Source organism: Pleurodeles waltl, chromosome 8 (genome assembly GCF_031143425.1).
Source record: "Pleurodeles waltl isolate 20211129_DDA chromosome 8, aPleWal1.hap1.20221129, whole genome shotgun sequence".
NCBI classification, from domain to species: Eukaryota; Metazoa; Chordata; class Amphibia; order Caudata; family Salamandridae; genus Pleurodeles; species Pleurodeles waltl.
The window spans coordinates 1490613745-1490902102 of record NC_090447.1 but is presented as its reverse complement, the minus strand read 5'-3'; the positions used below and the strand labels follow the sequence as shown (position 1 = coordinate 1490902102).

Below are 288358 nucleotides of genomic sequence, written 5' to 3'. Positions count from 1 at the left end.
CTGTGCATGAATGGGTGAGGGATGCAGAGAGCCATGAATTAGGTATGTCTTCCTTACTGGAAACTAGTGGAGAGCTTGAAAAGAGAAAGTGGTGTGATTGCGACTATCTGGGAGGCTGGGAGTGGCAGAACTAGTGTAGGTCAATTCATAACAAGTACTTTGTATGCAAGTAGGTGATCGCATGTGGTCGATTCAAATGCTGACACCAGCAAAAAAGAGCGCACTGACCTGAAAGACCAGATTGTTAAGAAACAAATATATAAAATACGAAATCACACACACTTGTTCTCTCTATACATATCTGTCGCTTGACAGAAGGTCAAAGGAATGCTAAAACGTTATGTAGAAAGGAGAGCGGAGGCAGGGGATCACTGAGCTCGAACGAGAGAATGGATAGAATTCTTCAACACGTGGTGTACACAAACATTCCCAGTCTCACCAGTGTAATAGGTCTTACTCCCAGCTCACCATTCTGCAGTCTCTGTCTTTAATTGTTAGTATTACATATTCAGACACTGTCCTTCAGTTAACAACAATTGAAAACGTGTATACTTTGCCAATACCCATAAAGAATAATGAGTTGTGAGTATTTGTGAAACTACTTGTGTTAGAACTAGCACTTTAACATGATCAATACTGTACTTGCAAAATAACAATGGATTGGGTTGCGACCCGAGTAATTACAAGTGGTTCAGAATAATTCAAGAATTCCATCCATCACTTTTTTTGTGTACTTTAGTGTGTGGCAGTAAGTGGGGTGGGCATCCCCAGACTTGGGTCCCGTACACACTGTGTCACTGGAACTGAGTTATACCTGGCTGATGAGCCCTAACTTGGATGAATCCAGTCCTGCTTTGCTTGTGTCCGGTACAGAGAGGCCCTGGCCTGGCAGTTCAGGCTGGACTGTTCCTACTGGATCAGCATCAAGAAGTATTTGCATATGACTGTTTTCAAGCTGCGGTGGCATGGTGTGCAAAAAACAGTGGACTGGGATGCTGCCCCAGTAATCGCCAGTAGCTGAGATTAATTCAAGCAATCCCACATGTTTTTGTATACTTTAGTGATCCTATACTTGATACCATCATTTTGATAAACAAGGTTTTAGTTTCTGATTAATGGTTGGTTAGATTAGTTGGATTTCTTTTGCTTTCAGGCATCATACTGGTCCATGATTTGACCAACAAGAAGTCATCTCAGAATCTCTACCGCTGGTCCCTGGAAGCGCTGAACCGGGACCTTCCACCAACGGGAGTCCTGGTAACCAATGGGTAAGATCACTGCTTACATTGAGATCACAAAAACCAACTAAAAGAGGGGTTTGGAAAAAGGGAGATTTGGGTAGAAAAATCCTGGTACTGTGTATAGAGCTCCCAATACATGTACAAAAACAAGGTATACACAGTTCCACAACGTAAGTATAATCAGGAAAACCACATTGGGTCCTGATCTAAGGAAAAGATCGTAAAAAAGAGAGAAGAAAGAAGAAAGAAAGCCAGGTCCCTGGAAAAGTAATTATTTTGGAACAAGAGCCCTCACTCACCAAAGGTGACATGCTTCATCCACGGGCTTTGCTCCACGTCAGGCCGGCGCTGCAATGCCTGACGGGCCCCTCAAGGGGGGCTCTTTGCCGGAGATCTTTTGAGCTATATGCCCGGTTTAGAAAGAATAGGGTATAGGATTGGAAAAATTCTATTTAAAAATAACTAGAGGTTAGGCAAATTTTATTAAATAAACCAACCACTGTCATGATTAAAACCAAAGAGCGGGGAGAGAAAAGAACAAGGTCTACGCTCCCCAAAAAATTATTCACTTCCTCACTCAATTTGAGGTTAGGAATTGTACGCACAGGATCCCCTGTACGATTCACCAGAAGGTCAACATGTTTCTCGCTATTGATGTCCTATGGATCTAACGCGATTCTTCAGGACCTAAACTGCCTAATCCTATGTGTAAATATAACCTATAATAAGGAATATTAGTACAATGCAGGGACCCTCCTCATACTAGTGGATGGGCCGCATCAGGTAAAGCACCAAGTAACAGAGGTCCTACTGAGTTGGGACCTGTCCGAAGTTTGCGGCATCACCTGCCCCGTCTCGGTGTTCCTGGAATAGGGGATTCCTAACCTCAAATTGAGTGAGGAAGTGAATAATTTTTTGGGGAGCGTAGACCTTGTTCTTTTCTCTCCCCGCTCTTTGGTTTTAATCATGACAGTGGTTGGATTATTTAATAAAATTTGCCTAACCTCTAGTTAGTTTTAAATAGAATTTTTCCAATCCTATACCCTATTCTTTCTAAACCGGGCATATATCTCAAAAGATCTCCGGCAAAGAGCCCCCCTTGAGGGGCCCGTCAGGCATTGCAGCGCCGGCCTGACGTGGAGCAAAGCCCGAGGATGAAGCATGTCACCTTTGGTGAGTGAGGGCTCTTCTTCCAAAATAATTAATTTTCCAGGGACCTGGCTTTCTTTCTTCTTTCTTCTCTCTTTTTTTACGATCTTTTCCTTAGATCAGGACCCAATGTGGTTTTCCTGATTATACTTACGTTGTGGAACTGTGTATACCTTGTTTTTGTACATTGAGATCACTGCATGTTTTTTTTCATCCTGATCTCTTCTAAACCATCAAACTTCAGTCACTGAAACAGTCCTGCATGTTTAAGTCACTCTTTCCCACCTCGCAGCGAAAGCCTTCCTTCCTGTTTTTCATATAAAATTGTGATCATCCAAATCATGCTCTGCACCCTTCTTTATGCTTTTCTCCCACATTTCTAATTGCTGCATTTTCACTCTCTGATGCTGGGTTTGACTACTTTCCTCTAAACTTTCCAGTGGATGAAACATGTTAGTCCATTCTGGCGATTCCTCCTTTGACACCTCCAACTTTTTCTTTCATTAACCCACAAGCCTGCTTGTCCAGCGTACTGGTCCTCCGTACTTCTTACTTGAGGCATTATTTTCTGTCTTTAAAATAGCCAGTATGCTTCATCTGTGTCTGTCCTGCCCCTCCTAAGCAAGCTGACTGCTAATATCCCCGCCATCCAAATTATCCTTTCTTCCCCAGAGCCCTTGAGCATTTGGTGTTATTCTGCTCTTAACCCTATACCTCTTCTCCCATGTACTAAATTAGTTACAGTCTGACACCCACAAATTCCAATCCACTGAAATCACTATCACTAATGACTCCAACTTATTTACCTTTCTTTACCACAACCAACTCTTCTCAGTCCTTCTGATTCATGGCCTGTTTACTGCATTCAGCACAGTCACCCGCTCCGTTGTGCTCCTGCCGTACGGTTGGGACAAAGACACTAAACTGGTTCTCCTTTTACGTAACCTTTCCTTCTTTATCTACTGGCGTTCTCACTCTGAACACTTACTTCGCTACCAGCGACACAGTGGTGTCTCCTTGTTTTCCTCTTGCTTTTCACCCTAGCATTCCTCTTGGTCTCCCTTGTCATAGTGTTCATCCGCATTGATCACATCCTATGTGGTCCTTCATATGTTTGCAATTTTCTGTTTGTGTTCACAGCCAAAGTAAATCACAAGAAGCAGTACCTGATCCACATTAGCATGATTATACCAAAGTCCCCTCAGGCTTTCTTCCTCTTTAGCTTTTTAGCCCATGTCACAATTCTGACAATCCTCATGTCTTTCTCTTGTGCATAGAGACTATGACCGGGAACAGTTCGCCGATAACCAAATTCCATTGCTGGTGATTGGGACCAAGTTGGACCAAATCCCTGAACAAAAGCGTAATGACGTTCTGTCCCGGACAGCCTTTCTAGCAGAAGATTTCAATGCAGAAGAAATTAACCTGGTTAGTATTCTGTAACTGTGTGGCCAGAGGTTTGGATTTAATGTTTTTTTTTTGTGAGTTTGCTCTTGAAAATGACAAAGGGAGTTATACTACCAATCCGGGGCAATTTGTCTGCACAGGTCTGCCACAAATAAAAAAAGAAATATATATGTCATTATTCATATCCAGTTGCCCTACTGTGGTGTGCAAGGAGTCTGCTTTTTAAAATGTGTTGTGATTTTATTAATTGTTTTTCTCTTTAAATGTACATTATTGTACATGAGTTCATAAAGTTATTGCACAGCCACTGCTCGCTTCATACATCAAATTCAGACTTGCCATATCTTGTTCCTCAAGCAGGCAAATTTGCTACCTGGAGTGAAAGGGTGCGTCAAACTACAAGTTGCAGTTTAAACGCACTAAAATAAGGAACCATCCCGAGAAAACATATTTAACTTCAAATGAAATGTAAATATTGAAATACTGGTAAAATTATTACATTGCCTAAAAAGATAAAGTAGTTAAAACATATTGAATTGTTTCTTACAATCAGAAAAAAATACAAATCTCAGCTAACTTGGACAGTAGAAGTAGGGATGTGTATGGTAAAAGCCCTAGATATGAGACAGAGGCAGGTGAACTACAACAAGATACAAAGATAGTTGAGAATATCTTGGAAGTTAAAGGTGGCAAAAAAAAGAGATAGGACAATAGTGAGTGTTATCTATTAAGCCATGACACATTAGGTTATTTTATGCACTGCATGCTGCCTGAGATGTGCAGGGTTTGCCTGCCTTTATGTTAGAATTTGAGGAGGCGTCTACACCTTCCTTTCTCTTCTCTCGTTGCAAAGATTCCCCGTAAGCTTAATAACAATTGGGGGTGCACTTTTGTCTTGGTTTTCAGATCTGTATACCATTATTTGGGATATGTTGTTACTCCATTGTCACTTCCAAAGTTCTGGCCTCGCTACAAGTGCCAGGTCCCACACCCACCACTTTTACCTTATAACTGATAGCTTGAGTCTTGGATAACCGACTTTTGTTTATTTAAACTTGTCATAAGCAAATGTTGGGGTACTAATGGCTGCAAGTAAAACACTTCGAGGCCTGTCAGTTGCCACAAAATTGTTGTTCAATCTATCACAATTAGATTGCAGCATTTCTTTGTACCCGTGTCTTCCAAAGTACACTTTGGCCAAACTCCAGCTTTTACACAAAGTAGCTGCCTTTCTTATTCATGGATTGGTGTGCCAAGACCATATTTCTAGCAAACTGGTAAAGCCTTTCTACCTTCTAATCTTCAGAAGAGTTGTCTTCAAATGTTTTTGTATTTGGCATCAATATTTATACATTTTGGGTCTCAATTGCCTCAGTCTTGCTTCTCGAGATACCATCTGACCAGCATCCTTGATTTGCTTCTGTGGGTGTTCAGAAGGTCCACTAAACCAAGCTTACCAATTGCAGAGGTGGTGCTTATTCCTACTTGGTTCCTAAGAGCTGGAATCTCCTTACCTCTGGCCTCCTAATGCAAGCCCATGTTATCCCGTTCCCAAACGCCTTCTAAACCCGGCTTTTCACGCTTTTAAAATGAACATGCTCTGATTCTGTTCCAGGGATGTGCTTAGTTATGTACTATCTTTTACTATTCACCTAACTGGGCGATGTCTACAGGTATATGCTAGGAATTTGTGTCTAAAATTTCCAGGTAGGTGGTAACTTGGGCACATTTGTCCTCCTTTACGTGATTAAGGATTTCTGCCATCCAATGGGACGTAAACCTGGTTCCCTGCGTATTATGCATAGAACCTTCAAGTGGATGCACTTTTGTACGTAAAATGTATATTCCAGATGTCTGCCTGTGTTTTTACATATCCTCTCAATACTGTGATGAAGGATAGTGATTTTATTTCTTTAACGGGCGCTCTATTGCCCTGCTTTGAAATGCTATTACTCGATGAGCCCTTATGGCCTCATACTTCTGTGTCTTACCCGTATTAAGCTGTATCACAGACCACTACTCCTATTGTGCTGTGTATGATGGTGTTTTTGGAATAAAGCAAACTGCTGCTTTTGCATTCTTTATTTCCTCCCTCTGTCTAATCTCGGTGATGTCAAGCTTAACACTGCATATGTCACTGGGGAAAGACTGGCTGGTAGCTATGCAGGAGTATTGGTGGTCCCCTGTACAACTGAATAGGGGTAAGATACAGAACTAGAATTTGTATAGGCAAGAGAACTATCCAGTTAACAAACACACATCCTTGCAGGTGCATATTGTTGATATTTAAAAACAAATGTGAGAGCCTGAACTAGCAAGATTAGCAATGTTTGCTAAATACATGATAGCATAAAGGGTATGAAAAGTACTGTTCAGTTATGTGTTTCTAAGACTTCCTGGAACAGGAGTTAACATTTTTAAAGGATAGGTTTGTACACTTATTTAGAGATCTTACGAGTAAGCCCATATGAGGCAATATTAGGCCAAGTTGCGACATGGTGCACTAGAGAAGATCCTAAATTGTTACACTGTCAAATAAGATTCTGTACTATAAGATACATCTCTCAGCTCAAATTTTCGAGATGTTGTTTTGCGCTTTACTGGAAATGTAGGACCAACGGTGCTAATTCTGTTTTGACCAAAACAAGGTAGCATGTAAATAGAAGATTACGTATATTGTAACATTTTGTTGATAATAAAGTCCCTTATGATTTGAAAGTCTTTTATTGTGTTAGATTTCCATAGAGTGAACCATGTTTTATTTTTTGTTTATATAATACAGGGAGTGCAGAATTATTAGGCAAGTTGTATTTTTGAGGATTAATTTTATTATTGAACAACAACCATGTTCTCAATGAACCCAAAAAACTCATTAATATCAAAGCTGAATATTTTTGGAAGTAGTTTTTAGTTTGTTTTTAGTTTTAGCTATGTTAGGGGGATATCTGTGTGTGCAGGTGACTATTACTGTGCATAATTATTAGGCAACTTAACAAAAAAAATATATATACCCATTTCAATTATTTATTATTACCAGTGAAACCAATATAACATCTCAACATTCACAAATATACATTTCTGACATTCAAAAACAAAACAAAAACAAATCAGTGACCAATATAGCCACCTTTCTTTGCAAGGACACTCAAAAGCCTGCCATCCATGGATTCTGTCAGTGTTTTGATCTGTTCACCATCAACATTGCGTGCAGCAGCAACCACAGCCTCCCAGACACTGTTCAGAGAGGTGTACTGTTTTCCCTCCTTGTAAATCTGACATTTGATGATGGACCACATGTTCTCAATGGGGTTCAGATCAGGTGAACAAGGAGGCCATGTCATTAGATTTCCTTCTTTTATACCCTTTCTTGCCAGCCACGCTGTGGAGTACTTGGACGCGTGTGATGGAGCATTGTCCTGCATGAAAATCATGTTTTTCTTGAAGGATGCAGACTTCTTCCTGTACCACTGCTTGAAGAAGGTGTCTTCCAGGAACTGGCAGTAGGACTGGGAGTTGAGCTTGACTCCATCCTCAACCCGAAAAGGCCCCACAAGCTCATCTTTGATGATACCAGCCCAAACCAGTACTCCACCTCCACCTTGCTGGCGTCTGAGTCGGACTGGAGCTCTCTGCCCTTTACCAATCCAGCCACGGGCCCATCCATCTGGCCCATCAAGACTCACTCTCATTTCATCAGTCCATAAAACCTTAGAAAAATCAGTCTTGAGATATTTATTGGCCCAGTCTTGACGTTTCAGCTTGTGTGTCTTGTTCAGTGGTGGTCGTCTTTCAGCCTTTCTTACCTTGGCCATGTCTCTGAGTATTGCACACCTTGTGCTTTTGGGCACTCCAGTGATGTTGCAGCTCTGAAATATGGCCAAACTGGTGGCAAGTGGCATCGTGGCAGCTGCACGCTTGACTTTTCTCAGTTCATGGGCAGTTATTTTGCGCCTTGGTTTTTCCACACGCTTCTTGCGATCCTGTTGACTATTTTGAATGAAACGCTTGATTGTTCGATGATCACGCTTCAGAAGCTTTGCAATTTTAAGAGTGCTGCATCCCTCTGCAAGATATCTCACTATTTTTGACTTTTCGGAGCCTGTCAAGTCCTTCTTTTGACCCATTTTGCCAAAGGAAAGGAAGTTGCCTAATAATTATGCACACCTGATATAGGGTGTTGATGTCATTAGACCACACCCCTTCTCATTACAGAGATGCACATCACCTAATATGCTTAATTGGTAGTAGGCTTTCGAGCCTATACAGCTTGGAGTAAGACAACATGCATAAAGAGGATGATGTGGTCAAAATACTCATTTGCCTAATAATTCTGCACTCCCTGTAATGTTCCATAATAAGAATTAGCTCTTGAGCAAGCACCAAAAGCGCAACAATTGCATTGAGAAGCATCCCAAAAAGATTTACAGTACAACATTTTCAAATATTATTATATATCATATGTGTGAAGAAGTTGTATATAGTGTGTATCAATAAGTATTTTTCATTGAATTGATTTAAGGTACCCCTAGGAAAATACAGAATATATGAATACATACAATCTGAAGTATTAATGGAAATGACTATAATGTGTGTTAACTCTCTGATCCATAAACCGAAGCTTGTGCCCAGAAAGCAACAGCTCACGAACAATTGAGAACAGCCCTAAAAACAGATAGAAGGATCAGAAAACAAACTATTATTGTAGTAAATGGTGAGCTGAAAGAACCAGGGGTTATAAAATGTATTCCCAGGTATAGATTGTAATTCAAATTGGCATGATCAGTCTGGCAGGAGAAAATAAGAGAACATATTTGCACAGATCATGCGTCAGTTTACAGTGCTTAAAGGGGATCCCTTCAAATCAAAGCCTTGGGAGTTCATTGGGGTGTTGTTGGGGACACCTGCACTGCTGCTGTATAGAGGATTTCTGGCTCTTAAACACACTATTTAGCAACAATGAGAAGCAGCAAATACGCAGTAAGAAACGTGCATTCTAACGTACACATAAAGGCCAGAGTTTCATGGCTCTGTGTATTCTGTCACGGTCCATTCCATCTGTCCTTGGTGCTCAGTGATAACTTGTTAATGAGTCACTGTATGAATTGCACAATCCTCTAACTGTTTGACGTGTTCTTTGTCTGCAGGACTGTACGAATACGCGATACCTGGCAGCGGGCTGCTCCAACGCAGTCAAACTCAGCCGCTTCTTTGATAAGGTGCGGTACGCCTCTCTGACTGATACCATGAAGTGTCTAAAGTTACCTTTGTCTACTGTGTGGGTAATTGTTTGAAAAGTATCTTTACATTTTACACAATCCTCTGCTGATGGGGAAGATTAGTAAAAGTTAAGTCTGAAGAAAATGCCCAAAATGGGTAACTAGTGCTATAGGTGATCTAACATTTCATTTTTCCCTATGGATTATTCTTCATGTTCGCAGTATTTAGAAATGTCTCATGCTGTCGAGGAGGTTCGGAAATTGAGTGATTATTTACAGGCAAGTTCTAGAACTGTTGCTACACGTAAGTAACCTTTCCTTATTGTGGTGTGAGGCCAGGCAGAGTTATTGAGAAGCGAGCAAGATATATGTTTTTGCACACACGGTCATTCACTGACCACTATGCAGCTTCATCCATCACTTAGTCTCCTCATTCACAAACGTTTACTAATGTGGCATTCAGAGCTATATTATGAGGTCAAATCATTCAAACGAAGAGGATACTCAGTCACTCTGCCAGAGATCCTAGAAGAGCAGCATAGTAGTTTGGGTTTCCAGAAAAAAACATGCATTTTTGTAAACCTTGGTCATATGCCTCTATCCAGATGATACTGTTTTCACTGTGGCTGCCAATCAACCCACCACTTCTTTTTAGTGCAGAAAGGTTCATTTAGAGATACCTCTGTTCACGTTCCATGCTTACATGGTTCTTAGAGGTCCATATGCCAAAACTTTTCTAGTGCTGCTTAAAATGTGATGGTTGCAGGATTAGTTGAAGATCACTTGAGTCTGTGTGCAGCCTTCTGGAATGCCATCGACCATAAACAGTTCTGTTGGAACTGTTCAAGAAGAACAGAGGCAACTTTAAAAGTTACACATTTTAGCCTGCCTTGAAAAATACATTTTATTTATATTTTTGTGGGTCTTCTGAACTGCTCAGGGAACGTCAGTTTCTGATACAATAGGAAGATGGCATGTTGACCACTGAAAACATGTCCCAAGACCCATTCTTGGGATGTAGCACAGCATGAAATCACAGCAAGAAGACAATGTCGCACTGCTCTCCACCCAATATGTTTAGTTTGTTACTTTTGCATCCAGTTTCCTCTATTACCAACTTGTTCCGCATAGCCTATTGCCACAGTTAGGTCAAGAAAACTCTCCCCAAAAGTACACTATAATTTTTTTTAAGGGTGTACATAGTTAGGACCCAGTTTCTATAGAAAAAGCTGTTTTTTACTTGCCTACATCTTTGGTGCCGCTTGACAAATCTTCACAAAACTTTCCCAAATAATTCGACAGTCACCTCAGCTGCTCTCTGGAAAGTTTCAGGGTGATCCATCAAGCAGGGGCTGACATAAAAGGGGGGTGAAAAAAGGAGCATTTCCATTGTTAATTCCCATAGGAAATTTTGAACAGCAATAGCACTTGAACCACTGGACGGAATGACACCAAATTTGGCAAAAAAATTGCTCTTGGTCCAAAAAGAGCCCTTTTTGTTGTTTGATGTAAATCTATTCAGTAGTTTTTGAGAAATTAAGTGAATCCAAATTTGTATATCTAGGGACACAAAGGATTTGCAACTCCTCCCAATCTTGTGTAGAGATCTGATTAGCTGCCCAAACTTCAACAAGGAAGTGTCAGCAGCCAGGTGGGACTCGGCTTCAGTCGAGTCCCAAAAATAATGTACAAAATATGAAAAGGGGCCAAGGTACAGACACCTTGGACCTCTTAGCTTTGGTGGTGGGAATGTTGCAGCAGATCCGCCAAAAATTAAAACAAAAAGCGAGCGCCACCATAGAAGTTCACTGAAAAAAAGCAAAGATGAAAGGGATGTTCTAGTTAGAAAATGGAAATTAAAAAACCATAGTAATACACTTAAAAAAACAAAAGTTACAGGGACGTTATAGTTAGGCTCCCATTTTCAGCATACAAAACCATCAAAACTCACTGGTTATAGTTAGTTATCTCAAATAACTAAAACTCTTGCCCTAAGGTAATTGTAACTTGCTTCCTCGCCATGCATTGCTAATTACCCCACAAATTACGGCACTCATGACATCTTTGATAACATCATTGATAATATCAATGTAATATTTTTTTTACGAAAAAACTGTGTATGTGAGAGCGTGAGTTATAGTTATTTGAGGTAATTCTAACAGGTGAATTTCTATGGTTTTGTATGTTTAAAATGGGAGCCTAACTATAACATCCCTGTAACCTTTGTTTTTTAAGTGTGTGTAGATATATACATTTAACTAACCGCGTCCTCATTTTTTCGGTGCTGCTGATTTTCTGCACCATCTCCCGTCTTGGGACAATCATTCAGATCTTCTTTAATCCAATGGTCATTAACTCAAAACAAAAAAAAACTTAATTTTATCTTGTGCTGCCATGAATGTGATTTACTACAGATTTCATGCAGGATGGGGCAAGCAGTTCTCATCTTGTAACTCAAATACTTTTTACCCACAAAAGTGGATAAGATGCGTCAGGAAGAAAGAACTGGCACTGACAGACACACGTCCCAAAGTCACAGGGCTGAAGCTGGTCCATAAAGGCAAGAGGAATATGTGACCAAGCACAGTCTGCAATGCTGCACTGCCACTTTATACTGATCAGAACATTTCATCCCTTTTACAGGGCTATTTGATGCTTTTTTGTGATGGAGGTCTTCTGGACACTCACAGGAACATCTTTGAAGGAAAGCACAGAAATGAACACATCTGGATCTTGTGTTGCAAGGTGGCCTGTCTGCATCTAGTGAGATTCTATAGTTAGTGCGCCTACCTCAGGATCACACTGAGCAGAAACTGAGCACTGTTCAATGGATCATGCTTTCGAACCCGGATTCTCAGGGAAGGTTGATAGGCTGTTGGCCACCTCCCTTGCAATATGGGGTCACTTCATGTGTCAAGCACCATACCATCGGTTCAGTGCTTCCTGGGCCTGGGTTAGGTTGGCCAAGTGGCCACTTCCCGTAAGCACTGCGCAAGGCATATAATAGGTGTTAGAAAGCAAAGCTTAAATGCTGCAGTTGATGACACCAGAGCACATATTTTTCTTCACATAAACTCCTGGGAGCTTCTTGTATGAAATCTATTTTAGCATTGGAAGCTCCTAGTGGGTCTACTCCAGTGTGAAGAATGCACTTCAAAGTTGAGTAATTCCTCCATGTGTGTCTGTTGCTATTTTAGATTTAGGGAAGGGTTTCTGCCCATCAAAAGGTTTCTTGGTTTTCCAGAAAGAGCTGTTTGGCACTCTGGCGGGCTAGAAGCAAGGCCCTTGATTTATGCCATTTGGCTTCATTCTTCCCCCAAAGTCTTCATTGATTCTGGTCCAGGGGCTTCAGTCTTGTGACCAGTTCTCAGACCTGTTGTTTCAAACGTGTATCGTAATATAACAAGTGTTCTTATTACATTTTGGTTCTAACATCACAATGACATCCTTGCTCTCTTGTAATAATGATGAAGTGACACCTACAGTTTGCACGGTTGTGTTTTGAGTACTACCCCTCATGGCTCGCCAGCAGGTGAAGGGAACCATGCCAGAGGTGAAAATGACACAGTAGACAGGCTGTTCAACCCGTTACTGCCTCTCTGCCCTAACCCACTTATATTGCCTCTCACTCACCAGAATTGCTACATCCAGTGGTCAGACCGCAGCAACTCCCACAGTAAACTGAAGACCATTTCTCAGGCCTGCGGATGTAGCCTGAGAAATGCCACAACTGCCCCTGGCACGAAATGAGGACTTAAGAATTGAGGGAGGGGCTATCAGTGTAAGGTCTGGCTATCAGGCAAGGAAGCTGAAACATTCAGTGGATATGCTCATGATTTCTATCAGGTCAGTCATGATCAGGGCATCCAGTCTTTGTATTTTCTCTCCACCATAGACCTTGTAGTAGTGATTTTGTCTAAGTAAAAAGCCATATTAAAAGACCCAAAATGCAAAGGAGAACCCCAGAACAACATTTGAACTCTGTGGCCGGGTGCAAACACCTACTTACTGTGTGGGGTAACGTACCTCCCTCACCCCACTTTCAAAGAATATTGGCTCTCATGACTTATGGTCATTCGGTGAGTCGAGGGTCTAAACAATCTATAGACGTGGTACGCTATCACATATACATCCAATATATGGTGAACATTGGGCCCAACTTGCCAAGGCAGCTTTCAGTGCCTTTTCAATATACAAAGGACTCTGCAGCTGCCTCCATGCCTCTGAGAGTAAAGAAGACGTTCTAGGTCACTCGAACGCCGGCATTCCCATGGTCCGGCGTCGCGATGGCATTGTGACAATTATTTTTTATAAAACTGGTTAGAACAAGAATTGAGTTACTTCTGCTGCTCCGGCTCCCTTTCCACATCCAGCATGGAGCAGGCAGTCACCTAGTTAGGATATTGGGGAACGTCCAGTGGCTGGGATGGGCAGCCACAGGGGAACCCGCCCTGAAGTGGTGAATCTGTTGCTTGTGAGGTTTGTCTTCTGATTCATGTTTGAATCTGTGCCCGTCTTGTGTGACTGTGGTCTGCTTCTTCGCGTGTCTGTTTGAAGGTGATGCTAAAGGTCTGCAAGAGAAGGCTGTTGTAAGCTTTCCTGGGGATGCCAAGTGGTGTAAAGAAGGGGGGATTGTAATCTGAACATTGTTCAGTTCTGAAAATGTGTTTTTTTTTGTTTAAGTTTTTTTTGTTTTTTTTAGGCCTTGGTCCCTAAAACAGAACATTAAAAACATTGTACCTCTCTAAATTTAAAACATAAATACCAGCATAGACAGTAACATTTAAATCAGAAAGGTCCTCTTATTTCCCAGTAAAAAACACCCTCTTGCACACATTACATCTAAGAATTGCATATGAAATAAAAATTTCAGGAATTCCATTTGTTGACCACTCCATATTTCCTTAAAATGAGTAAAAAAAAATCTTTGCTTTTTGTTCACTACAAATAAGCAATGCGTTAAAATAGGGAGATTCGTACCATTCGTTTCCAGCCTACATTTGCAAACACCTCCTTTCTCCTTTAGCCTCTTTGCAGTTGTAGTACGGGAGTAAAAGGGATTAAGTCTGATTCTGAATCTAAAAATGCCCTGTTCCGGGATTGGCTGAGGCCATTAAGTAGAGAAAGGGAATTATTATTTTGCCAGGAGTCCCATATCTGACTTTTGGACTTCTTCAAGACACACCCAAAGTCCTTTTCCCTGGAATTTCTTACCATTCAGAATCATGTTTCACCTTTCGAGATGTTACTGGTAATGTGACTGAGAGTACAGAGTAAATCGATATTTTGCCCTTGAAAAATATTCTCTGAGCCTCACATCCCACTTTAATTCACTTCTTGCAATCTTCTTTTTGCAATATATCTTATTGTCACCTCATACTAAAAGTCTATTCCAGAGCTTCAATGTTTCCCTCTCTGAGAGACAGAATCAAAAAGGCAAACCAGCCTCCAACCTTGTCTCCAGGGTGATGGCCGACCTAGGCAAGTTCAATTCTGTTTTTAAACATCGGCCTTCTATACTTTCCTGGTTCTGCCTCCTACTCAAAAACATGATTAAGTGCCATATAGGAATTTGTTTGGACCACACCTTTGAATACAGTTAGCACTGGTCCAAGATCTGGCCCACCATCCTCTCTTGAATTTACATAAGCTCATTATTGTTGGCTTAGCATGTGCCTTTACCAATTTGCAAGGGGATATCCAGCTCAGGTTAGATGAAAAATGCATACCCAGGTAACTATACATATTCACTTCACCAATCTTTGATTTTCCCAAATACCATTTATATTCTTTTGTCTTATTTCCAAATACCAGTATTTTAGTTTGCTTCATATTAACTAAAGATTTTCATCTGCACAGTAACTACAATAACCACCCAGTGTTCTTTGTAGGCCTATAAGTGTCCTGTCCATATCTACTAGATTGCCAGCATACAACATACAAAGTACATGTCTGCCTCCCATTTTGGGAGAAAAGGATGCAGACCCCGACATGACTTTGGGCAAATCCCATAGACTTGTGCAAATAATGTCAATACATAGCATCACATTAGACTGTTCCTTACCTCTGTCTTTTCTGACAATCTGCCGTCCTTGTCCAGTTCCAGTCTAGCCCAGTTCCATTTATGAGGGTCCGAGCTTTTCTAAGTTAACCCACAATATCTCTCAGTTTACGAGGTCAAAAGCAGCCGGGAAATCTACAAAACAACTAAATATCTTCCCCCTACCATCAGTTCCCTTCCTCACAATTGACCATAGATTAAAACAGTGGTCCTTGGTAGAGTACCCTTCCTAAAGATCTCCCTGCCCAGTCGGAATCACTGTCTTTTCATAGGCCCATTCCTTCAACCTCCAAAGCTTGAATTTTCTATAAATGTTTGGCCTTTTTTATGTAAACGTTTAATGATTGCGCCGTTCTGGTTTTCTTATATAGAACCCGTTAATGTTATTACTCTAAATACCCTGAAAAAGATAGTACTCCAGCAATCCATATTTGTCATTACTGTAATAGTTGGTAGATTATCAGAACTCACAGCCTTTGTCGGAGAGAGATCTTTTTATCATGTTTTTGATGGATTTCACACCAGTACTTTTTAAGAGCACTCTATCCCCCTGGTGGGTACCTAAAGAAGGCCCTCTTTAATTTAGCCCTTCAATTCCGTGTCTTCTAAATATTCGAAATATTTTGTCTAGGATACCTCCTTTACCATACAATCTATTGATGGAAAATGATTACCTGTCCTGCTATGCACCAATTTCCAAAATGTTCTTACATCCTAAAAGGAAATTACTTGAATCGTTTCCTCCTAGTTTGACTTATAACACATCTTTTTTCCCCACTATTAATTGTTTTATACTGTAGATATAAGCTACATACCTTACTTTCCACCAAACCCTCATGCACTCTTCTCCATTTGTAGCTTTTTCTTTAACTTTAAACATTCTGAGTCAACCCATCTTTTGTGACTCCACTTCCTTTTTTTTATTTTATTTTTTTAATATGGATACATTTTTCTTCCTATTTTTCTTATGTTCAGTTCTTATACAATCATTAACTCCTGTAATTATGCTGTTATACCAGCTCCATAGCTCAGATTTCTTTAAATGAACATTGTTGAAAGCGACATGGCTACTTATCATTGAATAGGTTGGTATCCTCCTGAGGATTATGAGGAACCCATATAATTAAGGGTTTCCAGACCCCCGCTGTTTAGACGTGTTCCCAGATGCCCATACTGAGGTTACAAGTTAATGGGTATTGAGAAGGTGCCAGGCACCCCATTTGCAGTGGTCTGGGTGCAGTTTACGTTAATGAGTTTGACTGTTTGCTGATTAGTTCAAGAACAGTCTGTTGAGGGAGAAGTGATCAAATTCTCTGAACTACAAAAGGAATATGTTCTGTCAATTTCAAAGACCTTCTGCTACCTACCAGTACGCCATGCCCCAGGGGGATCGGGACCCTCCCTGAATCGTCCGCAATCGAGGACAGATTACTAGATGACCATATGAACCGCAAAGCAATATCCCTCACTTATCAAAAACGAATTAACCTGCCAGATCCACTTATCCACTTGCAAGAACGCTGGGATGCTGACTTGGGCGGTATGGCTGATGACAAGTAGCTAGAGGACCTAGTCTTTCCCGGAGAGGTTGCCATTAGGGCACGATTTAGTCTAGTTCAACAAAAGATACTCCGTAGGGAGTATTTCGCCTGTATTGCACTTTTCAAAATGGGAAAAATGTCTGATACATTCTGTCGTAAAGGGTGTGGCAGTGAGGGTACCTTTTTCCATTTCATATGGGACTGTCTGATGATCCAAACTTTCTGGGAATCAGTGGTGACAGGTACAGGTGTATGAATTCTGTATGAGGCAGTGACCAGCAATACTCCGCTAGATGGTATCGGAGACCACTGATTTGGGTGGCATGGACCAAACCTGGATGACTGGGCATGATCATTGCGAAAATGAATATAGCCCGACAGTGGGGTTCGTGATGGCACCACTGTTGGGAGACTGGAAAGGATACATGGATTGGTGCATGATAGCTGAAAAGTTGGTGTACGAAAGCCAGGCTGCCCGAGAAAATGGGAGAAGGTCTGGGGCAAATGGAATGTTTACCAAGGAAGCCCCTGCGCGTGCACCCATTATGTAAAGTACTGAGGTCTCCTTCTTTGGGGATGGGATACTTACCTCATGAGGGTTGGGGAGGAACCAGGAGGATGTGGGCACCGGGTCACTGACGACAATATAACGCAACCTGTATCCCAAAAACTTAAATGTGTAACTACAGTGGAGTATGTGATTACTTCTCAATTGTAAATGTACTAAAAAGATGTTTTAAAAAATGGCCTGTTGTGAGAGGTTTAGTGTGCATTGTGCTGCCCTGCTGTTTCTTTTCATACTTCCGTAGTGTTCTTTGTGGCGTGTCCCAGTTCTTCGATTATGTAATTATCTTTGTTGGTGTGTTTCTTTTACGGTCACCGTCTCTCTCCTTGGTGGTTCACTTGTGTCTTCACTCTAACTGGTTGTGGATTGTTGTGGGAGGGTACGTGTGGTGTTCACTGTGAATATGGAAGTTCTGTGGTCCTTGGTGCTAGAGCTTTTGATACACGTCACTGGTTCTTTTGATTGTGTTGTCACAGTCCAGTGGGAATCCGCAATCACACGTATCGCCGTAACCCTATGTACACTCGCTCTGACACTGAGCCAGGTGGCCATGGTTCTTTACTCTGAAAACAACTGATAAGGGCTGCTCAACTCCTGTAATCCCAATCAAACAAGATTTGTAAAGCGCGACTAATCACCCTCAGACGCTCGCAGGTCTCAGCAGCTCGTTGGAATAGCCAGGTCTGGAGGCCATAATCTAGAAGTCCTGGTCACCCTGAGTGAAACCCTTTAGGTAAAAGCGGGAAAGAAGAAGGTGTCCATTGGGGCACGCGGTGATTGCTAAATAATTCCATGATAAATCCATGTATGTCCAGTGAGGTAGTTTAACTGTGCCAGCAAATGCCTGCCTTGTTCATAAAAGAACCGTAGGAGGCAAAACACTTGCTACGCTCGATTTATTTCAAGATGAGACCAACAGCTTTCTAGGAACTGGTACAAAGTTTTTAGTCCATTAAGTTTGCCCTGTTTGTGGGCTAGTCGGGATAAGAGCTGGTGCTGGGTAGACTTATAGTCGGGCCTGCTTGGTTTGTCTTGATTAAAAACGTACTTTATGAAGAAGCATAGAATACAACCACACTTAAATACAACCTTGTGGGTGCTGTACCCCTTTAATGCATGGGTACCTCCATTTATCTGTCTTTGGCTTTTATAATTTTGTGTAAAGTTTTTGTCCAAGAATGTCTTAGCCTCTGCCCTTTGGCTGACATTCACTATTAATGTTTGTTCTGGGCTTCACACACACCGTTCATGTATTCTTAGCTCTAGGAGTGCTCATATGAACAATGTGCATCCTTTAAATGTATTTCCCTATAGAAATAGGAATGTTTCCATCATACCCCTGTCCTTTTCTTTATACTTCAAATTATGGAACCACACTTACAGGACCTCTGGATTAGGCCGCTCATGGTGTATGGTCCACATATCAAGACCACCACCAGTCCACTTTTAAATATCTCTCTCAGACGCCTTCAGCACTGAACACAAAACTCTAACCGTGGCAAATGCACCTCATTTAAAATCAGTGGAATAATCGGTGCCCATTGGCCAATGCCTTCCACCAGTGCCATCTCTGCCACACATATACACACAAGGAGCACATACTCATTGACATATCTTTCTGATTTCTTTCCCAGGTGATAGAGAAGAGATACTTTTCACGGGACAGTACTCAGGTAGGTGTTTATGTGTTCTGTCCTGATTATGTACTCTGTGCTGATGGCCATCGTGCTGATTTGGTTTGTTTCACTTATTTCTGAACAGACTAGGGCTTCTTATTTTTAAGAGGTGGCGTGCCTCATGTCAGATTTTCTTTCAGGGCTAGCCTGCTCAGCCTGCAGTGTCATACCTTTCAACATTTGTACGTTTGAGAGGGTGGACAGTGAATTTTCCAAAGAAGGTTAGAAAACTGGCCTTATTGAGGAAGTTCCTTAAAACTTGTGTGATGCTGAACATGTGCTTAAAACCAAGTGATGGGTCTCCTGCATCCCTAGGTATGGCTGTATTTGCATTTTCCCCGATCCTTAGAATCAATGAACAACTATTCTTATCAGGGATGGATAAATAACGTGAAGGAGGAACGACCATGAATGGAAGGACTGAAGGAAAACATCAATATTCTTAGGTGTTCGTTGTCTCCTTCTGTGCTGAAATATGCAAATAGCGCTCAAACCAGCCTTCAAGAAAGTGCTCAATAGAAGAACCTTACTTGGAATCAAAGTAAATCCTTTCATGCACAGCCTCTCCGCCTGACAATAGATCACTTTATTCTCACCTTCCAGTATAGTGTTGTATATACCCTAAACATGAACTGTGTTTGGGAGAAATATCTTTAGTTGCAGAAATAATGCATTTCACACTTAACAGGAATACCTCAGAGTGAATCTGTACACAGAAAAAGCAGGGCCTAGTTCTCTTCAATGATGCATCTGTCACGTGAGCACGTTACATGGTTGTCATGGGTCGGAATCTTGGCGCCTCCTCATCAGACAGACGTTGGCTTTCTCATGCTTTATTCTGTCTGAGTCATGTAGACTGGCCTTCTTCCCAGGTCAGTGCACCCTTTGTGGTCTGTTTATTCACCGGAATAGTCTTCAATCCGACTGTGGAATCTGATGATCTGGGAGTTCTCTCTTCTTAGCATCTGTTTCCTAAAATAATAAAATTCCTCAAATTAGCATCCCCTGACCCTCTTGATGGCTCCCTTAATCCCTTCTACTCCACTTTTGCCTACTAAGTAAAGCCCCTACCCCTTCTCTGTATTCGGAGTCCGTCCCTCCCTGATTAACCATTGCTGTCCTCTTGTTCTTTTTCCAGACTTGCCACCTTTCCACTTAAAGCATACAAAAAGTGATGGATGCAATGCCTGAATTAATCTCAGCCACTGGTAATAACTCGGCTGCATCCCAATCCATTGTTATTTTGACCACCATGCCACCTCAGTTTGGACCCATGTATATGTAAATCAGTCTTGACCCTGCTCCACTGGGAACATTCCAGCCCTAACTGTTAAGTTAGGAACTCCCTGAACCAGAAAACAAGCAAACTAAGACCAGTTTCGTCCTAGTTATGGGTTCATCAGCCAGATATAGCTTGGTTCCATTGACACAGTGTTGATGGGACCCACATCTGGGCACACCCGTCCCACTAAGGGTGACATAATAAAGCGTACAAGAATTGATGGATGGAATGCTTGAATTCATCTTAGTCACTGGTAATTACTCAGGCCACATCCCAGTCCATCGTTATTTTACACACCATGCCATCTCAGTTTGGACCCTGCTATATGCAAATCAGTCTTCACCCAGGTCCCTCCTGGTTCTAGTAGGACCTGACCTTAGCAGTTCAGGCTGAACTTTAGCCATGAGGAGCAGGGTCAAGACTGATCTGTATATGGCTGCGTCCAAACTGAGGTGGCATGGTGGGCAAAAAACGATGGATTGGGATGCGGCCTGAGCGATCGTCAGTAGCTGAGATTAATTCAAGCATTCCATCCATCACCTTGTTGCTTTTAGAATTTAGTCATCTCTCAGGAAGATCCAGAGCAGAGCAGGACGGTCCAGAGTGAGGCACAGAGGATGAGGTCCCTGGACCCTCAAGACACACTAGTCAAGTAACCGACCAGCCGCTGCATGAGGAATAAGGGACGCTGTAAGTCGTTGGGACTTCTAACCAGAGCTGCGAGCATTAGCAGTGGTGCAGAGTTTGACTGCCGGGGCACGGACGGATCTAGCCCAAGCATCCCGCCTGAGGAGGGCTGGAAGCACAGTATGTGAGCTACAGGTGAGGGGGCAGCAGGAGAAAGCTCTCTGTAGATTAGAGAGGCAGCGGAAAACTCCATGGCGAAAGAAGAGTTGCATAGGAAAAACCCACCGGAGATTAATCACCAGGACACGAAGACACCGCCTCACAACCCCTAAATTTAATAGTCTCCTTGAACCTCGGTCCCACTTGCAATTAATGTCTCCATTGTTGGGATTCCTGATAGCAGCGTATGGTTTCTAAAACTAAATATATTAATCACTCTGTGATGTGAACCAGGGGTGTCAAGTGTTGGACCATAAGGGTTGGATCTGGGCCAGATTGTCAGAACATCCACATGCAATACATTTTAATGCCATGAATATAATTGTTAGTTATTTACATAGTCTGTGGCTATCTTCAGAATATGATTTGGAGTTCAACATCTCAAAGCTCTCCTGGTGCTCAATTATTGAGATGTTTAGCACTTGAAATGCGGTAGGACTGTACCCAATTCTTGTATTAATAACAGTAGAAATAGCCAATAGAGTACAGGACTAGTGATGCTTCTGGTTTTCTGTCAAATTAGCTTTATCTAAAGGTGCTGCTTGTTGCTAAGATCGTTCTTCAGTTATATGGTTGCATGAGGGGTGGGTAAATACAGATGAATATGGTGGTTTGGTGGAAAGATATTTAATTAATGCTTAATCTTGGATATTATTTCAACTTTAATCTGTAAAGTTTCTAAGATATTGATGATTAAGAATCTCCAGCTGTAGCGGAAAAGACTGAATGAAAGCTAAAGTGCATTTCTCATTATATTTAAAATTTCTGTTTATTGGTGCATCCTCGGATTTCCATTAATTGGATCCCATCTGCAGCTTTTACCTGTCTGTTTGCCAAATACTTTATGTGGACCATACAAAAAAGTTTCAGTGGGCATAGAGCCTACCCACTGCTTGCCATTGGTTGGCTTTAGTGTCACTCTCCTTTGCTTGCTTCCTATTCGAGGGCTTGCCTTCCTCTTCCTATGTTTATTTCTTGCATGGAGCACAGCCTCTTAACCAGCATTTTCATTGGCTGACTTGTATCCTTCCACTGCTCACATTTAGGGAACTACTTATTTCTTTTTTGTTAATCAGTCCAGGAGAGTGTATGTGTTTTTGTGCTGTCTCGTATGTGCTGATTCACCCCTAGCCCCCAGTTGCTTCCCCTTCACTGGCCCCTCTACTTCCTTCGAGGTCTTAAATCAAATGTTTTAAATTTCACTTTTTTGAAGTACCTGGCAGCTGCTAATTTTGACCATTCTACCAGGCCACTCTGCATTTCAAGAAGTGATTTCGCCCTCATAAAATTTCATTTTTAAAAAAATCAATGATCTAAGTAGCATCTTCCATCTTAGATCAGTAAATTAAAAAAAAATATGCTGTCTTCTTCCTTCTGTAAATATGCACACACACTTATGCGTGCACATATGTCATGCCCAAACATCTCAACGCTTCACAGCTTTTTGCCGATGCCAAATAGCATCCGCAAAAAGCACTGGCAAAGCAACTAGGTCAACAAGGCAAGACTTACTTGTTTTGACAATGCTTGCTTTTATACGTTTTCTGATCAATCTGATAGCCTGTTTTTTTTTTTTTTTTACAAAGTGCAATATTCACAGCACATGAATACATTTGTAAATGTGCAACGCTGGTTCTGAATGTCTTGTATCTCATTAAAAAACTCGGTTGAAAGTCACCAAATACTCATTTAATGTTATCTCACCAGTCCTCCAAAAGTATATAATGTGAAACCCTCAGGAAGATGTAGTATACGGAGTCCTCTTGCAGAACTTTTAGTTGGAATAGAAACATGCTTGGACAAGTGTGAAATCTGTTCAACGCCGTGGAGCCCTTTTCATGTTTTGCACCGCACTCCCAATCTGAATATAGGGTTAGGAGACTGCACCTTGGTAGTCCAGTTCTAAAGAAGATACTTTTAGAAGTTCTATCTCCATGAGTTTCCAAGATGACTTGCAGTTAGCTTGGGTTTTCTGTGCTGACACTATATTGGATTTGCTAATCCCAGAGTCATCCAGGAACAAGAGATGATCACTGTGAGAGTGAGAAATCACAGCACTTTGGAATCCTAGTAAGCTGTCTTTCACTGAATGATGTCCTACTCCTAGGCAATTCACCTTACAAGACTAAGGGGGTTATTACAACTTTGGAGGAGGTGCTAATCTGTCCCAAAAGTGACGGATATACCACCAGCCGTATTACGAGTTCCATAGGATATAATGGACTCGTAATACGGCTGGTGGTATATCCGTCACTTTACTGTCACTTTTGGGACAGATTAACACCTCCTCCAAAGTTGTAATAACCCCCTTACTCTTTGGTCAACCAGCTGCTGCTTTTTGTTTGTTTCTGAAGTGTGTTAACTGATATGAAATATGCTGCGATCTATGATCCCTTTAGACTTTAATTGTTTTTACCATTGTATCAAAATGATCCAGGTTTGCCTACATTATTATTCATTACATTGTCTTAGTTCACACATCTGTGCCAGGTACCTTACGTTCCACCAGCGCTCTGCATGGTTAAGCAGGCGTCTGCATCAGAAACTGCATAGGAATCTTCTAAACTCGGTTTAGATTTTTTTAACCAGGGATCATGGAAAATGTTGTGCACAGTGGAGATGGGGATGAGCAGGGCTACTTTTGGAATGAAAACAATTGTACATTTATGGCTTTAGGCATAGGACTTGTGAGCTACGTCTCCGCTCCTGCGGGGTAGAGTCACAGTTCGTCATGGTGTAACAGGTGAATCCGGAGATTGCATCATCATTTATTCTGCTCCTTTCTTCCTGTTTGCAGATCCCAGGCTTCCCAGACAGGAAGCGACTTGGCAGTGGCATGCCCAAGAACTTTCACTACGACTAGGGTGTCTTCAGCATCCCTGCACAAGCCCCCACCTGCCTCTAGATGAGGTAGACCACCGAAGGAGGATCTTGCACCTTCGAGACAGCTCATTGACCTCCTAGTCAAGGTTTCTTCCAAGACAGACGTATTCCTCCATGAACCAAGTACTGTGTCACCATTCCAGCACCCACTTCGGCTGTCTCTCAACAGAAAGGCAATTGCAGCAAAGAAGGGGGAGGAAAAATAACAGAAAGGTTTAGCACCTTCAGCGTGCTGTGATGGATCTGCCGAGAGCTCGTAAACTTCTTCCTTTGAAATGGTTCATCCACAGTGGCACTCGCAGAACTTCGCCAATCTCTTGACCGCGCTGCAGTGATCACATGTTCTTTTTTCTTTTAACATGATTTAAAAAATGTCTTTATCTCTAGGTAGTCCCTTCTCCTTTTGTGGAGAATGGTCTTCCCTTTCATCATACTGTATGACTATTTTACCTACTGTTAGCCATAATTAACTATTTTGTGAAACACCTCTTTTCTAAGTCCTTTTCTTAAAATGTTGTTTTTTTCTGTTCAGTTTCCAGGAGGATCAGGATAACCAGTGACAATGTAATTTATTTCCATTTAAATTCCCTGTATACAAATATATTTATGTGCCTCACCTGAATATCTGGCATGGTCCAAGCTTCTTCTCCAGTGGCTCCTAACCACTCTGGTTGTGACACTGGTTCCTCGTGGACATGCACCCACTATCAATTATTTAACCATCGGAAGGGAGAATGCCAGGATCTCGGCCTGCACTTTAAAAAGTACCTTCAGTAGTGTTTTTAAACATAAAAGTAATTCATGGTGGAGCCAATTTGGAAAATCTAATGCGTGGACCAGTAACAAAAAAGCACATATTTAGAAAGTTATAGTAATTACTGTTTTTAGATGCATCCCTTTAAATTCTAGTATTCGCTGCCTCAGCTGAATGAAGTCTGCTACACTTTAGGACAATGGACATTTATAGGGAACTGGTGGGGGGTGGGGGTTGGGGGGTCGGAGGACTGAGGTTTTCAACCAGGAGGAATTATTCCGGTTTAAAAAAAAACACAATGCCACTGAAGTATTTTTTTTAAGTGAAGGCTGAGAACCTGTTCCCTAGGTGCAGTTCCATCTTAAATGGCTAAAAAAATCACATTAAGTGGTGCACTAAATACCTCTTAGTGTTAATTGCTTATTTAATTAAACCTATGATTTTTTTTTTTTTCTTGACGTTCTAAAGCTGGTCTTTATCTGTCAGATAGTAATCGGAAAATATTTTAGGATGAGGAACCTGGTCGCTGGGATAAACGTCCTTTGATGTTTTACTTTTAGGGTAAAAGAAAATGTTTTTAAAAACATTACTTTGGTGATTGAAGATTTGAATCCCATCATTCGCAGTCATTATGTTTGTTTGTCCTTTAAAACGAATGGGTGATTTTATTTTTGTGTTTTGTGTTCAGCAAATTCATCAATCCATTGATTGTTTTTTTCCATTTTTTTTATTCCTCTATAAATCTTTTTTTTCCACTTATCTATTTGATATCTTTGCCACCCACAAAAAGGGGATGGAAAATACTTTGCATATAGCTATTGCAGGAAAAAAACATGTCAATGATGGGTTCTACATCTTGAGTTATTGGTCCATACGCAGCGACTAACCAGCCAGACAACGGCATTCATTGAGCCCGCAGGCACCATACAGAATCCTAAGCATGGAATACGAGGTGTGTTGGCAGTGGGTTGGCCAAATGTTTAGCAAAACTTGTTTTCTCACTTTAAAACTACAAGTTTAAGAGGGAAATCAAAGAACGGTGTTAGTTGAAAAGTAGGAACTATACTATGTAGGTATTAAATTTAGCAGGAAAATGACTATATCGTTCAAAACACGTTTCAGGAAGCGATTGGTCTTGGGTGCTGTTCGTAAAGCCAGAGTATAGCGATAATGAAATACCTGGGTATCATGGAGGCACTGAGGGCCTCCAGATGATCACAAACCATCTTCATCATCTGGGCTAGTCTGCTTTTCCACTCCTTGAACAGGACCTTCTCCCATAGGGTTTGAGGTCAGTCACAGTGTGTGTTTCCATAAACAGCTATGATGTAGTGCCTTTTTCAAAGAGTATTATTCCACTCACCAGGACCTGTGGTTGATGAGTAAATCAATGATGCACAATTGATTGCTTAGATACAATTCTCGCTTCTGGTACACTGAGTGGAGAGCTAGGCTAGACTTACAGACAGTGTTCTTGGTTAGCTCACATCTTCCTTTCACTGGAGAGAAGAGTAAATTGGCAGCATACTTGACTTTACCTATAAACGTCAATTCTGCTCAGTGTATCAATAATAACCAGTCCACAGTGATCAGCCTCAAAGAGAAGAAAGCACCTAAACGCTTCTGTGCAATCCATCATAAGTCTGGTTTACAGACGCATCTAGGATCCTAGTTCTTCCTGCAAAAGTAGCAAGCATTTGCAATGCAATAGGTCTCACGTTTGCTCGAGTTAGAGCTATTAGCATTGTAAATTTCTAACTGGAACTTTCTTGCCACACAAACTGCAAATAAAAAGTAAAACAGTTGACCTAAGTAAGCCGATTCAAAGCGCCACCGTGAGCACGAAGGATAGATACAGAAGGAAAAAGAAGTTTGCCCGCAGTCAAAGTTATCGGCAATAGTGCAATTATTCATGTAACAGGGTTGATGGCCAAGGACAAACGTAAAGCAGTTACCAACGAAAAAGGGATTTTTGAAAGGCAAGGCCAGGAATGAGTGATAGCGATGGGCTGGTGGTGGGCGTGGTTAAAAGCCCAGATACATACCAACATGTCAGAAAAGCAGGGCTTGCGCTCTGCTATGCACAACTTAAAAAGGTGCATGGACAGCTACAACCGGAGACCAGTCTCTTCCCCCAAGATCAATGATCTCGATTTGCATTAGACTACAGGTACATCAACTGAAAGAAGACTCCCGAAATAGAAATAACTCACATCCTCTATAGAGTACCTACCTAGTGCTACTAAAAAAATCAAACATTCAAATGGCTTATCATAAGCAACAGATAAGACAAAGCAACATTACCATATAACAAAAGCACAGCCAACTTCCCTAACAGAGGAGAATCATTTAAAACTGGAAAACAAACGGGTGCACTGTAATTTCAGCAACTTCTAAGCAGTGAAAATTCACATTTAAAAACACTGCGACTGTGTTTCTGACTGCTAATAATACAAGGAAATTTGCATATCAAACCATGATCATGCTATAAAGTCAGAAGTTAATGAATAGTAGGAATTTGCAAAGGAACGGAGGAAATACACTTAGTATTCAACATTGAAAGAAGAAATTTGAGAAGAACTCTCCAATTCGGTGATATGCAGGGCATGAGTTTGGATGCAAGTCTTTAGAACAAACTGATCCGTGACCAGGCAAGAATCCATCGCCCCCCCCCCCCTTGATAGCCAACATTGCGAAGGGTGCATCCTCACTGTACCCCGATAGCTTTCATGGCAAATTATGCTCCTTGCTCTACCCCTAATAGCTTATGTGCCGTTGGATGCATCCTCCCTCTACCCTGATGCCTTATGGTGCTGAGGGTGCATCCTCGCGCTACCCAGACAAAGATTGCATCCCCGCTCTATCCCAGTAGCCTACACGGTGGAGGATGCATCCTTGCTCTAACCCTGATGGCTTACGCGGCAGAGGAGGCGTCCTCCTTTTACCCGCATAGCTTATCAGTAGTGGATGCATCCGCGCTCTAGGCGATCGCTTAAGTAGTGGACGATGCATCCTCGTTCTACCTCTGATAACTTACGCAGTGGACAATGCAACCTTGTTGTTAGTAGTAGTAGTGTTCGTGTGGCACAAAAGCAGTCAGGCTAACTTGGAGACACTGTGTTAAGTACTCATTTAGCACACAAACACTAATAAAGTGAAAACACAACACGAGAAAAAATCACAAATAAATTAAGAAAACTAGGATTCATTTTTCATAAATAAAATTACTCCAAAACAAATTAAATCCTATTAGTACAATCACTGGTTTATTTTTTAAAGTTTTTAGTGAAAAATGGCATCTAAAAGATCAAAGCGCCAACTGGGGGTTTCTGATCACATGAGACCATGGCAAAGTCAAAAGTTAAGGAAAACTCGATGGAACGTGGGTCAGATACACAAGGTGCATTTGGCTCAGTCCCTGCTTACCTTTGGACTTAGAAGAAATTTTGAAGAAACATTTCGGGAAAGGTAGAGTTCCAGGGGATTAGATGAATTATTGGTGAAACTGTCGACGACGGCAGGAAAAGCTCTGAGTGGGAAAAGTGGGGTTGAAGCCAAGGAGGTCATTGTCATCTATCGGGAGCCTGTTGGTGAAGATTTTTACCTGTGGACTTGGAAAACTTTTTGAAGTCGAAAACCTCCAGTGGGACAAAGCTGCAAGCTGTAGCTCCACAAGCCCTAGTACCATTGCTGAGAGGTCTAGCTGAAAAGGATTTGCTGCTGAAGAGAACAGAGTTGCAGGAGCTACCAATAAGTCAGGCTGTCCTGTGATGCACTTTGGGCGGATCAGCTGGCAGGTGGGTCCTGGACTTCTGTTGGTTCTTCTGCCACTTTTTGGTAAAAGATTTTTCATGTCCCAACTTGTAGGGTTAGGCAGGAGTAGCACCTCCAACACCATTTCCAAGGGACCAAGGGTCACCGCTTGGGGGATTAGGGCTCCCTCTGGCAGAGGCCAGGTACAGGGTTCCAGTTCTCTGGCGCTTCTATCTCTGTAGCCCACACAGGAGGCCAGCTAACTATGCCCTTGTGCTACTCTGTTACTGTTGGGTTAAGGCAGTAAGGCAGGTCTCCAGCAGCTAGGCAGTCTTCTAGGGGTCCATGCAGTCTTTCTGAAGTATTCCACAGGTCCAAAGAGTGTCATGAAGAGTTGTTCTGAGGGTCAGATATTTATAGCTGGTGCCAGCCTTTAAAGTGGGGAACACCCTGGCCTACCCCCACATCTAGTTCTGGAAAGTTCATACCTTACCCTGTCAAAGCTCTAAGAAGTCTGGGGTCACAAGAGGCTAGTGTCAGGTACTTTTGTGTGTGTCCTGGGACAGCCCTTTGAAGTGGGGCAGGGAACAGCTCCCCCCCAGCAATCCTGACAGGATGGCCCATCCTACCAACACCTGGTCCCCTTTGTAACACTGTCTGAGAGGAATACACAAAGCCCAACAGCTAAGCCATTCACAGTCATGTGACCCAGGCCACCTAATGCAGGAAGCAGATAAGAACTGGCTGGAGCAGGAAAATTGCAACTTTCTAAAAGTTGCATTTTCAGAATTGTGACTTAAAATCCAACTTTACCATTAAAGAGGATTTTAAATTACAATTAATTTGAGTATATGCATGATATTCCTATCTCTTCCCAATTGAAAGTTAAAACTTCTTAAATGTAATAAGGTAACCCAATGTTATCCATTGGGGAAGATAGGTCTTATAGTGGTGAAAAACGAGTTTAGGAGTTTTTCACCACCAGTACATGTCAAACTTATTTGTTGTGACATTTCTAAAGCACATTAAACCAAAAGGCATCAAAGCGCTATAAGAGGAAAAATAACAACACCATGAACAGTGACAACTGCAAAACAGACAAGCCCTCAATGATCTCCCCCTTAAGAGAAGCCTAATCTGCAAAAAAGCCACATTTTAATTTGCTTGCGGAACAGCAAGTGCAAACTCAGGCTCCTGATATGTTCAGGAAGGGAGTTCCACAGCCTGGCAGCTGCCATTGTAAAGGCACACTTCTTGCACCTGGCTTTCTTACATGGTGGAACCAGCATCTTGAAACATCCAGCTGATCTCAAATGCCTCTTGGGAATATACCTATTTAGGGCTGGCCTGAGATAGCTTGACCCCAGGAGAATGAAGGATTTTATGCATCAGCCAAAGCGCTTTAAAGGACACCCACTTCTTTACTGGCAGCCAATGAAGAGATCTCAGTCCATCCCTGACCGAGGAGTGTCTAGGGACACCCAGGACCAAACATGCAGCCGCATTCTGAATGAATTGGAACTCCTTTAATGAGAGTTGGTTTACTTTAAGATACACAGGCCATTGCAGTAGTATAAACGAGAGGTGATGAGTGCAATGACCACTGCCACTCTGAGCTCTTTCGGAAGAAGAGGCAGTATTTTCTTCAAGATTCTAATCATCTAAAAGCAGGAATTCACAGTTCGATTAACCTGGTATCGAAGGTCAAAGTGTTATCAAAAATCACACCCTAGTTTTTGGCTGCCGTCACTGGGACAGGTAAGATGCCACAATTTTCTGGCCACCAGCGATTAGTCCAAATAGAACTGTCCACTGCGAACACCATCTCGGCATTCTCCCCATTCATTTTAAGCCATTTCTCTCTCATCCACCTGCTGATCTCCCACATAAATATCCTAAACCTGTTTGCTACCTCTTCTCAGTCATCGGAGATGGACACGATGATCTGGGTGTCGTCCACATAAGACGATACCTGAAAACCAAAAGAGCGTACAAATTTTGCCAAAGGGGCGACATACAAGTTAAATAAGGTAGGGCTTAGGGATGACCCTTGGGGGACCCCAGAGGGAAGATGAAGTGGTGCTGCTGTGAAGTCTCCGCAACTAACTGTAATCGTTCTATCACCTAAAAAAACAACTTGAGGGCCACATTCTTCTTCAGCCCTGCCTGCCGCATCCTTTGCACCAGTAACGATGGAGAAATGGTGTCAAAGGTTGCTGACAGGTCTAGCAAAACCAGGATCGCTGCACCTTCCTGATCTACTTGCCAACAAATAGAATCCATGGTAGTGATGAGTGACGATTCTGTGCTAAGATTCTTCCTGAACCCATTCTGTGATGGATCTAGGAGTTCTTGATCAAGGAGATACTTGGCTAGTTCCTGGTTAATATGCTTCTCCAGGATCTTTGTCGGGGCACAGGTTTTTAAACTTTCTGGAGTCTCCGTCAGGCTTTTTCTTCAGAGGGATGACAAGTGCTTTCTTCCAGCCCTGTGGGTACGCCCCAGTCTCCAGGACCTCAGTGAAGATCTTCTCCATAGCCTCAGCTATAAGGGCCCGGACCAACTGCAACACCCTAGGTGGACTTAGATTGTCTGGACAGCCTGAAGTGGTACCAGCTAACAGAGCCTTGATCTTAGGTGCCAGCAGCAGGGGGAACCTGGCTAAACAACTAGGCTTGTGCTATTCTTTTTTATTTTTTATGTTTTATTAAAGATATAGGGTGATACAAAATATATAGAAATATACTTTTCAAAGCTTTTTCCTTTTTACAATAGATGTTTCTGCAATAGATATACAAACGTGTACAATCTGACAGGTATTCCTGACTGGATAATTGAAAGATTATAAACACCCTCTTGGGGAGGAGCAGGTGTGGGGGGAGAGAAAGACAATATGAAGTGTTGATCTTGTAGTAAGGAAGAGATAGATAGGGGTGTCTTGTGGATGAAGGAGGTGGGGGAAAAAAGAGGGGGGTTCAGGGGAAGGATTGCTGGATGGGGAGACTAGTGGATAAATAAGGGAGGCCATGGACCCCATATCAAGACTGGTAAGACCTGAATGTATGTTGTCCCACGGTTCCCTGTCCGGCGTAGGGTATTGTTCGAAGGTGGGCAATATGGGATTTGGGCCTAATTTGTTGTGGTATAGAATAATGTGAGGTTAGGGGTTCTGACCTCTGTGGGGGAATAATGTCAAGGGGGGGAGTGCATAGAAAATAAAATAAAGAGGTCGTCCATAGTGACTTGTTCATTATTATGAGGTCCTTTAAAGAATGGGTTCTTCTTGTGTATGTTAATTTCCCGGACATAGGTTATGTGAAAGGACAGGTGGGGATGTCCGCTTGTTCAGTCCAAAGTCTGATGCGTTTGTCTGGGTGGGGCAACTAGAAAGTGGAAGAGGGGGAGAGAGGGTAGGGAGAATAGCTAGAGAAGAGAAAGGAAAGAGCAGGAGGGAGAGGAATAAGAAAGTAAAAGATTTTGAGAGAGCAATTGTTTCTCGCAGACCGTTGGTCATTGTCCGTCCGCCAGCTGCTTTATGACTTTGTCAAAAATGGACGCCAGACTTCCTCGAATAGCGCCACTTGGTCCTGTAAGTTATAGATCACTCGTTCATGGGTGGCTGTTTGATACATGGCAGTCATCCACTCTGTCGGCGAGGGGGCAATACTTGACCTCCAATGCCGGAGTACACATATTTTGGCCGTGGCAAGTGCAGTGTGTAATAACCTTTTTTGGGCTTGTGTTAGGGAGGAGTATTGGCGTATATCGTGTAAGAGAATAAGTGGTGGTGGGGTCGGATTTTGAATCTGTATAAAGTCCAATAGGGCGTGGCATACCGCATCCCATAAGGGCTGTATCGTCGGACAATGACATAGGATGTGAAGTAGGTCGCAGTGGGGTTCTATGCATCTCCAACATTTCGCATGCGGCAGCAGTCCTGCCCTGAGAAGTTTAACGGGGGTCCAATACCAGTCTTGAAGAACTTTGAATAGGCAGAATTTCAGGCCGGCTTCGAGTACTCCCCTGTCAAGGGCTTCTAGTTTGTCTGACCACTCTTCTTCCGTATAGGTAATCTCAAGTCTATCCTGCCATTTTAAGCGTAGATGTTCAAGAAGGGGTTGTGAATAGAGATGATTTGTTAACTCGGCATAAAGGCCAGCCATAACGCCTTTATGTCGGCCCCATTTCTGGAGGTAAGTAACAATGGGTGAAGTTTTAAACGTCCATGGGGGAGCCCCTAGTGTTCTACGCATACAGTGTTTAAGCTGTATGTATCGCCATTCTTGATTACTATGGATGCCGAACTCCTCCTGAAGAGAGGCGGAGGTTTGTAAATTATTTCCATCTATTATATGGGATATATTATGGATTCCCGCCTCGAACCATTGAGGCTACATGAGGAGGTTCCTTCCTATTTTTATGTTTTTGTTCCCAGCTATAGGGGCCTGAGCATGTAGGGAAGGGTGTATACCTAGCAAGCGGTGGGCTCTACGCCACGCTGTGTCAGTGGCCTTGAGAATGGGGTTAGGCAGGGATGGGTGGTCAGCATATATCCCTCCCATCTCCGTGTGCTGTCATCTTAGGAGTCTCTCTGTGGCTACCCATTGCGGTGGATCAGGTGTGTCTGGAAGTGTGTATACTAACTGTGATAATTGTAAGGCTGGTGAGTATTGTTCTACCGAGGGTAAGCCTAAGCCTCCATAGGTTCGTCGCGCCAGGATAGTTGCAGGTTTCAGTCTTGGGCGTAGGGAGCCCCACACGAAGGTCCTCATGGATGCATCGATCGAATGGAGTAAAGGGAGGGGTACCTGTAGGGGAAGCATGTCTAGCAAGTATGTAAAGCGTGGTAGTGTAGTCATTCTGACCGCCTGTGTCCTACCCCACATAGACAGGCCCAAAAGTGACCATTTGGCAAAATCCTGTTTCATTTTAGATATAAGGGGATCTAGGTTGTCCCTAACTATATGTTCCAGACCTCGGTTAATAAACGTTCCTAGGTATTTGAGGCGGGTCGGTGTCCATTGGAATGGAAGGCCATGTACTGCTGCTCTCGTTGTTATGCGGGATAAAGGTAGTGCTTCGCTTTTGTCCCAATTTACCCGGTATCCAGATAGAGGTGCGAATTCCTCTATGGTGGAGAGCAGTGCGGGTAGGGAAGTTTCTAGATCGAACAGGGTTAATAAGATGTCATCTGCATAGAGATCAATTTTGGATAAACCCCTGGTTATTTGAATACCTTTTATCTGTTGGGAGTTCCGTATAATAGCTGCCAGGGGTTCCACAGCGAATAGGAATAAAAGCGGCGACAGGGGACAACCCTGGCATGTGCTTCTTCCAATAGGGAAGGGGTCTGATGAGAAGCCCCCGCAGTTAACCTGTGCTGTGGGGTGGTCATATAATAAACGTACTTTAGAGATAAATTGTTCCCCTAGGCCAAAGTGCTTCATGGTGGTGAATAAATAGGGCCATTCGATGCGGTCAAATGCTTTCTCTGCATCTAGGGATAAAGCAAGGGCCTCTTCAGGCATCTGTAGAGCTTCCAGCAGTGTATGATAGAGAGTGCGCATGTGGTTTCTGGAAGTGCGGCCCGGTACGCATCCCACTTGGGTATTATGGATCAGAGATGGTATCACTTTGCATAGGCGTGCTGCTAAAACGCTGGCTAGGAGTTTGACGTCTCCGTTCAGGAGGGAGATAGGGCGATAGCTGCCACAGAGGAGGGGATCTTTTATCTCTTCCCTACTTATATCACCGTCTAGGAGGGCTCTGCCAGCCTCCGACAGGCGAGGCAGATTGGCCGTGTTAAGAAATACCTCTATCTGTGCCTGATCAGTCGTTGTTTCCGAGGTATAGAGATATCGGTAGTACTTGGCAAACTCGTTCACAATATCTGGCAGATGAGTTAACGCTGCTCCTGAAGAGGATGTTATGGCCGAAATGGCGGAAGCAGCCTCTCTTTGTCGGAGCTGGGCCGCTAGGAGCCGTCCTGCTTTCTCTCCTTGTTCGTAATGACGGTCTCGCAATTTTTGCATTGCGTATTCCACCTGGGTCGTGCAGAGTTCATTGTGTGCCATGCGGGCTTGTTCTAAGGAGCGGCGTAGTCTAGGGGATGGTTGGGCGGTGTACTGTTTAGTGAGGTTCTGAATTGTGGTCTCTAGGGTGGTTTGACAGGCTATTCTGTCTTTGTTAGCCAATGCTGCGTCTCGCATCATACTCCCTCTCAGTGTCGCCTTTGCCGCTGCCCATAGGACCCTTTTGGAGGTCACAGTGCCTGTGTTCTCTGTCATGTATGTAGATACGTGTGCTCTTAATTGCTCCTTCCCTTGCGGGGAGCGGTATCTACGTACAGCGAGGCGCCACGGTTTTCGTCCTGTGGGGGACAGGCCTACCTGAATCAAAATTAGCGTTGGAGAGTTGGACCACTGTCTAGGACGCAGGTGTCCAGCATGTGGGGAATTACAGTGTGTGATACCAGAAAGTAGTCCAGGCGCGATTGGGTGCCATGGACAGCCGATATAAAAGTATATTCCTTATCTTTCGGATGTTGTATTCTCCAACAATCTACTAGGCCGACGTACGCAGTTATGTCTGTCAAGAGTGCTCTGTCGTGATTGTTGCCTACATCAATAGGGCCTGTCCTATCCAGTATGGCGTCTTGGGCGAGATTCCAATCTCCCCCAATTATATATCGGGCAGTCCCGATTTCTATCAGTAGACGGTTTAGTTGTAGGAGGAATGTGCGTTTTGGGCCGGTTGGTGCATAGACGGAGCCCACGCATAAAAAGGTATTCCCTATTTTTAGTTTGGCAAGTATGTACCTTCCTTCTGTGTCGCTCCACGTTTTAATGACTGTGATCGGAAGGGATTTTCGCATTGATATCGCCACCCCGCACTTGCGGGGTGTGCTGCTTCCAGGTTCTTGGTTCGCTAGGCAGCAACTGAAAGCAACCCTCCCTATCCAATCCCGTTTAAGTTTACCGGATTCCAAAGTGTCAAGGTGGGTCTCCTGTACCAAGGCGATATCTGCTTTTTTGCATTGAAGATAGGACAATATTTTTTTCTGCTTAACTTAGCTTGTCATGCCATGTACATTCCAGGAGAGAATACACAATGGTCGTGTCGCTTGGGGGGCTCTTCTTGGCATCCTGGGCGAGTGTGTAGGGTCGTGTTTGTTCCAGTGTCAGCCCTAACAAGGGAGGAGGAGGAAGTGGCTGCTATCTCTTTTGTTCAAGTGGGAGTTGTACTTGTTATGATGTAGTGGGTTATGGAGGGGGTGGGTGCAGCTGGCGGCGGTCAGGAGTGCTCTCTAGAAAAAAGAAGAAAGAAAAAAGGTAGAGGTGGAAGAGGGAGGGAGAAAGTGGAATAGATAGAGGAAGAGCTGCAGAGAGCTATAGAGAGAAAGGAAAACAGAAGAAAAAGAAAGAAAATTTAAAAAAAAGGAAAAAGGAGGCTGGAGGTCATGCCTCCTTAGCTAGTTCTGTAGACGGCGGGTCCGGTTCCTCTCGGGGCTCGCTTGTCGTCGGGGTGGTCCCTGTCGGGAGGGGGGAGGCAGCCGGCAGCCAGCTTTCTATATGTTAATGGCAGTAAGGGGTGAAGGAATCATGATTATTTTATATTGAGAGTCAAGAAACAGGCCTAATTGTCGGTGGGTGGTGATAGTTGTAGTGTTTAGCCGTTTATATAACTGGAACATGTACTTTTAGGAGTAGGAGGGGTAGTTGGTTATCATCATGCCTGGGTGGTACTGTCGTAAGTTATTATTGACCGTGTATGAGAGTTGACAATAAAGTGAGGGAGGGAGGGAGAGGATAGGACAATTATTACAGGATGGGGCTTAGTGCGTGTTGCATAATATCTGATGTTTCAGGGGATGGGGGAACGAAGGTGCATATGTATGGTGGGGAATCCTGCGGTGAAATTGCCGGGTAAGGACAGAGTTTATGGAGAGGAGAGGATATTCAAGTAGTGGGAGATTGGGGTGGAAGAGGAGAGGGGGCAAACGGAATAATATAGTGCTAGTGCATATGCAGATTGAGATACATAGAGATGTAGATACACAGTACATACTGAGTTTTACTTTTCAGCTGTAACATCACATTTTCGCCTACTTCAACATTCCTATAACCTATTAATTCTTATTAACATAATATGTCCTATTACCATTATCACCTTGTTATATTATGAACTTTAATCTGGGCGTCGGGCTATTTATCATAGAATAAGCAATGAGTGCTGCGAAATCCCATAGTGTGTGAGGACACTGTGTGGTCCACCCCCTTACTGGTGCCCTGTCGCGTATTATTACATCATAATACTATTTTAAGGTGGTTTGTACTCTGATATCGTCAGTTTATTAGCTTGGCACATACTACCCTCATGATCGTCCTTTCCTGGAGGAAGTTCACGGGTATCAGTGATAAATGATCTGCGGGCGGGTGTGTGCATTCAAGGGGGGGTATTTGACTATTTATATTGCGATGCCTTAGTATGGAACACCATATTGTTATACTATGATATGGTATGTTGTATCTTCTTGTGTAATTTTAGTTTATAATGTTAGCAGGGGTATTGATATACAATGGGTCACATTGTATTGCGTGCGTCCCAGGGAATAGATTAGTTTATCCTGGTTTGCCCCGATCGTGGCCCCTGGGATATCTATGAGGATTAATTAATTCCGGCATCGGTATTAGTCTTATGTGTTGTGTGCTGGGGTAAGATTGGCTTGTGTTGTGGTGCTTGCTGCTATAGGGTATTCTGTAGTACAATGAGAACGTGTCGGTTTCTGTGATGGTGGTTCAATATTTGATACCCTTTGTGTTATGTTTTAAAACCGAGTCTGGGCTCTTATGCAGCCTGTGAGAGGGTGGAGAATCTAGTCCTTGTGTTGATGTGTATGCTCTGCCATACCCTTGGGACAGATTACAATGTATTGGATATTTACCCACTGTGAGGCCTTATATTGGGTTACAGTGAACATGTACTTTTGAAATGTCTATTTTTGACAACAGCATTAACAATCTTAGACAATTATATATCATCTGAATGGGTACTCATCCACCCACGGGGTCAACAGCTGCTGCAGTATTCTTGTTTTCAGGCAAATGTCTTTCTTGTGTGCAGTATCGCGTCTTCCTCTCAAGGGGGTGCAGTCCCTGGTTTTAATGGGGAACAAAATTTGTCCCTTTCCGAAAGTTGGGTATGAGTATGAGTTACTACTGCGTGCAAGACCTGGCCCCTATCATTGTGTGATCTGGCCAGTCTCTCTATGTCTCTGCTTCTTTGACCGGCTTCAGTGTCACACAGGGCCATGTTCGTTTTTTCCTGTCCTGGGGGAAATTTCCAGTACCTTCATTGTCTCCTGCGGTGTCATGCGAACAGTTTGTGCTGGTAGAGTCCATAGATTGAGGTTGGAAGGAATCTAGAAAAAGTCTCAGTTCTTCCGGGTTGTAAAAGTCCTTAGATACTCCGTTTTTAGTGACCCACATTCTTGCAGGATCAAAGAGGCCGTATTTTATCTCTAATTGGCGAAGCCGGGGTCACAGAGCTAGGAAGGCCTTTCTGCGGTTGTTGGTTTCCTTGGAGTAATCGGCAGTTATTCGGATGTCGTGCTGATCTATTCGGAAGGGTCCATGGTTGCGCGCCGCTTGAAGTATTTGACGGGTCTGGTTATGCCGTAGCAAGCATGCGATGATTGGTCGGGGTCTTGAAGGATTACCCGAGCGTTTTGGGCCTATTCTATGTGCCCGTTGGAATTCTATTGGTGGGTCGAAGTCCAGTGAGGTCAGTTTTGGGAGAGTGGAACTCAGGAAGGCCTGCATATCCGTGCCTTCTTCATTTTCCGGAATCCCGTGTAGACGGATGTTATCTCTCCAACTCCTATCCTCCATGTCTGTTAGCTTGCTCCTGAGATAGAGGAGGTCCTGGTCTCGATCCCGGGACACAGTGGCCTGCGTCTCTACTAATCCCATGCGTTGCTCCAGTCCTGTCACTCTGGATTGGAAGCTTGCAATTTCAGATCGCATGGATTTGGTCTCTAGCGTTAACGAAGTTATAGAGGCGTCCATCCCCTCTATGCGGCGGCTGACAGTGGGAATTTCCTGTAATATGCGGTCCATAGTTGTGGGGTGGCTCTTGTCAGCCATTGTGGTGAGCCCGGTTGGAGGTGACGATCTGTGAGGGCTGGTCGTGGTGGAGGTTAAGTGTTTGTGTTGAAGCGCTTCCGAAAATAATAGCTGTCGTGCGGGTTTACTAGCGGATTTATGATTCGGTTTGTTACCGGGCATCGCCTCAACGGTCCACCAGGATCATCCATTTAGTACACGGTTTTCCTTCCTCTAGATCCAGTAGAGGTGTGGGCTTTCTGTGTCTGTCGGTTCTTGTTTCTATTCTGTCCTTCCTCTTTTTTTTTGTTTTTTCTTGCCCTCCAATGTCCGTTTTCACTTATTCGTTGTTCACCACTTTCTTTCTTTTTCTTTTTCCCCCTTGGCGGTTATTACAAGTTGCAACGACCTGTCTTTGTCTTCAGATCGGGGAGAGAGCTATGTCAATAATGGTTCTGCTGTGGTGGAGCTGGTGTGGGAATTGCTATAGCCCAGAGTATTGAGAAGTTATGTTCCCTATTCCCTATACCAGGCTCTTTTGTGGTTGGTGCGGGATGCAGGGAGCGTTAAGGGAGGAAAAGGGCGGGTATGGCTACCTCCAGGTCCTTTGCCAGTCATCTAGTCTGGTTGGGATTGTATGTGACTGTATTCTCAGTCTATTGCCATCTTCATTTCCTTGGAATGTATGAATTGGGGTGGGGCATTCACTCCCGCCCTTGAACCTAAATGATCTGAGTGGAGGGGGTGGAATAAGCGATGTTGCGGCCCTCCTGAGTTTTCTGGCTTAGACCCCTTGTCCCCTGCACGGTGTTCTTTTCTGTGTATCTTTTCGTGTCGTTTTCGCTTTTTTTTTTCCCCACTTTGTCTTACTTTTGATGGTGTTCCGTCTTGGCTCTGGGGATTTTTTTTTTAAGGTATTCTCCTGTTGTCCTCTGATCCTTTCTTTTTTATCTCTTTTCAATCTTTTCTCTATGTACCCCCCTCTTTTCTAGTTCAGATTCGTGCTGTCGCCGTCGTCGTGCCCCCTCTTTCCTCATCCCTCTCTAGCATATGTTATGGGGAGAGGGGTATAAGATGTTTGGGTGCGGTATGTTTTCCCTGTCGTCTTCTTCACCTGTCTGCTCTCCTGTCTGGCTCTCTGCTCCACCGGCTTTTTCCTGTTCTCTTCTCGCTCTCTCTGCTTCCTCCGGTCCCCCTCTCTCCGTCTCTCCGTTTCTTCCTCCCCGCCCCCCCGCCCCTCTTTGTTCCCCTCCTCCCTCCTCCTCTCTTGTGTGTCTCCCCCTTCTCCTTCTATTCGACCAATATTCTTTGCAGTTTGGGGGGAGGAGGAGGAAGAGTTGGGCTCAATGCCTCAATGGGGGGTGTTTTGTGGGGTAGTCCGGTAGTCCGATGTTTTTCATCTTTGGGGAGGATGGGGGTGTGGGTTTGGGTGGGGGGGGGGGTGAGACCGTACCTCCACTTCCGATAATCTGCGCTTTCCGGGTGCGACTCTCCGCCTACGTTAGAGAGGCGCGGTCCCGTCTCTCCTGCAAGGCCTCTGCCCTCTCTACAGCTTTCAGAGGATCGAGAGGTGCTTGGCGCCTCAGCGGATCTCCCCGTTGAAGTCCGGGAGATCTAGGCACTGTGCGCGAGCAGCTCTTCGCAGCTCCCCCGGCTCACCAGTCCATTCCGCAGTCGCTGCAACCACACCAGCCGCGGCTCTCTCATGACGCGACTCCGCCCCTCCAGTCAGGCCCTCTCCGCCGAGAGCGAGTCGAGGGCAAGTCGCGAGCTCTCGGTCTCTTGGCTCGCCTTCACGGTGTCTCCGGGCGCCGGTCCGAGGCACAACAGTTGTTAAAACAGATAGCGCCGGGTGTAGCATGTTCTCCAGCAGCCTCTGTGCCTCCGCCGTCCCCCTAGATATGCTGCGACACGGAGCTCTCGCTCTAGGCAGGCATCTTGCTTCGTGGCCCGGCCACACCCCCAGGCTTGTGTTATTCTAAAACCACCCCTTCCTCACTGTCAAGAGACAGAAACCCGTGATCAGAGGAACAGTCGGTGGGGGCCGGGAAATCTGCATAAATCTTCATGATTTTCTCTTTAAAGAACTCGGCTACTTTAATACAGAAAATCTGCAAGTTCTCAAACTCCTGATACATCGGTGGTGACATAAGAGTGCGCACCATATTAAACAGTTCTTTTGGAGCATTAATGGATGACCTTATCCTCTGAGAAAAATAAATGCATCTTTAATTACACTTTTGTATTAAAGAGTGAGCTCCTTAAGTTTAATTTTCTCTACAAGCTCAGGATCCAAATTCCATCTCCACTCCTGCCTCCTGTGCTGCCTTTGGAGCTCCTTGACCTCCTCTGAGAACCACAGGGCAGAATACTTCTTCTTACCCTTTGAGTGGATTCTCATCAAGGGGGCGAGCTCTTCTACCACCAAACTGACCCAATTGTTGAAATTCTCTGCAGGTGGGCCTGGACCCAGAAGGTCCTTCTCCGTAACATTTTCCAAGGCATAAGCAAACTCCACCATCTCAATGTTTCCCTAGTTTCTAATGCTCTTAGCGGTGCTCCGCTTGCATTCTGGCCCACATGTCTCATAGACCTTAAATAAAACCATACTATGGCCAGGCCAGTCCAGTCTAGCTGCGTGCACTCTCTTATAATGAAGGTTTCTTGATTGGAAAAAATCCCATCTAATATATGTCCAGCTTTATGAGCAGGAAACGTGACCCGTTGAGTTAGGCCAAAACTAAGCATAAAATCGAGGAAAGACATGGTATCCTGATCATGCTCACGTGTCCTACTTTTTAAATACAATGTACCCTGCCCTATGGGCATTTTAGGGCCTACATTAGGGGAGGCTCACGTGTATTAAAAAGCAAGGTTTAAGTCTGGCAAAAGGTTTCTTTTGCCTGGTCAAACTGGCAGTTTACACCTGCACCACAGGCTGCAAAGGGAAACGTATAAGTACATTTAATGTGCCAATTAGGTGTAAGCCTATTTTACCATGTTTATGAGAGCACAATCACTTTAGCACTGGTTAGCAGTGTTATGGTGCACAGTCCTAGGGCCAACAAAAATGAATTCTGAAATCAGAAGGAGGAAATGCAAAACGTTTGGGGGAAGACCACACCAAGCCTGTCCGGTCTAACAGTAGATAAACATACCTAGTTGACAAGCCACCCTCTGAGTATAGCCCTAACAGTGACCTCTCCAGTATCTTACCATGGATGTTTTATAATGGACGGCTTTATATGTGAATTGTTTGTAATGATGCCAATGACCTACTAAGACAGTGTGCCAGGCTTCATCTCTGGTTCACTCCTGCTGTGAGTCAAAATAGCATCCACACAGGGTGATGGCAGATGGTCGGTGGGAGCAGCTAGTATATGTTGTCAGTGGAGAATACTGGCACTATCCAAAAACATCCCATCCTTTCACTAATACAAAAGGCTACCCTTACTGTTTCCAATCCAACCAGCACTAGTTGTCCCAACTTACAACCCCATTGTATCTTGTAAGAACTATCCAAAACTTTAATTGTGCAAAACTGCAGCAAACTTAGACTAAGAAGTGGCTCCAAGTGCAGGTCCTCACTATCCAGCTATGTTGACGTGTTTCAGCTTTCTAATGTTTTGCCCCTAAGGGGTCGTGTACGTTGATCAAGACAAAAATTATTTGGGTTATAGGCGGACACTATTCCAGACGGTGTTTGGCACTGTATAAATAGAGGATACATTATGGGTAATGCGTAATACTGCCATTGATGGATTCAGATGGCATCCTAAACCATGTGGCTGAAATATATTTATTGTTTATATTACATGTTTATATTTGGTAGTTAACTTGTAAAAGCTGTTTTCTTCAAAGTACAACTAACAATTGGTACAGATTGAAAATAGAATTTTAGATTTTGTTTACAAACGTTTATAACTAAATTATTGACAAAACAATGTTCGATTGAGAAATCCAAGGGATTTATGTGAGTCTGTGGCTGCAACGCTAACTACATAACTATGGATTTATCAGATTTGCCACATTATTTTCAGATTTCACAAAAAAAAAAAAATTCTAGCTCAAATGGGTGAGCATAATACTGCCAGAAAACGTGCCTCATAATTTTTGCATTTGGGTATATGCGGGGATACCCAGGACCCAAATGAGTTGTCTTTCCTACTACTCGTGCAGGACAAAAATTACTGTAAAAAAAGGACTCTCTTTCCTGTAAATAACTCTTCTTCATAAGTGCAGAACAAGGCATCCACCCCCAACGTGGCACTCAAGCCTCTGCAGCAGAGGTCAGTGAGAACTTAAGCCTCTTCTAGATTCATATGCTGGACCTTATTCCACCATCCGGTGACTGGGCTTGGAAAAGCATCTTGTTGACACAAAGTCATGTATGACATGTGGACTTAGAATTGACTGAAACTGAAAAACTAACATCACAGGATAATAACTTTTTCCCTTCTTGCTATGCCCAGGTGGGGGATGATCTATAGGGGATCCATAGGGGGCATACCATTTGTCTCATCGGCTCCGATTAGGTTTTGGGATTACAGAAGTCTCTCCACAACCTACATTCAGCAGTTTGTCATGACTGAACCATCTCAGATCTCCGCCTGTTCCAGGTCAACAAATGGAGTACCTCTGAGTTGGCATCCTATAGCAATGTGTCCGGACAGGCCTGCTGCCGAGAAGAGATTACCCAGATCCTACAGAGTTAGGGCAGGAGGATCCATTGCTGCCTCATGGATCAGAAGGTATCCCCTTCAATAGAGAGCTGGATCTGTTAGTGGAATGTGCAATGTATGTACCCACAGTACACTTCCTCTTCCACATGGCCTTATGGTGAATGTTGAACCCCTCCCCCCCCCCCCACCCCCCCCAATCAGCCCATTATACTTTATTGTTCTGGGTGGGATGGACAGCATCTGCAGTGCAACCCTTCTTGTCACCTTTGGAGGGTTGGTGAGATGGAGATAAAGGCTGCATTCCCCCTGCAGATTGTAGTAGATATTAAAACAGGGCACATTACCAGTGTGTCATGTAGTAACCAATCTTTGTTGTTACTTGCAGGCACCTCTGTGCCTATCTGGCAACGGATTTTGTTGCGCTGATGCTGGGACCATCTCCAGCTCATTTTAGGCGATTCATGGAACATGCCTGGAAATTATACACCTTTTAAAGCAGATCATTTAAAAACCTTTGCAAAGTTTTTTTTTTATTTCCAAATTTTTATGTATTTTGTATAGAGAAAGCAATAGAACACTGTCAGCATGTGTAAGATTGTATTAGATGTGTAGGGTAAACATCAAGTATCTTTAAATATCACTGACTGTGATACGCGTGATTCCTCCGATTTGTTAGATACTTCTGTACATCTAGAAAATGATGGGTTGTACATAACTGTATGACCCTGTCAGTTTCTCAGGAAAAGGAAAAATACGTAGAAAAGAGAAAGCGGTTAAGAACTAATCGAGCAGAGAAGAGCGCATAGAAAGCACAGCTTAAGACAGAGAGGCGGTAAAAAGCAGGGTGGGATAGAATTAGGGGGGAGGAGCCAAAGGTCACCGAGGTTCTTTCATTGAGTTGGGTACATCAATTTGTGTATGTTTAAGGAGGCTTGATATACTGAAGCTAGAGGAATATGTTATTTCAAAGAGGTTTGCTGAATATTCCCGGAAGTTTTATTTTCTAGAGATAGAGGACTAGGTTAGTTCAAAGAGGCTTGCTCAGTGTAGCAGGAGGTTTGATCTTCTGTAGAGATCTAGGTTATTTCAAGGAGGTTTGCTGGGTGTAGCAGGAGGTTTGATCTTCTGTAGAGATCTAGGTTATTTCAAGGAGGTTTGCTGGGTGTAGCAGGAGGTTTGATCTTCTGTAGAGATCTAGGTTATTTCAAGGAGGTTTGCTTGGTGTAGCAGGAGGTTTGATCTTCTGTAGAGATCTAGGTTATTTCAGGGAGGTTTGCTGGGTGTAGCAGGAGGTTAGATCTTCTGTAGAGGTCTAGGTTATTTCAGGGAGGTTTGCTGGGTGTAGCAGGAGGTTTGATCTTCTGTAGAGGTCTAGGTTATTTCAAGGAGGTTGGCTGGGTGTAGCAGAGGGGTTTGTTGTGTGACAGAAAATTGTCGGAGCTCCTTATGGAGCAAACCCACGCCCAGGAGGTGTGAGGTGAGATGTTAAGTTTTTCCACTCAGAGGATTGTTTTAAGACCAATCATTAGTAGTAGGTCTACAAGAAAAGATCTGCATGTGAAAGTGTACTGGGAGGATGCATGCACCAAGGTCCTAGTGTAAGGGTGCAAGGGTTTAAGGTTACATTTAGATGGAAAGGGTGCTTGATAATTGGTCTAGTACTTCTTAACATCAGCACAATAAAACAGCCTGTGTCTCAGCTGACTTGCTTTTTTTTCAACAACTCCACATGCTGATGAGTTACTAAGGCCTCCTTTATGTAATCTTTCAGGGGACCCTATGGTGAATCACCTGATTTTATCAGGTCGAGCTATTTTTAGAACCTACTCTGCCCTTCTATTGAGTGGCCAAAGAAGAGGTGTTCTGGTCATCAGAAACAGAATTAGCAATTAAGATGCCTTCCAATCTTATTCTTGTCACATCTACTCTGTGCTCAGAGGAAGAGGCCAAAAGTCAGTTTGTCTTCTTGCAGTGCAATTACTTTCTCTTGTGACTGTAGAGTTTCAGGATTTTGTAAGGTGAACTGTCTGACCTATGTGAAATGAAAGGCTGTCGCTATTGTGTTTTCCTAAAACACAACATTTATAGAACTAAGTCAACTTTACAAACATGTCAACATATATTTCAGTAGCTGGGAAAGACCATTTTTGTACTTCTGTGTGATGAAAAAATATATTTTAATAGGATGAAAAAAAAAGTCAGAACACTTGGTGAGGTGCAAATGATAAATATGTTTTCTGAAACCCCATTTTCACAGGTTATTGTTAATACACTATATAGTTTTATCAGTCCAGCTGCAAGTTAGTGGGAAGGTTTTTGGATATTTCTTGGAAATCTACTGTCTGTAAATGACAAGGCGCAACCACATCATGCTTTAGTGATATACCTATTAAAAGTGAGTGTTTAAACATAAGCTGAGAAACACTCCTGCCCTGATGGCAAAGCTATTGGTAAACTAAGAGGCAAGTCATGGATCACGTGTACCCCATATGTGGGCTAGATTTATTATACATGGAGCAAACGTTTAGTGTATTTAATCAAACAAAAGAGGATGCTGAACTTGCATATTTGAAGGTGCACTCATATGTGTGAATGAAGAAAAAGGTGACTCTGTAAAATACAATATTTGCCTAGGATCACACCATTTAATACCTGTTTCCGGGTCAAGTACATTACAATTAGGTCGAGTAGATTATTGCAGCTACTCGACCTGCAGCTCTAGTAACATTTTTATGATTTATCAAGGCCTGTTAAGAGGGGCGATATGTTCTATTGCAGAATTCAGATGTTTTTACAGGCTTTTTCGGTTGCTGGGATTGTATTTAAGACCTGGAAGGAGTTTTCTCATTTCACGACAAGATTTTTTACTTGTTTTGATGTTTACTTTTTTTCCCCTCTATAGTTTTGTTCCCTTTGCTAGCCACGCGATCCTGTTTTGCAAAGTTCTGATATTCTGCTTCACAGCATTTAATTTGTGCTCTGCTGTTCGTATATCAACCAGGCTAAGAGGATTGCATTTCTTTTCTTTAGTCTTTTGTCTGTCAGATTACATGGGCGCTTAGGGACGCATGAATGAAGTTGACTGTTTTCATAAACATCACGTGATGGGTCGTAAATTAGTGCTGTTTTCCTACATATCAAACGTGAAATGCAGAGCCATGTGGCCAGAGGTTTGTACACATAGATTTCTCCTATGGCAGCCCTGCTGACCTCTTTCTACCTAAGTTCAACTGCATTTCACTGCCCGACAGATTGTGTGCCAGGAGACAGAAAGTATATTCTATAATCATGTAACCCATGCAGCTGGGGTTTATTATCCAGCCTGTCAGTGTTATTGTGTTTCCAGATATCCCTCTTTCGGTTGAATTTTATCCAGCGGAGAACCATACAGTATTCCGACATCGCGAGAGTTAGTGGAAATGTCCTCATGTATTATCAGTGAGGAAAGTGATCAGATGGGGCTTCGAAAGAAACAGCTCAAAAATGTTAACATAAATGCAGGCTTTGCTGAAAGACCCAGTGCACCTAGAGTGGCCACCAACCTCCATATCATCACAGACACTGGCTCCAGTCCAGAACCTTTCTCCTACAAATCATTGCTATCAGGTATGTCAGTTAAATAAGTTCATTGGAAGCAAACCAATACTACAACACCCACAATGCATCAGGCTGACATAAAAAACAGGACTGGAAACTGTGTCCAAAATGACATGGAGTGCACCTAACTTTCATAGCTCCTTTAACCACAAACTGTTATGGCCCCATTCATAAGAGAACATTCTAATGTTAGACAGGAGTGGGTAGTCTCTTTTATAAAGTGGCAGTTTGAGGTGCCTTCTCCTGCCAAAGGCAAGAACAGAAGTGACTGGTAAAATATGACTGGTTTGCCTGTGGTTCTCTTTTTCTAGGGTGCAGAGTGTCGTCAAGTGGAGTGGCACAGAGCGTTTTGGAGTGGAATAGTGTGTCATAGAGTAGAGTGGAGTAAAGTGGTGTGGGTTGGTGTAGAGGGAGTTGTATAGAGTGGCACAGAGTGGAGTAGAATGCTGTAGAGTGGATTGGAGTAGAATGTCGTAGAGTGGAGGGGCATAGACAGGAGTAGCATAGAGTGGAGCTGAGTGGAGTAGCGGAGAGTGGAGTAAAGTGTCAATGGAGTGGAGTGGCATAGAGTGATGTGTTGCAGAGTGTAGGGGCGTGTTGTAGAGCACAGTGTCGGAGAGTGACATAGAACTGAGTGGCATAGACTGGGCTGTCATACAGCGTAGCGGAGTGGAGTGTTGTGGAGTGGTGAGCAGTACAGTGGACTAGCATATCATAGAGTACAGTGGAGTGATGTTGACTTGTAGAGTTAGAATGGAGTGGCCCATCGTAGAGTGGAGTAGCATAGTATGGATTATAAGCATGGTGTGGTAGTGCACTCCCATTACAGACAACACATTTTCTATTGAAATGACCATTACATTTGCACAGACATACAGTTTTACTGATAAAAGTATACAGTGCACAGATGCTAATGTGTGGAAATGTCATAGCCTGGTGTACTGATGTGTTTTGATCGTATTAAAATATTTGTTTCCACCACACTTCAGAATTACTAAAAATTAGCTTTATTCATGCTTTTCTAATTCTGGTATATTCTGAAATATCTGCACAGTTCATATACAGATATTTAAAATGTGTTGTGTACTAGAAAGAAAACCTTTCCTTTCACAGCAAGATAGTCACATAAATCCTCTCACTTTGAAGTCATAGAAAGATAAATAAACACCAAGCTCTCTGGAAGACAGAGCCTGGCATTTGAACTAAATGTGACAAGATAAGAACACGATTCAGAAGCCGGTTTACAGAAAGCGTGTTCCTGTGGAAGAGTACAGTAAATAGACTAAGCTCCTTTGTAGGGACAAACTCAAGCTGGGGGCATAAAACAAAGTCAGCAAAAAGAAAGCAAACAAATATGAGTTAAAAAACACAAAGCCAATGGTAAACAGGGAAGCTTTCAGAATGTACCCAAGACGTTGATAGTAAACCACTCGGCGGTGCTGCATGGTAGGCTTTGACCTAAAGAAATACATTTTTAAAAAGCGTACATTATTCCACGAGCCCATGCAGTCAAGGGGACAGTTTTAAAGTGGATGAGATATACACACATATATATATATATATATATATATACATATAAATACACATATATATATATATACACACAAATATATATATATATAGAGAGAGAGAGAGAGAGAGAGAGAGAGAGAGAGAGAGAGAGAGAGAGAGAGAGAGAGAGAGAGAGAGAGAGAGAGAGAGAGAGACACACACAGACCAGTGGCCGAACTGAGATGACCCATTTCCCCATGCTGTGGTGGGCGGAAACAAAATGTGAATGACAATTTAATAGACCAATGGAAAAGGCCTGTTGTGCTGATTTTTGTTGTCATAGGCAAACTCATTCGGGTGCACCATGACATAGGCCTGTCTCACGGATGGCGGTCTTGTTGGATGAAGAGGGGTGCCCAAAGCACTACCCTCATAGTGGTAGAAATCTACCGGCTTCGCCAGGAGTTAAGCAGCACGAGTTTGTTGTGGCAGCACACCGTGAGGTGATCCGTATGAGCAAACAGGTCCTTTTTTGCCTGTCACTGGAGTGAGAACAACCGACTCACTCGCCTGCTTAAAGTTCCACTGCTGTGTGCTAACCTCACCCCTCAGCCCACATCGGTTGGATGTGAAGTGCTGTGCGGATTAAGAGTAGTGACCCTGCCCTGGATGTATTTGTGCCCTGGAAGGGGACAGTACAGGGACCGTGCTGTGCAGTGAATGCATGGTGAGTGCAGGGTGGATGTATTTGAACTTTGAATTTATTGATGTTAGATTAGTTAAAATCACTACATCTCAACACAAATGGCAGTTATAAAAACATGATTAAAACAGTATTTGAAAGGGAAACTGTAACAGTTTTATAGTTACCTTTGGGATCCTCAAACTCCCCATCCCCAGTATCCTGACATGACACATATGCCTTAGCCGCATGCAAAACATTAGTCTTAGAAACCATGGGCCCCCACACTCTTCTAAAGTGCTCAGTGTAAAATGTGCTTTCTAATCCTTTATTCCTGTGGGTGGATGTACACCTACAAGGGATACATTACATGAAGGTGAAGTCGTGTTCAGCGCAAGCGTGGTGAATGCATGTGCTGGATGTAAGTGTGCTTGTGCAAAGTACACTTCATGAAGGATGAAGTGTTGTGCAGCATGCGCATGGTGAATGTGTGTGTGTGCTTGCAACTAGCACACCATGGCACAATACAAAAATGCTACAGTATTGAGCAGTGCGCACAGACTGAAGGCTGGGGCTGAATGTATGCATGTCCACAGTGGCACAATTCATGGAGGTAACTATTGGACAGTGTGTGCTGTGTATATAGACTGAGTGCAAGTGTGCCTGTAATATTACATCACATGGAGGACCCTGACTTCCATTTTGGGAAGTCCAGACTTGCCTGGTGAAGACTTGGGGGTTAGAGTAATCTCCCAGACAGATTTCTGTATTGCTGAGATCTGCGTGGGACACACAGAACAAGGGAGAGAGACACACTGCTCCTGTAGTGCTCTTTGATCTAGTGAGAGATAACAGAGAAGGGGCCTGGAAACCTTTCAGGAAGGAGATGGGGCTGGTAAGGGAACCATAAAGAGTAGGTCTGGGGCCTGGGAAGCTGACATCCAGGTGTGAACTTTAGCCACTCCCATGGCCTGTGTTGGGGAACTGTCAGTTTTGGAGTCTCTCCTGCTGTCACAGACAGCCTTTCAAGAAGAAGAGAGCGAAAGGAAGGGTGCACTTGTCCGGTGTGTCCCATCCAGCTGTGAAGGGAGGTGCTTAGTGATCTTGTGGCGTGACTGGGTGCCGTAGAACAAGTGAAGTGGACAATTGTGTGGTCTGACCAGGTGAGCTTGGTGGTGTGGCTGTATTTGACTCTGTTGCTGGCTGTGAGGATGGGCTCTTGCATGTGTCCTGTGATGTGTGTTGGGTCGGTGAATATCTGAATTAGGCTGATGATGTTCATGCTGTCTAGAAGGTTGTTGGTGTTGGCATCATTGGGGTCATTGAGGTGGAAATTGAGGTCCCCGAGGAAGATATAGTGTTAGGTGTCAATGGCTTGGGGTGGAGCGATGAATTTGGGGACAGCGTGGCAGAAGCTGGGGTACGGTCCTCGGAGTCTGTAGTCTAGGATGCTTTTGATGATGGTTTTACCGTCTACATTGAGCTGGAAGTTGAGGTGTTCCATGATCGGTGTGTAGTTGTCCGTTGTGGTGGTGCAGTGGATGTCGTCCTTCTGTATTATGGTGATTCTACCTCTGAGTTTGTTGATGCAGGTGCGATGGACGATCTTGTATCCGCCGGGCATGGCAGCGGCGATGTCGGGTGCAGAGACGGCGTTGAGCCAGGTCTCTTTTAGGAAGATGATGTCGGGGGCAAGTACCCTACTCCATTGGACCACTTACCTTTCTCTGGGTAGCGAAGCAGAGCAATTCAAGGCCTATTCAGGGGGACCTAGTAACCCCAATGTTGTCCTGTAGGGATGCACATGAGTATAAAGGTAATTGGCAATGATATGTGGGATTAGGTCTGCAAAGTGGTTTAAAGGTTTAGTTTTCATGATAATTTGGAGTAATTCTTTCTCCGTAATGATGTTAAATATTTTCCAAGTGTATCTGGATTTGCACTCCGAGAGAGAGATGAAATGGAGAAGTTACTTTACTTTGGAGATGAACTGTAGAAACTCTTCTGCTTTCGTTGGAGGGTCATCAAATTTGATGCATGTGGGTGTCGAGGGGCTGTTAGCAGTTTTGACCACATCAAAGAGTTGCTTCAGTTAGTTCTTAGCTTGGTCCACCAGGGATCTAAAGTGCTTAGATTTCTAGCAGAAAATAAGTCTTTTGTACCGGGACCTCGCATTTCTGAGACATGAAGTTAGTAGTAGAGGGAGACTGTCTATATTTCTTCTCTAGAATTCCTAAAGCTTTCCTTTCCTCATAAAGGGCCTTGTTGAACACAGTGCTGATGGTTTAGGCTGTATTTTTTTTGTTGCTTTGGCATGAAGGTACGTCATCAAGCAGATGAGAAAGAAATTCAAAGCTGCGGTAGGTCAAGTCATTCTCATCTGTGATGGGGCTGACGGGGGGTAATGCCTTCTGAGCAAGACTGTTGAGTATACTAATGCCAATGTTCCTAGTGTCTCGAAACCAGGTGTTGGTCTTTTCGGTTGGCCAATTGGCATGAGCGAGTCGTAAGGTGAAGGGAATAAGGAAATGATCGGACAGGCTACCGATATGGGTTCATTTTCTAGGAGCAGGTCTTCGTTGCAGATAATTGGGTCTAGTATGGGCCCTTTTGTGTGTGTTGGTTTTAGGTTATGTTGGGTCAGATCCTTGCCAGAGAGAGTGGAGGGGAAGCGATTCACTGTAGACTCTTCTGTGGGCCCCAATGACGATTAAAGTCTCCAGGAAAGAACACTTTGTCGCTTTGTGTTGGTCAACAGTGGGTATTGCCTTCCAGGACGAAGCTTGTGTTATCACCGGGTGGGTGGTAAATTGCATTTATTCTGGAAGGAGAGTGGTGTTGAGGACGTGGGTCCAGAGAGGAGTGTGGAAGAGGAGCCCCAGGCAGCTCCCTGCACCGCAGGGGGTCTCTGAAGATGCTGCCACCCTCCCCCCCCCCCCCCACTCTGCCTACATAGTCCCTTCTGATGATGATGGAGTAACTGGTGGGAGGAAGTAGGTCGGAAGTGTTGTCAGGTGTGTTACTGAACCAGGTCTCTCTAAGGATTAACAGATCAAGATTGTAGTTTTGTGATGGTGTCCAAAGCTTGCACTTTGTAAAAAGTCATTGCACGTGCCACAGCTTTTCAGATCCTTTCTGTCTGAAAATGTGTTAAACAGAAAGACGCCGCTGCCGCAGAAGGTTCCACGTCATTCCCCTTTCTTGTTTTGATGCGTAACTTAACCATACATGCAACTTCATGTGGTTCTCGCTGGAGCCAAAGCAGGTATGCGAGAGCACCATCAGAGTGCAAGGGGAACTCATTCAACAAAGTGAAACCAATGCAGCGGGAAAAATCCAAAATTCTAGCATTCCACTGAAGTGTTTATAGTTTTTGGAAGATTTTTGCTGCAGGCGCATTAACCCGCAGAGCTTTCCTTGACAGAGAGAGTGAACTTCTGTCTATTGCTCCACATTCTCACTGCTACTAACCGTTCTTCAGCGCTGGGCTCTTTCCAGTGGGGTTGTGTGTTCCTTAGAGCTCCCCGGCCCCAGTCCTGCGTGATGATACGCCCCAGTCCGATCCGCCCCCTCCTCCTCCTCTCGGTTACTTTTTGGGAGTTCGGGGTTGGGCAGCAGAGATGGGCAGTGCTGGCTCGCGTTAGGCCCACGCTGGGGAACTCTTGGGAAGTCTGCGGCGCTCTCATCCTGCCACAGCAGGGCTGCAGCACAGCCAGCTACACACACACTTCCTGGACCGAGAGAGGGGCCCAGAAGGGACGACTGGGGGCATCTGCAGCTCCTGGTGAGAGAGAGGAACCCACTGAGGCCATGGCAGCCCTGAAGGTAAGTCTGTCCAGCTCCTAGTCCGGCTGCGGAGCTGTGCTCTACTGATTACACCGTCACCTGGGAAGTCAGCATCAGGTGACCTGAGCTCCAATCCCGGCTCCTCGCGTGCACACATCTTGTGATAGTGGGCACATGGTGCCATCTCCCATTGCCTGCGGTCTCTCACTGGTAAAACTGAAAGTTATTTAAAGGGTGTCCAGCTCAGGCCCACAGGGAAGGCTGTCAGATTTTTGGGATAATGTGTTTTTTTTCATTTCTATGTACATTTTTCTTCCTTCGATAACCAGAAGATATGAAGGGTCATCTGCCCCGCCCCCAGCCCAAATGTACATTCGACACCTCTGAATATTTGATATTTTCTTCTCGCATGAAATCTGGACCTCTGTGCAGAAGTCAGACTGCAGGGAGGCCTGTGTGTTTGACTCTGTCCCAGCCCTCCTGGACTTGGAGGGGTTCTGACAAACCAGCTGTCCCCCGCCTGCAAGTCAAAGACTGCAGCTGCACCCGGTCTTTGGCAGTGCACACGTGCCACACGTGAAAGAAGCCAGCACTGGCAGGCACTGCAACGTCTTGGCTGCTTATGTCATGTTTTCCAGGCCCCCAGGTGCCTCCCTTGAGTACTCTATTACACTGTTTGTTAGCACGTTACATCCTGCTGTCGAGGCCCCGAGAGCTTCTACAGGTACCTGTTGTGAGGAAGAGGGTAGTTTCATACATTCACAGCAACGTGCATTAATGCAGCACCTTACACACAAAGCATCCTCTTCTAAGCGCTTTCATGCCAGTTCCCAATGCAATAACAAGTGTGTACTTGTAAAGCGCGCGCGCTCATTCACTGGAGCATCTTAGTACTGAATAACAGGGGGTTATAGTTACCCAACTCAGTGGTACTCCTTTAGTCGCCCTCGGAAGGATGAAAGGCTGAGTGAACCTGCAAAGATTCAACCCTGTGGCTACAAAGCAATGGTAGACGTGTAATCCGCCTCTTGAGGATGAAATGCGGATTTGATCCTGCCAGGCGTCAACCCTGTGACTTGATGTTACACCCTAAACTACCTTACCATCTGGAGTACTGTGATCACTTGTGAAGACCACGTCAGGAGAAATGTGTTCACTTGTGAAAACCACTCCAGTAAGCTTTCACTTGTGGAAATCATATCTGAAGTAATGTGTTCACTTGTGAAAACCACATCAGGAGATTTTCACGGGTGAAAACTACATCTGGAGGAATGTGTTCACTTGTGAAAGCCATATCAGGCGATTTTCGCTTGTGAAAACTACATCTGGAGTAATGTGTTCACTTGTGAAACCCACATCTGTAGTAATGTGCCCAGCTCTGGGAGCCTCGTTGGCTTCACCGTGCCCCACCCAGAAGATACCACCTGTAGTTGTGTTCAGTTCTGAGCCCACACCTGGATTGTAGTGTACAGCTGTGCCATGCCTCGTCTGGATTGCTGCGCCCAGACTGCGAGGACCCTTCTAGGATCTAGTGTCCTATTCTGCAAGCCACAGTTTGAGCACTCTGTCCCTTTAAACAGGCAGCACAGTATGTGTGTTGTTATGGTGCAACAATTGGAGCAAGTTGCTGTTTCATAGCACTGTGTTACAATTTATCAACCTTCTAAGGTTGAAAGGTTGATCTGGCCCCGCCAATCCTTAAGCATGTGGCCTGCAGGCAACGTTCACACATATTTACAGGGTGCACATTAACCCCTTGAGCTATCTTACCCCTGGAGTGTGGAATGCAGTTCTGTCTGCCTGCCCTGCATCAGTCTGTGTATCACTGAGAGTCACGCACCCCAGTGTTGTGTGACTTCTATAGGTCACAACTGGAGTACAACACCCAACTCTAGGGCTAACAACAGGACAGCTGTGTGTAGTTCTGGAGTTGACCTGGAGCGCCGCATCTGGTGGCCACATCTGGATTGAGGTATGAAGGGCCCATCTGCAGTGCTGTGTGCAAGGAATGCAGGATTGAGCAACCCCAGTCATGTAAAGATGGCGGCCAGGGCCTTCTCTCACTCGAGTTCTTGGAGTCTCTGAAAGAAGAGATGGTGTCGTTCTCAGTGAGCACACGCCTTAAAGCGCTTAAACTCCTGGTCATGGGTAGTAAGCGCTTTGTAAATCCAATTATAGCACAATATCCAAGACGTCTACAGCTGTCTTCGTTACTGGCTGAAATCCAATAATGTGGCTAAGGTGTTTTCTGCAGAGGACGGGCTGCACGTTCTTCCCGAACAGCACAAAGCATCGAATCTCACAACATCTGTGTTATCTTTACATCGGTCCCTTTCCTTGGCCTACGACCACAAGGTCGATTATTTTATGCCCTTGTGACCACCCTCAAAATGTCTGTGATTGTTGAACATCTTTAAGAGGTCTAGCTTTGGCTGACAAAGGCACGTTTAAAACGGCACCGTCTTTAAATTAGGATATTAAGGTGATCCCTTGACGCCGAAGCGCCTCGAAGCAAGGCTTTTGTTACACTGAGCTTCACTTCGTGCCTTGATTCGGGTTTGCACCCCTTCAAAGGATGGGTGTGAGCCCCTGTACGGTAAGTACATTAACGTAGGGTTGAGGTGGGCTGGGGTGGTCGAAGTTTAATCACAGGGCGTGACTTCCACTGGAGCAGGGGGTGCAGTGACACCGGGGCCCAGAGGCCTGAGGGGGCACTGCACCGCACCTTGAAGATTACTGTATTTCGGAGTTCCAACAACGGCCGGGGGGGTTGGGGGCATTTCCTTCGTTGCACTCGGACCCGTGACACGCTGGCTAGGCCTTGGAGTAACCATTCTGGGGTCCAGAGAGCTGTTCTTCAATTGTGGCGGAGGTCCTGGGCCAAAAACAAGATATAACAGCAAGTTACATCTCATCCCTGTGCCAGGAATGGTAAATATGTGTAATATAACAATACAAAATATATCCAATGAAAACTGTGCTCTGAAACAATGCCTTAATTAAATGGTAGCAAAACCTGATTAATGAAAATAGGCTTCAAAAGAACCCCACGTGTAGGACCTAATCTATTTGAAACTACACGCTCCTCCTGCAACAGAATATTCACTGCAAAGCGCTAGGTCTGTGATATTTTATATAATATTATATTATATAAAATATCACAGACCCAGCGCTTTGCAGTGAATATTTTATTGTAGAATATATATATATCTCCAACTGGGGATTGACCATGACTTGTTGCACAGTATAATCAATTTTTTGGGTTTCCACCCGCCTGGTCACTACTGCCTGTCAGTAGTATTGCTATCAGTGTCCCAGCGTGCTCTGCGGGCTCACACATGGCAGTAATGTCTGGGTGAACTGCCTGCCTACCGCTGCCCTTTGGTCTGCACGGACTGGGGGCGGGGCAGGGGCGGTCGCCAGCCAGCCAATCAGAGGCGCCCTCCAACATCTGCCCAGCAGCTGGCCGGAGATGATCATTCACCCGGGGAGTTGCTGACAAAGGAGCTGAAATCGGGATTTTATCAAAGGTGGGGCCCGCTTCTCGCCCTGGAAGCACTTTAAGTTTATTAATCAGGATTCAGTTAATTAAAACCTTTACAAGATATTATTTTAAAAAGGAACACAGTATTAGCAAATACAATGTACACAAAGTGAACTGCTGGTACGTAAATTCTTCAATAATTAACCATGCTGGTACTTAACAGCTAATACACAGAAAATAAAACTGCAGTAAGGATTAGACTTTACCAGAATAAGGATACTCAGTAAATATCCTGAAAATTCAAGTATACACGTGATAAAAATGCTGGTGCGTAAACTCATTGATATTTAACCTTAATACTACTTAAAAGCTAATGCACGGTGGGTAACACTGGCGCGAGAGACACATCTTGTCACCACATAGAAGGTTCTGTAAAGCCACCTCTGGCAATGTGGGGTGACGTCAGCAATTGTCCTGATTCATTCAGATATACACAAGAGAAAGTGCTAGCGCTCAAAGCTTTCAATACTTGATCTTAATACCTCTTAAAAAGTAAGTGCATTGCAAAATGCTGGTGCATAGACAGTGCGGATGGAGAAGGGAAAGCCTTTAGGATATAGTTCCCAGGGGCGCAACAAAGGCCCCTGGGGTCCGGGGGGGAGGGTCAAGCTCCAGGGGCCCCCTCAGCACAGCACCTGGCCTGAGTGAGTCCGGAGAGGCCCCCCCACCCCTCCATGCTCTGCACAGGGGGGCCCTTCCTGTTTCATTACGCCACTGATAGTTCCTCCATTTGATTGACTGCTTTAAATTGCTGTTCCATGTAGGAGGCTGGCCTGGCTTGTAGTGGGTACCAGAGGTACTTACACCTTGTGCCAGGTCCAGTTATCCCTTATTAGTGTAGAAGAGGTGTTTCTAGCAGCTTAGGCTGATAGAAGGTAGCTATGGCAAAGCAGCTTAGGCTGAACTAGGAGACATGTAAAGCTCCTACTATACCACTGGTGTCATATGCACAATATCATAAGAAAACACAATACCCAGAGTTACTAAAAATAAAGGTACTTTATATGACAATATGCCAAAAGTATCTCAGTGAGTACCCTCAGTATGAGGATACGGTATATACACAAGATATATGCACACAAACCAAACTTAGGTAAGTAATAGTAAAACAAGTAATGCAAACAGTGTAGAATTACAATAGATTGCAATAGGAGCACATAGGTATAGGGGCAACACAAACCATATACTCCAAAAGTGGAATGCGAGCCCCGAATGGACCCCAAACCTATGTGAGCTTGTAGAGGGTCGCTGGGACTGTATGAAAACAGTGGGAGTTAGAAAAATAGCCTACCCCAAGACCCTGAAAAGTAGGTGTAAAGTGCACCTACTACCCCCAGTGAGCACAGAGTCATGATAGGCGGATTCTGCAGGAACAACAAACACCAGCAATGCAACAATAGTGGATTTCCGGACCTGAGTACCTGTAAGACAAGGGGACCAAGTCTAATAGTCGCAACAGTGTCGAGAGTGGGCAGGAGCCCAGGAAATGCCAGCTGAGGGTGCAAGGAAGAAGCTTGGAGTTCTGCAAGAAAGAAGAGGACTAGGGACTTCTCCTTTGGAAAACTGATGTCCCACGTCGCGATGAAGCTTGCAGAGGTGTTCCCACGCAGAAAGACTGCAAACAAGCCTTGCTAGTTGCAAGGGTCGCAGTAGAGGTTTTTGGGTGCTGCTGTGGTCCAGGAGGGACCATGATGTTGCCACCTGGAGTAGGAGACAGAGGGGGCGCCCAGCAATTCAGGGAGCACAGAAGCAGGCAGCACCCGCAAAAGTACCTGAACAGGCACTTGTAAGGAAAGTGAACTGGAGTCCACGCAAAGTCACAAAAGGGAGTCCCATGATGCCAGAGGACAACTCAGAAGGTTGTGCACTGCAGGAAGGAGTGCTGGGGACCTAGGCTTGGCTGTGCACCAAGGAAATCCTGGAAGAGTGCACAGGAGCCGGAGTAGCTGCAAATCACGCGGGTCCCAGCAATGCGGTCTAGCGTGGGGAGGCAAGGACTTACCTCCACCAAACCTGGACTGAAGAGTCACTGGACTGTGGGAGTCACTTGGACAGGGTTGCTGAGTTCCAGGGACTACGCTCGTCAGGATGAGAGGGGACCCAGAGGACCAGTGTTGCAGTCTTTTGGTGCCTGCGTTAGCAGGGGGACAATTCAGTCGACCCACAGGAGATTTCTTCAGAGCTTCTGTTGCAGGGTGAAGGCAGGCTACCCCCAGAGCATGCACCACCTGGAAACCGTCGAGAAAGCAGGCAGGATGAGGCGCTACAATGTTGCTAGTAGTCGTCTTGCTACTTTGTTGTGGTTTTGCAGGCGTCCTGAGCAGTCAGCGGTCGATCCCTTGGTAGAAGGTGAAGAGGGAGATGCAGAGGAACTCTGGTGAGCTCTTGCATTTGTTATCTGAAGAATTCCCTAAAGCAGAGACCCTAAATAGCCAGAAAAGGAGGTTTGGCTACCAAGGAAGGAGGATTGGCTATCAAGACAGGTAAGGGCCTATCAGAAGGAGCCTCTGACGTCACCTGCTGGCACTGGCCACTCAGAGCAGTCCAGTGTGCCCCCAACACCTCTTTTTCCAAGATGGCAGAGGTCTGGGACACACTGGAGGAGCTCTGGGCACCTCCCCTGGGAGGTGCAGGTCAGGGGAGTGGTCACTCCCCTTTCCTTTGTCCGGTTTCACACCAGAGCAGGGCTGGTGGGATCCCTGAACCGGTGTAGACTGGCTTATGCAGAGATGGGCACCATCTGTGCCCATCAAAGCATTTCCAGAGGCTGGGGGAGGCTACTCCTCCCCAGCCTTCACACCTATTTCCAAAGGGAGAGGGTGTAACACCCTCTCTCAGAGGAAATCCTTTGTTCTGCCTTCCTGGGCCAGGGATGCCTGGACCCCAGGAGGGCAGAAACCTGTCTGAGGGGTTGGCAGCAGCAGCAGCTGCAGTGGAGACCCCGGAAAGGCAGTCTGGCAATACCCGGGTACTGTGCTAGAGACCCGGGGGATCATGGAATTGTCCCCCCAATACCATAATGGTATTGGGGGGACAATTCCCTGATCTTAGACATGTTATATGGCCATGTTCGGAGTTACCATTGTGACGCTATACATAGGTAGTGACCTATGTATAGTGCACACGTGTAATGGTGTCCCTGCACTCACAAAGTCTGGGGAATTTGCCCTGAACGATGTGGGGGCACCTTAGCTAGTGCCAGGGTGCCCACACACTAAGTAACTTTGCACCCAACCTTCACCAGGTGAAGGTTAGACATATAGGTGACTTATAAGTTACTTAAGTGCAGTGGTAAATGGCTGTGAAATAACGTGGACGTTATTTCACTCAGGCTGCACTGGCAGGCCTGTGTAAGAATTTTCAGAGCTCCCTATGGGAGGCAAAAGAAATGCTGCAGCCCATAGGGATTTCCTGGAACCCCAATACCCAGGGTACCTCAGTACCATATACTAGGGAATTATATGGGTGTACCAGTATGCCAATGTGAATTAGTCAATTTAGTCACTAGCCTGTTAGTGATAAATTTGGAAAGCAGAGAGAGCATACCCACTGAGGTTCTGGTTAGCAGAGCCTCAGTTAGACAGGTAGGCATCACACAGGGAACACATACAGGGCACATACTTATGAGCACTGGGGCCCTGCCTGGCAGGGTCCCAGTGACACATAGACTAAAACAACATATATACAGTGAAATATGGGGGTAACATGCCAGGCAAGATGGTACTTTCTTATATTCCACAAAAGCGCTACATTTTACCAAGCATACTATTACTTGAGGGCTCTGGCCTTACAAGCAGGACAACAAGGCTTAACGGCATGTTCCAACTCCGTTGGCATTAAAAAGCTGGCGTCGAAGCTTTCTGCGCGCCCGCTGCAGAGTGGGGCACATACATAGCATGTGTAAGAAAGATTCGTCCGACCCCTGGCAGCCTGCATGACCATGGAGTCGGTTCTGGGGCCCTTTGTGGCATTGCACCCTCTGTTGGAAACAGGCCAAGCGCTAAACATCAGGATTTATGAAAGCATTTGATAGTTTCAAGTAGATAGCTCGGCGTGTTGGTGATTTGTAAGTACTGATGAACAGCCACAAGTGTCTGCGTTTGTGAAAATGTTGATTGTCTTTCATCCAGGATAATAACCTCGCTTGTTTATTCTCTGCAAGTTTGAAAGCGTGACGTGGCGAGTGCACTTGCCACAGATGTTGCAAGGCCAATGCTTTTAAACTCCCACTTCTCGCCTTTGCCCAGTAATTTGTTTGGCTGTTGTCCTGAATCTGCTTCCAGATCAGCAGGGCTGACTCACCTCACATCTTTCTGAGGTCTGTGAACCGAGTAACATTCAATGGGGTGATACTCACAGCCGCAGGATGGCCACTCCAACACAAATCTGACGCATATCCCATCTTATTGCAAGTACACTAGGACAGTGGTTCCCAACCTGTGGTCCGGGGACCCCTGGGGGTCCGCGAAGCCTCTTCAGGGGGTCCGCGACAGCTTAGAAAAATAAATAATATTAACAGATTAGGTCCCCAGCTTTCAGTAATCATTCAGTGGGGGGTTCCCGGATTCCAATAAAGATTCAGTGGGGGTCCCCGGGCTCCAGTACTGGTAATGTGGGGGTCCACATAAGTAAAAAGGTTGGGAACCACTGCACTAGGACTTAGTGCGCATGGAATAGGTGGATGGGCTAACCACCACGTTTGGGGTGGAGTAACCCACCTGCCAAACTCAAGTCAGCCCTTCCGGCTCCCATCTTTCCTCAAACCCTACACTGAGCATCCATTACATTTGGTTCTATTAACACTCACCCTTGCATGTTTTCTTTTTTTCATGTAACTTCCTTTTGGCGTTTTCACACAACGCCTGCAAGCAGACAGATATTGTTATATTTGTAGATCAGTACAGACTAGTTTTGCAGAAACACTGGAGTTTATGAGGAGAATCTGGACAATGGGAAGATTCTTCAATTGTGTCACTAGGTGTAGGACAAAAGAGAATGCTTTCTGTATAAGATGCCTTTCAAGGGCGACATTTATAAACCACAGTCAACATGTTCAATTCAATTGATTTGAAAATTATTCAATATGACATAATATACCTACCTCGCGCAAAATAAGAAATCCTTCTAGAAACAAGTTAGGCAACCCAAGCATGATTTATTCACAAAAAATAATAAAGCACTCCAGCCAACTATTTGGATTAAAATAGATTACTAAACAGGCACTTCATTGGCATCTTAGCCTTCCTTTAATTGCAACACCGCGTTATTTCAGGAGATCCCCTACGCCTCAACGAAGGCGATCAACTAGACTAGTCAATCTTAAGAGCATGGAAGGTGGCACGGAGGCCACTCTTCGGTGATAGTACAAAGTTCAAGGAGCTGCAATCTGTGAAACATATTTCAAGTTATATAAACTTTATTTTGGGCTAAAGGCCATAAAAGTACATCATGCAATAAAAAGGAAGTATAACTACATTAATAAAAACATAGGAAAAAAACACAGACACAAAACAATATTGATAAATGAAACCATAAAAGACAGCCTACGTTAGCAGACCCTCCTCCTGTGTGTGCAAATGTAGCCATTAGCCGCAAAAACCTCTAATACGACCTAATAATGGGCTGCAAAGGGTCCATTACGCTGTTCCAGTGATTCCAGTTGACGGGATGTTATGCATATACCTCAACAGAATCAATTTGCGAGCTAAAACACAGATAAAAACTAATGCTTTTACAAGCATACTATTAACATAGATTCTAAACATGCAGTTTTTACCCTCTCCCATCAGTACCCACTAATGCTGTTGGGCTTGGTGTACAGTGGGCCAGTTACCATCGCCGGTGTTCATAGGCGATAAAAGGTTCCCAATATGCAACCCTTTTCGTCTAACCTACCATGCCCTCCCCAGAAAGCCTGCTACCGTAAACACTATCGATTCGTTTACCTCACTGTTTAAGATTCTTAGCGTCTCCCAGTAGCGCTGTTGTAGGGATCTTGTTACTCGAACAAGACTGCTGGATTTCAGGGGGGAAGTACCACCGGTTGTGGGCGACTGAGTCATGCCCACACCAGTTGACAGCTGCCAGCACAACCCTAACGGCCTGCTAACAGCACCTCACCCAACCCAAGAAGGAAAGATGACTTGTGGCAGCCTATCGCATGATATCTTTGAGACTTCTCCGGGAAATCGTGGTGAGCAGATCTCACCCCTTTCTCATATTAAAAGGGCTCATACACACAGGCAATAAAAAGATGCAGGGTGGTTTCCAATATATTTATTGAAAAGACTGCAATCTATGATAAAATATATGACCTGCAATTATTAGAATAATGAGGTATACCAAAATTAGGATTGTGACGGTTTCGTGAGAAAAAAATGAACAATCCCAACATATTGCAATAAAGAGGTATTTAGAATTCCAACCTTACACCTAGCATATAGCTTCTGGCGAGAGTGCAGCAGAAATAGCCCAATCTGTCCGTAGTCAGTACATGAGAGGAGCACCCACACCATTACCTTAGAATGAAAGTCTGCCCTTCGTCTCCTTACTGGCTTGCAGAGACCAGGCTGCGGTCTTGCTGGAAAATGGCATGCCGCATGGATGGAAATCCTGGTCGGAAGAAACCCTCTCAACTCCCTTTTGGCCTACATAGTGTTTTATAGAAAAGCACATTTTTATTCTAAGAAAATAGGCCTGATGTGGGCATGCACCTAAGTGTTAGATTGCCTGTGCATTCTTGTGGCAGCAAAACAAAACATTATCTTGTTTTGGTCTCGCAATGTTCTCTATCAACCATGGGCAAGGAACACAATGAGAAAATGTTGTACATAGTAATAATAACAACATTTTCACAGAATAACAGTTGATTATGAAAAATAAAACATCCCCACTAAAAACAAGCTATTCTAAAGTGAATAAAATGAAAACATGAGAATAGAGTATATTATCTGGGAAAGAGGGCAAAGGCAGACAGCAATTATCCACTTCTTACATAGCTCTGTGCAACTAGGGCGAAATAACAGAAAATGTTTTAGCGTTTCTCTTACCAGCGGACAGAATGGGCAAGACTCTAGGGCGCAGCCTAAATTGTACCATTTGGATGTAAATGTTCTTAAAGGTAATGTACCGCATCTGAACTGGACATACAAGCGTTTTGCTAGGGGAGGGTAAATTCTGTCCATATATACTTCAAAAGTGGATGCGCATTTGAAGTTCAAAAACTGCCCTATTAAACTCCCATCACACTGGTCAGACCAGATCCGTATTAAAACATTTCCCCAATAGGCTTTTTTTCAGTTTCTGTTTAACACCCTTAGCACCCTTAACGGTTAATGGCCGCCAAGTTAAAAATGTCTCCCATTTTCAGCAGCTCGCACTGCTTCTTTATATTTTTCAACCAGGGGTATGAGCTTGTTTATAGCAAGAAATCAGGTCTGCTAGTGAATCCCTGTAGGGAATCAGCTCAAAGGTAGACTAAGGCCCTTATAACGAGTCTGGCGGTCCTGGGACCGCCAGGCTCGCAGTGGCGGTAGGACCGCCGACAAAGCAGCGGTCCGGCCTACACATTATAACTGTGGCAGAGCCGCCACTGTCCGACCGCTGGCACTGCCAGGTTGCCACCGGTCGACAGCCTGGTGGTGCCGCCGGTCTTAATCCGCCAGGGCAGCGGTGCACGCAGTGCTGCCCTGGGGATTACGAGTTCGCTCTCGGCCAGCTTTCGTTTGGCGGTTCCACTGCCATGCAAACGCTAGCAGAGGTGGGGTGCCGAGGGCCCCTGCAATGTCCATGCACTTGGCATGGGCGGTGCAGGGGCCCCCATGGACAGCCCTGTTGTGCTTTTCACTGCCTGAGTTACAGGCAGTGAAAAGCACGATGGGTGCTGTCGCATCCAACGCACCGCAACATTGCCGCTGCCTCGATTATGAGCCGGCATCAATGTTGTAGCCTGTTTCCCGCTGGACCAGCAGGCAACTCATTATAGGACCAGCAGGCGGAAAACCGGAGTGGCAGTTTTCCGTCCCAAAGAGTTTGGCGGGCAGCCTCAGCCGCCTGCCAAACTCAAAATGAGGGCCTGACGCCTCACCCAGCATAGTATAAGCCTGAGAAGAGCCTCCAGTTTGCTAGGGTTTAATGCTAAAACTGGTCTCAGCGGAGCTAAGGGTGTACCCACTGCCAGGTTGATCAGGCCGCTTTAAATTTATTCTCCACAGATGTGAGGGCAGTTGCAGCTGCATACCCCCATGTCTCAGCCCCATAGATGGAAGCTGCCACCGCCGGAGACACCACACCACCTGCGGTAGCCTTGTGTTACCTTTCAATGTGCAACGCTGTTTGGTGAAGGGTTATTTTACTCTTTTCCATTTGATGATCCCAGGTCTTATTATCTGACAATCTTATTCTTAGGTAGCCAAACTATTCGAACTGTTTTATACGGGAGCCCTCAATCGTAATAATAGCTCTAAAGGACCTAAGTGGGGTTATTCCCATATATCTTGTTTTTGATGAATTTATTTCCAGTATCCTCACTTTACAAAAGGCGACAAGCAAAGGAGTCAATTTCCGCCTGAAGGCCCACCGGAGTTCTCGAAATAAGAAGAGTATAATCCACAAACATTAAGATTGTGACTGGTACTCCTGCTAACTTAAATGCATCGTGCCCTCACTTAGACAACCATTTAACTGCCCCAAAGACTAAAACGTGTCGGGGCTAGTACATTTGCTTAATTTAATCCTTGATTTACCCCCCTTTTGATGGGAATTTCATCAGTTAGGCCATCACCCCTATTCCACCTCACCTTTGCGTAGGTGTTAAAGTGAAGGATTTAACGGATCCATAGGAGGTCACCAGGGATCCCACAGGCATCCAGTACCCTCCATATATTATGTCTCGGAACCAGAACAAAAGCTGCCCTCAGATCTACAGAGACGACGCACAAGTGATCCCTCTTCAAGGTGACATGTTTCCAGCATGTTATCATGAAACGAAAAACCTGGTTGATTTTACTGACTTTCAAGTTTTTTGCTCTGCGTTTAATGAGAACTGCAAATTTAGTGGCTGAAGAAAAACACACACTCTATTATATTCATGCTGTTCAAAATAAAACAGAGCATGACAGGAGTCCTAAGTCCAAAAAAGTATGCAGCAAAAGATGAAAGACAAATGTCATTTCGAATGACCAGGGCTCTCACAAGAACATGGATAGTTGGAGCTTAGAGCAGAAATTTATAGAAAATGGACCAGTATGTATCTTTTATGTCTCAGTGCAAGTTAGTGGAGCTTAATCAAGTGGCAGAAACATGTTTCTTTCAGCGAAAACTTATCTAATGAGCAGGCGCCAGGATCTTCTCCATGAGGAAGTGCCGGACAGCCTTGAGGAGAAGCTATCATTCAGATGTACAATTCTAGGCTTGTTATTCTCACAAAATCCAGTTTCTACTTGCCAGGTTTGAAAAGGAGGTTGCACTACAACAGGTGCCAAGGTACAACAATAGCCTTATGGCCCCGTGCCTACGGCAGACATGGATCTATCAAGTATACTCAGGGTCATAGGAAGCTTCAAACATATATAGAACAACATCCATATTTGATTAAAATGTGTGATATATTTAGGGTTAAGTATGCAGTTATTAACCCTGCATTACACGTGGGTACATAAACAAGGTACATGCGAGAGTTGTCTTGTTTTCACGATGCTTGCACTGTAGTATAGCGCCCTCCTTCAATTTTCAGGATGTGTTCTTTTACAGAAATACTTTAAGGAGGAGAGAGAAGACCGTGGCCTGGCTTGTGTGTGGCTCGTCCCTTAATTGGGACAAAGAGCCATGTTAGAGCCAGACCTCTGCTCGAGCTAGGTTTGACCCTTCCTTGTCTTACACATCTTTTTACGATGTTCAGCACCTCAGAAATAAACTAGATTTTGCTGAGTCGGGGTTTGCCCAAAATGGCTTTGAAGAACCTTCAGTACAAAGTAGCTGGGATACTTGGGGATTCTTGCACATAAGATTGAAACACAACTCTGGGCCATCAGGACACCTGGTTTCTAGTCCTAGGTTTTTATTTGAAAGCCCAATGTATTCTGCGGGTTGGACTCATAGGATACTTCCACTGAGCCAACTGGACTTACACAAATGATAATGATTTGCAACTGAAAAACCCAGCACTGGTAACAAAACGTCATGACAATGTAAGCTAAGTGACAGCTGTGTTTGTACACAGCCACCTGCCTTCTAAACCGAGCCGCTGTTGTGCCCTGATGACCTATGTACGTGCAGAGCCTTCAAAAAGTGCTAGCACTCCCATGTACATGTACAGCATACATGTGTGTGCCTTCACTGCAACATGTCATCTACAGCATGCTTCCCGATAGGCATTGGGGCCCTCCCATGTACATGCACAGCATACATGTGTGGGCCTTCACTGCAGCGTGCCATCATCAGCATGCTTTTCGATAGGCATTGGGGCCCTCCCAGGTACATGCATGTGTGTGCCTTCACTTCAGCGTGCCATCTACAGCATGCTTCTCGATAGACACATAGGCCTTCCCATGTACATGCACAGCATACATGTGTCTTCACTGCAGTGTGCTATCTACAGCATGCTTCTCGATCGGCATTGGGGCCCTCCCAGGTACATGCATGTGTGTGGGCCTTCACTGCAGCGTGCTAACTACAGCATGCTTCTCGATAGGCATTGGGGCCCTCCCATGTGCATGCACAGCATACATGTGTGGGCCTTCACTGCAGTATGCCTTCTACAGCATGCTTCTTGAGAGGCCCCGGGTCCCTCCCATGTACATGCATGTGTGTGTGCCTTCACTGCACCGTGCCGTCTACAGTATGCTTCTCAATAGGCATTGGGGAACTCCCATGTACATGCACAGCATGCACATGTGTGTGCCTTCACTGCAGCGTGCTGTCTACAGCATGCGTCTCGAGATGCATTGGGGCATGCACCGAATGCATGTGTGTGCGTCTTCACCGCTGAGTGCCACTTACAGCATGCTTCTCGATAGTCATTGGGGCTTTCCCATGTACATGCGCAGCATATGTGTGTGTATGCCTTCACTGTAGCGTGCCATCTACATCATGCTTCTCGAAAGGCACTGGGGCACTCCCATGTACATGCACAGCATGCATGTGTGTGCCTTCACTGTAGCGTGCCATCTACATCATGCTTCTCGAAAGGCACTGGGGCCTTCCTAATAGAGTCACCATATAACACTGGCAACAAGAATCACTACTAAGTGCACACAGCGACTATTGAAGTTGGCACTGCAGTGCCCAAAGCCTGTGGCATGTCCCTCTAAACATATCAAACACACTCTTGCATGGAAAGGAAGTGCACACAGCAATGGTGTTTAGAAAACCTCCCATCAAACAAGCACATGTATACCCAGTATCAGCACGGGTGAAGGGACAGTGAAAGCCGTAGACTGAACAATATTTTGGCCTTCCTTTCCCCTAGCTACAAAACTGTTTTTTAGCTTATTTGGTGCACTCTGCCCCCCTCTCGGGGACATTTACATTGTTGCAGTAAAGCAGGTGCCTAAAATGGCTTTAACATAAATTCCTGTCTGCATCGTACATACAAAAGTAGCAAGACACCTAAGGAGAAGGAAAAAGGTGCAGACAAGCACACCTAAAATGAGCCACTTTTGTGGATTTTGTTGCAGTAACCTGCCGGCAAAGAGGTGAGCTCAGCAAGAGTGAAAATGCTTATTCTGCAGCAAATCTCAGAAGCACCTGGTGGTGCCCACAAAGAAATAAAACATGTTTCGGAACAATCAAACACAACAGGGCAGGACCTTGTCTTCCAATGCAGAGGAATCTGACAATTAAGAGGTGTTCATCATGTTGAGAATAAAAGAACCATCAACCACATCGAGCATGAAGTCATCCTGTACCTAAACGTATTGGTAAATGACATGGCCACAGCAGGCCCTTTGGGCAACCATAGGGTTGAAAACCTTTCTACTGGAAGGTCTTGGCCTTGACCAAAACCACAAAAGTATGAACAAACATCCCCATCTCTCTGATGCTGAACAACCTGCCGTGGACAATCAGGGTCCCCCTCAGAAACGGCTTGCATAATTCTCGCCTGTGTCCTTAAGAGAATTGAAACTTTCTTTTATGATAGCTGGGGGATTTTATTACATTCGATTATTATATTGGCTAGCAAATCCTCACCACTGTGTCCTTAATAGAATAGAATCTTTCCTTTAGGATAGTTTTGTGATTTTCTGATGCATTTGCAGTTCCGAAGTTCAGAAAAGTGCCCTTCTTTTAGAATACATACCTAAAATGTACATAAGTTCCATAGTCTAGTTCCAACAGGTTTGCATCCAATTCCTTAACCAGGGTTTGCTGGGAAGTGGTAGCATGCACACCCTGGTGGGTGGGGGGGCACGTGGTGAAGGTGTAATAAAGCAGTTCGCCATCAGCATAACATTTCTAAAGAAGAGCTTGCAAACGTAGTATCTTCTGGTATGCTATCCCCATGAGACTGTTGTACCAGCCTAAAAATTATTTGAGTTTTAAAACACTCTAACATCTTATGTGTTGTGTTTGGTAAATTGTATATTCTTTACTGTTTTGCTTTTTTTAATGGTTTATTAGTTGTTTAAAAAAAGAAAAACATACCTTAAAATTCGTTGTTCAGGAAATCGTTATTCAGGCAAAATCGTTGTTTAGACAGTAGTTGTTCATTACTTCGTTGTAGAGACTTTTTAGTTGTTTAGCAGTAGTGGTTTAGGCTATAGTTGTTTAGGACCTAGTTGTTCCGTCACATATTCCTTTAAAACAGTGATACACTATGTAAGGAAATGCCTCCTTGGCATGGTTACCCCCTGACATTTTGCCTTTGCTGATGCTAAGTTATGATTTGAAAGTGTGCTGAGGCCTGCTAACCAGGCCCCAGCACCAGTGTTCTTTCCCTAACCTGTACTTTTGTTTTCACAATTGGCACTCCCTGGCATCCAGGTAAGTCCCTTGTAACTGGTACCCCTGGTACCAAGGGCCCTGATGCCAGGGAAGGTCTCTAAGGGCTGCAGCATGTCTTATGCCACCCTGGGGACCCCTCACTCAGCACAGACACACTGCTTGCCAGCTTGTGTGTGCTGGTGAGGACAAAACGAGTAAGTCGACATAGCACTCCCCTCAGGGTGCCATGCCAACCTCACACTGCCTATGCAGTATAGATAAGTCACCCCTCTAGCAGGCCTTACAGCCCTAAGGCAGGGTGCACTATACCATAGGTGAGGGCACCAGTGCATGAGCACTGTGCCCCTACAGTGTCTAAGCAAAACCTTAGACATTGTAAGTGCATGGTAGCCATAAGAGTATATGGTCTGGGAGTCTGTCAAACACGAACTCCACAGCACCATAATGGCTACACTGAAAACTGGGAAGTTTGGTATCAAACTTCTCAGCACAATAAATGCACACTGATGCCAGTGTACATTTTATTGTAACATACACCCCAGAGGGCACCTTAGAGGTGCCCCCTGATACCTTAACCAACTACCCGTGTAGGCTGACTGGTTTTAGCAGCCTGCCACACTCGAGACATGTTGCTGGCCACATGGGGAGAGTGCCTTTGTCACTCTGTGGCTAGTAACAAAGCCTGTACTGGGTGGAGATGCTTATCACCTCCCCCTTACAGGACTGTAACACCTGGCGGTGAGCCTCAAAGGCTTACCCGCTTTGTTACAGCACCCCAGGGCATTCCAGCTAGTGGAGTTGCCCGCCCCCTCCGGCCACGGCCCCACTTTTGGCGGCAAGGCCGGAGGAGATAATGAGAAAAACAAGGAGTCGTCACTGGCCAGTCAGGACAGCCCCTAAGGCAACCTGAGCTGAAGTGACTCTGACTTTTAGGAATCCTCCATCTTGCAGATGGAGGATCCCCCCAATAGGGATAGGAATGTGACCCCCTCCCCTTGGGAGGAGGCACAAAGAGGGTGTAGCCACCCTCAGGGCTAGTAGCCATTGGCTACTGCCCTCCCTGACCTAAACACCCCCCTAAATTCTGTATTTAGGGGCTCCCCTGAACCTAGGAACTCAGATTCCTGCAACCTAAGAAGAAGAGGACTGCTGAGCTGAAAAACCCTGCAGAGAAGACGGAGACACCAACTGCTTTGGCACCACCTCTACCGGCCTGTCTCCCCCCTTCTGAAGAAACTGCTCCAGCGACGCTTTCCCCAGGGACCAGCGACCTCTGAATCCTCAGAGGACTGCCATGCTCTCTAAGGACCAAGAAACTCCAGAGAACAGCGGCCCGTTCACCCAAGACTGCAACTTTGTTTCCAAAGGAGCAACTTTAAAACGACTGCGTTTCCCGCCAGAAGCGTGAGACTTGCAACTCTGCACCCGACGCCCCCGGCTCGACTTGTGGAGAACAAACACTTCAGGGAGGACTCCCCGGTGACTACGAGACCTTGAGTAGCCAGAGTTGCCCCCCCTGAGCCCCCACAGCGACGCCTGCTGAGGGAATCCCGAGGCTCCCCCTGACCGCGACTGCCTGACTCCCAGATCCCGACGCCTGGAAAAGACCCTGCACCCGCAGCCCCCAGGACCTGAAAGATCGGAACTCCAGTGCAGGAGTGACCCCCAAGAGGCCCTCTCCCTTGCCCAGGTGGTGGCTACCCCGAGGAGCCCCCCCTTTGCCTGCCTGCATCGCTGAAGAGACCCCTTGGTCTCCCATTGATTCCAATTGAAAACCCGACGTGTGTTTGCACACTGCACCCGGCCGCCCCCGTGCTGCTGAGGGTGTACTTTCAGTGCTTACTTGTGTCCCCCCGGTGCCCTACAAAACCCCCCTGGTCTGCCCTCCGAAGACGCGGGTACTTACCTGCTGGCAGACTGGAACCGGGGCACCCCCTTCTCCATTGAAGCCTATGCGTTTTGAGCACCACTTTGAACTCTGCACCTGACCGGCCCTGAGCTGCTGGTGTGGTAACTTTGGGGTTGCTCTGAACCCCCAACGGTGGGCTACCTTGGACCCAAACTTGAACCCCGTAGGTGGTTTACTTACCTGCAAGAACTAACAATTACTTACCTCCCCTAGGAACTGTGAAAATTGCACTGTCTAGTTTTAAAATAGCTATATGTGTTTTATTTGAAAAGTATATATGCTATTGTGATTATTCAAAGTTCCTAAAGTACTTACCTGCAATACCTTTCATTCAAAGTATTACATGTAAAATTTGAACCTGTGGTTCTTAAAATAAACTAAGAAAATATATTTTTCTATACAAAAACCTATTGGCCTGGAATTGTCTCTGAGTGTGTGTTCCTCATTTATTGCCTGTGTGTGTACAACAAATGCTTAACACTACTCCTTTGATAAGCCTACTGCTCGACCACACTACCACAAAATAGAGCATTAGTATTATCTCTTTTTGCCACTATCTTACCTCTAAGGGGAACCCTTGGACTCTGTGCATACTATTCCTTACTTTGAAATAGTGCATACAGAGCCAACTTCCTACATTGGTGGATCAGCGGTGGGGTACAAGACTTTGCATTTGCTGGACTACTCAGCCAATACCTGATCACACGACAAATTCCAAAAATTGTCATTAGAAACTGATTTTTGCAATTTGAGGTATTTTTCTAAATTTTTAAAAGTCCTGCTAGGGCCTTGTGTTAGTCCCTGTTAGCATTTCTTTTAGAGTTTAAAAGTTTTGTGAAAGTTTGAATTAGGTTCTAGAAATAGTTTTAGATTCTTAAAAAGTATTCCAACTTTTAGAAACATAATGCCTGGTGCAGAAGAGAATGTGGTGGAGCTCGACCTCACACCTTACCTCCATCTTAAGATGAGGGAGCTAAGGTCACTCTGCAAAATAAAGAAAATCCCAATTGGCTTAAGACCCTCCAAACAACAGCTCCAGGAGCTTTTGGCAGGGTTTGAAAAATCCAACCCCTCTGAGGATGACAACCCAGAGGATGATGATAGTGACTTGGAGGAGAATTCCCCCCTTCCAGTCCTAATTAGGGAGATCAGGGACACCTCAACCCCTGACTCCAAACATAAGAGTCAGAGATGCTGCTTCCCTCACAGGAGGGGCCAGCACCTCTGGAATCACTGAGGATAGCCTCAGTGAAGATGACCTCCTGTTAGCCAGGATGGCCAAAAGATTGGCTTTGGAGAGACAGCTCCTAGCCATAGAAAGGGAAAGACAAGAGATGGGCCTAGGTCCCATCAATGGTGGCAGCAACTTAAATAGGGTCAGAGATTCTCCTGACATGTTGAAAATCCCTAAAGGGATTGTGACTAAATATGAAGATGGTGATGACATCACCAAATGGTTCACAGCTTTTGAGAGGGCTTGTGCAACCAGAAAAGTAAACAGATCTCACTGGGGTGCTCTCCTTTGGGAAATGTTCACTGGAAAGTGTAGGGATAGACTCCTCACACTCTCTGGAAAAGATGCAGAATCTTATGACCTCATGAAGGGAACCCTGATTGAGGGCTTTGGATTCTTCACTGAGGAGTATAGAATTAGATTCAGGGGGGCTCAAAAAACCTCGAGCCAGACCTGGGTTGATTTTGTTGACTACTCAGTGAAAACACTGGATGGTTGGATTCAAGGCAGTGGTGTTAATGATTATGATGGGCTGTACAATTTATTTGTGAAAGAACACCTGTTAAGTAATTGTTCAAATGATAAACTGCATCAGCATCTGGTAGACCTAGGACCAATTTCTCCCCAAGAATTGGGAAAGAAGGCGGACCATTGGGTCAAGACTAGGGTGACCAAGACTTCCACAAGGGGGTGACCAAAAGAAAGGGGTCACAAAGCCTCCCCAGGGGAAGAGTGTTGAGACATCCAAAAATAAAAATAGTAAAGAGTCTTCTACAGGCCCCCAAAAACCTGCACAGGAGGGTGGGCCCAGAGCCTCTTCACAATCCAATTTTGGGTACAAGGGTAAAAACGTTGATCCCAAAAAGGCCTGGTGTCGTAGCTGTAATCAGCCTGGACACCAAACTGGAGACAAGGCCTGTCCCAAGAAAAGTACTACTTCTAACTCCACTCCAGCTAACACTGGAATGGCTAGTCTCCAAGTGGGATCAACAGTGTGCCCAGAGCAAATCAGGTGTCACACTGAAGCTACATTAGTCTCTGAGGGTGGGGTGGATTTAGCCACACTGGCTGCCTGGCATCCTAACATGCAAAAATACAGGCAGCAGCTCTTAATTAATGGGACAAGTGTAGAAGGCCTGAGGGATACAGGTGCCAGTGTCACCATGGTGACAGAGAAACTGGTTTCCCCTGGTCAATACCTGGCTGGACAAACTTATCCAGTCACCAACGCTGACAATCAGACTAAAGTACATCCCATGGCTATGGTAACTTTAGAGTGGGGAGGGGTCAATGGCCTGAAGCAGGTGGTGGTCTCCTCAAATATCCCAGTATACTTTTTGCTTGGAAATGACCTGGAGTCCTCAGCATGGGCTGAGGTAGAACTGAAAACCCATGCAGCCATGCTGGGTATCCCTGAACTGGTGTGTGTCAAGACAAGGGCACAGTGCAAGGCTCAGGGTGAAAAAGTAGAGTTGGAGCCTGGAAAAAGGGCCCAGCCTACCAAGAGAAAAGGAAAGACAGCTGGGAAACCAGCTGCAACACAGCAACAAAAAGAGAACCTCTCTTCTCAGGAAGAAGTTCTGCCCTCTGAGGGAACTGAGCCTCTAGAGTTAGAACCTTATCAGGTTGAGCTCTTAGGCCCAGGGGGACCCTCAAGGGAACAGTTGTGTAAAGGGCAGGAAACCTGTCCCTCTCTTGAAGGCCTTAGGCAGCAAGCTGCTGAAGAGTCCAATGGCAAGAAAACTGGAACACATAGGGTCTATTGGGAAGATGGACTCCTTTACACTGAGGCAAGAGATCCCAAACCTGGTGCCACTAGGAGAGTGGTAGTGCCTCAGGAGTTTAGGGAGTTCATACTGACCTTAGCCCATGATATTCCTCTTGCTGGGCATTTGGGACAAATCAAGACGTGGGAGAGACTAGTCAACCACTTCTACTGGCCCAACATGTCCCAGAAAGTCAAGGAGTTTTGTGTCTCCTGTACCACCTGTCAAGCCAGTGGTAAGATAGGTGGACATCCAAAGGCCCCCCTCATTCCACTTCCAGTGGTGGGGGTCCCCTTTGAAAGAGTGGGTATGGACATAGTGGGTCCACTTGAACCTCCCACAGCCTCAAGGAATATGTACATACTAGTAGTAGTGGATCATGCTACTAGATACCCTGAAGCTATTCCCCTTAGGTCGACTACTGCCCCTGCAGTAGCCAAGGCCCTCATTGGTATTTTTACCAGAGTGGGTTTTCCTAAGGAGGTGGTGTCTGACAGAGGTACCAACTTCATGTCAGCACACCTGTAACACATGTGGAATGACTTATAAATTCACTACACCATACCATCCACAAACTGATGGCCTTGTTGAGAGATTCAACAAGACATTAAAAGGCATGATCATGGGGCTCCCTGAAAAACTCAAAAGGAGATGGGATGTCCTCTTGCCATGTCTGCTTTTCGCTTACAGAGAGGTGCCTCAGAAGGGAGTAGGGTTCTCACCCTTTGAACTTCTGTTTGGCCACCCTGTAAGGGGACCACTAGCTCTTGTGAAAGAAGGCTGGGAGAGACCTCTTCATGAGCCTAAACAAGACATAGTGGACTATGTACTTGGCCTACGTTCAAGGATGGCAGAGTACATGGAAAAGGCAAGTAAAAACCTTGAGGCCAGCCAACAGCTCCAGAAGTTTTGGTATGACCAAAAGGCTGCACTGGTTGAATTTCAACCAGGGCAGAAAGTCTGGGTTCTGGAGCCTGTGGCTCCCAGGGCACTTCAGGACAGATAAAGTGGCCCTTACCCAGTGGTAGAGAAGAAGAGTCAGGTCACCTACCTGGTAGACCTAGGCACTAGCAGGAGCCCCAAGAGGGTGATCCATGTGAACCGCCTTAAGCTCTTCCATGATAGGGCTGATGTGAATCTGTTGATGGTAACAGATGAGGACCAGGAAGCTGAGAGTGAACCTCTCCCTGATCTCCTCTCATCAAACCCTAAAGATGGTTCAGTAGATGGAGTGATCTATTCAGACACCCTCTCTAGCCAACAGCAATCTGATTGTAGGAAGGTCCTGCAACAATTTGCTGAGCTCTCTCCCTGATCTCCTCTCATCAAACCCTAAAGATGGTTCAGTAGATGGAGTGATCTATTCAGACACCCTCTCTAGCCAACAGCAATCTGATTGTAGGAAGGTCCTGCAACAATTTGCTGAGCTCTTTTCCCTAACCCCTGGTCAGACACACCTGTGTACCCATGATGTGGACACAGGAGACAGCATGCCTGTCAAAAACAAAATATTCAGACAGTCTGACCAAGTTAAGGAAAGCATCAAAGTGGAAGTCCACAAGATGCTGGAATTGGGAGTTATTGAGCACTCTGACAGCCCCTGGGCTAGCCCAGTGGTCTTAGTCCCCAAACCTCACACCAAAGATGGAAAGAGAGAGATGAGGTTTTGTGTGGACTACAGAGGACTTAATTCTGTCACCAAGACAGATGCCCATCCCATTCCAAGGGCTGATGAACTGATTGATAAATTAGGTGCTGCCAAATTCTTAAGTACCTTTGACTTAACAGCAGGGTACTGGCAAATCAAAATGGCACCAGGAGCAAAAAAAAAGACAGCATTCTCCACCCCTGATGGGCATTATCAGTTTACTGTTATGCCCTTTGGTTTAAAGAATGCCCCTGCCACCTTCCAAAGGTTGGTGAATCAAGTCCTTGCTAGTTTGGAGTCCTTTAGTGCAGCTTATCTTGATGATATTGCTGTCTTTAGCTCCAGCTGGCAGGATCACCTGGTCCACCTGAAGAAGGTTTTGAAGGCTCTGAAATCAGCAGGCCTCTCTATCAAGGCATCCAAATGCCAGATAGGGCAGGGAACTGTGGTTTACTTGGGGCACCTCGTAGGTGGAGGTCAAGTTCAACCACTCCAGCCTAAGATCCAGACTATTCTGGACTGGGCAGCTCCAAAAACCCAGACTCAAGTCAGGGCATTCCTTGGCTTGACTGGGTATTACAGGAGGTTTGTGAAGGGATATGGATCCATAGTGACAGCCCTCACAGAACTTACCTCCAAGAAAATGCCCAAGAAGGTAAACTGGACTGTAGAATGCCAACAGGCCTTTGACACCCTGAAACAAGCAATGTGCACAGCACCAGTTCTAAAAGCTCCAGATTACTCCAAGCAGTTCATTGTGCAGACAGATGCCTCTGAACATGGGATAGGGGCAGTTTATTCCCAAACAAATGAAGATGGCCTTGACCAGCCTGTTGCTTTCATTAGCAGGAGGTTACTCCCCAGGGAGCAGCGTTGGAGTGCCATTGAGAGGGAGGCCTTTGCTGTGGTTTGGTCCCTGAAGAAGCTGAGACCATACCTCTTTGGTACTCACTTTGTAGTTCAAACTGACCACAGACCTCTCAGATGGCTGATGCAAATGAAAGGTGAAAATCCAAAACTGTTGAGGTGGTCCATCTCCCTACAGGGAATGGACTTTATAGTGAGTGGAACACAGACCTGGGACTGCCCATGCCAATGCAGATGGCCTTTCCAGGTTCTTCCACTTAGAAAATGAAGACTCTCTTGGGAAAGGTTAGTCTCATCCTCTTTCGTTTGGGGGGGGGGGAGGTGTGTAAGGAAATGCCTCCTTGGCATGGTTACCCCCTGACGTTTTGCCTTTGCTGATGCTAAGTTTTGATTTGAAAGTGTGCTGAGGCCTGCTAACCAGGCCCCAGCACCAGTGTTCTTTCCCTAACCTGTACTTTTGTTTTCACAATTGGCACACCCTGGCATCCAGGTAAGTCCCTTGTAACTGGTACCCCTGGTACCAAGGGCCCTGACGCCAGGGAAGGTCTCTAAGGGCTGCAGCATGTCTTATGCCACCCTGGGGACCCCTCACTCAGCACAGACACACTGCTTGCCAGCTTGTGTGTTCTGGTGAGGACAAAACGAGTAAGTCGACATAGCACTCCCCTCAGGGTGCCATGCCAACCTCACACTGCCTATGCAGTATAGATAAGTCACCCCTCTAGCAGGCCTTACAGCCCTAAGGCAGGGTGCACTATACCATAGGTGAGGGCACCAGTGCATGAGCACTGTGCCCCTACAGTGTCTAAGCAAACCCTTAGACATTGTAAGTGCAGGGTAGCCATAAGAGTATATGGTCTGGGAGTCTGTCAAACACGAACTCCACAGCACCATAATGGCTACACTGAAAACTGGGAAGTTTGGTATCAAACTTCTCAGCACAATAAATGCACACTGATGCCAGTGTACATTTTATTGTAACATACACCCCAGAGGGCACCTTAGAGGTGCCCCCTGAAACCTTAACCAACTACCCGTGTAGGCTGACTGGTTTTAGCAGCCTGCCACACTCGAGACATGTTGCTGGCCACATGGGGAGAGTGCCTTTGTCACTCTGTGGCTAGTAACAAAGCCTGTACTGGGTGGAGATGCTTATCACCTCCCCCTTACAGGACTGTAACACCTGGCGGTGAGCCTCAAAGGCTCACCCCCTTTGTTACAGCACCCCAGGGCATTCCAGCTAGTAGAGTTGCCCGCCCCCTCCGGCCACAGCCCCACTTTTGGCGGCAAGGCCGGAGGAGATAATGAGAAAAACAAGGAGGAGTCACTGGCCAGTCAGGACAGCCCCTAAGGCAACCTGAGCTGAAGTGACTCTGACTTTTAGGAATCCTCCATCTTGCAGATGGAGGATCCCCCCAATAGGGATAGGAATGTGACCCCTCCCCTTGGGAGGAGGCACAAAGAGGGTGTAGCCACCCTCAGGGTTAGTAGCCATTGGCTACTGCCCTCCCTGACCTAAACACACCCCTAAATTCTGTATTTAGGGGCTCCCCTGAACCTAGGAACTCAGATTCCTGCAACCTAAGAAGAAGAGGACTGCTGAGCTGAAAAACCCTGCAGAGAAGACGGAGACACCAACTGCTTTGGCCCCAGCTCTACCGGCCTGTCTCCCCCCTTCTGAAGAAACTGCTCCAGCGACGCTTTCCCCAGGGACCAGCGACCTCTGAATCCTCAGAGGACTGCCCTGCTCTGGAAGGACCAAGAAACTCCTGAGAACAGCGGCCCTGTTCACCCAAACTGCAACTTTGTTTCCAAATGAGCAACTTTAAAACGACTGCGTTTCCCGCCAGAAGCGTGAGACTTGCAACTCTGCACCCGACGCCCCCGGCTTGACTTGTGGAGAACAAACACTTCAGGGAGGACTCCCCAGCGACTACGAGACCGTGAGTAGCCAGAGTTGCCCCCCCTGAGCCCCCACAGCGACGCCTGCAGAGGGAATCCCGAGGCTCCCCCTGACCGCGACTGCCTGACTCCCAGATCCCGACGCCTGGAAAAGACCCTGCACCCGCAGCCCCCAGGACCTGAAAGATCGGAACTCTAGTGCAGGAGTGACCCCCAGGAGGCCCTCTCCCTTGCCCAGGTGGTGGCTACCCCGAGGACCCCCCCCTTGCCTGCCTGCATCGCTGAAGAGACCCCTTGGTCTCCCATTGATTCCAATTGAAAACCCGACGAGTGTTTGCACACTGCACCCGGCCGCCCCCGTGCTGCTGAGGGTGTACTTTCAGTGCTAACTTGTGTCCCCCCCGGTGCCCTACAAAACCCCCCTGGTCTGCCCTCCGAAGATGCGGGTACTTACCTGCTGGCAGACTGGAACCGGGGCACCCCCTTCTCCATTGAAGCCTATGCATTTTGGGTACCACTTTGAACTCTGCACCTGACCGGCCCTGAGCTGCTGGTGTGGTAACTTTGGGGTTGCTCTGAACCCCCAACGGTGGGCTACCTTGGAACCAAACTTGAACCCCATAGGTGGTTTACTTACCTGCAAGAACTAACAATTACTTACCTACCCTAGGAACTGTGAAAATTGCACTGTCTAGTTTTAAAATAGCTATATGTGTTTTATTTGAAAAGTATATATGCTATTGTGATTATTCAAAGTTCCTAAAGTACTTACCTACAATACCTTTCATTCAAAGTATTACATGTAAAATTTGAACCTGTGGTTCTTAAAATAAACTAAGAAAATATATTTTTCTATACAAGAACCTATTGGCCTGGAATTGTCTCTGAGTGTGTGTTCCTCATTTATTGCCTGTGTGTGTACAACAAATGCTTAACACTACTCCTTTGATAAGCCTACTGCTTGACCACACTACCACAAAAATAGAGCATTTGTATTATCTCTTTTTGCCACTATCTTACCTCTAAGGGGAACCCTTGGACTCTGTGCATACTATTCCTTACTTGAAATAGTGCATACAGAGCCAACTTCCTACACACTATCTGAGCATCTCATCCTGGGCCTCTCAATGGATCATAGAGTTTCCATTCGGACTATGTGATATCCTTTCATCAGGGCTTCCATCCTAATACATTTACTGGCTTTCAGTGCACGATCACATGTAATTTAAAGTAGGGTTCCTAACTTTCACAAAGCTTACAGAAACTTACTCAACTTACTCTGGAATATTAGAGCAAACAAATTAATAATTATAACTAAAGCTCCCGGTTTTCCATTTAGATGGATTTTTACATATAAATACAGACGGAAATATATTTTTCCTTTGTCTGTATTTATACATAGAAACAAAAAAATGCTAATTAATATGTTTAACTTTGCTGCTGCTTGTGAGGAGAAGACAAGCCTTTCCGAGTGCAGGGAGATGGCTTATTGGATTTCAGCTGAGCCAGTAACAAAGGTCAACGTTAAGGGGCCATCAGGCCTCCTTTTGTTTAAATATCCTGGCTTGGAGCTTTGATGGGTTCGGGGGGAGACGCACACCTAAAAGCAATTGAGGGAAAACAAATGCACATAGGTTATTACTTTACAGATACTTAAGACAGGCATGCTTTTGACTTTGTTCAGTCCCTACCACTATAGAGCTATTCATCCCAATTTAGGGTTTCAGAGTGCTTACAGCACACTTTATTTGCCAATAAATCATGTGTGTGTAAATCAATGTGTGGGATATGTTACATAAGACTATGAGGGTTACAGCTTACTGTGCTATATTAGAAGGATTGGAATGTATTAACTGCAAGTAACAAAAGGATCTCTTTGCTAAAAGCAGTAACCCATTTACCCATCTACATAAATCTATCTAAACCTATAACAACCAAGCGCGCATTGCCTATTTAAATACATTTAAAAAAATACTCGCTGCAGCGTTTTTTTTTTCTTGCGCCAAAATAAAATGTGGATAAATACAGATAAAATGACCAAAAAATAAATATGGATAAATACAGACAGAAATGTGAAAAAAAAAAATACCATAAAAAATGGAGCCCTAATTATAAGCCAAGAAGAATCCCTAGGAGGGTAGATCACAAACTTCTTATTATCCTTTGTTACAAACTAAACTCTGTTAGGGCTTACTTCGCTCAAGGACTTCAGCTCTTGACATCACTTCCAATCAAACTACACTTATCCCAGCCTCTCAGAGTCTTCAAAAAGGCTCTGATGACTCTCCTGTTCTAGGTATGTTAAGACTAGTCCCAAGAAGCGACCTCGGTGTTCAGTGCGCATAATAAATGTATTGCGTTAGTTAGGCAGTATCAGAGCTTGCACTAAAATTAAATAGTTTTGTCCAGTTCACTTCTCTGGCAGACAACAGAAAGAAGTTCACACTATTTCTGGTGGCGGTGAGCGTTCCTGGTCTGGGTGCTGGGTGCGGGTCTTAGTTTGGCCGACCACCAGTTGGAGTCCGATGGTGAGGTGTTCTTGCTGAAGATAACTACTGTCTTCTCCGTGGTGAGCTTGAGACAGTTGGCTTTTATCTAATTAACAAACGTACGCAGGCAGGTACTGAACTTGTTTCTTGTGCTAGGGGTCTTTATCAAGAGGGAGAGTACGAGTTGTAAATCATGAGCGTAGGCGAGGATTTTGATGCTGGGTGCGTGAATGACATTGGCCAGCTGGATCATGTATGTGTTGAAGAGAGTGGGGCTGAGCGATGAACCTTGAGGCACTCCGCAGATGAATTTACCGGCTTCAGAGTAGTAATGTGCCAAGCTGACAGCCTGCGTTCTATCTGTTAAGAAGGAGCTCATCCAGCGGAGAGCAGATCTTAGGATGTCAATTTCATGAAGGCATCTGATGAAGATAGGATGTGAGACCATGGCAAATGATGGAGAGTGGTCCAGGAGAATGAGGGGTATCATGTCTCCTCTGCAGATGTACATTTAAGATGATGGCCGGCAAGGAGCTGCTGAAGAGCTGGGGTATAAAAATAGTAACACTCCAGGAGGACCGCTACCCTCCCCTCCTCTTAGCATCAAATCAACCCATAAAGGAGACAGGAACATCCATTTCAACATTTTCAAAACAAAAAGAGGGTTTGACACAACCTGTACCATCAATCTTGAAAGGTGCAGTGGGCCAGTCGTTACCAAAACCCAGGGCCTCTGGATTGTCGATCCAAACTTCAACGGTCCAAATGGAGGAAGGCCTGAGAAGAAGACTTGTAACCAAACAAGGTGAAATAGATAATTGGAGTTTGGCTTCCATCTGGCCTATCAGGAGAACACCATAAGGATTGAAATGAGATGTTTACAAGGCACTGCACAATAGTGCAGGACAACTTAAGCATCTTTTCCTGAAATCTGGGAGCTCTTGCGTCAAAAATTGAAGACGCCTCGCTGTCAGAATATAATGAAAAATTTGACATTGTTGCGGTTCAAGAGAGATGAGCACAATCCATCATTCTACTAATCGGATTCACTAGATACAACAGGCTATCATGCAAAAGCAGTGCCTATGAGAGAGCGAAAGGTGACCTAACCTGTTAGACTTGGCATAACTGGCATCGTCTCTCCTAACTTTCTGCCTCTACTTCCCAGGTTGCTTCTGTGTGCTGGACTCTGTTTTTGTTTGCTCTGGACACTTTACCGCTGCTGATCAGTGCTAAAGTGGAAGTATTCCCTGTATAAATTATATGTGTACATTGGCTTATCCATGATTGGCCTATTTGATTTATTAGTAACCCCCCAGTAAAGTGCACTAGAGGTGTCCAGGGCCTGTAAGTCAAATGCTACTAGTGGGCCTGCAGCACTGGTTGTGCCACCCACCTTAGTAGCTCTGTAAACATTGCTCAGACCAGCCACTGCAGTGTCAGTGTGTGCAGTTTTAAAACGCCAATTCGACTTGGCAAGTGTACCCACTTGCCATGCCTAAATCTTCCCTTTATATACATGTAAGGCACCCCTAAGGTAGGCCCTAGGTAGCGCCATGGGCAGGGTGCAGTGTATGTCAAAGGTGGGACATGTACTTATGTGTTTTATATGTCCTGACAGTGAAATACTGCCAAATTCGTTTTTCACTGTTCAAGGCCTATCTCTCTCAGAGGTTAACATGGGAGCTGCCTTTAAATATTATTAACACGCAGATTCCCTTTGGGAGCAGATAGACATTTGGAGTTTGGGGTCTCTGAACTCACAATTTAAAAATACATCTTTTAGTGAAGTTGTTTTTTAGATTGTGTGTTTGAAAATGCCACTTTTAGAAAGTAGGCATTTTCTTGCTTAAACCATTCTGTGACTCTGCCTGTTTGTGGATTCCCTGTCTGGGTCAGTTTGACAGCTGGGCTGTTTGCACCTCTCCTCTAGACAGTGACACAAAGGGAGCTGGGGTGTAGCCTGCATATCCTGATTGGCCATCTGGGCTGAGGGGAGGGGAGGAGTGGTCACTTACACCTGAAAGCGCTGTGCCTGCCCTCACACAATGCAGTCTCCAACCCCCTGGTGTGTGTCTGGGACCTGGCCTGGGCAAGGCAGGATCTTGAAAACAACAGAGACTTCTGTTTGAAGTAGGCCTACTTCAAAGGCAGAAAGAGGTATAAGAAGAGCACCCAAAACACCTGAATATCAGATTAATTCTGGAACCAAGAGGAACCTCTGCCCGGGAGAAGAGCTGGAGGAGGAGTACTGCCCCTTTCCCTGTGACTGTGCTTTGCTGAGTTGGCCTGCAGTAGCTGCTTCTGCCTGAGAGAGGACAAAGACTGACTTTTGTGTGACTTTCCACTGGTGAAGAATCTCCAGGGGCTTGAACTGAGCTTGCCTCCTCTTGTGGAAGTCTCAGGGACAACAAAGACTTCTCTCTGCCAGCACTTGGGCTTTCTGCTGAGGTACTTGCCTGCCAAGTGGTGCCCTAACCTGTCTCTGGGCCCTTGAAAGGTGCAGCTGGTGGAAAAGGACAGAAATCCATGCAAAGACCGCCGTACGGGGAAGCTTTTGACGTACCACCCACCTTGCGGCTGCAAAAATGACGCGCCACCAGCCTCAGGGCTAAAATCGATTATCCATCTGCATCGCGGCTGGGAGATCGACGCAATGCGGCCTGAGAAACGATGCGCAACACCCGCAGCGGCTGCTGTTAACGACGCAAGCCCCCACGCAGTGCAGTTTCTTGACCTAGTGTGACCAGATTTCAACGCAACATCACTGCGCTCGGAAAATCAACGCAAAGCCTGCCTGGACCCGAGGTGCCCGTTCGGGATCAACGCATCGCTGTCCTGCGGGAGAGAAGAAACGAAGCACACCAACCTGACGGGAGGAGGAACGACGCACGGTCTCGCTTGCGAATGAGAAATCAACGCATCACTGGCCTTTTCCGATGCACACTCGCCCGTACGGCTTTATTTTTACGCTACCCAGATATTTTTGTGCAATAACAGCGTTCTCACTGTTTTCTAAGGATTAAGACTCTTATTCTTTTTAAAATTCATATCTTGACTTGTGTATATCGGATTTTTATCATTTTGGTCTTGTTTTGTTTAGATAGATATTACCTATTTTTCTAAACCTGTGTTGTGTCATTTTGTAGTGGGGTCACTGGGTTGCTGTGTGTGTTGGTACAAATACTTTACACATTGCTTCTGAAGTTATGCTTGCTCGTGCCAAGCTACCAAGGGGGTGAGCGGGGGTTAACTGAGGGTGATTCTCCTTTACCCTGACTAGAGTGAGGGTCCTTGCTTGGACAGGGGGTAACCTGACTTCCAACCAAAGACCACATTTCTAACATAACCATTGATGTGAACTCTAATTTAACCGCAACGGTTAAGGTGCTGGATATAAATGAGCCACTGCTATTGGCTCTGCGCTCGGACGACTGGGATAAGCAGCAGATTCTATTCAACATTTACATTAACCCTAGAGAAAGAGCGGAAGTGATGGACAAACTGATCAACCTGCTTATGTAGCTGAAAGGAGATCGAAGGATAGCCAATTTGCTAATTACTGGTAACTTCAATCTAAATATTTTTTAAAACACACAAATGAGGACAATAATGAAATGCTATGCACCCTGCCCGCCCAAAGCTGTCCCCCTAAAGAGGGCAAGATAAGATTAGGAAAAAACTTTTGAGAGCCTCTGAATTAACCAGACTGATAATGCTAAACGGTCATCTTCTGGGGAACATCCCTCCATTATGGACCAGATCCTCTAATAAAACAACCTCATACCTCGACTACACCATGGTAAGCACCAGTCTATACAGCCAGGTGACTGATTTTAAAACTGATCAGCGATCCGAGAGTGATCACAAACCACAGAACATTTGGATTAGTGCCTATGCAACCAGTCTGGATCATGGCCGGAAAATGCAGGAAGACGCTGTAGGAGGCTGGCCTGGCTTATAGTGGGTACCTGATGGTACTTACACCCTGTGCCAGGTCCAGTTATCCCTTATTAGCAGATCAGTAGTGTTCTAGCAGGTTAGGCTGATAGAGGTAGCTATAGCAGAGCAGCTTAGGCTGAACTAGGAGACATGCAAAGCTCCTACTATACCACTTATATCATATAGGTATCTTAAGAAACACAATACTCAGGGTTACTGAAAATAAAGGTACTTTATTTTACTGACAATGTGCCAAAAAATATCACAGATGATATATTCCCTTAGGAGGTAAGTAAAATACACAAAATATACACAGAAACCAAAATCAGGTAAGTAAAACAGTCAGAAAGTAGTGCAAACACTGTAGAATACAATAGGATGCAATAGGCCCAGGGGCAACACAAACCATATCCTAAGAAAGTGGAATGTGAACCACATAGGGACCCCAGGCCTAGTGTAGTGTGTAGAGGGTCGCTGGGAGTGTAAGAAAACACTAAGGGTGTCCAGGAAACCCCACCCCAAGACCCTGAAAAGTAGGAGTGAAGTGCTACTACTTCCCCAGAAACACACTAAAGTCGTGATAGAGGATTTTGCAAAGACCACAACAGACTGCCAAGCACTGAAAACGGATTCCTGGACCTGAAGACCTGCAAAGGAAGGGGACCAAGTCCAAGAGGCGCTTAAGTGTCCAGGGGGGGCAGGAGCCCACTAAACCCCGGATGAAGGTGCAAAATGGCTGCCTCCGGGTGGAAGAAGCTGAAGATTCTGCAACAACAAAAAGTGCCAGGAACTTCTCCATTGTGCAGAAGATGTCCCACGATGTGCTGGAGGATGCACAGTTGTTTCCTTGGCAAAAGACAGCAAACAAGCCTTGCTAGCTGCAAGAGTCGCGGATGAAGACAATGGGTGCTACCCAGGCCCAGGAAGGACCAGGATGTCGCCACTTGGAAGAGGAGACAGAGGGGGCCCTCAGCAACACAGAGAGCCCACGCACAAGAAGGTAGCACCCGCAGAAGCACTTGAACATGGGTTCAAGAAGTCTGAACATGGCGGTCGTCTCAACACTGCAAAAGAGGGTCCCACGAAGCCAGAGATCAACTCAGGGAGCTGAGCATTGCAGGACAGAGTGCTGGGGACCTGGGCTAAGCTGTGCACAAAGGTTTCCTTGCAAAGGTGCACAAAAGCCCTAGCAGCTGCAGTTCACTCAGTATACAGGATTACTGTCTGGAGAGGGAAGGCAAGGACTTACCTCCTCCAAATTTGGACATATGGACCACTGGACAGTCTGGGTCACTGGGGTCCACCACCTATGTTCCAGGGGCCACGCTCGTCACGATGAGAGGGGACCTAGAGGACCAGTGAAGCTGAAGTTTAGTGCCTGATGAAGCAGGCGGAAGACTCCGTCAACCCACTGGAGATTTCTTTGTGGCTTCCAGTGCAGGATGAAGGCAGGCAGCCCCCAAAGCATGCACCACCAGGAAACAGTCGAGAAAGCCGCCGGCAGGATTAGGCGCTACAATGTCACTGGTAGTCTTCTTGCTACTTTGTTGCAGTTTTGCAGGAGTCCTGGAGCAGTCAGCGGTCGATCCTTGGCAGAAGTCGAAGAGAGAGGTGCAGAGGAACTCTGGTGAATTCTTGCAAGTCGTTATCTGAGGAATAGCCCACAGGAGAGACCCTAAATAGCCCTCAGAGGAGGATTGGCCACCTAGTCAGGTAAGCACCTATTAGGAGGGGTCTATGACGTCACCTGCTGGCACTGGCCACTCAGAGGCCTCAAGAGTGCCCTCACACCTCTGGATCCAAGATGGCAGAGGTCTGGGACACACTGGAGAAGCTCTGGGCACCACCCCTGGGGTGGTGATGGACAGGGGAGCGGTCACTCCCCTTTCCTTTGTCCAGTTTCGCTCCAGAGCAGGGGCTGGGGGATCCCTGAACCAGTGTAGACTGGCTTATGCAAGGAGGGCACCATCTGTGCCCTTCAAAGCATTTCCAGAGGCTGGGGGAGGCTACTCCTCCCCAGCCCTTAACACCTTTTTCCAAAGGGAGAGGGTGTACCACCCTCTCTCAGAGGAAATTCTTTGTTCTGCCTTCCTGGGACTGGGCTGCCCAGACCCTAGGAGGGCAGAACACTGTCTGTGGGTTGGTAGCAGCGGTAGCTGCAGAGAAAACCCCAGAGAGCTGGTTTGGCAGTACCCGGGGTCCATAGTGGAGCCCCGGGGATGCATGGGATTGGCACCCCAATACCAGAGTTTGCATGGGGGGACAATTCCATGATCTTAGAAATGTTACATGGCCATATTCGGAGTTACCATTGTGAAGCTACATATAGGTATTGACCTATATGTAGTACACGCGTGTAATGGTGTCCCTGCATTCACAAAGTCCGGGGAAATTGCCCTGAACTATGTGGGGGCATCTTGGCTAGTGCCAGGGTGCCCTCACACTTAGTAACTTTTCACCTAACCTTCACTAAGTGAGGGTTAGACATATAGGTGACTTATAAGTTACTTAAGTGTAGTGTAAAATGGCTGTGAAATAACGGTGACGTTATTTCACTCAGGTTGCAGTGGCAGCCTGTGTAAAGATTTGTCTGAGCTCCCTATGGGTGGCAAAAGAAATGGTGCAGCCCATAGGGATCTCCTGGAACCCCAATACCCTGGGTATCTAGGTACCATATACTAGGGAATTATAAGGGTGTTCCAGTATGCTAATTGAAATTGGTAATTGGCCTACAGTGACCAATTTAAAGGCAGAGAGAGCATAAGCACTGAGGTTCTGATTAGCAGAGCCTCAGTGACACAGTTAGTCACTACATAGGGTTACACATTCAGGCCACAAACTATGAGCACTGGGGTCCTGGCTAGCAGGATCCCAGTGAGACAGGCAAAAACAAACTGACATACATGTAAAAATCGGGGTAACATGCCAAGTAAGATGGTACTTTCCTACAGACGCACATACTGAAAAACTAAAGCTCCTCAAATGGAGCGCCAATAATATTCAAGCCCTGGCAAGCAAGGCGACTGAAATCTTGAAAGTAGTAATAGCAAGTGAGCAGAACCCAATAAAGGTATGGGAATTCTTCTCTGAGCACTTGATGGTAAGGTATACGGCTAACAGCTCGCACAAAGGAACAAGCATTGATCACAATAGGGCTGTTAGTTGGCCGAGGCTGAGCCGCCTGATTTGATCCCGTATCAATAGAACTCTCTGGCAACTACGGCACCCTCCACAGAACCCTACCTTGCTAATATCCCTTCGAGTTGATCGTAGGAGGCTAAAAAGAGAGGTTTGGTCCCACAGGAAATGCAATTATGAAGCACTATGGGCCAAGCTCCTCTACTTCTCGAAACAAAACAATTAGAGAAAAGTCTGGAAGCTAATTAATGAGCTCATTAAGGGCCCCAGGGTGGCAAACAATGCTAGCATAAGTGAGGAAGAATAGGTGACGTTTTTGAAATCGCACTTCAAGGGGTGTAGAGATGTTCCTACTTTCCCAGCACCTCACCCTTGGGCGTCCTTCATGGCACTTAGTAACAACAATGGCGACCCAAACACCTTGGAATATTCAACTTCGTGTTTAATAAAGATCATTAAGAACTCACGCTCCAACTGCGCACCTGCCCCTAATGGAATTCCGTAAGCCCCCCTTAAAGAGAATATCTCTACTTGGGCAAGTTTTCCTGGCCCCGATGTTTAACTTCATATTGGCCACTGAGAGCATTCCAAAAAGTTGGAGAGGTTCAGTCATCCACCCTATTTTTAAAGGTTGGGCAGCCTCTTCTCCAAGCAACTATCAACTGATAGCTCTGTTAGACGTGGACCTCAAGTATTTTTTCAAACCTGCTCTTGCAAGACCTAATGGAGTGGGTGACAGAGGCAAGAAGATCGCCCATCAATCAAACGTGATATACCAAGAATCAAGGGACCCCTTCCAACCTGATGGCCATGGCACTGATTATGAAGAGGGCAAGGGACACCCGTAAGCTGCTGTTTGTGTTTCCTGGATTTCAAGGCTCCTTTTGATTGCGTCCCCTGTGATAAACTTTGGGAAAAGCTACTACGCTGGGTGATTCCGCCAAAACGTTTGCGGGCAACAAGGTTGTTTTATACAAAGACATGGGACAAGATCAAGGTAGGGGACAGGAGCCACCTGTTGGGAGAAGCTGGTCCTTCTCTAGGCTTAAAGCAGGGATACGTGTTAGCGCCACTCCTGTTCAATCTGTTCATCTTGTATCTTTCGCCTTCCCTTGACGAGTTAACGTCTCACGCCCGAGCCTTGGCGACCAGCCCCTGTGTACATCTTACACGCAGATGACCTGCTTCAATTAAGCAACACTCGACCTACAAAGATTGATTAATCAGCATGCAGGGTACTCTGCCAACAATCAACTGGAAATTAACGTTATAAAGACCAAAGTAATCTTGTTAAATCGTCAAAACGCCAAACATGGGAAATGGTATCTTAATGGGTCCACGATTGAAAAAACATCAACTTATACATATTTAGGGGGTCATTACAACCCTGGCTGTACAGGACCGGCAGGGCTGAAATGACGGAAGCACCGCCAACAGGCTGGCGGTGCTCCCCTGGTCGAAACGCCGCGGTCGCACCGCCGGGGCTGGCGGTTTCCCGCCACAATGGCCCCGGCGGTAGTAATCCGCCAGGGCAGCGCTGCTAGCAGCGCTGCCCAGGGGATTACGAGTCCCCCTACCGCCAGCCAAACCACCAGGAAAAGGCTGGCGGTACGGGGAGTCGCGGGGCCCCTGGGGGCCCCTGCTCTGCCCATGCCACTGGCATGGGCAGTGCAGGGGCCCCCTGACAGGCCCCATGCGGCTTTTCACTGTCTGCTCTTCAGACAGTGAAAAGTGCGACGGGTGCAACTGCACCCGTCGCACGGCCACAACACCGCCGGCTCCATTTGGAGCCGGCTCCCATGTTGCGGCCCACATCCCCGCTGGGCGGGCGGGGATGTCATAATGGGCACCGAGGGAGTGCAGCCGCATTGGCGGCCGCACAGCGGTTACAGCCGCCGCCCGCCAATGTTGTAATGACCCCCATGGTCTTTTATTTGGACTCAAGGGTTTCCCATGGAGCACAAAAAAAATCATTAGAGGGAAAGCAAATGTGTTAAACTTTGCTTTCTCCAACCTAACGTCTGTGGGGTCACAACCTAAAAGCACCGGTGATTCCAACCTTATCCTACGGGGCGAGATAATGTTAGGGGAAGATGCAAACCTTTTTTTAGAAGCTCATAATAAGGACATATAAACAGGTGTTTCAGCTTCCGAAGTCTGTAGGTCAGCAGTCATAGAGGCCTAAAATCCACAAAACATTATGGGGGGCATTCTAACCCTGGCGGTAAAAACCGCCAGGGCGAATGACCGCGGTAGCACCGCCAACAGGCTGGCGGTGCACCGCTGGGCATTCTGACCGCGGCGGTTCAGCCGCGGCCAGAAACGGAAAGTCGGCGGTGTACCGCCGACTTTCCGCTGCCCTTGAGAATCCTCCATGGCGGCGGAGCGCGCTCCGCCGCCATGGGGATTCTGACACCCCCTACCGCCATCCTGTTCCTGGCGGGTCTCCCGCCAGGAACAGGATGGCGGTAAGGGGTGCCGCGGGGCACTGCAGGGGCCCCCGTAAGAGGGCCCCAAAAAGAATTTCAGTGTCTGCCCAGCAGACACTGAAATTCGCGACGGGTGCTACTGCACCCGTCGCACTCCAGCAACTCCGCCGGCTCCTTTCGGAGCCGGCTTCATCGTTGCTGGGTCTTTCCCGCTGTGCTGGCAGGCGGCCTTTTGGCGGTCGCCCGCCAGCACAGCGGGAAAGCCAGAATGGCCGCCGCGGTCTTGTGACCGCGGTGCGGTCATTTGGCGGTAACCGCATGGCGGGCGGCGACCGCCGCCCGTCGCGGTTAGAATCACCGCCTATGTTGTATATCGGAATGGTGCAGTTCCTCGCCATCTTTAAAGATCCGATTAGGGAACAGGATGACTCGAAATAGGGCCTTTCCACTGCAGTAACCTGTAAGTTTTGTAACCTCCCTAAGGATAAGATGAGGGTATAGATCTACCTTAACTTAGGCCCCTTGATGTATCCATTCTATATTACATGACATGCTGCTAGGGGGTGAGCACGAGGAACACTGTCTCCTATTGCGATGTCTTCATTTTATATGGCTTGAAGGGCTGCTAGGGGGTGAGCACGAGGAACACTGCCTACTATTCCGCCTGAAGGGTCTTTTAGTTTTTTTCGAATAGTTTTCCAATTGGTCATAAGTCATTTCATATCTTGCTTTACAGATACATTGACATTGTTCCTTTATGGCCATATGTGTATTATGTCCCTTGATAGCATGCACAATGCACTCTTTTTGTGGGGTCTTTTAGTTTTTTGGTATAGTTTTCCAATGGGTCATAAGTTATTTCATATCTTGTTCTACAGGTACATTGATATTATTTTTTTATGCCCATGTGTGCATTATGTCCCTTGATTGTCTGACAATGCATTTTTTTGCACAACACTCTTTGTAGCGCGCATAATTTGGTCTTAGATCCAAAACGTGGGCAACCAACGTGAAAGGAGAGAGCATCAGGGGATTTGCCATTATAAGACCCCCTGACTCTAGCCATGCTAGACGTTTCTAGTTTACTGGTTGCGTTTCCAACTGGTCACGGGCCATCTTTTATCCCATTCATGGCTTTACTGACATTATATCGTTTACACCCATGCATCTTCTTTTAGCATATACTGTTTTGGTTTTAGGCTTGAACCTTTGTTAGCCAATGTTAAGGGAAAAATCATTTGGGCATATGCCATAAGACACTGTTTCCAGCCATGGTGGCGGTCCTCGCCTAGCCAGGCCAAATGCAGCCGCGACCTATTAATTTGAAATATTTTACCTTATCTTTGCTTTTTGTCCTTAGTGATGTGGGTACGATATTATGGTTGATTGAACTGTGTATGTTTGTGGTTTTTAGTAACTAATAAACTTCTATTAACACAAACACTCCTATGCAGATGTAGTCTGTGGCAGCAGTAGGTGATGTTTCAGTGGTGTGGTTTGGCCTGAATCTAGACTGCGTGGCATCGAGGAGTTAGTGGTTGTTGAGGTGGTCGGTGAGGCGTCGGTTGATTAGTTTCTCTAAGACATTTGCCGGGTCTGATAGGAGGGAGATGGATCTGTAGTTGGAAAGTGTGGCTGGGTCAGCGGATGGTTTCCTGAGCAGGGGTGTGATGGTGGCATGTTCCCAGTTATCTGGGAGTGTGGCTGAGTCGGTGGTGGTGCTGAGGATAGGGGTTAGTGCTTCGCTGATCGCTAGGAGTCCTATGATGAATGCATAATGGGGGGAAGGGCTAGATGTGTCCCTTGAGGGGATGGTCTTCATGGAAGCAGGGATTACAAAGGTGGTGATAGTGTGCCACGAGGTCAGGGTTCATTTTTCCGCCATGATGGGAAGTTGAGTTGTGACGTGTCCGGTTGAGGGTCAATGATGCTGTAAATAGAAGTGATTTTGTACAAAGAAATTCTGAGAGCGTGTTGCAAAGGCCTAATGCCTGGATGAATAACATATGTAGATAGATGTCTTGAAAGAAAATCATTCTCCATTACAGACTAATATCACCTCCATTTGTGGACTCAGCAGTGCCATAACCTAGAAAGACCTCACCATTAATCACCAACAATCCTGTTGCTTATAAGGATGGCAACCCACTTGTGTCAATGTTGGCAATGCTCATCCCCAGCTTACTCCAAACCAACATGACAGTCTCATCTAAGAGCAGTCCCAGTAAACCGACATGGCATGCTTCTATAATTCTGAAGAAAACAACTGATACAATCTAGAGATGTGAGAGCAGCAATATCACTGCAGACACATTACCCCATAAAAGCAGATACAAAGCAGTGCAAACCACAGAAATTGTACAGACCACCAAAAATAACCAAAAGGAGACACAAATGTGAGGTTGAGCACAAACATAAAACATCACGAAACTGCACCGCCACCAAGTGAAGAGCATCAAAGTCACTTGAGAATGGGCCCTGAAGCCTGCAGAACAATTGTAATTGGTCACAGTGTACTTCTCTCACAATACAAAGCTAGTAAATGGAAGGTGTAGATGCTTTACTGGACTCCAGCATCCCAACCTCTGCATGACAAGCACCAAAGCAGGAACTCTGTGAGAGGCATTCACCATTCAAGAGAGCATAACTTTTTAGCAGTTGGTTCTGAGCCCAACCTCTATCCAGGCAGAGCCACTCCGAAACCAAATGCCATAGATATTGTATCTGAAAAACATTTTTCAGTCGATAGACTTGGACCTCTTCCTGAGTTGCCCCCTGACTGCCTTCCCAATAAGGTCACGGTCAGTGATGTAATCGAAAGACAACAATGCCGCAGGTATAAGTTCTACAAAGCAGACTGGAATTTCTACAAGACAAACTGAGCAATGTTAAGATTCAAAGCAGTCTCAACTCCACTGAAGAACTTAACAGGCTATCAGAATTGTCAAACTGACATACTGGACATGCCGAGGCTGATGACCGTACATCATAAACCCCCTTCCCAGATCCTCACTGGAAGCTGAATGGTCCAAAGAGAGAAGAGGGGACGAACACCAGCGAACGCGACTCGAACTGGGGCCTGAAGGTGAAATGGATTGTTGGAGACTGGAGTCATAGGTGTGGAGTCACCAGCAACTTTGAGGGTTATATGTACAGTTATTATTCAGATGCTTTGATACAGCAAGAAATACTTATCCCCACATACAGATCCCACAACCTGGCAGAAACATACATCAGGGTTGATAACCTACACCCAGCAGTCCTGCAAGTTTGGACAAAACAAAGAGTAAAAATAGAACAGGGCACAGAACAAAAAAAGTAGCACAAAGGACTTGCAAAGTGAAGGAGAACAAAAGCTATGAGGCCTTTAAAAGCTGAGTAGGGTGTTGTAAAAAAAACTATTGAACAAACTGACAGTGTTTAAATCATTTTGAATTTACACATCTCAGCCTTACCCGCTGTCCAGCATCTTCACTGAGGAACTTCCGAAAGAAAGTAATAAGGTGACCATCTTTGATTGGGCTGCCACTGTCCATGATGTTAGACGCCAAGCACGGGTCGGATCATATGTAGACAATTATATGTGTATGGGAACCTCACAGCGCTATAGTCACTCTCGGTAACAAGTGCTAAGCATGGGTCCTTGTGGAGTCAGCAACAAATGAGTCAAAGACTGCTGACCTGGAGTATTCCCTGTAGGTCTGACTGTCTTAATGGAGCATGCAACCACGACCAGCACTGTTTCTGTGCTGGGGGTTGGTGGTATGCCAGGTGGTGACTGGCAAGCCCTGGTGCAGATGTGATCTTCTTGTTAAACGTGACATAAGAGGAGCTGACCGCTGACCTGGAAACCTTGCTCGCAGTGTCCTGTTTCTTTCCTGCAGCAGTGTGCACTCATTGAGAATGTATAGCAGGATTGGAGTGTCCCAAATGCTCCTCCATCAGTGACCAATAGTAAGGCATCAAGAGGTCAACCACTGTCAAAAACACAGATGCAAGACAATGGGAGAAATCTCATATGACCAACCTTTGGAAAAAGAACAACTTGCTTACAAAGTTACTCAAAGGACAAGTATGACGACCAGCAGGCAAACAAAGGGAAGCTCCTGCAGCATGGTTGAAGCAACCTGAAAGCTTTTTCTGGGGAACTGTTGCTGGCTGGACTGGCTCAAAAGACCCAAGGAAGCCAGGAAGCATCTGGGATAGACGCTATGTGCAAGGCTGAAGTTACTGCAGATATGCGGGAAATTAAGCCATTCTCACCCAGAGTATGAAGTAGCTAAACTCTTGAAACTCGAAACCTGAAACTGAAGAATAGAACATTGAGAAATATTTATGGGATGAAGCACTCAGCCATGCATGGATGCCAGCAAGAGTAAAGTGCCTCATTTGCCATTATCACTCCCCCCACACACTTTTTGCCTGGTTGACTGTTAGTGCACTGGGTCCCTGCTAACCAGGTCATCAGTGCCAAATCTCTTTCCACAAAACTGCGCAGTTGTTTTGCACAATTGGCAAACTCTTTAGCTACAACTGTGAGTCCCTAGTAAATGTTAGCCCTGGTACTTAGGGCCTGGGGTACTAAGGAAAGTCTCTGAGGGCTGCAGCACCAATTGTGCCACCCTCAGGGACCCCTCACCAAACTCACACAAATGCTGCCATTGCAGACTGCGTGTGTTGGTGCAGGCTAAATTGAAAAAACAACCTGTCAAACATCCCTGAGTGCCAGGTCCCCAATAAGTCACTCTAAGGCAGGGTGCATCAAGGCACATGTGAGGGCATATATGCATGAGCAGATATACCCCTACTATGTCTCTGAGACATACTAAGTACACAGGGGCACCATTTTGAATGTGTGTGCTTGACACTGGTTATCATGAGTTCCCCAGCTAAATGATGGCTTCTCTGAATCCTGGGATGTTTGGTATCAAACATCTCAGAGTAATAAACCCTCACTGTCCCCAGTGATGGATTTATTAAGAAATGCACACAGAGGGCACCTTAGAGGTGCCCCCTGAAAACCTACCAATTACAAGCGTGTTGACTGACTGGTCCTGACCAGTTAAGCCACCACAGACGCATTTCTGGCCTACCAAGGTGAGAGCCAGTGCTATCGAGGGCCTGAGACAGAGGCCTGCTCAGGACAGAGGTGTGACCTCATCTCCCAGGCAGGATGGACATTCCAGGGCGGAGAACTTCAAAGGCCTTGTTGCCTTTGTAATGCGACCCAGGTCTCTTCAAATGGCGGAGATGATCAACCCCCCTGTCCTGACCTCACTTTTGGTGGCAGCACAGGTGGGAAAATTAATTAAATTAGGAGGAGCGCCCACTTCATGCCAGTCCCACCCCTAAGGTGGTCGAGCTGAAGTGGACACTACTTTTCCAATTACTCCATCTTGCTTGGGAGGATTTAGGCCACTACGGTTAGGGTTATGCCCACTTCCCAGCGGAAATGGTCATAAGAAGGATGTATGCCCCCTAATGGTGGTCAGCCTATTGGCTACCGCCTGACACGCCCTGTAACGCCCTTAAATTGAGTATTTAGATGGCACCACTGAACAGTAGAACTCAGATTTTGACAACCTAAAAGAGCCGGACGAAGAAGAGTTGCACCCACAGAAGAGGAAAAGGAAGATACAGCTGACCTGGAACCACCCCCTCCAGCCTGCCTGCTGCCCTCGAAGGATCCTGCACAAGAAGCCAACTCGTCCAGCCTTCAATAAAGACTCAAGTATCCGTGGGGAGCAGGCTTGCCCTACAAGAAAAACTCCAAAGAAAAGGCTCTGCAGCTGCTAGCACCCCCCGGAAACCCGACAATAGAAGCGACTACCGCACCCGACATCCACAACCTGAGGTGTAGCCAACCAATGGTGCCAATGGGGTGTCCCCAGCTGCCCCGAGACTGAGTCCAGTGTGGTCTCACCCATCTTGGACTCTCCCGAGACGCCTGCAGCCTCTGCACGCAGGTCCCCTCTCTCACAGGCTTGTGAAGGGAGAAAAACCAACATCTCCAGCAACCACTGCACCTGTGACCCCTGATCCCAGCTGAGGTGGGTCATCGGTGCCAATGACATCCCCAGTCTTCTAAGAGCTCGAGTTCAGCCTGGGTCCACCCCTGCAGGACTGCCTGATGACGCCTGCAGCCTCAACACACAGGAACCCTGACTGTGAGTGCTCCTGGATGTGAAAACCCGACCCCTAAGGCACTCCTTGATCCATCACCTCTGGGCATAGGAGAAGAGGACCAATGACGCACCCACATCCCTGAGCACCCTAAGTCTACTACTTACCTGCTTGTTGTTCCTGACTGGTTTCCCAGCCAGAGCCTGCAGCCTGTCTTCACAAATAACAAACTCCCATAGGAAACTATTGGGCACCCAACGCCTTATTGCACCTCTGCACCCAGCCGCCCCAGTGCCGCCCGGTATGAACTGTTGGTGCAGTTTAGACCAGTGGCCAGTACTTACCGTAACTCCCTGAGATTGGCCTCGTAAGTTATTGTTAACCCTGTGTTTGCTGAACATTGTTTTCCTCCATAGGACAACGTTGAGAGAACTCGGAAAATTGTTGATTTCTGAAACTGCAAAGTATTTATGCTTAAAAGTCTACTTACCTGATTACGAAGTTCTTGGGTTTGAAACATATATAAAAAGAATTGCTATTTTTCTAAATTGGTCTCGGATTTATTCTTTGAGTGTGTGTCTCAGTTATTGCCTCTGTGAGTACAACAAATGCTTAGCACTGCCCTCTGATAACCCTATCTGCTCGCCCACATTATCACAAACAGAGCATTAGTCCTATCTACTTTTGCCTCTGTGAGTACAACAAATGCTTAGCAATATCCTCTGATAAGCCTAACTGCTTGCCCACACTACCACAAATAGAGCATTAGACCTATGTACTTTTGCCTCTGCAATACCAATTTGGGATTCACTGGACTCTCTGCACATTGTACTTCATTTAGTGCACTATACAGAGAGCCAGCTTCCTACATAAAGCATGAGGAAAGGATGGAATAATGAACTGGGCAATTACGATGATCCCATCTGCAGAACATCTTGTCCAACTCTTCAGTGCATGCATAGGATTCAAGTACATCCCCAAGTCATGGAACGGAGCCATTTGTCATCTGGTCCTCAGCATGAAAAACCGCTGAGGGAGCCCACAAACTGGCATATCCACCTCAGAGAATTCACCAGTAGCAGAAAAAAATCACTTGAATTCTGGAAAGACACTCAACTAACCCTGAATTGCTAGGAGTGGTGGGCAAAGAAGCCATGATTTTCACAACTGCAAGTTAACTGGAACAGTGTTTAACTATGTATGATTTACCGGACTGCGGTCCAAAGTACACAGCATCAAACTTCAAAACTACTGGGAAATTCACCTTCGAGGTAGCTGTACCAAAGAATTGCTTTGGTGGAAAAGTGTTAGCTACAAACCTTCAATTATCCCTTGTAAGGCTGTGACCGACATGGTAACTGGCAGGTAGCTCTCATCGCTAGCAAGACGACAGCTACACTGGTTACTCAGAAAAAAAATTCTGACAATACCCTTAGGTACACCTCCATGCCGAGATAATCAAAGAGGCTGACAGCGGCTAACTAGGTGTAACTTTAGACTCTAAACTTAACTGGAAAAATCATTTTGAGGACACATGAGAAAGCTCTGCCACACTGGCTCCATTTAAACCCACTTCTAAAGAGGACTGTTCAAAAAGAGAGACAATTCATTGTCATAAGGGTCATTGTCAGACCAAGACAGACATATTCAAGTCAAGGGTGGCTGCCAAGCACTGCAGCAAAAGTTGCTACAGAAAGCTAACACAAGACCTAATGACAGCAGCCAGTGCTCCTTGTTTCATGAGACGTGCAGAGAAACCAAGGCACCACCACTGAGGTGTTGCTGGGGTGCATAAACACCCCCTGAAGCACAACAATAAATTCTATAAAGAGCTGGATACAAATCTCAGTTATTTGGAAACCTGTTGATGTTACCGCAACCCTGTTTCGTTATTTCCCACAACCAATCACACCGCCGACTCTTTGAAACAATTTAACTGTGACAATGTGACACAGATCACAAAGTGATCAAAATTGTGACTCAAAATTCCAACTTATGAACGAGGAGTAATGAGGCTCAAGTCATGGTTATTGCCAGAGGGAGCTTATGATCCGGGCAACTTATAACCCCCTGACACTCTGCGTGAGCTTCAGCCTCGTAGGGTCAGCTTTGAGGAAGGGGTCACTTGGAGCAGAAAAGATATAAGAAGCATGTTAATATTTTAAGAAGTCTGGCCCACCAGGCATATTCGGCTGTCGCATCTCCCTGTTATCACACACCAAGCACAGCAAATTTATAAAATTGGGATCAAGGCACCTTTGGAGTTTTGTGCACTTCTGAAGAAGATTGACAATTTAAATCGATGAGCTTGTGTTGCATGCTGGAGCCTGAGATGTGCCCATGACAGAATGGGTCAGGAAGGGTGCGCTTAGCTTTCATTAATTAATCATTGTTCTACAGGGATGGATTATCGAACAAAGGTGCATCACGCAGGAGACAGATCAGGGAGGCTAATTACTAGCCCATGGGGCTGTCCTCTGGGAGAGTTTCCAGTCCCCAGCTTTCTGCCTCCTCTCTGAAGCAAAAGGTCATGGCTACATGTTTCCGGCATGAGCGCGCAGGGCGGGAGTCCTGACATGCAAATCAGAAATTAATTTTTAATGTCCCCCCCTGGTGCTCTATGCTCCAGATGCATGTCTGAGACACACTGAGAAGATCCTTTGATGGCATAGAAAAAGCACAGGAAGAGGAAGACAGAAGAACTTTTTTAGTTTGGGAAACTAGAATATTATTTTATTTTTTATAAGAGCTGTCAGGGTGATTTTGTCCTCTGTTGGCTCACAGGATTCAAAATGGAAACTACAGCTCAGATAGAAATACGAATCAATCAGTTACGACTTATGGGTTTTGACACTGAACTATTTTTATTATTTTGTTCTATATATTTTTTCCAAATATAGGATGGATGCATAACAATTGTAAATGTAATAAAAAGTACAAATGCTGCCATCTGCATGAGCAAGACTTTGAATTCTGGGGAGACCTGCTTTAAGACCCACACGACCGAGAACTCTCAGGGGCTGCCCAACCATCATAGTCAATGGCTTCGGAACTGTAGGGGACCCGGGATGAAACCCAGGAGCGAGAGACGCCCAGGAGAGGGTCCGAGGACATGGGAGATATTGGGTCACCCTCACTGAACATGACTCATGGAGTCTTGACATGTGACAGTACCCTTACTCGCTCTAACCACCCCCCCTCGCATTGACAAGACTTATTTCATCATGATATACCAATATGCCCTTTAGACACTAGTGACAGACTCTGATTCTGATTGGGTGACATCAAGATTAGTCATGGCTAGTGTTAAAGAAGTTAAGGCCAGATGTAGCAATTTCCGAATCGCAAAATCGGATGCAGAACGGTGTCTCAGACACCGTCTGCGAATCGCAATGGGGTCGCAAAGACCCACCTCATTAATATTAATGAGGTGGTTCGCATTTTGCGACCCCATTGCGATTCCCTGCACTCACAGGGATGGTTGCCTGCTGGAGACAGCAGACCTCCATGTCTGTGACTGCTTTTTAAATAAAGCAGTTTTGTTTTGTATTGCAGCCCGTTTTCCTTAAAGGAAAACGAGTTGCAATACAAAAAAATAACGAAACCATTTGGTTTCGTTTTTTCAGAGTAGGCAATGTTCCATTGGATCACTGCCTGTTCTGAAAAAACATTTATGGCAACATTCACAAAGGGGAATGGGTTACCACCAGTGTGACACTGGTGGTAACTGCGAATTGCTTTGCGACCACGTTTGCGGTCACAAAGCAATTTAGCATTGCGGAGCGAGTCGCAAATAGGAAGTGGACACCCCTTCCTATTTGCGAGTCGCATTCACATTTTGCGAATCAAAATGTGAATGAGCATCGCGGTGCGCGTTTTGCATGACGCAAATTGCGATTTTCGCAGTTTGCGCCATGCAAAACACTACCTACATCTGGCCCTTAGTTACTTGTTCTTCGCGCTGTAGCTAGCAGAAGAGTCAGATCTACTTATATTAGCACACATGGTGGTCACGCTCCGCCAGGTTTGGGCACCGCTTTTTAAGATGTCATTGATCCCGTCACTAAGAGAAGGGGCATATAATGTTTCAAATAATCTGTATGTAAATAAGGTTTGCACGTTGTTAGAAATTGAGTCTCTGGTTGGCAGTGTGTTTGCACTCTTTCCAAGCAGAGACCCTCACTCCAGTCAGGGTAAGAGAGATGCACACCTAGCATAACCCTTGCTTATCCCCTTGTTAGGTTGGCGTAAGCAGTCAGTCTTATCTCATAGGAAATGTGTAAAGTATGTGTACAAACACACACAGTAACACAGTGAAAACACCACAAAATCACTCAACACAAGTTTAGAAAATTAGCCAATATTTATTTGAGTAAAACAAGACCAAAAGGACAAAACTCGAACATACACAAGCAAAGATATGAATTTTCCAAGATTAACTTCAATATAGCGCTTAGAAACACAAAAGCTTAAATTTGGTGCTATTGCAGCGCCGTGATGGAGTCGTTCCCAACAATCCGATGCCAATGGCGCCGGTCATGGAGTCGCACGGACCCCCAGGTACACTACCTTTGGTAACGAGGAAACAAGCTGGTGCACAGAGTCGGGAGGAAAGGAGTTGTTGGATTCGGTGCAGCGTCAGTTCCTTACTGCAGAGCAGGGGAGATGATGCGGCATTGATGCAAAGCATCGGTTCCTTACGCTCCCGTGAAGTCAATGAATCTGGCGGGTCAAGACACGGTGGAGCGACCTCTCGGGTTGCAGTCATGCCACGGGACTCCAGCCACCGCGGCAGAGTCAGGTGTCACAAGCGTTTGTGACACAGCACTCGAGGCTCACAAAGTCACGAGACGTCAGCAGGGCTGCGGCTGTGTTGGGCCTGCTGAGTCAGTCATGGTCGTCATCTCCAGCAGGGACTACGGCTTCGGGTGCAGGCGGTGTCGCGGAGTCAGGCCGTAGCATCCATCCTGGAGTTGTCTGGAGTCAGTGCACCTGGTTCTTGTTGGTTTTAGACCAGCTTTCACTCCCAAGGGCCGAGAAACTGGACTAGGCACCACCTGGCGAGGTAGGGTCCACAGCAAATGAAGCCAGAGGCTGGTAGATGAAGTCTTTGATGTTCCTGAGACTTCTTAACAGGAGGCAAGCTCAGTCCAAGCCCTTGGAGAAACTTCACAAGCAGGATACTCAGAAAAGCCCAAGGCAGAAGCAGCAACTGCAGGCCAACCCGGCAAAGCACACACAGCAAAGGGGCATTACTCCTCCTCCAGCTCTTCAGCTCTTCTCCTTGGCAGAGGTTCCTCTTGATCCAGAAGTGTCCTGCAAATCTGGGGTTTTGGGTCCACTACTTATACTCATTTCTGCCATTGAAGTAGGCAAACTTCAAAGCAAAGTCTTTGTTGTTCACAAGATCCTGTCTTGCCCAGGCCTGGCCCCAGACACGCACCAGGGGCTGGAGACTGCATTGTGTGAGGACAGGCAGAGCCCTTTCAGGTGCAGGTGTCAGCTCCTCCCTCCTCTATCTAGCCCAGGAAGATTCATCGGGATATGCAGGACACACCTCAGCTCTCTTCGTGTCACTGTCTAGAGGGAATTCACAGACAGCCCAACTGTCAGTCTGACCTAGATGTGGATTCCACAGGCAGGCAGAGGCGCAGAATGGTTAAGCAAGAAAATGCACACTTTCTAAAATTGGCATTTTCAAGCCGACAATCTAAAAACCAACTCTACCAAAAGATATATTTTTAAATTGTGAGTTCAGGGACCCCAAACTCCATATTTCTATCTTCTCCTAATGGGAAACTGCACTTAAAGGACATTTAAAGCAGTCTCCATGTTAACCCATGGGAGAGATAGGCCTTTCAATAGTGAAAAACAAATTTGGCAGTATTTCACTATCAGGACATGTAAAACACACCATTACATGTCCTACCTCTTAAATACACTACACCCTGCCCATGGGGCTACCTAGGGCCTACCATAGGAGTGACTTACAAGTATTAAAAGGGAAGGTTTAGGCGTGGGTACACTTGCCAGATCAAATTGGCAGTGCAAAACTGCACACACAGACACTGCAGTGGCAGTTCTGAGACATGTTTACAGGGCTACTCATGTGGGTGGCACAATCAGTGCTACAGACCCACTAGTAGCATTTGATTTACAGGCCTTGGCCACCTCTAGTGCACTTTACTAGGGACTTACTAGTAAATCAAATATGCCAATAAGGGATACACCAATCACCAATACAATTTAGACAGAGAACATAAGCACTTTAGCACTGGTCAGCAGCGGTAAAGTGGCCAGAGCCCTAAAGCCAACAAAAACTGGTCAGAAACAATAGGAGGAAAGAGGTAAAACGTTTGGGGATGATCCTGCAAAAAGGGCCAGGTCCAAAACCTGTCTATTCATAATTATTAAAACATACAATGACTGTATTTCTGTAATCATCACAGAAAAGAAACCCATAAATGTCCACCATGTCATGTTGCCACTTGGAATGTTGAAAACTTGAAAATATTAATAAAAACACGTTTAAAAAAAATAAAAAATTGCTGCCATCCATAGACGGTTTGCATAAGTTAGAAAAAATTGATATAACGTTAAATAAAAGCAGCAGTTAAAGCTGACACTAGAGTAGACTACTTTATAGGTTGATGTGCACAAGCAAAATAGCATCACTTACAGTGAACAGGACCAATGGCTCAGTGCTGTGGTGGCACATGCAAAATGTAAATGATACTTGAAAAGACCAATGGATGAAGCGGGCTGACCAAAAGAGGGAGAGAGAAGAGCGAGAAAGAGAGATATCACCTGCTATCTTATCTTCCAACCCTGACCTCACAAGAAGAAGCTCACATGCACCCAAAGATGCAGGCAGCATCCCAACAAAGGAGAGAGAAAAGGAGGCAGCGAAACCCTAAAAAGCAAAAAACGAGTAGGACAAACTGGAAAGAAAAGAATACAACAAATTACAAAGAAGCCTTAGAAGACCCCAACAATCACACTGCCTTAAACACTAAAGGCATGACTCAGGAATAAGCATTTTATGTTTCTAGTTGTCTTCTTGCACAAGGAAAGTTCTTTAACATCTGAAAATATATATCTGTGATAGACTCATGGGTGTCTTGGTTATGAGAGCTCGTACGCTTATGAGGTTTTCATAGCGATGTAAGCAGGCGAAGAGAAACAGATCCAAAAGTGCCCTAACAAGATGCAGACACTGTGAATCACTCCACTCTGCTTGGTAGGCTAGAAGAAATGGGTATTCAGGGTAGAGCCTTGTCGTGGTTCTGTTCCTTCCTGTGTAACCGCACCTTTCAGCCAGCTGGTTCAACACCGAACTCCAAGAATCAAATCATACCCACAGACGTTTAGAGAAAGGAACAGCCAATCCAGCGAAGACCTCACCTCACTCAGAACCGCAATCGTCGCCCACCGATGAAAAATCAAGAACGCAAGGAAGGACGCACTCCGGAAGGACATCAACTCCTCCGCACACAACTCTAAGGAACTCTTCTCAGTCATCAACGAGTTCACAGATCCCCCGTCCGAAGCCACCAGCATCCCCGTCACAGGACCTCTGTGACAAACTAGCCTCCTTTTTCCACCCCAAGATCCAGGACATCTACGACAGCTTCCTCCCAGAAAATCCTGGCACCAGAACCTGTGACCAACCCACCCCCCCAGAACCCACCCAGACCATCCACAGATGGTCCACGCTCACCACAGAGGAAACAGTCAACAACATGAACAGCACCCGCTCCGAATCCCCCTCAGACCCCTGCCCGCACCACATATACATCAGAGGCAGCACATCCATCGCCCGAGCTCCGTAACACAATCAAGTGCTCCATCAGCATGGGCACTATCCCCAAATACTGGAAACATGCCAAAATACACCCTCTTCTGAAGAAACCTTCAGCCGACCCATCAGAGCTAAAGAATTTCCAGCCTATCTTGCTGCTACCCTACCCAGCCAAAGTACTGGAGAAAACAATCAACGCACAACTACGGAATTTCATTGAAGCCAACAACTCCCTGGACAGTTCTCAGTCCGGCTTCCACAGCAATCACAGCACTGAGACAGCACTCCTGGTAGCCACTGACGACATCCGATTACTCCTAGACCGTGGCCACACCGCAGCACTCATACTCCTCGACTTCTCAGCAGCATCCGACATGGTGTCCCACTGCACTCTGCGCACCGGACTCCATGACATTGGAATCCACGGAAGAGCCCTGGAATGGATCCACTCCTTCCTCTCTGGGAGGATGCAGAGGGTCAGACTCCAACCTTACACTTCCAGACACACAGGAGCCAACTGTGGAGTCACCCAAGGATCCTCAAAGAGTCCCACACTGTTCAACGTATACATGGCCCCTCTTGCTACTATCGTCAGAAGCCACAGTGTGAACATTGTGTCATATGCCGATGACACACAACTCCTCATTTCCCTCACTGAAGACCCGGATACGGCCAAAAGGAACTTTCACTCAGGAATGGAAGCCATCGCCACCTGGATGAGAGAAAGCTGCCTAAAGCTCAACTCCGATAAGACGGAGATAACCATCTTCGGAAACGCCACCTCAGCTTGGGACGACTCCTGGTGGCCCACATCCCTCAGCGCCTCCGCCCTGACCCGCACACCCGCAACTTAGGATTCATCCTCGACTCCTCCCGATCCATGACCCGCCAGGTAAACTCTGTCACTTCCTCCTGCTGGCACACACTCCGCAAGATCTTCAGATGGATCCCCGCAGACTGTCGCAGGACAGTCACCTAGGCCTTAGTCACTAGCAAGCTAGAGTACGGCAACGCCCTCTACGCCGGCACCTCAACTAGGAACATCAAAAAACTTCAACTCATCCAGAATGCCGCCGCCAGACTCTTTCTGGACCTACCGCGCTGAGAACACATCTCCCAACACCTGAGGACCCTCCACTGGCTACCGGAAGAGAAGTGAATCACTTTCAAGCTTCCCACCCACACGTACAAGGCCATACACAACGCAGGACCAGCCTACCTGAACCACTGCGTCTCCTTCCACACCCCCTCCAGATCCCTCCGCTTTGCCCAGATGGCCCTGTCCACCGTCTCTCACATCCGCAAAACCACTGCCGGAGGACAATCTTTCACCTATGCTGCAGAAAAGAGCTGGAACAACCTCCCCCTGCACCTCAGACGAAGCCCGTCGCTCACCATCTTCAGGAAGAACCTCAAGACGTGGCTCTTCCGATGAGGCCCCTCCCCACAGCACCTTGAGACCCTCACAGGTGAGTAGCCGTGCTTTACAAACATTGATTGATTGATTCACACCAACAGAGGTCTAAATCTCATCACTTAGCCTTGGGAGTGCCACTAAACTCTATGCTGAGTCCACTGTTGTTCGATCTATATGTGAGGCCTTTTGCTGAGATTGTGGAATCCCATGGGTTGACATTGTTTTCTTATGCTGATGACACCCAAACTGTGGTATCCTTATCTACTAAAGATAACTGCAACGCAGAAGCTCTTAACATTTGTCTCGCTCAAGTCTCAGCATGGATGAACAGCAATTCAATTAAACTTAATGGGGACAAAACTGAGATTCTGCTGGTGGTCAATCATCCCCATCTTTGGGGTCCTCATCTTTGGCTTGTAAACATGGGTCTGTCCCCCTCACAAGCTCAGGTACTTAAAAGTTTGGGAGTGCGGCTTTAAGATAAATTGAATATGAGTTGGCAGTCACATGTTTCAGCATTCTTAAATGGCTGAGGAAGATCTTGGCATGTAGTCTGTCTTCTGCTCAAAGGACCGTGGTCCAAGCTCTGGTGGTTTCCAGGTTGGATTATGGTAACATATTATATTTGGGTGCGACAAAAGCTTTGCTGAAACGCCTTTAAGTAGTTCAGAATGCAGCAGCTCGCTTACTCCTTCATCAACCCAGATTTACTCCTTTGGTCAATCTAGTACATACTTTACCCAGACTCCCTATTGAACGGCGAGTACAGTTCAAGACTCTCTGCTATATGCACAAGTGTCTTGCCAACACCGGACCAGGGTTTTTGAGACTGTTGTTAGCGGGGTACTGTCCAAACTGCACACTTTGATCTAGCCATCAGCATCTGGCAATAGTTCCTAGGATCATAAAGTCTCACCAGGGTGGCCGGTCCCTTGCACTTCTTGGCTCCAAGCTCCGGAACAAGTTGCCACATTCACTGAGAGCTTGCAAATCAGTCACAGCTTTTCAGAAGCAGCTAAAAACCTAACTGTTTCCACCTTCCTTTCAATTAGGAAGATCATGGCCTGACGACCTGAGTTAAAGAGGAGACTAGCGCTGGGAAGCCTTTTTAGGTAGCCATGCACTTTAAAAGTCTTATTAACAATAACATTAACAGGGGTAGCCCAACACATTTTCAGATGTTTGTGGCAGTCAAAAGAACTCCAATGGACTTAACATAACCATGCAGGGACATCTAGAATGTAGGAGCTGCCACCAATCGCATCCTTGTTAAACCACCAGACCTTCAACAGAGGCTGCCTACAGGAGTGAGAGGTTCTGGAAGGGATGTACCGGTCCAGCCGTCCTCAAAGAAAAAGAGGGGCATACCTAATAATGATTTGTGAATCAAAGAACCTTAAAAAATAGTCTGGCCTCAACACGAGTCAATTACACTTTCTCAACATGGAAATGGTCTTTCAAGATTGTAGCTAGCTCCAAGTGAAGAACACTGCCATAATCGCCTACTAAAAAAATTAAGACTGAGTTTTCACTACATTGTCACTTCAACATGAGAAAGGGGTTGAGTTTATGCGATTACGTCAGATGAAAATAGCAGAACAATATAATGGATGGTAGCCCCGTTCTCCATCGCAACTCGTGTCAAGCCTGAAGCCAGAGGCAAGGGCAGTTACTCAGGGCTAGCGACCATCTGCCCCCTCCTACCATGAATTCTAACATGCCAGCATTACATTTAAGCCAGTATTCCCCCTTTCCACTCCCTAACTTTGTTAATACTTTGCTAGAATGCTGCTGCCAATGTCATCCCACTTCCCACACAAAGGAATACTTGGGGTCGTAAGTGTACATGTCAAAGTCATGCAAGTAGACGAGCATAGCCAGAGGCTCAGTGTTGATTAAAAGATATGGGGAGTGAGAGGGCTCCTGGGGGACCTAAGAGCGAAGACGGTGTTAAGCCAAACTGAGTGTTGGAATCAAACACATTATTCTCAGAACAATAATTTTGCATGTACCAGATTTGTATGACAGTTTGTTTTTCAGGATCTAGGCTCTGTCCATGGACGAGGAAGGCTTTTAGGGCCACATGTAGCAAACTCCGAGATTGCGACTCGGAAATTGCGAGTCTGTCCGACTCGCAATTTCCGAGTCGCCATCTCGGATGCAGAACAGTGTCTCAGACACCGTCTGCGACTCGCAATGGGGTCACAAAGACCCACCTCATCAATATTAATGAGGTGGGTCGCATTTTGCGACCCCATAGCGAGTCCCTGCACTCACAGGGATGGTGGCCTGCTGGAGACAGCAGACCTCCATGTCTGTGACTGCTTTTTAAATAAAGCAGTTTTTTTTTTCATTTTGCAGCCCGTTTTCCTTAAAGGAAAACGAGTTGCAAAATGAAAAAAATACCGAAGCCATTTGGTTTCGTTTTTTCAGTGTAGGCAGTGGTCCATTGGACCACTGCCTGCTCTGAAAAAACATTCTGGGCAACATTCACAAAGGGGAAGGGGTCCCCTGGGGACCCCTTCCCTTTTGCGAATGAGTTACCACCAGTGTGACACTGGTGGTAACTGCGAGTTGGTTTGCGACCGCATTCGCGGTTACAAAGCAATTCTGAATTGCGATGCGAGTCGCAAATAGGAAGGGAACACCCCTTCCTATTTGCGGGTCGCATTCACCAACTCGCAATTTGTGAATGTGCATCGCGTTAGGCCGTTTGCATGGCGCAAACTGCGATTTTCGCAGTTTGCACCATACAAACGGCTTCCTACATCTGGCCCTAAGATCTCAAACTGCACAATGCGCCTCTTTGGGGTTCTGGCCACCTTTGTATCCAGAATCTGCTTTGGCTTCTAGAGTTGTGTGACATGATATGTGTGGGATTCTGTAGCCAGACGAGGATCTGTGTACCAGATTCTCTGTGAAGTATCCTTGCTATCTCTGTTTCAGGAAGGCTCTTTGACGTCTGGTGTTGTGTGTCATGTTGTTTGTGGGATTCTGGCATCCTGTGCTCTCGGACGGGTCTGTGAGCTCTACGCCTGAAAATGGAGATGCCTGTGGACTGCAGACCGCCCACGTCCAGCACAGACATCTCTCGAGTTCTAGGCTGTTGAAACGCCAGAGGTTTCTGGTAATTCCACTTTAGCAAGAGAGGTCCAGAAATGGCGTATGCTGCACGAGGTGGTATGTGTTTTCCTCAATGGAAGTGGTTCTTAGCCTCATGACTTCTGTGGATCCCGATAAATCATTACTGGAATTAGGGGACCCTCACTGGGTCAAGATTGGATGCTGGGTACCACCGATTTAAGCAATTTCTATAATTCTAACTTCAAAACAATACACAAAAGTACAAAAACAAGCATACACCAAATAATTATTTAAATATTGAAATATTTTGTTCAACTAAATATAGAAAAAAGTTTTCACATTTTAAATTTTGCTTCTTTATTTCTATATACTTTATTAATTTTAATGAATTAATTTTGATACTCGCGGACTCTTGGAGTAGGCTTCGCACACCCCCGGGGTCCCCGGAACACAGGTTAAGAACCACTGCTTTATGGAGTTATGAGCTTGGTACTAACAGTGTCATGATCAAGCTCAAGTGTCCCCTGGCTAAAAGAATACTGCCAGACCTGAGATGAGGAATCCTACCCCGGCCCTCCACCCCTCCTCCATTCTATGGGTTCCCACCTCTCACCCCTATACTGTGCTGCATTAGCTGTAATGGGAAGCACATGGCCCAAGTTCTCATTCCAAGCCTGTAAACCTTTCCAGATGTTCTGTAATCTGCTGAAAAACAGTGACTCAGCAGAACTGCAATCACTCAGACTACTACAAAATTTCCATTCAATGAGGCCAGCTCACAATTCTTACTCACTAAGACTGGGCTGCCAGTCACTGAGGCTCATACAGTGTCCACTCATTGAGACTCACTCACTTAAAGACTGAGAAATTGTTCTCTTTTTCTGACACCTAGTTGTCACTTACACTGACTCTCTAAGATCTGGCTCTCACTCATGGACACTGATCATAGAGGATGCTCACTGGCTCTAACTGCCGCTCATCAATATTGACAATAATGGACACTCACTGAAGCTTGTTACTCGTGACGTGAGATTAAGCCTATTGCTCACGCTCTGAAAAAAGACGTTCAGTCACCGTGACTGAATCACAGCACTAAGTCACAGTGGCCTGACAGACCTGTCAGTCAATGCCTGAGATGAAAGCACATCTCTCACTCTCTGATAATTACTTGTCTCACTCACTAGCTAACCTGACACTCATTGCCTGAGACTGATACTAATAACTCACCTAAACGTAAACTTGAGTGCCACTGAATGTCCCTGCTACAAAGTGGTCACTCACTTATAGTTGACTCTCACTCCTTGGTGAAGATTCACTATGCTTACTCACTGAGACCTGTCTCTCTCCGCCTGAGACTGATCCATATAGCTCACTTACTGAGACTTTACTATTGCAGGCTGAACAGAGTGCTCACTAATGATGCGAGTCAAAAGATTTTTGTTCCCCTTGACCTGACGCCATGGAGCAAGCCTATGGACCCAGAGAGTAGGGAAAAGGGGTCTCACCACTACTCTTGGGGGCACAGTTCATAACGATGGGCTATTATGAAGATCAGTCTTGTCAAAGACTATGCAGCAAAGAACTAGGTACCTGGGAGCCCAAGTAAGTTCTGTGAAAAATACAAAATTATATATATATCAATGCCTATATGAATTAAAATCACTGTTTTTAATTCACTGTGGGTATATATAGGAACAACACTGTCGATTACCTCCCAACTTGCATAGTAACAAGCCACATTAAGAGCACTGAAGATCAATATACAAGGATGTAGAAACATTATTTTAATATATTTTTGATGGTACAAAACAAAAATTAAGGATGCTTATAGCAGGATAGGATGTGAATAATAATGTATACTGGTTCACAGCTTTCTAAGTAAGCCTTGATTTGATTTTGTTTCTCACGGTGTTGTGGTGGTCCAATAACACATTATGTAGAAATTATAGTTTTCAATATTGAAAAAGCAATTTTTGTTAACAATATAATGAATTACTTGAATCTAGTTTTAAACCATAAAGAAGTATATAAAGGGTTAATAAATTTAGATTCAAAAGTTTTCAAAATATTATATTATAGGGGATGCATTATGAAGAATGACATACAAATGGATGTAAATAGAAAGTCATGGAGAATAAGTTGATGTTTAAAACTACATGTCCCACAATGCAATACCCTAGATAACTGGTTTGGATCTATATAAGTGTGGTGAAGTACGACAACGTTTAGCTGTGACCAAGACCTGTTTAGGTTGAAACGCGATCAAAACCTGTTTAGGTTGAAACGCGTTGGGTAGTGGAAGCACTGATTTATGGAATAAGAATTAAAGGCTGAGATAAGAACTTCCTGGAGTGCGATGACTAATTTTGTTGAAGTAATATATATATATATACATATATATATATATATATACACACACACACAACCCAGTGGCTGGCGCCACTGGGTAGTTATAGTTAGGATCGTGTTTCCATAGGAAATGCATTTCTTGTGTTGCAAATAACTTTGGCGCTGTTTGACAAATCTCCCCAAAACTATCCAAAAAGTGCTACTTTTTGACTTGTTTGCACATGGAACATTTTTGGGGGATCCTTGAAGCGGGGGACGAGAAAAAAAGGGGGGTCCCAAAGATGCATTTTCCTTATTCATTTTCTCATTGGAACTTTAAACACAGCTACAGTCTAGACCGCTTAACAGGTTTACACCAAATTTGGCAGAAAGCTAGATCTTCGTCCAGAAACAGTGCCTTTCATGTTTTGGTGTAATTCCGTTCAGTAGTTTAATTAATGCTAAAAAAATCTGTACATCTAGGGACGCAAATTCTCCACGGATCCCAACAAATCTCAAGCTGAGATCTGATTGACTGTCACCACTGCAACCAAGAAGTGGCGGTAGCCATCTTAGGACTCGGGATTCAGTCTTGAGTCCTAAATAAAATAAAATTAAAAAAAGGCACAAAAGGGAAGGGTAGGGATACCCTGATCCCCTACGCCTGGTGGTGGGGAGCTCTGCCTGAGGCCAATTTTTTTTTCTTTAATTTTGCTGCAAATTTGTAGTGAATCCACAAATCTGCAGCAACATTTACAAAACAAAAGTAAATCTAAAGTGCTCTAAGGTAAGTATAACTCCCACCCTCAACATGACCTGCTAATTACTCCAAGTATTAAATCACTTATAACATCTATTACCTCCTTGATAATATCACTGAGGTATTTGCAGTCAAATTAATGATTAGAAAACTAAGCCTGGCAGGGGATGCGAGTATAGACACCTTAGAGCATGAGTTATAGTTACTTGAGATAACTATAACTATACTTGGTGAACTTCTGTGGTTTTTACTGTTTAAAATGTTACATTGTTAGTGAACATTTCACCTAACGATAATGTTACTTTAACCTTTGTTTTTTTCAGTATTTAATATATATATATATATATTTATATATATGTATATATACATATACATATATATATATATATATTTACTTACTGAAAAAACAAAGGTTACAGGGACTTTATAGTTAGGCTCACATTTCACACGTACATAGCCAGTGAAATTCAGAAGTTATAGTTACCTCAGCTAACTATAACTTGCGCCCCCATAATGCACTGCTTATGACCTCACATATTACATCACTAATGACATGGTCACTGACATCACTGATGACATCTCAAATGACATCTCAAATGACACCACTGATGACATTATCCAGTAAGTGTAAGTGGTTGTATAGATGTGTGAGTGGGAATGTGATTGGCTGAACAGGTGACTGGGTGCATGTTTGCTTGAATGGGTGAGTGACGGAGTGTGTTTGTGACTGTATCAGTGAGTGAGTGGGTGAGTCGGTGCCTGTACGGGTGAGTCAGTGGACGTATCACTAGGTTTTTGCATAAGTGTGTGGATGTGTCCGTGACTTTATGGGAGAGTGAATCGATGTGTGAGTAGCTATATCGGTTACTCACTGGGTGTGTCAGTGTGCGCATTGGTGAATGAGTGGGTGTATGAGTTGCTGCATGGTTGGGTGAGTGGGTGTGTGAGTGGTTGTATAGATGAGTTAGTGGATGTGTTAGTGACTGTATTAGTGAGTGAGTGGGTGAGTCAGTGTCTGGGGTTGAGTCCCAAGATGGCTGCCAACACTTCTTGCTTGAAGTCATGGCAGCCAATCAGACATGACCACAGGGACAGTCGGATCCATGGAGAATCCGCGTCTCTATATATCTATATTTCTTAAACTCTAATTTCTCCAAAACTTCTGAATGGTTTTACACCAAATCACAAAAAGTGGGCTTTTGGGACCAAGATCTAGCTTTCTGCCAAATGTGATGTAACATGATGTAATTCCGTTCAGCTGTACGGGCTGTAGTCATGTTCAAAATTTTGAAAAATCCCATTGACATAGAATGGGGAAAAAGTGTTTTGGGACCCCTCCTTTTCTCATCCCCAGTTTGACAGATCACCTTGAAACTTTCTAGAAAGCAGCCTACCTGACCAAAGTATAAGTCTTGAAATTTTCGGGAAGATTTATCAAGCGGCGCCAAAGTTGTTGGCAAAACAAAAAACACTCTATCTAATCTATGGTAAAAAAAAGTCCTAGCTATAACTACAATAACTACCTAGTGGGAACTGCCACTAGGTAATATATATATATAATATATATCATTGCCACTACATTATATATATAACTATATATATAGTTTTTTTTTTCTATTCTAAGTAGCAGTTGCTACTGGGTAGGTATAGTTAGGATGGTGTTTCTGTAGGAAATTCATTTTTTTTAGCTTGCTTATATCTTGGGTGCCATTTGAAGAATCTTCACTGAACTGCCCCAAAACTACATTTTCACCTCAGCTCCTTACTGGAAATTTTTGGTGTGATCCGTCAAGTGAGGGTGGAGAAAAAGGAGGGGTCCAAAAATGCATTTTTACTATTTCATTTTTCCAAGGCTGCATGTTACTAAAAAGCCAGGGGTGTGAATTGTAATACACTATCTACTTGCCCATGTGACAGGTTGCTTTATAAATCTACTTGCCTACTGAAACAATCTACTTTTTCCTTTGGTGCCATATATTGTGGCAACAAATTATGACAGCAATTTCATTATATAAGAGTTATGATAATAGTCTCTCTGATTATGCCAGTGATAATACTATAGGGGGGCTATTACCTCAGCTTCAGATAGTTCCCTTGTCTGTAAACTGGCAGCCAAAGCGTTGTGCTGCAGGGGGTTGCATTTGAATACATACTAGTACGCTCCTCTTTATTTGACGAGTTCTTCTTTTATGTTTTTCAACTTTCTTCCCTATAGAAACCCGGTGTCTATAGTACACGTCACTTGGCCTCCCGCTTGATGTTTCCTCCAAAAAATTCCCCTGTTGTTTGCAGGAAGAAAAAGCAACCTGCAGGGGGATCGTGTTGCGCCATAAGCATACTTTCCCCAAGTAAAAAATAAACAAGCCTACTTGTGCCAAGGACAAAATAAACATGAAAACATGTTATCCTTGACCCCAAACAATAGTTCCTGGGAGTCGGACCATAGGAATTCCACACCTGAAAGATGAGGTAGGCATGTGGCAACCTATCCTGAGCCTCAATGGGCACTAGGGACCCCATCCCCTGGGACTGAACTCAACTTTAAAGGGAGGGGTGCCATGTGGCCCCCTCCCTGAGCCTGTAAAGATGCTGGGGACCCCACCCCTGGAGTCAACTCAATTACTATGTCTCAGGCTGGGAAACACATATTGTCCCCGCCTCGTGGGAGCATGCAAAGAGTTTTCCCTGCTGGGTGGGAGCAATGATGGCTTCCGTAGTAGGAGAGAAGCCAGCAGGGGACCTGGGGTTCCGCTGCAGGCCCCAGCTTGGTGAGTGCCCCTGTTGGGCACTGGGGTACGAACCTACAAAGAAGACAGGCCCAGGGGCTACAATAGGGTTGGGGAGGGGGGCCATATTTTGCCCTGGGGGATTAGGTTCCTGGGGCAATTTAAGCCTTGGGGTGGGAAGCCATATAGACCCCCTCCTCTTTCTATTGAGACTGACCCTGGGGATGGGGTCCCCAAGGCCAATTAAGGGTCGGGAGGGGACTGCACACCCTCCCCTTAATATATATGTTTGCCCAATGGAATGTTGTCCCCGGGGCCCAAAGGCCGATTTGATGCTGCTCACAGCAAAGGCTGTGCATATTTTGTGGGGTTACTAACCTGCTGCAAGTTTGGCCACAGGGCCTGGCAGTAGGCCAAGCCCTGTGGCCAACACCCCGCTGTCATAAATGATGTCATAGGGGATGTAATATGTGAGGTCGGAAGTAGTACATGGTGGCTGCGCAAATGGTGAGGTTCTGTGGTGTTTTGAGTTCAAAATGTTAATAATGTCACCGACATATTCACCTAACTATAACGTTATTTTAACCTTGGTGTTTTTTTTCAATTGATTTCTAAGGTTTAAAAAAAAAATGCATCTTTTTTATCACATCTAACTATAAAGTTATTTTAACCTTTGTTTTTTTAATTGTACACATATGTGTGTGTGAAAATATATATATATATATATATATATATATATATATATATATATATATATATATATATATATATATATGTTGTATATTTTATATGTATATGAGGTTTTACAATCCATTATTTAACAATAAAATAGACCATAACAATGCAAACCAATTATTGTAAATATTATGAAAACATTAGAAATATCAAAATATAGTAAATGCCCATAATTAATGGTAGGGCCTAAGAATAATTTCTGCCGATCTACTAAAATATAAACCTCTCAATCTCCTCATACCTCTCCTTAGATCAGGGGTGATGAGTGCACCCTTTGAACTGTCAGTGTCCAGAGTTCATGGGCAGTCTTTTCAGCTGAACGGCAAAGAGTCCCCCGGAATCGAAAAGTCCTTTGAGCGAGTCAAACTCTGTTTTTTAAATACACTGTTTGCATCTAGAAGATACAAGAACTGTCTTTGTCACCTCCCATACTGTATATCAGGCCCTCCAGGAGAAGATATGAGGTATTAGAAAAAATACTGAACAAACTGAACACTTGGCAAGGCACAGTTGTAGGCCTTCCCATAATATTGTTCACTTAATTCTGATGAATTCAGGCAATTACAAATATTCATAAGGTTAACTTAGACGTTGCACAAGCACATACAAGCAAATCAAAATCATTATGTACTAACAAATCATTCACAATATGAGTTTATGTGTACTTAAACGTTTCATGTTACACAACCAAGGAGCAGTGTGGATTACAGGTCACAGGGCATAAAAGGTAATAATTCACTACTCTTAGATCTGACTCCCGCTCTGTGTTTGATGTGCAGTGTTTACTCGCTGAGATCTGGCGCTCACTCACTGAGACACTCAGGCCCTCATTCTGATTTCAGCGGCAATTACAGCTGACAGCCGTGCTGGCGGCTGGCAAAAGACCGCCGTGGATGTGGGAAACTTACCGCCATATTACAACTCCAAAATCAAAAACTGCCAGAAATCAGCCAGGTATCCAACCCTGCCAGGCCGAATGACGGCAGAAAACAGGCGGCTCTGACACCACCACTGCCACAGAAAGAAAAATACCACCCTCCCAATTACAACTCACAAATCAGCACAGCGGTCGTTCAACAGCGGTATGCCATTGGCGGTACGGACCGCTGCAGCCATAAAATGGACTCAGCAATAACAACACCCCACATGGGACATTTTGAAAACCCCACACCTGATACAAATACACACACTTCACACACACACAACCATAAAACACACACCCACAGTACCCACAATCCCTAGCTACGCCTATCTGCTGCCACACAACTCCTGGCCAAGTGGAGACACCACAAACTGAAGACACACTTTTGCACACCCCACACGCCTCATACAACTCACAAACACACATCCCACAACAGCACCTTCAAATATCTCCACACCTGTCACTAACTGACTCCACTACACTAAACAACACCACCACATCACAGTCAATCAATCAATCAATCAAATACATTTCTTAAGTGCACTACTCACCCGGTAGGGTCTCAAGGCGCTGGGGTGAGGGGTTACTGCTCGAAGAGACGTGTTTTGAGGTGCTTTCTGAAGGTTAGGAGGTCATGGGTGTTGCGTAGGTTGGTGGGGATGGAGTTCCAGGTTTTGGCGGCGAGGTGGGAGAAGGATCAGCCGCCGGAGGTGGTGCATTGGATGCGGATCACAGCACACATCTCCCTACATAACCCACTTTTGCACCCCCTAAGAACTCCTGTTTCACTGACAGGGAGTTGCAGACCATGGTCTACGAAATAATCAGGGTGGAGCCACAGCTGTTCGGTGCACAGGTCCACCAGACATCCATAGCTAGGAAAATAGGGCTACGGCAGAGGATTGTCAACAAGGTGAATGCAGTGGGAAGCCATCCACGCACAAGGGATGACCTCAGGAAGAGGTGGAACGACCTGCGGGGGAAGGTACGTTCCATGGCATCACTACACCAGCTTGCCATCCAGAGGACTGGCAGTGGTCCTCTACCACCTCCCCCCGAGTTGACCGAGTGGGAGGAGAAGGTCTTGGCTATCCTGCATCCAGAGGGCCTCACTGGAGTCACTGGAGGACTGGACTCTGGTAAGTCACTGACCTACCCCTCCCACCACCTGCACCTGAAATGCATGTTTCCCCCTCCCCTTGTAACTACCCCAAAATACCCTATCCCATATCCATCTCTTCCCATCAACCACCCACACCCATCCCGTGCATGCCCACGCACCCCACTAACACCTACTCAAATAATGTGTACACAACCACTAGTCCCTGCATGTAACACTTGAAACACTACAAGTCCCACTATGCATCACCCATCCCACTAATAACTAAGCACTGCACCCATTCCAATGGGAGTCCTGCATGCAGATGTATGGGGATGTAAGCACAAAAAACAGGTGGCAGATGCTGACAGGGACATGAGAATGACAGGACAGAGGACATAAACAGAAGGAAACACAAGCCACTGCTAATTTGTGAAAGCATAACACATACGCAATGTCCATCATCGACAAAAAACTGACTGTCAATGCCATATCCTCTGAAGCATTTGAACACTACTGCCACCCAGCTGACACACAGGCAAACACCCTGCAGGACACACAGTAAAATGTATTTCTACTTCACAGGTACTACTGCTCATGGCAGCCGCCAGGAGGCCAGGAGGTGACAGGAAGTGCCAGTCCCCCAGGAGAGGAAGGCCCCAGTGATGACAATCCAGCGGGATGTCTGGATCTGGATGACCACCCTGGCACATCTAGAACCTCTGGTAAGTCACCCTTCAGAAGCCCCTCCCAGCCCACCAGACAGACCCCCCCACCACCTACAGCTGTATCCTAACACCCCCAAACCAGTGTCCCGAGTCAGCTACTGTGTGCACACCTGAACAGGGACAAGTGTCACCACCCATCACCAGGCAAGACGATGAAGGTCCTGGCGCAAGTGGGAGTGGGCACACTGTGACGGGGTCACAGGCACAGGGGGCCACGCCTAGTGGGAGAGCATCTGTGGGCCGGGGTGGGGGTTGGCAAACCAGGGAGGCGACTGGCGTTGAACCATTTCCCAAGTCCAGGCAGCATACCAACACTCCCAGGACAGGATGGGCCAGATCCTGCCCACTTTGTAGGAGATTCAGAGGCTGCAGAGTGAACACCATCAGGAGGACATGGAGTAATGGCAGGCCCACAATGCCACCATAGCCTCCATCAAAAGGGTGCTGTAGGACATGACAGCAGTCCTGCGTGAGATCTCCACCCACATGCAGGCCCCTTCCACAAGCCACGAGACACCCGAGCCCTCCATATCTGCTGCTGATTGTGGGCTGGTGGCCCTGCCAAGGGACTCACAGGACACCCAGGACCCCTTCCTCTGTAGCCCACGAACCCCCTTGCAAACGTGGCCAGTGAGCCAGACATCCCTCAGAGACTGTAGCCAAGACCAAACCCACTGCCAGGCAGTGATCCTCTCCTGAACTGTCTTCCTTGTGTGCCACTGACACACCTTGTTGAATTTCTACTGTCATTACTCCATTTTCCAATGGCCTCCTGGACTCTGAACCTGTGCTACCAACAGCTGTGAACACCGAACTGACTGTTTTGTCCACCATCTATCCACTCCCTTACATTTCCCCATCCCTTATTTTGATTCACTTAATAAACACTGTACATTCACACCCAATGTAGTTGTGCTTTATTCACTGTGCATGCATGTGATGAACAACTTTATCATTGTAAAATGTTGAAACAGTACCTGACTAGCCTGATAGTTTGCAGGTATGTTACATTCGAAATCTGTGAAATGGGTTTCTAACACTTTCACCAGGAATGTCCAAATCCTCCATGTACAAGCAATGGCAAAGGGAATCCCACCACAGAAAGACCTGTCAGGAACAGAGATGTAGCACACATTTAGGTACAGTTTCTTTCATGACACATGTACCTGCTTTGTGTCCAAAGATTTACATCATTGCCAGAGTACTGTCACTTCTTGACTGACCAGTATTACCATATGTTAGCTGCACTACACACCAGTAAGTAACTCCACAAATGCAGCTTTGCACATTAGTACAACTGTAGGGCCATCTACATCAGCTGAGGTTACCTCCACCCACATTGTGAGGGACAATAGGTTGGTGTGCAAGTACTGAGGAGATGTTGAGTGACAAATACTGACAGCAAAACTGGCCCACATCCTCTATCCTTGCAGCATGTCCAAACAGTCCATACATGTGAAGGCAGAAAACACATTCAGAAAAACATAACTTATGTGTGTGAACTACCTTTGGGAGTCCTCAAACACATGTAGTAAGGGGTACGTTACAGTACACACATTGCACTACACACACACTGCTGTGTCTCCAGCACTGGTTGTACCTCCAGCACTGGTTGTACAATCTGTCAATTGTACACAAATCTACGTAGGCAATGTTGTAGGATACAGTAGACAAAATGTACCTTCAACTCATTGGAAGTACAGCTGAATGAGCTGAGTTCTGGAGTTCACATCATCCTCCTCCTCCCCTTCTTCATCACTGTCCTCTGTCCCCTCAGCTTCCACCGGTGGATCAGATCGTTCCTCCTCTTCCAGTAGAGGTACATGCCTTCTTAGTGCCACATTGTGCAGCATACAGCAGGCCATGATGATCTAGCAAACCTTGTTTGGGAAGTAGCACAGGGATCTGCCTGACATAAGCAGGCACCGGAATCTTGCTTTCAGTAGGCTGAAGGTCCTCTCGATGACTCTTCTTGTCCTGCCATGTGCCTCATTGTAGCGACTGCCACCCCTTGTCCTGGGATACCACTCTGGTATCAGCAGCCAGGACAGGTTAGGTTAACCGGAATCACCTGGGAAGAGTGGGCACACATAGCACATATCACCATTGTGTAGAGGCTAAAGAGTAGGAAAGGCAGGTTGCTAGCTACTGCACTCTCACATCTCACTCACCCACAAGCCAGGCTCTCTCTCTTTGTAGTTGTGCCATCAGTGCTGTTCCTCAAAATGTAAGAGTCATGCACAGATTCAGGGAATTTGGATTAACATGGGAGATGTACTGGTCTGCAAGACACACCACCTGTACATTAATGGAGTGATAAGGTTTCCTGTTCCTGTACACTTGTTCATTTACCCTGGGAGGAATAAAGGGAACATGGGTGCCATCTATGGCCCCAATCACATGAGGAATGTGTGCAATGGCATAGAAATCAGATTTCACAGTGGGCAAGTCAGCAGTTTGGGGACATTTTATGTAGCTGTGGAGGTGTTTCAGCAAGGCAGTCAGGACATCCCTTAAGATGTTACTGAACATTGGCTGTGACACATCTGCTGCCAAGCCCACTGTCGCCTGAAATGACCCAGTGGCCAACAAATGTAGCACAGTACCTGCACAGTAGGGGGAATAGCATAGGAATTACGTGGAGCTGGCTGTAGATCTGGCTCCAATTGGGCACACAGTTCACATATAGTCATCTGGTCAGTCGGTAGGTCAGTAAAATGTGTAATTCGTCCATGGTTGCAAGCTAAACTAGGGTCTGTAACACCGGTGCATTCCTCAGTCACCACTTGGTTCGGTATCCAGGGAGGGCCAACACACATATGTCACCATAACAACACATTACAAGTGATGTCTACGCACACACAACTGCACTAACGTAGCCTTCCAATCATGGAAGAGTTGTTGTATACAGCATACATTGTGACAATTGACGAATGATCACAGTGGTATTCAACCTACATATGCATCCAACTAGTGCCACACATCACATATGGCATGTATAGCTGTGTATGACTGATGTACCTAACATTTACAATCTAATATGACAGCATGGACGGCATGTAGAGATTGAACTCTAACACATTTTGCACTTCAAGTGGTAGTCGCCTGTCCTACATGCAGAGGACAAATGGAAGCGACATTACTCTGCTGGCATTAGTCATCATGCATTTAGGCGGTCTGTACCGCCATGCAATTCCTCATTGGTTAACACTGGTGTCTATGGGGAACAGGGGCCAATCATGATCGCCGCCGGCGGTGACGGTGCAAACCGCCACAGTCGTCACCGCCATTTTTATTTCCCTTTGCCACTTGACTCCTGCACTCAACACAACCACAACTCCACTGTGTGTGCGGCTGTGTCCTGCATCTGGTTGCAAAGATGGTACGTGCAACAGGGGAGAAGGCCCCAGCCTTCACCCAGGATGAGCTGCCCAGGCTTGTGGACCGTGTTCTACCCCTGTATGCAAAGTTGTATGGGTGACCAGAGGAGCAGGTGAGTGGATTAACAGTGTCCTAGCAGTGAGTGCTTTGGGTGCGTGTGTGTGTGTATGTAGGACTACCAGGCGTATAGGAGTAGTGGAATTAGCCATCAATGTGAACCTGTAGGAAGATGATGGAATGTATGGTGGACTACTGTCAGTAAGACTGTACCCTATGTCAGCATGCGTTTGGTAAGACCACATAAATGTGTTTTCCTATGTGTCTCCTGTGCAGATCAGCGCCCATCATAGACACAAGCACATCTCCCCTGCCTTGAAAGCACTACACTGATTACCTGTTGCCAGAGGATCCACCTTTAAGCTGCTTTGTGTCACCCACAAAGCTATAGATGGAACAGGACTGCTTTTTACCAGAAACAAAATAACCAAATACATTCAACAAAGAAACCTCTGCTCAAGATTGGCACCCTGCCTTAGAACACCACCATACAAGTAAAAGACTGTAGGTGGTACATCCTTTTCCGTTCAAGCAGCCAAACTATGGAATTCATTACCCCCAAATATAAGCTCCACGGATAACTATCTTGTCTTCAGAAGACTACTCAAGAGTTGGCTCTTTCCTTCATAGCCATCATATTCAAACAGCAATGGACTGCTAATGCCTGTGTTGATAAATATTTTTGATCTGATGATGTGTATATTCTAGATATGTATAGTTCTTTACGAAATATGTATCACTACTATGTCATAACAATAAATTATACACATACTATTTAAACCTGTTTAACAAATGTATATTTACTCACAGTTAAATATATATATATTTATGTGTGCAGTATGTTTGTGTTTATGCATGTGTGTGTGTACATATGTGTGTGTATATACATATATATGTGTATGTTATTCTATGTTTAACGTGTTCATAGGTCATTGCATAGCTCCTAGATAAGTTGTTATATTAGATACTTATGAATCCCTGCTCTCGTATATATATCACACCGATCAAATGTTTTATTCTCATAAGCATTTCGCTATTCAAAAATTGAGGAAAGATAAATAAATGTTAGAAAAGTACACTTACTAATTAACTTCAAATATTACAAATCTTGAAAGTCTGTGTTAATACAACACTTTTCTTCTCATTATTATTATACCCATTATTATATTCCTTGAACATATATTCCCTTACTATGTACTTACTTATCTTTTTATGTATTACTCTAGTCCTACGGTACTAGAGAACAATTAAATAAAAATAAAGTAAAATCTATAAATAACATTCAAATTATAAATAAGTAAATTAAAGTTAAAAAAATTATAATGAATAAATAAATAACAATAAAAATAATGATTAAAAAAGTGTATATATAAGTATATATATATATATATATATATATATATATATATATATATATATATATATATATATAAAATTATAAATAAATACAAATAATATAAATTTACTCTCTTGTAAGTCTTACTTTGTCTACCCATCACCCTAAGTCATGACTCTATCAATCTATCCTCCATCCCCACTCTGACTCATCCCAAACCCATTCTACTAATTTCATCTCCAAAATAACCCTTCCTAAACTCTTGCCTCCTCTTCCACATCTAGCTCACCCCAACCCTCAGTTTACTACCACGATCTCCCAAACAAACCTACTAAATTCTCCCTCATTTATCTCACCTTTGATTCATCCAAAACCCCTCCTGCTACTATGATCGCCCTAACCCTTTCCACAGATTCTTCCCTCCTCCATCTCTCCTTTACTCATCCCAAGCCTCATCCTATTACTATAAACTCCCAATTAACAGTTCTGGATTCTTCCCTCATCTCCCCCTTCATTACTCTAGTCAATCCAACTAGCAAACTCACATATCCTCTGCTCAAATTAACTCATAATAATACTAATACTGTACTCATATTTCCCTATACTAATCCACCACTAATTCCTTTTGGGTTCCGGAGTAGCATGCTACTCGCTGAAAAGCGCTTCGACGCCTCGTCAGGGGTAGTAAGCGCTATATAAATACTATTACAATTACTAGCACTGCAACATCAGACTCTGATTCCTTTTCCGATGGCAGCTCCGTGGTGGTGGCGGACCCCTCTGCGGCCACCCCAGCGACATCTCTGTCCACCACCCCCCTACCAGCACCGCCCTCCCAGTAGCTCCCCACCAAGTTGCCCGTGCCAGCTCACCAGGAGGGTCGGCGTCTCCTCCGCCGCAGTCATCTCAGCCCCTGCCCCAGTCAGCCCTGCTGCCTTCAATGAGGAGGCTATTGACCTCCTGAGAACCATCTCCGTGGGACAGACAACCATCGTGAATGCCATCCAGGGGCTGGCATCCCAAATCCAGCAAACCAATGCCTACCTGGAAGCCATTTACGGTGCCTTGTCTGGCCTCGAGATCGTTTCAGGCTCTGGCCTCCTCTTTGACGTCAGCCAGTGTCCCTAGTACCTCCGTCCCCCCTCCAACTACCTGTTCCCCATCCAGTACCCCTCTCCGCTCACCCAGCCCAAGCACACAAACTAAACAGAATGTACAGAATGCACACAGAACAACACACAAGGACACACACAGGCACCACAAGTCACAACACAGCCATGCACACACTCAACAGACAGCTGCAAACACGACAACAGCCACGTCCTCCACTGTGTCTCCCACCCGTCCTCCCTTACAGTGACCTTACCACACACACCCGCAAGCGCTGCATCCTCACTCCCAGATCCTGCCCCCATTGACACAATCACCACAACAGCAGTCACCCAGACATGCACCCCAGACACCAAACCTGCACTCATCACAGCAACCATAACAGACACCTGCAGCACACACACCAGACCTGCAGACACCACCACAACATCCATCCACGCGACCTGTTCGTCCTCTCCCACACTTTCTCCCCTCTCCTCCCAAAACACATGAACGCCCCACTTAGGCACCCAACATTCATCCACCACACACAAGGAGACTGAGCACCCACCTGCATCCACATCCAGCACACTTACACGTCCTACGACCACTCCCTCTGCCTCCACTCCCACGCCTGTTTCCACAGCCACTCCACATGCTCCTAAAAAACGTTTTCTTTCCTGCATTGACCTATTCGAACCTCCTAGCCCACCCTGTCTTGTCCCTGCACATTCCAGTGGCCTCTCCAAACCCAGTCCCTCCGCTGCACAATCCTCCCTAGACCTTCCTTCCGGTTGCCATGTCCCATTCCCCTCCAAGAAGAAACTGGTGAAGAGGCCAGGACCCCCGCCACCCCCCAACCAGTCTAAACCCACTCCCCCTCCATTCAAAGCTAAGGCCAAGTCCCCCCCCACAAACCAAATCCCAAGCCCTCCCCTTCCTAACCTGAGTCCCCACCACCAACCCCTCCCTCCTCCGCCCTGAGGTGCCTGCCCCATTGATGCCCCTGCCCTGTGGAGACCATGGTCGTGTTAGGAATCAAGTTGGGGCCTTGTCGGCACTGTTGTGCCACATGGACATGGACCTATGATCTGCCCAATCGGCATCTTTGTACATAGTTGCTGTTTCCCATTTTGCTGTTCACATTAATATATCTGCCCAACCTGACAAGTTGGTGCAATTTGATTAAGTTGTCCTACGTTTGACTATGGCTGCCTCGTGTACACAGGTATGTGGATCGTTTTCCTCATGTGTACTGTGATTGTGTGGCAACATCACTTCTGTTCCCAGCTTTGCCCCTGTCTGTATTTGTGTGAGAAATTGTGTATGTGTGGTGGTGGGTTTGGGAGTTGGTGTGGATGGTGTGTGTAGGTGATTGATTGTGATGTGTGTTAAGTTGTTGCGCATGGTGTTGGTAGACTGAGTGGTACAGATGATGGCGTCATGGTATGGCACCAGTGTATGTGTGGATGTCACTTGTGGTTGTGTGCCGTATGTGTGTCTGGCATGCCTGTCTTCTACCTGATGTCTGTGTGCTGTGGTTTTATGATCAGTTTGTGTGTGGCTGGGTATGAGTGTTGTGGGGTGTTTACGTGTGGTATTGTTTGGTGTGTGAGTGTGTAATTATCCCCTTCCCTCCCTTGCGTGGTAGGCGGGGTACTCACCATTGTTGTCTTCATCGGTGCTGCAAGTCCTGAAGCTGGATTGCAAGTACTAGCATTGGGAAGATCTCAGGTTCGCGCTTCATGTCATCGGCGGCCTCCTCTGTGTCCCTACGGGGAGTGTTTCCTTATATACTGTTCCTTTCCGCCAGGATTTGGGTGGTGGTCTGCCTGCCCCGGAAATCGTGGGGGTGTGCTGAGCTGTAATACAGTGAGCAGTAAGGTCCTTTCCTCCACCCTGTAGATGGCATCCGCTGTCGGATCTGCCCACACTGGCAGTGCAGGCTGTGAACTGGGTGTGTTCCGGCCTGTCCACCTCCACGGTCGTAATACTGCGGTCTGCGCCGCCAGCCTGTTGGCAGTCGGATCGCCACCGCCTGCGTGGCAGTCTTGTCACTGCCGAACTCGTAATGAGGGCCTCAGTGTTGATGAAACCGTTGTCAGTTGCACTCACAGGGCCTAAGAGTACTTTCAAGGAAAGGGTCACTATCCTCATATTTGTAAAGTTGGAATTAGTTTTTACTCTTTGTATCATAGGTGTATCATCACTGACCAGGAGAATAGTAAAAGCCCAACTCAGGACATTACTATCCTGAAGTTCCAGATCTAGAAGAGCTGCCAAAGATGACAACCTAAGTCCTGTGTCTGTCTGTCATGGCTTATTCTGGAGCTCTTCTCTCCAGCACCCAGGTACTCCTCTGCCCTTGAACACACGCTACTGAGGGACCTCCTTGTAGCGTCCTACCCAGCCTGGCTACCCACCAATGACCACACCATACACCGAGCTGAATATTACACATCTTTATTCTTCTGCGTGAAACTGCGAACTCAGCATTCTAAACCAAGCTTTCATTGCATTCCGCTTTAGCAACTACATTACACTTCTTTCATCCTTTCGAAGTCAAAAGGGTTCGGTCATAAAACTCGCAAGACACTACACTCCTGGCGAGGGGAAGGCTACATCACAGGCTGTCTGCCCTCAGTGCAAGACATTACTCTCTAGCTGCACAATCTAGTTACTGTGGAGAGAAAAAGGTGGGATTGGAAGAACAAGCTGGGGAGGGACAAAAAGGCACATTCCTGGTCTTGAGGTGGAAGTGTCACACTTACCCCCTGTAGTGCCCGCACCTATGTTGATGGGCTATGAGCAACTCTGATCCTCTCTTAGAAAGATGAACACTCGCGCCACGAGTTGAAAGGTCCCAGAGACTCAATTCTGCTCCCGTCCAAGAGGTCGGTAACTGAACGAAAACCCTAAAGGTCACCAATGGAACTCTCAAAACCATGCCTTCTATGCATTGACAAACAGACACAAACAGAGAAGAGGCAGTGAGTAAGGGTAAAGGTAGGGTAATACGATTTGCCAATGGAACAATCCATTAATCTAGAACAGCCTCCCACTACTTCATGGTGTCTCTAAGCTGGTACCTTGGTTGCACCTCGCATGCGGCAGGACTTTGCGTTTAGGTGTGGAGTTAGACCAGGGCTGCATACCTTCTGAACTTGAAAAAATTGTTAAGTGAGACTCCACATAACTTTTATTGACCAAGTAGATATTTATTTCAACCCACAACATTCCATAAGAGACCCATAAACTGTTGTCTGTGCTGCTTAACTTCTTTCCCATCCATTCCTCGTCACCAGTGTCATCTGCGTCCCCACACCATTTGTATTGGCCTGAAGATATTTATTTTGACTCAAAGTACCCCATTTCTCCCCCAGCCTCTCAGTAACCAACCTCCCAATACACACTATCCTGTGCCATTACCTTACACACAGAGCCCAGGTTACTGACACTAACTCGCATGAGACACCATATGGACAAGACAAAACACACAACTGCATCTTGACAAACTTAGGAGGCAACTCTAATATTAGTAACAGTTAGCACCACCTCATTTACAGAAATAGAACACAAAAGCCACAGTCTGAGTAGTTCTCAGAACAGGGAGCAAAAAGTTACATTCAGGGGTGAAATTTGAGTGTAAATAAAGTCTTGTATTAGTAACAACTGAAGAGAATTAATAAGCCAGGTCTTCTGTGATTTGATAAAAAAGATCTTGGTATTTGCCTCACAGTTAGCTAGTCCTACACTCCATAGAGACAAAACAAAGGAAAGAATATGGCTTCTTTCATGCTTTGCTGTAGTAGAGGCAAAAAACCTTGACAAATGCAAATTACTCCCCTTGGGTTGTGAATGTATTTAAAGCTGTAATTCATTGCCAAACCCGCCATAAAAAAGGAGTGTGATTTTCTTTGCGTATTTCAACAAGTAAAAAAAAGAAAAAACTGCATGATACCTTGTGCTCTGCCAGAGTGTGGCGCAGGGAAAACAAAGTTCATCTACCCAGGTGAATTCAGTCATCTAAAACAGATTGTTTTGGGGGCCTAGACCACGCTTCGCTTTGTAACATGCCTTGACATGTGAAGTTATGAGTGTCATTGGGTTATCTTTTTAAACCAAAGCCCCTTGTGATGTCCTAAAAATCATGGACATTAGGCACTGTGGATGGGCACATGCCTCTAGATATCTTCTTAAATATGCACCTTTGTCCCTCTTTTGTACAGATGTCATTCCCACACTCTGTAAGAATGTACACCTTTTATCACTTTAAATTGCGCCAGGCACGGTAATGCGAAATTAAGACCCTCATTACAACATACCGTCGCCGTGGCTACCAGCCGGCCACGCATATTATGACCGTCAACGGAATTCCGCAAAAGGCTGGCTGAATACCGCCGACTGTCATGGGGGCGGACGGCAGTAAGGTGGTGCTGCTGTCAGCAGCACTGCCACACTAGCAAAACACCAACGACCATATCATGAGCAATGATACGGCCTGGCGGTGTTTTGCTGCGAGACGCTACTGCTGACAGCAGCGCCGCATCCCGTCCCCTGAAGGAGGACCTCCTGCAAGCAGGTAACTTCGGTTCTCTGACAGGAGAGGGGGTGGGGGGATATTGTGTGTGTGGGGGGGTATGTTTTGATATGCGTGCATGTGGTGTGAGTTGCATTGAATGAGTGCGAGAATGACTGAATGTAAGTGTACGTGTATGTTGTGTGTAGTGAATGCATGTGTGCGCCAAAGTATGTTGGTGTGTTTTGCGGTGTTTGGCAATGTATGTGTGCATGCGTGGGTGGATGTGGGTGTGAATGCGTGTATATGCGTGCGCGTGTGAGTGTGTAAATGTGCGGGGCAGGAGGGGGAGGGCGAGGGTGGTGGAGGTCTCCGGGGAGGTTGAGGGGGGGGACCCCTATCAGTGCCAGGGAAGGAATTCCCTGGCACTGATAGTGCCTACCGCCATGGTTTTCGTGGCAGTACGCTTGCCACGAAAACCATGGCAGTAGGCGGGGTCATAATCCCGAGGGTGGGATTGTAACTGCTGCCTGGCTGGAGACTGAAGTCTCCAGCCCAGCGGCCGTTACCACCCTGGCGGTCGGTGTGTTAAAGTGGTTGTCTGTGTTGGCGGTTACCGCCGTGGTCATAATCCCATTTGTTTTCACTGCCGGCCTGTTGGTGGTATTAACACCGCTTTATCACCGACTGCCAAGGTCATAATGACCCCCTAAGTCTTAACCTTAATTTGATTTCAATACCTCTTGTCATACTTTCAAAAAGTTGGTGTCTACACGTTTGATAATGCGCACTGTTAAACAGAAATCAAAACCACTTTTGTGGCGTGCTTTATTTGCACTTAAACATTAATAATATAAATATTGCATGCTGATGCAAAAAAAATCACATTATTCATTTACTAACTTTTTGATTTTTATGAATACCTTTCTGGAGTCTCTTGGCTGCTGATGCCAGCATTTCCTCCTGGTCCAGTTTCTCTGGGCAGAAATATATGGGATTATAATAATAAAACATGTATAAACTCCCAAGTTATATTTCGAACCTGCTGCTTATTGCCACTAGTTTCTTATGGTTTTTCCAGTAGCACGTCTTATTGCCATAACAGGAACTTAGCTCTACTTCTAAATCAAGTAAGGAGGCCTGGGCGCGCGCAGCACCCCTGCTGGTGAGGTGGTAGGTGCCGAATAGCTTTGAAAAGGCCTGCACGTCTTTACCCTGGCTGATAGGAACTAGGCAGGGTCGCCATCTTGAAACTGTACATATTCAGTCACTATCAAATTAAGCAGGGTAAAAATTCCTGTAGATATAGGTGTGTTTCCCCCAAAATGTTTTAATATGCCAAATATATTTAAATATATACAGGGCGGAGTATTATTTGTGAATAATTATGTCAGATAGCTATGCAAATAATTTCACGCTTTCACTGCTGCTTTTGTAAAAGAAATCAAAGTCTATTATCTATTTTGGAAAAATTAATTTATTTGCTGGTTTTTTAAAGCTGTCGGGGTTTTCTTTACTTTTCCTTGGTACATTAAATACAAATAGAACGTGCACATTGACACTTTAAAATGGCCGCATGAGTCAATCTCCTGCTATCCTGTGGTACTCTCCGCGGTACAGTAACCTTCTTTTGTTTCCAGTGGGTACATGTTTGAGTAGCAAAGGATGGCGCTTCCTCTTTGCTTGTAGGCTGGTAGAGTCATTATCTGCCCACCCAAGCAGTGTCACCCCCAGCACTGCAGCCGCTGCCGGGGTAGCACCAGGATGTGGTACCAGGTACAAAAGAGAAACTGGACCTTAAGGTTTTGTATTTGTATTTATTTGCAAGGAAACCTTTCAAACAGAAACCATGCTTAGTATCTTGGGGGTTCATAAGAATGTAGGGGGTGGACTGCTGGCACATGAAGTGGTGCAGATAATTAGCCAACCTCTCAAACTTTTGAGCCTCCAGGTCAGGTGAGATAGAGATAAGCCATTGTTGGAGGGTGAGGAAGGCTTTCTGGGTGGGTGCACCCATTGACGTCTAGGGGAAACAATTTGCTTGTTTGGAGGGTAGAGGCGAATCCAACGAGGGTGACACCCCCAAATAAGGGTAATTTGAGAGGTATGTATTTATGAGAAATAGGACTAAAGAATGACTTGAAAATCCTCATTACATGTGTTGCAAGTTCATGTAAGACATCTATGCACATACACAATTGTACACTACTTGATAAAGTCTACAGCAGGGAGTCGATGAGACTTAGGAGTCATAACCGAGGAAAGTCTCTTACGCAGTTTCCTAGATTTGCTTTTGAGAGGCATTACTGTACACATGTGGTAGTCATTCAAAGGACCTGACATTGAACTAGGCACAAGGTCTTTTGGGCACAGATAAGTGAGTAAAGTTAGTGGAATATAGTGTTTGTACTAGGATATAATGGTGAATATGCTGGAAAAAAAAGATAATGGAGTAATTTGTTTAGCAACCAGAATGTGGAGAGGTTCGGTAATAAGTACCACAGCAGTTTAGTCTGACTCCTGAAATAAAGTACTTCATTCACTAGTTTTGAGCAACTTTTATAAGTGCCGTTGGAAATTTTGGAAGAGTCTGCATACCTTCGCCTTACATGCAGCATTTTGGAACACCAAAGAGATTTTGAGAGAGGAAGGTGGGACACTGCCTTTGTCAATTTGCTTTTAGTAGGATGAGGCATGTAGTTTAAAAGATGGGAAGCTGCAAAAAGATGAAAAATATCACCATTTGTATTCAAGTATCAAGGGGTCTTCCCCCAAAATAAGGATAGTTGATGTGTACGTTTTGTGTGTCCATTGTGTATTTCTGGTAATTTAGTGCTGACATCATGGGTGTAACAGGAGCAATGCAGACAAAAGGGATCCTCCAAAAAGGGTCTGTTTTAGGTTTAATCCTCATCTGCCATTGCAGCAAAGTGCAGCGTTCCCCTTAACTCCCTTTTTGGTGGGCACTTTGTAAGTGGAAGTAAGTGTACAGCTTTTCTAGAAGATTGTGACTCTGCATCTGCCGTATGGAACTAGCTTCTCAAAGAAATACCACGAAAACCATTAAAAAATGTATGAATTACACATGCAATTTACTGTGGCTCCTTAATGTTTAAGGAAAGCTAGCACGACCCCTTCCAGTGGTCTTCGTCCTAGGTCTAACCTGTCTTTTCCAGACACGATTCTTGAGAGGAGAGATACGGCTCAACTGTACCCTATCTAGAAAGCAGTAAAGTAACTATTTTCTGTATCAGACCCATTAAGATTTTCTTATCACTTTCAAGTACATCAGTAGTTGTAAAGACCATCTTAGTTTGACTGATGCTGGGAACCTGATTACAGTAGTGTTGAGAAACTAGTTGTTTAGAACTTTTTCACTGCCCAAAGGTCCTGGAAAGTCATCAGGACTTTGTGAAACGGCAGAGGCCTGTACTATTTGTAATTAGGAGCTATCAGATCGTCTTATTTAAAATTGTCTAGTCAAATGCTTTTCTACGGCATGCCACAGGGATTTGCACTTTCCTCCTCTTAGCATAATATATTATTTGAGATAATGGGGCACTGATAGGGCACCAGGATACCACTGTGGCACCCACAAATGCCTTGAATACTTACCAGTTTTCTTCATACACTGAACATACTTTTCCTTGTAGTGTGGTTAGTTTTACGTATTCATTGCGCTTTAGCTTCAGGCTTTAGGTCTTTGTGCACTTTGCCCTGAATATATTTTATTCATTTGCTGACAGCTTAGAGCCTCTGTGCACTTTGCTCTATATGCTTTTTATTAGGCTTCGTACTGTTATTTTTCAAATAGCCAGTTCTACGGTGTTGTTTTTTATTCATATCACACTGTTTTGCCTACTTCAGCACTGGAGTTCTCCATAACATATTTACTCTGTGCTTCAGTCAAGGATACAGTCTGGTACATTGCCGATAGACGTGGTAGGAGTTTAGACTTGCATTCCTGCGTAGGGACATTTTGTGATCACGATGACATGTTAGTTATAAAATCACTTCCTTGTCCCAATACACGCAAGAGGGAGATTCCGACCAGGGAACCACAACTAGACGCTGACTGCCTCGTTGCAGATGCTGAACCAAGATCACAGGTCTTTGCTCAGGTATGAGGGCTGATGTCTCCACAGTGATTCTAATAGGCAAGCTAGAAGCTTAACATGCTGTGCTCTAAATAGAACAAGCAGAGGGAGAGTAGAAACTGTTAGACAATATGATAGCTTTGTTCTTATGTTTTACTCTCCTGGTGACTATTTCAATCCTACTGTGTTGTATCGTTCTGGTTATTGCGGCTCACGCCTTAATATCTAAAATACAGTTGTTTTATTAAAACATTATATAAAACTTATACTGTCTTTGTCATTTGTATATGAGATCATATTGGAAATAAGAGAGTTGGTTTGGATCTGAGTAACCACGACTTCCCTGAGAAGTTCCAAAGATGTCATGCGCTCGGCTGCCAAATCATTCCTTCCACATGGGAGAAATGAGGCACTGCTAGTTAGCCGGAGCAAAAACCGGATTTAGGGTGACAGAGTTCTTTACACGTGGGTCAGACTCAGTCCCCCACACCGTTATAGATCCTGCTACCTAGAAATCCAGTAGTCTCATTTAGAATAAGGAGAGCCCACGCGACATGGCGCCGCCAACGTTTGGTCTGGCTCTAATGTTTAGGTCCGACTGACTCTCGTGGTCTCATATATATTTTGACTCCTCGGTTCCGTATACGGAGACGTCCGTGGGGCTGAGGGTTTCCGCCGCCACGGCATAGGTGCTTCCTATTGCTTAGTGGTTGGTTGTTCAAGCTTGAACTTTGAAAGGAAAAACCCCGATATTGGTGTGCCTTCTCTGACCTGAAGCTATTTTTTATAAAATGGCGAATCCTAATGTAGTGAATATAGCAATTAATATGCGTCACCCGCTCACAGGACATCTATTGACACATGGACTGACAGTCCAGGGGGGTCCAGTCACTTTTGTGGTGGACGCCCATGCAGCCTATATAACGGAACTTTTTTATTCTTGGGTCGGATTTCCAGCAGTGGATGGGGGAACAAATACTTTTCACGAATACACTGTTGCGAATGTCCCTGGACAATACAGGGCTTACGCTTATTTAGAAATACCTCTATCTTATCAAGAACACCATAATTGGCTTGATGGCGCCCTCCCACACACAGTAGCACAAGTTAGGTTAGGTCCACTGAGTAATGATGGTCCTACCTGGCCTTTATTGGCTACATATACACCACATCCTGCGGTTGCTCAATTGGCAGTGTTTGAAGTTCGTCGTTTATATACAGAATTAACGGCTACATATAGACGATTAGTTCAGTTTGTAATGCAGACACTAAATACGAATGCAGCGCGTGCTGCTCCAGCGCACCCACAGGCAGTGGTTCCGGGTATTAATCCGGCCACTGTACACTCAGTTATGGGTAAGGTACCGGCTAAACGAGAGGAGACTCCATTTTGGCTGGCGCAAAAAATTAACACGCTGGAGGCAGTATTTCCCCATACGGGACCTCAGGATAAACATAGGATTTTGACGATGTGTTTGCCGTACGGGATGGTTCCTCCGGTGGACCTTTGTAATACCTGGGGCACGGTGTTTGCCGCGCTCTACACTACGCACACGGTACACCGACATTAGCTAATTTACCGGACGTGCTTAAACAGATTCAGGATGAATATGGGGCTGTCCCTGCCTTAGATTTGGGCATGCAGTTGCTGGGCAATTTTGCCACAGTTTCTTCTATTATTTTGAGTAATATCAAAGGAGAGGCAGTAGCACTAGCAGTGCGAATGCGTCTTCGGGATGTTCCGCTGCTTAATCAGGAGCGGGAGCTTCCGATAATAATTGCGGAAACATATTCTAGTATTGGTCGTGATAGCCTGGGGGCTAGACCACAAAAACCCCAGTTACAGGGTAAAAATAATAAGGACAATGCTAAACAGCAACAACCTGAGGGTTCGAAAAAGCGCTGGGATAAGAAACAGCAAAAACCTAAGAAAGATGGTGGGCAGTCTCCGCAACCGGAGACCCCACAGAATAAGTATAATCTCAGGAATAGGGATGCTTTGAAGACGCCTGATAGATATCAATATACTGATACGCGCCAATCTCGTTCCTTTCAGGACTCCTCGGAGAAGAGAAGTGAGAGAGGTGGGCGGTCAGAGCGGAGGACGGAGTACGTGAAACCGAGACAGGATTCACAACGCTCAGCGGAGGTTTCTATTAAACAGGAAGAGAAACCGCTGCAATAAAAACAGCAATTTAAAAAGAAGAAAGTGGCAGCAGTCTCAGTCAGACATGCTGAGTCTAGAAATCCAATAGTCTCATTTAGAATAAGGAGAGCCCACGCAACATCCTCTTCCCAGTCCTATGATTTCAGGTTGCTCAACTCTGAAGATAGAAGCCTAAAAGCTATATCTAGTAAGCTAGAATATTTGCTCTGCCCCACCCGAGGAAGGATATGAAACAGTACTTTCCAAAACACTTCCCGAAACATTAAGCATAATGCAATACAGCCGTACCGCTGCCCCCACTACATGGTAGAGAGGAAAGTAGGCCTCTGATGATGAAGACTATACTCAGTATAATGAGGATTACTTGTAAGTAAATGAAGCATTATTGTTTGTAACACTTTCTCTCCCCAGTCCTAATATTTGAGGACATAACAAGAAAAATAAGTATTGAAGAACAAGACAGAAAATCATTTAATACTGCACCCCTAATTTACCTGTGAAAGAAAAATTGTATTTATACATTCACAGATCTCTAAAATGCAGAATGAAAAATAGAATCAGTATTCAGCATCTGAAGTCTGTAGTGCTTAACAAACTTCTGGAGAAAATCTAGTGGCTGCCTGACAAACATGAAATGTTGTCACCACCAATGAGGCAGCCGGACCTCTGAGTGAATGGTCCAAAATATAGGAATAGAGAAGAACACCAGACAAATCATAAAAAATTCAATTTGAACATATTTTCTCTCCGAACCAAATATCACAAATGAGAGCCTGATGGAGGAAATTCAAAAGTTCTAATCTAAGGAGAGTAGGAAAATCTCCTTAGGTGAAGAAGATGTAGGTTACAACTAAGGCATAAAAAGTAGAGCAATGATTTCCCCTATTCTCCTAGCCACCAGAAAAGCTACCTTTGCAGAAAGGATCCTAAATTGGCTTTGTCTAACGGCTTAAATGGAGTTAATTGTAAAGATCCTGGGGCTAATAGAAAAATCCAAGAAGGAACTAAGGCCCATACTTCAGATCTCTGAAAGAAAAAAAATAGGAGGTGTGAGACTAGGAAAAAAATAGGACCCTAATAAGCACAAAGAGGGCAGAACGTCTGGAAAACTGTCATATGAGCTTAGAAACAGAAAAGATACCATCTGAGGTTAGAGACTGAAAGGCAATAAAGCTATTGCAAAAAATATTGAAAATCTAAAGGATCTCAAGACGGGTGAAATCCTTAGGAATTGTATTACTTGGAAAAAGATGCCCAGTTTCTACTGTAAGAATCAAAGGTATAAGATCTATGACATTGTTGAATTGGGCATTTTAGGGGAAATACCTAAACTGCAAAGAACCTCACCTTTTAGTGGCCATATTGGGAAGTGTTGATGTAGGAGAGAGGACAGAAGAAGAGATGACCAACGGAAAGGACACTGGGCACACAGAAGAAACTAATGTACACCGTTCATCAACATTGCTATCCAGGACTTATTCGGCCATCTGTGAGCCAGACACATTTCTTGAACATTCTCTCTTTTAATCTTGATTAGAACACCCTGAAGAATGGAAGGACATTCAAAGAGACGGCTCTGAGGCCAGGGAGAGTTATGGGATCACTGTCCCCTGTGAAGAATAGAGGAAGATGAGAATTGGGAGAGGATGCAAACAGATCCTCTACTGGAGCTCTGAATCTGCAGTGGAATTTTAGTAAGATTTTCACAGACCTTTCTGTTGACATTGGGAGTACCTTGTGGTCGGTGTCTGCTTTCACACTGTACATTCCTGGAATGTAACTGGAAGATGGGGATAAAAGCTGAGTTTACACCCTGACAAAAATCATGTGACTTAGTATTGTAATGTATAGAAATCTCACCCCCTACGAATTACATAACACTTTGCCACTAGATTGTCTATTCGAGCTAGAACTACCTTATATTTCAAACTGGAAGCAAAGTGTGACAGGGCTCTCAGAATGGCTGTTAGTTCTTGTCAGTTTTAGGAACTGACAGACACTCCTTGTCCAAAGTCCTTGATACAACTCGTGACCCAGAGTTGCCCCTAACCCTTACAGGCTGTCTGGTGCTTGCGCATAATATCAGGGGAGCTGGAGAAGCTAAATCCACTCCCCTGGATATGTTTTTTGTCACCAACCATCTTTCAAGGGAGCGGATAAAGACTTTTAAGATGAGAACGATGTCCCTGAGATCCTGAGAAGCAAGGTTTCAATGCATCTGGCTAAGAGTGAAAACTCACTCCTGCTTTTGTTAATGTTTGCCACAACATGGATGTACATTTTTCAGTAGGAAGATCCCTCAGTTCTATAATGGACCCCAAGCATGCAATGTATTTGACCCACTGATGGGATATATCCTACCAGGATTTGTAGAAAAACCTCAGTCTGCCCTCTACTGGATACTGTTCTTGTAACACAGAGGGATTCTGTCCGAAATCAGGAAGACCGATTCTCTGATGGTTGAGGGGCGAATGAGGGGGCATTAAGAAACTTTATACCAGAGGTTCCCTGCCTCTCACCATGGAGAATCTTTCTCCAGATTTTTTTTGCAAGTTATTTAGAATTCCGAGTCCATTGCGGTTGTCTTCAGACTTTAAAAGTGTGGATTTATCTTAAGGAGACAAATATAGTGGCATGTGCAAGTCCTACCTTAAAAAAACTCACTCCCAGCGTTCTTTAGTATATCTGGTTGCTTTTCAACAGAATCGTATGGTTTTGGCCTTATTTTTAAAGACTTTCGAGCTTTTACTCCAATGGCTTTTTCTCATTGTATAAAGGAATGCTCAGTGGAGCTGTAACATTGGAAACTCTGTAAAGAAATGAAGGTGGGCTGGAAGATTGAGCACTGTGCAGAGAATGGACTTTGCAATTCCTTTTTAAGCTGTCTGTAGAGGTTTTAGTGTGCTTGATAGAACACATACAATGCATTTTGGCATTTGGCATCTTATCCCAATACAGGAAAGGCTTGGCTAAGACTTTTTAAGAGGATCTCAGCAGAATTTCAAAATGGAATGCAAAATGGAAATTCATGAATTGAATTCTTAAAAAACAGAAGATGGATTGGACTGTCTAAAGGGGACTGGGTAGGGCTTTCCAGAGAGGAGGATTGTTTGGTATTTCAGAAAGGGAAACTGGATCTGAACTTTTAGAAGATTGAGATGTGAAATGTAATGTGGTTTTTCAAAAGGGGGACACAATTTGTTTTAGAGATTACCTGGATGGGTGCATTTTTAAAAGTTGTATCAGACTTTACAGAGGATGTCTGAGTTGGACTTTACAGAGTGGAGTAACAAGGTTTTCCGGATGGGGTTCTTGTAGGTAGAGCTGGATAGGTCTTCACAGAGGTGATATGAATGGGACTTAGCTGAAAGGACCTTGATGGGACACTGGAGAGTAGGACTGGATGGGCTTTGCAGAAGGAGTAACAAATTGCTTTTGTAGAAGATGCTTGGATTGGACTTTGTGGATGGTGTACATGGAGAGTTGAAGAGGTGTGACAGTAAAGCTTTCTGGGCTAGCTTTACATGGAGCTCTGGATATGAATCTGTAGATGGGGCTGTTTGTGGCTTTAAAGAAGGCACTTCAAGGGGACTTTGCACAAGACGTTTGGAAGGGAATTTGAAGAGAGGGTGTTAGATTGGGCTTTTAGGAGGAGATCTGGATGGGGCTTTGAAAAGGGCCTTTGAATGAGGCACAAATGCTGTATTATAGAGAGACATCTGGATGGAGCTTTGTAGAGTGGTTTCCTGGCTCCCGCATTGTACTTATTTTTAAAGTGTCAGGGTGGAACTTTGCAAAGGGGGTCTGGATGGGGATTGATGAGATGACCTCGAATGGGCTTTTGCAGCACTGGAATTCTCAATAAATGGGGAGTTTAGTAAGCCTCCTTCCATTTTTCTCTGTCTGCCCTTTGATGTTTGAGGAGGGCTTTTCACTAAAACATTCTGTTCAGGGGAGGCTTGGTGTAACAGAGGTTGAAGGTCCCTGCTTTAGAGTGTCTAAGACAATATTCGAGCTGAAGTGTAGTTGTTTTTCCATAATTTCCAAAATTCTGCTACAGGCTGAACCCTCTTCTAGTGCTGTGACCAGAGTCTGTAGTTCCTGCATGAAGGATTAGGCATATAAGCCGCATATGTTTGAGCTCGGATGGCAGAAGAAGATGCTATGTGTTATTTTTAAAGACAAACTTCAGTCTTTTTATCCACCGGGTCTGGTGGGTTTGCATCTTCAGAGGCAATAAAGGAATTTCCAGAGAAGCAGGGAAGTAAATCAACCAAGCTTTATATCAGTTTAGCGCCAGTACTTTATTTGGGTGTTTCTGTTCTAGCAAGAGCACCTGACATATACTTTGCTTCACTGGAATGGGCCAGCACTCAAAAGGAATATATGTGGCAGAAAGATGTGGCTAATTATCATCAGAGGTTGTATGAGTAGCATTATCCTGAAAATCAGTATCAAATTTGAGGTGCTAAATTATTTCTTCACTAGCCTTCTTTTTGTATGATGTCCCTTCCCATCAATATCAGGCTTGCTGTCATGTTCGGTCTCAAAGACAGAATCATTGACAACCCCTTCAGCGTGGTCACCAAGTTGGACAAGCGGTTCACTTGAGAGAGGTGCAGGTACAATAACTGGAGAAGGGAAATGCCTATTAGAGACAGTGCTCACCATCTCTTCAGTTATTAGCCTTATAACATTATTAAAAGGGCATGAGTGGTGGGAGGCACATGGTAAACAGATCTGTGCTCCCTTCTTGGGGGGGTATGCCTCTTGAGGAAGTGAGCTGGGCTTCTTCCTCACACTCCATATTTCCTAACTTGGTGTCTGGTTTTTAGGGGAGAATGAGAGCTTATTATAATAGCAAGAGTTAACTTCAGCACAAAAAAGCCTATGCAAACAATTCCATGCATGGCAGGACTGAAAAAACAAAACAAAAAACAAATGTTACCAGAAAACAGGCCCATCCTATCCTTCCCCGGGATTGTGATTTTTAAGTCCTTTTGTTCACTAGATAGAGCTCTTAAGAGTTTGTCCTCAGAGTGGAATACCTTTGTATCCTAGGAGATGTTACAAATGACTCAATCCCTCTCTCCTCTCCTCCTGTCCTCAGCCCCTTCAACTGCGTGAACGACCAACTCTGCTGCTTTGTTTTGACCCCCCCAACACTCTGACAACGTGTCTCCATGTATCTCTCCCTCCTCAAACAGGACTTCAGCTCTTGTCTCTGATCCCCTGTGACTCTTTCCTTTCTGGCATCATCTGGTTACTACCCCCTATTCTGCCACCAGCCCCAAGACCGTGTTGTCCTGGAACTGTACTTGCAAGCAAGTAGGCACTAGGAATGTTCTCCCTGCATAGCACCCACCAATTCACAGGTTTAATTTGCAAAACCTCCTAGGCTTACATGAAGATTTTAGACATGGCGGTAATGCATTAAACTGGTGATGATCTGTCACCCTAAACTAAAGGCCTGATTTATAGTTTGTCAGAGAGGGTACTCTGCGCAATTATGGCGGAGTACCCTCTCCTCCAAACTTAAGTTTCCCCACCTCATTTAGAGTCGGGCGGACCTTCAGTATGTCAACGTCTCGGCTGTTGACATACACCTCTGACGGCCTGACAGAGTAAGGGGTGTTGGACAGTTGTCCGCCCACCCTGTTCAGATCCGGCGGACAGATGTCTGGTTTTCCCTCTCCTTCACGCCAGGTAAAACCTGGCGGTGAGGGACAGTGAAAACTGTAAAGTGACTCTCACACCATGAAAGAAGACTCCCATGTTGAGGAGGTCATTGTTTTAAAAAAAAAAAAAATTCAAAAAGAAAATCACGCTTTGGGATGTTCTTTTAGAAAATTAAAAAAATAGTTGAAAGTTTTTTGCACAGCTCCATCTTGCTGGCAGAGCTGCCTGTCAAACATTTAATGCATTTATAGGAAGTGCCGTGACACCGGTTCCTGTAAATGCAGGAGATGTCGGCTGGGCCAGCAGACATCTCAAAACTTGCAAGGTGGGTACATACTCAGGTTGAGAGAGTACTATACTCCATCACCCTGATGGAGTAAATACTTGTTCCCCCGAACTCTAAATCAGACCCTAACTTGTGGGATCACCTCCATTTTAGTCATTATAGGCCAAGGCGGAGGCAATAACTAATCTCTCTGCTAATTGGGCCGAGTCACACAAAGGATATCAAGCAAGGCTCCCTCTGTTCAGTTGTGGGGCCCTTAATATGGCCCTCCACTGAATCACACCCTGATGCTTTATCTACTGAAGAGCCACCACTCCTACTCCCTTATATAATGAAATATTTTATTTTTCAATGATTTACAGCAACATTCTTTCCTGTATTTTCAATTCTACTGAAATGTTATAATTTTATCACGCCTCTTCCTCTTCTCAGGAGCAGCATTGCTCTTGTCTGTACACTAGTAAGGAAGTGAGTTGTTTTGGTGTGTCTAAGAAGACTCTTTTCTCAAGTAAGATCAATTGACAACTTCTTTTGGGCTGCTTTTAGTTTATCGGACACATATCCCTCAAGGGTTATGTGACTTTGAAAGGGCTAGAAAAGCTCACCTTGGGGAGTCAAGGAACAAGATCCGAGCATGTCAGGATGTTAGACTAATCCATGGCTTTATCCATGGTTGAGATGTGCTTCTGAGATGATAATGTAAAGTCAATAGAAAGTTCCCTCTGACGTTAAAAACATAAGCACAATGTGAAACCATGTCACTGACTTCATGAGTATTATATAATTTTCTAATCTTTATAATTTATTAAGTTATACATTAATTGATGAATAATGTATTAACTGTTTCCATTCCAGTCTGCTTCACCTTCTGGCAATTTGCAACCAGACTCCCACCAACCTCATCCACCCCATGCCCTCAATTTGTTTTTTTAGGAGTATGGGTATGCAAAGTTAGTAAAACTGGACTTCATCAATTTTGTGATTTTATTTTAATTTCCAAACAGCATCAAACTGGTGAAGGCCTTTCAAAAATTAATGTGGATGATATGATAAAAAGTTGGTTTTCAGGAGAAGCAACAGACAGCATATCCCATCATTGCTGAAAAAGTCTTCTGTGAAAAGTTGTTTGAAGTAACAAACTTCTCAGCCTTATGAATTTGCATGGATCTCAGCTACTCTCAACTTTGCTGGTGGAATATAAATTCTGTCCAACCTTAGTTGGTAAACAATAGTGCTGGGCATGCTGAAGAGTGGCAAGGGGTGTCTTTCATGTTCACAGGTTATCTACATAGACAATGGAACAGCTGAGTGGCCCTATCAATGTACTTTTAAAGTCTAGTTAGTGCCCGGTTATGTGTTCATAGACAAACTAATGCTACAAATCGATTCTTCATTATGGACCAATGACTGCCGTGGCTTGACCAAGTTTATGGTTGTGGTTTTGGCAGCGGTAGAAACCTCTGCTGCTGGTGTACTGAACCATTCAGCTGTTTTACTAATTTCATTACTGTGTAAAAGTGACAACACAGGACGTCAGTTAGCAGACATGTTGCTGACAACATTTTATATGACTATTAAAATGTATTAGTTTTCCTAAAAAATTGAAACATCCTAATAAAAAATGAAGTCCTTCTGACTTTTGAAGACTCACCGGCTTCTCCAGGGTGACTGACAAAGCAGATGCCAAAAAATATACGCTTGAGAAACAATCTTCTGGGGATCTCAAAAATTAAAATAGATCAATGGATGCATGCTGTTAACAGAAAGATGTGTGTACATAAACTGTAGGTGATGGGTTTCACCCCTTAGCAGATCAGTTCAGCTTCTCATCCCTCTGTGGGTGGTAAAGTGAATCCAACTGAGTTGGATAATACAAACTCCTGACATTATAATGGTTTGAAACGTGGTTGAGAAAGAGCACCATTGCTAGAATTACTTATTTTTGTAATTAAACTAAAAACTAATATTGGTAAACTTAACATCAGTATAAGTGATTTGCATCCACCTGTGAGTTCACAAGGTGCTGATTGCTTGCGTAGTCCATCTTCCCTTTCTTATAGGCCTTGGTGAGCCATGTAAACAGAGAGATGTTGACCCACTCTGTCTGGACCCAGCCCTACCAAAAGGCCAGCATTTATACAGACACTGGTAATCTATAAACGGGTCAGAAACTAGTGTGTTTTTAATTCAATATTCCAAAAAATACAAGCTCATTTTCAATAACAACAATCTATAGTATGTGCATGTATAGCACCTCCCAGTTTTGTTGCACACAAACCAAATTAAATGATACTACAAATGGGAAATACACAAGTGGGGTGTATGTTAATTTAATATAACATAGCTAATTATTGTTTACATATAAAATAATTATAAAATGAAAGAGTTACAAGTCTTCCAATTGTTAAATTCATAAGAAAGTGGACTTTTATTTGCACATAGAATATTGTATACAAAAGTTGGTGTCAAGTGTTGTGTTCGAGTCAGTACGAGTGACTACTATTAATTTTCTAAATACAACAGAAGACATTGAGAGTTACTTACACCAGTTTAAATAGACTGACATAGTTATTTTGACAACAATAAAGCAGGACCAAATAGTAAAAAAAAAAAAATATATAAACATGAGGCATTATTCGGAAAATATCAAAAGGACAAAGAAAGTTGTCTACCTATTGTTCCTGCACATGATTTTAGAAGCCTTCGTCATGACCAGAGGAATAATACTACAGTTCTTATTTTCAGCGTAAGCCCCTCCATGGATCAGCCCAGTACAAGTTCATACTAGCAGAAAAACCTAAACAAGAGAACACATTTGGAATGCTCCTGTTTGGGAACACAAGATATAGCAGGATGGTCATTAAATGTGTGACCCAATACTTAAGTGAGTCCCATCTATATGAAAATTTGTTGTTTCGGTCCCCTGCGTTGCTGGATTACCTGACAAGGCCAGGCAAACACGATCTGTGTGAGGACTAAATATGTTAATGTTAAAAAACATTTTAACTAATTAAGAGTGTGTGTCTCTCAGATGTTTTAGTGTAGAGTACAAGCATTTACTGTGGCTCAATGTATAACTTTATTGGTTGCATTTGTGACTGCTTCCATACACGTGCACATGCAACAATATCATATCCGGTTGCATCAGTTGCTTTGTAGATTCACAGCATTACACAGTAATGCAAACAGCAGCGCAGCCCTATTTGATTTCTTAGACCTGCTGGATAGCTTGACACAGTCAGATACAACCTAATATAATTCAGTAAGAGGTGCTGTATATATTATATGTTATGTTACACAAATATCATGCATGTGATGTTGCATAGCACCCCACCCCCTCAAACCTCCAACACTTGACTGGTGGTATTAATTTGAGTACTTGGCAACCATCTTTAGAATCTAACCTGCATCTTTTCTTCTTCCCTAGTACCTGTCCGGATTTGGTAATGAGCTATCCTCAGAGGACCCGCGCTGCCCTGGAGCTTTACCGGAGGGACAGGTATGGCCGTTTACTTGAGGGACTGGGGCAGTATCTAGGTTAGGCCACACGGGTGACTGCGTACTTACATTGTGTTGATGGCCGCACTGTTGAACTCCTGTGTCTTACCTTCCTTGGTTCTCAGGTTCAGAGAGATGTGTACAGTGACCACAGACTAGTCACTTGCTTTTCTTTCTTGAGCACCTCTGCACACTAAGTCAGCCTTGTATTCCTAAACAATTATCATGGGTCAGACTCAAAAACCTAGGGGTGTTCAATCAATACATGTTCACTCAAAATGGTTTCTTGTCTCCTAATACTTCAGACCAAAAAGTTTCAGAACGAAAGGTTTGCGACAAAGGGTCTTTAAGAAAATATAGTGCTTGTCAGTGAGTTGCATTGGTCTCCAGCTTGCAACTGCGAAGGCTAACATAAGTCATGTGTAGCAATGCTGTTTTCAGTAAAAAGCAACCTAAATCTCTACATCTCTTTGAGATCATCTTTTTGGGTTGCAGTGGTATCATTTTATTGAATTGACATAGAATGGAGCTGCCAGCTGCCAGCTTCTATCCTTCTATATTTTGCATTCTTGCTGCCCCTCCTAGATCCTGCAAACTTCTCCAAGGTCCTTCAAATGTTTTGTCCCTTCCATTTCCTGCACATCTGCTGACTTGCCTTGATCATGCACTTTTAGCACCACTTCCAGTCCCTTTCAATCTGAGTTTTCACTCTGAGTTTCTACACTTATGCTACTTCTCTTAGTACCTGCACGGCTGGCATTACTAGCAGTTTCTCCACTTTCTGTACCCTCTCACACTTTGCACTTCTTTTATCCCTATGACTACCAGCCCATCTTTTGTACTTCCCAGCTGCTTCATTTGAGGTGCTCCATCTAGTTCCTACATGTCCCTACACGTTTGTGCTTCTTACAGTACTTTTGGTACAGACTTTATCTCCTCTAATCATGCTGTTCCTTTCAGAGTTCTGTACATCCACTCTCTCCAACCTCCAGTACCCATGGTGTTCCGCTTATACGGCCCCACGCCACACACTGCATAAATGATGATTCATGGGCCGTACATTGCGCTGTGTTATGTGCACTAAATACCTCCTGAGGGATATGAGGGAAAGATTCCTGGAAAAAAATGTTTAGTGCTAAATTAATCCCATAGCTCCATGATGTGTAGGCTAGCTGTGTGGCTTTTAAGTAGGGCTCTGGCCCAATTAAAGTTGAGAAAAGAGTCTCATGCCACTTGAAAGTACAGGAATAATCTCATCCCTATAAATCTAATGCGTTAGTTGATTTGTTCGATCATGATGTCAAGAAAATCATGTGTCAATTTTGTTCCCCTGTGGGTGAACTAAGTTGGATGTGGTAGCTCCATTTGCACATAAACAAGTAGCAAAGTTGACCTGGATTGTCTGTAGCTGTCATATGACCAAAGGGGTGGCAACTCCCTCCCTCTTGGCCAGTGGTACAAAACCCAGCACTGTGGCGCAGTGCTTACCTATGCAGCCATATGCGCTTCTCTCATTCCGCCGGATCAGACTACATTGGGACGCCTTTAGCTGGTAGACCACGTCTGTTGTTTTACAGTGTCTCTGTGGTTTGAAGTTAGTTTACCAAAGAGATGTTGTCTTCCTGGTTTGGGGTGTAATGCTTCTACCATGGTAGGGTGACAGGGAACCCCTTGAACGTATTTTCGTGACTTTGTACTAAATTTCAGATTCAATTTGAGGACTCATGGTGGTCATACCTGGGCGGTGTCTTTCCAGCTGTAGCACGATGAATCTTTTGTTGGGACGGCAAGCAAGAATTCAGTACTTGCAGAAATGGTTCTTGTCTGTGCATTTTGGGATTCGCACGGTGTTGAAACCCACTCGCTGCATTGATACACCTGAGTAGAGATTACTGGGATAAGTAAGAGGGTATGGTGGTAATTTGTAGATGGTCACCTTCAATACTAGCATGAACTGCTTGCATTACTGGTAAGCCTACTCATCACCCTCACTTCTAGTATTCAGCAGCAGCTTCAGTCCAGTGTCTGCCTGGTTAGCTTGAAAGAAGTCTGGAGGGGAGTGTGGGGGGGGGTGCATTTTCAGAAAATTAGAAACAGGGTTTAATGTCATAATAGTAACATCCTTCAGACCAAATAATAGACTTGGGTGACTGAATGTTGACTGGTGGGTGATCCAGGCGGTATTCCTTCATTACTCTGGACCTGTGCATGTCACATACTGAGAGCTCCCCTACCTTTGCTGAGCGAGTAGGGGCCAGTACCGTACTCAGTAGAGATTGCTCGCCCACATGCTAAATCTGTCTTCCTCTGTTTCCCTCAGAACAGCCCCCAGGTGTGTCCTTATGGCCTCTATGCAGAGCAGCTCTCTGGCTCGGCCTTCACCTGTCCTAGACCGACGAACAAGAGAAGGTACGTCTGACTGATAATACTACCCTTGTCCAATCAGATAACTGCAAAGGAGTGTACCTCAGGGAATGAGGAAGGCGTTCTGCTTCCTATGTCAGTCATGGTGTGGAAATAAATCATGTTACATGTGCACATTGAAGACTGTGAGTAGAACTGCACTGGAACCCTTGAGTTTGTCTCTCCGTGCCTGTCACAGCACGTTGACGACACCCATGTCTGTCTCTCGCTTCTTATCATAATGTTTTTGATTTGTTGGACTTGACTTTGAGGTGATCTCTCCCTCTATTGGGGAGTTGCCACATCCTAAATTGATCTTGATTATGTTGTAGTTGGTTCTGTATGTCCCTCTTTTTTCATATTTTTTATCACTTGTAAAGCGCTCTGATATCCTCAAGGGTCATGTTTGAGCTATATAAAACTTTTAACATAAATAAATGGTGCCTTTCTCTATATAATATATATGCATTTATTGTACATCAATCACAAATGACATCACAGTGTAGGATGTGTCGGAGCGTCATGAAGTAAATGCTAAAATATCAGCGTAGTTAAAGGGTCTGGGCAAGTGGACGCTCAAAACTACTACCCAAGGCACCTGCAACCCCGCTGTTCCAAGTGTTCGGAGACAACCCCAAGGGCCTGTGGTGGTCCATGTCCTGCAAGCTCTAAGCAGAGATTTTCCAGACAACTGGTGACTATGATGAACTGAGGCACATGAACCGCAAACTGGTGTATTTTTAAACACTTGGGGGGTCATTCCGACCCTGGCGGTCCATGACGGCCATGGCGGAGGGCGGCGGAAGCACCGCCAACAGGCTGGCGGTGCTTCCTGGGCTATTCTGACCGCGGCGGTAAAGCCGCGGTCAGAAAAGGGGAACCGGCGGTTTCCCGCCGGTTTTCCCCTGGCCCAGGGAATCCGCCATGGCAGCGCTGCTTGCAGCACCGCCATGGGGATTCCGACCCCCTTCCCGCCAGCCTGTTTCTGGCAGTGTCCACCGCCAGAACCAGGATGGCGGGAACGGGTGCCGTGGGGCCCCTGGGGGCCCCTGCACTGCCCATGCCCATGCAGTGCAGGGGCCCCCTAACAGGGCCCCACAAAGATTTTAGCAGACAGTGAAAATCGCAACGGGTGCCACTGCACCCGTCGCACCCCTGCAACTCCGCCGGCTCCATTTGGAGCCGGCTGCCTCGTTGCAGGGGCTTTCCCGCTGGGCCGGCGGACGGCCTTTTGACGGTCGCCTGCCGGCCCAGCGGGAAAGTTGGAATGACCGCCGCGGTCTTTTGACTGCGGTGCGGTCATTCGGCGGTAACCGCATGGCGGGCGGCAACCGCCGCCCGCCGCGGTCAGAATGACCGCCTTGAGGCCAGTAATATGGCTCCTGGTTTTGGGAGACCTAAAGACTTTTTTGTGGATGAGGTTACTTATCTGTGCTCCACTTGTCGAAAATGTTCCCCAGATTTCTGCGGCTGGGAATCCCAAATCTATTGTATTGGAAATTATGTGGCAGCATGTAAACACATCTTGCAGTAACATTGGTATGCAATTGAACGGATTGAAATGATGCTTTACAGTGAGTGCTTGGGTCCGAATAAGATATATTTTGTAAAGTCTTTAGGCCAGTCATGTTGGTCAAAGGTAATGAAGGGTCATCTGGAAGTCACGGGCCAGGAAAGGAAGAGCTGGGGCAGTGATCTCACAATCTTACCCCAATGAAGGCTTTACAGAGCAACAAGGGTAGAGGTGAAAGGGCAGAGAATGGATCAGTGTAAACAAGACAGGAGGAGGTAGTCACTGAACAGTGTTAGCGGTACGGAGGCCGCTGATGGACAAAATAGGAATGTGGTAGGTATCACAGCATCTCACGGTTTCACACAAAACAGGCAAATAATTCACAGGAGCACTATGGCCTAGTTTACCGCGCTGACCGCGAATCACCCTTCATCTCAGAGGGAGCGGGGCTTTCCTGGTTGGACAACATTTTGCATGTTCCTTCAGGCAGAGGACCATCCAATTACTGGAGCCTTTCTTTGTTGTTAACAAGCGCCTGGTTGCAATATGTCTGCAGACCCACATGCGACTTTGTGTCGTCTGTAGCTGAATCAACTCTGGACAGAATATTCCTGCCTACATTATTACATTCCACAATATAGAGTTTGTCAAGCATCACCTGGATCCTTGTTGTTGCAGTGCTGCAGCTTTGTCTGAAACCTGAGGCAGTTGAAGTTAGTTCCACTTTGTAATTGGGCATCAGTTGCGTCTCCAATGAACTGTCCTCTAGTTATACTTCGCTGTTAGCAAGCTGCTTCTAAATTACCTTCTAGATGGCATCTTTTATATGCTGGTGAGGCGCGACTGTGCTCACATTAGACATCATGTTCCACACCACCTGTAGTTTACGCATATCTGCTGTCATCTCATCTGCCATTGCACTGAGATCATTCTGCAGAGGCTTGTCGCTGGTCACACCTCTTATGGAAAGAGAATACAGACAGAACTCAGCCCAGTGGTTTCTCAGCTCCACCAAGCACCACTGTCAAGTGTTAGGATAGGAAAGGGCACAATCTAAAGTCCACAATCTAACACATGGGAAAAATTCATATTATAAAGCACAGAATTGTTCACATCATCTGTCTTTATTTGCACAAGAAGCTGGTTAAAGAAGACATTGTCTTCATATGCACCAGGCATTGCACCATAAAGAGTATTGGGCATTTATTTGGTACAAATGTGAAAAGAGCTTGACTATTTCACATGACAAATGTTCCAAGCTCCTGGTTCCGGAAGCAACTGATGTAAATCCAGCTTTGATTTGTGGACTCCAAAACGCCTCAATCACGATGGGTCATGGCTTGTGAATGTGGAAGATGTCACCACACAACACATATATATCGCAGACTGAGCTACTAGACACACAACTAGCCACATAGCTTCCAAACCTCATCTTTTGTTGTGTTTGCTTTGTCTAGCTGGCTTTATCGTATTCTGCCGTCAGTGCGTCACAAGCCCTTTGAGCTGGTGGGCCAAGAAAACCTCACGCACAACTGGGATGAAGTGGAGCCAGACCCCAACCAGGTATTGATGCTACTGTGCAAGTGTCTGTGTACTTTATGTAAATGAGCACAGATGTGTTTGGGATTGCACACCAGTGTGTCTATCCTGGTCATTCATTTGTTGTAACTGTGTAGAGTTGTGTGCTGTATTTTATTGTCTTTGCATACAAGTAAACAGTTTTGTCCTGGTCCATCGTGGGAAGTGGGTATACATACCTTGTCATGTAAATGGTGTTGGTAGGTCAGTGTTATTGTATCGCAATGTAATTGCGGTCAGGTATGTGCCTGCTCTGACTGTGCTTGCATGTGCCTGGGCACACTATACGTTTCCACAGTGTGTCATTCCAGCTTCACATTAAGAACTGTACCATTTGTCTCAAAATCATGGTTGTCTGCCAGATGAGAGCACTGACTCATTGGGATATCTGGCCTGATGACTGACTCCTGTAGACATCAAGGGCCACATGTACAAAGATCCGGTTTTGCGACTCCCAAAAAGCATTTTTCAAGTCGCAAACTGGCCGTTTGCAACTTGAAAAATACTTCGTACATCTGGCCCTAAATCCTGCCACTACAACGCTTGTCACTTGCGTGCTCTATTTCTTAACATAACAAAAGGCCTCATGGAGACACATATTAGGGGCACACTTCATCTCTGACATGAGAGCTCCTATAGAGAACAGATTTGCCTACGGGCAGTCTGAACTCTTGGTCGATACTTGGGCCTCTGTGTTCAGAAACATGATTTACAGTGCTGACATTGTTTGATACATAAGCTCTGTAGACACTCTAGAATGCTTAATACAAGTCTAATGGGAACAATCCTGGGCGCACAAACACACCTGTGTCCTCATTTATGGACAGTAGGGCAGCGCAGCACGTCACTACGCCAAAGTGAAAGGGCAGGAATGCACCGTATTTATGCAATATGGTGCATTCCTGCTCTTTTACCCTGCTTTGGCGCTGTTTCATCGGCCAAGCAGCAATGCAGGCACCCTTGCACCCTGGTTCAAGTGTGCCTGTGTTGTCGGCAGGATTACACAAAAACAGTCCTGAGAGGCGTTTACCTCTATGCGTGCTTCAAAATGCAGCACACATGGAAAGAGAAAAAACAAGGAGGAAATATTTCTCCTCATAATGCTTCACTTCGGGAGCCATAAGGTTTTTGTGCATCCCAGGGTTGACGTGGTTTTGGAAATCTGGCGAAGCGTCCAAATCCATGGTTGGTGCATGGGAACGCCCACCGCAACGCTCATGAAATGCCTCCCGGGCGCAGAGTAAGTCAGTGCTGCGATTTGCTCCTTACTCCATATCTATGAGGACATTCAAAGCCAGGTAAAGTGGTTTTGCGTGGCATTATAGATATGATATAGCAGTTTGCGCCATCCGAGGGTCTCATAAAGTGAAGCTCTGAAGGCGCAAAGGAATTATAAATATGCCTCATGGTACTTATGCCATTGATTGCATTGATCTGATACATGCCCTATCATGGATAGAAGTGTGACACATATGTTCTGCATATGATGGGTGGGTATTTGTGGACACCAGTTGATCCTGCGGCACAGCTAGCTCTTACGCCATCACTGTCATAAGTTTGATTTGTGTGGCATTGTGGACATACAGCTGTGCTGCAGGTTGTATACACGAGGTAGTGTGGCCTCTGGCTGGCAGTACTTCATTTTGGTGAAAACAACCAATTGCAAATTAGCAGTCTGACGACACCAGGCTGGAAAATTTCTAATTTGCAATATTACCAAAAAGAAAAATGCTCAAAATGAAAATTTGTGTGATGGACCCTTTGTTTCATCATAGGACTAGTGTGAAAACATATTATAATTCATGACACATAAAGAATTGTCAGAATGAATTAAAAAAATAGAATGAAAATATTTGGCAGAGGGTTTCCCATAACAAAATAAACCTGGTAAAGTAAAGTAAACTTGATCACAAAAAGCTCACTGGGAACCAGAAAAAGGAGATTAAAGGGGAAGGGTACTAGGTTGGAGATACAGGGAAGAGATTGTGAAAAATAAAGGAGAACACAGAGGACAGGGAGGAGAGGGAATTGGTGATAACCGGTGAATGGCATGAAGCTTGTAAAATGTGTGGTGTTATAAAAGGAGGTTACGCAATTGATCAAGTTAAAGCAAAGAGAGGGAGGATGCTAGGAAAGGAAGTATATCAATCTTTGCTGGATAAAGATTGAAGATAGTGCCGACCCACCCATGAATGAATAGCTTTTAAGACCTTCAAACAGTTTCTCATGTAGAGAAGCATTAAAAGCAGGAAAAAGAAAATATTGTTTGAGAATTGACTGCATACGAGTGTACCCAAGCGGGACACAAAGAGAACCATCTGGAAATCCATAACATGTAGAAGTAGGAGCTGAAACAGGAGTTTGGCATAGTATGAGCTGAGTAGTAGGATTGCTCACAAGAGAGGGGTACACCCACAGTGCAGAAGGAATAGGGGTGTCATCTACTATACCAAAAGCTGCTGCCAAATCAAGTAATACCAAAACAGAAGCAACGCTGAAAAGAACAAAGAGGATCGCTAGAGATAAGATTAGCACAGTAGTTTTTGAATGATACATCAGAAAATGTATGTTTGGGAAAAATTGGTTGTAGTTTATTTATTAAAGGAAGGTGGAGCAGCAGCAGATTTGAAGGTGGAAGGACAAATGCATGTTGAAGGAGAGAGTTAAATAATGAGTGTCAAATTTAAAAGTAATGGAGGGGTAGGTGTGTTAATTAGACAAAAGAGTCACAAGATGATTTGGTAGAAATAGCTGAAGGCTGGCAGTGTTGAGCACCTAAGCCCATTGCTATACAAAGGATAGAAAAAATGGGACTTGAATTACATCTGGTACTATCTGTATCAGCTAGCCATATTGGGGGCAGGTTCTCATTTGAATAGCGATGACCTAACTGTAGTTGTCTTCCATCTTCCTACATGCATTTGCAGGATTGTAAATTCCCATTAGCTCCTCATTTAACATTTTCATCTGTAGTGATGAGTCTTCTTTCTATATGGGGCCTGGCTATGCTATGCAACATCATCATGCAACCGCTAAGTGATATATTGAAGCAGCATATCCTGGACTTATGCAAACTGCGCCCAGGAACATTAAATCGGTGTGATCAGTACTGAAACTAAATGCAAAAAGAACAAGTGATGGAAGGAATGCTGAACAATGTCAAACATTCACCCCCAGTGGGGAGCAGGGTCAAGACTGACTTCAATATGGCAGGGCCCAAACTGGGGTGGCATGGTGGGCAACAAAACAATGGATTAAACCCAGATCTTTGTGACTGGGTCTGAATGTTTGATTTGTTCAGCATTCCATCTATCATTTGTTCTTTTTGCTTTTTTTGTCCTAAGTGTCCAGGATATGCCCAGATGTGGGTCCTGTGCTCACTGCGCCACTGGATTCAAGCTAGCCTGGCTGATGAGGGGTGACACTCCGAAACCAGTCCCAGGATGCTTGTTTCCGGTCCATGGAGGACCTGGCCCGGCAATTCGGGCTGGACTGTTCCCATGGGAGCAGGGTCAAGATTGATTTGCACATGGCTGGGTCAAAACTGGGGTGGCGTGGTGGGCAAAACAATGATTAATTAAACCTAGATCTTTGTGACTGGGGGGGAACGCTTGCATTGCTGAACATACTGTCCATCATCTGTTCTTTTTGCCAGTACTAAAATCAGGCACCAAAAAACAAGAAAGGGGCATCTCTAAATGGACAGGCATCAGCAGAGTAACAGTGGACATCTTGGCGAACATTCTGGTTGAGGCTTTTGTCATATCAGGCCCCTCTCGACACAAACACCTAAATTGAAACTGTGGGCGGAACGCCTCAACATGTATTTTGCAACTACTGGCATCGTCGTTGAAAGAATACGGACCATCCTTCTTCACTTGCCGGAGGTTGAAGTCTACAAGATATCTCGGACCCTCCATGAAGCAGGGCCACCACATACGTACAACAAGATGATAGCTTCCTTGAACACCCATTTTGAGCCAATAGTGAGTCCCGATTATGACAGGTTTGTTTTTCGCCAAGCAAGATAAGAATCTGATGAAACCATCAAAACATTCTGCATTCTCTTCAAAGAGTTGGCAAGCACCTGCACATTCAGAGATGACCCAGAGGAAATCGGAGAACAAATAATTCAAGGATGTATATTCTCCAGGAACCAGGTAAGTCACTGGCTGACATCCTCATCCAGGGGCGATCAAAGGAACTGTCCAGAGCCAGGGTGTTCTATATGGAAGCTGTTCTCAACAAGTCGATCAATCCAGATTTGATGATCTTTGTAGGGAAGTGGTCCAGTGAGAGGAATAATGGGGAAGCGAGTAACCAACCCTGGCACCCGTGTGGCTAGTGTAGAGGCATGACACTGCACCAAGGAGAATGCCCAGCAGTGGGGAAAATGTGTGTAGCCTATGGGAAGGTGAACCAGTTTGCAAAGGTATTTTGATCCACAGGGGCCATGCAAGAGTGTTCCAAGCAGGCAGCGAGAGCCCTAATATCGATGAATCCTGGCCTGGAGCTCACAGATAAGGACAATGGCAACACCGAGGAAAGTTTGTGCATGCTCTATGACGCGCATACTTACAGCCGAGGGCGGCTCTAAAATACCAGATTCTTATAGAGGCAATCCTGTCACCTCAATTATAGACACAGGGGTGTCCATGAATGTAATGGCACAACAACCCTTTGATGAACTGAAAGATCCCCTGCACTGAAACCCACTTGAGTATGAGTATGTGCCTATGGACATGTCATGCTGCTGCCACTGGTAGGAGTATTTACAACAACACTTGAGCACCAAGGACAGATAGTGGGAGCCAAGGTATATGTGACTCACAGCAGACACGGCATGCTCCTAAGCTATCAAAAAGAGTTACACCTTGTGCAGTTTTCCCACCAAGTCTACGATGCAGAACTCAAAGAACTGCTAAAGGGATTCCCGCACTGCTCACAGCGATTGGCTGTTTAAAAGGGAAGGACCTTGCGACATAGATGAACTGTGTTCCATCTCTGCCTTAAGGAGGATGAAGATCTGAGACAGTTGGAGGATACAGACATCATTAAGGCCATCAAGAGACCCAGCCGTGGATGACACCCATAGTGGTGATGAAGAAACCCAAACAACTGGGAAACATGTGCATCTGCGGAACATGTGCATGTTCATGAACATGAGGTTGCCCAACCTTACCATAAAACCTCACCTCCATGGTTGAGGACATTGTGGGAGAGCTCAGTGCGTGCTTCTGGTTCTCCAAGAATGACCTATGGTACCATCAGATTCTCCTAGCTCTGGAGTCAAGGTACATTACAACCTTCTTAATGCACGTGGGACTGCGCTGCTAGAAGCTGTTAAACTTTGGGATCTTCAGGGAAGGAATTTCAGAATTTTATGCTGGAAGTACTGTAGGGGTTTCATGGGGCGCTCAATGTGAGCTTGGAAGAACATTGCCAGCGATGATTGCTTCAAAGGCTCCAGGACAGCGGCCTGACTGCATCAAGGAAAGTGTGAGTTTTTGAAGAATTCCATCAGATTCTTAATGCTACCAGCTTTCCGAGCAGGAGTAGCCCTCAATCCAGAGAAAATAAAGGCCATCAAAGCAGTCGGTGCTCCCTCATTTGTCATTGAAGTGCACAGTTTCCTCGGCAGGGTAAACTACTGCAGGATGTTCAACCGCAATCTCACAACGCTCACCAACACTTAGAGCGATCTGCTTAAATCCACACTTCATGGGTTTGGGCTGAGTTGCAAGAAGAATATTTCCTCTGAATGAAATAAGCTTTGTCTGCAGACACCAGCGTGGCTTACTTTGATCCTGCCAAGGTTAATAGAAGTGTTTGTGGATGCTAGCCCAAAAGGACTAGGGGCCATCTTATTTCAGCTGTAGAAATGTGGGGAGTGGGCCCCTATTGTGTATGCCAGGAAAACCCTTACACCAATGCAGCAGTGATATTCACAGATTGAAAAAGAGGCCACTGCTGTGCATTGGGGTTGCTGTCATTTCCTTCTGTATGCATATGGCCACACATTTACTGTATACATGGATCACAAACCATTTGTTCTGTTATTTGAAGGATTTGCCTCCAAGTCTCTGCTGCGCATTAAGAAATGGGCACTCCAGTTGTAAGAATATTAACTTGACATTGTCAACCATATCCAGCCGATTATCTGTCCAAACACCAGGGTGCTGCCATGTTTGAAAACAAACAAGAAGCATAGGAGACAGGAGAAAGTGTCAAATTGACTATCAAAAGGTCCTCCTCCATTTTTATGTCTCTGGAGAACATTGTTGGATCCACTGTGCAGGACAAATGTCTTCAACTTGCTTTAGAGGCAGTACGGGTCTGGCAACTGGAACAGTCTAAAACAGAATCTGTTGCTCCAGACATCGGAAGCCCAACAAGTTCTAGTGTCACTACACAATGTGAGGCAAGGACTGGTTGCTTTGGCAGAACAGTGTTTGTTAAGAGGACATCTGTTGGTGATTCCTCAGAGTCTGGGCCCCAAAATGATACAGTTGGCCCACGGGGGCCACCAAGGGGTGGTGTGCACAAAAATCCGTCTAAGGAACAACGTGTGGGTTCCATCTACTTGATGTGGAAGTAGAGACCTTGCGCACGGGTGTCCCCTGTGCCAAGTGGCCAGAGCTAGAAACTTGTCAAAGTGGTTCCTGATGGCCTCAGGCAAATGGAGCGGCCGAAGGATCCATGTGCATGGTAACCAAAAGCCATACGCATTGCCCATACCCAGCACCATAAGATAAAATGGGTCTTGTACTCTTGTACATGAGTACAGGCAGATAGCGCATGCCACTGCAGGTCAGACATCTGGTCAGTTGTGTATTAGTCTGCAGTTCAAGATGTTGTCTCCCATCACCCAACATGGGCTCCTGTCCCCTGAATGAAAGCTCTTTTACCGCCCAGTGGCGTCGATACAATGATGCTATGAGTCAGTAACGGCGGGCCCCCCGGGCTGACATTTGGGTAGGAGATATTGTCATTGCGTGTTCGCACTCCGGGTAGCAAATGTCAGCTCCCTTTTGAACCGGAACCCTGGAAGGTAGTACAAGTAAAGGCACCATGGTCTTTACCTGTCATAATAAAGATTCTGTGACTCGTAATGTGAGTTGCTTTAAGAGGTTTATACAGGTGTCCGAGGTGACTCCCTGTGAAGGACTGGCCCCAGAAGATTGAGAAAGATGAGGTAGAGACCCCCTATCTGAGTGAAAGCTCCAGCCACCAACAGATGTCAGTTGACTCAGATTCCAGGAAGAGGCTTGACAGTGTGAGTGAAGGGTTGAGGGTGACTCCAGACGTGGACACGGGGGTGGACAGCTTCCTCGTGATCATCTGCGAGCTCACCCACAAGCCCTGTCCCGATATCGGGTTTATGTAGTGCCTGATTAAAATACTCTTTTTGTATTTTTTTGGGGGACGAATGTTGACTCTATGCCAGTAAGGTTTTGGTATACTTGGGCAGTGGGTAGCCAGTGGCATCCCTGTTACCTGAGCCTCTTTTGGATAGATTGTCCCAATGATGTCATTGGGTCTTTGTAACAGTAACACTGGTGTTGTTTATTTTACACTGCAGCTCCACAGCCATGTTAAGCTGACCGACATAGGAATGCAAGATAAGAACCTCAGGACATGCCTAGTCTGCCAATATCAATCCTTTCTACACTTTCTGGGCTCTAATTTAATTCTCATTATCAGTGGCCCCGGTAATTACTGGGCGCGATAACGTTTGCATCCACTGCTACAGGTGAAACATTTTCTCAGTATTACTGGGACAGTACGCGCCAAATCTGTATGTTATTCCCCATTATTAGCGAAAATCTCTTAAGAAGTGCTGTGCTGTGAAGCTGGTGGAGTCCAACACCAGTGGTGTGTGGTTTTATCGGATGCGATAATTATCACCCTTGCGTCCAGCCCAACATAATGAAGGCATCAGCCTCACACTTTGTCTTTGGCCTCCAGTGATGAATAGCAAAGCAGCCTTTTAAGGGTGGAGGACAGGCTGGAAGACATGAAGAGATGTCACAGCAGGGAGAGCGACACGGTCCAGGCTCATTGCATGTAAATCATGTATGACGTTGCTCTCAGCAGACCTTAAATATGCACTTTTTCAATGAAGCATCAAAGATGAAAATGTTCCTAGCTAACAAGAAGGAAAGTTTCAATTATATTAAGGACACAGATTATGCATTTTCCTCTTCACCTTAATGTCACAGCAGCCTTCCAAGAACATATAAGTAAATAGAAAAATGTACACTACACATCCCATGAACCCTTGGATATCTGAAATATATCTTGTTAGAGAAAACATATTGTTAATAGTTTGTAATTCCATTAAATCACAGTATAAGTTCTTAGACTGGAGTCCGTCTCCATAATCATACTTACTGCAACAAAGTAATTTGGGAGGGTCACCAGATCATCCTTTAGATCTCTGGGTGGGATAATCCTCACCTCCATGTCCTTAATGGAACTGAAAATTTCCTTCTTGTTAGCTAGAACATTTTTCATTCTATGTCAGGACCGGAGGCGAAGATTGTGTATGTTCAAAGATTACTCTCCACAAGGTCTGTGGCATCTGAAATAGGTTTGAAATAGAATTTCTTGAAAGTTTATTCAGATGACCAGTCTGTCACATTCATAATGTCTTCTAGCCCCTCGTGGAATGCACACCAAATTTTCTCACATCAGTTCCGGCTTCCGTCATAACCCATCTTGCCCACCTGGCGATGCAGGGTGAAGAAACCGCATTAAATGGTATTTTGAGAGCGATTAACAATTGTCTCTCACCTGAGGGTCTGGAATCGCCTGTCGTCTCCTCGTATGCTTTAATACATTTTACCACACACAATTTAGGGTTATCTGTAAAAGCAGGTAGGATACTGACCTGGTATTGGCCTTAGTTCTTCTACAGATTATAAAGGTAACCCCATCTGGGGTGAATACCCTAGCTGGAATATCCAGAGCTCTCAGGTCTGGCACTCTTTTGCAGGATATTAGGCATAACAGAATGGCCAGTTTCAACGAAAGCTCTTTCCTGGACAGGTGTTGATTGTCCTGCCAACTCAGAAGGATTCACGGAACCAAATTGACATCCCACAAACCTGAATAGCTAGGTTCCGGTGGTTTGCTGAGCCTAATCCCTTTCATGAGTTTAGGGTGTTCTCCCAGTGGCACATTGTCAATGGTGTAGTGACTGGCTGAGATGGCCGATCTGAAGGAATTCACTGTTCTATAATCCAAACCTGCTTGGGCTTTTTCGGCTAAAAAGTTCACCACGTGAGTAACTTCCACCCCCAGGGGAGTCAACTGTCTTTCCAGATAACAACAATGCCATAGTTTCCAGGCCGAACGGTATCTCTTGGTGGTGCCCGAGGCCCACGATTGTTGGATGAAGTCAGTAACTTCATATGAAAGGTGGTTGTCCTTCCAGCCTCGCCTGACATCCTCCATGCCATGAGGATAAGGAGTCTTGAGGGACCAAAGGATGAAGATGTCCCCAAGGATCTTTGAAACTTTGAACAAGGGTAGTGAAATTGGGAGGTCCTTGGATAGCTCCAACAGAGATGGGAACCAGACCTGGGACCTTCAGATTGGAGTTACCAAGACCAGCGATGCTCTCTGTTTCTGAACCTGAGCCGCTATTTGAGAAATCATCATGAACAGTGGAAAGGCATATGGGAGATTTTGTGACTAGTCCTGGGGAAAGGCGTCCAACGCTGCGGCTTCCGGATCCAGACACCAACTCACGAATCAAGGAAGTTGTTGGTTCAATCTGGATGTGAAGAGATTCAGGTTGCACAGTCCACATCTGTTCATGAGGGCCAGGAGTGTGTTGCGGTCCAGTTGCCAGTCGCTGCTGTCCAAGAAGTTCCTGGAGTTCCAGTCTGCGACTGTGTTGCTGATGCCTAGGAGGTATTCCGCTGTTACCAAGATCTGTTTCAGTAGGCAGTAATGCCAGGAGTCCTTTGTGAGGTCTGACAGGATCTTCAACAGCGTCCTTCACAGTCAGTTGACATATTGTACTGATGAGATATTGTCCATCTTCGGGCAGGACTCAGCAGGACACCTTATCGTTGGTTAGAAACTTGATTGCAAATGAACCTGCTAGGAGTCTGGAATTGATGTGGAGATCCAGTTCCTCCTCTGACCATCTGCTTCCCACAGAGATTTCACCACATCTGGCCCCCTGACACTGACGGCAGGCATCCAATTCTATGACCATGTCTGGCATTGCTCGGAAGATCGCTCTCCCATTCCAGGCTTCCATGAAGTCGATCCACCACTGTAGTTCCGTCTTGGCTTCTGCTTACAGAGATATCAGTTCTGAGTAAGTTAGTCCCTTTGAAGGTGGCTCACCTTCAGTTTCTGTAGGGCTCATTAGTGTACAGGCCCCGGGAATATATCCTGGATTGAGGACGAGAGGAGTCCCACTATTCGGGTCAATTGTTTTAGCTAAATTCTGTCTAATCTCAGGACTATTCTTAGTTCCTTCTTCATCCTGAATATCTTGGAGGTTGGAAGACTCAGGGTAGCTTCGACTGAGTTGATGAGAAAACCGGGATTCAGTTCTGATTTGTTTTCATCGATAACAAAGCCCAGATCTTGCAGTAATGCAATAGTCATGTTCTAATTGTAGATGAGGTGGGTTTGAGACTGATCCATTAGGAGGATGTCGTCTAGGTGTATGATCATATGTACCCCCCTTGTGCAAAGGGCCTCCACCACTGTTCACAGTAGCTTGGTTAAGCACCACAGAGCTGATGATAGACCGACGGGTAGTCAGGAATTCATATATATGGAGACCTGCAAAGAGAACTGGAGAAATCTCCAGTGTAGAGGGTAAGTGGGCACTGAAAGGTAGACGTCCTTGAGGTCCAACCGTACCATCCAATTGTCCGTCAGAAGCATATCCCTCGGAAGATGAATGCCCTCCATCTTGAAATGTCAATATACCAGCCACTCGGGGAACACTTTTAAGTTGATGACTGGCCTGAAAACGTTGTCTTTCTTCTGATCCAAAAACAGATTGCTCACTAACCTGTGTGGGTGATCTGTGAACTGCTCCTTTTGTCAGAAGGTCTCTTACCTTTGCATCTATCATGTGTGATTCTTCAGCTGGAAAAAACAGAGGTCGAGGGTGCCCCACCTGAACCAAGGTCATGTGAACCTCTATGTGGTAGCCCCTGACTGTCTGAAGGACCCACGTCTTGAAAAAAAAAAGTGACATGATCTTCTCCTAATTGTGAGAAAATAACCTTAGTTTCCCCCCTAGGTTTTGAGGGAAAAGAAAGGGAATTGCTTACCAGAGTTTCCTCTCTGGGAGTGTTTGTTGCCTCGGCCACCTCTGTAGCCTTTTCCTCATCCGGAACCCCAGTTTGGGTAGAAAGGTCCTTGTCAACTGTCTTTCCATCTATTGTTTCATTTTGACTGGCTCTTGGAGGGACCTTATGGATATGACTGGCCAGAGGAGTGTCCCTACCTCTTCTGGCCCCTGCAAAAACCTTCCCAGGGAAGATCTTTTTGATGGGTCTCAAGGACTGAAAATGTAGAGACGAATTTCCCCAGTTCCTCGATGAATGGTTCGCCAAAGAGGTTGCATTGCACAATGGCACCGGCCTCAGAAGTCGCTACCGCCTACAGTTTGTGTTGCTGAGGAGGCAGTCGGCCCAGTGAGCCCCACCGGCTACTATTTCAGTAGACATAGGGGTTACTGTTTGCTTGGCTTGTTCCGCCAGTTCTATGATCTTGGTGAGTGGTCCAAGCATGTCCAGGAAGTTGTCCTGTCACGCTCTCCAGGAAAAGTTGATGCTCTTCTTAGCATTGCGCTTGTACTTACTAAAGAAAGTACACATCTTGGCATTGACCTCTGGCGCAGCTGGCACCTTTCCACTCAGTGCCGGCCTAGGGCATTCCGCTCTTGGGCGCACTCTCACTTCCATTTCTATGGGTTGGCGGATCTTGCCACGTATTTGGCCACTTTATTGTCGGGGGTCCATTCTGAAGACCTGGGATGATATATGCCCTCTGGATCAAACATATCCAACTGTCCTGCGTCTCTGTCCTGGGTTTCAGAGGCTGTGGAGCCCGGCACTAAGGTCTGACTGAGTCCCCTTCCTCATCTGAGGACAAGTCCCCATCCGAATCGGAGGACCTGGAGTCAGGGTCTGGATTTGGTGCGCCAAAGTCACTGTTTTCAGCTGGTTGGTCTTCCACCTGGGAGGGGTACGTTTTTGAGTGTGTGCACACTCTTACAGAAGGTTTCCCAAAGTTTGTTGAAATCTTCTAGGTGTCCCGCTTCATGCTTGGTGGCCTCTTTACCCCCTGAAGACATTCCGCTGGGTCCTGTACCCAAGGATGTAGCATCACTGAAAACCTCAGGAATGCTTTTTGCCGGTTTGTTTACTTGGTTTTGCAGGGCTGGCGAGAGCCCTGGAGATCATTTGTGAAAGGGCTTTGTCAACTTCTGCGGGCCAGCACTGAGGCCAATTGTCTCTAGCCTCCTGCGTTGAGGCATATTCATGGTCCTGGGGGGGCTGGATTCCATATTTCTTATTAAAGGGTGTGAGCACAGGAGTACAATAATGTTCCTTGGGCAGCCCCCCACTTGTGCTCTTTTAGTTAGACTAATGAACCTTGTGGCCGACCTGTCTTGCCGAAGCGCTCGGCGAAGCACAGTCTGCGTAGCGGTGTTCCTGGGGGGGCTGGCGGGAAAGCACTGAAGAAATCCCAAATGGGAACCTTAGCAGTGCTTTCCTCACGGAGCGCAAGTCTGTAGGAGCACTTTGGGCAGCCGGTGTGGCAGGCAGCAGCAGCGCGCCTGACAGATCCGTCAGCCGGCGTGAAAAAGCACAACCTGGAGGACCGGCACAGTACGGTGGATGCACTCAGGCCGAAACCTACCGCGCGGGGATCCTAAATTATTGCTGCAGCAAGCTATAGAGTTTGAAACAATAGCGGGTGAGGAGTGGTGATCGCAGGGCAGGCAAAATGTTATAATTTAGACACAATGCATGCCCAACAGTTACGCGCGTAATAGAAGGCAGAGACTTCACTGATGAGCAGTGAAGAAGAAGGAAGAGGAAGGGACGTCACATACATAAATTCATCGGACTGTTATCTGATTGGACAATGATTCATGCAATATGTATTTTTTAATTCACCTATATACTCTTTGAAGGCTGACAAAGTGAAGAGGAAAATGTATAGTCCCCGCCTCCGGTCCTGACATAGAATTAAAAATGGCCACTAAGAAAAGCATTTTAGTAAATAATGAGTAGGTGAATGTGATATGTGGTTTATTTATGTAGCCCTATGTTCCACAGCTTTACATTTACCATTTTCTAGGGCTGTTATTATTCATTGTAATGATTGTTGCTGATTTCGCTGGGACAGTAAGCTGAGTCTGCCCTACCATAATTAATAAAAAGAATATATATAAAAATACACAAATCTAATACCTTTTACGTACAGCAACACCTGAAAGTCTGAATTTGTAACTATCTATCCATACTTGAATGTATGTAACTTTGTGCAATGCAATTTTATATTCCTTAAGTATTTTCCTAATAAATGTATACCCTTTCTATGTTATATATCTATTATTTATTACTTTACTCTTACTGTAGAAAAAAAGGTAAACTCTCTCCAGTTCACTACACTATATCTCATCCTATACCTCTCTCAGTATATCCTCTACCTCCATCATCCCTACCCTCATTCTATTACTATGATCTCGACTCTTCCCTCCTCTATCCCTCCTTGACTCACCCCAAACCTCATTTTACTACGATGATCTCCCTGGTAACCGTTGCTAGACTCTTCTCTCCTCTATCCATCCTTTGACTCATCCTAAACCACACCTAACTAATATGAACTCCCAAATAACACTATCTAGACTCTTCCCTACTATAGCCCAACTTTATCCTATCCAATCAAACTAACAGACTCACATGTCCCCCCTCAAATTAACAACTTATATTTCCCTATACTGATCCCCCACTAATCCTTTGGGTTGCTGGAGTAGCATGCTACTCGCCAAATAGTGCTTCAACGACCCGTCAAGGGTAGTAAGCGCTATATAAATACATTTACAAAAGCGACCTGCTGACACACAGATAGTAGGAGTGAGACCATAACAGACTGAGCTACCTTTTACAAGCTAAGACAACAGATTTAAAAAACATATCCCAATTTCTGGCTTCTTCAAAATCATGATTGTAAAGAAAAAATGGAATTTGAGAAGATTTTGATGCAAAACATAATTTAAAAAGAGAACCATGACTTCAGTTTAATATTCTGCTTAACAACTTAGGCAGCATGCATTGCAACCCTCTCGTAAGGAAACCTTTCTGTTTCTTCTCTGTTACTTGTTAAGTCCAGCACTGAAACCTTGCATGGGTGATCCAGCAGTGTTTAGTGGGTTAAAGCGCAGAGATATTATAGAAATGGTCCTATGAATGTGTTATGGTAAAAGCTCTATATAAGTAACACAGTTGTATGAATAGAGAATGAATGTCTGTTTATGACTGGAGAGGGTTTCCCGCCACTTTAGGTTGTCACTGCAGCAAGCAGGTTAAATGATGAGCAGGTCACCCGGCAAACTGTGGGACCACAGTAGTATCACCTCCTGTGTGCTCCATCATACCAGGGGTCAACAAACACACCTGTGATGTCACATTCTAGTGGGTGGAAGCATACCTGTTCATGTGTCTGGGGATGGAGCTGTGGAGGGTGGGCCTCACCTCTTGTTATCCTTGGTTAGTAAATGTAGTGCTTACATGCAAGCCTTCTCCTCACCGCTTTCTTCTGCCTCTATTTTAGCTCCGATGGAAGCCATTTGAAATCCCTGCAGCATCTCTGAAGAAGATGGACTTTGTGACAGTGAGTGAAAGGAGTGGAATGTTTGTCTTGAGGGGATGAGATGAGCAAATATTTAATTATTTCGTAAGTGTTCTCTTCCTACCATCCTGTAGAGCCCCTGCCAACTGCTTACATAGAGGGTCTGCAAGAAAGCACCTCTGTTAGGAAGCAGGTGGACTCACACCAGGAGATGGAAGAAGTGTAACAAACATTTGGAAAGAGGGAGGTTTGAAAAAACACTGGAGTGAGTTATTTCATATCCCAAAAATGTGGAATCTCCCTCCTCAATCAAGTGCATTGACATGCATGTAAATTGGGCTGAGAGCCCGCCAAACAAGATGTGTGCTTTCCATACTTGACATGTCTGTTGCTTCACAATGAGGTGAGCTCTGTGTCGTGACTGGTGACGAGGCACATTGGAGAATGGATCGAGGTACCTTAATATCATAGCCAAAATACCGAGGGCCAACATTAAGTATGTCTGGATTTAATATACCTAACTCTGCCTAGTACATCTTTAATTAGTATTTTCCTACTTGATATTACAGATTACAACCCCACGGGCAGGTCTTCCCAAAGCATCATGACTGGGAGGCGACTGTCAACAGGGTGTGTAATCCGTCAATCATCCAGATGTCAGAACCAAGGCAGATGCATTAGCTGCAGATCCGCATATATTTTTCAATGAATGAATGAATCAATCAATCAATCAGAGTTTATAAAGCGCAGCTACTCACCAGTTAGGGTCTCAAGGCGTTGGGGTGGGGTGTAGCATGTACCGGAGGTGGATTAAAAAAGCCATGTCTTCAGTTCCGCCGTGACGCTGGGGAAGGAGCTGGTTTGTCTGATGTAGATGGGTAGAGCGTTTCAGATGGTGGCGGTGAGGTAGGAGAAAGAGCGTCCTCCTGTTCTGGTTTTCCTGATGCTGGGTACTTCTGCAAGAGAGAGCTGGGCTGAGTGTAGGGTCCTGTGGGGTACGTGGAAGTTGAGTCGCTGGTTAAGGTATGCAGGTCCGGTGTTGTGGAGGGCTTTGTGTGCGTAGGTGAGGATTTTGAAAGTGAATCTTTTCTCAGTGGGGAGCCAGTGCAGTGTGCGTAGGTGTTGTGAGATGTGGCGTTGTTGGGATAAGGCGAGGATCAATCTGGCGGCAGCGTTCTGGATGTTTAGCAATTTGCGGGTGAGTTTTTTGTTGATTCCGGCGTAGAGTGTGTTGCCGTAGTCCAGTCTGCTGGTGATGAGGGCTTGTGTGACGGTCTTTCTATGCTCAAGGGGGATCCATTTGAAGGTCTTGCGTAGGAGGCGGAGGGTGCGGAAGCTGGTGGAGGTGACTGAGTTGATCTGATGGTTCATGCTGAGGTCGGGGTCCAGTATGATTCCGAGGTTGGGGGCTTGGCTGGCGGGGGTGGGTGGGTTTCCGAGGGTGTGTGGCCATCAAGAGTCGCTCCATGCGTTGGGTTGAGGGGCCCAGGATGAGTACCTCGGTCTTGTTTGTGTTGAGTTGAAGGCAGCTATCTCTCATCCAGTTGGCGACTGCTTTCATGCCCTCGTGGAAGTTGTGCCTGGCCTTGTCTGGTTCGTTGGAGAGGGAGAGGATGAGTTGGTTGTCGTCGGCATAGGAGATGATGTTTATTCCATAGCTTCTGACGATGGTGGCTAGCGGGGCCATGTAGATGTTGTACAGCGTGGGGCTGAGGGAGAATGTTTGGGGTACTCCGCAGGTGGTGGGTGTGGGTTCTGCCAGGAAGGGGGCGAGTCTCACTCGTTTCATTCTGACGGAGAGGAAGGATTGGATCCAGTTGAGGGCCTTGTCTCTGATGCCGGCTTTGTGGAGTCTTCTTATCAGGGTGTGATGGGAGACAGTGTTGAAAGCTGCCGAGAGGTCAAGTAGGATGAGTGCCGCTGTCTCTCCCTTGTCCAGTAGGGAGCCGATGTCGTCTGTTGCGGCCAGGAGGGCTGTTTCGGTGCTCTGGTTTGACATGAATCCGGATTGGGAGATGTTGTGGATGTTGTGGTCTTCTAAAAACGTGGTGAGTTGGCTGTTGACTGCTTTTTCAATGCCTTTCGCAGGAAATGGAAGCAGGTAGATGGGCCTGAAGTTTTTGAGGTCGGTGGGGTCTGCCGACGGTTTCCCGAGGAGGGGGTTGATCTCGGCGTGTTTCCAGTCGTCGGAGAAGGTGGCGGCAGCTAGTGAGCAGCTGATGGTGAGGCGGAGCTTGGGGGCGATGGTATCTGCAGCTCTGTTGAAGACGTGATGGGGGCATGGGTCCGTGGGGGCCCCGGAGTGTATGGACTTCATGGGTTTCAATGTATCTTCAGTGGAGAGGGGTGTCCAGGTGGAGATTGTGGGTTTGTTGGTGTCGGCGGTTGGACTGGGGGGTTCTACGCGTGGGTTGTCCTTGTTGAAATTGTCGTAGATGGTCTTGATTCTGTGGTGGTAGTAGGTGTTGAGTCTGTCGCATAGGTCCTGTGAGGGTGGGATGTCCGTTGTCTCGCTGTTGGGTTTGGCGAACTCCTTAATGATCTTGAAGAGTTCCTTGCTGTTGTGTGCCCCCTTGTGCTCACCCTCTTTCAACTACCAGGACTGCTATGCACTATGCTTGTGAGATGATTTTCTACAGAACTACATTGAATGTGGCATCGCTGATGAATTACTGCGGTGTCTTAGCTGAAGTATCGGCAGAACGGATATGCTCAGTCTAGGTTGTGAGTCTCATGCACTACAAGCTCAGTCTAGGTTGTGTCTCTCCTGCACTACAAGCTCAGTCTAGGTTGTGTCTCTCATGCACCACAAGCTCAGTCTAGGTTGTGTCTCTCCTGCACCACAAGCACAGTCTAGGTTGTGTCTCTCATGCACCACAAGCTCAGTCTAGGTAGTGTCTCTCCTGCACCGCAAGTACAGTCTAGGTTGTGTCTCTCATGCACCACAAGCTCAGTCTAGGTTGTGTCTCTCCTGCACCACAAGCTCAGTCTAGGTTGTGTCTCTCCTGCACCACAAGCTCAGTCTAGGTTGTGTCTCTGATGCCCCATAACCTCAGTCTAGGTTGTGTCTCCCAGGCATCACAAGCTCATTCTAGGTTGTGTCTTTCATACCCCACATGGTCCGTCCAGGTTGTGTCTCTTTATGCACCACATGCTTAGTTTAGGTTGTGTCTCTTATGCACCACAAGCTCAGTTTAGGTTGTGTCTCCCATGCGCCATAACCTCAGTATAGGTTGTGTCTGTCATGCCTCATATGATCAGTCTAGGTTGTGTCTCTCATACCCACATGTTCAGTCTAGTTCGTGTCTCTCATACCCCACATGCTTAGTTTAGGTTGTGTTGCTCATGCACCACAAGCTCAGTCTAGGTTGTGCCTCTCATGCACATTGAGCTCTGTCTAATTTGTGTTCTTTCCCGTCCGTCCCCTAAGCTTAGCAGTGCTTGGCCTTGATCTTTACGTGTACTCCCCCTCCTGTCCTTCTTGAAATATACATTGACAAAGGCAGTAGGTTTCACTTTTTAATAGTGCAGGCACACATACAGGCATATTTGTCCATAGGGCTTAAGTTCATGGACACAGGCTAACACATGTAAATGCACTTCTTCACCAGTCCAGCAGAGATACAGGCACCAGTGCATATAGACCAGTATGGATATAGGCATATGTCAACATGCTCTGCTGATTGCATACAGTGGAGAACAGGATGCTGTGTAGCAGGCTGCATAAGGTAGTGTGGGTATGGGAGCAAATGGTGATGCGCAGCAGAGGCACAGGCCTACTGAGATGTCAGAAAGTACTCCTGCTGTCCCAAATCAGGTATGAGGAGCTCCTAAAGTCCTGTATTCTCAATCCATTCTGGAGCTTGCAATAATTTTCTGTTGCAAATTATGGACTTGCAAGTACCAAAAGGAACATAAAAGTGGCTAATTTCTATTGTCCCAGTTAAGTAACTTAGCTGTACCTGGTATGGTGCTTGTTGTGGCCAGTCGCAGTAACGTCTTGCACTCATCAGACCTTCTTGCTCTGCTTCTCTTTAGGGACTGCACACCGTGTGTGGGGCTGGGGAGCCCAGGTCACGCAACGGGATCGCTGTTCACATTTATGTCTGCAACTCCCCGATGGTGGACAAGTACGTATGGCATGGCGATAGAGGAGCTGGTGCAGTGCGCAACATGCTTAGAATTAAGTGCACAAACTGAGCAACACACCATTTAGGATAAGTAGAAGCTTGTACTTCTTTAGTGTTGTAGTGTATTTACATAACATGAGCATTTCTAACAGAAATTTTGGAACTGGGTTGCAGCTTATAATGTAGATATGAAAAGAGACTAGTTACAAAAGATACGTAAAGGAGTGTGAGCAGATCTGTGCATTCACAGGAGGTGCTCATTGCTATTGGTGATGTTCACAAGTAAAGTCAAGTCTCTGTCAGTGGAGTACACCAGGTGCATAAATTCCAAAAGAAAGTACATAGGGTCAAGAGAAATATTGCCTGGCTCCTCACTCCTCCAGCACCAATCCTCTACTGGTGCAGTCCAGATTAATTTTGCCTCAATGGGAGAATACTCATCAGTCATTAGGAAAGTAGATGTTCATAATCACAAAGTACTCAAATGCTTTCATCACTTTTTCACCCTGGTGTCCTTTGTTTTGTCAAAGTCAAGAGAGTTGTTTTTCCTTTGTTTTTTCAAAGTTAGGAGTGAATATGATGATATAGTGGTCTGACTATTCCACTGCTAGAATGTATTCCACAAGGATGGAATTTCTTTTTTCTATGAGAAGGCCCGGGATAGAGCCTTTTGTGTGAGTTGAACCAATACAGAATTGCATCAGATCATTGTTTTTCCCAAATTCTTTGAGAAGTGTTGACTGAGGATTGCAGGGATCAACAAAGTGAAGGCTAATATCACCAAGGGATATGTAGTTGGTGGATATGAGGTATTGGTGAGTGAAAAGATCCATTATCTCCTCGCTGAAGAGCTAGATGTCAGCTGGTGGGTGGTGTATGAATTTCGGTTGGCTTTGAGTCTGCAGTGAGTAGAACCATCCCTCAACATTCAAAAGTGGAATATGTCTGTACATTAAAACAGTTACATTGATGTGTGTTACTATGGATGACTGCAACACCTCCCCAACCAGTCCTACGCTGTGTAGACATTTAATAGAAAAGCTCGGATGAAATATAAATTTGGTTGGGGGAGGAGAGGTTATTCAGCCAGGTTTCATTGAGGAAAAGGGTGTTTAACTTGTGTTACAATCAATTCAGCTAATTCAGTTCTTTGTTTGGCTGCTGATCTACAGTTGTTTTTAGAAACTAGCTCCCCCTCAGTAGCATTCTAGCTATTATGATGACTGTTCTAGCGCTGGGAGGCCTATGGATATCCATGCACTCTATAATAATCACAGAATAGAATAGAACTCAGAGACCGCTGCAGAAAAAGAGCCTAGTTTTTATGCAGGCCAGTCCACATAGTCCGCTCTGTTTATACCAGCTTTTCCCCATCCTCCCAGAAATCACAGGAAGATGTGCTCTTCACTAACTGGAGGAGAATTTATATAAAGCCAGGGCTTTGATTGAACCCGACTGCCCACCTGTGGCCCAAAAGTGGGATAATTGTTGGCACCATTGAGGCGGTAATGTCCAGTATTGAAAGTAGACTCTGTTGCACCACACAGGAAGTCACAGACCAGAAACAGGACTCTGGATGCCACTATTCTGCATGAAGGCTGGGGGGAGAGCTGATGGTTGTACGGAAATGCTAAGGAGTTTTTGGTCCCCATGTCAACCCCATGTCAGTTATTTGATAAGGGCCTTTAATTCTTGATTTCACTGGAGGATGAAATTTGGGTGCTAGTCCAACCCCAGGATTAGTAGCCCAGCTGCATCAGCTTTACGTCTGTGTTGACCAGTTTGACTTTATAAAGTTTTTTGATTGAGTGAAAGGTAAGTTAGTAATGGCTAAAACCTGATACACTACCAGACAGTGCAGTCACTACATGAACAAACTCTTCGAAGGCAGATGGATCTCAAGGCCTGACATCGCAGACTCTTAACCTTTCTTCTATTTTTTCGTTCCCTAGGTGTTTCTATAACTCAGACGGAGACTTGCTGATTGGTGAGTTGTTTTTTTAATTTTCTGTTCTCTTCAGTTTAGTCTGTGCTTATTACTCACGCGGTGCTGTCCCTTATGCAGCCAGATATGGAAAATCGCACAGAGAGCTTGTTCTCATCCAGTTAGATGTGAAACCTCAAACACAATACTTTAGCCTTGTTGAGCTCTGAGGGCTCTCTCGTCCACTCTCATGGATGAGCTTCTCCCATTAATTCTCATGGATGGGGCTCTCCCATCCAGTCTCATGGATGAGACACTCCCATCCAGTCTAATGGATGAGGCTTTGTCATCCATTCTTACTAATGAGGCTCTCTCATCCAGTCTCACTGATGAGGCTCTCTCATCCAGTCTCATTGAGGAGGCTCTCTCATCCAGTCTGATGGATGAGGCTGTTTTATTCAGTCTCCTAGATGAGGTTCTCCAAAAAAGTCCCATGGTTGAGGCTCCCCCCTCCAGTCTCACGGATCATGCTGTCTCATCCAGTCTCACAGATGAAGTTCTCTCATCCAGTCTCATGGATGAGATTCTCTCATCCAGTCACATGAATGAGATTCTCTCATCAAGTCTCATGGATGAGGCTCTCTCTCCAGTCTCATGGTTGAGGCTCGATCATCCAGTCTCATGGATATGAATCTCCCCCATCCAGTCTCATGTATAAGGTTCCCTCATCCAGTACAATATCAAATACCCCATTAGTGCACTTCCTCTTAGATGTAAAACATGTTATTCAGCTCCTTATTAAGCACACGTCTGTCTTTCAATCCTCTTTCCATTCAGTTTTGAATCATCCAGGTGTCCACGTTCCCCCTTCCAATCAATACGCTAGCCACCAGCTCCAGCCATTTGCTGTTTGTGGTTGTAACAGAACACTTGTCAATGCTATCTTTAATGACACAAAAAGCATATGCATGTCAGGGCCAAAATTGCCTTTTCTTCCACTGAGCATTTTCCTGGTGGGCTGTAGTCCTTAATGACCGGTATTAAAAAGCCTAGGGCTGCTCCTTGTGGCTCTGTCACTTTCCCCAGAGATTAATTGCAGCGGGCACAGGAAGGCTTCTAGTGAGAGAGTATGGGATGGGGGACCTAGAGGGGAAAGATATCAGAGAAGAAGAGAAAGAGGCGAGAAGGATAGAGAATGGATTGGTGGAAAGAGAGAGCCAGCGCAAGGAGATGAAGGGAGAGGGCTGATTTTAGCATTTTCCCAGGGCTGATTTTGGTTCTCCAGTGTGGCCCTGATGTATGTTCTTCCTATGTAGACTGGCTGAGTTCTCTTAAATATCTCCTCCATGTCCCACCACTCACTACAGTTTTATCAACCAACTTCTGTGTGCTGGTTGTGCAAAGGGTCAGTTTTACATGGCTGTCCTTTTTTGTGTTACCTCACATATTTGGAGTCCTGCGGCTTGGTACCAGGGCTGTATTTAAGCCTCAGTGACCCTTGGTGAGTGCACTGATCGTATGCACTTTTTGACCTTCTCTCTACTGGATCTTCTGGCCCACAGAGCCCGCCTCAAATTTACCCAGGAAAAAAGCGTTAACTGCTGAGATGAGATCTTAGATACTAATAACACAATCACTCTGTAATCGATTGAAGACCTTAATCTCAAAATTATTAATAGTGGTGCTGGAATTATGGATGCTGGGGTTCTAGAGAGTCTGCAAGCTCAAGGTACCTGTGAACTGTAACTGCTGGTTTAACATGTGGAGCTTTTAATTTCATGAATCCAACACGACCTGCTGTATGTACTTAGGGAAGGGTGATGGGCATAGAACCACCCAGACACTGGCTCCCTTTTGTATCGGGCTAGTGGGAAATCCTGCTCTAGTGAAGAACATTGGCAGGTACTGTTGCAGAATAGAAGATCTACCTTGCACTGCATATTTTCCCAGCCCATCAGGCATCAATGTTGGGTTGTCACAGCCATTTTTCAGGTCGTCACAGGAGGAGACCTACCCTGATCCTCTATATCAAAGTTCCAATCATCTCAGAGCAAGCATGAACAACTACAAAAGCCACCCTGAAATGCCTGCTACACAGCTGCAGATCAGCAGCCAAATAAGGAACTGAAATAGCTGAATTGATCGTAAATACGAGTTTAACACCCTTTTCCTCAATTAAACCTGCCCGAAAAATCTCTCCTCTCACTAATCGACCTTTTAGTTCCTCCAAGCTTCTCCATTAAACGTCTACCTAGAGTAGGACTCGTTGAGGTGGTGTTACAGTCATCCACAGTAACCCTGTACAACTTGACTGTTTTAATGCAGAGACATATTCTTCTTCTGATTGTAGAGGGGTGGGCCTACTCACTACAGACTCAAAGCCAACCGACATTCAAGTCATATACCACCCATCAGGTGACAGCCAGCTCTTCACCGAATAGATAATGGATCTTATCACTCTACAGTCTCTTATACCCACCAACTACTTATTCCTTGATGCTTTTAACCTTCACAGTTACACCACCATTGCCCAGGAAGAGTGTGTTATGTAGATAAGCAGAAGACTTTCATACCCAACACTGCCAGTGCAGCACCATTTCCCATCACAAATTGTGTTGTGTTATCAATACTCTAACTCCGATTGCGCAATACAAAAGGACAATACAAACAGGTTACTGTGAAGTAATGGGTAGTGAACAGGCCTATCTTTGTCTCTTTCAGTGCCGCAGCAGGGCAAGCTCCTCATTCTGACAGAATTTGGGAAGATGCTGGTGGAGCCCAACGAGATCTGTGTCATTCAGGTGAGAGTTGTCTGTGGTTCTCTGAGCAGTCCTCTTCTCCTATAGCTTTTTCTGGTCCTTCACATCTCAGCCTGGATCTTCACCTTCCCCTCTTTCATCATCCACATCTCCCACCATGACTGGTCAGTGAAGAAAAAGATTTCTTGGGCCAGTGCTAGTGCAGAGTCTTAGCCTGCCCAATCAGCGCAGCGCTGGGATGCTCCTCCGGGAATGAGTCGAGCGCTATATCAAGAGACTCAGATATACCAAGAGACTCAAATAGAGTCAGCTCGAAGAAGCCTCTGTAGTACTCACATCAGACGGTCTACCTGCCTACTAATCTAACTTTTAGTACCTGGCACACTTTTTCATATGCCATCATCTGCCATATGTCGTCTTCTCATACCATCTCCTTGTAATGGAAGCCGGAGCTTAATTTTGATAAGTCAAACCCAACAAATGCTTTACTAGTTAGTCTCCAGAGTCAAAAAGGCTTTAGGTCCCAACAGGTCAGGGTTAATGTCTTACCCTGTTACGCAGAAACATATTCATCCAGACCTGAACACTGTATAGGTCCCTCGGGCTCGTGTTATCTCCACCCCAACCCACAGAGGTGGCAGCCCTAAATACTTGCCAAGTTGATCTCATTGCAACTTAGACATGAACAAGACAAGTTAAACGAGAATGAGAAAATGTGGTTCTCTCCATCTTCTGAGGTAAGTACCTGTGTTTATGAATAATGTACCTAAAATCCAAAAATTATAATATTTTGATGTCGGCTCCCTGACTAAAAAGCATATGTCTGTCTGATGGCGACCAGTGTTTGTTCTTTCCCAGAATTCCATAGTTCAAACACCACTTCATTTAGATGGAATGGGTGTGCATAAGTAACAAGACTACTGAATGCAGGTCTTTCCTCCTAATTAAGTGTGGGACTCCTTCTCTCCTTATGTGCAGATTTTCACCTCTTCTGTGTATCTATTCTCCCCTGCTTCCTTTCTAACAATGTTGTTTCACCAAAATCAAATTGGGTGAGGAAGTACTCAGTCGCGGCTCGGAGGAGGGAAAAGGGGCAGGGCGGCATGGCAGGGAGGTTGGGGGACCCCCCCAAAAAAATAATATAAATAAAACTTACCTTTTTCCCACGACGCTCCATCCGCTCTGCTCTGCTCCGTCCACAGTGGAGAGTCCACAGTGCGTATGTATGTTTGGCCAGCCTGAGACTGCCGGCCAAACATACTTGCACACTGAGGGGGAGTCCGTCTACGTCACTCCCGTGGCCCCGCCCACTTTTATAGTAAAAACATAATAAACTAAGTATGTTATGTTTTTACTATAAAGGTTTTGCAGCTCCTGCTGCTGGTGGGGGGGGGGGGGGTAACGCTAGCCCTAGTGGAGGAGCCGCCCCTGGAAATACTATAACATCACCAGATTATGTCATAGGAAGTGATGGAAGCATCATTACTGGGAATGAATATAACACATACAGTGCACAATTTCTGAAGTGACAACTAGAATATGAAAATATTATCTAAATGCTATAATCATTCTTCAGTCCCCTAGTCGTGAGGGAAGGGGCTACTACCAAGGGACCGGGAGCTCAGAGTGCTCCGAGCAGCATTTGATTTTAAGATCTGGGGCTGAATCAATGACAATGAGGTTGTCACACACACACTTTCCCCAACTCTCGGTTTTGCCCGAACACTCATTTTTTAAAGATATTGTGAAGACAACATTACGACATGGGCAGCCAGAGAACACGTTTCCCCTTCACCTGGAGTATGAGGTGGCAAAACAGCAGCAGGTAAGCAGGTAAGAGTAGAGGATTGCACACGTCAGCAAGAGCAAGGCATGATTCAGAGCTGCAAGAAGGACAGTAACATTAGTTGGCATCATTGTTTACAGTGAGCATTGGTTGTGTGCAGTTCGTATGTGTTTTATTGTTCCACGTGTGTTGTTGTGTTCTATTTTGTTATCTTATCAGTACTTCTAAAGTGTACAACCACCCTTAAGGCCTCTTGGACTTAGGCTGTAAAATTCAGCATTTTATAAGTTGACAGCTCACATGGGTAACAGAACAGACTTTATGATGGCATGTTTGCAATGTGTAAAATAAGTAAAGAGTGAAAATACATATACATAACACAATGGAGTGATCAGAGCATGCCCATTTCTATTGACAGTGTCGTAGTTGGACTCTCGCACCTAGGCGAGACTGCTGGTTTTGGGATGACAGCACTTTTGTCTGTAGGTGACTGAGTCACTCCTACTACAAGCCGCAACTGTCGTCCCAACCCTCCAGGCTCACAAACAGCATCTCACTAAAAACCCAAACAGTAAAAGATGATTTCTGGCAGCCTTTACTCATGGACTCTAGAGTGCAACATCTCGGAGTCGTGGTGGAACAGAAGTCACCCTTTTCTCTCGTTAGCAATAAGTCTCAGTGACACACAGGCAATAAAGGAGATGCAGGAGAGTTTTCAGTAGGTTTATTGAAAAGACTGCCATCTACGGTAAAATGCATGAGCTGCAATGATTAGGCTAACAAACAATAAAAGAAGGATAATTGTGAAGATGAGAGTCGTGAATACAATGACCTCCACCATCTTACAATAATCATGAAATGTAAAATCCCTAGCAAAGAGAACCTAATCCCTAACCTAATGAGAGATAGGTATGAGAAACCTAATCTGCCAATACCATGTCCATGAGAAGTGCCCCCAACCCTTGTTATATTGGAATGAGGTCTCTAGGTCAGACTCCGTGGTGACACAAAGGCTGAGTTCTGCAGCCAGGTGACGTGCAGCATAGATGGCATCTTGAAGGAATCCCTCTGATAACCTTGTCTGTGTGAGATGTATTTATACAGATCATGTAGGCCTCCTGACGCAGGTATGTTCCCAAACAACTGATAAGGAGGCAGACTTGTGGCCGCAATTATGTAAACAATCTTCAACAAGTGTACATTATGTTTCTGTCACATGTGAGAAAGGGACATGATGTCAATACCAACGTACATCTCTTGATCATGATGCTGATAAATGACGCATTCACAGTGTGGCACTGATAATGCAAATCAAAACATTTTTATAACTATAAACAATGGCAGCCATCTTAAAATAAATGAGAAAATAAATGGACTAAAACAGATCACACTAAGTAAGTTAAAAGTCACTAGGTGATGGGGGCACAGGCCTGCTAGCGAAAGGCTCAGCTATCCTCCTGAGCCCCAATAAAAACTAAATAGGATTCACTACAACAGCAATCCTAAATACTGGGTTCTGTTCGTAAGCCTGTATCATAGACTGTCAGATGAAACATGTCCCTGATATGATTCGGGTCATGTTATGTGCTTAGGTCATGCCTAGGCTGTGAAAGACATATCGTGGGCTCACCAAGAACATATAGTAGCTGAGAGCCTGCCCACTGCTTACCATTGGTTGGCTTTCCCGTCAATCTAATTTCTCTGCTTATTATTTGTGTTCCAGCTTGTTAGCCTTCTGTTTGTCCCTCCCGTGGAGCATGGCCTCGTTATTTGATTGGCTGGCTTCTATGCTTTCGCTGCTTCCTTTTGAGGAACTTTCCTTCTTTTTGGCTAAGCACTCTCAGCCTTGTGTATGTGTTTCCTAGTGGTCTCCCTTGTGTACTTCTCTCCCCCTGCACTGTGTTGCTCTCTGTCGTCTGTGTGCTTCTCCCTGCCCCCTCCGTGTTGGGCTTGCTCTTGTGTCCTCCCCACTTTGTTTACTCACCTGTGTGCTTCTCACCCGCCTGCTCCACATTGCTTTGTCACCCGTTGCTTCTTCTCCCCACCCCCACCCGCTGTGTTGCTTCCCCCCTCCCTCTTCCCTTGTGGTTCCCCCACCTGCGCCTTCTCTGTCTCCCGTTACTTCACCCCTCCATGCCCCTGAGTTGTTCCCCTCCACCTGTGTCCTCTGTGTTGCTCCCGCCCTCCTAACCCCTGTGCTTAAATAAAAAAATTAAAAAAATGCGCATTTTTCCAACTCGGATCAGCAAATACAAAGTAAAAAGCTGCAGCATCATTTTGCAGGCACATGTGTGGTGCACACGCTTACAACCTAACTTGGCCACACTGCATTGGTAGGCTTTGTGTTTTTTTATTTATCCATGCTGCACGGCATCGGGGATGCTGCACCGCATGGTTAAAAGCAGGTCGAACTAAGGCTACCAGGCATTTTTTGTTTATGACAGGGTGGAACCAGTTTCACTGCAAGCGGGGGCCTTTTCGGTTGCTGTGAAATGACGGGCGCCATTCCTGCTTTCAGCGCTTGCAAATAAGTGAAAAAATGGATTTAGGGCCTTTTTTTTTTTTTTTGCTTTGTTTATTTACATGCGCTGAAAGCAGGAATGCTGCCCAACGATTCCCAGCAACGAAAATGTCCCCCAGTTACAGTGCAACCCGTTAGCCCCATTATTGCACTGGTTTAAAAAAGCTGACAAAGCCAATAGGTCTCAAAGGCGAGACCTATTGGCAGTGCCAATTGTTCTTTTAATAGTCATGCCAAGAAACAACAAAAATAACTTATTAATGACACGAATTCTCAGTTTTATGTTTCTGTTTTCCAGCAAGGAATGCGCTTCAGCGTGGAGGTTTTTGGCGAGACCAGAGGATACGTCCTGGAAGTGTATGGGGCCCATTTTGAGCTGCCCGATCTGGGGCCTATTGGTAATAATACTTCTGTGTATTTTTGCAAACTTTTCGTGGCCGCCATCTTGGCGAGTTAATGTTAGACAGTGCAGGGGGTGACATGGAAGCTCACAGTATGGGCTATGACTGCAGACAAGGCACATGCTGCCAGGAAACCCAGCAGGAGATGCACATGACACACCTGTTCATTGGTTCTGCCAAAAGATTTGCATATGTGTTTGTGTGTGAATGAGTCAGTGTCACAAACTCAGCTATACAATTGGAGTTCTTTGCACAGGGAACAACAACATTGGGAATAGTTCTAAATGTGACAGCCAAGGCTTGCTCATTTAAAGGTGAAGTGTTCCTTCAAAAGAAGGGTCTTCAGTTCCTTTAAGAAGTTGGGGAAGAAAGACCATCTTGAATCTGCCTTGGGATAGAATTCCAGAGTCTGGATGAAAACCTGGAGAAGGCTTGTCATCGGGGCTTCTCCATCTGGCGCTTCTCTCAAACTCAGTTTGGTGATGTGTTTAGTTGTTTATCAAAGTTAGCTTGTGAGTTCAGTACAGTCCTACTCTGTACACCTCAAAAAAACAAACATAGGCATCCCCCGACAACAATCTCAGAAGTGACTCAAAGGACTGTGTGGGTTGTGAATGAGTCTGAAAGATATCTGTCTTGTATGTATTACTGGAACAAAGCTGCCACCCAAACTCAATGAACAGCAAGGCTTTGCAACCAAAATAAAATGAACCTTTGCCTAACACAGTGGTTCTCCAACTATTGACCTCTCTGGACCCCCCACTTTATCATTACTGGAACCCTGGGACCCCCACTAAATCATTATTGGAATCGAGAGACCCCTCACTGAGCTTAAACATTGTCGATGATTTTAAGTGCAAAACAATACACAAAAAATACAGAATCAAGCATTCCATCACACACATCACAAATGATAGCACATTTAATTTAATTTGCATCAAATAAAATAAAAAGGTAATTTTAATAGGAAGGTTGTAGCTTCTCTATATTCAATTGAAGCCACACATGGTCCATACTATATTCTGTTTGATGCATCCGCACTGCTCCCACAAATCAATCTGAGGGTACTAATTTAACTTTTGGCCTCCAATTTCAAATTGCTTGACACTTACAGTATGTTTTAAATTTTTGGCTGTATATTTAGCCACTTTATTTATATACACTTTATTAATCTGCAGTATTAGTTAATTTTCTAAGCAGTCATGCACCCCTTCAGGAGGCTTTGCGGATCCCCAGAGGTCCCTGGACCACAGGTTGGAAACCACTGGCCTAACAGACCTCTCTCAGCTGTTTCCTGGACCTGCAGACTCTGTGATACCAACATACTAATATACCAACCCACACATCACCACTGTTTGCAGTGTAATGCAGTCAGCAAAAATATGCATGCGTTGAATTGTGTTGTTGTCATGCCAGCTCTAACTGAAGGTTGCAAAACAATTGAATAAGGGCCCCAGGGACATATAAATGAGGTTTAGCACCACTCTGTACAATGAAAATGGTGAATGTAAACTCCCTAACACTTGGATGCCTTTAGCTCCTGCTTCGTCTTGACAGTATCAACGGGGCATTACTGATCTTCCTGCATAAAGAATGTAATAATTTTCTGTGTGCTGAATTGCTAAGAGTCTTTTATTTTATTGTAAGGGGCGAATGGTTTGGCTAACCCCCGGGATTTCTTGGCACCTGTTGCGTGGTATGAAGATCGCCAGGTGAAAGGCGGCTACGCAGTCATCAACAAGTACCAGGGCAAGCTCTTTGCAGCTGAACAGGTAACAATGTCTGGCATAGGGAAGGGAAGTGTTGGGCCCATTGGATATTGGCATGGTGAGAGGGTGAAATGTGGTTTGAGGAGTGAAGTTATGTATGATTTGTGGGTGTGATTCCCAAAATTGTCAGTGGAGTGCTGTGTAGCCCTCGCGTTGAAAGTTGGTCTTTTGGACACAGACACATCAAGAGTGGCATTTTTTTAAATGAGCAATCCATAGCGTATTGGGAAGGGTGGTACTGTAAGGACCACTGGTGGTGGTGGTGCATGGTTGGTTTTATTAGGAAGAGGTGTGCAAAGGGTGACTATTTTTGGAGGGGCTGTATTGAGGTGCTGGAGTTGGGAATGGCACTGTTGAACCTGGTGGTATGATTTGTATTCGGATTGAAAGTGGCAGTACTGGGATGGTTGAGTGGAGAATGGTGTGTGAGCAGGTATTGGTACTGCAGGTGCTAGTATCAAAGTGGCAGAGTTGGGATTATGGTGTTGGGATTGTCACTGTTATAAGTGGTAATACTGTGGAAAGTGGTCTGTGAAGTTGCAGTACTGGGGAAAACTCCCTCCGCCAAACTCCTGACAGGGTGGCCGCCACCTACACAGCAACCTCCGCACTTCCCGACCGCCAGGATCAAAGATACTGGCGGTCTGACCGCCATGGTTGTAATGTGGCGGTTGGGCCGCCGCATTGGCGGCGTTCTAGACCGCCACCACAAGTGGGGCAGTCCATAGACTGCCACACTCGTAATGACCCACTAAGTATGTTTTCTCTCTGGCATTAGATACAGATAGCAGAATTATGTCATCAGAATTATCTCCTGGGGTAGAGGCTTGCATGTCGGAAGCACATCGAAACCAATTACCACCCATTTGGCTCTGATCTTATGTGATGTGTAGTGGCTGAGTGTACTATGTTATATGTTATGGCACTATGGGGGTCATTCCGACCCTGGCGGTAAATACCACCAGGGCCGGGGTCGGCGGTAGCACCGGCAACAGGCTGGCGGTGCTCCGCCGGGCATTCTGACCGCAGCGGTACAGCCGCGGCCAGAAGCGGAAAGCCGGCGGTGTACCGCCGACTTTCCGCTGCCCATGGGAATCCGCCATGGCGGCGCAGCTTGCTGCGCCGCCATGGGGATTCTGACACCCCATACCGCCATCCTGTTCCTGGCGGGTCGCCCGCCAGGAACAGGATGGCGGTATGGGGTGTCGTGGGGCCCCTGGGGGCCCCTGCAGTGCCCATGCCAATGGCATGGGCACTGCAGGGGCCCCCGTAAGAGGGCCCCACAAAGAATTTCAGTGTCTGCTTTGCAGACACTGAAATTCGCGACGGGTGCAACTGCACCCGTCGCACCTTCCCACTCCGCCGGCTCCATTCGGAGCCGGCTTCCTCGTGGGAAGGGTGTTTCCCACTGGGCTGGCGGGCGGACTTTTGGCGGTTGCCCGCCAGCCCAGTGGGAAACCCAGAATGACCGCCGCGGTCTTTTGACCGCGGAACGGTCTTCTGGCGGTTCCCGCTTGGCGGGCGAGAATCAGGCCCTATGTGATGTGCACTGGCTGGGTGTACTATGTGATGTGTAATGGCTGAGTGCACTATGTGTGGACTAATGGCTGCACTATGTGATGTGTACTGGCTGACTGTACTATGTGATGGGTGAAGCCTGAGTACAGTATGGGATGTGTAATAGCTGAGTGTACTATGTGGGGTGTAATGGCTGCACTTTGTGATGTGCACTGGCTAACTGTACTATGTGCTGAGTGAAGCCTAGGTGTAATATGTGATGTGTAATAGCTGAGTGTATTATGTAATATGTGGAGGGACAACGTGTTTGACTTTTTGATGCTGTTACTCTTGCAGGATTTCTCCCCATTTAACGTGGTCGCCTGGCATGGAAACTACACGCCATACAAGTACAACTTAGCCAACTTTATGGTCATCAACTGTGTTGCCTTTGACCACGCGGTAGGTTCTTGGAAAGAGAACGAAATGTGTTGACTCATGGGTTGTGTCACTGCAGACATCCCAGAGACAGTGGTTATAATTACTGGAGGTTTCACATAGGATTGTTAAACACTCTGTGTTGGTGAATCGTATGGGACAGGTTGCTTCTTAAGCAATGTTTGTCGAGGAAGATGGACCTTCCAGGTAGTTAACTGCTGGTTTGTGGAGACTGAGGATCCGAGGTGACCTCAGTGTCCTGCCTCACCCACTCCACTTCAGTAACTGCTGGAGAGTGACCTTTCCTTGCGTAACATGGTCATTGGTTACACCAGCTCCTGAATCTGCACTATAATTCACAGTAGTTTTGCAATTGCTAATACTTTTTTAGGTGAAAAGTTACACAAGGGATAAATGTTCTGCATTCTTGAGGATTAGTCAGCTGCCATGCGTACTTTTAATTCTTTGGGGCAACACTGGAAATGAAATAATAGTGTGCCGTGAAGTCTCCATTGAAATAGATGACTATTGGGGCGGTTCACAACTAGAGATTAGACTTTAGCTTGATTCTGTTATAGAATCACATTCTGTGCATGCAACAGGATCCTGTGATTACATCTGGCAATGTCATTTTTTTCCTACTGTAAGTGTGTCTGGAATATTACTCCCCTGGGAGGTTGACAGGTACCCACAGCGCACTTCACCCCTGGGACAGTCCTCGGATTTTCGGATGCTGCTGTAGGCAGCAGATCTGCTTTATATTAGTGAAGAAAATGGAATTTGTGACTTAGAATTGTTCAACTTCATTACATCAGAAAAACTTGCTGGTGTGAAGATGACTGCGGTTATTAAAAAAAAATCACCAGTTCTGCCCAGGATGTTCTGAGGCATGCACATGACACAAGATGCTCTTGAAAACCTACAAGTATCACGTAGAAAGCATTCCACCTTACCTGTCTTGGACAAAAGCTTCAAAGTTCTGGAAGCCCTTCCAATGGCTATGTTATGAAGAAACATAGCAAGCACTCTTTCTCCCAAAAATTGAAGTTCTTGTCCCTATGCATTAGGAAGACACCTACCTTCACCATTTTCAAGGCAAAACTTGGACCTTTCCGGCTTAAGAGAGACAGCCAAATGATAACTTTGTGATATGTAACTTCACATCTAGGTCGACATCTCTACTACGTACGTCCACACCCCCACTAACTTTGCACCAAATCTCCTTAATTGAAACACTACCATTTTTCGCATGCCTTAAAGGTTCCACTATCAATCAATCAATCAATCAATCACATTTATAAAGCGCGCTACTCACCCATAAGGGTCTCAAGGCGCTGGGGGGGGAGGGGGTCAGTGCTCGAAGAGCCAGGTCTTGAGCTGCCTTCTGAAGGGGAGGTGTTCGGGTATGGCGCGAAGGTGACTGGGCAGGGAATTCCAGGTCTTCGCTGCCAGAAAAGAGAAGGATTTTCCTCCGGCGGTGGTTTTGCGGATGCGGGGAACGGCTGCCAAGGCCTGACCGGTGGAGCGCAGAGTGCGCGGAGGGGTGTAGAAGGAGACGCGGGAGTTGATGAGTTTGGGTCCGAGGTTGTAGAGGGCTTTGTGTGCGTGGGTGAGGAGTCTGAAGGTGATCCTCTTGTTGACCGGGAGCCAGTGGAGTTTTCTCAGGTGTCCGGAGATGTGGTGGTGGCGAGGTATGTCCAGGATGAGTCGTGCTGCCGCGTTCTGGATCCGTTGAAGTTTCCTCTGCAGCTTGGTGGTGATGCCGGCGTACAGAGTGTTCCCGTAGTCCAGGCGGCTGGTGACGAGGGCGTGGGTGACGGTCTTCTTGGTGTCGATGGGGATCCAGCGGAAGATCTTGCGGAGCATGCGGAGGGTGTTGAAGCACGCTGAGGTCACCGAGTTGACCTGTCTGGTCATCGAGAGGGAGGAGTCCAGGATGAAGCCGAGGTTGCGTGCGTGGTTGGTCGGTTGGGGAGTGCTGCCTAGGGCGGGGGGCCACCAGGAGTCGTCCCATGCGGAGGGGGTAGGGCCGAGGATGAGGACCTCCGTTTTATCTGTGTTCAGTTTCAGTCGGCTGTCTGTCATCCAGGTCGCTACTTCCTTCATGCCGTCGTGCAGTCTGGTCCTTGCTGATGTGGGGTTGTTGGTGAGGGATAAGATGAGCTGGGTGTCGTCGGCGTAGGATATGATGTCGAGTCCGTGTTTGCGTGCGATGTTTGCCAGGGGGGTCATGTAGACGTTGAATAGGGTGGGGCTGAGGGAGGATCCTTGGGGTACGCCGCAGATGATCTCCGTGGCTGCGGATCTGAAGGGGGGGAGGCGGACTCTCTGGGTCCTTCCGGAGAGGAAGGAGATGACCCATTCCAGGGCCTTGCCTCTGATGCCGGCGCTGCAGAGGCGGTCTATCAGGGTGCGGTGGCAGACCGTGTCGAAGGCTGCAGAGAGATCCAGGAGAATGAGGGCCACGGTTTCACCCTTGTCGGTCAGGGCTCGGATGTCGTCCGTGGCTGCGATGAGGGCGGTTTCGGTGCTGTGGTTGGCCCTGAATCCGAACTGAGTGGAGTCGAGGGAGTCGGAGGTTTCCAGGGCGGCGGTGAGTTGAGCGTTGACGATTTTCTCAATCACTTTGGCGGGGAACGGTAGGAGGGAGATAGGCCGGAAGTTTTTGAGTTCGGTGGGGTCTGCTGTAGGTTTCTTTAAGAGGGCGTTGAGTTCTGCGTGTTTCCAGCTTTCAGGGAAGGTAGCAGTGGTGAGGGAGGCGTTGATGACGTCTCGGAGGTGGGGTGCGATGATGTTGTCGGCCTTGTTGTAAATGTGGTGAGGACAGGGGTCGGAGGGTGATCCCGAGTGGATCGAGTTCATGACGCGGGTGGTTTCCTCGGTGGTGGTAGGGTTCCAGGCGAGGATGGTGGAGATGTCGTTCGCGGCTTCCGGGGGCGGGTTCATGTTGGTGGTCGTGAAGCTGTTGTAGATGTCGGCAATCTTACGGTGGAAGAAGGTCGCGAGGGAGTCGCAGAGGTCCTGTGAGGGAGGGATGGGGTTGGTTTCTGCGTCCGGGTTGGAGAGCTCTTTGACGATGCCAAATAGTTCCTTGCTGTTGTGGGCGTTGTTGTCAAGTCTGTTCTGGTAGGCTGTTTTTCGTGCGGTGCGGAGGCGTTGGTGGTGTTGGCGGGTGGTGTCCTTGAGAGCTGTCAGGTTTTCCTCTGTCGGGTTGAGGCGCCATGTCTTCTCGCGGAGGCGGCATTCTTTCTTGGAGTTTTTGAGTTCGGTGGTGAACCAGGAGTTTTTCTTGTGGTTGTTGGTGTTGGTTTGGGTCTTCAGAGGGGCCAGGAGGTTGGTGCAGTCGGAGATCCAGTTGGTGAGGTTGTTGGCGGCCTCGTTGGGGTTGCTGGTGCTGGTGGGTTGGTTCAGGGAGAGCGTTGCTGCGAGTTGTTCTGTGGTGATTCGGTTCCAGTATCTTTTTGGTGGTTGCCGGGTGTGGTGATGCACGGTGGTTTTCTTGAAGCTGAAGTGGACGCAGCTGTGGTCCGACCATGTGAGTTCGGTGGTGTGGCTGAAGGTGATGTGTTTGCTTGAGGAGAAGATGGGGTCGAGCGTGTGTCCGGCGTAGTGGGTGGGGGTGTTGACCAGTTGTTTCAGTCCCAGGTTGGCGAGGTTGTCTAGAACGGCAGTGGTGTTGTTGTCGGTGTGGTTCTCCAGGTGAAAGTTGAGGTCTCCTAGGAGGATGTAGTCGGTGGATGAGAGTGCGTGGGGGTTGACGAAGTCTGCGATGTCTTCGCTGAACTTGGTGCGGGGTCCTGGTGGTCTGTACATGAGGGTGCCTCTTAGGGTTGTCTTGGGGTCGATGTGGATCGCGAAGTGGAGGTGTTCGGCGTCGGGAAGTGAGTTGTCGGTGTGGGTCGAGATGCTGATGGAGCTTTTGTGTGCGATGGCGATGCCTCCTCCGGTGCGGTTGAAGCGGTCTCTCCGGATGATTTTGTAGCCGTCGGGGATGGCTATGGCGATGTCGGGTGCCAAGGAGGGGTTCATCCAGGTCTCGGTGAGGAAGGCGATGTCTGGGTTCGTTGAGTTGATGAGGTTCCACAGTTCGATGGCGTGCCTGTGGACGGAGCGGGTGTTGACCAGGATGCATTCGAGGTTGCTTCCGGGGGCGTCGTTCTTGGTGGTGGCGGTGTGGGTCCGTAGGCAGGTGAAGCGGCAGTTGCTGCAGGTGAAGGGTCCGTGGGTACGTTTGGGGGTGGCGCGGTAGCAGCCCGGCGCGCGGCCGGGGTTGAGGTTGGCGAGGGTGGCGGAGTCATAGGTCAAGCGGGGGGTGCGGGGGCCAGGGGTTCGGGCACTAGGCGCGGTCCAGGCGCGGACGGGCGCAGACGGGCTTGCCTTAGGCGCGCCTTTGGCGCGCCAGCGGCGCAGCCTCGCAGCGGCCGCCATTTAAGGGGTAGGTGGGGAGGCGGGGTCAGCTGGGAGGCGGGAGGTGGGCGGGCAGGGGAGCTGGAAGCGGCAAAAAAGAGCGGCAAAAAACGGCGGGAAAAGCGCGGTAGGGGCGGCGGGAAAAGCGGCAAGACGGCGAAAGGGAACAAGAGCCTACTAAATCTACTAAAATGGAGGGGCTGAGAGGGGAGGACGGCGCACGGCACTCGGGGGCACACGCACGGGATACAAGGAGAGAAAAGGGGAATTTCAGTCACTCGGGGGCACACGCATGGGATACAAGGAGAGAAAAGGGATTTCAGTCAGCACCAGCACAAGCTCAAGCACTCGGGGTACACGGGCAAGAAGGGGGGAGCACACTCACAGGAGAGGAAGGCAGTCAGGGACTGGAGGCGCTGCGTGAGCAGGGGAGCGACCTACCCGAGGGTCAGTGGTCGCTACCTCTGCCTCGCAGCGGCCGCCATTTAAGGGGTAGGTGGGGAGGCGGGGTCAGCTGGGAGGCGGGAGGTGGGCGGGCAGGGGAGCTGGAAGCGGCAAAAAAAGAGCGGCAAAAAAGAGCGGCAAAAAACGGCGGGAAAAGCGCGGTAGGAGCGGCGGGAAAAGCGGCAAGACGGCGAAAGGGAACAAGAGCCTACTAAATCTACTAAAAAGGAGGGGCTGAGAGGGGAGGACGGCGCACGGCACTCGGGGGCACACGCACGGGATACAAGGAGAGAAAAGGGGAATTTCAGTCACTCGGGGGCACACGCATGGGATACAAGGAGAGAAAAGGGATTTCAGTCAGCACCAGCACAAGCTCAAGCACTCGGGGTACACGGGCAAGAAGGGGGGAGCACACTCACAGGAGAGGAAGGCAGTCAGGGACTGGAGGCGCTGCGTGAGCAGGGGAGCGACCTACCCGAGGGTCAGTGGTCGCTACCTCTGCCTCGCAGCGGCCGCCATTTAAGGGGTAGGTTGGGAGGCGGGGTCAGCTGGGAGGCGGGAGGTGGGCGGGCAGGGGAGCTGGAAGCGGCAAAAAAGAGCGGCAAAAAACGGCGGGAAAAGCGCGGTAGGAGCGGCGGGAAAAGCGGCAAGACGGCGAAAGGGAACAAGAGCCTACTAAATCTACTAAAAAGGAGGGGCTGAGAGGGGAGGACGGCGCACGGCACTCGGGGGCACACGCACGGGATACAAGGAGAGAAAAGGGGAATTTCAGTCACTCGGGGGCACACGCATGGGATACAAGGAGAGAAAAGGGATTTCAGTCAGCACCAGCACAAGCTCAAGCACTCGGGGTACACGGGCAAGAAGGGGGGAGCACACTCACAGGAGAGGAAGGCAGTCAGGGACTGGAGGCGCTGCGTGAGCAGGGGAGCGACCTACCCGAGGGTCAGTGGTCAGTGGTCACTATGGTACCTACATTTGACACATTACTTTACTAACAATAGTTTCATCTTTGGGTCATTGTGTTCTTGTGACTGCTTCCTCATAGAAATTACTACACTGCATATATTGCGGAAAAGTTTCAGAGTTTCCTCTATAACTTGTGCTTTTTGTAGCAATGTTTTGTTGATTTGTTGGTCTGTAATGCTTTACACAGTGCAGCTCGGGACTACAGTACACATGCTATCCCGCCCTTTGATGCCCATGAGGCCAAGCACATGTTGTACAAAGCTATGTAAATAAATGGTGTTAGGCCCAAGAGTTTAAACTGTATCTTAGATGCAGTTCAGAGTGGATTCATGATAAACTAATTGAAATGGACTTAACAATTTACATCCATAATAGTACCCAGTGGAGGCACAACAGCTGTGGGCTTCCAGGGCACAGCAAGGTCTGAGTAGGCAGCGGTAGTAAATGGACAAGTGTCAGAACATGAGTAAAAATATCATGGGCATTCCTGATTCCAATGGGAAATTAGAAATGTTTGAAGGAATGCTCCTGAAAAGATGGAGGCTACCTGTAAATAAACAATGCATTTGACGATAAGACAATATACATTATATATCTACGCAGAGGATTAAGCTTTGAGGGTAAGCATTCTCTTCTTCACATTCAGAATGCACATGTGATAGGTGAACATCACTAGCTTTCCATGAAGACCCTTTGAAAGTGTAACATGTTCTTATCATATATTGGGTTAAGGGACAGGGGTGGCATTAGTCTTCCTCTGTCTCAAATCAGTCACATTAATTTCAGTGGAACTAACCTATGTTCAGATCCAACTACTTCAATATTGAGAGTCTATTCCTCCAAAAAACAAGACCTCAATTCCAACACTAGAAATTGTTCATCTCCAGAAAAAGGATGCAAACTCATGTTTTAATAGCAAATATATTTTGAATAATAAGATGCTGAAAAGATTTATTGTTTAGAATCGACATCTAATTATTGAGCGTGAATATCCATATATGTATTATTAGGATTATTGATAAACTTAAATAGGAATGTCACACATTCAGTGATCAAACACAGAACCCAGCTATCCCTGTAAGTGGAGACTCAAGGATGGCACACTCTCTCCATGACACGCGCTCTCTGGATACTCTGCAGGTAGCCAACAGGGTTTCTTGTCTGAAGGTTATATACCTAAGATGTCGCTTCACTGCCTCCTGTTACATCAGCACCACCACCAACCCCATATAAGGAGCAGCAGCAAGGTTAGACATTAGTTGCAAAACATAAGCATGTCCTCTGTGGCCAAATATTGCACGTGAACCTTTTTAATACTTTCTCCCAGATCATGGACAATAGTTGAACAGAGAAATATAACATAAACCTTATCGGACGCAGTGAAGGTCTTTCTAGATTTCTAGAGGAAAGGACAACTCCGCTCAGTAGCCCCAATGCCCGCTGCAAAATAATGTACATGTGATAGGTGTCAAGTGTCTCCTTCAGAGGGTCCCAATTACTAGGAAAAAAGTCACAAAGGGCAAGAAAAACTTTCTTGGCAATTTGGGTAATTCGTGATTGTGTTGGTAGTTAGTGCAGAAGTTGAAAACCAGGCTACCAAAACCACACTGAAATCAGGGTGGCGAAAGATCTCATCAGAAGATCATCCAAAATAGAGATTCCCAGAGGAATTATGTGGTTCACCCTTCTCGTGGCCAAACCTCCATATATGAGCCTCCATATATATGATCTAGACAGGAAGTTTTATTTCAGGAAAGGAGGCTGGCACCATATTGGATCAGGAACTTCAGGTGGGAAAAACTGGAGAGGTAACCATCTTGGATAGGTGTAGACATAAGGTTAGGTACACCTACTCTTCCAGGAGAAAGGAGTTTCCCCAAAATGGCAGACTAAGGAGGAAGAACTCCAGGTTTGACATCTATCGTACTTCTGAACTCTGCCAGCAGATCACACTTCTGGGTAGTCACATAGGTGATGACGCTGCCCTGCAGAGGAAGGGGAAATCTCCCAGCACACACCTCGCGTGAGAATCAAAGATGTGCTGTCTTCTTGCGTAATGTAAGGCTAGTGGAACAAGCTGCAACAGATGAGTCCTGTTCTGAGATATGACACTAACCATGGTGTATGAATAGTACATCATAGTGTTAAATAGATATCTACAGACACTTATGCAGTCCCCTTCTAGTCAACGTGGTGTAATAATGTGTTGCATAAAATATTGACCAGATAACGCAGTATACTGTGGCCAGTGGCTTTACACCTGTACTGTCTGTTCCACATCAGTGTGAGGTTATATAAGAGCAGTGAGAGAAGACCACTGAAACCAGTTCACACTATGGCAGATAAAGTTTCCATTTACAGGAAGTTTCTGTAAGCTAAGAAATGTAACATTACCGTCTACTTTACATTGGCACTGCACAGTAACTTTATTTTGCACGTATAAAAGGGTTACATTTAAGTACAGTGTTGCATGATCGCAATTGGATTTTTTTCCTCCCAGAGAACATATTTTCCCAGTAGTCAAAACTTAATCCCCAAAACCCCAAACATTTTGCAGGTGTTCCCTTCCCATTATCACCCTGGGAAAGGATTTACTCATGCCTTTGACAGACGTAAGTCTCTGAATGTTTAGGTGATCAGAGGGGGATTGGGAAAACTCATGGACTCATGAATAGCTTGGTATTTCCAGACATTCCAGGGAATGTATGCCCTGCAGCCTGGGCTCCACACTCTTGAGAGAGTATGTACTCAGAAGCAATATTACACTGTCCTGGGGTGTTAAGTATGAGTAAGTCCCTTTACAAATGCAAGTTCATGTTTTGTGAATTACACAGTGGCTAATATTGCAGGTTGATGGTATAGGTATGGATTAAGTGCCCAGTCACAAGCCACGTTTATATCCACCATGCAGATGGATGTTCAGCCAGCAGTCAGTCCTGGAAGGATTAGAGGGTCGGTGGTAATACCAAGTGCTGGCTCGTGCAGACGGTCTGTTACTTGGCTCAAGGGTGGCTGTGCAGGAGATGATAAGAGGGAGGATTGTTGTTGTCTGAGTAACACACAGAGTGGCTAAAACACACCTGGCAGAGAGGATCCACCTTCCTGGCCAGAGACAATCCTGCCGCCCTTGGATCGGCAATGAGGTGCACAACAGGAAGTTACAGAAGAGATACCCGGGCACCTTCAGAGGTAGTACGAACAACTGTGGACCCCACACCTTCTTGTGAGGTGAAACGGGTCACACTGTAATACTATCATGAGCAAAAAAGAGATATACTGGAGTGTGGTACCTTCAGACACCAAAGAAGTGTTGTAAGCAAGACACTTGAGTCTGGACATTAACTTATTTAGGGCCATATGTACCAAAGCATTTTCCCATAGACACAGAATGGGTAAAATCCTTTGGTACATCTGGCCCTTAGTGTGTTCAACATATCTTCCATACAAGGAAGAGTACACTAGAACAATTTTCAAATAAATGTGAGTGCCAGCCGTATGAGATGATATAAGGTAACACCATCCACAACATAATCCATTATATAAAAAGTGTTCTATGCCATTTTCGGGAACATAACAGGTGTACAAACGCAAGGAATCAACAATGCCTCAAATAAGACCAAAAATGATCTTCTGTTATCTTGGCATTTATGTCCAATCCTAACTTGTTTTCACATTAACAACCTTCAGGGCCCTCTCTGCCGACTCAAGGGAGATGTCCTTCTTTGGAGATCACTCTAGCTCTCCCTACTCGGGTGAGTGGCCTTGTTTAAAATGACGGCCTTACCATGATTGCTTTACGTGTTACAAAACACACCATTTCCGGTCCCCACAATTTATTTCCAAACTATAGAGAGCGAAGTTAGAGCCTTGTTGTGGGAGGGGGAGCTCCACGGATAGCCTACAACACACTGACGGGGCTGGTATGATGGGGGGGGAATGGCCTTACCGGATATCCAGAAATAATATTGGGCGTCACAATTAGTGGTCATCAATCAATGGGTCAATTAGTCGTCATCAATCAATGGACACATCAGCCCGCAACTGAACCAGCATACTTCACGGACCACTACACCCTACGACCGTGCGCCTACCTATGTGCGCTGTAGACTACCCAAAACACTTACCCCTCATGGGACCAGTAGCTCTCACAGTTCATGTTTGGCACATAGCACTCAAGGCATTGGGCTGGGGTGGTAGACTCACACGGGACTCCGAAAAACTGGGCAACCTGGAGATGAGGCCAGGGTTCGATAAATGGAATCTGATTAGCATCTCCAGGATAGGGGATCTTTGGTCACACGGCGCTATACTCTCATTTTCTGACTTGCAGAGGGATTATGACCTTGCCGCAACAGAGATTTTTCGATACCTACAAGTCCGACATACATGCCAGGTGACGATTCCCAAAGGGAAGGATCTTCATGCATCATCGCCACTGGAAGACAGACTGTTGGACGACCATATGAGCCAAAAGGCAATCTCCCTGACTTATATGAAATTAATCAGCAATACTCCTGATACCCTCTTCCCCTTGTGTAGCCGCTGGGAAGTTGACCTGAAAGATCTGACAGATGAGGACTGGTTGGAAGCGCTCGCCTCCCCTAGGGAGGTAGCAATTTGCACAAGATTTCAGTTAGTGCAACTCAAAACATTGCACAGAGCATACCTCTCCTGTAACACCCTGGTCAAAATGGGTAAGAGACACGACCCGCCCTGTGGTTGGCAATGTGGGCAAGTAGATACCTTTTTTTATATTATATGGGAATGTCCAGCGAACCAGACTTTCTGGAGAGCAGTGGTAACTTGTATTGACAGTATCTGTAATGGAGGCTTGTCCCCCTCACCGAAGTGGTGCCTATCAAATGTGTGGGAGGTCTTGGACCTCGGCCGGATGGAGCAGATCTGTGTTATCCTAGGATTAATGATCGCAAAACGTAACATAACCCGTGCATGGGGCGCGTAGTTTGCACCGCTTTTCAGCAAATGGAACCAAGACATGGACTGCTGTATGGGGGTGGAAAAGGTGGGGTATGAGGGCAGGGGCTGCCCTGGTAAGTGGGAGAAGATTTGGGCCAAGTGGAATATGTATAGAGGTAGCCCATGTCCTGCCCCCATAATGATGACAGCAGAATCTGACACCCAAAGTAACACTGTACATAATGTTCGCCAAACTGACAGAGAATCGCCTTGTTGACATTGTACCTGTATGGGGAGGGTGCCCTATAAATATGGCAGCTGTACCTGTTCATGGATCTGATAATGTGATGGTAATTGTATTCTTCTGAAGAAACTATTGTTCCCAATAAAAAGATGTTTTAAAAAAAAAAGTCCACAAATAGTTTGATACTCAAGTAGTTGAAAATTGACATGATACCAACTCAGACTCCTTGTAAGGGTGAAACAGATGCATTATGCATTCAGTAACATCAGTCACTAACATGAGGCATGAAATATTAATCTAAGGAATAAGTCACAGCTGCTGAAGTTTGCTGCTTCTTGCCAATGTAATAGGGGAGTTTAATTCCAGATACACCTATAGGTGACACCTAAACAAGTATTATGTAAACTACATGTAGTGGTATGTGGGCCGTGTCATTGGTGTGCTCCTGATTATGATTATCCTTGGGGATGTTGACCAAATAGGAGCCAATCAGAATGTAGACATTTGGTATTGCATAGTTATTTGATTTACAACATGTGTAGACATCCCAGATATAAGAAATCATGTTGGATTACAGCTTTGTATGGTAGTATGCATTCATTGCAACATTCATCCACCATCCGTTACTCTTTCTCTTAATATCCAGTGTGGTTACCCTGCCCTGTCTAATAAGGATGAGAGACAAATGTTATGTTTATGCTACTCATATGGTTAAGTGAAGATTTCGAGTCGGTGTGCTTCTGAGATTTAGCTTCCAGGCTTGGAGTCACCAGTCCAGCCTTTTATCTTTTGAGGTTATTTTCATAATAATATTTAAATAAGCAAGCATTCATCTAAAGTCCTTCATAAAGAAGCAAATTAGGATTATTGTCTAGGTTTGTCAAGTCTTGCATTCAGGCTGTTTTCTATTTCCTATTTGCAGGATCCTTCAATTTTCACAGTTCTGACGGCCAAGTCAACACGCCCAGGAGTAGCCATTGCTGACTTTGTCATCTTCCCTCCCCGATGGGGGGTGGCAGAGAACACTTTCCGCCCACCTTATTACCACCGTAAGTTTCTCTTTAAAAAAAGACCAAGTTTGTCACCAACTTTATCCTCTAGGTCTGTTGCAGTGGCCACTTTGGGCATGCACTTTAAACAGGAATGGCTAGCCGAATGGCTAGAGGTGTTGACTTTGGCACATGGGGAACCAGGCTTGAATCCCAGCCTTGGGGTTCTTGGAAAATTAGTTAGTCTCCCTGTGCCTAAAAAGGAAACTATTGTGTAACATAGTTTGGTTGTGTTGTAAAGCACTCCAATGCCACAGGGCTGTGTCCTGGGTATAAAAAAAGTCTGAATCCTTGAGTTACTCATAGTTAAAAGGTACAGCTCGAACAGTTTGTATTTGTGAAATTCTAAAGTAGTGCTGCCACAATTTGATCACGGCGATGCACATTATCCTCAGATTATGAGCTTAAAAATAAACAAATTTATAGCTTTTCAGGCTTATTTCCTAAAGAAGATTGGGGCACCCCCCTACCGTGTAGGCAGCAGTGTCAGAGTCCAGACTTGCCCTCTTGAAAGTAGAAACGTTCACAAGATGTTGCTTCGAGGCTCTAAGTGCGCATGCGGGTAAATACCAACTGAACCAGTTGGTTAAAGGTGATCCAGTGACAGAATACAAATATTTATGAACCAGGCATGGTGATGTAAATTTAACCTACTCACTAATCTAAAGTAAATGAAATGACATCAGAGAGGGGGATTTGTTCCTGAGCAGTGAGGTGCAGTAGGACTCTATCAGCAATGTCTAGTGCAGTGCTAATCTGTGCATGGCTCTTTTTGTGCCCCAAAGGTGGGTGACATTAGTTCATTCTGGATGATATGAAAGCAATTATAAATATTGCTTTACGTGAAAGTATAGAGAGGTGCAAAACTGCTTCAGGAGGTGATGAAAAATAAGCACCCGTCAGTAGACTGATCTGAACATGCAAATCCCTTTATTTTTACTCCTAAGATCATGTAGTGTGTGGGTGTCAGAGTGTCCCCTAGGTCTCTGGGCCAGAACACGCTTTGCCAGAATTTTTTTTTAAAAAAGGGAATAGAATTTTGTTTTCAATCAGACAATCAAATATGATTTATAAAGCGCAGCTAATGACCTGCAGGGGTATTCAGGCACTTGCAGGTCTCAGTGGCTCATTCAGACAGCCAGGTTTTGGGGGCCTTACGGAATTCCGGATGTGAGGAGATGGTCTGGAGATGCTTGGGGAGGCTGTTTCAGGTTTTTGCTGCAATGTGGGAGAAAGATCGTCCCCCGCTTCTGCCTAGGTGGATGCGAGGAGTGTGGGCAAGTGATAGGATGGTGGCGCGTAGTCTTCTCGACGGTTGGTAGAATTTCAGGCAGTGGTTAATGTAGCTGGGTCCTTGGTTGTGTAGCGCTTTGTGTGTATGGATCAGCAGCTTGAAGTGGCATCTCTTCTGCATGGGGAGCCAGTGGAGTTGCCTGAGGTGTGGTGTGATGTAGGATCATCATTGAAGGTCGCGGATGAGTCTGGCTGTGGCATTCTGTATGGTCTGAAGTCTATGTAGGAGTTCTGCGGCAATCCCTATGTAGAGAGCATTGCCATAGTCCAGTCAGCTGGTGATGAGGGCCTGTGTCACAGTGCGTCTCATGTGCAGGGGTAGCCACTTTAAGATCTTACGTAACATGCGCAAAGTGAAGAAGCAGGCTTAGGAGATGGAGATGATCTGTGATTTCATGGTGAGCTTGTTGTCAATGATGAGCCTGAGGTTTCTAGCGTGTTCGGAGGGAGCAGGTGTGGGCCCTAGTTATGAAGTCTACCAGGAGTCGTTCCATGTCTTGCTGCTCTAGTTGAAGATCAGAACTTAAGTCTTGTCTGTGTTCAGCTGTAAGTAGTTGTCTTTCATCCAGTTGACGACGCTTGTCAGGCATCTGTGGAAGTTGGTTCTGGTGGTGGTGGGGTCGTCTGTGAGTGAGAGGATGAGTTGGGTGTTGTCTGCATAGGAAATTATGTTGAGGCTATGGGATCTGACAATGTCGCCATTTAATTGAAGTAATTGTTATGCATCCACTTGTGATGGCTATGAGCGAGTATTTTGAAACTGCATCCACTTGCGATGGCTGTGAGCCAGTATTTTGAAACTGTCTTCTGTGGAGCTTAATTCCCTTTTTACATTCAGGCATATCTCAGTATTGCTGTCATAAATAAATAAAGAAAATTTAGCCCATCCACTGTATCAGTTATGCCAAAGGGTTTGTTTGTTTGCCAGATCAGTCGGATATCGTTTTATGGTCTACTTATGGATTCTGGTGAGGTCAACAATCTCAGAGCCTGACATGAGGTGCTGGTTAATTGCCTTCTACTATGTCAGGAGTTTAAAGAGCCACAGAGTAGTATCAAAGCATTTCCACTGTCATTCTTGGACAGCAGTTTAGGATGAAGTCGCACGTTTCTGATGATGAAGGTAACCGGGATGAGATGTCCAGGCTTTTGGCGATTTTGATGAACGTTTTGCAGGTCTTGCATATACCTCCATATGCCTCCTTATAGCCGCTTCAAACTTCCTCCAAGAACTCATGTGACTCCACATCTAAGGGTCCTTCACTGGCTTCCGATAAAGAAATGAATTATTTTCAAAATGTTAGCCCTGGTCCTTAAATCACTGCACTTGACGGGTGCAGACTATCTCATTGATAGAATTAAACATTATGCCCCCTCCAGAAACCTGTGATCAGCCGACAGTCTTCTGGCAAGGATTTCTAAGATTCGCCACATGAGAACTGGAGGTCAGACTTTCTCCTGTCTTGGGCTGGTAGCTTGGAACAAGCTTCCTCTTGAGATACGCTCTGTGGCTGAGATGTCTGTGTTTAGGAAAAAGTTAAAAACCTGGCTTTTCCAACAAGAGTAATATTATAGTCTGCTTACAGCAGGTAGCCTTATGATAAAGCACCGGGACACTCTTAGGAGTAGCTATGCACTCTAGAAATCACTTTCATATCTTATCATATATCATATCACATGCAGAAAAGAGAACACTCAGCCCTTTTCATGATTCTGGTTATTAAGGTTAAGGTTGTGATTAGGGTTTGTGGACGGTCTTAAAAGGGTAATACCCTCAAAAACATTCTCCAGCCCAAGTGTGGAACCTTAAGGTAGTTCTCACAAGACTTATGGGTCTGCTGTTTGAATCACTCCACTATTGCAACCTACAGTTTCTTTCCTGGAAGGTAGCCCTTCTAATAGGCATAACCTTACACAGGTGCATCAGTGAGTTACAAGCATTCACCATTCAGGAACCTTTCGTTGAAGTGCATAAGGACAGAGCAGTCCTTGGAACTAATCCAGAGTTCCTACCCAAGGAAGTCTCGCCTTTCCACATTAACCAGGCAATTGAGCTGCCTTCAATATTTCCACAACCTGGTTATGTAAGTGCAAGGGCTTCTTCCTCGCTCTTTAATAACTTATAATGAACACAGCACATAACATTAGTCTTACTCTGAACTTGACTTTTACTGCTCACCTGAAGAGAGAGCAACCTAGGGAGGGGAGTCAGTGCCCATGGCATTGTGGACTAAGGGGAGGGGTCACAGCACATCCTCGGACCCGAAGCTTCTTCGAACAAAAACAGGTTGTAATTTCTTAGCCCACCCTGGATTGCAGGTGTAATGCACAGCATGTGAATCTACTGCACTACACGCTACAAACAGATGACAGGATTACATATTCCTTGTGACAGTTATAATTGCATCCGTTACATCAAGGGTGAGGCCAAGAGCAGTGCTTTCAGCATGAGGTATGAGGTATGAATTGCATGGCTGTTGTGCGAGGTATCTGTTGTAGTGCTAACCGTTTTTAGCAAAGTGTTGTTAGTTTTAGATTTGTTTTAGAACCATAACCTCACTTTAACTGTGTTTTTGAGTGACAGAGAAGGGGAGAGAGAGAGAGAGAAAGAGAGAGAGAGTGTATAAAAATGTGGATAAATGTTCCAATATTTTCACAGTACTTTTGAAGATTCAAAAAATGCTAAAGTATATTAAGATAAGGAACATCACTGAAGGAGAAGGCTGTGAAAATTAAAAAGATCACAGCCAAGCACGAGTACAGCAGGAATATGGCTGAGTGATATTTAAAAAATCGCATTTATGGAATAATTTCTTTGCCAAAAACCACCCCTTTCAATTGTGCTCTGCTTGCAGGGAAAAAACTAACGAACACAGCTATGGCCTTGGCCAAGTTATATTGACACTTTACTACTAATGGCCTAGTTAAATAATACAATTGGTTAGGTGGACGAGGTTTTAAATATCTCAAAACAACCACGGTTACAATGAAAACGCTAATTACAAATATGAATATGAAGGCAGATCCAGCCATAGGGAGTCACTTTCTCATTTTACTCCCAATGCTGCCCCCTGCTGCCGCCCTGTGGAATTTCTAGTTCAGACTTTCTTAGAAAAATAACTCAAAAATTGTTAGGAAATCACTCATGTTTTCTCTTCCTTCTTATTGGCGAGAGAAGGGGTGTGTGTCTGTCTGTCTGGGATAGCACCCTCCTGGGGTGCCCCTCATTTATCCACAGCCCCTCTCTTACATACATTTCATTTGTTCTATTTGTCAGGGCACTTTACATCCCACACACATAATAAAGAGACAATGAATCATATGTGTGTAAATCAGTCTATAGGGAATGTCATATAAGACTGTGAGGATTGCAAGGTGTAGGAATCACGTCATCCATACTAGTAGATAGTATATTTTAAGAGTGTGTGGTCTGGAGAAGTGAGACCTTAACTTGGTTGTTTCTGATGTGTTCTCCCTTCAAGCCGCTTCTCACCCTTACAGCACAGTGTGTGAGTAAGCTTAAAGCTCTTTGTCAACCATCCATGTACCACCTTCTTCCCAGAAAAGCTGGTTTTGTAGACATGGGCATCCTTCCTGCCTAAAGTTGTGACGCTGTTACACGTCAGCCAGAGCATGTCTGTGCTCTGCCTCACCCTTCTAAGGAGGAGGAGAGACTCCATTGCTTGAACTCCATGAGAGCGCTGAGCTTTTGCATAGATCATACCTAAATAACACCAAGCGGACAATCAGCTCTTTGTGGGGTTCATTGGAGCAAGAAAAGGCAAGGCTGTGCAGAAGGGAACCATCTCGCACTGGAGTGTGCACTGCATTAATTTCTGCTACATAGTGGCTAAAAAGCAGCCTGGGTGCTTATTCTACCAGGGTCAAAGCTGCTTACATTCCATGGAGACACTGTCCTTGATATTTGCCAGGCCCTACATGGCCGTTCTTTCATACGTTCACAAAGCCCAATTTTATGTACAGTCAGGTTCGCTGAGAGGGGCATTTTGCGTATTCAAACCTGCAGGACTTTCTGGTTTGAGTCTATCCGCAGACCTACCTCCAAATAGGTACTGCTTAGGTATTTATTCAAAAGGTGAGGAATCTGCAGCTAGAAATCTACCAGAAGAACAAGTTACTTACATTTGGTAATGCTCATTCTGGAAGAGACTCTAGCTGCAGCTTCCTCACTGACCCTCCCATCCTCCCCATTTTGTGGTTGGACTCTCTCCATTAATAAGATCCCAAGTCTAGGAGTCTGCACATTGGTTACACAATTTTACTTTTGAGGCTCTGCGCCTTGGTGCAGGGACACTCTCGAAAGCACCCGACATCAGTACGCAGAAGTGATGCCTTTATAGCCTCCGCATGTCGTTTCCAGAGTGGAACGCGTCCGTGCAGAACCACAAAGCACCTCCTATCTGTGCGTAGAGGTACTGCTGAAAAGTTTCTGGATCAGTCTGACACCTGGGGAATAGTCAGATGGTGAGGAATCTGTGGCTAGGTAGAGTCTCTACCAGAGAGAGTGTTACCAAAGATAAGTAACTTGCTCATTTATTCCTTTCTTCAGTTTTTATTTTAACAGTATTAATAGAATTGGTCAATCTCTATTCCAGATAGCATCTCTGCATACACCCTTTGTTGTATCAGTAGGACAAATTAAACAGAAACCAGGACGTTTCATAACTATGTTACGAATTGTGTCGTATTTTTACGCCTTAAATGGGCTGTTCTTGGCTGATGGAACTGGGTGGCATATCCTGCAAAGGAACAGATCATTTGAGCAAGGAAGGGGTTAGCCAGTACTCAATGTTGACATGATATAAAAGAGCTTCTTATTTATTTTGTCCATGATGCGATCGTTGTATCTCTTATCAGTATGGATTTCACTGATGGCTTCATGTTTTTTTGCACAAAGTTGAATCTTCCTCCAGACCCTGGCATTGTTTTGAGTCAAGAGAGATGGTTAGTTTTTATATGGGTGGTATGGGAAAGTAGTTTTAAGGATCTCACACTAGACTAGCACATCTGAAGCAGAGTTGAGTTTGGAAGATGTCACACTAGCGAATCTGAAGCAGAGTTTCAACGGACTGACCATTTCACACCCGAAGCCTAGTTTTTGAGAATCTCATTCTAGCACGTCTGAAACAGTTTCAAGGAAATCACACTAGCGCATCCAAAGCAGATCTTGAGGATCTCACACAGGCGCGTCTGAAGTAGAAGTTCATAGACCTCATACAAGCGCATCTGAAGCAGAGTTTTAGAGCTCTCAGACAAGCACATGTGAGGCAGAGTTTCAGAGCTCTCAGACCAGCACATGCGAGGCAGAGTTTCAGAGCTCTCAGACAAGCACATGTGAGGCAGAGTTTCAGAGCTCTCAGACAAGCACATGTGAGGCAGAGTTTCAGAGCTCTCAGACCAGCACATGCGAGGCAGAGTTTCAGAGCTCTCAGACCAGCACATGCGAGGCAGAGTTTCAGAGCTCTCAGACCAGCACATGCGAGGCAGAGTTTGAGAGCTCTCAGACAAGCACATGCGAGGCAGAGTTTGAGAGCTCTCAGACCAGCACATGCGAGGCAGAGTTTGAGAGCTCTCAGACCAGCACATGTGAGGCAGAGTTTCAGAGCTCTCAGACCAGCACATGTGAGGCAGAGTTTCAGAGGTCTCAGACCAGCACATGCGAGGCAGAGTTTCAGAGCTCTCAGACCAGCACATGCGAGGCAGAGTTTGAGAGTTCTCAGCCTAGAGCATCTGAAGTAGACTTTTGAGGATCTCACAAACCGCATCTGAAGCAAAGTTTCAGAGCTCTCACACTAGCACGTGAAAGAGCGTTATGAGGATCTCATACAAGCGCATCTGAAGTAGAATTTCAGAGCTGTCACACTAGAGCGTCTGAAGTAGAGTTTCAGTTATCTCACACAAGCACATCTGAAGCAGAGTTTCAGAGCGCTCACTCTAGCGCGTCTGAAGTACGGTTTCAAGGATCTCACACTAGCACATCTGAAGTAGATTTCGAGAATCTGACAGCTGTGTTTCTGAAGCAGACTTTTGAGGGTTTCACACTAACTCGTCAGAAGCAGAGTTTCAGTGCTGTCTCGCAAGAGCACCTGAATCATGATTTTGAGGATCTCACACTAGCACATAGAAGCAGAGTTTGAGGATCCAACACTAGTGCACCTGAAGCAGATTTCAAGGATCTCATGCTAACTCATCTGACGCAGTTTCAAGATCATACAATAGTGTGTCTGAAGCAAATTTGAGTTTCAGTTCTTTGTACGGTTTTGAGGATCTCACACTAGCACATCTGAAGCACGGTTTTCAACATCTCAAACGAGCACTCCTGAAGCGGAGTTTCGAGGATCTCGCATTAGCGCGTCTGTAGCGGAGTTTCAAGGATTTTGCTCTGGCACGTCTTAAGTGGAGATTCTAGGATCTCGCACAAACGCATCCAAAAGAGAATTTAAAACTCTTACTCCAACGTATAGGATTTTGAGTTTTAGATCTTTGTGAGAAGATCTTGTAGATTTATCAATTCAGAGGACTGTTTGAAGGGAGCTGAGGCTTCCTTGGCAGTGACTGACCTGCAGTTAGACAGAGGAAGCTGCACAGAGAACATATTTAGAATGAGTGTCGTAAGAGTTGCATCTTCACGCCTGTTCTAAATGGGAATTGATTCTGGATATTCTAGTTCGACAAAAGAATATTCTGAAAAGACTACACAAAGAGACCTGCCTCCCATTCAGGCTGGTCGAACTTTAAGGAGCTACATGGATAGCAGTAAGCAGACATGAACTCTTGAAGATTTGTCCAGTGTCAGTGCCACACTTAAATTTTTCTTTTGGTCTATAAATCCGCTCTCCTCTCCTCAAAAACGTTTTAAAAAAAATCAGATTCTCATCCTCCTTTTTGGAAGCAAAACATATGAACTGACATTCTTTTTTATTTGAAATTATCATGGCCCTTAATTAGTTGCTTCTCTTTTCTAAATGTATTCAGGATTTTTATCTGTCATATTGTATAACTAAAAACTTTTTATTATAGCTTTGTTGGCCTGCAAGCTAGCACATAACGTAAGTTAATGGCCCTTATCTAACTTGTGGGCCTCAGCTTTTTTGTGTGCCGTGTTGTATTGTATTTACTCTTTATGGCACCTTGTTATGCACCTTACATCCCTGTCTTTTTTTAAATAAAACTTATTACAATCAAGTTTCCATAGATTGTTTGAATTACATGATTGAATATGTGTGTACCTGAATTTAGGGCCTTATCTTCAAAACTATTTTGCCGTTGCAAGGCTCCAAATCTCTAAATTGAAGCCTTTGCGACCACAGAATATCTTTTGGGCATGTTCGAAGCCTACATTTTGCTTTGGTAACTCGTTACTGAATCTCAGATTAGGTCTGCCAGTACATACTGAATCGGAAATTGAAAGGGGTGTGTTTAGGTCCTCCCTTCCAATTTGAGATTCCTTATTGTATGTACCAATGGTTTGTGACTGCAAACATTGATAGGTTACCAACACCTTAAAGGAGGTGATAACCCACTTGCAAACGGGAAGGTATCCCTTAGGGCCCGTCACCTTTGTTAATGTTGTAAAAACATTTTTTAGGAGTAGGGTGTGGTTCCTGGGACTACTGCTAAGTCACAAAAAAAGTTTTTTTTTAAAGCGATGACAGCCATGGTGCTCTGCTAACCTCAACAGGCCACTACCCTTGTTTTCCAAACGCGGCCTGTTTTCCTTAAAGGAAAATTGGATGCTTTTTAAAAAAAACAATGAAACGTTTAACTTATATTCTTTAACGTTTTCAAAGTGCAAGAAGTCCCTTTAGGACCCATTCCCGTTTGCAGATTCATTACCACTACACTTCTGTAGTCTGTAAAGTATTCATGTTTTGCAACCTGACTCCGGTTGCAAAACATTAATATATACCATTTTGTTTTGGTATTTGGGAGGGATGCCCTAAACACATCTCTTCCAAATACCAAATCGTAATTCGGTTGCAAACCCAAATTGTGATTCGTTAACAAGTTATGGAATACCAGTCTGGTGTTTGCATTCACAATTAGCTCGATTTTACGAATCAAACTTTTTGCTACTGTAAAAATATTTATGCCCATATTTATACTTTTTTAGCGCCACATTTGCGTCATTTTTTTTTACGCAAAAGCGGCGCAAAATTGTATTTTGTAAGTTTGCGCCGCTTTTGCGTCAAAAAGCGGCGCAATTGCGGCGCTAAAAAAGTATAAATGTGGGCCTTAGTACATCTGGCCTTCTGTCTTTCCGAGTGTGTTTTTTACTGCTTGCCCCAGTTAATTGCAATCACTGCACTTTATACCAAATCAGGAAATTCCCAAATATTTTTCAAATGACAGCACCAACCATAACATTATTTGGTATAGCGCAGTGATTGGTGATGGCATACTCTCTTGTTTACTTGGGGAGGGAGGCAGAGTTGTTTTATCACAATTCCAGTTTACATTTTTAGGATGTATCCTCACCTATCTGGAATGTCTGTAAAGAACCGTGCACTGAGCTTTGCATTCCTGTGATGTCTTTCTTAAGTCTTTCAGATTTCTGCTAGGAGGATACTAGCGTAGTGCCTTGATACCTTCTGTATCGTTTGGAATTGTTAAATAAAAGTTTATTAACCCACAAAATACAGCCTTAGCTCTAGTACTGACCCATTAAGTAGTCCACTTGTGACATGATTCACTGGCCCTTATTCGCATTATTCCTAGAGCCAGGTAGGCAATTACTAGTCCATGTGGCAGTATCAATGCTTAGACCCATGTTTAGAACTTTACCCCATGTGGGGCAAAGTTTCAGAAGTTCTACCAAAGTCATTGTAAAGTGTTTTACCTCACCCACTTTGTCCAGCATACTTGTTATGTCCTCAGAGCAGGAAACCAGATTACTTACACATGATCCATTTGACTCAAACCAACGTTATTAATGTATTTTGATGGAAAAAAGAATGTGATAAGAGGCGCTTTGTTTGTTTCCAGGAAACTGCATGAGCGAGTTCATGGGACTGATCAAGGGGCACTACGAGGCGAAAGAGGAAGGCTTCCAGGCCGGTGGGGGTTCCCTGCACAGTATCATGACCCCCCATGGCCCAGACAGCGACTGCTTCGAGAAGGCGAGCAGTGCCAAGCTGGTACCTGAGAGAGTGGCAGACGGAACCATGGTATGCATGATTTATTGACATCGCGTGGAATTCTGGGATTTGCTTATCCAATCAGAATGCTTAAAAAGCTACCATTACCTGCCCTTGTTGGCCGAAATCAGGGCCGGACTGCCCGTTGCGGGCATCGATCGTTTCCCCAGGAGGCTGGAAGGGTGGGGGCCAGTTTTGCAGGGTGGGGGCCGGTTTTGCAGCACTGCTGCACGTTTGGCCCCCAGTAACAAAAGCAGCAGTGCTCCCCCCTCCCACACACACACACAACCCGAGGCTAGTCTGACAAAATTGCCAGGGCTGCTTTGGGTTCCCAGTCCGGCCCTGCCTGAATTAGAGATGTAACCCTGTGAAGGTGGGATAAGATGCAGACAGGCACTGGGGGTGTGTATGCCTATTTTTGTTGGTGGGATTAGAAGATGGCGCAGAAAGCTTTATTACCCAAATAATGTCAGGCATCAAGACTTATTAGTTGCTTTTTCCCTTCTGGCAAAAAAAGCCTCTGGGCAAAACTGCTGGCTCCTACCAGAGGCAAAACCAGGAGGATCCAGCTTTACCTTTGCTGACTTACATCTGATGACTCCTCTGACCTCCTGATCAGCGTTGTGCGCTTCTACCCTCGCAGCTCCACCTGCTGCGACTGCTATCCTCAAGAGCCTGTCAGCTCTGAGTTCAAGGCTCGCCTCCACCCACAGGCACCCGCCTCATTCCTGGTGGCCTAGTGGCCATCTGCTTAGGTCTGTCCTTCTTGCTTTTTCCTCTTTTTGTCTATTTCTGTCTGTTTTTGCCTTTCTTACTTCCTTTCTACGCTGCTTTTCTCCCTTTTCTGCCTTTAGCGGTTTTACGTTCCCCAAGCTCCCTCCCTGCTGCCCCTGTGGCCCCACTCCTCTCCCCGTGAAGTACTTTCCCGCTCCCTCCCTCTTCCCAGTTGACCAGACCCTCCCAACTCCCTCCCCTTCTTAAGGGTGGCTGCTACGCGGCCACGCGCAGCAGGTGTAACACCGGTGCGCAGAAGGCACACCACAGGCAAGCTCGTCTTCTCGCACCACCGCCGGTACAACAGCAACCCTGGAAGATCCTCAGCCTTCCACCTAGCCGACCCGAACAACACTCATGGACCCTTCTCTTGCAGCTTCTGATCACTCAACTGCCACCGCCCGCTACACAACCCTGCACCAAGCCCAGATGGACACCTCAAGTGCATACTCCTCAACACCCGCTCCCTCGTCAAGCATGCAGTAGAACTCTGGGACCTCCTCGACTCGATCGCCCCGGACGTCGCCTTTCTCAGAGAGATCTGGATCACCCCCACTTTGGCCCCGCACATCGCGACCACCATTCCCGATGTCTACCAAATTGTCCAAAAAGACTGACTCAGTCGTCCAGGAGGAGGCATCGCCATAATCTAAAGGAACGCCCTCCACCTGTCGACCACTATCAAGACACAGATCCGGCCAACCCTTGAATACCTACACTTCTAGATTCAGACCAACCCGAACACCTCCGTCCGTTGCACCCTTGTCTACAGACCACCCGGGCCCAGCCTCAGTTCAGCGAAGCCATCGCCTACCTTGTTGCCCCCTACACGCTCCCCTCCACCAACTACATCCTACTCTGCAACCTCAACTTCCACTTCGCTTTCCACGACGACCCAAATACCACAACCCTCCTGGACAACCTCGGAACCCTTGGTCTCAAGCAACTAGTCAACCTCCCCACTCACTCAGCAGGTCACACCCTCGACCATGTCTTCTCAGCAGGGAATAACATCACCATCTCTCACACTTCCGAACACCATTGGAACGACCACCGGTGCAACTATTTTGCCTTCACAAAGAACACCGCCCGCCACTATGCACCCTGCCCTCCCCCCCATATGCTGGGGCAGAGTCAATGAAGCGCAGCTCACCAATGCACTCAGCTACTCCCCTCCTCCACTCCCCCACCCCCACCGGACACCACAAACGCGAACAACTCTGCATGCAACCTGCACCGCTGGATCACAGAATGCACCAACAGCATAACTCTCTTCAGAAAACCCACCAGAAACCAGCACCACAAGAAACCAAGATGGTTCACAACAGAACTTCAAGAGTCAAAACGCACCTGAAGACTACTGGAACGGAAATGGAGGAACAGCTAAACAACCGAAGACCACACAGCCTACAAAAATGCAGTCACCACACACCACCAGCGCATCAGAGCCTCAAAGAAAGCTTCCATTCAAGAACGCCTCAGCACCATCACACACAACAGCAAGGGGCTCTTCACCATCGTCAAAGAGTTCATGAACCCCGAAACAAACACTTCAGACAGTCACCCCTCTCAAGACCCCTGCGACGACCTCGCCACCTTCTTTCACTGGAAAATCCAGGACATATATACAAAGGATTCAAGAACCAAAACCCGCACCCACTGCCCACCAGCACCACCACAGACCTCATGCCACGCCAAACCCTAAACCATTGGGCCTCCATTCAACAAAAGGCACCCGGAAACTCATGAACTCCATCCACTCAGGGGCACCCTCTGACACGTGCCCACATCACATCTTCAACCTGGCCAGCTCCACCATCACACCAGAACCCTGCCGGACTATCAGCCGTTCCATAGAGATCCCCACCTTCCCATCTGGCTGGAAGCACGCAGAGATTAACCCCCTCCTAAAGAAACCCTCTCCCGACCGAAGGGAGTTGAAGAACTACAGACCTATCTCTCTGCTCCCCTTCACAGCCAAGGTAACAGAAAAGGCCATCAACCTGCAACTCACGGAATTCCTCGAGTCAAACCTAATCCTAGACCCCTTCCAGCCCAGATTCAGGTGCAACCAGAGCACCGAAACAGCCCTCCTGGCAGCCACCGATGACATCTGCATCATACTGGACCACAGAGACAAGGCCATCCTCATCTTTCTCGACCTCTCCACCCCGTTTAACACAGTCTCCCACTTCACCCTCTACACCAGACTCCACAATGTCGGCATTTGTGGTAAAGCATTGGAATGGATCTGATCCTTCCTCACCGGAAGAACCCAGAGTGTCAGACTCACGCCGTTCACCTCGTCACCCAAAGAAACATGCTGCGGTGTACTCCAGGGATCCTCTCTAAGCCCGACACTCTTCAACATCTACACGGCCCGCTCGCTAAAAACGTCAGATAACACGGCCTAAACATAGTCTCCTATACCAACGATATCCAACTGATCCTCTCGTTGAATGATGATCCATTAGCAGCCAAGAGAAAATCCCACAACTGAATGAGAACAGTCGCCACCTGGATGGAAACTAGCTGCCTCAAATTCAACTTGGACAAGACCGTGATCTTCGTACTCGGCTCCACCCCCTCCGCCTGGAATGACTCCTGGGGCCCAATCCCCATCAACCACACTTGCAATCTGGGCATCATCCTAGACTCCACGCTTTCCATGACCCATTAAGTCAACGCCGTCTCATTGTCGTGCTTCCACACCCTGCACCTCCTTCAAAAGATTTTCAAGTGGATCCCCACTAAGACAAGAAGGACGGTCACCCACGCACTTGTCAGCAGCAAACTGGACTACGGCAAAGCACTTTATGGCGGCATCACAAAGAAACTTCAAACAGCACTTCAAAGAATCCAGAACGCAGCAGCCAGACTCATCCTGGGCATCCCCTGTCACAGCCACATCTCGGCCCTCCTCAGAGACCTGCACTGGTTTCCGGTCAACAAATGCATCACTTACAAGCTACTGACACACACCTACAAGGCACTGCACAACATAGGACCGGACTACCTCAACCGCTGCCTGACCTTCTACACCCCCACCATACAGCTCCGATTCTGCCAACTCACCCTCGCCGCCATCCCCAGAATCAGGAGAGCACAGCCGGGGGCAGATCCTTCTCTCACCTCGCAGCCCGGACATGAAACACGCTCCCTCTCAACATCAGGCAGGCCGCCTCATTTAAGCAGTTCAGGAAAGACCTCAAGACCTGGCTCTTCGAGTGAGCAGCAAGCCTGCAACAGCGCCTTGAAACCCCACAGGTGATAAGCTGCGCTTCATAAGTGTCTGATTGATTGATTGATTGACTGCTCTTTAATGGGATGGGGGGCTCAGCCATTGTGACTCTTCATTTGTTCTTTTGGCACATAAGGCATGTGCACTGTTGCCAAGCACAAGTCACTTCTCATGGAGTGAGGTGTGATCTTAAAGATTTTGGGGGCCCCGGGAAATAAATATTTTATAGGCTCCTGTTTGGAACAACTTTGTATTTTATTATCCATTTTTGCTACTTCAAGCCCTACGCTGCCTGACAATATTGAATTATATGGCAGAAGTGAGCTAGAATTACAGTGTGAGGGCAGATTTCCAGTGTCCTAGCAACTAGCCGGGCTAGTTTTAAACCTTGCCAGGCCAGACCACTTCTATGATACCTAGTCATTCACCAAGTGTAGGGGTACAACAGGACTCCATGTCACTAGCACAGCAATTATCGAGTCCTGGCCTGTCCTTTAACAGTTATTGTTTTTTATCAGGTACATTAGACATTTGGTTCAATCAAGGTTAACCAAAACTACAACTCATTTGTTTCTTAAACTAATGTCCTGGACTGGAAACCTAGGCCCAGATTTTCAAATCTTGTAATGCAGCACAGCAAGCCAAGTTGCTGCACTGTGTTGCCTGAATGGGAGATCAAAACAGTACCATATCTACAAAGATGTGTTGCTGTTCTGCTCTTTACCTGCAGTTGGTGCACTATATGCTGCATGCACCAACTTAAACACTCTTGCACCTTAGTGAAAGGGTGTCTGCATTATGCTCAGCATAATTTTTATGCAGAAAGGGGTCCCTTCTGGACACAAACTATGCTAGAAGGCAGTTTCCTCTTTGTATGTGTACTGCAGAATGCAACACACATGCAAAGAGGAAAAAACAAGGAGAAATAAAATATTCTCCTTGTTATGCCAGCCTCAGAGAGGCACAGGACTTTGACGTAAGCCATATCTACAAATCTATGTAGATATGGGTTTGCATCAAAATCCATGGATGGATGTACAGGAATGCCCATGCATCACCAATGGACCAGTAACGAAAGCGCATGTGCTGTGCTGCGTTACATTGGGTTACAACCCAACACAAATCGTGATTTGCATTGGATTGGTAATACCAACCCAACACTTTGTGTCGGGTCTATGTTAAAAAAGTAAAGAAACCCACTGCAAAGTCTTTGTAAATCTGGGCCTTAGTGTTCCAAAGACAGGAAGTCATCCAGCAACTTTACACTGTTCCAGGAATCTTAGCTGCTATTTTAGGTAAATGAGGTGGCATCACCCAGAGTTTCTCTGTCCCTCCTCTTCCTTCCTGTTCTTTGCTGTGTAGGCAGCCATTTAACTAAATGCTATGCTGATTCACCCAGTGTAATGTTCAGATAAACACACCCACTCATGGATCAACATATTTTGTAATGCAGGTCAATATTGGAGACATATGGGAGCGTTAACAAAGGAAGGGAGTTGTACTATCTGATTTTGTGCTGGGCCAGTCCATGTTTCTCAGAGGTGTTATGCAGTGCCCCCCCCCTCGAGAACAAGAAGCAGTTTTTTTCTCGTCCGGCCATGACAAAACAACCTTACAACAGTGGTAGACTGGGAGCTAAAGGCAACTCTGAAAAATATAGAATGATCATAAAATATCAGCTCCATAGTGAACCAGGCGAGTGTAGCAAATACGTCCAACAGTCTTCAGGCAGAGTTGGGAAATGGTAGCAAATTATATATTATATGTGTTTGCAAGAAAATGTTTTGTTTTCTCTCATGGCTGTTTGACTGGATGAATAGCTAGCAACCCATCCTTCCATCTGGCCATAAAAGCAGGCTTTTGGCCCTAAGCCTCTTCATGTTTTCCCTGTGTTTCATGTGGCCACTTTAGTCTGCCATAGAACATCTAGTATAATGTCACGTGATTTTTTCTAAGTACAACTAGGCATGATTAAGACCTCTTTGGTTACCAGCAGTCCTCAGGAAAGGGTCATTGGCCTTGCATTTTGTGATGTGAGTTCATTTACCCTGTTCTGTTTTGCTTGACTTTCTCATCCACACAATGCATGACCTCAGTTAGTTACTCTGCCAAAGCAGCATGGCCAATCTTCTTGCCTGCCGCTCATTGTTTAGAGATCTGCTGTTCAATAAGATTGCTATCGAACCAGAAATAAATTAAAAGTTCTGACCCAATTTACTAAAAAAACTCCTTACATAAGAACCACAAAATAAAGATCATCTGATGTAGGGATCCAAAGTTATAAACTAGGCAAAAAAATAAATTGGGTGTCCAGAGTCACCTTATGTGAAATACAAAATAAGAAAAAATGTCATTATCTCTCTGTGATTGGTCAAGAACTAGTCACCTTCTGAGGCTCACTCATAAGTAAGCACAAGTTGGTGGTTGGCCCCGCTGAAAGCTTTTACCTTGAGATTTAGAAACCTTGTGGAGGAACGATCTCTCTAGCTTGGCTGTTAACAAGGGCACCATGAGTTCAGATATGATGATAAATTTTGGGATCAACACTACTCCAGATTTCTATGCTTCAGAATCCAGAATGGTGAATCAGAGCTATCCCCTGACTTCCAACTTCACTACAGGCCCTACCAGTTCAGCCCCCTTTGCTTCAAAGGAAATCTCCTTTGGGGTAAAGGAGAGGATGTGGTATAAGGTAGAGAATGTGACGTGAGAGCCAGAGCTGCTGACTTCGGACCTGGGAGAACCAGATTCAAGTCTTGGCATCGGCTCAACATTCTGTGATTCTGGGCAAATCACATAGGGCCTGATTTAGATATTGATGGATGGGTTACTCTGTCACAATATTGGATATCCTGTCGGCCGAAATCTAAATCCCATTATGTCCTATGGAATTTAGATTTCGGTGGACGGGATATCCGTCACTGTTGTGACGGAGTAACCCATCCATCAATATCTAAATCAAGCCCTTAATCTCCCCATGTCTACAATTCAGCACCTTGAGACCCTCAGGGTGATTTGCCGCACTTTACAAATTCTGGATTTTAATTGCATTACTCTCTAGAGTTTCCTTGGCCGACATTCTGAATTGAGAAAGAGACTACAAAATTATTTTCAAGTCAGAGGGCCCACTAGGGAGGCCCTATGTGACTCCTCTCTCACATCCTTTAACATGGCAGCTGGAGAGCAGGGACATTCCATAGTTTAAAGTGAATGCCATTCCAGACAGAAATTTGTATGACCTAGGAAAGCCCTAAAATAGAGCTCAAGAATAATATATTTCATATCTGCTATACAGTTAACTGGAACAGGAATCTAACTCCAATTAGAACATTGGAACGTTGGCAGCTCCATTGAAAACAGTGGAGTGCTCCGGGGTTTTACTGGCCGGTAAAAGCCCGCAGCGCCAACATTCCAATGTTCGCTTTGTTCACAGCAACAGCTGTGAACAAAGCCTCACGGAGGCCGAGGGGATTTTAATCCCCTCGGGCTCCGTGAACATTTTTTTTTTTAATAGAACATTCTGCCCTGAGTGGCAGAATGTTCTAATAGCCTTAGAACCCGCCGTAGCGGGCTCTACCGGCTAATAAAGTCCCTCTCCCTTGTTAAATGCCCTCGCCTTCGGCTCGGGCATTTAACGCGGGGAGCGGACCTTTAATAGCCGGTAGAGCCCGCTACGGCGGGTTCTAAGGCTATATTCTGGTCTTCCCAGCCCAGGTAACGTATGCACTGTGAATCTGGTTTTGATGATTGCTTCCAATCAAACGTTAGAAAGTACATACAGATTACATGTTGCTGTACGTTGTATATCACAGAAGATATGTCATGCAGGAGAGGCTGCAACAAACATACCAGAGAATCACATCTTATGCTTATGAAGCAGTTTGGACAAATATATCCGCCACTCTAGCTTTCCATATCAGTGCTCTGTACAGCTGCTCCAGGGCCCAGCGGACAGAGAGTTGCTTTACAGGTATCGCATTTATGGCATACGAGATAAAGAACTATTGACTTTCCAACAGGCTGCATGCAGCAGAGGCTGTTCATCAGACTGTGTCTTCTGCATAGGTTAAAGGACCAGATGGCCAAAGCAATAAAATAAAGGGATTTTAACAAAAATTGATTTGCATCCCTGGGAGATCCACGTCGAGATGCTGTGATTGTACATTCTCCTTGCTTACAACTTCTACTTCTGTGCCCATTCCCGGGTATCTCAAATATGCTCTCCAGGTGGGCGAGTTATGGTGAAGGCTGTCACTGCACTGTATCCTTTGACAACCTTCAGTGCTGCAGTGCCCTGCGGAGCATCAGGAGTCTGCGGGCTGCGTGAAAATGTTCATAGTACCTTAATGTGGCAGTAGGATATTGCAACCCCAAAGAATGTGAAATAGTTATCCATGGAAAGCAAGTGACACTCCAGGAAGTACCTGCATGTGTACACTTGGTGAACTGTAGGCTGAGATGGACAACATGTCATCTGTCCTCTTGGAAGCCTGTGTTGTGATGCTTGCCTCCACCCGCCTCTACTGTTCAGTGACTGTGTGTCTTTCCCCACTGCAGGCCTTCATGTTTGAGTCCTCCTTCAGCATGGCTGTGACCAAGTGGGGCCTGAAGACCTGCAACCGCTTGGACAAGAACTACCACAAGTGCTGGGAGCCCCTGAAGAGCAATTTCAATCCTAACTGGAAACCAAGCGACTTCTAAGCACCTGGTTGGCCTTGACTCAGACTCCTTTCTCACTTGTCTTTCACCGGTCTAATATGCACAGGATATGCATCAGTCACATGAGGCAGGGTGCTGAACTCTAGCCTACACTATGTCAAGAAACTGCCCAACAAAGTGTTCGACGACTAGTGGCACCAGTAGCATCCCAGGGTAACACGCCTACTGGCTGTTCACTAGCACCTAAGGGAAAGGGAGGCACCTAATGCTACTGAGGGGTGAGGTGAGGAGCCTAAAGGAAGCTTGCAAATGAAGGTCCTAACTTTAATATTGTCAAATTGTTGATAATACTCGCTATGTTTGTCACAGAATTGAATTTGTACCCAAAACTGCAGTCTTGTCCAGTGCAATAGATTGGCTAGTGAGTGGGTGAACACTGAGGGTAAAAGATGGCCAACCAGACTGATACCTCTGATCGGTTGTGCCCAGGCAGTCTGAGCTGCATCTCAGGTGAACCCAATAGTTACAAATCAGTTAATCCTGTTCCATCCCCCCTCCTGGAATAGGCCAGCCCATCGCCGAAGCATAAAGGCTTTAGCCTCTGCCTACGAGGAATATACCTCCATTACCTTTCACACTAGGAAAATACACTACTTGTGAAGAATAGTAACAGAACTCTGATTCTCTCAGATAGGATGGTCTCAACTAAATCCACCCGCAACACCGAACTAAAGGGCGGAATCAACATTAACCCGTATACACCTTTTGGATGCTCTAACAACCAGCCAGAGGAAAGCAAAACTTACAAGGCAGTAAGGCCACAAAAAGACAACAAGGGCACATCCTGCCCTTTATTCTGTGAAGCATGAAGAACGTTAAAGTAATTATGCATGAATAAAAGATATTGTCTCCTTTTATCAAAGTCTGGCATGTACTTGTTAGACGTGTGGGGCCCATCATGCATGGAATCTGGTGTGGTGTGTACTCATTACATTGCACTTCATGCGTGGACGTCTGGTGTGGTGCATGCTCATTGTAAAGTCTGTTACATTAGAAAGTGTGGCATGGACCCCACACATTGTACTGTAGAATCCATCATGTATGGAAATCACAAGTGTTTTTTTACTCATTGTAGCGTTGAGTTTATCAGGTGTGGATGTCTAGTGTGGTGCCTGCTCCTTTCAGTGTAGTGTACATCGTGGGTACATATTTGGTGTGGTGCGTACTCGTAGTTTAGAGTGCACAATGTATGGATGCGTGATGTGGCGTGTAGCGGTTACAGTATACAGTCCATCATGTGGAGAAATGTTACCTCGAGCAGTAGAGTTTTTTTTTTTTTTAACAGCTCAAGGACCACACTTGCAAGTCAAGCTCTTTGGTGGCCAAGTATTACATCTTCATGCCCATCACTGTTCTTTGGCCATTTTCTGCACCAACCAGTTACTGGTTTAATAGAAATCAATTATCATGACTGCCAGTGGGGGCAGATCTGATCAGATGAACCAGGGACTGAATCTGGAAAGAGCAATGTTTGAATTGGGTCGGGTCCAGGGGATCCTTGCTAGCAAAACCCAAAGCAAGTGTTGAGAAGGGCCCCTTCTTTCTCTGTTTCTCTATCTCTGCCTCTTTCCCACCCTGTCTTTTCGCCTCTCTCTCCCTATTTTTCCATGTTCTTTAATTTCTATCCCTTGCCATCCTTCTCTGTCTTCCTCTGTGTCCTTCCCTCTCACTTCTCCCTCTCCGGAGTTGTCCATGATGTCACGTTCAAGGAAAAGTTACTTACCTGTAATTCTAGTCCTCTGTTGTAGGTATTCTTTCTGAATCCATAAACAGAAGAATATCCCCAGAACACCATTTTTCAAATAATTCACAAGTACAAAAAATGCACGCAAGAGGCAACATTTGCTACATATCTTTTTTCTTTGTCTTTTATTTTTTTTAAACTCCTATTAGACAAATTAAAAGTATAGTGTGATTTGCTAAAAAGAGCACTTTTATAAAACTCTAATTAAGATGCAATGTGGCCTCCAACAGGCTGAGCACACAGTGCTGACAGCACATTTAAGGACTTCTAATACATCCAGACTTTTCATCATGCAGTGCATGGTCTGTGAGGAAGTTCTTTTTGGAGAAGAAACAGTAGAAAGATGATGTATTATAGACTTGTCGTCAAGGGAGGTGGGCAGGTTGTTTATGGATTCGAAGAGAATACTCGGGACAAAGAACTAGCATTACTGGTTAGTAACTTGTCCTTCTCTGTGATGGGATTCCTTCTGATATCTATAAACAGTAGGATCGAATAGCAAGCTACCATATGCACGTAGGGAATTGAAGGTGGTGAGATGGAAGCAAATGGCCTATGCTAGTACGTTGCACAAGGAGGCAGAACCTACTGGAGTATAAATTGTGGAATATGGTGCATTGCTGCCCTTTCCCCCTGCGCTGGGGCCGTTTTGGCATCCTAGCGCCACTGCAGGCACCCTTGCACCATGGTGCAAGGGTCCCTCTATTGCATGCAGGATTGTTTTGTGCAGAAAGGGGCACCTTCCTGCACAAAAACAATCCATAGAGGCGTTTTCCTCTTTCCATGAGTGCTGCAGAATGCAGCACACATGGAAAGAGGAAAAAACGAGAAGGATTAAAATATTTCTCCTCGTTATGCCTGGCCTCGGGAGACGTAATGTGTTGGCGCTTCCTGGGATTGCATGATCTTGTAAATCTGGGGCAGCGTCAAAATGCATGGGTGTTGCATGGGAAAACCCACAACAACGCCCATGGAACGCCCCCCTGGCACAGAGTAAGGCAACACAGCGACTTGAGCTGCCTTACCTTACTCCATATGTATGAGGTCATTCAAAGCCAGCAAAGTGGCTTTGCATGGCCTTATAGCTATGATTATGTAGTCTGCGCCAGTGGAGCTTCACAAAAAGTGACGCTCCGGCAACTCAAGGGGCTCATAAATATGCCCCATAGAGTCAATGCAGTAATCTTTGGCAAACGTACAATGGATCTCCAGGTGACTGCTTTGCAGATGTTTTGGAACTGGTATTTCAAGGTAGTCGTGGCTCCTTTTTCACCAGTAAAATGTGCTTTAGGCTTATGCCGAAGGGGTTTGTTAGCCTTTTAATAACACAGAAGTATACAGGACATATCCATCTTGGTATGGTTTGCTTAGATGAAGTTGTTCTGTTCTTATAGTGCCATACATAGGGTTTTTGATGTCATCCATAAGTGAATACTTATTGTGGCTAGAAGAAGTAATACTGAATACTTGAGTCATTCACTGAGCCGTCGTTCAAAATCAAGCTGTATCAGGTGAGTGTATTTGTTATACACCCTAACAGAAACAAGTATATGAACTATCTCTGAGGGAGGGAAGTGTAGTGAGGGATGGTAGAGGGATTACATCCATGCTCATGCATAAAACCCACAACAGCAAAATTTCTCAACAAAAGTAAATCATGGAGACGACAAGAGGGGGCTGCCCCTAGGGCCTTATTTACAAAGAATTGGTGGCTGTAGGGCAGCGGCGCAAGTCACTTGCCCTGTGCCAATTCCAAAGGGCAGGAATGCACCATATCTACAGACACACAAATTGCAGCCGAGCGCCAACGCAGGCACCCTTGCACCATGGTGGAAGGATGTCTGTGTAATTGGCATGATTGTTTTTGTGGAGGAAGGGGCTCCTTCCTGCACAAAAGCAATCACAAGAGGCATTTTCCTCATTCTATGTGTGTTCTCCTCATTACGCCTGCTCTGGAGAGGCGTATGTTTTTGGCGCTGCCCCAGATTTACGCTATGTTGTAAATCTGGGGCAGTGTCAAAAAACATGGGTGTTGAGGGGAAACACCCACAGCAATGCCCAAGGCATGCCTCCCTGAAGCAGTGTGAGGCAACGCAGCGCCTTGCGCTGTGTTGTCTTACACCATATCTACAAGGCCATGTAAAGTCACGCACTGTGGCTTTGTAGATATGGGTCTGCACTGTACGCCACAAGAGCGTCAAAAAAGTAATGCTCCGGTGGCGCATGGGGGCTTGTAAATAAGCCCCTTAGGATGCAGACTCGACTCTGAAATGCGCAAGTAGTCCCATTGTATAAGGGTCAAGCCAGAAACATTTCACAGGTCTAAGTCAGATTCGAGCCTTAGTTGGCTCGTGCGTACACTGATGCCTATGTTAAAACTACCCATTTTAAAAAAATCAATCAATCATAGCATTTGTAAAGCTGTAAAGCGCACTACTCACTTGTGAGGGTCTCAAGGCGCTGAGGGCGGGTGGTTGGGGGGGAGGTGCTGCTACTGCTTGAATAGCCAGGTCTTGAAGTGTCTCCTGAAGGTTAGCAGGTCCTGTGTCTGTCGCAGGTGGATAGGAAGAGTGTTCCACGTCTTGGCGGCAAGGTGGGAGAACGATCTGCCACTGGCGGTCGTTCTGTGGATGCGTGGGATGGTGGCGAGGGCAAGGTCAGCGGAGCGAAGCTTCCGGGTCGGGGTGTAGAAGGAGAGTCATCTGTTGAGGTATTCTGGTCCAGCGTTGTGCAGTGCTTTGTAAGCGTGGGTGAGGAGCTTGAACATGATTCTCTTGTTGACAGGGAGCCAGTGCAGGTCTCTCCGGTGGGCTGTGATGTGGCTGTGGCAGTGGATTTCCAGTATGAGGTGTGCGGAGGCGTTCTGTATGCGTTGCAGTCTTTTCTGGAGCTTGGCCATGGTTCCTGCGTAAGGGGCGTTGTAGTCCAGTCTGCTGCTTAAGAGGGCTTGGGTGACCGTCCTTCTGGTTCCGGTGGGGATCCATTTGTAGATCTTACGAAGCATGCGGAGGGTGTTGAAGCAGGAGGAAGAGACGGCTGGGTCATTGATTACGATGTGTCCAGGATGAACCCCAGGTTGCGTGCGTGGTCGGTGGGTGTTGGTGCAGTTCCCTGTGTGGCAGGCCACCAGGAGTCATCCCAGGCGAAGGAGGTGGAGCCGAGGATGAGGACCTCAGTCTTGTCAGAGTTCATTTTCAGGCAGCTGCTCTTCATTCGGTGACGGCATTCATTCCTTCGTGGAGGTTGGTTTTGGCGGTGGCTGGGTCTTTGGTGAGGGAGAGGATCAGCTGAGTGTCATTGGCGCATGAGACGATGTTGAGGTCGTATGATCGGATGATATTTGCGAGCAGAGTCATGCAAACGGAAAGAGGGGTGGGCTGACGGATGACCCTTGGGGTACGCCGCAGATCTTGGTGGCTTCAGAGCGGAATAGAGGGAGGCGGACTGTCTGGGTTTTGCCTGTGAGGAAGGAGGTGATCCCGCCCAGGGGTCTGCCAAGGATCCCCTCATCGTTGAGGCGTGTGTGTGTGTGTGTGTAGGGTGTGGTGGCAGACTGTGTCGAAGGCGGCCGGGAGGTCCAGGAGGATAAGGGCCGCGGTTTCACCTTTGTCAAGTAGGGTCCTGATGTCGTCGGTGGCGGTTTCATTGCTGTGGAATCCGAATTGGGACAAATCCAGAGTGTTGTTCTGCTCGAGGAAGCGGGTCAGTTGTTGACAATCTTCTCTATGACTTTTGCCGGGAAGGGGAGCAGGGAGATGGGCCGGAAGTTCTTGAGCTCCTTTGGGTCCGCCTTGAAAAAAAAGAGAGTAAGTAATTAAACAAGTTTGGGCAAAACCAGTAGGACTCACCCTTGGGACCTATTAGTTTTGCCAATGTTTTTTAGGCTTGCTGTACCGCAACACTGGGGGTTGGGGTGGTAGGAGGCAACACAGAGGGCGCAAATGGGGAAAAAGTGTGGGGGGCAGAAGCAACAGGGAGGGCGGGAGTTGGAAGAAGAACCAACAGACTAGAAAGAGGGTGTGGGGAGGCAACACGGAGGACGGTGTTGGCGAGGAGAAACTACAGGAGTGAGAGGAGGGTGCAGGCGGGGGAAGCAACACAGAGCAGAGAAGCAATGGGCAAAAGAAGGTGGGCGCACGTGGGGGGAAGCAACAGAGCAGGGGATGGGGGAGAAGCAATGGGTGAGAGGAATGTGGGGCAGACGGGGGAAAGCACCTAGATGATAAAGCAAGAGGGGGAGTACACCAGGGCAACTGCAACATGTAGGGAACGGGAAGAAGCAGGCGGATAATAAACAACACGAAACACGGGGGCAAGAATTTAACGAGGGAGACAGCTGGGAAACACATATACTCCCATATAGTGCTTAACCCAAAAGAAAAAGTAGTGCATAGAAGTCAGCCAATCAAAATAGATGGTAGAGAAGCTGTGCTCCATTGGAGGGACAAGCACAAGATTGAAAAGGCAGTGCCTTGAGACCCTACGGGTGATTAGCCACGCTTCAGAACTGATTTATTGATTGAAAATGGGACTTAAATAAGAAGCAGACAAATGAGTGAAGGGAAAGCCAATCAGTGGTAAGCAATGGGCGGGCTTCATTACCCTGTATGTTCTTGGTAAGCCCACAATATGTTTCGCAACAGACAATCCATGCCCTAATTGACAGGACATAAAACTGCCTTGGAGTCTTGGGAAAGTAGTTGTAGTAAAAGATCAAAGACAGAAATAGAAACTAAGCAGAGTGTTTGGTTCAGCAGGAAGGTGGGCAAACTAGACAGTCTAGCATTCCTTGTCTGATGAAAGTCTCTTAGCACAAAGGTAACAAATGTCCTGTGGCTCAGTCATACCCACATTCCACCATATTCAAGGGAAAGTAAAGTTTTATTGGAGTTGAGCATAAGAGACCTGAGGGCAATCCACTGTCAGGGTGGGGCTGGAGAAGATGTTTGTGTCCCCAAGGGAAGTGGAAGGTAAGGAGTACAGAAGTTTGCCTAGGAGAAACCCTGGAGGAACCTCATTGGGCAGATGGGCCAGTAGTGATCTCCCAGTTGTGACAAGCAGAACTCTTCATATCAGTGATATAGAGGAAGCAAAGTAATGCAGAGTGATCAACCATATAAAATGCTGCAAGAAAACCTAACAAGAATAAGGATAGAAGATCAGTGGTTGCAGTGAGTAGAGGAAACACTATTTGCAACGCGAGAGTCTGCATTTTCAGAACAGTGTGGAAGAAGGAAGCTTGGATGGAAGAGGTTGAAAAGGTTGTTAGTTGAGATATAGGCAGTACGTCAGGTGAAAACTAGGCATCTTGGAGAGGAAAGGTGGCAGGGATACTGGATGGTAGGGAGAGAGGAAAGGTTGGTAGTGTTTTTGTAGCAGAAAGTATGACTTCAGATTTGAAGCATTACGGGTTGGCTCCAAGTGGGCGGAAGTGACAGAGACCACCTCTCAAGACAGAGCAGAGGGTTTAGGGTCGGCAAGCTGAACTAATCAGAAGAGGCACATGAAGAATCAGTAGATCTGAGTGTGAGGAAGAGCTCCTCAGGTGAGGTAGAACAGAAGTTGAAGAAACTGGCAAAATGACGTGGAGGAGAGGTGGGAATGAAAGCAGGGCCACTAGGGGCAGTCTGAAAATAAAGAAACTATCCCCAATATTGGTGATCAGGGGGCACAAGTGTAACGCAAAGGCCTTGGCGGACAGTGAAGGATGCTTGATGATCCATCTGGTGGAGACATTGATGGAGACAAGGGTGGGAAGCTTAGGGATAATGCATGCAAATGTCTTGTGTGATCCAAGACAAAATGAGGACAGTGGACGTCAAAGGCATGTTGAATGGTTCAAAATTATAACCCAAAGGCATAACGAGTCCTGCTTGATACAGAGTATGCCCCAGAAGTGATGGATGCCTGAACTACAGGGGAAAGGTTTCAATATTGGGGGGGGCAACATTTTGAGCCCCTTGTGCCACCGTTGTGACACTTTTTGTGATGCAAAGGCGGCGCAGAGCTTGAAATCGTATCCATGAGGCAACACAAAGCCACTTTGCGTGGCTTTCAAAGGCCTCATATATATGGAGTAAGGCACGACAGCGCACATCGACGCATTGCTTTATTCTGCTCGAGGTAGATGTTCCATGGGTGTTGCGGTGGGTGTTCCCACACAAAGTTGTAGGACATTACCACGTGTTCCTTCACCAGACATGTTTTTACAACGCAGACTTTACAACGCATAACACTACCACCAATTTAAATTCATTGGCATGTAAAAATACCTTCACCATGCAATCCACTACCATGTACACTTTCACCTTGCTTACGGTTACTGAAACATCCAGTCACAGTCTAACACTGCCACCTACTGTTCAAAATGTATACATGAATTCTTAATACATTGTTCACAAAATGTACATATTTAAAATAAAAATAAAAACATTTATGTCGATTACAGGTCTGCTACTATATTTTTGGGGAGAGACCCCATAACCCGCCTTTTTTAATTACCCTCAAAGAATATAAACTACTTACCACATACTCACCAATACAAATATATATGCGTTGTAAAGATTTGCGTGGGGAAGACTTGCATGTAAAAGTAATTACGGTGTAAGAAATGTGTTCTAATTGCATTTTGCGGTAAAAAACTTCATAAAGGCTATCCTCCACACATGAAACCCACGGATTTGGACGCATCCCCAGATTTACAAGAACTTGTAAACCTGGGGATGCGCCAAAACCTTACACCTCCCCCAGGGGAGGCGTAACTAGGAGAAGTATCTTTATTTCTCCTCTTTCTATGTGTGGTGCATTTTGCAGCACATATAAAGAAAGTCTCCCAGGTTTGTTTTTGTGCAGGAAGGTGCACCAAAGTAAATGTACATAGAATTAAATATTTCCCAAATTGCAGATCATTATTATCACCAAAATGAATGCACATATAATAAAAACACTTCCATAGGCCATATGCCATCATTCCCTTTTACTACATGTACGTCACCCCTAAAGCTTTGTTGCACTGGCCTGCTGCTTGCTGCTTCTGTCCTGGTAGTAAAAGGACTAGACTTTGCTTTCTACATCCTGCTTTCCAAGGGCTTCAACTGAGCTTCCCACCAGTTAAGAAGTCTCAGGGACATCTAAGACTTCATCTGCCAGTGCCTTGGCTCTTCTGCTGAGAGCCCAGACTTGCCAAGTGTTGCCAACTGCAGTTCCTAGGCTCTTGGAAGTATAAGCTGGTGACCTGAAGGAAAAAATCCATGCACCGATGCGCTGTGATGGAACAAATCGACACGCCTGTCTTGCAGCTGGACAATCAACGCAGCAAAAGTCTTGCAGCTGCAGAATTGATGCAGCATGCGTTTCACTGCAGCTCTATCAACACAGCTTGTCTGGATTTTCCATGCATCCTCCCCAGGACGTCAATTTCTGGATGCTGCTGGCTAGAGTTATCATGTATGAGGGTCAGGATCAGCGGAAGCAGCGAGGCACTGCTGAACTACCAAAGAATTAGTGTACTGCAGCCACACTGGATTGAGAGGACCATCCCATCAGGGGCATGATTCAACAACCAAAGGATTTACATGTGGAGTCAACACAAGGGTGACAGAAGGCCTTGTTGGGGGCCTTCAGGAGGGACAGAGGATCAGGCCATTGCAATGGAAACACTGCTGAACCACCAAGGAAATAATGCACGGCATCTACCCAGGAGTGACAGAGCACCAAGACTAGTGTTAGGCTTTATTAAACCACAAAGGAAGTGTCATGTCAGGTCAACATTTAGGTAACAGAGAACATTCTGTTGGAGGCACTTAGGCGCAACAGAGGACTACCTCATTGTCACACTGTTAAATCACCAAGAGAGTACTATGATAAGTCCTTCCAAGAGAGAAGAGAGAACCTTCCAGTGATGCATTGTTAATATACAAAGGGAGTGTTATGTTGCATCTAACCAGGAGCGACAGAGGACGATCATATTGTTGCACTGTTAAACTGGAAAGGGAGTATCACATGGCATCCACCTAGGAGTGGCAGACGACCATCCCTCTGTTCCACCTCAAATGGGGGTCTAATATGCTGTTTACCCAAGAGTGACAGGAGACCAGCTCACTATTGTAACGTTAAGCCACCAAAGGGCAATTAAGACATCCACCCAGGAGCAACAGAGGGCCCATTGCCTTAGAGGCACTATTACACCACCAAGGAGCAACAGAAGACCATCCCTTTGCAGGCACCCTAAAACCACTAAGGGGCAAATATGACTACCACACAGGAGCAGGAGAGGACCATACCCTTATGGCACTGTAAGACCACCAAGGCAGTATTGTATGACATCCACCCAGGGGCAAAAGAAAGCCACCCCACTGTGTCTCTGTTAAACCACCAAGGGTGTATTATACAGCATCAACAGAGGACCATACTACTGTCACAGCGTTTAAGTACCAAGGAAGTTTATATAGGGGCTACCAGGGACCAACGCTCATGCGGACTCTGTTGTCTACACACTACAGTGACCAGGGACCATCTCACTATAGAACCGCAAAAACATATTATGTGGCATCCATGATGTGCAAACGGTTTGCCAGAGAGACTTAAATCAAGAGGGTATATGGCATCCATCCGGGAGTGCCAGGAAAGAGAATTAGGGCAGGGGTTCTCCCCCCCATTAGCCCCTTCCTAGCCGGACAATCAAACACCAGAAGAGCTGCCCTTAACCTTTCCTCAAGTAACCTGGACACAGGGTGGAGTGCTCAAAAGTTGGATTCAATGAAGTCAGACTAAGTGGGGGTAAAGTGGGCAGCACAGGTGTCACACTCAAGAGAAAGACCAAAGGGGAGGATCAGAGGCAGGCACAGCAATGAGCTTCAGCCAGGGGGAGATCTAATCTGCCTTGTAAATAGGCTGTTTCTGTAGCATCTTTGGGCCACAGCCAATTACCTTCTGAAACTCGATTTAAACACCTCTGGAGCAGAGTGCTTCATTGTGCACCTTGGACAATGGGCAGCGCTTGGTAGCGGAGGACAAGCAGGGACATCTCATCAGAATTAGCTTGGGTACTAATTGTATTGTTATGAAAAATGGAGACCAGAGCCTATGGATCTGCGAAGGTAGTTGGATATGAAACATGTAATATGAGAAGGTCTTGTAGACAAATATGAAAAACATTGGTGTTTTCTTTACAAATTTCCTAATAATTAAATGATTTGGAGATGAATAACTGACCGGACAGATGCTTTGTGGATGACATAGGTTTACTGAAATATTGTAATATTCTTTGGTAAAAATGACCAAAGTTTTTCAGTATTAGGCCAAACCCTATGCTAAGAGAAGTGGGGAAAAATTAAATGTGCGTGAAGATTTTTTGCCCTCAAGTAAAGAGAGGGGTACCCATCGCCTGCTCTTAATTGTCCTACAACGGGAGCCTCGAAGAGATTATTAAAGCAGTATTCTCAGAAAAAGCATACTACCCAAATTTTCGTTTTTGTTTTACCACTGCCTACTCAACGCACAATCTATTGCTAATCAAAATGCAATGACTTCTGGACAGCTCAATATGGAATGAAAGAGGGGAGGTTCTGCCCAAATGCTAATTTATAATGCTACACACGTGTACTAAAATGCTTTGTCCCTTTAGTTTAAGACAAGCAACACTATAGAACTACTGCAAGCTAGAATTGATACTTAAATTTAGAATGAGAAATGCAAATCTGATTTGCCAGTGCAAATTTCTGCAAGACATTCTCATGAATGGAGAAATAAATTACTACAGAAACCCTCACAAAGATCACAAAACCACCATAAGAAAGAATGAAGGAGTCCTTACAAGATGGAAGCATTTTCTTATAAAGGAGGGGTCATCCCAGCTATTATTTCCCCAGTAAACAACATTGTTCTATAAAATTCTTAGACATGAAGGCTCCATGGGATCAAACCGGAGAGAAAGAGCAATGATTTAAATTGGACTACAAGCGATGAAATACAGGAAAAGTGCTGGCACTGATACATCAAGCACTACTTCCAGCAAACATTAAAAAGGATTGATCATTTTATTTTGTGCTATGGTGACACCAGAACAGACTTATGTTCTGCATTCTTCTGATACCTATTTACAATACATCACACATAATTTATTGTGTAGTCAATCAGATTTACTGCAAGAAATTAGTGAGTCTGTGGATGAAAAGCTTGTGTCATCCCAGCATCTACTTCTGATGGGCACACATCATAAGAGGTTAAATCATTTAAGCAGTGGCCCTGTCCAAGCTTCATGTTATACCATCTTGATTCAAACTCGCTTAGTAGGGAATCTTGGGTGGAAGGTGGAATCCTGGATAAAAGATGACGTTACTGCAGAGGGCAGCTGTGGAAATCTAATCACTCAAAAGGAAACTGAAGAAACCCAATATAATTTGGAGCAGATACTTTTATATGGATTGACTGAATATAAGTCAATGAGTACAAACACCTTAATCTTTAATATCTATCTGTAAGCCATTTCTGTTTGGATTAGCTTTGAAATGCAATTTATTACAAAAAACATTATTGATCCTTTCTCTGCTCCTATAAATATATTTTCGTACTAACGGGGGAATAAAGTTTGTCCTCATGAGGTCTTTGTGATCACCTCTATGACATTCAATTACTTGAATGAGCATTTTCTCCACAGGCTTCAGCAGACAAGGGGAGGGATGAAGCGGGTGCAGTTGCCTTGGTGTAAATCTATTCTATCTATTGAACTCCTCAACAACAGCAAGGCTAGACTGCACGTTTTTTAGGACCAAACAAATGGATTATGGGGTTCTTCGCATCTCCCGGTCTTCTTGTACCTTACAGGTTTATATGCAACATTTACCAGTCATCGCTCTTGGCTCAGTTCAGCCATTTCAGTCCTTTGCTGGTGACACACAACTACTTGGGAAAGGTCACCCAACTAGTGCACAACGGCTGGTTTCAATCAAACAAGAAAAACAAAGGATCTATCCTTTGAAATACATGGTTAGGTAAAAAAATACACAAAATGATGCTCCTCTACTGTTTAGTGACATCTAATTAGCACAGAAGATTTAAAAAAACCTGGGAGTTAAAAACTGCTGGCTGTAGGTTTTATTTTGAACTGAAAGATAAATTAGTCAAACTCATTGCTTTTGGGATGTTTAAGACCTTGTTAACTCCAGCTACAGCAACATACACGTGTTAAACCCACCAAGGGACTTAGGAGTTCAGCTCATATTTCGGAGGCCAGGTGGCTAGGCAAGGTTAAAGGCTGAGAGCCGCGTGACTTTAAGGCTGTGTCTCTAGTATAAAACGTGTCTCTATGAAACCATCAGTTATCTACAACACCTGAGTTATGTATTTCCATTTTGCTTTCGGTAGTCATTGTATCAATACAATTTCTCTAATTCATGCTACAAGTGTGTGGAGCTCAGCTGAACAGATGAGTGGAACTAGACTTTTCAAAATACAAAACTGCCTTCAAGATTTGCTTCTTGTAATTCCACTTTGTTGATCAAGGGGGTGCTGCAGGCAATGGGGTTCACGGCACCTTACAATGCCTCGTGTAGAAGGGCAAAGGGTAACTTCACCCAAATAAACTGTCAATCTGACTAGTGTTTCATGGACGTATTTGCAGGGTAATGCCCACACCACGTTTAAAAAAGCTAATATTTAAAAGTAGGCATATATCTGATATTTTTTTGCATATATTTGTGGCAACTGTAATTAGCAGGTGCTAACCCACTGTCTTACTACATAGCATCAGTTATGAAATGCAGTAGTTTTACATACTAGAAAGTAATATGCCAACGTCATATAGTTAATATTTTGATAGTGCACCACTTTTAAATATATCACAAAAGTCCAATCATTGAATAACGTCACATTGTTGTCTTCATTTTATTCTGCTTTTCTTGCAACAAATTCATAAAAACATCAGCCAACATGTTTCCTCCTCAACACAGGACTTCTACAGGGCTTTAATATTTATGGTTTTTCATTACAATCACCATCATGGTTGTTAGAATCACTCATATCCATACAATGTAGCCCAAATGAGGCTATTATTAATTAGGCCCAAATTAAAACTAATTGTCTGTTGCCACTGCGGTTAACGCTACGGCGTGGGTAGATGAGGTGTTACTGAAATCTGTAGGGGAGTGGGCCGCCTTTGGGCTACACCGTATGGATATGAGTGATTCTAACAACCATTATGGTGATTGTCATGAAAAACCATAAATATAAAAGCCCTGAAGAAGTCCTGTGTTGAGGACGAAACACGTTGGCTGATGTTTTTATGAATTTGTTGCAAGAAAAACTGAATAAAATGAAGACAACAGTGTGACGTTATTCAATGATTTGACTTTTGTGATATACTTAAAAGTGGTGCACAATCAAAATATTAACTATTTGTTATCCCTTTGGGTTGGCACCTTGGCGGCAGGTGCTGTGATTAGTGCACACATGTAATGATCAAATCTTGTTTCATACTTGTTATGGGTTGTATACTTTAACAGGTGATAGGGGTAGGTGCATCGCTTATCTTAACCCGCTGTCAATTTTATTACTAGTGTCGTGATAATTGTCTTCTTAAAGTAACAACTGAGGCATTACAAATATATATTCCTGGTGGACCTCTTGCTGTAGACTGAATAGAAGAACTCCTGTACAATTTTCACTTCATGTGATTACATTTTTGCAAGCACTCCTAATAGCTGTAAAGAGTAATAAGGAAACTTCCAGCATATAAACAGAGCAGGAGAAACAAGAAATGAAGCTCTGCCACACAGAACAGCCAAACTGGAGCAGCCAGAGTACATGAATGTGGACTCAATGTTACATAAATAGCAGTTTCCATTTTATTGGAGCAGTAAAGGAATTTGTAAATACATTAGGAGACAAGTCTGCAGAGACATTTCAATAGGACAGGTTGAAGCGCCGCTCCAGCTTTCCTTCCTGAATAAGGTTTTCTCTCTTGTCCTGCGGAGAAAAAAGGGAGATTTAATTCACTTTGTTACAAAGACTGAGAAAATGACTAGACTCGTAAAAAATAAATCACTGCTCCAATGAGAATCTGAGAACTGGTAGCAAAGATGCCATGAAGAGAATTTCTTCTCGAGGAGCATTTGTGTGAATTATGGCAACTATGAGGATTAATTCACACCAATTATAAACACAAGCTGTAAAAACAAGACATGCAGTCACCATAGATTTGTTGCTATTGAACTACCTCAGAGTATACAATGAACACTTTATTTTTGTGACAACACCCTGTTGCACGAGTATAGAAGGACTGTGTAATATCTCGTTTTGCTTTAATAGTTATGTTTTTATATATAGGTCTACCTCTAAGAGGAATATATAAACAGTTTCTAAATAATTGCAAATTTGCTATCTTGTTTCTTATTGAGGGCTGACCCACAGAGTAGGACTGCTGTAAAGTACTTTTTATAACAAATGACATTAAGTATAAATTGCAACTCATGTGACAGATCCATTATTGTGGATTACTGTAAGGTTCAATCTTCCCCTGTAGAAACCCCCTTTCTCACTGTTCTTCGTGTTCAGAGCCCAGGTTTCTAAGATTATTTACACTCCACCTGATGGACTATATCTGAAGAAGCTGTAAGACACTTTTATAGAAAACCTGAAATAACTGTATTAGATGTAGAAATTCCAACTTCCATCCCAAACACAACTGCTTTCACATGGGAACATAGCATAAATCGACCTCGCGAACTCAATCTAAATCCAGGACCGAGCTTTATCAGTGTGCTACAAAATAAGAAAATCCATCGAACCTTGGGCAAGATATCTTGGTTAGCTGATCATTTATTGACCATTACTGAATCAAAAGGGTGAGACGTTCAGAAATGTGCCATGTTCAACACATCAGAGAGGAAACAAACACTAGTGAAGTCAGCAGGCCTGGAATATTTAGGTTACTATGAGCTTTGTTGTAGTGGCTCTATGTTGTAAGATGTGTGGATGCTCAGACAAGACATGTATACAGACACCCAAATAATGTCCATTTAGGGACACACACGTAAGACATACAGGGACACATGCTGTCAGACACTTACAGTCACACATACTAAGACGGGCAGATTTTTTAAGTGGGTAACTCCTATTAGATAATATATCATCGATAATCTCATATCGGATACCATGTCACCTTAGCCAGCCACTTTCTCCCTGCCCAATGAGATCAGCTAGCTTTCTTGTGGGCTGCCCTCACACAGCAATGCAATGTTCAGGTTATGCACATCTTGTAGGTAGGCATAGCAGGCCTCGCAAAAAACAGAGGTCCATGCCCAATAAATGTAGAGCCAACCATTAAGGAGTGGAGGACACACACAGGCTTGAATGGGCGTCTGTGAAGATATGAGCAAATGGGTAGCTGGTCATGCTGCAGATTGGCAAGCAATGTAGCACATAACTGAGTGGATTAAAGTATGGTGGGATGGGATTGTTGTGAGCTTCTGGAAGATAGGTGTTCATGACTCATGCAGGAAAGAGTAAACTCGATTGGATGTGTTTAATTGCTGTAATCCAACAGGATAGAGAACAAACATGGTATCTGGCTCAGGCCTAAAAACAATGCACTGGGCTGGAGTGTAAGCAAAGCTACTATTGAGAAACCGCTGCCCAAAAGTGAGAAAGCAGAAGGCAGTACGTCTCACACCTCTTTGATACTGCTGTCCCCCAAACCCAATTTCTTGACTATGTCACAGGGGATTACGCACTGACCTCAAATCAAATCAAATCGGGGTTTATAAAGCACAACTACTCACCTGTAAGGGTCTCAAGGCGCTAAGGGTGTTTTGTCCTCCGAGCTTCAGTCGAAGAGCCAGGTTTTAAGGTCCTTCCTGAATTGGGGTCGCGATGGCGACTGAATGAGGTGCAGGGGCAGGGTGTTCCAGCTCTTTGCTGCCAGGTAGGCAAAGGATCTCCCACCAGCCGAAGTCTTCCATATGCGGGGTATGGTGGCTAGTGCTTTTTGAGCCGAACGCAGAGGTCTGGTGGGAGAGTAGAAGGAGATGCAGTGGTTGAGGTAGGCTGGTCCTAGGTCGTGGAGGGCCTTGTAAGCGTGAACAAGGAGCTTGAAGTTAATTTTCTTCTCAATAGGTATCCAGTGGAGGTCTCTTAGGTGATTGGAGATGTGTTCACAGCAGGGAATGTCCAGTAGGAGTATGGCGGAGGCATTTTAGATGTGCAGTAATTTTGGGAGGTTCTTCTGGGTCGTACAGGGCGTTGCCATAGTCGAGTCTGCTGGTAACAAGGGCATGGGTTACGGTTTTGCTGCAGTCCTTTGAGATCCATTTGTAGATTTTCCTTTTTCCAGGAAAGTCAGAGTGTGTGAAAGCAGGAGGATGTGACTGAGTTGACTTGGCGGGTCCTCGTGATCAATGAGTCCAGGATGAAGCTGAGGTTGCGTGCGCGGTATGTCAAAATGGGTGTGTGTGTGTGGGGGGGGGGGGGAGGGAGGGAGTCCATGGCCACCAGGAGCCATCCCAGGACGAGGATCTCTTTCTTGTCAAAATTCAGCTGGAGGCAGCTGTTCTTCATTCAGACGAGATGGCTTCCAGAGTGGATGCTGCTTATTATGGTGCGGGTCTTGTCTGTGGAGAGGGTGGTCAAGCGATGTAGGGTCTGTGATGGTTCGATGGGACAGACCTGGGGGGTCGTTGGAGGGCTCAGAGGGTCTTGGGAATCAAAGCTGTTGTATAGGTCTTTGATTTTCCCGTGGAAGAAGTTGGCTAGTCTGTCACAGAGGTATTGAGATGGAGGGATGCTTGCTGTGTCTGATTGGGCGTTGGGAAACTCTTTGACCACGGTGAAAAGCTCTTTGGTGTTGTGAGCGGTGGCGCTGATGCGGTCCTCCAAGGCGGCTTTCCTTGTGACTGATGAGGCGGTGATGGGATTTGGTGGCCACTTTGAAAGCCTCAAAGTCTTCTGGGGACTTGCTGTTCCTCCATCTTTTCTCTAGCCATCTACAGGCACACCCGGAGTCCTGCAGTGTGGGGGAGAACCAGCTGGCCTTCTTGCGGTGGTGTTTGGCTGGTATCTTACGGAGTGCTGCTAGGGTGTTGGCGCATTCTGAGATCCAATGGTGGAACTTCTGCGACGAGATGTTAGCGTCTGCAGAGAGGGGCAGGGGAGACTTGCTGAGGGTATTGTAGAGCGATTCCTCAGTGATCCGGTTCCATTTCCTGCTTGGGGCTCGGAGTGTGTGGAGGTGGATGGTCACTGAGGTGATGGTGAAATGGATGCAGTGGCCGGTCAGACCGTGATGATGTTGCTGGTCGAAAAAATGGCGTTGAGCGTGTGTCCTACGATGTGTTTTGGTAAGGTGACCAGTTACTTTAGTCCTACTGTGGTGAGGTTGTTGAGCAGGGAAGCGGTGTTGGTGCCATCGCTGCTGTCAATGTGGTAGTTGAGGGCGTTGAGGAAGTAGTTTGAGGAGGCGAGAGCGTGAGGAGAAATGTCAACGATGGAGTCGCTGAAGGCTGGACAGGGGCCGGGTGGCCTGTAGATGAGGGTGACGCAGAAGGTTGACTTAGCTACGGCGTGTATCTGGCGTGTATCAGGTGCTCCATGAAGGAGGCGTGTTCTTCTGCGTTGGCTGTCAAACAGAGGGAGGATTTATGTACGATGGTTAGGCCGCCGCCTGGGCGAGAAGGCCGCTTTGCAGAGCAGTTTGTAGTTGCAGGGGTTGGCGAAGTCCAGTGCAGATGCTGGGTTTGTCCAAGTTTTAGTGAGGAAGGCGATGTCCGGGAGGGTGGAGTCCAGTAGGTCCCAGAGTTCTATGGCGTGTTTGTGGAGGGAGCGAATGTTGAGGAGGATGCAGCTGAGACGCTCTGGGTTGATGTTTGATGGTTCCACAGTGGGAGGGTCCAGTATTTGGTGTAGGGTGAGAGCGCAGTGGCAGTGGAGGCAGGAGAAGGGTCCATGGGTGTCTCTAGGTGATGCAAGGTGGCAGGCAGCGGATTGTCCTGGGTTTAGTGCGTGGAGGGTCTCTGCGTTGTGATGGAAGGTTGGAGGGCCAGGGATCGTGACCAGGGCCAGGTGTGGACGGGTGCAGACGGGCTTGCCTTTAGAGTGCCTTCGGCACACCAGCAGCGTGGGCGCACAGTGGCCGCCATTAAGAAGGGGAGGGAGGTGGGGGTACGGTCAGCTGGGACGCGGGAGGGCAGGAAAGTGCTTCACAGGGAGGGAGGGTGGCGGGACCGCAAGGACAGCAGCGGTGCAGGAAAACTGGGAGAGTGTGAAAGGGGTGAGAAAGAGACAAGAAAAAAAGAAAATAAAAATGACCAAAGAATAAGCAGAAGTAGAAAGCGGAAGTAAAGAGAGGCAGCAAGATACTTACATGCAGATGGCCTCTAGGCCACCAGGGATGAGGTGCAGGGAGCAGCCTGCGGGTGGAAGTGGGTTTGAACTGAGATTCAGGCAGGCTCCCAGTTCGCTCGCAGCAGAAGCAGCAAACAGGTGGAGCTGCACAGAGAAGGGCGAACAGACGGTGACCAGGAGGTCAGAGCAGTCATCCTCTCAGTGCGCAGAGGCTGCCATTAAGAAGGGGAGTGAAGGTGGTGAGGTTCTGGTCAGCTGGGAGCCCGGGAAAGCTCTTCGCAGGGAGGTAGGTAGGAGGGATGGGGGTAGCGGCAGCAGTGGCACAGGAAAACACGGGGAGAGTGAAAGGAGAGAGAAAGAGACCAGAAGGAAATAAAATAAAAAATTTTTTAAAAAATGACAGAACAATAAGCAGAAGTAAAAAGCAGACTTAAAAAGCAGAAGTAAAAAAGCAGGAGTAAGGAGAGACAGAAAGACACTTGCATGCAGATGGCCACTAGGCCACCAGGGATGAGGCGAAGGCAGGAGCCTGCGGGTGGAGGTGTGCTACGAACTGAGAGTCAGGCAGGCTGTCAGTTCACTCACAGCAGAGGCAGCAGCAAACAGGTGTAGCTGCACAGAGAAGGTCGAACAGATGCTGACCAGGAGGTCCTTCCCCACAAGAAGGCTACCACTCATATACTTATCAGACCACAGCAAGATGGTGGACTTTTTTTGCTTAAAGATTGCCATCACTTCAGTTCATGATAGTACAGGTGTTCCTGCTTGCGTGTTTACATAAAGAACCTTGGACCAAACACGCAGTGCCTTTTTGAACATGGTAACCTGTAAAATGCTTCCAAGATGGAGAATGGCATTATGTTTTTAGACCTTTTCACCACAAACTTTTATAGTTTTGTTTGCCTGGATTTATTTCAGCTGACTTCTTCCATATTCATCTTTCCAGTCTGTTGCAGTACATTAGCAATTATTTCAGAGTCTCCGGGAGGGTTTTGTGGGCACGTTTTCTAGTATCAGGATGGAAATCAACCTTTCTCCATCACCTTCAGCAACAACTCTAAATATGAGCATCCTGCCCTCTTAGCTCAGAGACGTGCACAAGAGTGCCAATCTCCAACCCATATGCTAAAAGAATCAGCAGGTGGGATTATGATTGGGTCTTGGTTGACTCAACAACATCATCAATTTATGCATGCCACTGCAGTGCATTACACTTTGTGAAAAAGCACATGGCATCAAACGTTTTTAACATATTAAGCAGGCGCATGTAGGAGGACTTGATACTGAGTGTAATATTTCTCCTTTCGAAAAGTACCTCTTCCCGTTCCCCTGGGCCCCATTTAAAACAAAGCAACACTTTAACCAAACAGATAAGTGATAATAATAGTCAGGATCCAATAATAGCATACTGTAGGAAAATACCCTTGTTGGCATGGACCCCCCACTTTTTGCCTGATATTGATGCCAACTTGACAGAGTGTGCTGGGATCCTGCTAACCAAGCCCCAGCACCACTGTTCTTTCCCAAAAACTGTACCATTGTTTCCATAATTGGCACACCCCTGGCACACAGTTAAGTCCCTTGTAAAAGGTACCCATGGTACCAAGGACCCTGTTGCCAGGTATGGTCCCCAAGGGCTGCAGCATGCATTATGCCACCTTGGAGGACCCCACACCAAGCACATGCACACTGCCATTGCAGCTTGTGTATGCTGGTGGGGAGAAAAAGACAAAGTCGAAATGGCCACAAACCATTGCTTGTGGCATAGGTAAGCCACCACTCTAGCAGGCCTCACAGCCCTAAGGCATGGTGTACTATACCACAGGTGAGGGCATAACTGCATGAGCAATATGCCCCTACAGTATCTAAGTCCATTCTTAGACATTGTAAGTGCAGTGTGGCCATATTGAGTATATGGTCTGGGAGTTTGTCATTACGAACTCCACAGCTCCATAATGGCTTCAATGAATACTGGGAAGTTTGATATCAAACTTCTCAGCACAATAAACCTACCCTGAAGCCAGTGTTGGATTGTTTGAGAAATGCACCCAGAGGGCATCTTAGAGATGCCACCTGAACGTTAGCCAAACTGCTAGTGCAGGACTGACCAGTCTGTGCCAGCATACCACTTTCAGACGAGTTTCTGATCACATGGGGTGAGACCTTTGTGCTCTCCGTGGCCAGAAACAAAGCCTGTCCATGGTGGAGGTACTTCACATCTCCACCAGACAGGAACTGTAACACCTGGCGGTGAGCATCAAAGGCTTAGTCCTCCTGTTACGGTGCCCAGGAAACTCCAACTAGTGGAGATGCCCACCCCCAGACAAAGACCCACTTTTGGCAGCAAGTCCGGCAGGAAAATTAGGGAAAGCAGGGAGGAGTGACCACCTCAGCTGTAACCACCCCTAAGGTGTCCAGAGCTGAGGTGAATCCTCCATCTTAGTTTGGAGGGCAGGGACCAATATGGTTAGGTCTGTGTCCCCCTCCCCAAAGTGAGTGGACACCAGAACGGTGTAGCCACCCTCAGGAACAGTAGCGATTGGCTACTGCCCTCTGACCCCTGTTTCGCCCCTAAATCCAGGATTTAAGGGCACCCCCTGAACCCAGTTTGTCAGATTTGTGGCGACCTCACTAGAAGAAAGAAGGACTGCTAAGCTGAAACCCCAGCAGAGAAGTCTGAAGACGCAAACTGCCTTGGCCCCAGGCCTACTAGCCTGTCTCCAGCTTCAAAAGCCCTACAAGAAGAAAGTGACGCATCCTGCAGGACCAGCGACCTCTGAAAAGCCCCGCGAGGACTGCCTACATCACAGAGGACCAAGAACTCCTGTGGACAGCGGCCCCGTCCAAGAAGAAACTCCATCTAAGGACTCCAGAACCGGCCCAGATCCGCGAGTCCTGTCCACTCTACACCCAAAGCCCAAGGCCCGTGTCCAGGTGGCCCAACCTACTAGAGCTAGTCCCCAGGCGATTCTGAGCAAGTGCCCACCCTGGGTTGACCCCATCCTGTCCAACCCAACGATGTCTGCAGCCTACATCTGGAGGACCACCCTGACCGTGACAGAGCCAGACGAAGATACCTGTCGCCAAAACGTAGCCTGTACCCACAGCCACCTGCCCTTGGGGAATCTGAACTCTGGTGCAGCAACGTCCAGCAGGAGGCCCTCCTTGTCCAGCCTGTGGTTTTCTGGAACCAACCCCCTGGACCCATCCTGCAGCATCTATGTGACCCTGGGGTCCCTCTATAGGAAAGCACTAGGAGCCCAACGCTGTGTTTGCACCCTGTGGTCCCTGCTCCACTGAGGGTGTGTGTTTGGTGCTAACCTGTGGCCTCCCCAGTGCTCCTCTAAACCCCCCCAGGTATGCCCTCCGAGGGCACAGGTACTTACCTGCAAGCAGGCCTGATTCCGAGTGCCCCCAGCCTCCATAAGAGCCCTCGTTAAATTTGCTTCATCTTTGACCTCTGCACCCGGCCAGCCCCGTGTTGCTGGTGGTGGGTTTTGGGTTACCTTGAACCCTGACCAGTGGACTTCCTAACCCCCGGAGACTGAAACTGTAAGTCGTGTACTTATCTCGAAACTGTGTTAACTTTTCTTCCCACCCCCCCAGGAACTGTTTCTGAAAATTGCAGTGTCAACTTTTAAAACAGATTTTTGCAATTTATTCAAAAACTGTATAACTTGCAAATTCTAACCAAAGTGGTAATGATACATATGTTGAATACTTGCTTACTCATGTACTTACCTGCAACTTGAAACTTGTGATTCTAGAAATAAATTAACAAAATATATTTTTGCTATATGAAAACAACTGGCCTGGAGTTAGTCATTGAGTGTGCTTCCTTTATTGTCTGTGTGTGTACAAGTAATGCTGTGCACTACCCTTCGATAACCCTAACTGCTCGACCACACTACCACAAAAGAGAGCATTATTATTATCTACTTTAGCCTCTGTTAAGCCTCTGGGGAACCCCTGGACTCTGTGCACACTATATCTCATTTTGATATAGTATATACCGAACCAGCTTCCTACACATACTTTTAGGTAGCACTATTTACTGACAGCCAAGGTCCATTGAACTTTAGACTTGATAGGATTTTAGTTTTCACAGTAAGAGTCAGTCAGTGATTTGTTTTTTTTAACTTTACCGTGTCCACTACTACGAGCTCTCAGGACACAGTCCACTACTACGAGCTCTCAGGACACAGGGTCACAAACTCTCAGCTCAAACACCATCTCTTTGTGCTGGTCCCCGACAGAGACCTATATTTTCAAAGCTAGATATTACAAGACGTTCAAGTAAGTAGCCATTTCCTTCTCATCTCTAAAGATTTCTAATTTCAATATCCCTTATACTGAATGTTACCATGCTGTAAACATGGATTCCAAAGGTAAACCTGAGAGTCCTTCCTGCCCTGTTGGTCTAGAATGTATACGATTTTCTAGCATAATAAATATAACCCTTCTTTTGAAAAATTGGGACTGGCATCCATACAATGTTATAAGTGTCTACAGTTTGTATCATGATGTCACTATTACATGCTTGATGAAGGCCTGGGTATTAACTTAGGTGGCAGAGGCAATTCTCGGAATCCATACAATAAGTCACTATCTCAGTTCTTGTCATAACTATGTTTTTTCACCCTCGTTAAGAAAGGTGATGACTACTTGTGGCTGACCCACTAAAGTGGTCAAGTGGCAATTACACCACGTGTGAGAATAGTAGGAGTATGGAGTACACTCAGTATTGAAGTATTTTACTTCCATGTACCAGGTTGGATACTTCACGACAAAACTTGGCCACATGCGAAGTCACAATGAGACCAATATGCATAGGTAACACATTAACAGGGCTTTACACACAGCAAGGTTCATCAAGCAAGTGAGAAAGGATGACCAAACCTCACCTACATTGCAGGACCTACACTAACTCTCTTTGAAAGCTCAAAGCATTTTCAAGATTTTCTTGGTTGTCTCATTCAACACACCTCTATGCCTAGGAGACAAGCGATTTACGGTTGTGAACCCATCATACGCAAACAAGATATATTCATGCCTGAAACCAAGAAATGCAAGAAGACGACCAGTAGACAGACCCTTCTTTGACAGTGCTGGAGCTCCTGCTGAACACAAGTCCGACAACCACTTTTACTCCACCACTAAAGAAAGAAGCTGAACATTATCCTAATTAAAAGGAACACCTGACTGAAACGTACCCACTATCAAGGTATGAACCCTAAGAAAGTCAAGCTCTACATTATGCCACCTATCCTCTCATTGGTTTAGATTTTATATACAATATCCAAATATCTGGTTACATACGGGCCTATACTCTCAATAAGACAATATTCCGGATCAAGGGTCCTAGTGACATTAACTTTGATAGCCTTGTTTCTCCAGCAAATAAGCCACGCTGTAGCCCTGTCCATGTTTACCTTCAGTTAGAGAACCCTGGACTGTGACGTGTTCACCAGGGAGCAGGACTGCCACTTCTACTACTCTACATTGATGTACATCCTTTGATGGCACCGATGATCCTAAAAATCTCTACCATAATATCAAGAGAAAATGCCAGTTTCTCTGCTGCTGAATACTGACCACTGGAGAGAACTGAATCAAACTCAATCCTAGTAAAACAGAACGTATGGCACAAGAGACTTCTTTAACTATCTGGTCTGCAGACACTCAGGCAGAGCCAGTGGAGGAAGTGAAGAACCTGGCAGTCTGGGTTTAAGTCTCATTAGGTGGCGGGGTGGCACGCATGGGATTCTACCACCTTTGCTTCATGTAGAAAATATTATGGTTTCTTAGTTCCACTTATAAAATGCAGGCCACCTTGGTAACAATGCTATCTTAAACAGGTAGCACATATCTAGGTATTTCTAAATACCAATTGCATATGTTATGTCATGGAAATAGAGCAGCACAAACTCTGTTGAAACTAAAATAGCAAGATCATATTGTGTCACCTCGATCACTGCTTTGGGTGCAACTTGTGAAATGATTACAATTTAAAGCACTTCATGGTCCACAGCCATTTCCCAACATATTCTCGGATGCCTAAAGTGCTGCTTTACAATATGGCTTCACAGTTTCTTAGGTTGCCAGAAAATTCCACCCTTGTAATTCCCAGGTTTAAGTAGTCAAACTCGGGCCAATGATCTTTCTCAGTCTCAGGAGCTAAACTGTGTAACTGATCACTATAGGATTACAGACAAGCTGAGAACCATTGTTTCTTTCTGGTTGCAGTTTTAAAAGCTCGAAGTCCATCCATCAGTTTAAATGAGAACTGCTCCTCCGTGTGGCAGTATTTCATCTCAAATGGCTGCTGCATCTCTCATTGTGAAAAGTCTGATTTTCTGATGGATGGTCTGTGTTACTAAAAAAGTCTATATTATGGGTGGACATAATTTTGTGCGGCATAATCAAGCAGAACTACCTAAGAATGGAGTGAGATTATACAGAGTTACACAAGAAGAGTAATTCTGCATTTAGTGTTTTTTCTTAGTGCAAACCTACGCCCCCTTCCCCGCATCTAAAATGGATGCAAGGGTGCTAGGAAATAGCACTACATGCAACAGAACACAAATAGAGAGCGCAAGCAGCCACTCGCTAAATATAAATATGATCTCGGACTAGGAGTTTCCCCCAACCTACTACCGGCATTTAGCACTATTTTGTTTAGTGCAAAATATACGTTTGAGTCAAAAATTGACACTCGGATGCATTTTGTGTTACAAAACAGTGTAAAAGCAATAGAACACAAATAATGTGATCTCGCAGGAGGATTATTTTCCCCAAATTACTCTTGATTATGCAAGCAGGAGTAATTGTGTAATTGTCAGTAATTCTGTGTCAAAGACTAACATGGAATTTCCAAAATCACTCCAATTACTCCAGTATAATCAAAATTCCACCCAGGCGTAGTATGTGTATCTTAAGCACATAAATAAATTTACTTTTTTTTAAAATGGATCTCCAACCTCCAACAAACATGGTGAACATTTATTTAACTGGTGCAAAATGTGGGAGATGTTCCCATCCAGCGTCTTACCCTATCCGTTTTGAAGACGTAGTACCAGAACAGAAGTGGTCCGACACCCCACACTAAACCGAGCAAGGAGGTTTTTGGAGTAGGCCTGAAATTTGGGTAGATATTCAATGTTCGGGCATGGGTCCAACGAGTCAAAGCGGGGTCCTCCTACAACATAAAAAAAAAAAAAATCTGGATCAACAAATACAGAAAGGTATAGTTCTATACATCACTGTAGTTTGAAGAACCATAAAAACATACACATTAGTCTGCAGGATGTTCAGAAGCCAACACTAAATGCAATGCACTAAAAAAACAAACCTGATAGAGGACTGAGTGTAGAAAAAGAACCAGATTTACACAGCTTTTGGATGTTTTCTAAAAAGATAAAATCATCACCTCCTCCTATTTCAGCAACGGGCTTCATTTTGGAAGCCTAATCGAAGTGTGTGTCATGTATCGGGACAAACTTGCATGTATCTACACAACACATTAACATCTTTTTTATTTTATTCTTTTTCACAAAAAGTCTAAGATCTAAAAACACTTTGCAAATTTCGATTCAACCATGTTTGGTTACCTGTCGGTGCCCTTAGGCACACGTCATTTAAATTAAGAATGAAGTAGTGAATTGTACCTGGGGCTTGCACTCGTGTGCAGTACCTTAACATACCAAGTGAACCTGTAAGTGACAAGTGGGCTGAATTACTATCACACATTATTAGTACTGGGTGGATATGGGAATGAGTTAGGTCTGACAATGACCCTATGCTTTTTGGGGTTGTAAATTGCAATAGTGGCAGACTTCTGTATATGTAGGTAACATACTAGATAAGACAACTTAAGCATGAAAATGTGCCTTACCTGTGCCACCTATTAATATCCTACCCCAACGGTGAGGAACAGGAATAAAGTCGTCTCACCTTTCCCTTACTCAGGCTCTGTGTACTCTGACAAGCAGCAATGAGTCCAGCCCAGTGGTTTAATATCCATACTTCAGCCATCTGAATGCACCCTCTAGGCTACAGGTTTAAATCCCAATAGTTCAACACTCTTGACTCTTTAAGAGAGTGGAGTCCACTAACCCCAGTGCAGGTGTCTTCCCACTCAGTTATAGGACACCTAAGCTGTGTTTAGATAAATCGTCCCAGTCACGATATCTCCCAAGTCTCAACAGCAATGTCTCACCAATCCCAGGCCCAGTGTCGCTCCTCTGTAGTGGCTTGGTTAGCAGCGTAAACCGCTGCACGTGCTGGTCTGCTGTTCTCGGTTCCGCATGCGCAGCAGAGACGCCCGTCCTTCGCTGTTGGGTGTTCCTCGCCGCTTTGTTAGCGCGAGGAACACCGAACGTTCTGATGAAGGCAACGGCCGGACGTTGTTTTCCTTCTGCGACACCAGGGGCCGACTGCTGCGCGCTGGGGTGATTTCTTTGGATCGTTTTTGTTTCTTCAAATAAACGCTGAAATTTTACATACCGGACGTCTGAACATTTTGTTCCCAGCTTACTTCAAGTGGCGACGAGCTAAGGAATTGAATCACCTCAGGCTGATACTTCGTGGCCCACTCGTGCTTGCTCTTTTCCCCGTATCTTATCATTGAGGACCTCCTGGACAGCTGTAATGACGGTGAGGTGTTCTCATTACTGCCAAATTTTCCTCCCATGAACCTAGAGTCAGAAGGTGAATGTACAGGAAGTCCCAATTTCGATGGAAATGTGGCGGCCATCTTTGAAAGGCAATTATAACCAAGGTTTCTAGTGTTTTTTCAAGCAGAAATTTGTGGTGGAGTTAGTAAATCTGGGAAAAACGAGTTATTTTGTTTTATATGGTCCCAAGTGTCTGCGTTTTCTCTCAAACCAGTCATGCAGCCGGTCAACCCTCCGCCACCTTTCTTGGAAACACCTGGGGAGCCAGCTATACCATGGAAGCAATGGTATGATGCTTTTGAAATGTATTTGGGTGCTATCGGAGCGTCAAGGTTCAGACCTGAAAGGAAAAAATGGCTGTTGCTCCATTCATTAGGTTTCGAGGGAAGGTCAGTGTTTAAACATTTACCAGATATTCAGGTGGAAGAAGGCGAGGAACTTGACAAATTTGATGAAGCTCTTAAGAAATTGGCCACCAGATTTGATGCTCCACCGAGTTTGGTTATTGCAAGACATAAGTTTTTTAGGAGGGAATAAAAATGTGGAGAAGATGTCAATACCTACATTTCTTCTTTGAGGAAACTTGCGTCAGAGTGTCGTTTTGACACATTTACTGATCAGTTAATACGTGACCAATTCATTTGTCACTGTTCTGATAAATCAAGCAAGCAAAAGTTGTTGTCCTTAGGAGATCAATCTTTGTCGCATTCCATAAGGATCGCTAAAAGCATTGAAACTGCTATTAAATCTGCTAAAGAATTGGAACGTGCACAGGCGGAACATGTGAACGTAGTTCAGAGACCTGATGACAGATGCAAGACGAATGTCTTTTTGCACAACAAAGGTGAGGCGGCCAAATCCAATAGTTTTTTCAAGCAGACTAACATTTGTTTTAGGTGTGGCTACCCATCACATGTAAAAGGAGGAAAGATCTGTCCAGCAAAGAATGTACAGTGCAGATTATGTGGCAAAACAGGTCATTTCGCAGAAGTATGTCAAAGTAACAAAAGTGGTAACACTAAGGTTAATGCTGTCATTGATGATAGTGATGACAGGATAGTTGAGTTGATGACTGAAATGCAAGAAATGATTCTGGCTGTGGGAGACCATGACATAGTAACTGGTAATCCCGAACACTGTATTGATCTGTACATTTTAGTTCAAGTAGGTGACAAATATTTAAAGTTGTTGGCTGATTCGGGTGCCAGAATCACTATGATTACTCAGGAGCTATTCGAACAAAATTGGGGCACACGAAAATTTAACCCACCAGATAGGACTCCGATTTCATATGAGGGAAGGAGGATTGATTTAGTTTTTTTTAAGACGTTAAGGCTTTCAATGGCCAACGCATTTTTGGGAAGGTCTATGTGGCTGTGAAATGACTGAACATTTTAGGATGGTTTCACCAAGGGTTGTTTGGAATGGTTTGACATTAGAGACTCCTCCGATATAGAGAATTTGCTTAATGAGTTTCCAAGGGTTTTTTCCGGGTGAATTAGGTAAGATAAGAGGCTTTACACACAAAATTAAGGTCAAGGACAATGCCATTCCTATTAAACATAAATTAAGAGGTGTACCATTTAGTGTCAGGGATCAGTTGGAAAAAGAATTGGAAAATTTACGAATGAAGGGAATCATTGAACCCGTTGATTCCTCGTTATGGTTATCTCTGTTGGTGGTGGCAAAGAAAAAAAATGGGGAACTGAGAGTATGTGTCGACTTGAGGGCACTCAGAGAGATCTGGGTGGATTCCCATCCACTGCCTCCTGTGAGCATCTCACAAGATTGGTGAGATGCTCTCCTGTATTAATGGAGCAATTTTTTTTTTACTAAACTTGATTTGGCCACTGCTTATCACCAAGTAGAATTGACACATGATTCTCGGCACTTCACTGCCTTTGTTTCCCTGTGAGGAACGTATCAATATTGTCGTATGCCGTTCGGTTTGGCGTCGGCGGTGTCAGTATTTCAGAGAATAATGTCTACACTTCTCAAAGGCATAGATAAAGTGTGTATTTTTCAGGATGACTTGTTGATTCATGCGTGTGATCGATGTGAACATGATGCGATTTTGAAACAAATCAAATCAAATCATTAATATTTATAAAGCGCGCTACTCACCTGTGCGGGTCTCAAGGCGCTAGGGGAAAAAAGGGGGGTGGGGGGTTACTGCTGCTCGAAGAGCCAGGTTTTTAGGAGTCTCCGGAATGTGGAGTGGTCCTGGGTGGTCCTGAGGCTGGTGGGGAGGGAGTTCCAGGTCTTGGCTGCCAGGAAGGAGAAGGACCTCCCACCCACCGTGGAGCGGCGGATGCGAGGGACGGCAGCGAGCGCGAGGCCCGAGGAACGGAGGAGACGGGTGGGGGCGTAGAAGCTGAGGCGACGGTTGAGGTAATCCGGTCCCTTGTTGTGGAGGGCTTTGTGTGCGTGGGTGAGAAGTCGGAAGGTGATCCTTTTGCTGACTGGGAGCCAATGCAGGTGTCTCAGGTGTGCGGAGATGTGGCTGTTGCGGGGTACGTCGAGGATGAGGCGGGCCGAGGCGTTTTGAATACGTTGCAGGTGTTTTTGGAGCTTGGCGGTGGTCCCAGCATAGAGGGTGTTGCCGTAGTCCAGGCGGCTCGTGACGAGGGCGTGGGTCATGGTTTTTCTAGTGTCAGCGGGGATCCAGCGGAAGATCTTGCGGAGCATGCGGAGGGTGAGGAAGCAGGCGGAGGACACGGCGTTGACTTGCTTGGTCATGGTGAGAAGAGGGTCCAAGATGAAGCCGAGGTTGCGGGCGTGGTTTGCGGGGATCGGTGCGGTGCCGAGGGCCATGGGCCACCAGGAGTCGTCCCAAGCGGACGGGGTGTTGCCGAGGATGAGGACTTCCGTTTTGTCAGAGTTCAGCTTTAGGCGGCTGAGCCTCATCCAATCTGCGACGTCCTTCATGCCCTCTTGTAGGTTGGTCTTGGCGCTGGCGGGGTCCTTGGTGAGGGAGAGTATAAGTTGGGTGTCGTCGTTGTAGGAGGTGATGATGATGTCGTGCTTGCGTACGATGTCAGCGAGGGGGCTCATGTAGACATTGAAGAGTGTCGGGCTGAGTGATGAGCCTTGAGGTACGCCGCAGATGATCTCGGTGGGGTCTGAGCGAAACGGAGGGAGGGAGACTCTTTGGGATCGGTTTGAGAGGAAGGAGGCGATCCAGTCCAGGGCCTGGCCTTGGATCCCGGTGGAGCGGAGGCGGGTGATTAGGGTGCGGTGGCAGACGGTGTCGAAGGCAGCCGAGAGGTCGAGGAGGATGAGGGCGACTGTTTCACCATTGTCCATCAGGGTTCTGATGTCGTCTGTGACTGAGATGAGGGCGGTTTCAGTGCTGTGGTTGGTTCGGAATCCGGTTTGTGAAGGGTCGAGCAGGTTGTTGTCTTCCAGGAAGGTGGTCAGCTGTTTGTTGACGGCCTTCTCTATTACCTTGGCGGGGAAGGGGAGGAGCGAGATGGGGCGGAAGTTTTTCAGGTCGCTCGGGTCAGCCGTAGGTTTCTTTAGTAGTGCGTTGACTTCAGCGTGTTTCCAGCATTCTGGGAAGGTAGCAGAAGAAAAAGAGGAGTTGATGACGGCCTGGAGGTGCGGGCGATGATGTCGTCGGCTTTATTGAAGATGAAGTGAGGGCAGGGGTCCGATGGAGCGCCGGAGTGGATCAAGTTCATGGTGGTTTTGGTTTCTTCGGTGTTGATGTGATGTGATGTGTTGATCAAACAAGTCTTGAGTAAGTTTGATAGTGCTGGTGCAGTATTGAAAAGAGAAAAATGTCAGTTCCTACAAACGTCTGTAGAGTATCTTGGGCATGTCATCACAGCAGAAGGTGTTTATCCTAGACCAGGTCTGGTAGATGCGATTGTAAGAGCACCTGCACCACAGGACAAAGTTGGGGTCAAATCATTTTTGGGACTTTGCAAGTTTTATTCTAGATTTATTGAAAATTTTGCAACACTAGTCAGACCCATTTCTAATCTGCTTAAAACAAAAACGGAGTTTGGGTGGGATGCTGAGTGTGCGGAAGCGTTTGACACTATTGAGCAGACGTTGTGTAGCGCTAAGGTATTACAATCTTATGATCATAACTTGAAATGTTATTTGACTGTGGATGCCAGTAAGTTTGGTCTGGGAGCTGTCTTGACGCAAATCAATGAGAAACAGGAGCCTACCATTGGGTTCACGTCAAGAGTGCTCAGACCTAATGCAGTACATTATTCTGTAATTGAAAAAGAATTATTGGCATGTTGGTGGGGTATAGAGAAATGTAAGTCATATCTATGGGGAAGACATTTTTTTCTCCAGACAGATCATAAGCCATTAGTTTCTATTTTAACTGGTACCAATGTTAAAAGTAGCACACCAAGAATTGCAAGATTTGCGGCCAGGTTATTACAATTTGATTTTTCTGTGGTACACATTTCTGGGGGAAAGAACGTGAGAGCTAATTACCTCTCCAGGTATCCTGTTTCCGAAGACGGTGGAGAAGAAATGGACTGTCAGGATGAAAACTGCTTCATTGCTGTCGTCGATTTAGAACATACAGGGTCTTTTTCCGAAATGCAGTGGAAAGAAGCGTCTTCAAGTGATCCTGTGCTCTCTAGAGTTTTGACATACATTGAGAATGGGTGGCCACATGAAAAAAGACTGAATCAGAGTGAACAACCTTTTTTAAAGGTTTCTGACGAACTGTCTATTGAAGATGGTGTACTGTTGAGAAATGATAAAATTGTGCCTCCTGATGTTATAAGATCCAAGATTCTGGAAAAAGTACATGAGGGTCATTTGGGTGCTACTCTTACTAAAAAGAGGGTGAGAGAATACTATTGGTGGCCGCAAATGGACAGACATTGAAACATTAGTCAAATCATGTCACATTTGTGCCTCAAAATGTCAACTCCTCCGCTAAGGCCAATAGAATGTCCGGCAGGTCCATGGGAAAAGATAGGTATCGATTGTTGGGACCATTCAATTCTCTTCCACTTAAATTACGGTATGCTTATGTTGTAACTGATTACTTCTCCAAGTGGCCTCATCTGAAGTTCGTGAGTCATGCAGATTCACGTCAGTTGTATTGTTTCTAAAAGATGTATTTTTGGAGGAAGGGTTTCCCAAGGAACTTGTCTCGGATAACGGGGTTCAATTTGTATCCAGTGAAGTTGAAAGTTTTCTGAATGAGTGTACCATCAAACATTTGATAAGTTCTCTCTATCAACCGCAAACAAATGGTTTGGTTGAATGCTTTAATAGAGTGATTGGTGAATGTATTCAGTGGGCGTTAGCTAATGGGTGTGTGGTTGATGCCGCTGTAAAGAGTATGCTCTGGTTTTACAGAACAACACTTCACACTAGCACGGGGGTACCTCCGTTTGAGGCACTTAGAGGGAGAAAGCCTGCCACTATTTAGACCAGCTTGGTTGTCCACATTTTTCAAGCATTCTACGTGTAAGGAACACATCTATTCAAAGGTTCATTCGAGTATGGAAAAAGGTCAACAAAGACAAAAAACGTATTATAATAAGAAAAGGTGTGTGAAGGATGTGCAGTTCACTGTTGGTGATTGGGTGCGGGTCAAATTGCCTGTATTTGTCAAGAAAGGTGACTAAGTTTTCTGAACCATTGAAGGTTGACAAAGTTTGTGGTAATGCTGTGCGTGTTGATGGACGTAACTGGTGGAATATGGGGAAGTTGTAAAGGTTGAATCAAAGGGTGTTTTGTTGCCACCTCAAGACAAGGGTGATCACCCTTCAAAGGAAGCTTGAGTGTACAAAAATCCGGTGGAGTTAAGACTTCCAGTTCAAAGGGTGTGGATTCATGCATGAATCTTGTGCCTGTCAGGAAAAGTGATAGAGTGCACAGGTTACCTATAAGGTATCGTTGAGTGGGAATTGTTTATGTTGGGTTTTCTGTGAATGTTCAATTATCTTTATGCATTGAAAAATGTAAAGCACAGCATGTTTAGTTAATCTTTAAGTGAGATTGGTTTATGATGGGTTTTATTTGGAATGTTCAATTATCTGTGTTCATTGAAAAAATGTAAAACACAGCATGTATGGTTACCTGAGGTTTGTCTCTTAAGGGGTAAATCTCTAAAAAAAAAATTGTTTTTTTTTTTTTTTTTGTTAAAAGAGAAAACTAATTAGTGGCTTGGTTAGCAGCATAAACCGCTGCGCGTGCCGGTCAGCTGTTCTCAACTGTTCTTGGTTCCGCACGCGTAGCGGAGACACTGACACGCGGCCGTCCTTCGCTGTTGGGTGTTCCTCGCCGCGTGTAACACCAAACGTTCTGATGAAGGCAACGGCCGGACATTTTCCTTCTGCGACACCAGGGGCAGACTGCTGCGCGCTGGGTTGATTTCTCTGGATCGTTTTTGTTTCTTCAAATAAACGCTGAAATTTTACATACCGGACGTCTGAACATTTTGTTCCCAGCTTACTTCACCCTCGCCAGTGTCCGTGCCCCCATCCAAGCAGCTGTGTCTCCCTCTCCCATTGAGAATGTGTTCTTGACCAGGAAGCCGTACTCTACACTCCTCGCATTAGTGCAAGTCCTGAGAAGCACCATCAAGGTTAAGGAGTGTCTTCAACTTCAGACATGAAAAGGGCGAGTCTGCCCTGTCCCCAGCCAACCCGGAGGGAGTCTGCATCCCATATTCTACAGACACAGGGGCATCAGGATACTAACGGCTTTCCAGCACCGTTTGAACCATATTATTAGAACCAACCAAACATGTTCATAGCACTACGTCACCCACGGGCTTTCAAGTACTTTTCTTTGTTTTCTTTTACCTCTCAGAACAAGTGAGTGTTTAAGAGTCCTACCGGAAGCAATGTTTGACAAAGCTCTCAAATTGTAGGAAGAGAGTTCCAGAGTGTGGAAGCCTGGCTGGAAAAGGCCTTATTTCAGATACATTTTGAAATTAGATCTTAAAATAGTTTCCAAATTAAATATTTGAAGACGATTTTTCAACCATATAGGATTTTTGTACCAAAGTCGATATTATAGAGGTGCCTAGGTCCCGTTGGTCCTAGTTCCAGTGACTTCCTTGAGTGTCACTAGTCCTATGGATAACCATGCCACTGGAAGATATTGATTTCTACAAATATTTTCTAGGCTAACTGACTCACTAGTGCCAGCAGGACCTTGAAAAGCCTGAATCACCAGATGGGTCTGTTACTATCAGCTGGACACAAGTAACTAACTTTGTGAACTTGGTCACTAGGCGAAGAGTAGTGGCTTGACACAAGGACATTACCACCATGAAAACACTCGAGCATTTGTTAGATGGGGAAGCCTGTGCCCCAAAGCTCTGCTCAGAAGACCACCGCCGGCGTTATTACATTTCAGAGCACCAAATCCCAGGCCTGCGCAGTCTTCAATCCACTTCATGCTTCTTAATCCACTACCAGACACTCCTTCCCCATTTATCTCACCCTTGCTGGTTCCCACTTTCTCTTTTTCTGACTGTTTTTCCAATTTTCTCTCCCTTCTTCTGTCCCCCTTGTGCGTTATTCCCTCTCTTGCTCTTCAGAAATGTCTGATGAAGAAACATAAGTGCTGGTCCACAAAAATGAGAGCCGTGGCCCCTCAATTTACCACTGGTCCTAGTTGTTTGGGTAGTGGATATTTAGAAGGCATCATTTTTAGGGTGACATTTTATTCCATCCTTGGTACTACTCATGTAACCAAGTATAGCCCAAGAACATTGCTCGGACCAGTGTCTTTGCAGCTGTGTCACCTGCCAACCTTTCAGACCCATTTGCAAGACTTGAGCTCCTGCTAAAACCCTAAGACTAAAGCGCTTCCAAAGATCCCCAAGCTGACCCGAACCAGGCGCCACAGGACAACACTGGCCGTAACACCAATGTTATTAGAAATCTAGCGCATGGAGCTAACAGTGTATAATAATGTTAGGAGTATCACCTCAGCCCCAGAAAGTGATAACGCTTTCTGCTTTTTTGTGTATATCTTTTTTTACCTGAACTATTTACATATCTGTTAGCACTGAATAGACACTGATGTACTGAGTTTTGTTTATAGAGTCATACTGAATCTGAACTTCAGAACGCTCCACCTCCTCAAATAAACCTTTGGTACCCTGAGAGAGTCAAGTGCCCACTGGGGGACACTTCTTCCCTTTGACCCTCAGAAAGCTTTGATGATTTTTCCTCTTCCCAAATATAAATAGATTTACTTCACACATTGCCTGGAGTACATCTCTGGACATTTCTAAGGTGGGAAGATTGGGAGACATTTGTGAATGGCCATAAACTGTTGCGTTTTCTTGCGTTTAGTAATTGTCAAAGGTGAACATGCCCTGATCTGCCACCCCTTGTGTGGGATTTACTCCCCACTTAATATTACATTATTGCAGGGTAATATGTGGGAGGAGATGGATCTATGATTGCTATGTCACTGGTTTCTTACAGCCCAGCAGTCAAATGTCCAGCCATTTGCTCTTGTAAATTTACAAGTGTGTAACTCGGGTCCTGTTTTGCTATTTGCTGCACTGTAATGAGTTTAGTGGTATACACTTTGTGAGCTCCCCATGCATACTATTCAGTCACTGTTGTTGACCTCCAACAATAGGCCATAGACTTCACTTAGTTTTCAGTTCAGCCCTTACTCTCACAGTATAGTTGCCTACCTGCATTCTCTGGCCCCTGCCATCCTCCAAGTCCCCCTGGCTGAATTTTGGGTGGACCATGCTGATTTATCATGGCTGCCTATATCTTCTTCATGCTGTACAACTCTTTCTCTGCTCTCCTTACAGTTTGTATGCTCTGGAATGCCCAAGGTGCACGCAATGAAAGTCCACCAGTCTAACAATTTCAGACTCTGCCTTTTTATGTCCAGTCTGAGATCCATGGTAACACTTTGCATGGGAATTGATGCAATGTGGCAACTGATCCCCGACTCTCAATCGCAGTCTTTTTTTCCCCTATTATAACTCCCTTCAGATGAGTTTCATCTGTCCGAGATCCCGCAGTCATTGCGCTGTATGGCTGCTGTTTGATGCTGACAGCAGACACTATGCTTTTTAGTCTAAAGTCCGGTTTAGCTCTCATGTTGTTATTACTTCCTGTGATGAGTTTCAGGTTGTCAGAGCTGGGCTGAGACCTGACCTCCGCCTCTGTTAATCTCTTTGCTCTCCTACCTTGGTTCTTTTCTTGTAAACTACACTGTTATGTCCTCTTGGAGATCTCCAGGCATCAACCTTTGTGAATATTGTTGGGCTTTTGCAGCTTACACTCGCCTTAGTCTCAAGATCGGTCTTTGGTCTCAGGCTGGGATTACTCCCTGGTGACAAGGTTTATGTTACATTCTTGGTGAGCTCCAAGAGCCTAACTGTGTCTGAATGTTGCTGGGCTCCAGCAGCTGGTGGGCTCCATGGTGCTCTTTGCAGGACTATCTGGCTCACAGGCCTCTTAAACTCAATGCAAGGTGTCTGCTTCTAGGACACCAACTCTTTCAGCCACACTGCATTCAGTCCTAGGTTCAAGCACTAACTTGGCAACTGTGAGAATAAACTCTAAACAAGTGGGCCTTTGTGGTGTTTCAAATATTTTTCCCTACTACTGCATGGTGGAGAAAACAACAAACAGGACACAGGGCAGTGTGTCCCTTCTAAGACATACAGGGGAGAGGGACATTGTGCGCACATCCACAGGGCAAGCCTGATCCAGGCAAGGGAATGAGCGTGATATGGATTGTGTGTATGATAGTAGAAGGATTTTGAAAGGTAAAGGGGGCAGAGGAGCACATGCCAAGTGCAGTAAACGTTGGAAACCAGGATGCAAATGAAGAGCCAGAAGTGTGTTGCGCTGCGTTTCAAGCTCATGTCCAACTGAACCACCACTGCCAATCTCTTATTTTACTAACCAATGAGGCTGTGAAATTCTCCCACTATGTCTTTGTGCAGCGAGTAACGGCCGCAAGGAGGTACTCACAAAGCTAGGACCTCACAGGGGTGCAGATTTCTGACTTTCAGGAATCTAAAAAAAGATTTCAGTGGGAACCTGCGACAGTCGCATTTTCCGAGCTAATCCTATGGAACTTTTGTGCATTTTATTTTCACATGAGCAAACATATGTATGTATCTGCTCCTCTGAAAATCTATCTAGAAGTGCAAATATACTTGCTAACTTTACACTTTCTTATTTTCTCCATATTCTTCCTCTGCACCACTATCCTTTCCTAAGGGTGTTTACACTGGAAAAGGTTTTCAATCTACCTTAAACCCTTCGCTGGTAGACCTTTCCACCCCTAGTGGTAAGCCATTTTTTGGCTATTTGGGGCAGTTTGCGCTTAGGCCTCCATAACATTTTGTCCATTTATGGTATCCATGCCAGTATGCGCCCTTTTCTTTCCAACATCCTGCGATTCTAAGGGTACCCAGGGTTTGTGGATTCCCCTGGAGGGGACCGAGAAATTAGCCAAAATACAGCTACATTGTGGGTTTTTGAGGGACAAAAGGGGAGAAATGTGCTGCAGAAGAAAGCATCTGTTTTTTTTTTTCCCCCTGGCATCAACGAAGGGTTTGCGGTGCTAATGTCACGATATTCCCTGCTTTCAGGAACAGGCAGACTTGAGTCAGAAAACCAAATTTTTCAACACAGTTTTGGTATTTTACTAAGACATATCCCATTTGTCCTATTTATTGTGCTTTCAACCTCTTTCCAGTTAGTGGTAGAAATGGCTGTAAAACCAATGGTGGATCCCGGAAAGCTATACATTTCTGAATACAAGACAAAATTCTGAATTCAGCAAGAAGTGATTTGTGTAGATCCTTCAAGGTTTTCCTACAGAAAGTAACAGTTGAAATGAAAAAGTATTGAAATTGAGTTGAAAAAAAACAGCCATTTCTGTCTACATTTTCATCTGTATCTTCTTCAGACTATGGCAGATTTTCAAAAGCAATACACTGTGACGTTGGCTGGACCCTTCTGGTTGCAGGGATATATAGGACTTGTAGGTTCACCAAGAGCCCGGGGTACCCAGAGCCAATAAATGAGCTGCACCTTGCAATGGGTTTTCATTGAGTACCGGGTATACAGAAATTCATTTGGTAAAATACAAAGAGTGAAGAACAGATATCAAGGAAACCTATATATTTCTGAAATGGGCACAAAATATGGAGTTTAGAAGCAGGGGTTATTTGCACATCTCTGAATTTGTGGGTACCTGTACTAGCATGTGAATTAGAGGACATTTCTCAAAATGACTCCCCCCCTTCTCCCCCACACTGTCTTCAATTTGCAAGGTGCAAATACAGAGAAAGACAATTGGCAATAACACTTGTTCTACTACTATGTGCTCCTCTAAGCCACCTGATGAAAATGGTACCTCACTTGTGTGGGTAGGTCTAGTGCCCACAACAGGAAACATCCCAAAACACAACGTGGACACATCACATTTTGTCCACATCATGGGTACACGAGTTAGTCCTACCAGGGGTCAAAGAGAATAAATCAGCATACTGGTCGAGGACTTGCCTGCAATCAGCCTGCTGTTGTCCTGTGAGGGGGTCTTACAAGACCACTCTATCCACAGAACCATCTTGTGGGTTGCTCGAGAGGAGATCAGGGAGAGGTTCACTTTCTTCTTCCTGTCCCTCACCTGTAACCATGAGCATGGTCACATCGGCTCTATCAAAATAGGGCTTCAGGTGGTTGAGATGTATAATCCTTTTGGGATTTTAGCAGCTGCCAAGGTCAACCAGGCAGATGACCTCCCCTTTTCTCTCAAGTATGGGATAGGGCCCGGACCAGTTGTCTCAGAGAGCCCTAGGAGCCACATGCTCCAAAACCCAAACTTTCTGTCCTGGTTGGAACTCCACCAGTGCAGCTTTTTGGTCATACCAGTGCTCTTCTGAAGCTCCTGGCTGGCCTGGAAATGAGTACTTGCTTTTTCCATGTACTCCACTATCATGGAACATAGGCCAAGCACATAGTCGACAATTCTGTTTTTAGGCTCTTTGAGAGGGCTCTCCCAGCCTTCCCTTACAAGACATAGTGGTCCCCTGATAGGATGCTCAAACAAAAGTTTAAAAGGGGGAAACCCTACTCCCTTTTGTGGCGCTTCCCTGTAGGCAAAAAGCAGACATGGAAGTAAGGCATCCCATCTCCTTCTGAGTTTCAGGGAGTCCTCCAATCATGCCTTTCAAAGTGTGATTAAACCTCTCAACCAGTCCATTGGTCTGTGGATGTTAGTGGGTATTGAATTTGTAAGTCACTCCACACTCCTGCCACATGTGTTTTAAGTATGCAGACATGAAGTTTGAACCACTCTCTGATACTACCTTCTTAGGAAAGCAAACTCTGGTAAGTATGCCCAGGAGGACCTTAGGCAAAGCAGGGGCAGTGATGGTCCTAAGTGGAATGGCTCCAGGGTACCTATTGGGATGATCCACTATCACTAAAATGTACCTGTTTCTTGAAGCTGTTTGAGGGTCCAGGGGGCCAACAGAGTCAAACCCTACCCTTTTCAATGGGCACCCCAATAACAGGTATTGAGATTAAGGTGGATGGGGGGCTTTAGGTGACCTCCTGCCTTGCCACCTGACAAAAGTTCTTCACCTTCTGGGACATTCCAGGCCAGTAAAAGTGATTGACTAGCCTACGCCAGGTTTTGTTTTGGCCCAGATGCCCAGCTAGGGGAATTTCATTGCCCAGAGAGAGAAGAAACACTCTGTACTGCTGGGGCACTACCACCCTCCCGGTTGCAACAGGCTTGAGGTCTCTGGCCTCAGTAAACTGGAGTCCATCCTCCCAATAAACCCTGTGGGTACAACTGTCACTACCCTTTTCTTCCTGTGCAGTTTGCTGCCTCGGGCATTCAAGACTGGTGCAGGTTATTTGTCCCTGGCACAGATCCTCCCTGGAGGATCCCCCCTAGGTCCTAAGAGCTCTGGGTGATAGGGTCCAAGCTCTGCAGGTTCAGTTCCCTCTGAGAATAACAAGCCCTCTTCCTGAGAAGAGGGGTTCTGGCCTGTGATCTGTTCAGAAGCTGGTTCCCCAGTCTTCTTGGCTTTTCTCTTGGAGGGTTGGTCCACTCTTTCAGGATCTAACGCCTCTTTTTCACTCTGGAGTTTGCTCTGTGCCCTTGTCTTGACACAACCCCATTACGGGAGCCCAAGCATTGCTGCATGAGTCCTCAGGTCTACTTCAATCTAGAGAGAGTGCTACAAATCATTTCTAAGCAGACAGTCTACAGGGATGGATGAGCACACAGCCACTACTTTCTGTCTGCTACTTCCCCCCCACCCCCAACCCCAGTGAAGAGATACCATAGCCATCAGGTAGATCTTTGTGACATTGGCAGCATTGGTGACAGGATAAGTTTTCCCTACCAGGTACTGATCTAAGTGGACCAGGTGCTGGGCCACCATAGTGACACTACCCCCAGTGTCCCTCAAGGCTTCTATCTTTGTCCAATTAATCAAAGGGTGCTGCCTGTATTTCTGCATATTAGTGGGCCAGGCAGCACAGGATAAATCTACCCCTCCCTCAGTGACTAATGTTGCCTCTGTGGGTTCACCGACACGGTCAGGCCACCACTGTATCCCATCTGGAGATTATCAACTGCATTTACTGCAGGTGGCCTACAGGCATTTTTCTTATTGTTACAGCTAGAGTCTCCAGTTTGGTGTCCTTTATTCTTGCAATCATGGCACCAAGACTTGTTGGGATCAAAGTTCCTACCTTTGTACCTACCCTTAGGCAGTAAGAAGTCTCTGGGCCCACCCTCCTGAACAGGTTGTTGGGGATGATGAAGAGTGTGTTTATTTTGGTTCTCATCTTTCCCTCAGGGGGACACGGGGGGTTTGGCTTCTTTCTTTTGGTCTCCCCCACCAGTGGTTGTTTTGGACGCCCTTGTTTTGACCCAGTGGTCTGCCTTCCTCCTCAATTCTTGAGGAGAAAGTGGACCTAGGTCCACGAGGAACTGATGTAGTTTCTCATCGTAACAATTACTCAACAGATGCTCTTTCATGAGTGAATTGTAAATCCCATCACAATCTTGTACCTGGATACCTTCTAACCAGGCTCCCAGCATTTTTACTGATATGTTCACAACTTCTACCCAGGACTCACTCTGGGTTCTTCGAGTCTCCCTGAAGTTAATGCAATATTCTTCAGTTGTGAATCCAAAGCCCTCAATCAGGGTACCCTTCATGAGGTCATAGGATGTGGTTTCTGCTTCATTTAATGCCAGCATTTACCTGAGAACAGTTCCCACATTTAACTGAGAACAGATCCCACATTAAAGTGCCCCAAATTTCCCTTGCCACTCTCCTGCCTTCACAGGCTCTCTCAAAAGCAGAAAACCACTTCACAATATCATCACCTTCAGTGTAAGGAGGTGGGGAACAACTCCTTTTGAGAGTTTTAGGTTGAAAGATCTCTCTTTCTCCCTATTTGTACGCTTTCACCAGTGATAGGTCCTAGGCCCATCTTTCTTCTTTTAACTTCTATTTCCAAGAGTTGTCTCTCTAAGGCCAACCTTTTGGAGAGTATGCCAAGGCCCTCCTCTGAGGAGGCACCTGTGCTAGAGGTAGAAAGGCTGATTACCCCCCTCTCTCTCCTCAGCGTTAGCTCCTTGCTCAGAAGCTTCTTCTTCTTCATTTTCTCTGGGATGGTCCTTGTCATACTGTGCTACAAGCTGCCTAAGCATTTCTGTGGTAGGACTCCTCCCAGTGACTGCAGAGAGAGGTGTCTATGGTTATATTCTAGGTAAGGGGTCAGGTCGCGTTCTTGAGCCTGGGTCTCTGCATCAGGCAGATTTTATATGACTGAAGTTAGGACCTTTTTAAACTTTAGAAAACGTTTTGCAAACTTATGGAAACTTTTTCTAAGGCCTAATTGGAGTAAAGACTAAGTTTCTAATCACTGTTTTAGCGACCTACCCAGGGCTCTAGTAATTAATTTAAAAGATTTAAAAAAATAGTCCAATTGCAAAAAATACAACTACATAAAAATGTGAGTTATTTGTGTGCTCACTTAGTGACAAAATAGTATCGGCAAATGCAAAGTCTTGGATCCCACCCCTGTACTACCAAATGTAGGAGGCTGGCTCTCTATATAGTGTACAAAAACGATGTGCACTGTGCAGAGAGTCCAAGCAACTTAGTATTTAGAAGTAACAAATGGACAACCTAATGCTCTATTTTTTTTTTTAATGGTAGCTTGGTCTAGCGGTTAGGCTAATTTTGTAGAAGTGCTAAGCGTTTGTTGTACACACAATATCAATAAATGTGGAGACATGCAAAAGAATAACTTGAGAATAATTTACAAGAATACTTCATATTTTTATAAAATTATTTAGACCAAGATCATTGAAATCGGGTAAGTACTTCCTAAATTATGATTTTCCAAGTTTAGCAAAAATAGACTTTGTGTGTGTAATTCCGCACCACAGGAATCATTGGGAGAAAACTTTAAAAATACATATAAAATCAGGCAATGTTCTCACAAGTAATACAATAAGATGATGGACGGAGTGCTGAAACTTTTCAAACACTCACCTCCAGTCACAGACGTGGGATGAATCCATTGTTCTTTTTTTCACCATGCCACCCCAGTTTGGACCCAGCCATATGCAAATCAGTCTTGACCCTGTTCCCAATGGAAACAGTCCAGCCTGAACTGTCCTCTCAGGTCTGACCCCTCACCAAGCACATGCACACTGCCATTCCTGATTGTGTGTGCTGGTGTGGAGAAAAAGGCAAAGTCAACATGGCCCCCCTTATCAGGGTGCCATGCCCACAAACCACGCCTGGGGCATAGGTAAGTCACCCCTCTGGCAGGCCTTACAGTCCTATGGCAGGGTGCACTATACCCCAGGTGAGGGCACAGCTGCATGAGCAATATGCCCCTACAGTGTCTAAGTCCAAACTCATACATTGTAAGTGCAGTGTATCCATATTAAGTACTTGGTATGGGAGTGTGTCATTACGAACTCCACAGCTCCATGATGGCTTCACTGAAGGTTGGGAAGTTAGGTATCAAACTTCTCAGCACAATAAACCCACACTGATGCCAGTGCTGGATTTATTGTACCATGCGCACAGAGGGCAACTTAGAGATGCGCCCTCTATTTTACCCAACCCTTTATTGTGAGGCTGACCAGTCTGTGCCATCCTGCCACTAACAGGCAAGCTTCTGACCCTATAGAGTGAGAGGCTTTGTGCTCTCTGGGATCAGAACAAAGTATGCTCTGGGTGGAGGTGCTTCACACCTCCCCCCTGCAGGGACTGTAACACTTGGCAGCAAGTCTCAAGGGCTCAGGCCTCATGTTACAGTGCCCCAGGGCACTCCAGCTAGTGGAGATGCCCACCCCCCCGGACCAAACCCCACTTTTGGCGACAAGTCAGGCGGGAAAAACAGGTAAGAGTGAAAATTGCACTGTCAACTTTTAAAAGTGAAAAGTGTTACTTGCCTGTAAACCGTTTTCTCTTCCAAAACTAAACAAAGTGCTATTGATCCATATGTTCAATACTTACTTGCAAATGTACTTACCTGCAACAATGTCCTTTTGGTTCTAGAAATAAAGTAACAAAATATATATTTCCAATATAAATACATTGGCCTGGAATTAGTCAGTGAGTGTGTGCCTCATTTATTGACTGGGTGTGCACAACAAATGGTTTGCACTATCCTCTGATAAGCCTAATTGCTCGACCATACTACCTCAAAATAGAGCATTAGTGTTATCTACTTTAGCCTTGTAAAGCCTGTGGAGAACTCCTGGACTCTGTGCACACTAGATCTCATTTTTATATATTATATATACAGAGCCAGCTTCCTACATGCAGCCTTCAGAGCGGAACATAATGCACCATGTGGCCTTCAGAACCGTACACAGAACTCCATGTGTGGTCTCTGGAACTGAACACTATACGCAGTCTACAAAACTCAACCCAACCCACCAGATGAGGCATCCAGAACAGAATATGATATGCCAGATGAACTTCCAAATATTGAAGGTATACACTAGAGTTGGCTCACAGAATTTAACAAGATACAAAATACGTGGCATTGACACTTACACAGAAACCAAGATAGGGCACCCAAGTAATCAACACAACACACCACATTAGGCCTCATTTAGTGATTTATATAATGCGCAGTGGTAACACAACCTCCCTTTTGCGCTCAATATAAGTCAGTCATGACACCTCCAAATGTATCTGCTCTCCCACAAATGCTCTGAAATGTCAACCTGCGGTTTGAGGGCTCTACAAAAAGCGCCACATTAAAAAATTGTATATCCACTTTACGATCATATATGAGAACTTCAATATACTCCAGGATAAGCAAAGCACAAAATGCTGGGCAGTCTATCCAAGACGTGCGTGGAAGGCCTTTGACTAGTGTATGGAGGGACATTTATTCAGCTCAAACAGACTATCTCTCGCAGTTCAGACAGGCAATGCTTTTAATGGGAAAAATTAAGTGCCTGCACTCACTAATTCGATTGGGTGGGCTTTTAGGGGCATTTACGGGCATGGCTGTGAGGCAGGCATTTAACATGTATCAGAGGCTTCTGATTGTTGGGCCAAGTACAGCATTTTAGCATACATTTGCCTAAATGTAATCGATTTTGAAAAGGCACCATGCAAACTTCTCATAGCACAATAAAAAGTTAAAGATCGTTACTGCAAGGATGTTGTGTTATGGATAGTTGCAAACTGTGTCAACATTAACACCCACATTCTAATCCCCACTCCTGCGTGCCGCTTCTGGAATTGAGCGTTGGAAGGAGTAAATAAGCTGGTCTCTTCCAGCTCTGCCACTGTGTGTGACACTGTGACAGGAGGGGTAGGCAAATACATACAAGGATGCACAAATCGGCACTTGCAGCAACCTTCAAAACATATATATATATATATATATATATATATATATATATATATATATATATAAAAAATGTGGCTGATGTTTCGTTTATGTATGCTGTCTCTCAACTCACTATTTCCTGACTCAGCCAAGCCACAGAACACTCGGCTCCAAACAAGCACATATGGATTTTGTGTGTGTTTCAAGATATAGCAGGGCATCAGTTTCGAGGTTACATGTGCAGGTCCTAATGCTTCCCAGTTTCATGTAGCGCAAATTTGGCCATGCCAATCAGACGTTTTGCATCAAAGCATCCTTTTTTAAGCACAGGTAGTTAAGTGATTTGCCCAGAATCACAGGATGATGAACAGACGCCAGGATTTGAACCAAGTCACACTGTCGGCAGCTCTGACCACATCATCTCATTCCTGTTGCGAAACCAATGAGAACATAAAGAACATAAACCTAGCGTTAATAAACTGGCTACTGCCTGGCAGAGCAGCACATAGATATGCTCCACCTAAAAGGCTTTTCTTCAGCAGCTTTTGAGTTGCACCTACCCATTCTTCAAGGCCTCAACCCTGTTGCCACTAGGAGTACCGGTACTCTCCTTGCCCAAAAGAAAACTTTGGGCACTCTGTGGGGGAAAACTAAGAACTGTCAGTACTCAGTATCAGTGAGTACCGGTCCATTATAAAGCACTTCATACAGCACCTATTCTATGAATACAAGGAAAGTGTGCAACGCTGCTGCCTGCTCACAAAGCGCCCACGTTTCTCAGGACCATGAATGAACAGTTTTGTCAGCGCAGTTACTCTTTGCATTCTGGTGCTTGTAAGCCATTATTCTGGTGGGACAAAAACTTGACTGGACAGAAAACCTGAGAATTCTGTGTTGTACAGGAATATGGCATGGCTGCGGTCTGTACTGCACCACGGTAGTACTATGTGCCCTGCTCTACCTGTGCTCTTCACATAACTATAGAATAGGGTCATATAAATGAACCCTGCCTGGTTTCCCAGGTCCATATAGGATGTACTGCTCTAGGCTGGGGTTTGTCTTGGAATTCTGGTACCTGTAGTCTTTTAAATTCCATTAAAAAACATGAATTTAAGTCCCAGATTTCAAAAGAAAAATCCCGGCGTGGAGCAGGACGTGGACCCAGGATTAACGCCCCCAGCTACCCCTCACACCCCGACTCCTGGTGTTAAGTCTTCTCCAGATGTCTTCTGGATACGATCAGTGCTGCACTTACAACAATGTGCCTGCGGTGCGGGTCGTTGAGCTGCAGCTGGTACTGCCGCTTCAGCTGAGCCCGGATGGCCAGCCGCTCCTCCTGCGCCCTTCGCTGCTCGGGGGTCAGCTCGTAGTACTCCGCCGGGTCCAGGGTGGGCGGCATGGAAGCCAACGACGAGGGCTTGTAGTTCGCCATCTTGAGGACGCTGTGACCTGGGACAGGCAGACCTGACAGCCACTGAGGACTGCGCATGCGTCAGAGGCGTGAGCGCGTTAGCGCATGTGCAAGGTCACGCTGTGCCCTGGGACAGGCAGGCCCGACGACGTGAGGACTGCGCATGCGTCAGACAGGCGAGCGCGTTCGCGCATGTGTAAAGTTAAGCCCTCTGATACGACAACGGCGCAACTTTCAATGCACCACTTGCACTAACTTCACGCCGCTTAGGCTACGTAAATGCCGGTTTTTAGTGGGCAGCACAGACCTTCTGAGTCATAGAAACAGAAATAGGGCTTATTGACAATGCTCCTGGGACGGAATAAACTACGGCGACCATGAACCTTTGCGGCTGACATATTAACTGTAGTCCTGTGGCCTCCTTGTCAGTCTTCCTTATGGCAGCTTTCACTGTGTTTGCCACTTTTCACTGAGAAAAATAACGACCGATACAGTTCTTAAGTAGAAATTTAATTGAAATCATCTGTAATCATTTTTAACATGGTCTTTCGGTCTAGAACACATTTTAAACATAGCTGCCAGGTTTCTCAGCTTCATGCGTGATGTGCTGCTCCAGGTCATGTTTTTTCCTTGAATTCTGGGACTTGTAGTCCTGTTTTATAATGGAATAAACAGTACTACAATTTCCAGAATTCAGAGTAAAAACTGGACTAGAGCAGCACATCACGCATGGACTTGGGAAGCTTGACAGGGCTGTTTAAAGTGCTAACATTTTCTGTTAAAAAATATGTTTTGGTAAGGAGAACAAAGGGGGAAAAATACCAGCTTTAGATGTTTTTTCATATTTTTTTACCGGTAGGGACATTAAAATACCAGGCATGCTGGTATGAACCAGCCAAGTGTCAACCCTAGTTTTCACTTAGCAGGCGATAGTCTACTTCACTGTTGTTCCCCATATAAGTTTGGGGGAGAGGTTGTGGCATTAGGGCCAGAGCTGCTACTATTGTAACTGTGGAACCCGGTGCCAGCTCAACATCCTGTGATTCTGGACAAATTGCTTAGTTTCCCCATGGCTAAAAAAATGAATCTGTCCTTATTTAATGCAACTAGTGCTCATGTAAAGCTCTCCAATGCCCTTGGTCTTGGTTCACACTATATAACAACTGCAAAAAAAGTGAAAAAAGGATTATCCCTTACCAATATCAACATGACCGTACTTCTGTTTTTTTCAGTCAGTCGCCCACAGGGAAAGTATGATTAATATTAATCTATGAATGTTTTTTAAATTTTCCTTTCCAGGGTCTACAGATAGGCCTGCTTTACTTATCTTCCTCTGCAACCCTGTTGCAAGTTTGTTAACTCGTGGACCAAGTCTATGACATGCATCTCTCCAGCTGGACGACAGAGAGAGCACTTATAGAGTGCCTTTTGTGACTGCATCATTAGTTTTGTGTTTTTTAAGAGCTGCTTGTAGCCTAATGGTTAAGATCTTAGACTTGCATTCTGAAAGTTAAGGGATTGAGTCCCGGTATCTCTATAATCATTGTATCACTAATGGACACCTGCCTCTGTCATGGTGGGGGTATTGCTGCTATTCTCATCAGTTTGCGTAGCAACTTAAACACAGGAAGTGGGGGGGCTAAGCACAGTATTTAACCCTAAACAATTGATTGCCTCTTGTCATCCTGCTCTCGCTTGGCTATCATGGAGGGAAAGAAGACACTAAAAAGGAAGTATACCGAGGTGAATTCCTTTAGGAATGACTCAGTACATGAAGCCAATACTGCTTATACAAATACTTATCTGTAACAGATGAGCATGCTGCAGTAATGAAAAGTAAGGCTGTGGAGGTAGCCTTGAAGGCAAGAGAGGGTCCCCCTCCCCTGAAAAAGAAACCTTTCCCTCAAGCGCCTGACACTGATGGCTCTGAGAAAGAGGTAGACCACAGCTGCAGATATGTACAGGGCACTTCACCTGCTGACCTGATTAAGCATATTCAGACGAATCTATCCTTGCCGAAGTCTGCAGCCGATGAGGAAGATTTCTCTGCACTCTATAGATATTAAGATCCATATTCCCTGCCTATTCACAAGGCCTTTAGAAACCTGTTGTCCAGGGACTGGGATGATTGTAATGCAACCAGCGGCGGATGCTCCCTTAGGGCAGAGGAGTGTCGCCCCCCAACTGCCAGTGCCGCCAAAAAGGTGAAAAATAAAATGGTAATAAAATACATTTATTACCATTTTATTTTTCCCTTTCTCCAGCTGAGCCATGTTTAGGGGCAGGGCCACTACTTCTGACTGGCAGCAGGGGAGTGATGCTACACTGCATGTCCTTTTGGCTGGCCGTCTTGTGACGACCAGCAGCCAGCTTGACATGCACAGTGTAAACTTCTTCACTCTTCTAAGACAGATGAGTGGAGATGAGGCCCAGGCCCCCAGTGCCTGCTGGAGCAAGCATCGAGCCAGCCAATTTCATCCAATCCTGATGCTGCTCTCATGCAACTAACATTATCAGCAGCATGAGAGCAACGTCTAGATTGGTGTGAAGCATTCAGTTGCTGCAGACAGAGTGCGGCGTGACTGCACGAGGACCGGAGGAGGCGAGCCAGCAGAGGTAAGTATATTTTTATTTTTCATTTTTCACATGCGGCTGGTACCCTAAATGTTTGGTTGATTGCCCCACCAAATGTTTAGGGTACTAGCCGCTACTGTAAACAACTTAATTCAACAGATCTCCCTTGTCAGTCAAGGTTGATTCCCTGGTGGCAGGCCTGTCGTCAGAGAGTACAGTAATATCTGAAGATGTGTCTCTATCTGATGCTATGGATAAGAAAGTAGCTTCAGAGGATAAAAGAGTGTATTGTGCACCCAACTTTGCACTAGGAGCAGGAACCTAAGCCACATATCCAGTGTAGTTCCTGGTGCATAACTTAAAGGTTATAATGGAAGAACTCCAGAAAGGAGAAGAGTTTACCTCTAGACTGTCCAGAATGAAGCAGGAGGTCAGGTTCCTCACAGATGTACTTTGATGGTCTATGTGCAGCTACGGTGGCCTCTGGATCTGTAATTTCTGCGAGAAGACACCCAGTGCTGGATGTAAAAAGAGTAAATGCATTCACACCTCACTGGAAGTTCCAAACGGTGACCATTCAATCCATGATTCCTTTAGTCCAGCCATGATTGTTACTTGCCTCCATGGACTTGTCGGATGCATACCTACATATCCCGTTCATTCATACTCCCAACGGTTTCTAAGGCTTTTCTTAGCAGGAGAACACTACCAGGTCTGCCTTCTTCCTTTCAGAGTCTCTTCAGCTTTGAGAAAATTCATGAAAACCTTAGCCCTTTGGTGGGGAATTTAAATGCTATGCATATATTGCTTTTCCCATACTTGGATGGCTGGCTAATTTGCACCTCTTCTTTTTGCAAGAGAATTGAAGCAGTCGCTCAAGTTTCCAGATCTCTGGAGAACCAAAGGTTTCTACTAAACAGGAAAAAAAACACCTTCACCGAGCCCAGGCCCACCAGATCATAGGAACTTCATTCCAATCAGACCTGGGAACAGTGTATATTACTCCCCTAAGACAGCAGTCAGCTTCAGTCAGCATTAGCAGGACTATGGTTGACTATTCAGGGGGAGATGGCGAATGCTCTGCATCTGGTCCCTAAGGCACATCTACATTTGTATCCCTCGATCAGCCATCTCTTGTCCCATTGGGATCCATCCTTGGAGCATTACAAGACTCGGACACCAGAGCACTGAATCTGGTCATAACTCAAAATCTTCAGTGGTGGTTAAATCCAGCCAACTAGTTCAAGGGAACATCCGTTTGGCTGCCTGCTCCCTGTAATCAGGCAGGGCTGGGGGAAGGGGCAACATTGGAGAGTCTCTAAGTACAGGGAGTATGGTTGGATCTAGAGGCACTGGCTTTATCTAGCTGGAAGGAGTTGGTGGCAGTTCTCAAAGCCATTGTTGCATTAGCTCCTCATCTCATCTTTAGCTCTTCTGCTGGAGGAACTGGGAATTTGGGCAGAGGGGAATCTCCTCTCTGTCGGCAATCTATCTTTGGGGATACATCCTGAATTTGCAAAGCGTGGGAACTCAGCTCAGAAGTGTGGACACGGGGAGATTAAGTGATTGGCCCAGAATCACAGGATGTTGTGCTGCCAACGCCGAGACTCGAACCTTGTTCCTTTACCTCCGAAGTCGGCAGCACAGGCAGTTACAGAATGTGTTTGTGGACAGCTTGAGCCTAGTATTTCCTTCTTTCATGGGGATGTGTATTTCTCTTCTGGCTTTCAGGCCCTTCCAAAAAGGTTTGAGATTTCATGGCTAGACTTTTTTTGCCTCCCCAGAAGATGCACTTCTTCTAAACGCCTGCTCCCTTCTTCGAGCTGCAGGAGGATGGGCAGTGAATGTCATCACCATTGTCTGACCCAAGAGGCTGTTGTCTGCGTTTCTTCCATTTGTAGTGCTCAGCAGAATACTTCAAAAGATCATGTCAGACCAGGCAGCAGTGATTTATGTAGCCCAGTGGTGGTCACGTCAGCTTTGGTATCCCCTGCTTCCCTAATTAGCGGTTCTTCCTCCTCTCATCTTTCCAGACTCTTTCTCTCTGAGGTTTTCCCTGCTTTCAGTAATGGGGAGTTAGCAGCTATCACTGGGTCTGGAAATTGAATTGTAATTCTTGGTGCATTTTGAGAAATGTATCTGTTTTTAGTTGTAATGGAAACTCTGTTTTGGAGTTTCTGCTATTCGTAGTAAGTGGTCAGCTATAAGAGTCGTTTGGGGATCCACCTTGGTGCCTTACTGTCCATTGAGCCCTTCATTAATTTCTTTCAAGGTAAGGTGGTTCTTAGATTGGACCCTTTTTTCTGCCAAAAATTGCATCCTCCTTTCAAGTATCTCAAAATTTAGTCCCTTGAGTGTTTTTTTGCTTTTCCATCTTCATAGCAGGAAGGTCTGTGGTATTGTCTTGATCTTCATTGGGCTGTCTCCATTTGTCTGGAGTGATCCTTATCTTTCAGACAGTCGTACTTCTTGTTTGTTACGTTTGGTATTTCCAGCAAAGGTCACAAACCTTGTGTGAGCCTGACACAGGAAGTGACCATGTCAGCCATATTGGTAAGGGTGAAACTTTTTTATATGGAGAACGATTGTGGAGATAGAGACTTTTGCTCACTGTGTGAAGACAGTCACTAGGAAAACCATGATGTGGAGTAATGGAGCTGACCATTAAGTAATACAAACATTTCTAGTTAAGTGTCATGGACCGGAATCAATACTAACTTACAGCATTTCTAGCCTTTCTAAAATATTTGGAAAATTTACAACTCTACCCAAGATATTCCAGACTGTATTAGAATAGTAAATAGGTCTTCTAGACTGTTTTGCAGAAAGTTGCAATTCGTTTCTCCAAATATAATTGGCATAGTAATCAGATTTGAAATTATCTTAGTTTATTAAAGTAACTGTATAAATGCATATTATTATCTTGGATACAACTCAGCCTTGAACATTCAATAGGTTGTTTGTAGCCTTTTGAGAGACACATTCCACCTACCCTCTGTAAGTGACATTCCCTGAAAACCACACTAAGGGCCTGATTACAACTTTGGCGGATGGGATACTCCGTGACAAAGTTACGGATATCCCGCCCACCGTATTGAAAGCTCCATTATATCCTATGAAACTAGTACAACAGCTGGCTAGATATCCGTCACGTTTGTGAGAGTATCCCATCCGCCAAAGCCGTAATCAGGCCCTAAGGCTGCATCTGATGTACATTAGGTTTGCCATCTTTCCCAGGGAAACATATCAGATATTTGTTAATGCTTTAAGATCTGCAAAGGCCTATACATTTGCAATTGCATAACAGAGCACCTGCCTTCCCCATCTACATGTTTGAGTACCTTATCCATTAAAGGTGTTTTTTCTCACATTCTGGTAACCCTAGCCCCAAACCTATAACTAGATAACAAAGACTACAAATGTGAGAATGAACAATAAAAACTGGACTAGATGAGCTACCCACACACGAGATTTAGAAACCAGAGAACTCTGGTCTGTGTATTTTACTTTTTTCTTTTAAAAAAAACAGTGCTTCAGAATGTTGGGAAACACCTTTTCTATGGTCAGAGACTGGGGATGAAGGGGCAAGTGCCTTGCATCACAGCTGCCAATTTAACTATTTACACTATTAAACTATTCAAAATGTCAATTCCATATGACCTTACAACCTGCAGACCTAAGTTCTAATCTCATTCTCGGCACCTGACCAAAACTGTGTGACCATGAGAAATTATTGTATCATGCTGCAACTCAAGCTATAAATATGTGTAATGTCAGACAATGTAATTTAAAGTTACCTGACCATATGCTGTCTCAAACTGTTCCAAATACTCATTGCTGTACTCATCTAATTCTTATTTTTGGAATCTTTTTGCCAACCAGCCATAACTTACATAATCTTCTGTGTTCACCACCTCAGGTTTGAGATGCTTCAACTGTCAAAAAGCTTTTCTCTGTTTAGCCTCTCTGCTGTTCCTTCGTTTTCACTGCTTTCTCCTCGCTTTTTTCCTCATTGGTGCTCACGCATGCCGTCCGTTATTTCCCGCCTAGCCTGCCCACCGCCTCCCACCGCCCCTCCCTCCTCCCAGGACTTACTTAATGGAGGCCGCAGCGCGACCCCATTGAGGGGGTCACAGACCCAGCTCTTCCAGTACTGCTGCATCTCGCTTGATCCTGTCCTCTCCTTGCCTTTCCCCATTTTTTTGTGCCTTCTCCAAGCTTTCCCATCATTTTCACTGCTTTCTCCTTGCTTTTACCGTTTTTTGTGCAGCCTCCCCACGCAACTACGGGCCATCACCTCTCTTCCGGAATTCTGAAGGGCCCTTAAGATCTGGCTGTTCAAATGAGCCTCCGGGACCTGCAAGCGCCTGGATACCCTGTTGGGTGATTAGCTGTGCTTTACAAATCCTGATTGATTGAACATCCCACTGTTCCTATGTACCAGCTTTTAAGAGCATGAGTTACAAAGATGACTATGTATAATTTGTTAAAAGCCAATTACCTTGAGACAAGAGCAGTTACTAAAGTCAATAGTATTCATTTTATCAACCTCAAAAACACTAAAAGTTAAGAAGGACCCTCTGAGATCCTAAATTGTGAACCCGCAAGATAAGCAGATCTCTGCACCTGAAATATCAACACCTCCACCCATCTTACCAGACTTAGAAACCTGCTCTAACCCCATACTGAAGTACCATTTATACTGAAGTACCATTTAAACTGAAGTACCATCTCAGTACTGCTGTGAGTCCCTCTCTACTGAGATTTGAGCCAACACTGTAACTCTGAACAGACTTGCTGTGCGAGAGCTCTGCAGATGTCTCAGTGGCTAGTGGTTGGGTGAGTGTTGTTATCTGTGACTGCTTGCACGTATGATGTGCTTTATGTTGTTATTCTATATATTAATGATGCCAAGAATACTGTTCACTTTTCACAGTATCATCCTCCCTCCCGCTGCCACTGCCAAAATGCGATTCGAGCCCCCCTTCCCCAGGAAGCTGCCACCAATTGCTTATTTTGAGCTGGTGGTCGGTTTGTGGGGTTCACTGAAACTCATGTTTATGTACAAGCACTTACTTTTCCTCAACAGACTTTAAACTAAAGCAAGAGAGAGAAAGCCACAAAAGGGAGAAGGAAAGAATAACGAAGAGAAAGACAGAAAAGCAATGACAAAGAGAGTAAGCAGGATGAAAAATAGTGAGATACAGAGGCAAGGAGTGCCTGGTGGTGGATTAAAGAGGCATGAAGTGAAATCAAGACTGCGCAGCCTTGGTATACAGAACACCGACCTTCAGTGGCACTTGCCCCAGGATTCTAAGCAAAACTTTGGGGCCCAACACTTTTTAATTTACAAATTAAGCACTGCTGCCACAGATGACCAGCCATTGTCTTAAGCCACCACTCTCTCACTAAAGGGGACACCCGTATCTACATATTTAGGGTTTGCGTGTCTCACTGAGGGGAGCCTGTGTTACGTTGAATAATCGCATCTAAAGCACCTCTACTTACACAAGGTGTCTACTGCAGTTACAGGGGAAGGTTGGACAGGAGCAGATGAAGCAGACAGTGCACAAAAGGTTGAAATCCTGAGTGAATTGGGAAAGCTTTGTTTTGATGCAGAGGAAGGGAAGAATAAAATGGGTGGGTTTGTGGACATTACTTTTACTCCATTGCCGGTGTGCCAAGGTGGTCTGGATAGGGTTGTCCGTGCCCGGTATGAAATTGTTGAGGTAGGGGTGAAAAGAGAGAGGAGAATTTAGTGAGGGGACCACCAAAAGATACCTCCGAGGCTGAAGACAGGTTGAGGAGACAGAAAGTGGGTAATGATATGGGATTATCAATGTGGAAAATGGGGGGACAATGAAGAGCTGGAATGGGGCGATCGCTGTCCATAGTCGAAGTACAAGCAGGCGGACCAGGAGAGCAGTAGGTCTGGATTAATGAAGATTCAATGGGACGGAATGACAGAGCGCACAGGAAAGCCCTACATGAGACCGATAAACCCAGAAATGTTAGGTAAAAGGTTATTAGGATTGGAAATGTAAAAAGATACTTAATAAGAAACGTTGCAGAAGCGGGGGTGATGTTGGAGCCGAATGATGCAAACTGATCTGTTTAGAGCATTGGGGACATGGGCGCCACATTTAATTAAATGTATTAGTTGGACATTTACACATACATGCAGCGTCACCCCCCCTACTGCGAGCTACAGGTGAAAAACATAAAATGGCAATGAAATGATTTAATTGCTATTTTATTCCCTCCCCCCCGATGTGTGCTGCAGACAGTGTCCTCGAGGCAAAAGGGGGCATGTCCTGTGCTGCCAAGCAGTGGCTGGCTGGCTGGATGCTCCAAAGTACGCATGCCACTTTGGCTGGCTGTTTTTCGCAGGCCAAAGTGACATGCGCACTTTGAAGCTCTCCACTCAGCTGCCTTAAGACAGCTGGGTGTAGAGAAAGCACAGGCCTCCAAGGCCCAACGGAGCGTCTGGCCAGCCTGCTCCATCCAATCCAGGCACTTCTTTCATGATGATTAATAGCATGAGAGCAGTGTCTGGATTGTTCAGGGGAGCTCCATAGAACACTGCAGTTTCTAGAACACCATGAAGGATGTGCTGCGGTCAGTAACTACCTTTTATTTTAATTTAACATGGTACTTTTACTCTGGGGTTTTGGAGGGAGGGATGGTTTTATTATGGGCTTTTGGAGGGAGGGGGTATTTTATCTTGGGCTTTTGAGAGAGGGGTGTTTTACTAAGGGCTTTTGGAGGGAAGGGTTTTTTATTTTATTTTTTGGGGAGTGGAGGGCACTTTGCTCGCCCCACCACTTTTTAAGGTTACCGGCTGCCCCTGCACATGCCAACATTTTGGAAGAGGTAAGTGGGAGATTCTGACTTCTATTGAAAAAGGCAATTTCAGGCAGCTGAATCGGGTCTAATGTGTATGTTTACATTATGCAGTGCTGAGGGTGCAAAATGTTCACTTTTTATTGGCTCTGTAATAAAGTGACCTTTCACATACGCCATAAAGATGAGCCCACGTGGTCTGTCCAATCCCCTAATACAGGATCCCAAAAGCTGAGCGCTAACACACAGGCACACACACACACACACACGTTTTATTTATTTTTGATATCACTCTCTGCGGTATTGGAGATTTGCACTGTGGCTGGATTTATGGAAACACTTATGATAAAGGACTGTTTTTTTAAGGGGACCCATGCTAGGGTTGCAGCAGGAAGGCCCGGACTGGCGCCACCTGACGTTTTTTGGGTGAGCTGGCAGGGTGGAGGTCAATTTCACTGCTTCTGGGCGCTGGTTCAGTTACTGGAGACTGTCCGGCTGTGTTTTCTGTCTGCAGCATTATAAGTGAACAATGCAAAGCAAATGGTTTTAAACTCTGCATCAAAACCGTTTGTTTTTGCATTTGGGTGGTGTCTGTCTCCAGCAGGATCGTCACAGGGCTGTGGAAGGTGGAGGGGTGAGTCATCAGCTGTTGCTTGGCTCAGAGAGTTCTGCACATGCAGGGCAAATGCTCCTCAGAATGCAAAACAGTGAATGACTTTATAATGTGAACTTTGCAACACTCCTCAGCATTTCACCGTTGCACTGAGTTGCGATTGGGATAGTAATTGGTAGAAGTGAAATATTCTAATTATGAACATAGAAACATAAATGTCCTCAGAAACACACTGATGATGGTACTACTGGTGAGCCGAGAGGTAATCTGTCTTCCACCCCCTAAATGTGGCCTATTGTGCTACTATAGATGGGGTAACATTGTAGTATTTTGCTTTTGTGCAGGTCACACCCCGAACTTATGTATCTCAAAGTACTCTCATGTGTTGATGAATGAAAAGGAGACACTGTGAAAACAAATGCCAAGGAAGTGCAAGCCGGGATTGATGCAAGGTTTTTGTACAGTTCAGGCACTACATAGTTACCTCATTCCCTCTTCTGTTTTAGATCAAAGCTTAACGCTTCGTGCTTCTTTCATGTGCTGACTCAGTGCATTTTGTTAGAAACATTCAGGTACAGCATATTTCATAATGATTTGTGTTAATATTGTGTTGTGAGAGTGTTGTTTTAATGTGGAATCTAAAATAAAAACCAGAGCGCCAATGTTTGGTCCAAATTCCCCTTTCAGGGCAGCGGAGGCTTGCACCCTTTGAAAGTGGTGGGGCAAGTGAAGTGTCCCACCACTTCCCCCCCCCCAAAAAAACCCTCCCTCCAAAACCCGAAAGTAAACCACCCCTCCCTCCAAAAGTCCAAACCATAATCAATCAATCAATCAATCAGTCAATACATTTATAAAGCGCACTACATACCACGGAGGGTCTCATTAACACCAAACACAACTCAACAACGACACTTACATGGACCATACACATATGTGCATTATTACACACATGCATTACACACATGCACTAAACATTTAAAATAAATGTTTTAAAAAAAACGGCACTTACCTCCTCGGTGCTCTTCTCTTTCTCCAATGTCAGAAGAGCTCCCCTAACCAATCCAGCTGCTGCTCTCATGCTGTTAACCAGCATGAGAGAAGCGCCTGGATTGGATGGAGCGGCCTGGCTGGACATTCCTTCAGGCCCCAGAGGCCTGTGCTTGGTCTCCACCCAGCTGCAGCTTCAAAGTGCGCATGCCGCTTTGGCTGGTGCAAAACAGCCGGCCAAAGTGACATGCGCACTTTGGAGTGTCCAATCAAGGCACTGCTCCAGTCCTCTTCTGCTGGCAGCAGAGGACACGCCCAGCATGTCTTTGGGCTGGTGCGCTCTGCACCAGTAAAAATAAAATGGCAATGACATTTTTTCATTGCCATTTTATTTTTGCTGCCGTGGCTCGCAGCGGGCGGGGTGGCAACACTCCTCCACCCTCGAGAAGAAATCGCTGCTGTTGCAGTGGGCAGGCTCACTCACTACCCTTGCTCACTACATGTAGTATGGGGACTGATCTGACAACATTTGTCAGGGCTACTTTCAGTTCCCAGTCCAGCTCTGGCAACATGAGACTGCATATTCCACCTAGCAGTATTGCACTTAGGAGTGTACACCATCCAGGACAAGGGCTTCCAGGAGCTGGATTCAGTTAGACTTTCATGATATGCATGTAAGAAAACTATCTGTACACTTAATCTAAGTGGAACTTGTAGGAAGTTGGCTCTGTATGCACTATTTCAAAGTAAGGAATAGTATGCACAGAGTCCAAGGGTTCCCCTTAGAGGTAAGATAGTGGCAAAAAGAGATAATTCTAATGCTCTATTTTGTGGTAGTGTGGTCGAGCAGTAGGCTTATCAAAGGAGTAGTGTTAAGCATTTGTTGTACACACACAAGCAATAAAGGAGGAACACACACTCAGAGACAATTCCAGGCCAATAGGTTTTTGTATAGAAAAATATATTTTCTTAGTTTATTTTAAGAACCACAGGTTCAAATTTTACATGTAATACTTCAGATGAAAGGTATTGCAGGTAAGTACTTTAGGAACTTTGAATAATCACAATAGCATATATACTTTTCAAATAAATCACATATAGCTCTTTTAAAACTAGACAGTGCAATTTTCAACAGTTCCTGGGGGAGGTAAGTATTTGTTAGTTTTTGTAGGTAAGTAAACCACCTACGGGGTTCAAGTTTGGGTCCAAGGTAGCCCACCGTTGGGGGTTCAGAGCAACCCCAAAGTTACCACACCAGCAGTTCAGGGACGGTCAGGTGCAGAGTTCAAAGTGGTGCCCAAAACGCATAGGCTTCAATGGAGAAGGGGGTGCCCCGGTTCCAGTTTGCCAGCAGGTAAGTACCCGCGTCTTCGGAGGGCAGACCAGGGGGGTTTTGTAGGGCACCGGGGGGGACACAAGTTAGCACAGAAAGTACACCCTCAGCAGCACGGGGGCGGCCGGGTGCAGTGTGCAAACACACATCAGGTTTGTAATAGGAATCAATGGGAGACCAAGGGGTCTCTTCAGCGATGCAGGCAGGCAAGGGGGGGACTCCTTGGGGTAGCCACCACCTGGGCAAGGGAGAGGGCCTCCTGGGGGTCACTCCTGCACTGGAGTTCCGATCTTTCAGGTCCTGGGGGCTGCGGGTGCAGAGTCTTTTCCAGGCGTCGGGATCTGGGAGTCAGGCAGTCGCGGTCAGGGGGAGCCTCGGGTTTCCCTCTGCAGGCGTCGCTGTGGGGGTTCAGGGGGGGGGCAACTCTGGCTACTCACGGTCTCGTAGTCGCCGGGGAGTCCTCCCTGAAGAGTTTGTTCTCCACAAGTCGAGCTGGGGGCATCGGGTGCAGAGTTGCAAGTCTCACGCTTCTGGCGGGAAACGCAGTTGTCTTTAAGTTGCTCCTTTGGAAACAAAGTTGCAGTCTTGGGTGAACAGGGCCGCTGTCCTCAGGAGTTTCTTGGTCCTTTTAGAGCAGAGCAGGGCAGTCCTCTGAGGATTCAGAGGTCGCTGGTCCTGGGGAAAGCGTCGCTGGTCCTGGGGAAAGCGTCGCTGGAGCAGTGTCTTTTCGAAGTGGGGAGACAGGCCGGTAGAGCTGGGGCCAAAGCAGTTGGTGTCTCCGTCTTCTCTGCAGGGTTTCTCAGCTTAGCAGTCCTCTTCTTCTTAGGTTGAAGGAATCTGAGTTCCTTGGTTCTGGGGAGCCCCTAAATACTGAATTTAGGGGTGTGTTTAGGTCTGGGAGGGCAGTAGCCAATGGCTACTGTCCTTGAGGGTGGCTACACCCTCTTTGTGCCTCCTCCCTGAGGGCAGGGGGGCACATCCCTAATCCTATTGGGGGAATCCTCCATCTGCAAGATGGAGGATTTCTAAAAGTCAGAGTCACCTCAGCTCAGGACACCTTAGGGGCTGTCCTGACTGGCCAGTGACTCCTCCTTGTTTTTCTCATTATCTCTCCTGGACTTGCAGCCAAACGTGGGGGCTGTGTCCAGGGGGCGGGCATCCCCACTAGCTGGAGTGCCCTGGGGCATTGTAACACGAAGCCTGAGCCTTTGAAGCTCACTGCTAGGTGTTACAGTTCCTGCAGGGGGGAGGTGTGAAGCACCTCCACCCAGAGCAGGCTTTTGTTTCTGTCCTCAGAGAGCACAAAGGCCCTCACCACATGGGGTCAGAAACTCGTCTCTCAGCAGCAGGCTGGCACAGACCAGTGAGTCCTGCACTGAACAATTGGGTAAAATACAGGGGGCTCTCTAAGATGCCCTCTGTGTGCATTTTTTAATAAATCCAACACTGGCATCAGTGTGGGTTTATTATTCTGAGAAGTTTGATACTAAACTTCCCAGTATCCAGTGTAGCCATTATGGAGCTGTGGAGTTCGTTTTTGACAGACTCCCAGACCATATACTCTTATGGCTACCCTGCACTTACAATGTCTAAGGTTTTGTTTAGACACTGTAGGGGCATAGTGCTTATGCACATATGCCCTCACCTGTGGTATAGTGCACCCTGCCTTAGGGCTGTAAGGCCTGCTAGAGGGGTGACTTACCTAAGCCACAGGCAGTGTGAGGTTGGCATGGCACCCTGAGGGGAGTGCCATGTCGACTTAGTCATTTTCTCCCCACCAGCACACACAAGCTGGCAAGCAGTGTGTCTGTGCTGAGTGAGGGGTCCCTAGGGTGGCATAAGACATGCTGCAGCCATTAGAGACCTTCCCTGGCATCAGGGCCCTTGGTACCAGGGGTACCAGTTACAAGGGACTTACCTGGGTGCCAGGGTTGTGCCAATTGTGGAGACAATGGTACATTTTAGGTGAAAGAACACTGGTGCCGGGGCCTGGTTAGCAGGGTCCCAGCACACTTCTCAGTCAAGTCAGCATCAGTATCAGGCAAAAAGTGGGGGGTAACTGCAACAGGGAGCCATTTCTTTACAGAACTCATTTCCATAGTCAGTGGTCCTGGAAATTCTTGGAAAGGCGTGGCTCCTCTGGGCCTACGTTGGGCACTGCTGGTCTTCGGCCTCTTCTCTATAATCAGCAGAAGTTAAGGTGATGAAAAAGCTACGCTTTAATCCATGCTATTGTAGATTGTCTCTGTGGCCCAACACCTGCTAATCCTCTCTCTTTCTAGATCCCCTGAACGGAATAAGGAGGCAAGGGAATGTTGTTATGTAGCCACAATCGTGGCTGACAAGTGATCCCCATGTTATGTGATATAGCTACAGCCACTTCTGGCTTTTTAACCAATAGCACTTTGCATGCTGAGACTCTTAATCTTAGGCATATAATCAAAAACTTAAAGGCACCAAACCTAGAATACAAGCTCAAGTTGTCTCAAAAGCCTGGTCTGGGCAACCTATGAAAAAGATTGAAACCAAAAAAGCCACTCACTGGAAGGAGTATGTGCATTTAATGATGCAGCTTCTGGACTTGACTAACTTGAGTTTGTGCATGGATGAAGGGTGATTTTTTGCATTTCTCACTGATAGGAGCTTCTAAATCTCACTTAGAGGATGCTGTGCCTGTTAAGAGGGAACAGAGGCCGAGGTCGGGGCTCTATATGTCCGAGTAAGGAGATTGGCATCCACAAAGTTATGTTGGGGGTGTTTTAGAGTGCACAGTCACATGTAAGGCCTCAGCGCGCTAGGGTAGAACTCCCTCATAACATAAAACAACACTTCACCTATGGAACTGGCGAGCCCTTATATTCTTTTAAAACATCTTTAGGACTGACATATTTAAGTTGTGCAAATATTTTCATACTGGGTCTGGTGCTTAGGAGCAGCTTCAGAGATGTTATTGAGGGAATTGTAGTGTCCTAATTGTGTGCTTTTGGCTTTTATTGATTGATTTTTCAAATGATAGTACATTCAAAGTAAATGAGTACATCAAAGGATATATCTGAGTGGGAGAAGCTGGTTGAGGCAAAATCAATGCAGAGTTTCCCATTATGTGTAATGAGACAAAGGTCCCTGGATGAAATTGTCTAGTTTGGGGCTGATATTAGTTTGTATCTAATTCCTGGAGGTTAATGGGTAGTGAGATAAAGAAAGTGGAAGTAGAGGGCAAAACCAAGTTACATTGTATCTAGAAATGATTTTGGCAATGTGCTGGTAAAACATGATGGAAACAATTACAGGCAGAATGGAAACAAAACATGATCCAGTGGGGCAGATGTTCTTGTGAAATCCCCTTCAGAAGCGCCTGAGATGGAGATGTCCGTGCCACCGGAGACCTTGTTCCACCGGACACATCTGTATCGGTGTTTTCCACCAAACTGGGGAGTGATGCAGTAGACATTGAGGTGTTTTGCATTCCCTTCAGGTTAGGATCGATCCCTTAGAGATCTCATCAGAAGACTTCAAAAGAGGGGCAACACCAGATGCTGTGGGCAAATCTGCTCAGGCTGACCACCTCTACAGCACCTGAAGTCTAGACTTAGGTGTGCCGTCGGCCATTTGAGTGGGGTCCAGCGCCATTCATAATATAATTTGAAGAAACTGTATCTAAACCGGATGTTTCACAAACCACTGTCACACATTTCCAACAATTTAGCTCAATATTCCTCAGATTACTCTATTGTCAGTCTGTTCTGTCACTTGTCCTTTTAGAAAAAGGGCCAGATTTAAAAGGCCCTAGAGCCAACGGAGCGTCACTTTCAGTGACGCATCGGTGGCGTTTTCACTGCTCCATATTTACAGGGACGTGTAACGCCACTTTTTGTGGTGTTACGCCTCCTTGTAAATATGGGCCCCTCCGATGCAGTTTTTGCGTCGGAGGGGTGTGCAATAGGTGCTGCTGTGGGCGTTCCACCGCAACACCATTGTCTTTGATGCGCTCTTCAGATTTACGAGAAATTGTAAATCTGTGGCAGTGCCAAATACTAACACCACTGGGGTGCCATTAGCGTGGCAAAATGAGGAGGAATGCTTTTATTCATCCTCGTTTTTTGCTTTTCCTATGTGTGATGCATCCTGCAGCACACATAAAAGAAGCAAAATGCCATGGATGATTGTTTATGAAGAGAGCTTCTGCGTGCCTCTGAAGAGAGCTTGTGCATGCCATTCAGGAGAGGCTGTGCATGCCCCTGAAGAGAGCTTGTGCATGCACTGAAGAGAGCTGTGTGTGCCACTGAAGAGAATGTGTACATGCACTGAAGAGAGCTTGTGCATGCACTGAAGAGAGCTTGTGTGTGCCACTGAAGAAAGCTGTGTGTGTCACTGAAGAGAACTTGTGCATGCACTGAAGAGAGCTTGTGCATGCCCCTGAAGAGAGCTTGTACACGCACTGAAGAGAGCTTGGGCATGCAGTGAAGAGAGCTGTGTGTGCCACTGAAGAGAGCTTGTGCGTGTCACTGAAGACAGCTTGTGCATGTCACTGAAGAGAGCTTGTGCATGCCACTGAAGAGAATGTGTACATGTCCTGAAGAGAGCTTGTACATGCACCGAAGAGAGCTTGTGGGTGCCACTGAAGAAAGCCTGTGCGTGTCTCTGAAGAGAGCCTGTGCATCCACTGAAGAGAGATTCTGTATGCACTGAAGAGAGCTTGTGTGTGCCACTGAAGAGAGATTGTGTATGGACTGAAGAGAGCTTGTGCATGCAACTGAAGAGAGCTTATTCATGCCACTGGAGAGAGCTTGTGCGTGCTACTGAAGAGAACTTGTGCATGCCACTGAAAAGAGCTTGCGAGTGCACTGAAGTTTTTGCATGCCACTGATGAGAGACTATACATGCTGCTGATTAGAGCTTGTGCATGCACTGAAGAGAGCTTGTGCATACACTGAAGAGAGCTTGTGCATACACTGAAGAGAGCTTGTGCATGCACTGAAGAGAGCTTGTGCATGCACTGAAGAGAGCTTGTGCATACACTGAAGAGAGCTTGTGCTTACACTGAAGAGAGCTTGGGCATGCACTGAAGAGAGCTTGTGCATGCACTGAAGAGAGCTTGTGCATACACTGAAGAGAGCTTGTGCATGAACTGAAGAGAGCTTGTGCATACACTGAAGAGAGCTTGTGTGTGCCATTGAAGAAAGCCTGTACATGTCACTGAAGAGAGCCTGTGCGTCCACTGAAGAGAGATTGTTTATGCACTGAAGAGAGCTTGTGCGTCCACTGAAGAGAGCTTGTGCGTCCACTGAAGAGAGATTGTGCATGCCACTGAAGAAAGATTGTGTATGCAGTGAAGAGTGCTTATGTGTGCGACTGAAGGGAGATTGTGTATGCACTGAAGAGAGCTTATGCGAGCCACTCAAAGAGAATCTCTGTCTCTCTGTGTAGGATGCTTATTCTTGTCACTGAAAATATTTCACGCCTGTAAGAAGTGAGTTTCTTTGTTGCTGAAGTGACTTTCTTAATGTCACTTAAGGTAATCTGTGCATCTCTGAAAGGAGCTCATTGTTTTGCACACCAGTTGTAGGACTTGATAACACCAACATAACTTGTTAGTTGTTATTGGCAATAAAGTGAATTTGAATTTGACAGAGCCGTAATCTTAGCACAGCGTTGTTTTCACTCAACTTTGCAGCAGGGGGCAGCACAGGGTAGAGAATCTAGTACAGTAATGATTTATTGTCACAAGTAATGTCAGTGCTTTATTGCGCACAGTAAAATGTGTACGTTGTAGCTGGACCAAGCTTTATGGAAAAGTCACTTACACCATATCACAATTTGTCCAGGTTGTGGACACCGGCACTCGTTGGGGACCAAGATTTATTTTCCATCATCAGACCCAGAACATTAGAGAGAAAGGCAGAAAATGAATAAAGAAAGAGGAAGAGAATGATAGGAAAACAATGACAAAGGAAGAAAGCAGAGGGGAAAAATAATCTGCAAGACCGAGACATTGACTAGAGACAGGAAGTGTAGGGTGGTGGAAGGAAGGGGCATGAGGAAGAATGAAGACTAGGCAGCCTCGGTATTCATGAGATAAAAACATGGGACATGTAGAGTGATGGAAGAAAGTGACAAGAGGAAGAATCAAACTGGGCAGCCTCGGTATTCATGAGATAAAGAGACTGGGAGTATAGGAAGATGGGAGAAAGTGACAAGAGGAGGAATCAAGACTAGGCAGCCTCGGTATTCATGAGATAAAAACATGGGACATGTAGGGTGATTGAGAGAAAGTGACAAGAGATAGAATCAATGCTCGGCAGCCTTGCTATTCATAAGATAAAGAGTCAGGAAGTGCATGGTGATGAAAGAAAGGAACAAGAGGTAGAATCAAATCTAGGTAGCCTTGGTATTCATGAGATAAGGAGTCAGGAAGCGAAGGGAGATGGAAGAAAGTGACAAGAGGTAGAATCAAGACTAGGCAGCCTTGGTATTCATGAGATAAAGAGACAGGATGTGTAGGGAAATGGAAGAAAGTGACAAGAGTTAGATTCAATGCTGGCAGCCTCAGTATTAATGAGATAAAGAGACAGGAATTGTAGGATGATTGAAGAAAGTGAAGAGAGGTAGAATCAAGATAGGCAGTCTTTGTATATGGTATAAAGAGACAGGAAGTGTAGGGAGATGGAAGAAAGTGACAAGAGATAGAATCAAATCTAGGCTGCTTTGGTATTCATGAGATAAAGAGACAAGATGTGTAGGGAGATGGAACAAAGTGAAGAGAGGTAGAATCAAGACTAGGCAGCCTCGGTATTCATGAGATAAAGAGACTGGAAGTGTAGGGTGATGGAAGAAAGGAACAAGAGGTAGAATCAAGACTAGGCAGCCTCGCTATTCATGAGATAACGAGACTGGAAGTGTAGGGTGATGGAAGAAAGGGACAAGAGATAGAATCAAATCTGGGCCACCTTGGTATTCATGAGATAAAAACATGGGACATGTAGAGTGATGGAAGAAAGTGACAAGAGGAAGAATCAAGACTAGGTAGCCTCGGTATTCATGAGATAAAGAGACTGGAAGTGTAGGGTGATTGAAGAAAGGGACAAGAGATAGAATCAAATCTGGGCCGCCTTGGTATTCATGAGATAAAAACATGGGACATGTAGAATGATGGAAGAAAGTGACAAGAGGAAGAATCAAGACTAGGCAGCCTTGGTATTCATGAGATAAAGAGACTGGAAGTGTAGGGTGGTGGAAGAAAATGAAAGGGATAGAATCAAATCTGGGCCGCCTTGGAATTCATGAGATAAAGAGAAAGGAAGTGTTGGATGATGGAAGAAAGGTACAAGAGGTAGAATCAAATCTGGTTAGCCTTTTATATTCATGAGATAAAGAGAAAGGAAGTATGGATTGATGGAAGAAAGTGACAAGAGGGAAAATCAGGTCTAGGCAACCTTGGTATTCGACAGTACAGCAGTGTGCTCCTAAAAGACTAGGTAGCCTCGGTATTCATGAGATAAAGAGACTGGAAGTGTAGGGTGATGGAAGAAAGGGACAAGAGATAGAATCAAATCTAGGCCGCTTTGGTATTCATGAGATAAAGAGACAGGATGTGTAGGGAGATGGAACAAAGTGAAGAGAGGTAGAATCAAGACTAGGCCGCCTTGGTATTCATGAGATAAAAACATGGGACATGTAAAGTGATGGAAGAAAGGGACAAGAGGAAGAATCAAGACTAGGCAGCCTCGGTATTCATGAGATAAAGAGACTGGAAGTGTAGGGTGGTGGAAGAAAATGAAAGGGATAGAATCAAATCTGGGCCGCCTTGGAATTCATGAGATAAAGAGAAAGGAAGTGTTGGATGATGGAAGAAAGGTACAAGAGGTAGAATCAAATCTGGTTAGCCTTTTATATTCATGAGATAAAGAGAAAGGAAGTAAGGATTGATGGAAGAAAGTGACAAGAGGGAAAATCAGGTCTAGGCAACCTTGTTATTCGACAGTACAACAGTGTGCTCCTAAAAGACACACCTTTGGACCCTACCCAGTGTCCATTTGGGGGTGGACGCAGGCGTACGAGTACCACCACTATTTATAGAAAAGGGTTCCGGTACCCCCAACCCCTGCTGAGAGGTGTTATTGTATGCCCCAGCACTGCTGCTGCTTGCATGTGCAAACTGTGAATGCTATAACCTGGCCCCAGGATGTTTGTAAGCCTCCATCCCACTGGCAGCATCCATTTTACTTGTGAGAATGGCCCATGAGGGGGCTGTGTTTTAATATCTGAGGAACACAGAACGTGACATTATTAAACCTTATATTACTCAGCGAACGGTAAATGTGAAGCACTTTTTGCTTTGGAACAGTAGATGATCACCAGCAGGAAAAAATATGCATTAACACCAAGTTTAATATTTTAAAAGTACACCCACCACATTTATTTACTTACTAAAATCAGTTTAAAAATGTAATTCCAATTTTCCATGTCTGCTTCAAAATATTGCCACTTTCACCTTTGTCCGAGCACAGGTATACTTTGGTGTGTGGAAAAATACATCTGCAACATGTTCTTTTTCACATTCCGTTGGTTGATAATGTGAATTTCTTTTTGGAAGATAGACTCTTGTACCTTTGAATGCGAATTATTATAAAGGCATGGCACCACTGTGCATGCCTTTACTTCTGGTTGGGTTTGTGAATTACATAGGACAACCCCCCAATATCCCCCCATACTTTATTTTGGACCTATGCCCTGGCTCTATCCTTTTCTTGACAAATTGAGTGCTGTTTACTCAGGGGTGTAACTTGCTCAGTAAGATTGGGGGTGGGGGGGGGGGGGTGAGCTTCACATTTTCCATCAATCATACTGGCATATATTGTTAAAATACATTAAACAAAAACAAGCAGGATGCACGAGAAGGGCATAAGGGCAGTGGAAAGGGTCTGTAACGTTGATTGGAGGAGTACTAAATGAGAGAAAAACATAATATTTTGTAAATTAAGGAACATTTTCAAGGAGTTTCAAAACACAGAGGAAGAAGGTGAGGGTGTATTTTGTCTGTGTGTATAAATATATTCCTGATGAAATCTGACAGCCATCTCACCATACCAGACTGAAAGCACCTGTACCCAGCTATTTATAAGAAAATACATTTAATAGGGGGGGTGTAACACCCCAAACATCCCCCCACCCCAAAGCTATGCCCCCGTGCTTACTTGTGTGCAACTTTCAACAATGCTACTGCGATTAGCTGAGCTGTTACTTGTGGGACCACTAGAGGGAGCCCGTGTTTTCCAGACAGAGTCAATCAGCGCCAACATACTTCAGTTAAGGAAGTTCACCTTCTGGAATCTTATGCTTGGTACATGTTGACACACCATGTTGCAAGAGATGCCGGTCTCAGGCAGTTGCCATTAAATGTTTTACTAAACGCCCGGAGTCTGGTTAACAAGTCATTTGTATTTTTGCATTTAAAGTTTGTGGCTATTGCAAAGATATCTGAGGGTGAAACATACATGCCAATAGACCCAATTCAGGCAGGAGTCTCAGGATTTGTAAAGCCCAAAATGGCTTTATTTTGGGAGTTTCCCGCCTGAAATTGCCTCTATATCAATAGAAGTCAATGGAGGAACTGTACTCATTACAGTCTGTGTTTCTCCCCCGCTTCAGGGGATTTGTCAAGTTTTTTTAAACATTTTTTTACACACTTCCAGTTTCAGGTTTTATTTTTCTCAGGCTCTTAAAGAAAAGGCATGCTCACATATTAATACACATTTAGATGTTCCTCCGTGGAATTGTTATGTAATGTTAGCAATTTCAAAACCTTTAAGAAGAGTAAGCGGTTTTCGACCTAGGTAAAATTGTCTTTATTTAGATTAAAATGTGTGGAATTATTTACTAGGATAATTGTCTCAGTTTTTTGTGTTATATGTATTCATTTTAATTTTGTAGAGTTACATATTACCCGATTGAAACTTGACAAACTAAATTAGAAAAAGAGAACTCTTTTTACAGATTAATCACCGTGGGAGGGGCCGGTCAGCAAATCCCCAGAAGTTGGTGGCCTTCTGCAGGTTATGGCCTGCTGTTACTGTTGTGTTTTTATCCATCAGTCATAAGGGCTCAAGCCTACTTATTGGCCCGGCCTGGTGGTTTGGGCTACTAAAATATGTTTTTTGGGAGGAAGTCGAAGTGCATTAAAAACAGTACGGGAACTGTGGTGCTGCGTGAAGAGGGGGCAGGGTCAGTGACTGTGGGGGCGGGGTCAAAGGTGTGGCTCAAAAAAATTAATCTTCTGTGCTTTTTTTTAATCCTTCACCTTCAGGTAGCTACATATAAAATAACGTGCAACTCAAATAAAAAAATCTATTTTAAAAGTTGTTATTGGGAAATACTTTATAGTACATTATGAAGCCTCTATTAGGTAATGTAGTGCAGAGATCTGTATGTAAACAGACAGCCACAGATTAAAGCCTTTGCTGGTGCAGTGGAGAAAAGTGATTTCTGTATTTTTACTGCTACGAGGTCACAGCCTGTGACAGAAAGCACTGTAATTATGTAAGACGTTATTCTAAACTTGCATTACACATAGTATAAGAGAGACTACTTCAAAATGCGCAAAATGTTTAAGATAAAATGGTGCTTCCAAAATATAAATTTTAGTAATACCCAGAGTGTACGTTGGGCAATTTTGTTTACATTACTGTCCCTTCAACACCTCCAGGTGTGGGAAGCGTGATATAAATACAATTACATTTAAAAGAACCCTCTTCGCAGCCCAGTTGTTAACTCTTTGACTTACCTCTCAAAAGGAATAAATCTTTGTCATCACAAAGCTTTCTTTAAGTCATGAGGTCAATTAAAACCAGTACGGCTCCCAAGCATCCTTTACAGTTGCAGATTACCCTTTACATTTGTAGATTAACTCGTAGCACACATTTGTATTTTTTTCAGGCAAGCAGGCACCCTTGCAGGAAGGCTTGTTTAGCTGTCTGCCAGGCTTTGGTTTCACAGCACCGGAGGTCCACTGATGACACTTCAGCTGAGGCATTCAAACTGTCGGAATTAACCATCATTGTTTGGGCACATCATGCCAGCTTGATAAAGTGTTGCTTTCCTGCTTGCTTATCTCTTTGTGTCATTCACTGGCTGGGATGAACAAACATTATAGTAAATAATAAACTTGAGAACCCATAAAGGCTCATGATGACCCAGATATGGGCCTCCTGGGAGAACAGAGGAGCTCTGGAAGGAAGGCAGGAAGGAGGTGGCCTAAGGATTATTCCTCACCGTTGTCCGAGGAATGTGTGGTGGAGAAAACCTTTGCATTTCATACAGAGGCACTCAGTGGACCTGGGAAGGGCCTTTCATACATTACATTAAAGAAAGATATACCAGTGCGGTCCAGCTTCCATTAGAGGTCGGGTTCAGGGACCACCAAACCACTTTACTTAAGATCCACACTGTTGTCCCAAGGAAGGGATCAGATGCGAATAGATCCACCTGGGGCAGACCCTAGAGAGCACCATCCAAGGAAGAAAACTCCTACCATCTCAGGTAAACCCCTGTATTTTCCCTGTTCAGATTGTATTTATCTTAAGTGGGGAAAACTGTTGAAAGCTTGGGAGAGTGGAAGGGCGAAGAGCAGCTGGGGGGTCCACACTCACCACTGATAAGAACATCACTATAATCAGAGTTTGCTGACACCTGGGTGTCAGAACAATTCTGGGCTTGGAAAGGCAGAGCAGAGAGTGGATAAGCTGCCTGCTTCTTGCAGGAGATTAACTGGATGCCCATGTGTACCCAGGGAGTGGACGCCATTCTGAAAGTGTAAGAACAGCTGGCCCTCCGTAACCTCAGGAAGAGAAAAGCCGAAGAAGAGCTTCTCTCTGGCAAGACCAGTTGCCCAGTTTGAACTGGATGTGACTGGTTAGACCTTTGCTGGAAGTGCGTGGTTGACCCCTTCTCCCACTTTCTGCGTTTTGCTGTCAAAGGAGCTCTTTATGGCCGTCTAGTGCTCTCAGTGTTACCAGGAGGACCTTGCCCAGGGTTTAGACATTTCCGCTTGTTATGACAGAAGCAGAGAGACTGTCGGCCCTCTCTAGGAATCCACAGCGGAGACTCCCTAAAATAACTCTGTGAAAACCAGAAGCCATGAAGGGTACTAGTCTGGAAGAAGTCATTCATTGTGCCCTTCTGATGTAGCATGTGTGATGTGTCAAACAGCTGGGTGTGCTGTACTTTACTATCAGAAGTGAGAGTGACTCCTGGTGGACGCATGTAGGTAATGGGTGGAGCATCCTCTTGACTTGATAGTCATTTGAATTTTGTGACATTCTGAAAAAAAAAGCGCACAAGAAACCTCCCGAATCTAGCGGCAGCACAGGGAACAGAGTTGGAGATCTCAGCTGTGCTTCTTCTTTGGACAGTTATGGAATCCAGAGAGTTGATGGAAGCTGGATTAAAATTAAGATAAGCATGGGATATTTGCATAACCTCTTGGAGGTCTTGGAGCACATTGATGGGACATAAACCTGCATGCCTACTGTGGGAGAGTCTATAGTCCCTATGGAAATTCAATGTACAATGCTGCTGAAACATACAATGTAAAAAAAGCCTAAATAGGAAGACACAGAGGGGGTCATTACAACCCTGGCGGACGGTGTTAAAGCGGCGGTAAGACCGCCAACAGGCTGGGGGTCTTTTTTTTAGTATTATGACCATGGCGGTTACCGCCATGGTCATCCGCTGCTTCCCCGTTCCGCCCGCCATGGCGGAGACGACCGCTGGGCTGGAGACCTGGGACTCCAGCCCGGCGGCCGTGACAATACCGCCGCCGGTATTGTGACCCGGCTTACCGCCGTAGATTTCCAACGGTAGGAACCGCCATGAAATCCATGGCGGTAAGCACTATCAGTGCCAGGGAATTCCTTCCCTGGCACTGATAGGGGTCTCCCCCACCTGACTCCCTCCCCTACACCCCCCACCACCCCTGCCACCCCCCAAAGGTGGCAATGCCCCCCTCCCCACCCCGACCCCCGACATTACCTTACACATACACACCTGACACGCACGCAGGCACCACCAACACACATACACGCACACACACCGACATACAGGCCAACATCCACACACACACTCAGACACGTACACTCACATTCACACATTCACGCACACATCCATACAGACATACATACAGATAGACACGCACACTTTCCGAAACACGCAACACCCCCGCAAGCATACACGCACTCAGACCCCCCTACATACACAGACGCACACCCCCATGCACCCACACAACACACAACGCCCCCCCACCCCTAATGGATGATTGACTTACCTGTTCCGTTGATCCTCCGGGAGGGGATGGGAGCCATGGGGGCAGCTCCGCCAACACCACACCGCCAACAGAACACCGCCGCACAGAATCACAGGACGTGATTAGCTCGGCGGTGTTCTGTTGGCGTGGCGGTGGAGGTGGAGCAACCTCCACTTCCCCGCCGCCCGCAAGTATGGCTGTTGGCGGCTCTCCGTCGGAAAAACGACGGAGGGCAGCCAACGGTCATAATACGCAGAGCAGCAAACCGCCACTACTGGCGGTCTTCCGCACGGCGGTCCCTCTGCGGTCTTCTTAAAAGACCGCCAAGGTTGTAATGACCACCAGAGTGTGGAACCTGAAAAAATAACTTTAGAGTTGTGGGACTCCAACACTGAGCTCTCTTTGGAAGGCTGGTTGAGAAACTGGATCTACACTAGCAAGCTTTATATCTGCTTAATCAATAACTTATCTCACAGAGCCCCTACAAATAAAACCCTATGGATGCTCTTTCTCAGAGTTTGATTGCATTTACAGAACTTTCCAGACACCCTAATATGACCTTAAAAAAGTCAATAGTATCACATCTTCTGAAAGCAGGACTAATGCAGACCTGCTCTTTCTAGATCATACGTGTGATGCCCAAAAACATGTATGAATTGGCAAAGAGGAAAGTGAAAGAAATGCAAATGTACTTTATGTTGATGTATCCAGAGGAACAAGTGATTTCAGGTGGTAGGCCCACTCCTCTGCTCCCTTTCTGGAGTCATCAGAGTGTGAGGCAACTCACTTGAGTGATGACTATATATCCGGCAGTATATCAACCAAAAGAATGAGAAATCAGTGTCTCTGGGAATGGTACGTACCAGCAAAAGAAGTGGCGGCTCTTCAGCAAGGAATGAGTCGCGCCATTCTGCATATATTGTCTGTTGTTTATCAGCAATGGGAGCCCTCTGATACGGGTGCGTGACACTGGTTATTCCAGAGCACTCGCCCTTTGGCAGACAACAGAGGCGTGCTGTCAACGGAGAATGGGTGTCACACACAGACTGCTTTGGACATACGTGGAATTTATAGTGTCATCATGGTCCACTGATGGTTCAAGGGAAGAGGTATGAGGCGGTCGAGTTGGAGGCGTTGGAAGAGTTTTCTCTAACATCCATTCCAAAGGACGTCTTTCTGGGTTGGCCGGAGCTCAGTCCAGCTGACTGTCAGTGTCCCAGTGTTTCTGCACCTGAATATACGAAGAGCAGCGATACGGGAACTGATTTTAACACAGGTGGTAAAGCACTAGTGTTTTGGGACAGATAGAGGGCACAGGTGGAGCACTGCCTCCACCTTTTGCCCAGTAAAAGCAGGGTGAGGAGCATGCAAAGCTCCACGATTAGCCCAGGAGCCCGCCACAACCCCAAAACCTGCACACTTGGCACCGGCACAACAATTTGCTGTGGCCTCCCCAATCACATTTACCACCTGCTGAGGTGGTAATGTGAGCATCAACACCACAACAACTCAAGAAAACCTGTGTTTTTTTGTCCAGGTGATTCAAGTTCTGCAGGGTTAATAACTATTCTGGGGAGTTTAACTCATATTGGCCACAAAGTTAAAGTGTGATTCTGGCCTGAATCGCTAAGTCCAGCCCTGGTATCTCTTCCGAGAGATTACGGTAAACTCAGAATAAGAGCCAAAAAGATTGTTTCACATTCGCTCAAGCATGAAAAACGTATGGGTGTATAGCTCCTTAGATGTAATATAGCCTTACAGCCCGCTGCCGAGTGCTATACCAGTTGTTAAAGTCCCTGAACCCAAGTTATAGGCTCCAGCTGCCGGCGAGGGCCTTAAACAACTAGTATAGCCCTCGGTAGAAGGGCTATAAGCCTTTTAGAACATTCAATGGAGCTCTCAACATTCCAGTGTTCTAATAAAGCAGAAAGGAGAGTGATGGCTCAAGCAGGATCACATACTAAACATGTTCAGATAGGCCGAGAGTGCTGGATCTCCACTATTAAATCTTCAAGGGTCTTACTAGTATTGATCTTGGAAACTTTGAGAAAAGTGTGGCTAATACCTTCCTCTCTTACTTCTAAATCTTTGTAGTGTTAGCCACAATGTCTGTGAGCAGGTTAGGCGTGGTCCTTCCCTGACCAGCTATGGTTTTTTGCAGAACCAATCTACAAGATTGACCCAGAGGAGCCTTCACCTCATTCTATGCAAGGCAGAGGATATAAAAGCCACATCTTTCTAGATACAAAAAGGCTTTTGGAGTAGTCTTTGCTCTTTAGAACCATGTAGTAGGGGAATATAGGCCCTGTTTTCTAAAGGCTGTCTAGGCTCCTGCACACAGATCAAACTGCACTGGTGGGGGTGAACAGCCATGGGTCACTGGGATTTAAATTGGGGGCGTTTGCTTTTGTCATTGATAGTTGTGCTGCCACCAGAACCATTGGCGACATGGTACAGTTTAGACCCAATTGTAGATGCTGGTGGCAAGGATGGTGTCTCAGTAGATGCAATCACACCTTAGTATATGCAGAACATCTACAGTTGTCAAGACTGAATTCAGTGG

At 45.5% G+C, this 288358-nt stretch overlaps 3 protein-coding genes across 5 annotated transcripts in view; 2 read left to right on the top strand and 1 right to left on the bottom strand.

Annotated features, from left to right (window-relative positions):
- The window catches only part of RABL3 (RAB, member of RAS oncogene family like 3), a 53528-nt gene extending 28194 nt beyond the window's left edge, over positions 1-25334 (top strand). Inside the window, exons 4-8 of one of the 2 annotated variants that reach the window (XM_069202703.1) lie at positions 1154-1268; positions 3668-3818; positions 8942-9013; positions 18815-18853; positions 23782-25334. In XM_069202703.1, coding sequence (XP_069058804.1) covers positions 1154-1268; positions 3668-3818; positions 8942-9013; positions 18815-18853; positions 23782-23847 — 443 coding nt within the window. In that variant the 3' untranslated portion in view covers positions 23848-25334. The remainder of the gene's footprint in view (positions 1-1153; positions 1269-3667; positions 3819-8941; positions 9014-18814; positions 18854-23781) is intronic. The other variant, XM_069202704.1, reaches the window with a different exon arrangement.
- A 27106-nt stretch (positions 25335-52440) lies between these two features.
- HGD (homogentisate 1,2-dioxygenase) lies at positions 52441-214000 on the top strand. Of its 2 annotated transcripts, none has more exons than XM_069202700.1 (14): positions 52441-52754; positions 144287-144358; positions 146678-146766; positions 149731-149836; positions 164681-164740; positions 168737-168828; positions 170781-170815; positions 173474-173553; positions 178117-178216; positions 179867-179991; positions 181843-181947; positions 193827-193953; positions 204253-204434; positions 212977-214000. In XM_069202700.1, the coding sequence occupies exons 1-14, from the start codon at positions 52473-52475 to the stop codon at positions 213118-213120; spliced, it is 1599 nt and encodes a 532-aa protein (XP_069058801.1). In that variant the 5' UTR covers positions 52441-52472; the 3' UTR covers positions 213121-214000. The 2 variants fall into 2 exon arrangements, with proteins under 2 accessions (XP_069058801.1, XP_069058802.1); XM_069202701.1 differs by lacking the exon at positions 52441-52754 and adding an exon at positions 130325-130406 and having other exon boundaries at positions 212977-213252.
- Positions 214001-227701: 13701 nt separating this feature from the next.
- Positions 227702-260232, bottom strand: NDUFB4 (NADH:ubiquinone oxidoreductase subunit B4). The gene is made up of 3 exons (XM_069202699.1): positions 259993-260232; positions 239268-239414; positions 227702-227845 (listed from the first exon to the last, which is right to left on the bottom strand). Exons 1-3 carry the CDS (start codon positions 260224-260226, stop codon positions 227783-227785), a joined length of 444 nt encoding a protein of 147 aa, XP_069058800.1. The 5' UTR covers positions 260227-260232; the 3' UTR covers positions 227702-227782.
- Positions 260233-288358: the final 28126 nt, after the last annotated feature.

Coding starts and splice junctions, on each gene's coding strand:
- HGD (XM_069202700.1), top strand. CDS start 52,473: ATGATACGCCCCAGTCCGATCCGCCCCCTCCTCCTCCTCTCGGTTACT. Junction 149,837..164,680: donor TGGAGCCAGACCCCAACCAG/GTATTGATGCTA, acceptor CCTCTATTTTAG/CTCCGATGGAAGCCATTTGA. Junction 193,954..204,252: donor CCGCCCACCTTATTACCACC/GTAAGTTTCTCT, acceptor GTTTGTTTCCAG/GAAACTGCATGAGCGAGTTC.
- NDUFB4 (XM_069202699.1), bottom strand. CDS start 260,226: ATGCGCAGTCCTCAGTGGCTGTCAGGTCTGCCTGTCCCAGGTCACAGC. Junction 239,415..259,992: donor CGCACCGCAGGCACATTGTT/GTAAGTGCAGCA, acceptor TTTATGTTGTAG/GAGGACCCCGCTTTGACTCG. Junction 227,846..239,267: donor ACGTCTTCAAAACGGATAGG/GTAAGACGCTGG, acceptor TTTTCTCCGCAG/GACAAGAGAGAAAACCTTAT.